This window comes from Pseudorasbora parva, chromosome 21 (assembly GCF_024679245.1).
Source record: "Pseudorasbora parva isolate DD20220531a chromosome 21, ASM2467924v1, whole genome shotgun sequence".
Classification (NCBI taxonomy): Eukaryota; Metazoa; Chordata; class Actinopteri; order Cypriniformes; family Gobionidae; genus Pseudorasbora; species Pseudorasbora parva.
Window position 1 is genome coordinate 5,944,153 of NC_090192.1, and position 284,985 is coordinate 6,229,137.

The 284,985-nt window shown below is 38.2% G+C and overlaps 9 protein-coding genes and 2 long non-coding RNA genes across 23 annotated transcripts; 4 read left to right on the plus strand and 7 right to left on the minus strand.

Annotated features, from left to right (window-relative positions):
- Positions 1-646: 646 nt before the first annotated feature.
- si:dkey-94f20.4 (synembryn-A) lies at positions 647-19,512 on the plus strand. The gene is made up of 14 exons (XM_067429716.1): positions 647-683; positions 1,333-1,418; positions 1,598-1,645; positions 5,539-5,556; positions 7,767-7,853; positions 7,958-8,532; positions 11,427-11,562; positions 11,867-12,055; positions 12,241-12,335; positions 15,071-15,221; positions 16,066-16,161; positions 16,257-16,401; positions 19,031-19,310; positions 19,383-19,512. Exons 1-14 carry the CDS (start codon positions 653-655, stop codon positions 19,510-19,512), a joined length of 2,067 nt encoding a protein of 688 aa, XP_067285817.1. The 5' UTR covers positions 647-652.
- A 297-nt stretch (positions 19,513-19,809) lies between these two features.
- On the minus strand, positions 19,810-29,642 carry irf3 (interferon regulatory factor 3). Its single transcript, XM_067429157.1, has 11 exons — positions 29,428-29,642; positions 28,921-29,142; positions 25,889-26,066; positions 25,777-25,802; positions 25,633-25,675; positions 25,479-25,544; positions 24,891-25,163; positions 24,001-24,100; positions 23,639-23,904; positions 22,404-22,525; positions 19,810-21,328 (listed from the first exon to the last, which is right to left on the minus strand). The coding sequence occupies exons 2-11, from the start codon at positions 29,083-29,085 to the stop codon at positions 21,215-21,217; spliced, it is 1,353 nt and encodes a 450-aa protein (XP_067285258.1). The 5' UTR covers positions 29,086-29,142; positions 29,428-29,642; the 3' UTR covers positions 19,810-21,214.
- A 1,746-nt stretch (positions 29,643-31,388) lies between these two features.
- Positions 31,389-58,670, minus strand: prr12a (proline rich 12a). 3 transcript variants are annotated; one of them, XM_067429945.1, is made up of 16 exons: positions 57,996-58,668; positions 57,674-57,862; positions 50,379-50,536; positions 49,646-49,807; positions 44,588-49,128; positions 44,167-44,352; positions 42,685-43,366; positions 42,048-42,538; positions 41,802-41,918; positions 40,471-40,604; positions 36,990-37,414; positions 36,324-36,446; positions 36,128-36,225; positions 35,103-35,234; positions 32,797-32,892; positions 31,389-32,710 (listed from the first exon to the last, which is right to left on the minus strand). In XM_067429945.1, exons 2-16 carry the CDS (start codon positions 57,754-57,756, stop codon positions 32,576-32,578), a joined length of 7,563 nt encoding a protein of 2,520 aa, XP_067286046.1. In that variant the 5' UTR covers positions 57,757-57,862; positions 57,996-58,668; the 3' UTR covers positions 31,389-32,575. The 3 variants fall into 3 exon arrangements, with proteins under 3 accessions (XP_067286046.1, XP_067286047.1, XP_067286045.1); XM_067429946.1 differs by having other exon boundaries at positions 36,324-36,443; positions 57,674-58,670; XM_067429944.1 differs by having other exon boundaries at positions 57,674-58,668.
- A 4,797-nt stretch (positions 58,671-63,467) lies between these two features.
- On the minus strand, positions 63,468-97,049 carry brsk1a (BR serine/threonine kinase 1a). Of its 4 annotated transcripts, none has more exons than XM_067429293.1 (19): positions 96,031-97,049; positions 95,845-95,939; positions 94,775-94,860; positions 94,545-94,685; positions 92,317-92,433; positions 90,837-90,870; positions 90,666-90,734; positions 90,353-90,499; positions 88,298-88,329; positions 87,931-88,095; positions 87,756-87,853; positions 83,334-83,484; positions 83,189-83,249; positions 80,650-80,929; positions 78,718-78,766; positions 78,124-78,247; positions 76,678-76,885; positions 72,505-72,594; positions 63,468-72,450 (listed from the first exon to the last, which is right to left on the minus strand). In XM_067429293.1, the coding sequence occupies exons 1-19, from the start codon at positions 96,113-96,115 to the stop codon at positions 72,248-72,250; spliced, it is 2,235 nt and encodes a 744-aa protein (XP_067285394.1). In that variant the 5' UTR covers positions 96,116-97,049; the 3' UTR covers positions 63,468-72,247. The 4 variants fall into 4 exon arrangements, with proteins under 4 accessions (XP_067285394.1, XP_067285390.1, XP_067285393.1 ...); XM_067429289.1 differs by having other exon boundaries at positions 63,468-72,429; positions 80,650-81,223; XM_067429292.1 differs by having other exon boundaries at positions 63,468-72,429; positions 83,189-83,484.
- A 2,174-nt stretch (positions 97,050-99,223) lies between these two features.
- Positions 99,224-103,484, minus strand: LOC137056130 (uncharacterized). Its single transcript, XR_010900200.1, has 3 exons — positions 103,328-103,484; positions 99,683-99,786; positions 99,224-99,499 (listed from the first exon to the last, which is right to left on the minus strand). It is a non-coding gene; the product is annotated as an uncharacterized lncRNA (long non-coding RNA).
- Positions 103,485-109,675: 6,191 nt separating this feature from the next.
- kansl1a (KAT8 regulatory NSL complex subunit 1a) lies at positions 109,676-139,861 on the plus strand. Its single transcript, XM_067429083.1, has 14 exons — positions 109,676-110,141; positions 114,858-116,246; positions 129,777-129,918; positions 130,059-130,213; positions 132,181-132,316; positions 132,422-132,593; positions 133,517-133,708; positions 133,795-133,962; positions 134,269-134,399; positions 135,476-135,594; positions 135,715-135,772; positions 135,863-135,975; positions 136,051-136,309; positions 138,566-139,861. Exons 2-14 carry the CDS (start codon positions 114,904-114,906, stop codon positions 138,716-138,718), a joined length of 3,141 nt encoding a protein of 1,046 aa, XP_067285184.1. The 5' UTR covers positions 109,676-110,141; positions 114,858-114,903; the 3' UTR covers positions 138,719-139,861.
- A 3,465-nt stretch (positions 139,862-143,326) lies between these two features.
- On the minus strand, positions 143,327-200,668 carry mapta (microtubule-associated protein tau a). Of its 7 annotated transcripts, XM_067430270.1 has the most exons (15): positions 200,568-200,668; positions 183,559-183,759; positions 176,232-176,309; positions 175,502-175,564; positions 172,597-172,617; positions 167,643-167,677; positions 165,715-165,790; positions 164,201-164,460; positions 162,324-162,416; positions 161,317-161,409; positions 160,208-160,300; positions 155,604-155,685; positions 155,352-155,458; positions 154,752-154,896; positions 145,684-145,824 (listed from the first exon to the last, which is right to left on the minus strand). In XM_067430270.1, the coding sequence occupies exons 2-15, from the start codon at positions 183,737-183,739 to the stop codon at positions 145,820-145,822; spliced, it is 1,332 nt and encodes a 443-aa protein (XP_067286371.1). In that variant the 5' UTR covers positions 183,740-183,759; positions 200,568-200,668; the 3' UTR covers positions 145,684-145,819. The 7 variants fall into 7 exon arrangements, with proteins under 7 accessions (XP_067286370.1, XP_067286372.1, XP_067286373.1 ...); XM_067430269.1 differs by lacking the exon at positions 154,752-154,896 and having other exon boundaries at positions 143,327-145,824; XM_067430271.1 differs by lacking the exons at positions 154,752-154,896; positions 176,232-176,309 and having other exon boundaries at positions 143,327-145,824.
- LOC137056253 (uncharacterized) lies at positions 155,697-160,201 on the minus strand. The gene is made up of 2 exons (XR_010900265.1): positions 156,731-160,201; positions 155,697-156,301 (listed from the first exon to the last, which is right to left on the minus strand). It is a non-coding gene; the product is annotated as an uncharacterized lncRNA (long non-coding RNA).
- A 7,358-nt stretch (positions 200,669-208,026) lies between the features above and the next one.
- On the minus strand, positions 208,027-211,924 carry zgc:163073 (uncharacterized protein LOC100037358 homolog). Its single transcript, XM_067429350.1, has 4 exons — positions 211,796-211,924; positions 208,360-208,533; positions 208,150-208,227; positions 208,027-208,052 (listed from the first exon to the last, which is right to left on the minus strand). Exons 1-4 carry the CDS (start codon positions 211,896-211,898, stop codon positions 208,027-208,029), a joined length of 381 nt encoding a protein of 126 aa, XP_067285451.1. The 5' UTR covers positions 211,899-211,924.
- Positions 211,925-216,503: 4,579 nt separating this feature from the next.
- ghrhr2 (growth hormone releasing hormone receptor 2) lies at positions 216,504-227,309 on the plus strand. Its single transcript, XM_067430084.1, has 13 exons — positions 216,504-216,557; positions 216,645-216,762; positions 218,269-218,367; positions 218,503-218,612; positions 221,522-221,619; positions 221,771-221,903; positions 222,024-222,177; positions 222,268-222,328; positions 222,466-222,532; positions 224,140-224,231; positions 226,163-226,292; positions 227,094-227,135; positions 227,217-227,309. The coding sequence occupies exons 1-13, from the start codon at positions 216,504-216,506 to the stop codon at positions 227,307-227,309; spliced, it is 1,251 nt and encodes a 416-aa protein (XP_067286185.1).
- A 17,349-nt stretch (positions 227,310-244,658) lies between these two features.
- scn4aa (sodium channel, voltage-gated, type IV, alpha, a) lies at positions 244,659-279,034 on the plus strand. 2 transcript variants are annotated; one of them, XM_067429234.1, is made up of 25 exons: positions 244,659-244,957; positions 245,076-245,196; positions 245,293-245,392; positions 245,894-246,022; positions 249,326-249,417; positions 249,697-249,951; positions 250,649-250,712; positions 250,902-251,043; positions 251,119-251,313; positions 251,486-251,644; positions 253,500-253,644; positions 254,830-255,068; positions 256,226-256,399; positions 257,715-258,071; positions 266,233-266,604; positions 269,181-269,307; positions 269,423-269,577; positions 269,738-269,911; positions 270,015-270,137; positions 272,693-272,965; positions 273,292-273,345; positions 273,565-273,702; positions 273,804-273,908; positions 274,029-274,299; positions 275,551-279,034. In XM_067429234.1, the coding sequence occupies exons 1-25, from the start codon at positions 244,706-244,708 to the stop codon at positions 276,849-276,851; spliced, it is 5,517 nt and encodes a 1,838-aa protein (XP_067285335.1). In that variant the 5' UTR covers positions 244,659-244,705; the 3' UTR covers positions 276,852-279,034. The 2 variants fall into 2 exon arrangements, with proteins under 2 accessions (XP_067285335.1, XP_067285334.1); XM_067429233.1 differs by lacking the exons at positions 244,659-244,957; positions 245,076-245,196 and having other exon boundaries at positions 245,313-245,392.
- Positions 279,035-284,985: the final 5,951 nt, after the last annotated feature.

Genomic DNA, 284,985 nt, shown 5'->3' on the forward strand with positions numbered 1-284,985 from the left:
AGATAAACTGTTAAATCGTGACATTATATTACCTTAGTCTTTATCCTTTTTTCCCCTTCCACTTCTCTTTTTCTTTTTCTTTGCTGGACACCAGTGGGATTTGGCCTTTTTGACACTATTATCTGGTTAATAAAGTCTCGTGAATTCGTCCATCCCTCAGGAAACGTTTGTTAGTGAGTGCGGCTAGACGAGGAAAGATTGTTGTGTTGGAATCGGTTGACTAAGCAATGTAGTTATATTTTTGTGGTGGGTTGTATAATATGTCGAATTAATAGTGGGCTATTAACATAGTATTAGTAACCAAAAACCAACAACACTCATTTGGGTGCCTTTAAGGATGGATGATCGTCAGACTCACTCAGAGAATTTCTGCCACCTTGTGTTTACTGTGTGCCAATGCACCATCGCCTGGCTCTCCTGAGATTATTTATAGGGTGAGTGAATCGAGATAAAGTGGAAAGACATTAAAGGATTAGAGCATAACTAATGCACTGCAGGATTACAGTGAAAAGGGGGCAGGGACGAAGGTAGAATAAACAGAGAGTGAGAAAGGCTGAGAGAGAAGTAGATAAAAGCCCTGAGGTAAAGAGAACAACTTATATTTTTATAGCAAGTGATCAAAATAATAAAGATCCAGCACATTAGATCCTGCATGGCACACTCAATTGAAGACACACTCACAGGTGAGAGGAAGAACTAATATGTGTTGGTTGGAGTGCATAGAAATATGATATTGACTTATTTTTGTTTTGGTATCAAAATGTAATATTGTTGTCTTATCAGATATTATAACAGTAGCATTTCAGTTTTCCCCATTTAATATTGCATTTAGTATTGTTTTATTACAAATTATATTATTATTGTAACAATTTGAATCATGTTGAATACTGAAAATGTTACATTTCAGATGTGTTTTTTGCATTTAGATTGATTGTATCCAATATAATGAATTACTTTTGATTAACTAGCAAATATTTCAGTAACACATCTTACATGACCTTACTGTAGTATTAAAAGTAAATCATGCATAAATAGTATAAACCAACCCCTATCCCTATCATGTATATGTTGCTAATTAATATGACTCAGTCAGTACTTATTTGTATAATGACACAGCACCTTAAAATATTAGATGTATCCAGTATTTCTTATTCATTTTACATTTTACCTTAAACATTTCTTTGTTTTAGATCTTTTAAAGCTTAATAACTGTGTTTTATTTCCTTTTTAAATCACAGATTCTTAATGAGGTCCCAGATTTCGTTACCTCACCTTTTTTTCCAGAATGATTTAATGTTTGTGCATGTATGTGCATTTGTGTTTATCGTGCAGCGATGAATGTGGAGAGGATTATCGAGTGTATCAGAGAGGGCGATCAGAAAGGACTCAAGGCAGAACTACAGCAATTTAATCAAGAGGTACTCACAATTAACAGTGATTATATTCAGTCCAGTGGCTCCAAAACCAATATATTAATAACATTTACATGGACAGTACATGTCATTATAAAACAATCTACTTTGCACAAGTTGTGCACTCAAAGCTCACATTTGATGTAATTGCTCTTATCTAATCGCACACTCTGTTTGGCTCCTAGTATGCACAGTGCTTCTTCTATGATTTGGAGGAGAGGGAAAGAAGAAAAGTAAGAGTTATTTGAGTGCAATTACACATACACACTCGCAGGAAAGAACAATGAGGTCTCTCTATATCTTTAAATAAGAAAACGATTCCAGTATCGATCAAGTTTCAGAAAATCACTCTTAAAAGGTACACTATGTAACTTTTTTTGTTCAGAATTAACATTTAAATTATGAGTTAATGCATCATCCCTTCTTCTAAAATGCGTTTTTATCTTACCCTGGTTCACTATGGTAAGCCTATTATAGGTGATGGTTTTCACGGGAGATTGTGTACGTCACTCGCCGTGTGTGGCCCGTCATATCCATAAGTAGAGAAAACTTGCTTCGACTCCTTTGATGCATAGACTACTTTAGAGTCGATGTCACAGTTACGTCATTTGCAGCTGTGGTGGCAGAAAAAACAGTGGTAACAAGGGGAGGAAAATGGGCAAAATCCACGGCATAAGAAAAAAAAGGTCTTTTGTGCCTTTGGATTTAAGAAACTGAATGCAAAAAAGATGGTCTTCATGTTTAGGCCCATAGAGTACCATCGCCTAAGACACTCTAAACGCAGACATTTATGGTTGCAAGCAATGATAAAACCTGTGATGACTATTAAATCATGGATTTGATGTAAATTATTACAAAACTATAACATTTTACATACACTCTAAAAAAACGGTGCTGTATAGTACTAAAAGTGGTTATTTGGCTTGTAATCATATAGGGGAACCACTTTACGTGCTGTATAGCACGAAATCTTGGAGATTCGGTGGTTCTTCAGCGGATCTTTACCAAATCTTTGGGATGATTGATGTGCTATATAGCACCGTTACCATATAAAACCTGTTAAGCCCCTGTATGGTTCTTCAGCGGTTTTTCTGGGGTTCTTTGGGGTGGTAAAGGTAGCACCACTGCCATACAAAGAACCTTTCAAGACCCTTTAATGGTTCTTTACATGCCAAAGAACTACTGTATGGGCCCTTTACCACCATTATTGAGGAAGAAATAAAATGCAATATGGCACCTTATGGGTTTTATAGCACCATTTGACAAAGGTGCTGTAGAGAACCTTTAAAGATACGGTGCTGTTTGGCACCAAAAGTGGTTCCCCTATTATTACAAGCCAAGAACCACTTTTAGTGCCAAATAGCACCAATTTGGTGTAAGTAACATTTAAATACTGTTTGGGAGTAACTAGTTACATGTAACTACATTATCTAATTTAATTACAAAATAAACGTAACTGTAATCAGTTACAGTTACTGAGAATTTATTTTTATTAAATTACACTTAATTATGAAAATGCTGATGATTACAAAGGGGGTTACATCTGAATATTGTCTGTGAAAAGCTAGGATATGTTCAATAATATTAATTTGTTGCTTTGTCTGTTTTTGATGTGCACGATGCCTCCTGCCATTTAAAGGCTGTTGATAGTAAAGCGATACTATTCTGATGCTTTTCATTGGCTCTCGTTTGAATTTGCAGCAAACAACATCTGCCAATTACATCAATCCACAGCTTTAAGGGGGTCGCACACCGGACGCGGAGCTCGGCGACGCGCCACGTCTTTAAAATTCGAACACATTGTTTTCAATGAGTGTACGCACACCGGTGGCGGCATTCGGCGCCTGTCCGCGGCGACTCAGGAAAATGTTCTAAATCCTGCCGCGCCACAGAGCGCCATTTCAAGGCTTTATATTAAAAGTATATTATCGTTAAGGTATACTGATTTCAACCTTTGCTACAAGACACATTTGTTTTACATTCTGAGTTCAACAGCTTGAATAAAGTCTAAACATATTTTGGGGAAATGTATAATAAACGTAGCCTTTTAAAATGTGCGCGTCTGGTGTGTGATACCTGAGACGCTGCGCGGCGCGCCGCCGAGCTCCGCGTCCGGTGTGCGACCCCCTTTAGGCTACAACCTGTCTGCGGTTGCCGTTTCATTGCTGGAGTAATCAAATGTAATCAGTTACATTACTTGGAATAGTTACACTACTTTATATATATTTTTAATAGGGTAACTTGTAATAATGTAAGGTATTACATTTCCAAAGTACCCTTTAAACACGTTTTTTAGGCCTCTCACACAATTGGGGGATAGGCCTGAAAATGTTATGCAGTTTGTAGAGAAAAAAAGGAATATTGAGTTTATACCTTGGAATTTTGATATTTATTCATAGAATTGGGAGATATTCCAAAAAAAGTCAAAATTGTGATATAAACTTGAAATACTATTACTTGGATTACGAGTGCTACTGCAGAACTGTCATTTTCTTCCACCAGGTAAGCTCCACCCACAAAACACGCCGTCGACGTTTGCAAACACCCAAATGATCTGTGTGAGGGTGTGGCATGGTTAGATGTCACAGCGCGCGAGAAAGGTTGACATGGAGCATGCTTAATCTCAAACCTCTGGGGAATCACCAGTTTAAAAAAATAAAAAATTTAAATCTCAGAACAGAGGAGAGTCTGCTAGCTAAAAGAGAATGCGACAGAGCTCGTAATAAAACCAGAATCAATATTGGCTTGGCCTTTTAGACATGGCGGGGATTTTTCTGCGCGACGCTCAGGTGGTGTTTTTATTACTCAACAGATATGATTAATTGAGGTATTTTATTTTACAGATAAATTGACATAGCTCTCTCTTTCATTGAAAAGCATTATCTGTTGTGAAGGATCATATTCATCTGCACAGTCACACAGAGCCTTAGCACAACCAAAACCGTCTTCTTCAAATGCTATGCTAGAGGGCTGTTAAGTTACATAGTGTACCTTTAAAATGTGCTCAAATTTATCAAATTCAGGGATTTCTATATATGAATACCAGACCAAATGTCCTTCCCTGAGCCAATGATCTGTGTGTTATACTATCCACATTCCTTTTATAGCTGAGATCAACTTTTTTATATTTTATATTTTGATTTCCCCAAAGAACCATCTGAGACAAAGCTTATATTTAATTTACAAAGAAATAAGAACTGTAAGCTATATGAAATTGTGTAACCTTTGAGTCATACAAATTTCCTCTGGGCAGGAAACATTTCCCGCATGTCCTCGGCTGTTTGCTGATACTGCAGTTGACTTGATCCTCGGCCCAGCCTGCAGTCATTAATATTTAGACAATAAGCTCCCTACTAATTCCATTCCAGATAGCAAGTCAGTGTTGATGTGTCTACATTAATTGCACTGCATTAACAGTAAAATATGATATTGGTTTAGCATCATTTTTGCATAGTAAATGTTGAAGCAATGTAAACAAAATGTTAATATATATATTTTAAAGAATGATGTTAACCAAACCGTTTATGGCCCCCACTGGCTTCCATAGTTACTGGTTCAGAACAACTTGAAGATGAGTAAATTAGTTTTATTCTGGAGTGAACCGATTTAACACCACAAATTCCTAACCATTACACACATTCTATTACTGGTACTAGAAATACTAAAATATTGTAAATAAATAAATAGATCAGGGAAGGGTTTGGGTAAAACTTCCAGAGTCACTGATTGGATGGTTGTGGTTTGCTATTGGTCGATCTCATGTGAGTGACAGGTTGTCCCGCCCTCACGCCAGTAAACATCATCAGAGAAGAGATGGGAAGTAATTAAAGATTACAAGGGCCCATAGATAAATCACTTATAACAAACACTGAAATATTTCACAAAAATAGGAATTGCCAAATTTGATTTCATGAGAATTAGATGAAAACTCAACATTATATCAGTATTGCCTTGCTGTCTGGGATATATTTCTCCTTTCCTGTTACTTTAGCTTTGTTACTGATAGTTAAAACATACCAACACAAAACACACACTTAGAATACAAAACAATATTGTCTTATCTTTTGGGTTGGTTTAATGATTTTCATATTTTTGTGTTGTCTGGCTGCTTGTTCGATCTGAAAAGAGGCAGGAGCTGGAGGAGGTATTATTTTCTACATTCTTGAATTACTGACATCCTGATTTGTCCGTTTATCAATCCTCTGGTGGTCATTTTAGACTGAAAAAAATATGTTTAGATGTATTTTTCTTTCTTTTTTTTCATTTTTACTTTATCAAAAAGTTGCAACTTCCTATGCACTTTTGTGACACTTCCTATATGAACACACACACATAGACAAAAAAATACTGGACATAATGTGAAAATAGTAGTCACATTTGTGAACTTCACCGTCAGAACTGGCACAGGAAATTAGACATACTAAAAACAGTATTTACAGAGCAACGATTAAGTAGTCTTTGATGATTTTTAAAAATTATATCCAAATGCAAAACCTAATAAAAAAAATTATATAATTCTGCCTGAAAATACTGATAAGGAACTATAGGGAACACACATATGGGGTTGATTGTGATTTTATCAACTAAAATCTTTGTTGATCCTGGAACAACATTCCAATAAACCAATCATATTTGAGGGACAAATTTACAGTATATGTCAAGTCTGGGTTTACAACCAGGGTTAGGTGCTTCTGCATCACTGATATTCATCTATCTTTTCCCTCTGGTTTTAGGGATAAGTAATGGGTAGGTCTAGGTTTAGGAGAAGGGATAGGGATAGAATGTTTTCGGTATTGTACATATTATTGTATATACCTTTACTATATTTTTTAACTTGAACACCTTTTTTCTAATATTTGTATTATTTAATATAGACATAAATGCTGTATAATTTAAAGATAAATACTGTCTAGTACCATGAAATACACATAAAATACAAAATATTGAAAACTAAATAATATTGAAACAAAATAGTATTAAGTATTCATTAAATTAGAAAGAAAAAATTGCACTCATTGTCTTCAGTCTGTTTTGACCGCCAAGGGTGACAAGCGTGACCCCTAAATAAGAAATAGAGTGCTAGGATGATATTTTTGACGAGTTAGCATTTTAGCACTTCCTGTTCTATCATCCTGAAGTCAATGGGTTTTTGGTTAAATGCTTGAAATAAGGTCTGTGACACAAACTCAAGATATTTTAACACTTTGTTCTATGATATAAAATACATAAATAATATCATCTTGCAGTGTAAAAGACGGTTGCTAACATGTGGCTAAACGCCACTAGAGAGGTTGTCAGATGTTAAAGGTGCAATAGGTGATTCTCTACAGATTGTGCGCAGCCCGTTCACGCAGACATCATAGGTCATCAGCACATGGCAGGCAAACAGCTGTTTATATTCGTTAATGTAACTCACTGTAAAGTTTTCTCACCAGTGAATGACACATGATGTAATCCAATAACATCGTTTCTGGTCGAGTTATAAAGTCAGGATTGTATAAAACCTTTTTTTCCTCATAATTGGGCATTATAACTCACAGATGCGAGTTTATATCTCACAATTCTCAGAAAAGAAGTCAGAATTAAGAGCTATAAACTTGCAATTGTGAGAAAAAAGTCTGAATTGTGACATAAAGGGTTGTAATTATTATAAATTGTTTTATTCCATGGCGGAAACAAGCTTCCATATAGTCGGAAGCTTAGTGAGGGTGTTGTTGAGGTAATGCGACCTTTGTTTAGTTTGTTTATAGCCTACAAATAGCCTTCAAAATTTATAAAAGTTCATTTGTGAAGGTTATCAAGATTAAAAAATGTGTAAGAATCATAAGCTTTTGTTAGTCACAGACCTTATTTTCTGCAATAATTCAAAAGCCAATCTTATAGGATTTTTTTCTGAGGGAACCAGGGTGATGCTAATGCTGCGTTCCAGACAGATGGGAATTTGGATTTTTCCTACCTTCTCCTAGGAAATAACGTCTGGAACGCCCCTCAAGGTGGGACATTTGACTTCTTTTGCTCTTATTGTAATGTGGTGATTTCACATGGTCAGCGTATAAACTTGACCTCTAATTGACAGGAAGACACTGATGTCTGAAGTGGGACATTTAATTTGTGATATTCCCACATCCAACCTTGTCTGGAACGCAGCATAACTTCCAAGTTGGCCTACAAAAATATGTCATCCCTGCTCTTAACCCACTCTATACCAGAGGGTTAAAGGTGCAGCATACAATTTCTGCATCACTAGCAGCACCAAAACTTCACAGTCATCACAGTTATATCTTAATTTCCATTGGCCTGTCCCACAAATGGAATTACATTATAACCAAAATACTTTTTTTGGCATCACCGCAGTTCCGAAAGAATAAAGTGCGGAATTATGAGTCAGACTCGGATTCAGACTACGATGAGTCCTGTAACCCAGACGTTCTTTTGAGACAGGTAACAATGGCTCTTATAAATAATTACACACATAAACCTTTCTAAAAACAACTTCTGCCTTTGTTTCATTTCCATTTGTCTCTCTCTCTCTCTCTCGCCCTCAGGCTCTGGCTACGGTTTTGATCAGGTTTCTCCAGACTGAACCGCAAGGGCGTGTGCTGAAATTATGTTTGAGATCCTTACGAATTCTCTCGAGGGACAAAAAGGTTTTGGGTCCTCTGGTCACTGACAGAGCGCTGCTCTCTCTAGCCCACCTAGGCGGCATCAGCAATGCACCTATTCCGAAAGAAGACACTGACAATGATGTCGAACCCTATAATGACATCATCGTCGCCATAACTGAGTGCAAATTAGACCGAGCAGATGAGGATGATAATGCTGGTGAAGAAGATGATGTTTCTGGGGCTGTAACCAGTGATGCGGTCTGGGGACCGACCGATTGGTGTGGTGACCGCAAGGCTAGCACGTTTTCAAACATCAGCCTCGGACCTTCTCGCAGGAGGAGCAGCGTTTATAAAGCTCTCACGCCTGGTAAAAGAGACAGCCGAGGAAGCGTGGGAGGAGCGGAGGAAGAGGAGGAAAAAGATGATGAAGATGAAACCAGGAAGGAAGTCATGAAAATCTTATGTAACATTGTTTACAATAGTGCTTGGGCACAAGAGAGAGCCAGTGAACTCAGGTATGAGCCATTTCAAGATATGACACAAACTGAAACATTTTAATGGAAAATCTGATTTGCTTAGATGAGGTTCTTTGGAGCCAGACTGCATAGTTATGAAGTCTACCAGCAAAGGTTCACTTAACTCTTGTAGGGTCCTATTCCAATTCAGAGACCTGTTGCATGGAGCTAGTCTGCTCTGCTCTCTGACAAAACCTTACAAAACCAACCAGATTTTGATCAGGTTCAGCGGACTCACAACATTTGGTATAAATAATCTCTGTCAACTCAGGGTTTGATCCAGAGATTGTAGTTAACTCTGGAGCATGTGCACCTAAAATTGTTACGTGTCCAGGTGCATCTTTAGGTTTTCCCCCAAGAGCCAAGCTGTGGTGGTGGAACAGGTGTAGGCCTGGGGCTGGATGCTCTGCCGCGTCTGGCTGTCTGGGTGATTGAGGAACTCAACAGGTTTTTGTACTGGAGAAGACAAGCCAATGTTGAGCCGAGACTCTCTGTGCTTCTACCCATTTGAGGTGAGAACATAGGAGGATACTGGCCCACAGCTCTACAAATATCTGTCAGTGAGGCACCACACACGCCAACGCCCAGGAGGATGCAACACTTCTAGTAGAATGAGCTTGCATCCTGAGCATACAAGGCACAGTATCTAGAGAGCCATCCTCTGCTTAGAGACAGTCTTTTCCTTTTCCTCCATAACAGACAAAGAGCTGCTCTGATGTCCTAAGGCTGTCCACGTACAGTTACAGTTGCAGAGCATGGATAGGACAGAGCAAAGCCAGGATTGGGTCTGCCTCCTCCGGGGACTGTGCTTAAGGGTTCTCTAGGCACGATTTGTAGACCGAAAATGCCTGCAGAACCACTACCTTCTTGAGGCCAATGCAAGCAGCAGCAAAGTCTTCATAGACCGAATCTTAACCTCCACTGACTGCAATTGGGACTTTCTGCGTTCTAAGCACCAGAGTGAGGTCCCAAGAGGGTATAGAGGGAGGACAAGGAGGATTTAACCATCTCAACCCTGTAAGGAAGCTGACAACTAGGCTGTGCTTCCCAACCGAATTACCCCCCTATGGGGTTGTAATATGCAGATATTACGGCAGCCTACACTTTGATGGTGGAGAGAGACAGACTTTGCAGATTTTGCAAACCTTGCTGTAGGATGGAAAGCACGGCACTGAACGAACATCTTCAGGAAACACAACTCGACAAACTGGTTCCACTTCAAGGCGTAAACATGTCTCATAGACAGTGCTCGTACCATAAGTGATGGTGTTGATTACCTCTTGGGGTAAGTCACCTAGAACCTCCACGTCCTGTCAAGGGACCAGACATGTTTATAAAAGTCCAGACGTGGGTGCCACAGGATGCCCCATCTCTGAGAAAGTAGATCCTTCCTCAGAGGAATGCGCCCGGGAGGTTCTGTTTTGAGGAGCATGAGTTCTGGGAACCAGGTCTGGTTTGGGTAATAGGGCTGCCTGCCCATTGTATGTTGTGGCCCCCCAGTTGGATGCAGAGGCATCCATGAAAACCACAGCATGCCTGGAAAATTGTTCTACCCCAATGGGGCAGTGATACGCTTTTTTCAAGGCGTATCCCACTCGTAGTGGGGTCTGAGTGTGTAATGCAACACTTACCTGGTTCCATGAATGAGCAGAGGGTGCGGAAGAAGGGTTAGTTGAACAGCTGGCGGAAACTCTAGACTGTGTTGCCGAACAGGCCAGTCTGGGAGACAGGGGAATGTAAGAACTGGATCACATGTTGGCATCCCACATGTCTGCCAGACACAGCCAGAGATGTCCTTGACCACAAGTGTGGACACTGCACGACCCAGAGGCTGGGCCGGTACCTCCGATGTGCTGCAAAGTTTTTGTAGAACTTCCCGGATGGTGACCACCCACATGCAGGTCCTTGAGCACTTGGCTTGATGGACCCTCAGTAATGCAATAGCATGTAAATATTAATTATCAATATAATAATTATATATATATATATATATATTATATGAATACATAATTATATTCCATATAATATAAATATAATAAATAATTAGCAGCAAAATAGGTGCAATTTTTCTCACAAAAAAACAAAACTATAAACTGCTTTAATTTGGAGCAAGAGATAGAAGCGGAGCAGCTTTATTGCATCAGATACATGTCACTATGCTCACAGCTGAGTTCGCTGAAATGAATCTCAAATTTGGGTAGAAACTGAAACCAGCTTCATACACTTAATCAAATAATGGGAAATTAACAAATTAATATTAAACCGCTGAATGGGTACTATGTGCTGTCAAAGCGATTAATCTTGATTAATTGCATTCAATTCAACATACAAGTTTTATATATATATATATATATATATATATATATATACACACACACACACACACACACACACACAGTCAAATCAAAATGTATTGAGACACCTTCAAACATTTCTCACATTATCAGTTTATTCGCTGTATAGTTTAGAAATGGTAATAAAATATAACTGGTTTTGGTATGACTGTATATATTTACAAAACTTGATGTTAGGTACGATTAATCGATTTGACAGCATTACTGTTTACATATGAAGTCTGCATGATCTGCATGTCTCTGTGGGAATGAGTGGCACAGTTTGGTCTATAAGCACACATGACGATTGTGGTGTTTTTCCGTCTCATATGAGTGCAAGAACACATGAACTTCATTTCCAGAGCTGCTCTGAGACTCACTTTACCAGCATTTTAGCATTCAAAAAAATTAAATGAAGTTTGTTTGGGAAAAAAGGAGAGAAAATCTAATGCAATGAAATACATGCATTTCTGTTTTGAGAGACTGTATTTACTGAATTTAAAATATATTTGCATGCCATATGCTTCTTTCTTTTCTCTCCCAATGTTTGCTGTACTCCAGTCTCCTCTGTGGTCTGACGGAAAAGTTAAATAAGGAGTTTCAATCGACATCTTCCCCTTGTGGCCAATTTTACACACTCCGGTTTATGTTTTTACTGACGGCGCTGAGACCTGAACTCAGAACTCAGCTGAAACAAGTAGATCTACTTTTTTTTTTCTTCTGTTATTTGAATTTGAGTAAATATTGTAAACAATATTACAATGATTTCTGAAGGATCATGTGACATTTTAAAACATTTTAAAAGATAATTGCAACTTTTTATCCCACAATTGTGAGTTTACATCTTGCAAGTCAAACGTTTTTTCTCAGAATTGTGATATAAAGTCCGAATTGCGAGACATAAAGTTACAATTACCATTTTATTATATTCTGTGACGGAAACAAGTTTCCATAACAATGCTATATCTACATATTGTATTGACCTTTTTTGTCAATTTTAGGAGGGAGGAGTGTCTCTGTTGACCACCGTGCTGGAGAAGTGTTTAGCGGTACAGTGGAAGGAACAGTATGAGGTCCTGCTGGATCCTGCAGCGCCTCCTATAAGCGTGGAGGACTCACAGCAGGCTCAGGAGGCTCTGAAGATCCTTTTTAATATCACACACAGCACACACACTCAAGAACCTGAAGAGGTAGATGTATGCAGACATGCATGCATCCCACGCATGCTCACTTACCTCCCTTACAAACAATGGGACAATGTGATGTATCGGAGGACAATACTATAGTACTGTTGTAATACTATAGTATACACACGCATTGCATTGAATATATTTATATAAATTGTTAACATCAAGGTTCACATTGTGTCTACCAGGAAGATGCATCTCTCTATCGTCACCTGGCTGCAGTTTTGCGTCACTGTCTGATGGTGTCTTCTGAGGAGGAAGAAGCTACAGATGAATTAAAGGGGTTAGTGTTGAGAAATATTTGTATTGTTCTATAATAACTATTTTGGGTTGAAAATCTCAGTAATTATGACTCACCGGAGACAGCGGTTCAAATCCTGTAGCGGTTACATTGGTACCGTGACCCAGAAGAGAGTGAAGTTCAGAAGGGTGAGTGTAACAGAGGCAAGCTAATAAGAGCTTTGTGAGTAAACCTAACTCCCCTGGCCTCAACAGGCACGCTAGCAACTGACGCTAGAGGATGTGCTCTTTACAAGAGGTAATCTAGCACTCGGAAAGCGTACCTCCCATAGGGGCGGCAATTGCTAACCAAGCCGTCACCTGCTGTTAGCATCCCATTGAATCCCATTCATTTTTGCGTCACTTTGACAGGGAATAAGAGGCGTTTAAAGACTCCATTTGTCCATTTTTTATTTTTTAAAGAAACACTACAATGTATAACAGGCTCCATTACCTTATATCTTACACTATCGCCCCGTAGAAGCTGTTTTTTGTAAAAAAAAAAAATAGGCTAACAATTGCGTCATAACCAACGCGACTCTGTCGCACAGTAGAGAAATTACCGTATAGACCTGAGGAGACGCTCAGAAGCAATCTTTTACTGTCTATGAAACAGTCGGGGGGACGTGGAGACATAAAGTCCGATAAAGTTAAGGGAGAAGAATGGGGAGAAGCCCATAGTGAGCCAAAATCCACGGGACAAAACATTTAAACAATTCAGATTCAGATTTCACTTTCCACAACTACTAGAAGACCTACAACTGTCAGACCGGTTGCTTACGTCAGATCTACGTCGTCAAGCTCAGTCTGAGCCTGCGCAGTTCGCTCAGCCATCAGGAAGTGAGTGCTTCTAATTGACCTCACTTTTTGCTCTTGAAGTCTATGGGGTCGCTGTTCCCATTTCTTTTACTGTCTATGGGTCTTTAGCGTCCTTGTTAGCGTGTCTGCTTCCCATGGGTGATGACAGAGATGGCAGTCTTTACATTTGTACATTGTTACATTGTACAGTAATGTACTTACAGTGGAAGAATATATTTTTTTTTTCAAAGTACTACACACAAAAAGTGAAAGATAATAGAAATAAGTAATAAAATAAAAGTCTACACTGTTGTCTAGGTAATAAATAGACTATATATATATATATATATATATATATATATATATATATATATATATATATATATATATATATATATATATATATAAATAGTATAATAAAAATAAATAAATAGATAGATAGATAGATAGATAGATAGATAGATAGATAGATAGATAGATAGATAGATAGATAGATAGATAGATAGATAGATAGATAGATAGATAGATAGATAGATAGATAGATAGATAGATAGATAGATAGATAGATAGATAGATAGATAGATAGACAAGACCAACAAAATCATGACGAACACAAACACAACATGAAATGTAATTGAAAACAGTAAAAAAATAAAATATTAAAAATAAGAAATTATACAATAATAATAATAATAATAATAATAATAATAAATCAAATATTTACTATAAATTATAATAATATTTTGCAACATTACTGCAACAATCCTGTTGTTGTACCTGTTTTGAGTAGACTTTTATTTTGAACCGTTTATGTTCCTATTGATTTTTTTCTGTGAATATTCATGTGTCCTGTTCCGTTGGCCATGTTTGTAGTTTTCCATGTTGATTAGTCTCCCCAGGTCTATCTTGTTTGCCCCTGTGTATTTATAGCCCTTGTGTTCATTTGTTCTCTGTTAGTTATTGAATGTGATGTTCCCTGATTTAAGTTTGCATTTGTTCCTTGCTCTCTAGGTTTCCATTCTTGTTTATTTATATAAAATATAAAATATACAGCCTAGGTAAGCACAATAATAAAAATAAAGCTAATTAATGTCCCAGTGAACCAGAAGTAGCGAGTGAGGTTTCTTCAGTGAAACGGAATATTGAGCAGAGGGCAGAGATTTTACCTCAGCGCTCCTTCTCTCCATCTCTTGCTCATAGCAGAGGAACGGTTGGAGGGCAGTGATTATGCATTTTAAAACCCAGAAGCCGTCAAACTTACATCATCTGAGAAGGAACACCATTACCAGACCGGAAGTTACGTTTTCGATTTTGATTAAAGATTGCCACGGCAAACAATTTTTTCCGTGCCAACAAAGTAAATAAGATCAATTTTGATTTCATGAGGACTTTAATAATACAATAATAACTGCAGTAAATTAAATATAATATTTATTTTTAATTGATATAAACAATAGAGTGCACGTGTATGGCACAGATTTAATTGACTGAAAGATGTGTGACTGCCGTCCTTAAATAACACCTGCATCTGCTCTGTTTGTGACGACTTTTGAAAATGAGGAATTAGATGTGTTTTTTTTCCAGTATTTCTCTCTCATATCTGTAAATTGACCACAGTATGTGTGTGTGTGCCTCAACCGTACCAATGTCACGGTGATCTTCCTTTCTTCTGAAAGCCATGTTCTGCTTTTCTCCTCATCTTCACTCATAGGAATTATGCCATTAATGCATAACCTTCTCCACCTTGAAAGGACAATTTGACATCTTTTCTGTTTAAATAGCAAACATTTATAGACTAATGTCAAATACAAGATGTACAATTCAGCTTTTTTAAAGAACTGACTGACAGATGTTCTGTTGTGATCAACAGCATTCAACGTTTGATTAAAACAGGACAGATTTCAGCTAGCGCATGACCTCAGATCTCTCTCTTTCTCTCAGGCACGCAGCGAACATGCTGTCTGCTCTCCCGTTGAGCTGTCTCGACGTTCTGGTGTCCGTTCCTCTGGGTCCAGACTCACAGCAGATGAATGGAGTCAACATGGACTGTGTGCACAACCTACTCATATACATGGAGAGAAAACTGGAGCAGGTAAAAAGAGGGAGAAGAAAAGAAATAAGGATAGAGAGAAACAAAATGATAGAGACAACGAAAAAACTGATAGATTATCATATCAGGAATCGTTTTGAGATCTAATTGTTAAACACTGTAACTTTCAGAACTGAAAAAAATTGTTTAAAGGAAGAAATAAATCTGTTGTATGCCTTTAAAGTGTTAGTTCATCCAAAAATGAAATTGATCATCAAAGTAGTCCATAGGTGTGTTAAAAATTAAAATATATATTTCCTATGGTAAATTGACTGTATTGACTGTAAATAGTATTTTCCTTCTATGATTTGAGTGGTTACATGCTTGCTAAATAGAATATGATATCTTTTTATGCATGCTTTATGTGCTTAAAGGCCTTATATTAACCCCAAGACTGCTTGAATCCCAATAATTGTGACTTGCAGCTATATTTATGATTATTATCAATGTTGAAAACAGCTGTGCTGCTTTATATTTTTGTGAAAATCATGATAGTTTTTTTTTTTCAGGATTCTTTGAGGAATATAAAGTTTAAAAGAACAGCATTTATTTGAAATATACATAATTTTTTTCAGTTATAAGTGACTTACTGTTCCTTTTTATATATCCTCGCTGAATAAAATATACATTTCTTTTGAACGGTAGTGTGTATTGCTACTATTTAATTATAGTATAGTACAAATTAGTATTGACTGATTTTTGGAAGGTTCTTAAAGGTGTGAAATACATTTACATTATCATTTTTATTTATTTTGTAAAAATTGGACCTCAGGGAAAAAAATACTAAAAATGACATTGCTTGTCGTGCAACAGTGGCTTTTCTAACAAAGTGGCGTTTCACATGCAGGGTGAGAAGGTCAAAGAGAGACTGACCCCTGTGCTGAACTTGCTGACCGAGTGCTCCAGAGGTCACAGAGAGACAAGACGCTACCTTAGACAACAGGCAAGACCACTATTTTTGATCATGAGGCAACACATTGTATAGTTAAACACTCGTGTTGCTTTGTATCGAATTATATGTTTTCTCATCAAGTACAGATTCTGCCTCCATTAAGAGATGCTAGCACTAAACCTGAGAAGGGTAACACCTTGAGGAATCGTCTGGTTAGACTGATGACCCACCTGGAGACTGAGCTCAAACACTGCGCCGCTGACCTGCTCTTCGTGCTGTGCAAAGAGAACGGTACTGCATACAAACACGCAAGCATAGAGTGTGAAAATTGCACGCCAAATTACAACAAAACACAAAGTTTCAGAACAGCAAATAACACAAACACAATAAAATGGCTCTTTCTGTTTTCTATCAAATATATACGACAGTATAACCATGATATTTTAAACTATAAACATTTAAGAAAATGTTTGTACTTTAAGGAACATGTCGACTTTTGGGGACTTTAGCTTATTCACCGTATCCCCTAGCCTGACAAGCCAGACCCACATCAAGATGTTTGGTCTGGAAACTCACCATAGACAGGGCTCAATCCGAGGGGCGGGATCAAGCCTGCAGTCTCCCTCTCATTTACTGAAGCTTTCGCGCCTCGATCGCCCCCTGGTGACCAGTCCCAGTATAGCCGCCCCTCTGTGATTTCTAATGGACGCGAGGCAAACTAAATAATAAAATTACACTTCAAAATTTTTTCCCCAAAGTTAGTTTATGTCACTGAAGGCAGTTATCATCACGATGATTTCATTTCAAGTGTGTTCGTTTTTAAAATAAGTTTAGTTTGAGTTAGTTATCTGACGCTTTAAAAACGGGGGGTGTGACGTCATGATTGACAGCTGAGACTGACGGCTTCTCTGAGTTAAGTTGTCACTGAGGCACTAACGGACATTTTTCGAAATTTTTCGGAGCAGATTAGAGCTTTAGCTTTAATTTCTACATTTCCATAACTGTTTATTTCACACCAACATAATTAATTGTTCTGCATCTGCGAGAGTGTGGGCGGCTTTTGATATCGCGACTGTACTTCCTGCTCTACTTCCTGCGCTCTACTGCGCAACTCCGGTGCCGAAATCGCTACTGCGCAGACTCGGTCCCAAGATGTCAGCGCCGTGCACCCTCGCCTGAAAGCTTCAAATATGGCAAGCGGAAACGGATGATGTTGAGTCGTCCATATTTTTTTACGGTCTATGGGCGGGATAAACGGTTGTCTTTCAAACTCCCTCTGCACGCGATAGGATAGCGCTACAACCAACCAGAGCAACGAAGGTGAAGCAGAGCTCGCTGATAGATTAAACATTCGCCGTATCCGGTCGGCTAAACTCCGAACACATCTTCCCTTTTTAAGAATGACTTCAGTGCCGTTCTTTGTTCTTTTCTCAGAGAAAAGCTTAACTCCAAGTCTTCCAGAGTCGCGGTCAAAGCTGATTCGAAAGACCGCCGCCGTTCGCCAGTTTCTGTGTTTACTAGAAGCACGCAAACTCAACTCGGCCGTCGTCATTATGGCCCCGCCCGCCGACTCTATACATGATGTGATTGGGCCATCCAGATTTTGAGGAACACAGCTCAGAATGGTATTGAGAGTTCCTAGACGACACTTGCGGGCAAATTAAACTTGCTGCCGCTAGGGTGCCTCTAGATTTCTAGGCCCCCAGAGTTAGATAAGTCCATACATACAATTCTCATCTCCGTGCATCCCATAACTCTGTCTGACAGACCCACCGCTAGCCTAGCTTAGCACAAAGACTGGAGGTAAACGGCTCCATCTAGCCTACTGCTGAATAACTGACGAAATAACGCCAACATTTTCCTATTTACATTGTGTACTAAGACCGACGGATAATGAAAAGTTGTGGTTTTCTAGACCGATTTGGTTAGGAACTATTCTCTCATTCCTGCGTAATAATCAGGGAACTTTGCTGCCGTGTTCATGAGAAATCCTGTCCTGCTGTGAAATAGTGTCTGCTTAGGACCCAACATGGTAGCTGTTTTAAATGCCTGATAAAAAGCTGTTATAAATGTTTCTGGACAAGCAATTGTTTAAAAATAAACGATGAATTCATTGTCATAATACACACAAACAACATTTATTTTAAATATGTAACTGATTGCTACAATAGGAGCAATAACAAGCCTAACATATTCTCAGTTATTTCAATTGATAAACTAAGTAATAATACCATTACCAATACAAAATCATAACATAGTAATGTACCTAATAATGTAAATAATAAAGAATAAAAAAAAACAGGTGCAAAATAAATACAACAGGATTTTTTAAATTGTATAAACGTTAAAGTGGCATGAGGGCTTTTAAGATGTAGGGTAGGCTAATCGGGTAGCTGTATGCTATACTACAATGTACGCTAACTACAAAACATTATGAAAAAGATATGCTTGATTTTCACAACTTCGGTTATATACTGTGAAACATATGATTTGCAAGACGTTAAAGACTATTTTAACACAATTTAAATGACAGTAAGAATTGTAATCAGGCTCTGAAGAGATTACCCATTAAAAGTGATTTCAGCCAATAGAATCGCTCTGGGGTCCTAAGAGGACACTATTTCACAGGGGGACAGGATTTCTCATGCAACGTACCATGGATGCTGCAGGCCCAATGATATTACACAGCGCATGCCCTGAAAATAGTCCCCAGCACCCTCCTTGTGCAAGCAGGTTGTACTCGTTGGAGTTAGCCTATTTTCTGGCACCGTGTGATAACTAAATGTATACATTTATAATGTGATAAGACATTTTTTTTTTAAAAACGTCATTCAATACAGTTCACCACTGTGTCAAACACCCATGAGCACCAGCACTCCTGAATTTCGCCCTAAAACAGTTTTTTTCTTGGATATTCCAGTGAGACGTTTCGTCAAGTACACTGGATATGGGAATGCCGCTGGGCTCCTGGCCACTAGAGGCTTGCTAGGAGGTCAAAGGTCACAGGGCACATCATCAGGCACGCGGTACTCTAGCGATTCAGACTCGGACACCGAGGAGTACCGGCAGATTAAAGACCGCGTGAACCCAGTGACGGGACAGGTGGAGGAGGAGCAGCCTGATCCCATGGAGGGAATGACGGAGGAGGAGAAAGAGGAGGAAGCTCATCGGCTCATCAGTCTTTTTAACAAACTCTCAAGGTAAGGAGCTGAAGCCACTTATCAAAACACCAGTAAAGATTAATACACTCTCTAACACTCTCACCTAAACAGGGATAATGTGATTCAGCCAATGGGATTGAACCAAGAGGGTAAGCTGGTGCCACTGTCCGAGCTCAGGGACCTCTCAATGGAGGAGAGGGAATCGGAGGAAGAACACGATGACCTGGAGAACGTGGAGTAGAAATGCCATAGATGTGGTGACCAAAAAAAGAAATAATAATTATATATATGTATATGGTGATGTTATAATACTATCTAGTCTTAACAGTTTAATAGTTTATAACTAAAAACATACCCTTAAATATATCTAAATAATTAAAGCACTTGAATTCATTTATGTTTGGGTTAAATATGATTTTTATCAATTTTATTCAGTGAAGATGCATTAAATTGATCAAAAATGACATTAGACATTTATAATGTTACAAAAGATTTCTGTTTGAACAAATGCAAAAAAAAAGTAGTACAACAGTTTTCAACATTAATAATAATCAGAAATGTTTCTTGAGCAGCAAATCATCATATTATAATGATTTCTGAAGGATCATGTGACACTGAAGACTGGAAAACATTCAGCTTTGATCACTAGGAAAAAAAATGACATTTTCAAATATATTTAAAACATTTTTTTTTTTTTATAATTTACAATATTACTGTTTTTATTGATCAAATCAATGCAGACTTGGTGAGCATAAGATACTTAATGAATATTTCACAAATATTACCCATCCCAAACTTTTGAAAATATTGTGTATCTAAATAATTAAGTATAAATCGAATTATTAAATTAGTCAGTTAATTTAAAATGTGTCGTGAAGGACTGTTTGTTAAATGTTTTATTTTCTGTGAATGTAGAATCAGTCGTACACAGTGTGTGTCAGTTTAATGTAAGATAGACGTATCCTATTGGACATATTGATCGGCTCTTGGTTTTCATTTATGTTGTGTTGCACTGTGTAGCTCCGCCCATAGTGAAATCTTATTGGTGCAAAATCCCTCCCACATACTTAAACGTTCTAACACAAATCTGATCCCATTGGTTAAAATATTGTATAACGGAGCATAACTAGAAAAATGTGCATTTATTAAAAATATTCAAAATTTTCTGTGACTTTTAAGATTAATTTGCATGATTTTTTCAGGTCTGGTTAACATAAAATTCCCTGACAGTTCCAGGTTTTACACGACTTGAAATGATACTAAGGGTACGTTTACACAACAACAATGTAGTAAAAACTCGTTTTCCTTTAGCATTTTTGTGTGACGATGACAACGTTGTCAAAATGATTCCCCGTTCACACGGTCCAGTGAAAACGACTAAAAACGTTTCCGATAGTTGCCGATGTCATTTTGTAATATGAAAAAACTGAACACGAATCCTCCTGACGTCACACAGGCGTTTTTCAAAACCTTTTTTTTTTCCTTTTTCTCAAAAAAAAACAATCATTCATATCAGGGCACATCAGTGGAACAATGAAGAAATTAATAGTGCATGATGTTCAGTTCAGATTTCTGTCAAATATATAACACAAATGACAAGTCAGGAATTCAGGCCATGAAAATATCAAAAATATAATTTGATTTGACACAATATTGCGTTATAAGAACCGTAAGGGTGTAAAAAACCCAAAAGGCAAATTAGCCTTTCTTTTTTTTCTCCATTTTTTTAATGATTGTATCCCATTTTTCAATGTAAACTCTGTATTTGTTTTCTACCGAATCACGTATTATTCTCTTGTACCATTACTGAAATTGTGTCCAGCAATATTACCTCCACATACTTTGAATACATACAATTAACCACAGGGTCACCACTAAGTAAACTGTTTAAGAAGTAATTTCAGGAGGCCCAAAAAGTGTGTAGTCAAGTCTTTCTGATATTTCTAACACAACTCCATCATTAGCTCCAGAGAGAGCTGTAGCTCCACTGAATGCAGTGAAGACGCTCCACGTGACTCGGCGCACATTTTTAAATACTCCGGTGAAGTCAGAACAACCTAATTGAACGAGAGAGAGAGAGAGAGAGAGAGAGAGAGAGAGAGAGAGAGAGAGAGAGAGAGAGAGAGAGAGAGAGAGAGAGAGAGAGAGAGAGAGAGAGAGAGAGAGAGAGAGAGAGAGAGAGAGAGAGAGAGAGAGAGAGAGAGAGAGAGAGAGGAAAGGGTCATGAAACATGTTTTTTATGACAAAAATCACACATTATTGGTGACTGTGAATACCAATAAAGCAAAAATTACAGCATTGCATTACAGTGACTCAACAGATAATGTTCTTTCCTAAGCCCAAGAACAAGCAGAATGCCTCACTGCAATATATGGCACTGCAACTTTGAATGGCTAGTCACATTAAGTCGGCATTAAGGCATTAAGTCCAATACGAAGAAAAACACCAGTGTTCAATAAATATTCTTATAAAGATAAAGACTGACATTAAATATAGTCAGGACTTTTAAAAGGTTGAGTCTTTAGACATTTAAATTCTAAAAAAAGGTTAGCATGTGTGTTTTTGTTGAGTATGATATGTAACATTTGGGTTTTATGGCTCATACAGTATGATAGAGTGAGAATATGGAGCTCAGACAACTAACTTAATGCTTATAAATATCAGTAGACACGCTATATCTGTCTTAGTAAAATTATATTTAAATGATTCGTTTTAAGATCAGAGCTCTGTAGTTTTAAAACATACAGTATAATGCAATGCAATGATGCTGGAGATTATACAAATAAACATTCCTCAAAAGCCTGATGGATCATATTTAATACTCACCTCTGATGCCCCACTTTAGGTGGCCTTAACTACTATGTACTTCCATCAAAATAATAAATGCAATGTACTTACTGTGTTCATATTGTATTGCAAAACACTTTTGCTGATATTGAGGTGAGATACGGATACATTTAGGGACAGGTGTGTGTAAGTTTAAGGGTAGGGTTTAGTGTAAGGATAATTGTGTAAACCTAAGTTGCTTCAGTCCATTAAGTGTTCATCTTGAAATATTAATAACAATATAAAATATCATTAAACATTTAAGAGTAAAAAGCATGATACAAAAATGATTTGTCTAATCCTCACCTCTATCATGATGAGTTTCTTCTCCCACGGTTTCATTCTGGGGTCTGGCCACTTCTCTCCCAGAAAGAAGTAAAGGGTGTAAGAGGGAGACTCACCGCTCGTCTCCATAAACTTCATCAGACCTGATGGAATGACATCATCAGACATAGAAAAATCACATAAGGATTTGCAGACGCCAACGATCAACCATACCCAAACATTATTTTATTTTATTTAAATAATGGTTAAAATATAAATGGACTTCTTGGAATGTCAATTCAATGATTTATTTGACTGCCACATTTTCTTTTTTCAGAAAATATGTACATTTTTGTGATTATTCTGATTAATATTCAGCATTTCATGTGATGTACGGTAGTGATTACAATTTCTAATAAATCAACAGGACTTGAATAGAGTGGTGCAGGGATGACAAGAACCCCATGGGGGTTTTCAATTCATGAGTCAAATAAAGCCTGTGGTAAACATAACGACCATATTTTGACGTTTTTTTGCACATAAAGCCATTTGTCAAACGGCTCACGAGTACCAAATTTAGTTATTTTACGTGCCTTATTACATTTAAATTGTCAAATACACAAAAAACGATGTCAAAATGCCCTTCATGGGTGAACACAGTCAGTTTTGTTAATAGTTAAGAAAGACAACAACCGTATATTGGATCTGCATAAGGTCTTAAAGTGACAGCAGCCTAATATTCCTGCTGCCATCTGTCACGTTAATCCAACGACAAACAGAAAATCACTCACTGCTCTTGATTAAATAACTTTATTTGATAACATTAATATTTATTTACTTTTTTACAATTAAGTGTTATTGTACATTTGATTACTTTATTAATTTTATTTAGTATTTCTTACCTGAATACTACTGTTAGACCTGAAAAACGTAAAGCGGTTTATTTCATTTGTCCCTTAATTGTATTATATTTATTTGTGCTGTCATTGGCAATTTGTTTATTTGTTCTTATTTTATTACTGATGAAGGGTATTGATATTTTTCAAGGTATCATATCGAAGTTAGAAACTCCAGTATCATGACTAGTCTGGAGTACAATTTAGTTGCTGTTGTGTGCACACTACATGATGGATCGGAAACATGGTGGTCACAATATTTCAATATGAAGAATCATAAATGAATCTCTCCGGAGAACAAACTATGTTTCAATCTTTTTTTTTTTACAAAAACTGTCGGCAAGTGAAAATCAGGGCTAAAAGTGGCATAATGTAATTCACCTGAAATATAATCTTTGAGCAAGAAGAGGGATTCAGGTGTGTTTTTGGAGAGCTCTCTGGCTGTTTGGCTTTTTTCATGTTTGCACGGACCCCAGTAGATCCTGCTGGATCCCCAGCGTCGACCCAAAATCACACCATTCAATCTCCTGATCTCCAGACCGCCCAGATTATCCAGAATATCATTCGTAAGCTTGGTCTGAGTCTGATCCGGGATATTTTCTGGAGGAGGCAGTCTCACCACTGGTAGGTCAGCACTGGACTCGTCTCTGTAGGAGTAAAGGGTAGACCATATTTATCTGTATATGAAACATGAACCAGGGGTGCTTATTCCAAGATCAGTAAATTAAGAACAAAAAACCAACATGATTCCCTGATACATCAGTCTGAATCCGGTGTCATTCTCCACCAACTGTTCCAACACCATCTTCCCTTTGTAATAAACCTTAATCCGGAAAAACGTCTCTGTGAAGGAAATTAATGAAAAGAAATAAAGTTGTGTGAATAATAAAACACCAGTAACATATATCAGGGTTTCTGCAGGTTTAATGAAGGTAAATTCAAGACCATTTAATACAAATGTAAGAAATGAACTGAAGAGAACATAACGTGTCACCATGTTCTCTAAATGTAAATGCCTAGGAAGCACACAATGAGTTGTATTAACAACCCTTCAAAGTTTGAAAATTTCCAACATCATACCTTTTAAAAAAGAATAACCTAAAGTTTGAGATAAGAAATATTTTGAAAGTGATTTTATGATTTAAAGATGAACAAATATCTGCCAAGGGGTTTATTAAAATCTGCTCAGTCAATTCAAATGCAAGTCATTTTCATACCTGTTGTCAGATACTTCTTGGTTTAAGATCAAACTCTCTTAATTTTGTTAAATTTCTCAGAAAAGAAGACTTGATTTCTTCATTTACTTCACATTTACATCTCAAGTAAATGCATCGTGATTTTAGGATGTTGAGATATTTGTAATAGAAAAAAAAAAAACAAAAATTTGGGGGGTTATAGTTTATTCTGTTTAAATTGTCTGGGCTCTGTTTTAATCTTCTAAACTATGGGACAATTTTGGGGATTTCCACCTGGATTTGGCCTACCCAAATCTAAAGTCTCCCATACCCACATATTCAGTGGTTTAAATACACAATTGGGGTGTCATTTCACAGGAAATCATTTGAAGTAGAGTCAAATGAAGACCTGCGGAAACCCTGTGTATGAATATGTGATAATCTTGGGTTCTACCTACCCAGATTTGGTTCAGGAATTCCAGCCAGTTCCCCTTCACCATCTGATGGACGCGCCGCAGGCTGATATGCTGGAGAATGATCATTCAGAGCCAGTGAAATTTGCCCCAAACCGCCAACAGCACCCCCGGCTGAAGAGAAGACTCCACGAGTGTCCACTGTTTGAAAACAGGCCATCTCAGTTAGCTGCGTTTCTGAACATCGACTCATTTCTTGGAGGTGTACTTGTTCCTCAAGTCCCAAATATAACTGATCTGGATTCCAAACTTCATAGACTGAAACAAAAATACATACATTTTTAAATGTACACACATTACCGGTCAAAAGTTCTTGAAAGAGGTCTCTTATGCTCACCAAGGCTGCATTTACAATTTTTTTACAATTTACAACTGTCACACTGGCCAACAATATTTTTTTTAGGCATTATATAAAACACATTAAGTATTGTATAAAATAGTATCCAATCAAAAATAGACTTTAATACCTAAAATACAGGTCATCAAACTATAAAGCTAATCCACATCTTATTATGCTTCGTAATACAACCTTCTAAAATGAAAACATCCTCTTTTCTTGTCTTTTCCGTTTACCTTGTGAGGGACTTTCCTGAAGTTTTAGTCCAGTGAATTGTCCCTCCAAACCTTGCCGTGGGTTTGCTAAGAAAGAAAAGATCAGAGTAGACAAATGAGAAATAAAAGTAAAACATTGTGTCATTACGATTCAAGGTCTATAAAAAATACTTACTAGAGAAGACGTTTTCCTCCTCCACATATAGTTCTGGAGAGAACTAACAATGGACAACAAATTTCCTAAGTCAGTGTGTGTATGTCTAATGAGTGTGCTTAAACCAGACCAGCCCAGATTAAATGTGATTTAAGAGATACTCACATCAGTCTCTTGAGACCCTTCCGATCCTGAAGGCGGCGAGGACAGAAAACAAATACTAGGTTTGTAACAAATCCTCTTAAATGACATCAGTCACAAATGTAACGTTTCTGACCTGCAGAAGGAGGATCAGATGGAAACTGATACACTTTGTGTGGATTAGCGGTATCATTCTTGTTGTCAAATATCATCTTGAAGCCCTTAGCGCGGAGAGCGCTGCGGAAGTTTCTCTTCCAAACGGAGTGGTCTCCATTTATCCTGCCATCTCCAGAAGCGCTCGTCTGAGCCCATGCCTGACGGGACCAAAACACAGACCTTAGAAGCTTCAAAGCTTAAAGGATATAAAAGGCCACGGCTACACCGGTCATTGTTCCAGTGTAATAACCGCAGTAGTCAGAATTATTGGCCCCCTGGTAAATATGAACAAAGAAGCCTGTAAAAATAAATCTGCATATTTTATCCTTTTGATCTTTTATTGCAAAAAATGTATTGCAAAAAATTAAAAATAAATAATGAAAATGTGGGGAAAATATCTTTATGAAATAAATGTTTTTCTCCAAAATATGTTGGACACAATCATTAGCACCCTTTTATTCAATACATTTTTCAACCTCCTTTTTCCAAGATAACAGCTCGGAGTCTTCTCCTATAATGCCTGACACGAGATCAGAGATCATTCCTCCATACAGATTCTCTCCAGATCCTTCAGATTCACAGCTCTTCTCCTCAGCTCATCACTCGTTCTCTATAGGGTTTAGGTCAGGAAACTGGGACGGTCATGGCAGAAGCTGTGCTCAGTGACACACTTGTGTGTTGATTTTGAGGTTTGTTTCGGATCATTGTCCTGATGGAAGATCCAACAACGGCCCATCATAAGAATTCAGAGATTTTTTATTTATTTATCCGTTAGTATTTGATAGAATCCACGATGCCATGTATCTGAACAAGATGTCCAGGACCTCCATCAAAAAAATAGACCTACAACATTAAAGTTCCAGTGGGATATTTAACCGTGGGCGTGGGGTATTTTTCATCCCTGTGTCCTGGTGGGTTTGCTGACCACAGAACCAGGTCCTGTTTGAAGTTCCAGTCGTGTCTGACAACGGAATATGCTGGAGTTTGTTTTTGGGTGAGCGAGGAAGATTTTTCTCCCAAACAACATGTGGTGATGTAGGGTTTGTTTGATTATTATTGTTTAGGCTTTTTGACCCCAAGATTCTCCATCTGTGATCCTTGATGAGTCTTAGTCCACTCAAACTCTCCTCATCGCCGTGCATTAAGACAATAAAGACACACATACTCTTCCAGGCAGATTCATAACATCTATAGTTGATTTGAATTTCTTAATTATTGCCCTGGTGGAAATGCTTTAGCTATTTTCTTACACACACTTTTTTATTTTATGAAGCTCATCAGAACTATATTCTTTGGATGATTAAGGGAATTTGGCCTTTGTGTTTCCTCATATTTATACTCATGTGAATCAAGACGTCATAGCTGGTGTGCTAAAAAAGCAGTGCCAATAATTGTGTCCAACATGTTTTGGAGAAAAATTTGTATTCCATAATGTGATTTCCCCCCACTTTCAATTCTTTTACTTCAATGAAATGTTAAAGTTTAGTGAGTTGTTTGAATGAAAGATCAAATGGATAAAAAATGCAGATTTATTTGTATAAAGCCATCTTTGATCATATTTACCACGGGGGCCAATAAATCTGACCACAACCGTATATATGTTTAAATACAGACTAACAGTTTACCTTTAAAGGCCTTTGTCGTGCTTTAAAGAAGTACACTTACTTTGATGTGCTGACTAACATACTAAAAATCATGTAAAGAACTTGATCATTTTAACGGATGAGTTTTATTATCAAATGTAGTTCTTATTTTTAAATGTACTAAAAGGCAACTTCATCATTACAAATATATTTAAATACATGACATACAAGAATATAAATGACATTAAAGTATATTTTAGCGTACATAAATGCTGTCAGTACATCCATCAGTACGCTTCAAAGACAATAGAAGTATTTCTGAAATTTCATATAAAGATGTACTATTAGTACCTACTAAAGTCGGTCAAAAAGCACTTTTTCGAGTTCAACATAAATTAACTATAAAACAATTGCACAAGTTAAAATTTAATTATTAAAACATTACTTTTAATTTACACTTATAAATATACTCTTCTTTTTTTTTTGCAAAGGAACTGCAGGGGTTTTGTGAGTTAAATGAAAAATGAATTATTTCATAAATCCCATAATCTTCCAAAGATATATCGATACATGGTTCAATGACCTACTGAATGATAATTCAAATAATAATTGATGTGTTCGCTAGGAGTAGATTTGAGATGCAATATTGCAGTGCTGAGAAAATACTCCATAAAGGTGAAATTATTTTTGTAAAAATTTTGTAGTGCTCAAAAGCTTTGTGGCTTCTCAATTTTCCATGTAATTTCCACCAACTGACTAGTGACCAGATTAGAAGACTTTCCAAAAGCAGTAGGCTTTTTTATAAAAGAAATTGTAAAAGATGAAAAAGAAGAATTAGGGAGAATCAATAAATTATGAATGATTTACTGCCATTGTGTGAATGTAATCATTTAAAATGTAACTGTAGTCTGATTATGAATATTTGAATCTTTTATTTCAGATTTTTGGAATCTGATTACATAATCCAGATTATTAATCAGTTGTAATCATTTACTACCTAGCACTGGATACAATATAGTATTACCAAGGTATATTATATTATATCTAGTGCTGGTAGTACTGATGGTATAAATACTGGTACTACAAGGTATTTCCATGATGCATTAACTGCATAAAAGTAATCCGCTGCTTTTTGATTAAAATAAATACAAATGTTGATTGTAATGGGAGTGTGAACATATTTGGTAGTTCTAATGCACTTTCCATACTTATAAAAAGTACAAATGTGTTACTGGTATAATATATTCAGCATTAAATCATCTTGGAGTACCATGTAAACACCATGACACATATACATATGACAATAATTAGGTGGTTTTTAATAATTTTTTTAATAATTTATATAGACTTTATATTTATAATTTATATTTATTATACACTTTGGAATAATTCAACTTTACTAATGACAACAAGTAACACTTATTTTCACCTTGAATATGAGGACATCATCGTGGTTGGAGTCCTGTCTCAAAGCATGCTTCCAGGGAATGCTAAACTGCTGAAGTTCTTTATTGGTCCAACACACTCCAGGATAAATCCCACTTTGGATTTGTTCGCGCAGCCAGGGCACAAAGAGTGGCTTCGGTTGGGCCATGATGATGCAATAAACAAACGATACAACACACCAAACCAATCCAAACCATCAATGAACCTGCACAAACAGAAGAACATCAAATCATGCTAAAGTATCACAAACGCTCACAATTCCAGATCGCACTGTTTTATTAAATAGATAAATAAAAACAAAATAAAAATACAGTAAAAACTAAACCTTTCTTCCAACGTCAACTTTCATTTTCTTGCATATCGCCGTTGACATTTTAATTTAAAATAGGACAAATATCGGGAAGACTATGCATAGTAAATGTGATCTAAGGAGTCTCATATAACTCCTGTCCCAGTGTAGCAACACAAGTCTAACAAAAACACCACTTACCGTGCGTGTAACGTTACATAGACAGTGTCCCCTCTTGTGTTTTTCAGCGAACTCTTCAGATGTCAGGACTAGGAGACAGGTTTGCTTGCCAGTTCCGTGTTAATACCGGGTTTTATTCAACAGACTGTGCCTTTAGATCAGGTGTTAAACATTACTCGGGAAATCCATGTCAGTTTCGATTTCCCATTTTCGACGTCATTGTACACGTCGCGTGCGTGGTTTGCCACCGATGACCACTAGATGGCGTAGACGGACCAATATCTCGTCTGTTTGATACTAACTATTTTTTTACGGTCTATGATACTACCACGATAGGTTTGAACGTGAAAATCAATGACCTAATTAAATACATCCTCGAGACCCAAAGACTGTCCTCCGTAGTGGACATTATATTTCAGCGCATTTGATTTCACATAGGCACATTAAGGGCTTTTGAGTTACCAAATGTTTGCTCAATGGGTTTTAACCATAACCTGGATGTAGCACTGTTGAGGACAATGTTTTTGTTATTATCATTTAATTAATGACAAATGTTCTTCTTGTTCGTCCTAAAAAATATTTAAAAATAAAATATATTTAATAAAAAAAACACAAATGAGGAAAACGTTATGGGATTTCAAATCAGAAAATGACATTCTGTCGAGTTAAAAACACCTGGACCTAAAAGGTTAATTCACCCAAAAAGTCATCATTTACTCACTCTTAAATCGTTCCAAACCGGTATGAATTCCGTCTGCTGAATAAAAAGTAAGATATTTTGAAGAATGTCGGTAACCAGAGAATTGATGGACCCATTGACTTCCGTATTTTCTCCCCTATGGAAGTCAGTGGGATCCTTCAAATGTTTACTTCCGATATTCTTCAAAAATATCTATGTTAGAAATCAATTCTTACAACGAGTCGAGTAAATGAAATAAATGAAATGTTGGAGAGTCATAAGTGAATGGGGGGGGGGGGGGGGGTTATACATAAATTTTCTTATAAAATTGTTGCCAAGTTATTACTCCCGTTACACTTTTTTTGATTAAATGTTGACCCAAGAACACATGAATACGCAAATTGTTAGGATACATTGTATGTAAAAGGAATACCTGTTTATTACATTCACACACATATTGTATAAAGTTAAATAGTAAATCAAATCCTTCTTTTATTGGCCCTTGAGTTACATAGTTGAGAATACAGTTTGGTTTAAAAAGAGCTTGAAACCCAAATATTTATTGATGAATGAAAAACTTTTTTCTGGTTCTCATATGGATATTATTGTATTGACAATGACTTTAATACATTTCAGATCAGTTAACCTATCAGACATATTTATGTTAGAGGGTATTTTGTACAGAGAAGTGTTTTATAATAATCCTTATCATCCTGCCGTCATCTAATCAAATACACAAAGATGTAAACACACCTCCTACTCCTCATAATTATTTAAGAATAGTCATTTTTAAGCAAAATGTTAAACCAATCCAAACTTTTTTCATCCAGTATATACAAAACTAAGAATGTGTCTACATTTTTAGCGTCACAAGAAATATGAATTCAGTGGCAATGTACTTTTCGACTGCAAATTGTATAAATGGTAGGTCAATGGTAATAGTTATACTTTCTGAAAATATTCCAAATATAATTATCATTAAAACCTAGACATTTTTACTTTTCAAAAAAGTTCCAGGCTGGAAATACCGTGCTGTTTTGTGGCATAAACCAAAGGTAAAGAGAACATAAAATGTAAAACAGCACAAATAAACAAAAAAAAAGGGAAGTGTAAGTAGAGTAGTAAGAAGGAAAAGTACAAACCTTTGTATAAACTAATTTAGGGAAGAAGTTCCGTGGAAGCCAAACAGAGAAAGAAAAAGATCCATCTCATGTCACACAGGATATTTTTCAGTGAATTCTGACTTTTGGACCAAAGTGTAAACCTCAAGGGGGGAAAAAAACATACCTTATTTGAGACAAAGCAGTTGTCGATGGTTTTATTCGTTTGTCAAATACAGGGATAGTCCATGTACAGAAGAACCGGGAGATTTTTGTCAAGAGCTGTACAATATTTACACAAAGGCTTTACTTTTGAAAGAAGCACAGTATTAGATTGTTCCAAAATAATACTCAGAATACAGACAAAAGACAAACAAATAAAAACAAATTTCCATTTTAAATAGTACTAATACATAATCCCTCCCTAATGGGATTCAGAGGCTTCGCTCTCACTATCAATTCCATTCGATTTTTTTTCTGTAGAACGCACTGCAATAATACCGTTTGCGTAGCTTGAAATAGTTTGATCTTTCTTTTCTCCTCCGTAACAGATAAAAACGATTAGACATTTTCCATTGTATCTACCCACCTTCGATGAGCGAAAAGGAAGACAGCTCAGAATGTGGCAATAAGATCCATTTATAACATCTGAACAATTATTTAACCGTTATGAAGCATTACTGGTTTGTATAGTATGTGCGAACTCCTGTTAAAAATGTCTTTATAAATAATAAAAATGTATTACTTTAGCTCACTTGTTTCACGCGTGTAGACTAAAGCGTTGAATGTCATCACATGTCGTTGCACGCATCTTCCCATGTCAGCTTTCCAATCTGCACGCGTTTATAAAACAGAACCTTCACTCTCTCTCGCCTCTCATTTCAGAAAAAAAGCCAGAATAAAACTGCTATAGTCTTAAAAAATTATTTGTGTAAAATTCAGTAACAGAGTTCCTCCTAGTGTCGACTCCTTCTGTCAGTTATTTCCCACGATGAATCAGTCAATTCAAAAAGTATAAAGACTCCACACAGTATATTCCATGGTTCTGTGTACCATTTCCATTCGGATTCAGTGAATTCGGTGAGGTCAGCCCATTTTAGGTGATCTCAAGTTTGGTCGTATCCATTCGTCTGAACTCTCAGGAGGGATCCTGCACCGGGTCTGCGGCCTCGGTGACGTTTGTAAAGAGTTAAATCAAGTTATTGGCCAGCGGCAACCTGCTGGGCTCGTCGCCCGGTCCTCTTCTGTCGCCGCTGTGTAAGAGCCGTTTTAAAAGAGAATTTCTGTAAAACCGTAGAGGCGGGCAGGGGAGCTAGGCAACCATAAATTCAGCTTCTTTGTACATCGAGGCCTCCTCGATTCCTCCTTTTCCATGCTCTCTCTCTCTCTCTCAAGCTTTGGTGCTGAGGGCCATCAGCTCTAAGAAGGAGTTGAAGAGCGTCTCCAGCCAGCTCTGATTAGCCATGCACTGCTGAACCACCTCCTCTTGTCCAGGATCTTCTGAAGCCTGCTCTATAGTGTTCGTCTAAAAGAAACGGCAAGATCATTTTAATAGTGCGTTCATGTGTGATTTTATTTACTCCAGCTGCTTGTGGGAAATGTAGTTCTTACCTCTTTCTTACAGTGTAAGAAGGTGTGATATTTATAATGATGCAGTGAATGGTAGAGACTGTAGATTCGACATGTTTCTGTTGACAATTTGAGGTCCTGGAGGAGACAGGGATGGTGACATGTTAGAATCTGAACTCTATAAAAACCTGAAAAGCATTGTTAATTACACTTCAAATATTTTTTCCCCAAAGTTAGTTTATGACACTGTAGGCAGTTATCATCACGATGATTTCATTTCAAGTGTTCGTTTTAAAAATAAGTTTAGTTTTAGTTAGTTATTTGATGCTATAAAAACGGCTGTGTGATGTCATGATTGAGAGCTGAGATCGACGTCTTCACTGAGTGAAGTTGTCACTGAGGCACTAACGGACTTTTTTCAGGATTTTTGGGAGCAGGTTATTTAATTTAATTTAATTTAATTTCCATAACTGTTTATTTCACACCACCATAATTAATTGTTCTGCATCTGTGAGAGTATGGGTGTGCTTTTGGTATAGTCATTGTACTTCCTGATCTGCGTAACGCCTGTCCCGGTCTTTTTATATTTACTGTTGCACTAAAATCCAAAAGTGAAGAATTTATGTTATTTATTACTTGATTGTTCAAGCTACCTCACAGAAGTGCTCTGTTTGTTAGAGTTGTTGAATGTTAAAATAAGGTGAATAAAATAAAAAATAAGGAACATCCTGTTTTTTTCGCTCTTCTTTATTCTTTTTTTATGCATTATAGAAGTATCGGATCGGGACTCAGTATCGGCAGATACTCAAAATCAAATGACTCGGAGGCAAAAAAAACCTGATCGGGACATCACTAGTAAGAACTTAAAAGAACAAAATATATAACACTGGCCTAGTGGTTTTTGGATATTTTTCTGCAAAAATACAATTACATAGTGCACCTTTAAGTTCCTGTCTCTATGAAGCCCCTCCTTCCAAAAAGCTCAATGGGTCTCATTCACAAAGCATGCGTACACACAAATTTGTGCATGAAATATGAACATTTTGTACGAACAAACAAATTCACCAAAGATTTGGAAATTATTTTTTTCTAAATTTACATTTAAAAAAAAGGATATATCGACTGAAACCAAAAAGAACTAACTCTGTATGGCTTTATAATCATGTTAACAAATTATATTTCATCCAAGCATGACTTTAATTACATTGAAGAATATTGCATTTATTGTATTTTAGAATCCATATATAAAATTATATAATGAAATGAATAAATACAAATGTACAGCTGACTAAGGAGAGCTCTGTAATCTGGGTCTTTATAAAAGGTGTTTATTGTGAGAACTGCAGAGAACGGCACACTCGGCATTACTCAAGGATCGGGCGAGAGTGCGTCTGCGAACAGCGGCAAGTTTGATGTAAGAGACGAAAAGTTAAGGAAAGTGTGTGCAGAAAGCCCTTATATTTGGAGATGGTTTGGGTGCATTTTACGCAAAAGACTAACCTTGTGCACGTGGCCACTCATTTAGAATACTCCAAACTCCCTAACATCAGAATAAGGTTAAGAACAAATTCACCTGAGTACGAACGTTTTGTGAATAAGGTGGAGATTTTTCGTGAGAAGCTCTCCTGAGCGTCCAAATACGAAAGAATCCACGCAATTATTAGTGAATGACACCCGTTGTGTGTTGATTGCTTGGCTGGACTAGTGTGTTGTGATCGGTCAACCACTGTGAGCGCGTGAAGTCACACCCCTTTAATACTAAATGCAAATCAAGCAGGACTCACCTCTTGTTTTTGTGTATACCTTATGTGTGAATTATTTAAATGAGGAATATTGTGGCATATTTGTTTCCGGAAAACTGAAGGCTACAATAGAGACGAGTTCACTGATATAGAGCATAACTGCCTTTGTGAGATATTATTACAGTTAAAATATCTTTTTCAATGTATTAAAAAATATAATTTATTCCTGTGACCAAAGCTATTTTCAGCATCTCTACTCCAGTCTTCAGTGTCACATGATCCTTCAAAAATCATTCTGATATGCGGATTTGTTTTTCATGAAACATTTCATATAAATCAATGTTGAAAACAGTTGTGCTGCTTCATATTTTTGAGGGAAACTGGTGAATTTTGATAAACAAAGAACAGCCTTTATTTTTAAATTAAAATGTACATTAGATTACATTAAATTAACATCAGGGGTGAAAAAGACCCTGCTGTCTGTCTGTCTATACATAAATTGACATCTCTATTAATTCAACTGAAAAAAAGGTTTCCAAATTTAAATCAGATTCCAGTATCAGAGGGACTGTTCACAGTAAAAAAAAAAAAGTAGGTTCTGATCACCTGTGGTTTGGAAACACTCTTTTTGATGCGGTTCAGGGTTTTGCGGTTGTAGCATTCCCCGCCCAGCCTGACCCTCACCGTCCCCGAGTCCAGGGGCTCCGCAGTTATCTGAGGGAACGTGTGAAGAGTTTCCTGTGGAGCAGGAACAGAAGGTCATTCATGGAAGAACGCGTTTTACAGGGTTCGCACAAGGTCATTAAAGTGCTTGAATATAGCTTAAAAAAAGTCACTTCTAGAATGCCTGGAAAATCTGCTTTTTTTGTAGAAAAGTGCTTGAAAGCTAAAAAGAATGTGTAGGTACAAGAAACATATGTTTTGGAAAAAGTATTAAAAGTCTCCTGCAGTTGTTTTCACCTGGTGTTTAATCGTGTAAAAAGAACTCAGAGTTACAGTAACACAACGTGAATGATTCAAATCACAGATTTCCCTACGGAAATGTATATTTTATTCTGTTGGTGGTGTTCAGAATCAGGTGAGTTTAATGCTGTACGGTGCAGTTTTTCTAATCACATTTAAGATCAGTTCATTTCTGAAATGATAAAATGCTAAGATAAATATATGCAAGTCTCTTTCCGCTGTGAATATACAGCAGCAACATATTATACGTCATGCAAACGCCATCTAAAACTAAAGAATAAAGTCTCTAAAGGACTAAGAATTCAACATTCATTTCTGAAAGGTAGGTTATTCAGCATACTGAATTAGTGGAGTTTTTTTAAGTATACATTTTCTCATTATGCCATTACAAGGTTACAACCTATTTATTGAATTTACGTTAGAGGCATTAATATACAAATACATTTAACTTTCTGTATATCCTGTTCATATTCTATAAAGGATGAAAAGATGTGTGAGAAAAAAAATGTAATTTAAGAAAAACCTATTGTATGAAGTCCTTGGGGAAAAAATGGTGCCGGAAGCATTGTTTGAAAGCCCTTGATGATTCCTGTTGCTAAGGGACACGAAAGAATAAAGAATCTATGAAATAAAAGAATCAAGCAAGCACAAATGAAAAGGTGAAATACCTGATGCTGGGAGCTCATATTGATTCTTTTCAAGAGCTTCCTCTTCTGCTCACTGAGAAGGCTGTCGATCTTACGCATTGGAGGAAGGTATAACTCATCTGAAATAGCCAATAACACGAGGAGAAGGGTGATTTCATCTCATGCATTGAAAACGACAACACAGCAGTTTTTCTGGGAGGTAATCATATTCCTTTACCTTCGGTGTCCTCTAGAGCCTGAATCATGTCCGGGTCGAGCGCTGTACTGACCAGCATCTCCACGTAGCTCCGGTACATCTCGCGCATCGCACGCGTGTTCAGGCCAGCCTTTATTGAGACTGCTGGACAGAGACGTGGCACGTTATATTCACCATCATAACTGGACACAGCCTCCCATTTTATGTCACATGTCCTAATTTTTTGGTATAAAAATGGTTATTCTGCATTTGAAGTTGCATTTCAACCCAACATTAAAGAAAAAAGGTGTACAAAAAGAGTGTGTATTTAAGACCAGCAATAATTAAATAATTGAACATACCAGCCGAAGCGCGAAAGCATGCACTTGAACCAATGCGTCCGTGTGAAATTTTAACTCGCACATACATTAATTATCAAATAACATAACGGCTATTTCGTTTGTTTAATAGAAGAACAATGCATAGACCTGTTATATTTGAAAGTTGACCTCTGTTGTTATCTGGCGCTATATAGAAAATAAAATTAACTTAACCTCCTATGGGCGCGTGTCCCCTAATAAAATGGCAGGGGAATCAATAAAACGTATTATATTATCATTATTTATTCATTTAAATATATGAATATAGTTTCAAAAGATGAATATATTTTTATTTTAAAATGAAAATGAAAAAAACATTTTTTCTCACTTTCATCCTCACTTGCAGAGGAGTCTGATTCCGATGACGAGGGCACTTCCTTCAGCCACTTCCTGCGTTTCTTGGGCGGAGGCTCAGCCTTTACCTTTAGTGGCTGAGGCTTGGCAGAGCGTTCAGTCTTCCTCTCCTGTCCACCACTCCTCTTCTCCTCCTTCACCTTCCCTCGTTCCGTCACCGCCGCCCGTTTCTCAGGCTTCGAAGGTGGCGGAGGTGGAGGTGAAGCTTTTTTCTCTTTTTCCCTCTCTTTCTTTTCTTCCTTCTCCCTGGTTTTAAGCACCTTTTCTCTGTCCCGCTGTTCTTTTAGCCGAATGTTGTTTTTCTCTCTGCTTTCACGCGGCTCCCTTATCTTCTCTCTGTCTTTCTCAGTCTGGTTGTTGGGGGGCGAAGCTAACTTCGGGACTGGTTGAGACTGCCTCCTAAATGATACAAATATATGCCTTATTGAAATGATCTGCTGTGATCCATTGCTAAGCGTGTCAACAGTGCACCACAAAACATGTAAAACATCCAACCCTAGTACATAATGTAACTGTTAAGCCAGGGACACACCAAACCGACAGCCGGCCACCGGTAAACGCTGGGCCGCTTGAGCGTCAGAAGACTTTTTTCGGTGTGTTCCGTATCGTTGGCTCTAGACGGACGCCGTCTGGGTTTTTTTGGCCGTTGGTGAGAGAGAGAACTCTAATTGGCTGTTCAGCTTAGCGAACGAGTAAGTGCATGAGAATAAGAACAAAAGTGATGAAAGCTGGCAGGTAAATCTAAACTGAACAGACAGAAGGCTGTTATAATTATGTAATACCGGAGCAACACTGTAAAAATATTTTCAGTTATTTATATATTTTGCCAGTAGGTAATATCAGTTTACATTTTCAAACCATTGTAATAATAATCCATTCCAGTGAGATTTTTGTATGCAGAAGGAGTCTGACAACAGTTGTTGGATCCACACGAAGATCTCATTGAGTCCGTCTGTGATTACGTGAAGAAACTTAGACAAAATCCACAAGAACTGCAACATCTCGACGACGCTTGAAGAAACCCTCCTGCAAAGCTCCCTGAAAAACTATGAGCGTACCAGGACAAAAGCTGTTAAAACGCAAAGGTTGGCCACACCAAACACTGATTTGATTTAGTTATTAGGAGTTCATTGATAAACAATATCTATTTATGACATTATTTTTTGAAAGCATTCTCACTTTAGGGCATTTTTTACAAAAACTGTTCACAGTACTGTAGCTTTGCAGGAGGGTTTCTTCAAGCGTCTTGGAGATGTTGTCGCAGTTCTTGTGGATTTAAGATCGATGGATTCGATGATGGAGAGATTAGATCTCCGTGTGGATCAAACAGCTGTTGTCAGACTCCTTCTGCATACAAAAATCTCACCGGAATGGATTATTACAATTAATGGTTGTGAGAAAGACCGTCCCGGAACAGAAAATCTGTAGCACGTTCTGACGGACTGATATCAGAGTTGCCACTTCCTGTAGACTGATCTGACGACAGCTCCACCTGTGTGCTCCTGACATTGTTCAATGTTGTGCGTTCATGCAACTAATGTGAGTAATCATGTGAAAGAATGTTTAGTATACACTTTGTAGCTGTTATTATGAATGTCAGATGTTTAGTGAATTATTGTGATTATGCAAATGACGATCGCGGGCGTGATCGCGGATTGACGCTAATCCGATTAGCCGCGTTAGGATGATCATGCAGTTTGTTATATGCTGCATCATGCCGTATATTGATGTTTATATTGCTATATAATGTATAACAACAGCTAACATTCGAGTATTCATTGTGATGACTGTTTACCCATTTATTATTGCTTTGTGAGGTATTTTGTAGTGAATATGTACAGACATATTGTATTCATATTGTTTACTTTATTATTTGTTTACAGACCACAACATAACATTCCATTATGTTTCTACCATCCTCACATTGTAAATGGATGTCACTGACTGCCTGACAAATGTTATTAAAGAGAAGTTTGAAGAGGATATCATTCTCCCGTGCCTGATTCTCTTACCGGAATCACTGTCCATAATTGTCCGTCAGCAGAACTGAAAATTAATTAAGGTTGCTAAAGGTGCTACCCCGCAACAATGGTAAAATAATTGTTTGAAAATGTAAACTGATATTACCTACTGACACACTATTGCAAAATATATAAATAACTGGCTTAAAAATATTTTTTGGGGGTGAAAATACTAATGTGCCTAAGACTTTTGCACAGTACTGTATCTGCTTGGTTCAAAAACCCCTCTCCATGTACTGTAATGGGATGTGGGACAAATGAATCAAAATTACACTTCAAATAATATTTTGCCAAAGATGTTTTCTATCATTTTAAGCAGTTTTGATCACGCTGATGTCATTTTTAGTGTTCGTTTTTTTAAATAAGTTTGGTATTAGTTAGTTATTTGAAGCTATAAAAACAGGGGTGTGACGTTATGATTGACAGCTGAGACAGACAGCTTCTCTGAACAAAAGAATTCACTGAGGCACCAGTGGACTTTTTTTCTGGATTTTCAGGAGGAGATTGGAGCTTTAGCTTTCATTTCTACATTTCCATAACTGTTTATTTCACACCGACATAATTCGGAAACCATATTCGAACATCTCTTCAGTGGAAGGTAGTGAAGACACATCATCCATATTTTTTAGGGTCTATGGTTTAGGTGCTATATTTTCCCCCAACGCAGGCAACGTGAGTCGACAACCGTTGGATTTCATCAACGCTAGTTCTCTAGCGTGGGTTTGGTGTGTCCCTAGGCCATTAAATATTTCAACTATATTAGGGTCCATACCAACGTACAATAATGTTCTGTTTATTAACCATCCACTGCAGTAATGGCATCTGCTACTTCAAATGCTCAAGCTTATAAAAGTCGGATGGATTTTGATTGACTAGGAATTATTTTATCATTCATCAGCAAGAAAAAAATCCTTCTGAAAAAGATTCAAACAATTATAGTTATAGCTGTGTGGATATTCCTTTTCTAATATGATTAAAATGAATATAAACTTAATAGTTATTGTCCTATTGTAAACAGCCCTTATACACTGCAACTTCTATAATGACATATAGGATGTGTCTGAAACCTGAAAAATGCACCTTTACAGGTAGTACACTACAGCAAAAAGGCACATGCAAATTGAATGTTTGCATAATATCCTGTCAACTAACAAGACTTCATCCAATGGGCATCAGATAAGTGTCTCTATGACACCTCACAATCATGTGAGTGCAGTTCAATGACTGGTGGAAAAAAATATGTTTAAATAATGTTGAAGGATTAGTCACACAATATGAATAAAGCTTATTTGAATCTTCTAGATCACTAGACATGATACTATAGCACCTAGGTAGTCCATCTAAAACCAGGATCTTAAGGAGATACTTTACACTAAAATGTTGTGAAGTCATTGACTTGACAGGGCAGCAAGACAGATGAAGGGGTCAAAATACCTCAGGTTGATAGTAGGTCTATGCCAGGGCTTACAGGAACAGACCCTCACGTAGTCTTTTTTGTTTATGTTTTCCAGAAACTTCACGTACAGCCGCTGGTAGCGCTTTTTAGCATCCCCAAAGAAACCAAGATACTAGGAGGAAGATAAAGAAATAAAAGAGAAGCGGACAAAAGTAGAGACTAAATTTAGAAACATTTAGTGACAACTTAAAATGCAGCTAATACACATGTCAAAACTAAAGAAGAATCACCCATAACTTAATATAATAAATATTGTACTGCTCAATATGCATACTTTCCCATTAATTGATTTTTACCATTTCTGATTTTTTTTATGATTTTTTGATCTGAATGGTTGCCATGATGTTGCTGGTTGTTTTTGTATTATTACAAGTAATAATAAAGGCAGCAATATACTTCAAGCTAAATCAAAGAACAAACTGATATGACGTCATTTCGAACAAAATCAGGCTAAAACAAACTTCGTTTGGACTTGGGAGACTGAGCAGAGGGTCCGCTTCAAGTGGAAATCTGGACTATTTCTCCTGTTCAGTTGGTCGAGTTCTGACGTCCACGATCGTGAACATGCACACACTGGAGAGTGGCTTTATAGTAGAAAATTAAGTTGTACGATAACACTTGACTATTAACTACAACTGAAACTAAATTATATATAGTTAGTAAGGTAGATTTTGTAGCATTTAAGTTTAGGTATTGGGTAGGATTAAGGCATGTAGAATAAGGTCATGCAGAATAATGCATTATTATGTGCTTTATAAGTACTAATAAACAGCCAATATCCTAGTAATATGCATGCTAATAAGCAACTAGTTAATAGTTCTACACTATAAATATTAAACTATAAATAAACTTCTGATCAAAAGAGACACTGGCACTATTTTTCATGTTTAATATGGTAAAGCTGCTTAATTTTAAGCAGTCTAATTGTATAAAGTGCTATATAAATAAACGTCACGTGACTTTACCAGGGTGCTGAATTGCAGAGCCTGTGCAAATATATCGTTGTGATGATCAGATGCCTTTCTTATGCTTTAGTTAAAAAAACACTTATCGGTTTCTCAATTTTGTTTAAAAAAGTGCAGCACATATTTGCATATTCATCTAAAGGTCACTCTCAGCGGTGTGGGTGGAGTCAGATGTTTCGATAACAGTATAATCACTGGTCACATATTTCGAATGAATAAGAACTTCCCTGTGAGTATATCAGGGCCATGCCGTGCCAAGAACTGAACATAATCAGATGTAGTAAGCAATGGCTCAAAATTGGTGTGCTGCTTTTCTACAGATGATGTGATGGGTCATGACTCACATTACTAGTGGCACAAAACTGTCTCTGTCCATCCTTAATCTCTGGGGAAAACTTCTGCAGCAAAGCTTTCTGGACACGCCAAATTGGAGGTGGCTCTCTCCCTGTCTGCAGAGCCAACTAGAGAGAGATGAGATTAACACAGAATTAAACCTTCATAGCGTCACATTATATGTCTGCAGGTATGCATTTAATATATGCTAAAAAAATTATTAAAAAACCTGGAAAAATATAGACAGATTGCCATACCTTTAGACTCCTGATGTCCTCAATCCGCACCACAAACTCATCCCTCTCTCTGAAAATACCCTCACCTCCACTCTCACTCTCATCCTCATCAGTCTCTCCAACAATGGCAGCCCCGCTCTGTTTCTGTGCCAAGTGCAACGGTAGAATTTGAGGCACAGGGGGCTCTTCAGGGGAGGCGGGCTCTGCAATGGACTCCTGCACTGGAGGTGGACTGGGCGAAGGTGGGCTAGAGGAGAGAGAAGGCTCTACAGGAGGAGGTAGAGGAGAGAGGACAGGCACAGTGGAAGCCACAGGGCTGGGTGGAGGCGAGGACTGCTGTGGTGGAGATTTCTGAGAGGCGGAAGGATTGTCCTCGTGTGGAGGAGGGGGAGATGGAAGGGGGAGGGGAGGAAGCGGTGATGGCGAGGAGGTGGAGGAGGGAGCAGGGGATGATGGGGAAACCGGTGGGAGAGAGGGGGGAGCTTGGGCTTCAATGGCTTCCTTTGGCGAGTCTGCAAGAGAGAAGGGTACTCTTAAATTTTCAATCACCCAGATTCAACAAAACAGCAAACAAATAAATCAACTGAGTCTTAGAAATTTCCTATTTTAACAAAGCACAGGTGAGTGGATGTGTTTGCTAAGCAAAAATAAGCCTTACCTCCAAATTTTGGGACACTTAGCAACTCCATGTCTGAGACTTTCTCTTTCTCTTCTTTGTCTTGCTCAATCACCTCATCTACATCTTTCTCTTTTTCGTCCATTTCTTCTTCCTGCTCTTCTTTTTGCAATCTTTCAGGCTCAATAGAGTGGGTATGGGCATGTGAGGGCAGGTGCGTATGCATTGGTGGTTGAGGGCTGAGGGCTGGCGGCTGCTGTGTTGGGGTCAGCGGTTCAGGAGGAGGTGGAGGAGGGGGTGGAGGAAGCGAAGAAGGCTGCATTGAGGTGATTTGAGGAGTGTCATACAGAGCAGAGATCGCGGAGGAGATACTCTTTTGCAGGTCCTGGTTCTTTCCAACGGAGTCCTCCTCATCGGATGAGAAGGAAGGCAGAGTCTCAAGGTTCCTTTTCAGCTCTTCATCCAAGCGCTTGCATGGGCTAGGGCAGCCACCTAAAGACAGGCCTCCATCACTTTCCCCATCTCCATATCCAGATACAGCTGCAGGTGGGGGTGGTGGTTGAGGAGATAATGGGCGAATGCCTCCACTTTTCCCAGGAGATGAATCTTCATTTCCACCACTGTCACCGGAGCCCGTTGACATTCCTGATGGCCTTTTTCCAGACTTAAGAAAATCCAGAAATGAGGCAACAAAGCCAGTCTTCTCTGATTCTTTATCTTCCAACTAAATATGAAGGGACAAAATTTATGATTAGATAAAATTGTACATATATGCTCACAAACCCTACTGTGGAATCTAAACTCCAGGGCTGCATGTTTAATCGTAAATATGCTATGTCGATTACTATTGCGTTATTAATATACTTTATTCTTATGAAAATACCCAAGATGGATTGAGTAACACAGATAAACCTTGTGTGTTTTTGGTCTTAATGTTTAATAAGTGCCTTTATCCATGTTGGGGATTGGATGCCTTGGTCCCTATTAGGGATTTCCTGGAACGTCATAAGTTTTATTACTTCTGTAAGGCATATTTGGACTTTCTGCACTAGAGTGCCCTCCGGCTTCCAGTATGAATGACATTACATGTGTTTATAGCGTAAACATATGATAATCCATAGGTTTTTTTTCTCCAGTGTAGTGTACCGAAATGTTCCTTTATATTGATTTATAGCTACAGGCTGTCTGCATGTCAACAGGACACCCTGCAGTTGTCCCATAAAATAAAGGTCTTGTAAAATAAACTTTTATTTTATAATTAGTCTTAAAATCTAATTTTGTAAAAAAAAAATCGTGACAAAATCATAAAGTGCAATTAGTATTATGAATCGTATTGCATCCTGAGTTGAGGGAATCGTTACACCCTCTAGTCATACTGAAATACAAGGAGTAAATTTTGGGCCAAATTGTGCAGCCCTACAAGCAGGCAAAACAAACCTGGTGTACTTTATAATTTTGTTTTGTTCATTTGTTTTAAAAATTGCATTTTAACTTCCGCAAATTGCAATTTTAACCGGGGGTTACCTCTTGGGATTTGGACTTCTTGTCTTGAGGTCTGTTCATGTCGGGCACTCCGGGTGTCCCAGGGCTCAATCCCAAAGAAGGTGCGGAACCAAGGGAACCATCTGAGAGAGCCGGATCAGTGCCTGATAAGGAGTCTGTCCGCAGCAAGGCATCAGAAGATGACATGCTTCCAATAGGAAGTTTAATCTAATAGAGGGAGATGTTATAGAAAATGTCCAGGAAAGTGATGGAAATTAACATACAAATTTAAATACTCAATATTAAACAATACGGATAAAAAAATGTAATTAAAAAAACTCTACTATTGGCTGTTAACTGATCCACTGATATATGGATTTGTAATGACTACATAGGTAGTTTAACATCAAACTCACAATTTTTAGACAGTATAATATAAATTGTAACAGTAAATTGTTCTTACCTTGATGGGTTTGATTGGCTCCTGATGCTGTGTCTGCTGCTGTGATTGGTGATGCATTTGCTGCTGCATGTGCTGCTGATACATCTGATTTGGATCTTTATTGGCTATCTCCATGTCCATCATGGATTCATCCCGTTTACCTCTGCCTCTTCCTCTTCCTCTGCCTCTGCCTCTTTCAGGAACATATCCTGTTCCATACTCTCCCATCATACCCCTAGAGTGGTGAGGTTCTGGCAACGGGCGTATACGTGGTCGTCCACGAGGCCTTGGTGGTCCTTCTCGCTTGGGTTTTGTGGGCTTCCTGCCTCTTTTCTTCGGTCCATCCTGTGGCAACAACTGAGGAGGAGGACCAAGGGATGGGTATCCAAAATCTAGATCCCCCATTAAAGGGCTTAAAGTTCCCCCTCCCACTCCACTTGATTTACGACAACTGGACACAAGGTCTGGTATCAGATCAGGAAGTCGGCTTCGGCTGTTGAGGCGAATGTCAGCTGGGACATCAGCCTTATCCTCATCATCCTCAAATTCATACTCCTGTGCATAGCTCTTCTTGGGCAAGGAGTTTGGATCAGGTCTCTCCTTCAGCAGATGAAAGGAACTGGATTTCAGAAGCTTCTTTGGGCGAGAAGAACAGAAAATTGGAGAGGTTAGACCTGTGGATCCAGACCCAGATCCTCCAGTACCACCTATTTTGGCACCAGATCCTTCCCCAACAGTTCCAGTTGTCCCCATTCCAAGGTTGGCTGGTTGAGATTGGATTAGTCCAAGCTGCTCTGTGTTGACAGTGGATGGGAGTTCATGAGTCTTCAATGAATCAAGATCTAAATGCATGGTTCCATTATCAGGTTCTGAAAGATCATGACAATACTGCCCATACCCCTGGTCACTATGATGGCCAAGCATATCATAACTTGGACCTGTATTGTCTCCTCCTCCAGGTGTCGTTTTAATTCCTTCCATTCCTTCCTGCACTGTTTGGCCAGGTGCAACCCCATCTTGACCCTGCCCAGTTCCTCCTGAGCAACTGGATTTGTATTCCTCTGGGCAGAACATATCCTCCATTCCAGGAAAGAACGAGCGGTCCTCATCTGGGAGAAGAGAATCAGGGAAGCAGATGGATGTTAAAGGAACAAACCTCTGGCTTTGTTGGCTTTGATTTTGGTTTTGATTTGATTTTGCTGCTGGATTCCTGGTGTCAAAGTGGGGCTCTCCTTGATGCTGGTCAAGTTGAGCTTGAGGAATCTGTGAGGCATGAGAGGGGTGAGACTGCTCTTGTTGCTGAGAGGCTGCAGAGGAGCCCTGCGGAGGAAGATGATGATGGCTTTGCTGATTAGTATGGGAGGAGTGAGGGTGTTGATGGTGGGAGTTAGGATGTTGAGGTCCTTGTGACGCTTGTTGCTGTTGGTGGTGATGGTGGGAGAGGTGGTGTCCATGGGAGGTTGTCGATAAACTCATGTCTGGCTCAGGAAGATATGAGTGTAACTCCGAGGCATGGTGCTGCGTTGGGTGGTGAGATGAAAGTCTTTGCTGTTCCTGTGACTGACGCCTTTCTACACTTCCTGCTGTTGCTGCTCCAGAATTCCCTCTGCTTCCTTCACCTCCTGACCTCTCATCCACCATTGCCCCCTCTTGGCTAGATGTCCGAGAGAGGGAATGCTCTAGCATGTCTAGTGAAGACACTGTGTTAGACTTAGGGCGGCTCTGGTCTTGCTGCTGAGAGCCATGACCATAGTGACCAGCTGCTTCCAAAGCTTGGGATTGAAGCTGTAGTTGGAGCTGGGATGTCTGGGGCTGGGAATGGGTCTCTGCTGACACAACTCCCCCAGTGGCTTCCATAAGGGCCTGCTGGCTTACAGAATGCTGCTGTTGCTGAGGGTCTATTTTGCTGCGGGTATGGGACAGCACAGACTGCAGCAAATGAGACGGTTGGCGAGACTGGTCAGTGGGCGAGTCCATAAGTGACTGTGACTGAGAATGATGCTGTTGCTGCTGTGATTGTTGTTGATGTTGTTGTGGATGTGACTGATGATGTTGAGTTTGCTGTTGATGTGTCTGTTGATGCTGATGGTGATGTTGCTGCACATCAGGTGTCTTGCGCATGTAAGCCATATCTCCTGAATCTTGAGGCTTTTTCTGAAGATCCATGTGTGGGTGAGAGTGTAGGTGTGGGTGTGTTGGTGTATGTGGAGTGTGTTGATGGTGGGAGGTGGAGTGTTGAGGAATGGAGTGTTGGGAATAAGGGTCACCTCGCCCATAATGCACCACTGATCCCAAAGAATCATGGTGATGGTGAGGATGGGAATGTGTTTGATCTGAACTCCCTCGTCCTCCATCACTTACTGTTCTGCTGCTTTTCTGTTGTGGTTGTTGTTGTTGTTGTTGTTGTTTATGTTGCTGTTGCTGCTGCTGCTGATGTTGTTGCTGCTGTTGTTGTTGTTGGTGCTGTTGCTGTTTCTTTAGGGACATCTCCAACTGACTGTCCAGTCCAGCTCCACTCCCTGTGCCAGAGACGGCAGCATTAGAGGTGGCACTGTGTGTTCGAATAACACTTTGAAGGTGGTACCGCTCTTCTGAGCTTTTACTCATCTCATAAGCAAGCCCTTTATTTCCATCCTGAGCAGGAAGGACTGGAGGCTGCTGGGTGGACTGTGAGGAATGATGGCTTTGAGGAGGATGGTGATGTGATCCTTGAGGAGCAGGACTCTGGGCTTGAAGAAGGTGTTGGATGAGGAAATCATCATCAACATCATCGTCCTGTTGTGGCCTTGACTCTGTTACACCAAGTATGCTGTTATCAGACTTTGTTTTGGGAGGAGCAGATGGGTGGTAGGATTGTGATCGAGGTCCTCTTGTGTCTGGGTACCCTTGTGGGGAAGGCAGAAATGAAGGTGAGAGAACAGAAGATAAATATTTGTTGGATCCTGTTCCAACAGGCGACTGAACAGGTCGTGAAGGTACAGGGGAATGCAGACCAGGGCGGATAATTCCAGAATTGCCAGATGGAGATGGGCTGGAATCAGGTATGTGGTAGGATCCACTACCACCTCCTCCACCTCCCACGCTACCACTGCCTCCAGTTCCTGTGCTGCCTCCACTACTACTACCACCAGTTGTTCCACCACTTGCTCCTGACCTTAGAAGGGCAGGAGAGTGTCCTGATGCACCATAACCCATTGATGGACTTCCAGCACCTCCTAGGGAGGGTGGCAGAGACCCATATCCTGAATCAGTCCCATATACTGAATCTGCTGAAAACGACTGACTTCCCAAATTCCCATAGCCTTTAGCAACCCCAGAGGTCCTAGCTGAAGGAAGATCATGAGACTGTGGAGAACTAAATCCCCCATATGACTGAGAAAGGTGTGATTGGGGAGGCTGATTTGGAGAGAAAGACTGAGGTTGAGGTTGAGGAGGGGTCTGGCCAGTTAAACCACTCGATGACTTAACTGGAGCCACTGGGGATCCATAACCCGAGAGGCATGACTTGGGAAGGGTTTGCTGGGTGGAGTTAGAGGAGCTCTGAGAGGGCTGCGAATGTGACTGGGGTGGAGGAGGTACAGTCTGAGTTGGCGGCTGTTGCCGAGAGGATGCCGAGGCAGAAGTGGAGGTTGGAATGGAATTAGACTGCCTAGCACTAGCAGACGCAGAGGAGGATGATGAAGATGAAGATGAGGATGATGCAGAAGAGGCCGAGGGTGGTGTGTGGGGGGTTCTGGAAGAAGATGCAGATCCAGAAGAGGAGTAACCACTACTGGAGCTGCTCTTCGTCCCCTTTCCAGCCCCACCAGAGGATGTAGATGATGAAGACCCATAAGAAGGTTGGATTATTGGTCTGTACTGTTCAGTCCTGGGGGAGGGTTTGTGGTCAGAGGAAGGACTGTGTTCACCTAGAGGACTGCAAGAGAGGCCAGCATGGCGAGTATGAGTGGCTTGCTGATATCCTGACACCCCACAGCTGAGGTAGTGCTGCAGGGGGTGAGGGGTGGATGAGGGGGCTTGTGCTGGAGAGGGACGTTGGTAGTGTTTAATTACACTGTCTTGTCTTGGTACTGTCCGCTCTTGGGATGTTGGCTGAGGTGGAGCAGGGGTAGAGGAAAACACAGAGGCACTGTACAATTGGGAGGACTGATCTTGAAGCTGGGAGGACAACAAGTTGAACTGATGAGACTGTATATGGCGGGCAGAAACTGAGGCTGCAGAGGAGGCTTGAGCAGATGTGACCCCACTCCCAGAAGGATCATGACTTCCACGGTAAGCCGCAGCTGCACCTTGTGATGATAACAGACGGTCAAAGCCCAGGCTTGACTGAGAAGGCGTCTTGATGTGGAGTAAAGGATCATGGGGTGACAGGAGGCCATTGGAGGTGGGACTGAAAGTGGGTGTGTCCTGTAAGGACAATGAGGGGGTCACACCTGGGAAGGAGCGCCCTGAGAATGACGCTGGGTGTTGATAGGCCGACAAAGCAGAAGAGGATGGGAAGGATCCAGATCCAGGAAGGGCACCAGAGATGAAGAGTTCTGCAGGGGCAGGTGTGTGCATGGCTAAAATGTAGAGAAAAGACACAAAGAAAAGATAAAAGCTAAGGCAAAGAAAAATGGCTTTGAACAGATGTGCACATCGAGTATTACAAGAGAGGAAATTAATTTTTGATTGTTGTTGCTATAGCAACAGTGATGACAGTCCTGGCTGACTGTACTTAGGCCATATGTTCACCAAAGCATTTTTTGCCAGCTGAAAATGCCAGGCGCTCTGCTGAAAACACCTAGTGCCTGGGAGTGCTTCAGCAGTGCAGCAATTTTTTCAATTGTGCTACATATTACCCAAAGTCAACTCCCAACGTTCGGAGCTAAAAATTTGGCACTCCCATTGAAATATGCTAGCCTCTGGAAAAAAAAAAATGCTTTGGTGGCCACACAACCTTAGTGTTTACCAGCATTTCCACCATATACTCAGTACATTGATGAATTGACTATGCAGTCTTGGTGTAATTTGTTGTACATTATTAAAATAGAAGAAACACCTATGCAAACCCCATACAACTCAGTAAGTTCAGCTTACCAGTCTGCCATGATGGAGTGCGAAACTGAGATAGGAGGGATGAGGCAGAGGGAGGTGGCTGTGGACCCCGGGACTCTAGTGCAGATATAAGGTTCATAACCGATGGATCTGGGCCTGATGGACTTGCGTGGTGGAGCCCAGCATCAAAAAGTCCAGACAGGCCTAAGAGGAAAACATACATGAAAAACAACTAGGTTATGAGCACATTTAGCACACTTGATCCAGCTATTACAAACATGAAAGGGGAAAAAAAACAATAAACCTTGTTTCCTTTTTATTATTATATCAGTTTATTTGTTTTCATTACCTACTCGATTACAGGAATATTTTACTTTTAAAATTATTTTGCTAGTATATTTGTCTGATATTGGTATTGACAACTGAAATTTGGTATTGTGCAGGTGACAACCCTGGTATTGACTTATACATTGTTTGCTGTAAACCAATCATGGTAGTCTAGGAAGAGAATGTGATGCACCCTGGTATGCAAGTAAAGTGTTCACAACACAATCATCAAAAAATAACTATTTCAAATTCACATGCAAAAATGTTTTGATTTGAGGTGATCAGTTTAAATTACCATACATAAATTACTGTAATAAATGATCAGCATCATTTATTAGATATATTACTCAGCAAAAAATCAGCCATTCCATATGTACTGTGGGGCTATATATTTCAACATGATACAATGAAGCAAAATCAGATGTGGACTCAAAGTAGTGTCACTCACCCAGGCTCCTTCCAGCTGCACCCCAAGCCCCACCCTGGCCAGATCCACCAGGATGGTGATTGGTAGCATAACCCTGCAGGGGATGGGGAGTGGCATAGGCCTGGCGATGAAGAAGTTCAGACTCCGGATGTGATGATCTAGAGCTGCCGTACACCAAGCTGACAAGACCAGAACTTTAGCATGAATAATCCATGAGGCTTAAAACCAGTGTAAAACCATTTAACATTTAACATCTTTATTTTATTTAACAGCAATAGTTTGCATAAAGTAATTTCTCTTTGTACATTACTGCTATAAAAATGTATATCTAGTGATCATGAAAGCAATTTTGTAAAGAGTAATTTACTGTTAACTTTCAATTCAACTCCATTACGTTTATTTAAAGGTGCCCTAGAATGATTTGAAACAATATGTTAAATTGTTCTCTGATATCAACATAGAGGGTATTTGGCTTATTTAAGGGCAAAAATTGTCCAGATAGTTTTACAGGTCAATTTACAACCCTATAAATTGTCTCTAGGATGTAATGCTCTGTTTTTGCCTTATTTGAAAGAGTCATGAATATTAATGTTGAGCTCTGCTCTGATTGGCTTATTTCAGCCGCTCACAGCACACTGCAGTTCAGTTGTTCAGCGAAGCGGCTCGTGAGTCCTGACAGAACACACAGACCGACTGAATGACACTTTAAGCAAAACATCACAAATGGAGATCGAAAAAATGCAGCTTGCTTGTTTATTTGGTGTTTTCAGATCATCCGCGCACGAGGAAGAGCTCGCGTGTTTGCGGTTGCCAGATTTAAGTAATTAACCCCCCAAACTGAGCTTTCCATGAAAAAAAACTGTATACTATCCGGTGTTTTACCTAAACATGTCCAATCTGGCAACCACATGCACGCAAGCTCTCTCTCGCGCACGGATGATCTGAAAACACCAATAAACAAGTAAGCTGCATTTTAGCTATCTCCACTTGAGATGTTCTGCTTGAAGTGTCATTCAGTCTACATTTTATATAATGTTAGTCACAATGTAGGCTACGCAGTGACTGTGATGTACTCTAAACAAGCATAAGAAAACATCATAGGCCTACTTCAGTTCTCAAAAATATAAATATATAACTTGTATTTTTTACAAAATGAATAGCCTTGTCAAATGAATGTCGTTTTAACTTATATGGATGAAAAGGTGACGCTTGCTAGAAGGATCGAGTGAACGATCTGTAAGCAACGTATCTACGGTTGTATTTTGTAATACAAAATAATACTAACCTTTGTCATTAGACACACTATTTAGTTTTGTATGGTACTTGGAGTTTCTTATTGTTACTGTAAGCATCTTGCGTTATCTAAACAATGTGTTCTCTCTGAGAAACGTTCAACTTAATCAGAAATTGTTTAAACAGTCAATAAGTGGATAATTCACTAGACTACTTACTGCTTGCAGGAATATAGTCGCCCCTTTTCTTCAGTTTAAGACGCTGAGCAAAGCTTGCTTGAAATAGGCCGAACAAACAAACGAATGATTTTGAAATAAATTGTTGTGGTTTCCGATTATAATAAAACTCAACCATGACTGTTGACATATGACAACAGTCTCCTGCACAGCCTAAATCTGACGTGTCGTGAGAGCCGTTTTCACTATCCTCAAGTGTCTTTACCTGCAGTCCCGATGATTCGGCTCCGTCAGTTCCGCCTGACAATGAACATTTTAGGACAGATGCAAATGTTGGGGGCGTGCATATAAATGATCCCAAACGCTTGCGTCATGGTTGGCCTTATGTTGAGAAGCACTTATTTTTCCGTGGTGGTTTTGATTCACGAGATTTACATAAGAAGTAGGAGGCAATGGTGTTTGAGACTCACAGTATGTGATGTCCATGTACTGAACTCTTATTATTTCAAGGTTAATTCAATTTTTCATTCTAGGGCACCTTTAAATTGATAATATGGCTGTGGAATTACTTAATTTGATTATGAAAACAAGAATCGAGGTAGCGATTACTGTGCTGCTGCCACACAGCGGTGCACTTTCATTCCTCCCTAAAGGCCCAAACTCTAGTCTAAAATCTAGTATTTTACAACACAATAGTATTTTTTTCCTACTACACTCTAAAAAATGCTGGGTTAAAAACAACCCAAGTTGGGTTGAAAATGCACCAACCCAAAAATTGAGTTGTTTTAACCCAATGGTTGAGTTGTTTTAACCCAGTGGTTGAGTTGTTTTAACCCAGTGGTTGGGTTAAATGTTGCTTAAGACAACCCAATTGCTGGGTCAGAACAACTCAACCATTTGGTAAAAACAACCCAATTGTTTTGTTGGGTTGTTTTTAACCCAGCATTTTTTAGAGTGTATAGAACCGTATACTGTATCCGTGAAATATCTTAAAATAATAGCATCCTAATATACCTGAAGCAGTTTGTCAATGGTAATCAAGCAACAAATGACAGAAGAAACTGATCTTGACTGAATAACTTAAGCTGCTTTAATTAAAATTAATCTATACTTAAAGGTATAGTTCACCCAAAAATGAAACTTCTGACATTAATTACTCACCAAAAACAAAAATTATTACTTAATTTGTTGATGAAATCCAGGCCAGAAAACTCTCGCAGTTCATTACAAATATCTTAATTTGTGTTCCAAAGATGTTCAAATTAATGACAGAATTTAAATTTTTGGGTGAACAAACCATTAAATGGGCTGTGTGATAAATCGTATTTGATTTTAAATTTAGGTTTCGGCTTCCAACGTTTATGAAAACAAGATAATTAACGTAAAAACGATTATTGTAAAGCTGCTAAATTCCATCCCACACACCTTCCTTTCCTTCACAGCGGTGCTCTTTCGTTCCTCCCAAAAAATAAACTTAATATCCAAATAAGTGAGTGTTGTAAAATACAGTTGATTGTTGCTAAACTGCAGGACATGCTTGATATTAAGCAGTGTTATTAAAAGTGTATTAAGCCGCAAAAGAGATATACGGTTACCTATAGGTGGCCTCGTGCGCACAATCCGATAAGGGATAGAATACACATAGGCAAAGAAGTGTGAGTTTCACAGACATGCCTGAACTGTAAAATAGTCTACATGTCGAAATGCCATTTTGGAAATTATCCTTGTAAAACACAGTCGGTTATATCTTGATCAGGGTCCAGAATGACATCATCAAGTTTATACTTTAAATTTGAAATGTCTGTGGAGGAGCTCTTACCTCATATGCATGACTTTGGCATTTGTTTTACACAAAGTAACTTAGTTACACTAAATTGATCTGGGACCATTTCCGCCTGGATTTGGCCTACCCAAATTGCAATGTCTAAATACAAAAAGCTGATGTTATTTTACTGGAAACCCTTCGAAGTTACATAAACCACTGCTAAAAGTGACAAACATTTAATTATATGTTATCTGAGCTGTAATAAACCCTCCAATAAAGATTAGCATTTAGATTTTTTTGGTTATAAACTCACTTTTGAAAATGTGCTCTAGATTGCAGTAAAAACTTGAAACAAATTTAGTCTGTATCATGTATGCAACATTAATTCAAATGGATCTGAATGGAGGAATATTATTTTTTATGTAATTTCCACCTGCTACCAAAATTGTGTATTTAAACCATAGTATGTCTGTATGTGAAGCTTTTTAATCATAGGAAGGCTAAATCGAGTTGGAAATCCCCAAAAATGGTCCCAGAGCTTAAAAGGTTAAATGAATGTAAACACTGAGAAAGAGCGCATGTGTAACACTATATTTGATCCAAGCAGCTCTTAAAGTGACAGCAGCCTAATACATATTGCTGCAATCAGTATTGTTAGTCAATAGGAATGAGACAGTGAGGAAATTTTCCCACCGGTTAATCAACATCTGACAACACCGGTAATACCGGTATCACCAACTGGGCTTTTAAATCACTAATTCTATCTACCTGAATGTAACATGCACACGCCCGGTCGGGCATTCATAACGGAGTGGAGCAAAGCAAGTGGTTAAAATTAATTCCTATGAAAGTTAAGCTTCCATATGCATGAACTGAAAACGTGCCAGTGCGCACACACCGTGAATGACAGTTCGTCCGTTAACACGCACTCTGTACGGACGAGCACATTTTAGTTTTGGTTTTGAATTAGCGCCAATTTGGGGACGGGTTGCTTGAATTGTGAGTTCATTAGCCTATTATTCTTAATGAAAAACACAACAACATCAGAGTATAATGACAATCTTCCTTAAATAGGCGCTTTTACATTTCTCTTCGAAACCAAATGTTCCGTGATCATCTCAGTCGCTCTGGTGATGAATGAGATCTGACTCCTGCTGAGTTTGTGCTGCGACACTCATTCGGATCATTCTTTATTGAGCAGACACGTCCAGTTTTTATATGTATTGTCTGTTCTCAAACTGAACAAAATGATTTTTTTTACTATTAAAAAATATCAGAACAACGGTGGGGGTGGTGCCGCGGTGATGTAACGAGTATTGAGTCCGAACATCGGTAACATCCACAATCGAAGCAAGCCTATTAGTCAAACAACACAAGAGAAAGATAAAATCACTCACTGTTCTTGAATGAATAAATTGTAGTTTTAAAAAGGATCATTCTATATTTAATGTATACAGCAGTATTATTTTACATTTGATTATTCAATTTCTGTAGTAGGCTTTTAATTATCTAAACACCACGGTATCTTCCTGAAAAACACAGCACTGTTTATTTAATTTATATTTTTGTTCTGTTGGATTTTTTGTTGGTTTTGTTAGTAATTTAGTTTTTGCTCTTTTTGCATTGCTGTTTACTTGTCTCCTGTAACTGTTTTGAGGACTTAAAACTAAAATAACTACTTATATTAAATAAGCTATTATTACTTTTTTGCTGAAGTATTAAAAATTGTGAAATTTCCCTGACATTTAAAATTACTCATATCATGAAATAAGACTTTGATCATAACACCCACCTATAATAGTGTTATATAACCGTAATTTAAATATTGAGCAAAATAACATTGATTATGATTTTAGCCATAATCAAACAGCCCTAGTGTACATTAAGACTATGCATTGTTATTTTACCCTTAATTATTCACTTTTTTCGTTTATAGGCTATTATTTATCTAAATACCACTGCTAATAGGCCTATATCATCTGAAAAACTTAAAATACAGTTTATTTATTTAGTATTTTCATTTGTTTTGTTCCTAAGTAGTTTATTTGTTCTTATTGTGTAGCTAACTGTTTACTTGTCTTATGTAATTATTTTAAGGTCCGCTTTGTTTTATTAGTTAACCTAGTATTCGTTTTTGCTGAAGTATCAATAATTGTGAAAGTTCACTGATATTCAAAATGACTCAAATCAAGAAATAAGACTTTGATCATATCACCCACCTATAATTATGTTAAATCATCGATATTTCAATACTGACCAAAAATAATTGTGAGTATGATTTTGCAATAATTGAGCAGCCCTAATTGCTTATTAGAACAAAATTCATAAATTTGAATGATCATTTAAAACATGTAAATACTTTTGAAATACCTGACCATCTATGTCAAAAGCAAATCATACCATTAAAAAATGTTAAGTGCATTACTAAAAGAGTGGCCTTGGTTAATGTTTCTTTGTTGTTTTTCATTGTTTTGCTTTTTCCAGCTTTTGTATACTTTTTGGATTCCTAAATTATAACACTTATTTTCTTTTTCTTTTTTTAAATATGGATTTTTTTCATATTTACCATGTACATAACATGTAATTATTATTTTTTAATATTGGTGCACCCCTAATATTTAGATATCTGTAATACAAAAACACCTCAACTTATCCATTTATATCCTTATAGCTACCACAGCGATTTCACAACTTATCAGATATTAATACACAACATTTCTGTAAGGCAACTGGATCATTTATAATATTTAAATAGAATAGGATAGTTCACTCAAAAAATTAAATCCATCATCATTTACTCTCCCACAAGTTGTTCTAAACTTGTATGAACATTGTTCTAAACTTGTCTTTTGCTGAACATAAAATAAGACATTTTAAAGAATATGTGGAGAACTAAACAGTTGATGAGCCTCATTGACTTCCACAGTAGGGGGAAAAAAATACTATGGACCTGAATGGGGTCCATCACCCAGCCGTTATCTACATTCTTCATCAAAATATTATTTTGTGTTCAGCAAAGAAAATAAATTAATGTTTGGAACAACTTGACATTGAGAATTTTTGAGTGAACCATAATATTTGAGCAAATGTTATACCCTCAGAAAACACCGATCTGCTCTCCTCTAGTACAATGATATTTTGTTCAAAACCCTCTATATTAAATTGTATTTTTATGAACATTATTGGCTTATAAGTATTATGTTTCCTGTCTGTAATGTGTGTAAGTGATGCTTTGGCATTATTGTATGTAAAACAATCAAGTCAATTAAGTATTTTTAAATTTAAATACACTTTAGTGATCATGCCATTTGTTTTTGTTTTTTACTTTTCTATTTATGCAATGGTTTGTTGGCTGGAAATAACGTCCTAATCTGTAACAGTAAGAATAGCATTGTATGCTAACTCGTTAGCACCGCAGGTCGCTCCCATCTTCAGAAGAACGAGCGCGAGAGCTAGCTTACGCAGCATATCTTAACAGAAACGGTGGCTATTTTGTTATTTTTGAAGTAAACGTCAATTTTATACCGTTTTCTGGCTCGAATCAATAGTAGGCCCACATGCGACAACAGCATGAAGAGGTTAGCTAACGTCAGCTGAATGGGAGGTTTGGCTGTGGCTCCTCATCATCAGAGGCCGCGTAGTATTGTTTCCACGATTTATAAAACAACGAGGCATACGAGCAAAATGCTAGGAATATATAATGTTCCATGTGATGTTTGATTCTGAGACGGTGTGTTTTAATCAACATTGCCAATAAAAGAGCGCAGGTAAGCTGCAGCATCTGTACTTCGCGTTCTTTTCCTCTCAATAGACTTGACCCGAAAGAGCCCCCTCATTCATTGGGGATGCTAAATGAATCTACGATGGGATCTGTAATAAAATCGTGCGAGAGGACTTCACCCCGCCCCCCACCTTTTTTCTTCCCTCTCCTCCCCAAACCGCACATTAGTCCATCAATCACACTTGAATTTCCAAAGACGCAATCCCTCGCTTATTTGAATAACAATAGCTACACTAATACCTTATGACATCCTACGCAAATGCATCGTCAGAGTCAGATGCAAATGCATGGGTTTTCACAGTCTGTTTTGTCCCAAAACAGCGGACACCATTCTGTGTTTTCAGCATGGCTGCATGCTTACCTTGCTTTGGCTGATCTCTCGTAGCTCCATCCGGCTCCTGCGCCCAAATCACCGAACCCAGCTCCCGGGTAATTTCTATCCATTGCTTCGCAATACGCGCGCGGCAGGATGCGAGCGAACGACTTCGGTGCAAAACTATTTTTTGCACAGCGAGATCGCGGTCCTGTTGTCAGTTTTTAATCATTCTTCCTGGTGAGAGACGACTAAGTCCATAAGAGTGAAAAATAGCATATTGAAAAGGGAGAGGGAAATGGAGGGGAGGAGATGAGTGCGTGCGTGATAGAGGGGGTGTTCACCGACCACCTCCGACGAAATAACTCACCTCTTTTTCAGCCTTTTCTCATTTAAAATCAGATCAAGTAATGCCATGCTCCTGACGGGCTGCGAATAATTCGGTTTGACCTGGTTACCGATAAATTACTGATGGACGCATATGACCGTATACGTCCTTTCCCTTGTTTCTCCTCCCCTTTCTCCACTTACTTTAGTTGTATGAAATATGCATCAACCAAGCAAGGGGCATCGGCCGTTAAACATCTGCTACATCGCCCATGCAACTATATTGCGAGCGAATTTGGAGGAATATAAAATGCAATGTTTAAATTCCACCCACAGTGTTGTTGTGAGCTAGCCGCTAGCCCTGTCGACGCATCAAAATAAGATGGTGTTACTTGCTGCTGTATTTTCAGTAAATCCCGTTCGCCTCGCGCGCTTTGCCTTGCATTCAACACGACGATATCAAAAAACAGACGCTGCGTGCAAATCCCGCACAGTTCGCTTGAAAGCCGAGCTCGAGGCCTGCTTTTTCATAATATTAGTCATTTTCCCTCGAAGACGCCATTTTTGAAGGCGGCTGTTTCTCTCCCTTCTCCCTCCCCTCTGTCTCTCTCATACTCGAGCTCACGCGTAGTCTAGTTCACCTCACCTCCGCCTCCCCTCGGCCTCTAACAGAAGCTATTCCCGGAACACACTGCTCCCTCTAATTCAACCAAAATGGTCAGAGCCCAGAGAAGGGGGAGACATTCGCAGATGCACGTTCAGGGATGTCTGGCGGCCTTCACGTGAAGAGCATTGAAGATTCATTGTGGGCTTCGTGTTTCTATGGTAAACGCGGACCCCCAGTCACACACACCTTTGACAATGACCATGAACATATCGTTTAGCAGATGTTTACTTACACACATCAGTCCGTAGCCTATTCTGTATTAACGATAGGCCTACCATACCAAATGAAGGTACATTTTGGGGTCATTATTTTTTCTCGTGCTTTTTTCTCTCTACAGATTTTGATAACACTTTACAATAAGGTTCCATTTATTAATGCATGGAAACTGACACATTCGTTCAACACTATCGTTACAGGAAGGTAATTGTCACACTTAGTTAACATTATAAAAAATGCAACTGTTCATGTCAGTTCAGGTTCATTAACTAGGCTAATGTTAACATATACAACTTTTGTTTAATCAAGTATTAGTACATGGTGAGGTTAACTAAATGGGATTAATAAATGCTTTAGACATATTTCTTTGTATGTTAACTAATAATGTTAACAAATGGGACATTGTTGTAAAGCGTGTTACCTATATTTTTAATTATTTGTTACCCATTGTCATGGATCACAGGATGTTACAGGCCATACTTGTTTGAGAAAAAAGAAAAGTGTCTTATGTAGCTGAAAATCATGATTTATTGTTGTCCGAATTAGTGTATGCCTTTTCCCCCATCATGTATCACTGTGTAATCAAACTATTTGATTTGATTTTTCTTTTGGTAATATTTTATTTATAAAATCCCTAAATAGTCACTGCAACATTAAATTGTTTAAAAATAACTTTTATCTTGTGTCAATTCTGTTACTGTACCATATTTTGCCTTTAAATTCTCACAACTATGTAAGATACAGGAAACAATGTCACGTTCCCTCGCTGATAAGATCTAAAGCACTCAAAGGTATGTGTGCTCTCTCTGAGAAGGCTGGTTTCACAGACAGGGCTTAGATTAAGCCAGGATTAGGCCTTAGTTAAATTAGGATATTAAAGTAGCTTTTATAAACATAAATAAAAACATTACTGCTGTGTGTCTTGATACAAAAGAAATGGCACTGACATATTTCAAGATATTTCAGTGCAAAATGCTTTAACTTAAAATAGCTCAAGCATGCATTTTAGTCTGGGACTAGTGAAACCGGCTTTAAGAGTTATTTTTTTAAATGTCAGTTGTTGCCACAGTATCAAAAGGAAACCAGAATTCATTAGTTCTCTTAGCATTACACAAAGCGGCAACATCCCCCAGTTTCTCTTGAAACCAAAGTGACTTTAACTGCAATTTATTGAGTGGCCGCTAGAGACAGGCTCCAGAAGGAAGCAGAATCTCATTGAGCCCCATGTTAAAATGCCTATGGTAGATTTATGGTAAAAAAAAACATGTTTACAGCCTGCTATGAAATGTGGTTTTGATCTATAAAGCAAATTTTGCCCTTCATTACAACTGTGAGGGGGTGAATTGTTTAGTAACTCATTCGTTAAAATTATATTAAGCCTTAAAGTTCTACATAATTAAGGGAATGGCCACTTGAGTGACAGGTGAATTGCTGTTTGTCTGCCTTCTGTTAGTCATCACGTCACTTCAACTCCAGCCACGTCCTGCCTCGTTGCCCATTTTTAGTTATCTGGGAGTGACACGTGACGTGTTGCCTAGAAGGCAATGGCCGAATTTAGGCTTTAAAGCTGCACTATGTAAATTTTCCGTCCGCTAGAGGGCACCTATCCAAAACAAAGGTGTAGTTTGATGACGCCAAGTTTGAGCTCAGAATCTTGCAGGGTTGCTAACTCACGCATTTGGCGTGACACACACGCTTTCGGGCTCTGTGTCACGCTCTCACGCTGCCCAACTTAATCTCATGCCAAATTGCCAAACCTGCTTTTTATATTAAACATAGCTAGGCCTATAGCTTTTTCTAGTATTATTATTTAGTTTTAATCCGAAATTCAAACAATAAATAGCGTTTTGGCGCTAATGTTAAAGTCAGAGGCGTTGAAAAGATGAGTGACAACATGCTCTCATCTCCCGGCGGCACGCGCAGTCATGTGGTTCCAGCACGGTGTCAATGCATTTGAATGGCTTAAGCGGATACACAACAGTTTCACTATACAGATGTTTGCAGCAAGTTTTGTTAAACAGTATAGCTTGTGCATTGATTATTAAGTCAGACATATTCACAGGATCGTTTTATTATGGAGAGTGATAGAGATGCAACATTGTTAACATTAATTTTATTCTTGTATTTAGCCCTCAGGTATTCTTTACTAATTGGTCACAGTAATACTCATTGATGGTCAAATGTGACCATACACCTTACTATTTTTCAATTAAATAAGTGTTCTATATTTTAGTTTAATAATGTTTATTGAATATTTTGAAGAGATCTTTTGGTAGGCTACTAAATACTGTTTATGCAATAATTGTTGTCAATTAATGACCACTTAAAATATATATTTCTTCTAATATTTTTATTATTTTTATTTCAATTTGTGTAGTAAAGGTTAAAATAGAGAATTCCAATTCAAAGAGGTAAATTAGAGTAATTTTGTGGCTAAAAATAATAATGTTCATTTGTAATGCCATTACCAGTAGGTGCCTTATGGCTCTTTAATAAATATACATGTATCTAATCTAGTTGCTCAAAAACAGTCTTCCATTTTAATAAATATTTAGATATGATCAAACATATCTATTTTCCGGTAGATTTCAGATAACATATTTTCCATTCTATCTGTGTTTGTTCACTGTATGTTCATTAAATGCTGCTCACACTACCTTGTCTGGCTATCACCAGACCAAGCTCAATTTAAAATGAACATTGGTCTTTGGAGTCTGCTCTGTATTTTCCACTGCACAAGAGGCATGATCAACTGGCATTATTGGAATAACTTCAAGTCAAATGACTTGACTTCAGAGAGTCCTTCAACCAATCAGACCACAAGAGGTGTGATCAACAGGCAACAAACCACGCTTCTCTATCTGTCATCATGTTAAACCAAACCCGCCCATAGCGTGCCAGGCGGATAAGCCAATCTGTGATTGGTTCCCACAAAAGTGTAGTTCGAAATCAAATTGCCGGCAGATCGGGCTTGGTTTTACCCAGCCTACACTACCGACATTCTGGAATTGGATGAACTCCAACTGACATTTCAGTGTAGATTTAGTCTCAGAGCTGGATTCCGAGACACTTTTGGGCATCATAGGTGTTACTGTGTCAGCATCATTTTGGGGCATCATCTGCCAGTGGTGTCCAAAAATACTACACACACCTACGACAAACAACACTGCTGTCTAGGCAGTGTATTAGGTTTTGACATTGAGGGAACAGGCCTCTATTAAGCATATCCTGTTTTGTTGGATTGTGTTCGAAAATGGATATGATTCATGGATACATTTTTAGTAAAAGAAATTAGCAATCTCCAACTATGCAATTTATTCCTAGCTGAGGAATGAGGATATTTTTGTGTATAAAATAAATTGCCAGAAGTAGGCCTACTGTACCTGTAGCCTATGTAGAGGTACTGGAATGATTTGAAATTGTGTCCGAAATTAATCTATAAGCTTCTGGGGTTTTTTTTGGAAAACATACAGAGCAAATCTAACTGACAAGTTTAGGTTATTGTTGCCATATAAAATAGAGATGAACTGAGGCGCAAATCTTATCCTCACCGCTGGGAGGCGCTCTAATGAGCACAGCGGGCAGCTTCACTGACATTCAGCTGTGATCGAAGAATACAGTTGTAATCTTGACGTGAGGTGGAAAGTAGAAAATAAAGCCCTGTATGCACCCCTGGGCATTAAGTTTAAGTTTATCTAATTTAAATACATATGAAACACATACCAGAGTAAATGACTCACGGGTAAAATTCCCATTACAATCTCAAAATGAAACGACTGCAAGGCAGGTTCTGTGTGAAGGAAATGCCAAATAAAGTCTACTTCAACAACGATATTTTGCAGTGTGCTGACTGGGAATGAAGGTTAATTAGGTATGCAAATAAATGTAAAACAAAGTATGCAAAATTGGTTAGGGTACTACACTTTGAATATTGTGTCAGCCAAGGGAATTGTTCAGAATTGTACAATTATTTTTAGTGGTGAGGCGTTGCTACCAAACGATTAATCGCGATCAGTCGCATCCAAAATAAAAGTTTTTGTTTAGGTAATATATGCATGTTTAGCTAATCTATATAATTATTATGTATATAAATAAACAGACATCCGTGTGTGTGTGTGTGTGTGTGTGTGTGTGTGTGTGTGTGTGTGTGTGTGTGTGTGTGTGTGTGTGTGTGTGTGTGTGTCTGTGGGCAAGGAATACGGACCGGTTTATATAATAATGACTTCCACAAGGTATTAAGAATTATATTTATATTCCGTTATTATACTTATATTCTTATATAATTATAGGAATGGGAGGAAGATGATCAATACCAGTTATCTTAGTATCATTGAGGTACTATTATAGTTTTTTAAGTTTTCATTTTAAAGTTGTAATAATTTTGTGCTGTATTCAGTTTTTATATAGTTTTTATTAATTAATAATTCAGTTTTAGATATTCTACATCAACCTAAACAAAACGATAAAGTATACCTTGGCAACTAGCTGAAATAAAATAAGTTTTATTTGAATTTTTGTGTACATTTTAAATTATTTCAGTTAAAATTTCTCTTAATTTGACAGGTTTTTGTAACCATGATCCATATACGATTTTCATTGTAAGCAGATGAGATGAATAACAACACAAAGATGTAACTTTGTTGGTTATTTTATTGATGCCTATCAAACTGATTACGTAGACCATCCTGTATCCATTTTAATTCCCTCTCTCACACACATACACACACGCACACACATATGCACAAAAGCATAATGCATTCCAACTGCACGTCCATTCACACACACATTTACTTTCAAAGCAGATATACAAAGAACAATGTGGTCTGACATGCCGAGCACTCGCCCATATAACCATATGGTTAACCTGTGTGCATTGTGAACAAACTTCCAGATGCAACACTAGAATTCATTCATTCACTCAGAGTCAATGAGATGTCAACATATTATCACTGATATATTTTAAAATTCTGTTGAGGGGTTGGAAAGACATTGCACGTATTCATACATAACCACAGAAATCAAAGTTAACGAAACCCGGCCAGATTTGACATGAAAAGAAAACACTGGTCCTAAGTCATTTTGTCTTGTTGTTATTCTCATAAAAGCTGGGGGCCCAAGAATCGTCACCACCATTCGCCCCGCTAGCGACGGCCCTAACTATATTATAAATATGATTATGATGGTACATCCATCACATGATATAATGAGCAGTTTAGTCCCAACTGATTTCCATGTAATAAATAAATGTGCAAGTAAAAGAAAAAAAAAGGAAACTATTAGTGAACTGACACACAGACAGACACACACAACTCTGCAGGGTCACATTTACAGGATTCAGGACAGTTGTTGAGCAAAATAGCCATTTATACAGAGAGAGTGTCATAGAGGTCCCTCTTTCAGATATATTATGCTGGATCAGTTGCATAACCGCTGCACGGAAGCCCGATGACAAAGCAGTGCTGTACAAAGAGATCAATCTCATATTTTATACTGTATCATAATCATAATTAGAGACAAATTGATGTGAATGTACATATTTCGTGAGATGGTGCGAGCAAGGTCCGTGGCCTAGGCGATGGCTTATTTTGTGTGGGATACCACTCATCATTCAGTTTGCTCTTAAGGTACAGCATATCTTCCGCATCAGATAATGTCCAGAGGAAGTCTTTCTTTTGCTGTCATTACGGTAATACTGTGCAAATTCAGGTCCTTTCTGCCATTCGGTTTTCTTCGTAAGTGTATTTTTAGAGGGAAATTTAAAAGACTTTCTTCTGTCCTGGTTTAATATGTCTGGCCATTTTGCATTAAAAAACAAAAACAAATTTGAGTCAACCAATGGTGTGGATTTGGGGCGGGGCTATCCGTCTGAGTGACAGATGAAGGGGAGGGTTCAGGAAATCAGTTTGAAAATATTTTTGCAATTTCGTTGGATGATACTAGTGACACAGAAATCACACATCTTTAAAAGAGTATTTTTTCATGTTTTCAACTGATACTTTATAGATTTAAATCCAAAATATGCATGTTTGCTGATTTTTTTTTCCTTCACAAAGTGTCCTTTGCCATAGCTACACTCTTAAAAATAAAGGCTCTTAATCAGAATCTGTGGCTTCTTCAGACTATTAAAATGTTCTTCACACTATTTTTTTAAAGTGCCCTTAATTTACTATTTTAAAGGTTCCAAACTTTGGGCTGGAGGTCTTCTACAAAGACAAAAACCACTTAAAAAATGTCCATAATATACATTGCACCTCATTTCTCAAAGTGTCTGAAAACGAAGATTCAGTCTGTTTAAACCCCTCCTTTCCAAGAGCCTATGTTCTGATTGGTCAGACTGCCCAGTCTGTCATGATTGGTCTACTGCTTCCAGAAATTAAATGCTCATTACCATATCTGAACTCCAGCTCCGGAGGCTTTCTCAGTGCTTGATACAATAAATATAAAATTGATAAAATAAGAATTAGAATAACTTTATTCTAGAATAACTTTATTCGTCGTGCACGTAGATCAAACTAACAGCTATGGAAGCTTGGTTTCACCACAGAAAACATTTTTAAAGATAATTGCAAATAATACTTTATATCTCGCAATTCTGACTTTATATCAATTCTGACTTTATATCTCGCAATTCTGACTTTATATCTTGCAATTCTGACTTTATATCTCGCAATTCTGACTTTATATCTCGCAATTCTGACTTTATATCTCGCAATTCTGACTTTATATCTCGCAATTCTGACTTTATATCTCGCAATTCTGACTTTATATCTTGCAATTCTGACTTTATATCTCGCAATTCTGACTTTATATCAATTCTGACTTTATATCTCACAATTCTGACTTTATATCTCACAGTTCTGGCTTTATATCTTGCAATTCTGACTTTATATCTCGCAATTCTGACTTTATATCTCACAATTCTGACTTTATATCTTGCAATTCTGACTTTATATCTCACAGTTCTGGCTTTATATCTTGCAATTCTGACTTTATATCTCGCAATTCTGACTTTATATCTCACAATTCTGACTTTATTTCTCCCAATTCTGACTTTATATCTCACAGTTCTGGCTTTATATCTCACAATTCTGACTTTATATCTCACAATTCTGACTTTATATCTCGCAATTCTGACTTTATATCTCACAATTCTGACTATATCAATTCTGACTTTATATCTCACAATTCTGACTTTATATCTCACAGTTCTGGCTTTATATCTTGCAATTCTGACTTTATATCTCGCAATTCTGACTTTATATCTCACAATTCTGACTTTATTTCTCGCAATTCTGACTTTATATCTCACAGTTCTGGCTTTATATCTCACAATTCTGACTTTATATCTCACAATTCTGACTTTATATCTCGCAATTCTGACTTTATATCTCACAATTCTGACTTTATATCTCGCAATTCTGACTTTATATCTCGCAATTCTGACTTTATATCTCGCAATTCTGACTTTATATGTCGCAATTCTGACTTTATATCTCGCAATTCTGACTTTATATCACTCAATTCTGACTTTATATCTCGCAATTCTGACTTTATATCTCGCAATTCTGACTTTATATCTCGCAATTCTGACTTTATATCTCGCAATTCTGACTTTATATCTCGCAATTCTGACTTTATAACCCGCAATTTTGACTTTATATCTCACAATTCTAAACTTTACATCTAACAATTCTGACTTTATATCTCGCAATTCTGAGTTTATAACACAATTCTGACTTTATATCTCACAATTCTGAGTTTCTAACACAATTCTGACTTTATATCACAATTCTGAGTTTATAACACAATTCTGACTTTATATCTCGCAATTCTGACTTTATATCTCACAATTCTGAGTTTATAACACAATTCTGACTTTATATCTCACAATTCTGAGTTTATAACACAATTCTGACTTTATTTCTCGCAATTCTGACTTTATATCTCGCAATTCTGACTTTATATCTCGCAATTCTGACTTTATATCTCACAATTCTGAATTTATAACACAATTCTGACTTTATATCTCGCAATTCTGACTTTATTTCTCACAATTCGGACTTTATATCAATTCTGACTTTATATCTCGCAATTCTGACTTTATATCAATTCTGACTTTATATCTCGCAATTCTAAACTTTATATCTCGCACTTCTGACTTTATATCTCGCACTTCTGACTTTATATCTCGCAATTCTGACTTTATAACTCGCAATTCTGACTTTATATCTCGCAATTCTGACTTTATAACTCGCAATTCTGACTTTATATCTCGCAATTCTGGCTTTATAACTCGCAATTCTGACTTTATAACGCAATTCTGACTTCATATCTCGCAATTCTGACTTTATATCAATTCTGACTTTATATCTCGCAATTCTGACTTTATATCAATTCTGACTTTGTATCTCACAATTCTGACTTTATATCTCGCAATTCTGACTTAATAACTCGCAATTCTGACTTTATATCTCGCAATTCTGACTTAATAACTCGCAATTCTAACTTTATTTCTCGCAATTCTGACTTTATATCTCGCAATTCTGACTTTATATCTCGCAATTCTGACTTTATATCTCACAATTCTGAATTTATAACACAATTCTGACTTTATATCTCGCAATTCTGACTTTATTTCTCACAATTCGGACTTTATATCAATTCTGACTTTATATCTCGCAATTCTGACTTTATATCAATTCTGACTTTATATCTCGCAATTCTAAACTTTATATCTCGCACTTCTGACTTTATATCTCGCACTTCTGACTTTATATCTCGCAATTCTGACTTTATAACTCGCAATTCTGACTTTATATCTCGCAATTCTGACTTTATAACTCGCAATTCTGACTTTATATCTCGCAATTCTGGCTTTATAACTCGCAATTCTGACTTTATAACGCAATTCTGACTTCATATCTCGCAATTCTGACTTTATATCAATTCTGACTTTATATCTCGCAATTCTGAATTTATATCAATTCTGACTTTGTATCTCACAATTCTGACTTTATATCTCGCAATTCTGACTTAATAACTCGCAATTCTGACTTTATATCTCGCAATTCTGACTTAATAACTCGCAATTCTAACTTTATAACGCAATTCTGACTTTATATCTCGCAATTCTGACTTTATAACTCGCAATTCTGACTTTATATCTCACAATTCTGACTTTATAACTCGCTATTCTGACTTAATAACTCGCAATTCTAACTTTATAACGCAATTCTGACTTTATATCTCGCAATTCTGACTTTATAACTCGCAATTCTGACTTTATATCTCGCAATTCTGACTTTATAACTCGCAATTCTGACTTTATATCTCACAATTCTGAATTTATAACACAATTCTGACTTTATATCTCGCAATTCTGAGTTTATAACACAATTCTGACGTTATATCTCACAATTCTGACTTTATATCTCACAATTCTAAACTTTAATTCTAACAATTCTGACCTTATATCTCGCAATTCTGACTTTATATCAATTCTGACTTTATATCTCGCAATTCTGACTTTATAACTCGCAATTCTGACTTTATATCTCGCAATTCTAAACTTTACTTCTAACAATTCTGACTTTATATCTCGCAATTCTGACTTTATATCTCGCAATTCTGACTTTATATCAATTCTGACTTTATATCTCACAATTCTGACTTTATATCTCGCAATTCTGACTTTATATCAATTCTGACTTTATATCTCACAATTCTGACTTTATAACTCGCAATTCTGACTTTATATCTCACAATTCTGACTTTATAACTCGCAATTCTGACTTTATATCTCACAATTCCAACTTTATAACGCAATTCTGACTTTATATCTCACAATTCTGACTTTATGACTCTCAATTCTGACTTTATATCTCGCATTTCTAACTTTATAACGCAATTCTGACTTTATATCTCACAATTCTGACTTTATAACGCAATTCTGACTTTATATCTCGCAATTCTAACTTTATATCTCGCAATTCTGACTTTATAACTCGCAATTCTGACTTTATATCTCGCAATTCTGACTTTATATCTCGCAATTCTGACTTTATAACGCAATTCTGACTTTGTAACTCGCAATTCTGACTTTATAACGCAATTCTGACTTCATAACGCAATTCTGACTTTATATCAATTCTGACTTTATATCTCGCAATTCTGACTTTATATTTCGCAATTCTGACTTTGTATCTCACAATTCTGACTTTATATCTCGCAATTCTGACTTTATATCTCGCAATTCTAAATTTATAACGCAATTCTGACTTTATTTCTCGCAATTCTGTTTTTATATCTCGCAATTCTGACTTTATATCTCGCGATTCTGACTTTATAACTCGCAATTCTGACTTTATATCTCGCAATTCTGACTTTATATCTCGGAATTCTGACTTTATATCTCGCAATTCTGACTTTATAACTCGCAATTCTGACTTTATATCTCGCAATTTTGACTTTATATCTCGCAATTCTGACTTTATATCTCACAATTCTGACTTTATAACGTGCAATTCTGACTTTATAAGGCAAATCTGACTTTATAACTCGCAATTCTGACTTTATAACGCAATTCTGACTTCATAACGCAATTCTGACTTTATATCAATTCTGACTTTATATCTCGCAATTCTGACTTTATATTTCGCAATTCTGACTTTGTATCTCACAATTCTGACTTTATATCTCGCAATTCTGACTTAATAACTCGCAATTCTAAATTTATAACGCAATTCTGACTTTATTTCTCGCAATTCTGTTTTTATATCTCGCAATTCTGACTTTATATCTCGCGATTCTGACTTTATAACTCGCAATTCTGACTTTATATCTCGCAATTCTGACTTTATATCTCGGAATTCTGACTTTTATATTTCGCAATTCTGACTTTATAACTCGCAATTCTGACTTTATATCTCGCAATTTTGACTTTATATCTCGCAATTCTGACTTTATATCTCACAATTCTGACTTAATAACTCGCAATTCTGACTTTATAACGCAATTCTGACTTTATATCAATTCTGACTTTATATCTCGCAATTCTGACTTTATATCTCGCAATTCTGACTTTATATCTCGCAATTCTGACTTAATAACTCGCAATTTTAACTTTATAACGCAATTCTGACTTTATAACTCGCAATTCTGGCTTTATAACTCGCAATTCTGACTTTATAACTCGCAATTCTGACTTTATAACTCGCAATTCTGGTTTTATAACTCGCAATTCTGACTTTATAACTCGCAATTCTGGCTTTATAACTCGCAATTCTGACTTTATAACTCGCAATTCTGACTTTATATCTCGCAATTCTGACTTTATATCTCGCAATTCTAAACTTTACATCTAGCAATTCGGACTTTATATCTCGCAATTCTGACTTTATATCTCGCAATTCTGACTTAATAACTCGCAATTCTAACTTTATAACGCAATTCTGACTTTATAACTCGCAATTCTGACTTTATAACTCGCAATTCCGACTTTATAACTCGCAATTCCGACTTTATATCTCGCAATTCCGACTTTATAACTCGCAATTCCGACTTTATAACTCGCAATTCCGACTTTATATCTCGCAATTCCGACTTTATAACGCAGTTCTGACTTTATATCTCGCAATTCTGACTTTATATCTCACAATTCTGACTTAATAACTCGCAATTCTAACTTTATAACGCAATTCTGACTTTGTAACTCGCAATTCTGACTTTATAACTCGCAATTCTGACTTTATAACTCGCAATTCCGACTTTATAACTCGCAATTCCGACTTTATAACGCAGTTCTGACTTTATATCTCGCAATTCTAAACTTTACATCTAACAATTCGGACTTTATATCTCACAATTCTGACTTTATATCTTGCAATTCTGAATTTATATCACCCAATCCTGGGATAAAAAGTCAGAATCACGACGTAAACTCGCAATTTCGAGAAAAAGTCAGAACTGTGAGATAAAAAGTCGCAATTACCTTTTTAATTTTTTTATTCCGTGGCGGAATCAAGCTTCCATAAACAGCTGTATTACACATTGCATGAAAGATAATATTTTAAAATGCATTATAGGTGCACTTTAAAAATGGTTCATTGAAAGTTTCACTGTCATGGTATTAATGTCTTTTGAAATCTTTATTTTTAAGAGTGCAGATAATGTTGTAATTATTGTATTTTCCCAAAATATGTATTTTTAATACCCCAAACATTCCATTATTTTATTAACACAGATATGTACACCTAATGGCCACAGTTTTCCAATCCCCAGAATAATTATAAAAACGAATAATTTTAAGTTTAATAAATCAATATGCATAAGTAAAATAGTCAATGACATTCACTTGGTTGGCTTCAACCAAAAATCTTGCAGCAACAGATTAATTGGAATGAGCATCCTTTTTATATTTTGAAGAGATTCCCGTTCCCTTTTGGCATTTAAAAGGGCAATTTTTCATAGGAATCCTCCATTAGTCAGACGCTCTCGCACATTTGAGCTGCCAAAAGGGTGAATGGAGGCCAGATTTAGATGTGTAAACACACACAGAATTGTTTTACAATCACATTCAGTCATTAGGGGTGAAGCTTGCAGTGAGGGTTGATGTTATTTAGCATGCATCATTTCTGTGGAGAGTGAAAATGAAGTTGTCTATAGATAATGACCAGGGGCTGGTGAGCAACTGTACTATTTACGCTCATAAAATCATCATGAGTCTGTCCGCTCAAGGAGGTAATCATGTTTTAAAAGATTCAGCATGTGCAGCTTTGTTAAACTGAATCTTTTGTAGCTTATTGATTTTTATTGCATATGACTGAGCAGACTCTTGGTGCTGATAGCTTTTGGATCTGGGTCTCTAAATATTTTTTGTGTGTGTGTTTTAAAAACATGATTTGGAGGATAAAAATTCAGACTAATTGGACTAAGATCTCTGTTGCTATAATTACTCGATTGCTGAAACAGTTAGCAGGACTGTAAGGAACAGATGGTGTGCTACCCACAACCGGAACCTTTTGTTTCACGAAATGTCATTATAAACTCTAAAGACTGAAGTTTTGCACATTACATCCAAATCACATGAGAGAAAAGACAGCATAAATCAAAGCATTGTCCAGGATGACCAGTTAAATCATTATCAGAGGTGTTCCTCCTCGGATCTCAGAAGTTTATGTTGTGTTATTGTTCAGTGGAGATGATTCTTGCTTCATTGCATCCCGTGTTCTTGCACAAAGGCTCTTTGCTCTTTGTGTATCAGTATTTGGTTTCATTAGGCTTTCCAAAAGCTCCTTTAAAAACACATTTTACCATCATGCTGTTCTGAGGTGAGAAGGGGAAAAGGAAAGAAGTTTTGTCTCATATCATGGCTCATTTCTTGATGGACTGCTGTTATTCACAATATTTCTCATTCAGGGCTGCGATTGTGTTCCACTGGCGGAAAGTAGGCGGGTTCTTTCTTTTCCCGAACCCCTGCGCTGGAGTAAAACCCCGCTCTCGCCGCGCTCCACCCATTCACACCGATCGCCTCCGCCCTCGGACCGCCGGGAGTTTTGTCTGGTTGGTGTTCTGGGAGGGCGACCGTTCTTCTCATCTGGCATAGGGCAAAAAAAGGCTACGGAGGAGTGGAAACAGGCTGGAATGATTCATGATGTGCATCCGTTCTTACCTGAAAGAGTTTGCGACATGGGCTGATCATGAACACCGAGCAGCTGGGCTTGAATGGTTTCAACAACTCTTCTAAATCTGCGACTTGGACCTACAAATAAAAATTCACACCCATCATATAACATCAGTGTGTAGTAGACCTCTGAAATGAGCCGGCAAAATCCCCTTTATGGGTTTGAGTGTTGTTTAGTCTCATGTAAGTGTTATAAATGGAAACAATTTCCGTGTTAAAGGCACCGTTTTATGGTAAATTTGCAATTTATATCATCATACTTATTAAAATCAAAGTCTCGTGAACATTTCATTTTTAAAAAAAAAAAATGTAAAATACTGCTTACTGCAAAAAAGTGCAGTGTACATTTTAGCGACATCTAGTGGTGAGGTTACTAATTGCAATCCCCCACCGCTCACCCCTCCCTTTCGGAGCACACAGAGAAGCTACGGTGGCCGACACAGGACAAAGATGTCGTCGTCTGAGACAGCAAAGAGTAGCTAGGGCTTTGTAGAGCAGTTTGTCAGTTCCGGGCTACTGTACTGTAGATTTTTTTTAAGGTCCAGTGTGTAATATTTAAGAGGATATATTGACAGAAATGCAATATAATATTTATAAATATGTTTTCAGTGGTGTATAAAGACCTTGCATAATAAAACGTTATGTTTTTATGACCTTAAAGGTTATGTTTTATGACTCTTCATACACCGCGGGTCCCCTTACAGTGAATTCACTATTTTATGCCGCCATGTTTCTACAGTAGCCCTAAATGGACAAACTGCTCTACAAAGCCCTAGCTACTCTCTGCTGTCTCAGAAAATGACATCTTTGTCCTGTGTTGGCCACCGTAGCTTCTCTGTGTGCTTCCAAAGGGAGGGCTGAGCAGTGGGTGATTGCAATTCGTAACCTCACCACTAGATGTCTTGAACATTTACACACTGAACCTTTAAAATACAATAAGTTTAAAAGTAACAAGTGGGTTTTTTTTCTAATTTAAATGTTTGATTCCATTTTATTTTATTGGAAATGATTTCTATGTTCAAGGCTAATATACATAATTTTACTGTACCCTTGCATTTATTGCATTTATACCCTTGTACCTGTAACATTTATTTCTATCATAAGAACTTTCTGAAGATGCATGCAGCATGGATAGCATGAAACGTGCTGATGGCGTGATGTCTGTGAGAGCAGGTGCGTGGAGGTATAGAAATACATACGCTGACAGGCTGGTAGGACATCATGTGATCGCATTCGGACCAAATGCAATGTTTGGACAAATATTTTTGGTTTTGCTACGCCTTCCACAGATGAGATATATACATATAAATACATCTATATAAATACCCACGTGTCTCAATTTGATTGGTCTTGATTCTATTCATTTATTTTTATATATATAATTGACTTTAATTTATTAAAATCTGTTTTTCTTTGTTGTCTTAATGTTTGTTGGAATTGTCGTTTTTATATGCTGTGAACTGGATTGTGCCATATTTCATTGTAACTCCATTACAATGACAATAAAGAAGTCTAAGACTGTGTGTCCGATATGGCCCTCTGTACTCTCATATATGGCACTATTTGATGGGACAGCCATTTGTAGTGGTGTCCAAAACCATATCTGATGTTACCGAGTGCACTTATTCAATCCCATAATGTATCGCAATAACAAGTATACAACTGATTTACACTCAATGGCTACAGAATACCCATAATGCACTGTGAGAGTCACAAGCCGAATGACCTGAAGATGGTGCCCGCAGCTGAATCGTCCTTCCATTTAAAAATATATATTTAAAATACTGCTAAAAATATATAAATAATTTTAATGTTCCATCCATTTTATCTTACACTTAAATAACACTCAAATAAAAGCCTTTGTTATTAAATATTGCTTCAGATTACTGCTACAATGATATATTACACTGTAAAAAAAAATCAATCATTTAAAGCTGCACTATGTAATTATTTCGTCCACTAGAGGGCGTCTATTCAAATCGAAGGTGTAGCTTGATGCAATTCTGACGCCAAGTTTGAGCTCAGAATCTTGTGACGTGTGGTCTTCACATCACAGCCGGTGGAAAATAATAAGGATAGGACTCGGGCAGAAATCATGTTCATGAATGCGATTATTAACGTTACTGTAGTGTAAAGCAGAGCAGGACTGAGTGTTGTGGAGCTGAGCACGACTGCTGGAGCGATTGTTGAGCAACACACGGCTCATGAGCGACGGGACTTTTATCATGACGGGACACAGTCGCAGGCGCTATTTCTGCTTTTCCGGTCATGAGTATGAGGTAACGCAGCTCTGTTTATCATATTAGATACATTTAAGCGTGGTTAAAATAATGTTATGTGTTTGCTCAGCGGCTGCTGTGACACTTGTTCACACTGCTAAGAGTAAAGCGTTTCTGCAGAATAAAACTGGAAACCGAGGGTAACGCAGATATGACGCCATTGACAGACGACTCCCTCAGACATCCTGGATCAGGGATGGAAATTAGCACCCGCCACCAGCCAAATGCGGGTGATTTTGCGTTGTGGCGGGTAAACTCGCTTCACCTACCGGCCACCGTGGCGGGTAAATAAAAAATAGCATACTGTTTCCCCTCTTTATAAACTGTGTTCAGTGAATGCGAGTGCGGCCGTATGTCCGAATATGACCAGTCGTTTTCGCCGTCATTACCCGGATGTAGTGCCAGAAGACGCGAATAATAACCATAATAACTCCCGCGCACTGAGAGAAGATCATAGGAGAAGATCCGTCACTGTCATCCGGAAGCGCGCACCCGTCTCACAGCGCGCAAATATTGAGTTCTCTTTCAAGTCTTGTGCTTAAACGGACAAACTCACACAAAAAGTATGCCAACATGTTCATCTTGATGAGAATTCTAGCAGACATAGTCTGAATATGCCTTAAGTGAACTTTATACAGTCGTGAAAGATGACGCATATCCCTCTATTAGGTCTTAAAGGGGCAGTAGCTTTTACTGCTATGTTTAATGTCAAACAAACGATAAGGACATCACTCACTGCTCTTGATTGAATAGCTTTTGTAAGTTTAATAAGGAATAATCTTTCATTTAAACAGTTAAATATGCAGTTATTTTACATTTGATTACTTTATTCAATTTCTGTAGGCTAGTAGACCTGTACATTATTATTTAATGTACACATGAGTGAGATCAAGTTAAACATTTGACTTTGAATTTTATTTTATACTGTTTGATGTTGCAATGTGCTAAATAAATATTTGCATAATTTGTAATTGATTTATTATTTGAAACTTTAATATTAATTAATGCAATTGCAATGCCTTGATTTTTAGTAAAGTTACTCAGTCATAGCATTAGCCATAAATGCAATGGATAATTGGCATAATTTCTTTTAGTGCTTCGGTTTCAGCCAATAATTTTTATTGCGGTGCATCCCTACTGACAATGTTCTGCTCGGTATGTCGTCAACACGCTTCAGAAGATGCCAAAACTAGTAGTTTCATTGTTGGTACTAAAAACCTAAAACTGGAAGCCATAAAAGAATCATCCAAATGCCACATCCAGGTATAAAAAAAAAAAAAAAAAAAGAACATAGAGCCCTACTCATTTAATGAAATGTATATCAGTTCATGGTTTGTGTGTATAAGAGTGAAAAAATGTCAGTATTTCATTGAGATTTGAGATTAAATAAACAGCTTAAGTATTGTAGAGCTTGTAGTATTAGTTTTTCACATGCAGTTACACATTGTCGGTTAAAAACAAGAAAGTGGCTGGTAAAAACATTAAGTGGCTGGTAGATTTTGAAATCCACCAGCCACAGTGGCCGGTGGACAAAAAAGTTAATTTCCATCCCTGTCCTGGATCCTTGGTTAAAATAGCAATTTTCTCAATCTGAACTAAACTGAACAAAATATATAACACTGGCCTGGTGTTTTTTGGATATTTTACTGCAAAAATACTACATAGTGGACTTTTAAAATAAAATGTAACCATAAATGGTTTGCTCAAGGCAAAAGAGATGCTGGCTCCTGAAACTTTATCCGCTTGTGGACGGTGTAAAATTAAGTGATTTAATCACTATTTGATCTAATGTTTTGTTTCTGTACTGCAAATGAAATGCTCTGATACACAGAAAGTGAGTAAATAAATCATTACAAATAATCATTACAAAAACAGTTCTCACCTGATATGAGGCTAAAAGTTACACTATATATTCCAAAATCCTTCTGTCCATCCCTCTCTCTCTCCCGCTCCCGCTCTCTGTCCCCCTCAGAGAAGGAGATGTCGACCTGGAACTTGACCGGCTTCTGGAAGACAGACGGACCTCCAGAAGTCTTATACTCTGCTCGGAAACTCGTCTGAGAGATCACGCTGTGACTGAGGGAGGGGATCTAAAAAAAAAAGACGGAAGAGAAAGAGAGCAAGAAACAAATGGTGGTGTGTACATCATCACTGTTCTCATTTCAACAGCGTTTTTATGTTATGGGCAACTTTGGGCTTGTTTTTTATAATGAGTTGCATTTTTGGGGGGCTTAATTACAAAATACAGTAGCATTTTTTTGGTCTGCTATTGTACATAGCACAATAAAGTGTGACAAGGTAAAATATTTGTTATTTTTGAATGTTTGATGGTTTGTTTTTAACTTAAAGTCTTAAAAACATGCTGATTGTGATGTGAAAAAAACTTGTTGTACTGTTTGTCACAATAATGTAATGTCTTAAAGGGATAGTTCACCCAAAAATGAAAATTCTGTCACCATTTACATAATAATTTTTTTTCTTCTGCTGAACACAAAAGAAGATATTTTGATGAATATAGGTAGCCTAACTATTAATGGGCCCCTTTAACTTCCATAGTATTTTATTTTTCCATACTATGGAAGTCAAAGGGGTCCATCAAATGTTTGCTTGCACACATTCTTCAAAATATCTTCTTTCGGGTTCAGCAGAAGAACTTCATACAGGTTTGAAGGGCGACTCGAGGGCGAGTAAATGATGAAAAAATCTTAATTTTGGGATGAACTGATCCTTTAAAGCCAAATCACACCAATAAGTACATCAATTCTCTAACACAACCTGACAAACAGCAGTTCAACGTAGATGAAAGCAAGAGCCAAACGGCAGCAGATGGCGACAAGGGTAACACACTGAGTCCTTTGTTCAGTATTTTTACAGTATATTAATAATATATCAAATATTAATACACTATACTGTTTGAAAGTTTGGAGTCAGTATGATTTAAAAATATTACTTTATCCAGCAATGATGCAATAAATATGAATTAAGCTGCTGTTTTCAACACTGATAATAAGAACATTTCATATTAGAATGATTTCTGAAGGATCATGTGCACTGAAGATTGGAGTAAAGATGCCGAAAAAGTCAGCTTTTTATCACAGGAATCAATTACATATTACAATAGAAAATAGTTATTTAAAATTGTAATAATATTTCATAATATTTATGTTTTACTGTGTTTCTGATCAAATAAATGCAGCCTTCTTTCAAACACATAAAAATGTACAGACCCCAAACTTTTGAACAGTAGTGATTCATTTGGATTAATCATCACATCATGCAATGCATTTTATTAAAATGTTTAATCCGTGCACAAATCAGGTAGACTCACAGAGAGGAAGGCATGGACGATATCGGCTTTAATGGAACTAAGAGGTTTGTCTCTGATGACCACGAAAATCTGCTCTTCTTTCTCCAAACTGATGAAATTCCCAAACCAGGACTTTTTAGCCAGCCTGTCGGAACACAAACACAGACCGACAGACCCTGAGATAAGCTGTAAGACTCACAATTATGCAGCACACTGAAGAATTCGATCACTATTGTCATATTTCCCTCAATAGCACATACAAGTCGCCGTCATGTCTATTCAAAATGCGTGTTGACATCTGGAACATTTCTGGAGGATTTCACAGAAAAGTTCCCTGTCGAATGTTAGATTGTTTAGAATATGTGGGAATTGAATTTTATAATTTTTTCACATGCAAAGTGGTGTTAGCTAAATGCTCAGTAGCAAAAACAGTCAAAAGCTACTGTATTGGAGAACAAAAACATTTCCTAACATTATAAGTGGACCTCAGGGAATAAATGAATGTAACATACAATTTATAATATACAGTAGAGTAAACTTTAAAATGTAATGCAGTGCTCTCCAGATGAGTCTTCGTGGCATCATACATGTGCTGGGATGGCAAATGTTTCTTACTCTGGGCTGGATTCTGGCGTTAAACTGGACATGTCCTCTGTGGTTGGCACTATTGGGAAGGTAAGAGTCAGAATGAAACATAGAGCGAACACAACCTGACATTGATTTCATTTGATTATTTGTTTTATATTTCAGAGGTTTTCAAACTGAGATCCAGGAACCCCCAGAGGGCCACAAGAAGTGTTATTTTAATATCACTGATATACTATTATAGCGTTTGTTAATATTTGAATTAGATGTTATTTTTATATTTTCACTTTTCACTTTCATTTGATTTAAAGTTTCAGTAATTTTTTTGTCATTTATATGAGTATTAATATTATACATTTTATTTATTAGTTTTAGTTGATTTAGTTGTAATTGTTGTAGCACTGTAGCCGGAGTAAACTAAAAGAAAATAAGAAATGCTGAGAAATAACTACCTGAAAAAAGGTGAATTTTTAGGGCTGTCAAATCGATTAATCACAATGTGTGTGTGTGTGTGTGTGTGTGTGTGTGTGTGTGTGTGTGTGTGTGTGTGTGTGTGTGTGTGTGTGTGTGTGTGTGTGTGTGTGTGTGTCTGTGTGTGTGTGTGTGTGTGTGTGTGTGTGTGTGTGTGTGTGTGTGTGCGTTAGATGTGATTAATCGCAATTAATCGATTTGACAGCATTTTGTAAAAAAATTTTTATTGCAATTCATATTTTTTTTAATTTAAAGTAATGAAAATGATATTAGTTAATGACTTTTACCCTGGCTGCAAGGGAGTCCAAACAATCATTAGAGTAAATGCATTTGGGCAGATAAATAAATTAACAAATAAATACAAATATTATTTGACTTTTACGGTTTTATTCTGGTTTCCAAGGTCAGAAATAATGAGATTAACCACATAATCAATTATTTTATTCTTCATTTACTTTTATGTTTTTGTTTAAGTGTATACTTCTCAAAGTGCTCTAATAATAGGTGGGGAAAAATATACAGTGTCAACTTATTGAAAAATTATGATCAATGAGTTTGTTTGTTTTTCACATTGCTTTAACTCATCAAACTAAGTTAAAGGGTTAGTTCACCCAAAAACGAAAATTCTGTCATTAATTACTCACCCTAATGTCGTTCGACACCCGTAAGACCTCCGTTCATCTTCGGAACACAAATGAAGATATTTTTGTTGAAATCCGATGGCTCAGAAAGGCCTTCATTGACACCAATGTCATTTCCTCTCTCAAGACCCATAAAGGCACTAAAGACGTCGATACAAAGCCCATTTCACTACAGTGGCTCTACAATCATTTAATGAAGCGACGAGAATAGTTTTTGTGCGCAAAAAACTTATATAGTGATGGTCCAATTTCAAAACAAAGCTTCAGAGCGTTATGAATCAGCTTATCGATTCATGATTCGGATCATAACGGTTCGAAGCTTTGTTCTGAAACCGGCCCATCACTATATAAGTCGTGTAGAGCCGCTGTAGTGATATGGGCTTTGTATCGACGTCTTTAGTGCCTTTATGGGTCCTGAGAGAGGAAATGACATTGGTGTCAATGAAGGCCTTTCTGAGCCATCGGATTTCAACAAAAATATCTTCATTTGTGTTCTGAAGATGAACGGAGGTCTTACGGGTGTCGAACGACATTAGGGTGAGTAATTAATGACAGAATTTGCATTTTTGGGTGAAGTAACCCTTTAAGCAATTGTAACTTTTTATAAGTTATATAGATTCAACTCATTTTTTAATCAGTCAGTTTAATGTAATTTAAGTTGAAATGACTTTTAAAAGTTGATTTTACTTAAAAGTTGATTGCAGGTTGAAAGTTGTAAGGTTTTTTATAGTCTTATATTCCAGATAATATTTTATTTATCACCAGAAATTGGTCTTTAGGGGTTCATGGCACCAAAAAAATTTGAAAACCCCAACTTGATGAAATAAAAAGGAAAGATAGCGACGCCCACCCTGCAGCTTGCGGCGGTGGAACCGTGGCGACCCCAACAGGTTGTTCTTCAATGAGTTGAGGCGTGTCCTCCAGTGGGCGGAGCTACTGGCCGCCATGCCACCGCCTCCCCCTGGACTAGAGGGTGGGGTCAAGGACAGTGAGCCCACGCCCACATTTCCTCCCTCGGCTCGGGAGGAAGAAGAGGAAGAGGAGGAGGAGGGTGGGGTAGCGGTGGAGGGGTGGGGGTGATGCACAGGGGTACCCAAGGGGGTTGGCAGGGGAGAGCCCTGAGGGGTGACCTGAGACATGGGATACAAGCTTTTAGTCACCGACTTCAGCACCGCAGATGGAGAAGGAAAGAAGAGGAAACGGGGAATGGGTGAGAAGAGAGGAGAAGGGGAGGGAGAGCGGGAAGTGGAGGCGGGCAGGGGGAGGGACTTCATGGACTGGAGTTGGGGGCGTTCAGGTGCATTTTTAGATGGAAGAGTCTGCGTTTTGGGTTCATGCGATCGATTGGGACGAGTGGCGGTGCTGCCGCTTCCCGCTTTGGTGGCGGCAACTACCTCCGGCTCGCTGAAGGTAAAGACAGGGCTCTGATGGGATGAGGAGGAGAAGAAGCGGGGTGGAGGAGTGAAGGCCGAGGCAGATGGAGAGAGAAATAGGAGTGAAAATGAGCAATGGCAGGTGATACGGCTTAGTGCACAGTGATGGTGTATATGGGGATATTGTGTGTGTGTGTGTGTCTAAGACTGACCGATGTGTATGTTCATATTAACTCAGAAAAATTTTTATGATAAAAAGGCTAAATATTCAACTTGTGTTATAAAGCTATAAGAAGCCCTTTTGGAAAAATGTCAAACAAACGTATTACCTTAAACAAGGCATAGTTCATCCAAAAATGTAAAAAAAATTAATGTGTACATTTAAAATAAAGTCCTATTAGTTGTTTAATGCATTAACTAACAATCAATGCATTTTTTTACAGTATTTTTTCATATTTGTTAACATTAGTTAATAAAAATACAACTGTTCATTAATGTTAGCTTAGGTCCATTTGATTGTAATGTGCTAGTAAATGTTGAAATTACCATTAATATATGCTTCAGAAGCTATTTTTCATTGTTAGTTCATGTTAACTAATATAGGTAAACAAAACTTTATTGTAAAGCGTTTCCAAATTAAACTCTGTTCCTCACACAATGCTGTCATGGTACTTGAAATCTACTGCTTTGTATATTTTTATGTAATTATTCATAAAAAAAAACATATAGCTCTGATTGGGATTATATAATAAAAACAATAATTTATTATTATTACAATTATTACTAACATATTACTATGCTAAAGTCATATTACTATAACTGCACCGTAAAATAAAAAAATAACATTTCATTAAAAGCACATTTATAATTTTACTTTACACTGCAGGAGTAAAATCACAATACTTGTGTCCTACACTAGCAAGAGCTGAACCCTAGTGCTTTTATTTTGGAGCAAACCTTTTACATTTGTGTGACAACAGGTTGACAAACGCATCTCAAATCTAGTGAAATGCTGCAATCATCTGTCCACAAAATGTTGGGAGATTTTGCGATTGTTGAAAAAGCATTCCCAAATGCACGTTAAACTCAAAGTACATGCAGAGATGGAATTTGCTGCATTTATTGTTAATCGAGTCCCTCAGAGAAGCTAAAAAACACTATATCATGAACTGCTTGCATGTAAGAATCCAGTGCTGTGCTTTGCTTTTAAACACACAGCGCAACAAACTATTCACTTATTAAAAATAAAATACACACTGCGGTGTGCCACCTCACTGTCTGCTGAAAATGAGCATTGAAACCATTGCAAATATTTCAGTATCAATATGTATGGGGAAAAAAATATTTTTGTCAACACTGCTCCTGAGTAACTCCTTTTCATAACAATATAAGGGTCAGTAAATTATGATAGAATTGCATTTTGGTTGCATTTTTGTTAGCCTAGAAATCTAGACGCACCCTAGCGGCAGCAAATTTAATCTGCCCGCAAGTGTCGTCTAGGAACTCTCAATACCCTTCTGAGCTGTATTCCCCTCACTCTGGACGGGCCAATCACGTCGTGTATAGAGTCAGTGGGCGGGGCCATAATGATGACGGCCGAGTTGCGTTTGCGTGCTTCTAGTAAAGAAACTGGCGAACGGCGGCGGTCTTTCGAATCAGCTTTGACTGCGATTCTGGAAGACTTGGAGTTGAGCTTTTCTCTGAGAAAAGAACAAAGAACGGCACTGAAGTCATTCTTAAAAAGGGAAGATGTGTTCGGAGTTTAGCCGACCGGATACGGTGAATGTTTAATCTATCAGAGAGCTCTGTTTCACCTTCGTTGCTCAGGTTGGTTGTAGCGCTATCCTATCGCGTGCAGAGGGAGTTTGAAAGACAACCATTTATCCCGCCCCTCGGATAGAGCCCTGTCTATGGTGAGTTTCCAGACCAAACATCTTGATGTGGGTCTGGCTTGTCAGGCTACATTTTTGTTGAACTATCCCTTTAATTGAAAGAGGTTGGCAAACAGGCACTTACCCTGGGACTACTCAGAGGACTAGAAGAAAGGCCAGTCGATGCTCCACTAACAGATCGAGATCTGTGGTCAAGAGTCAGTAGAGCTAAATCAATATTTACAAAGTTACACATATGCATTAAAATGTGCATATGACTGTATGTGTACCTTTGGCTGTGTGAGGAGGTGTCCAACGCTCTGCGTGGGGGTGTGGGAGAGCCCTGCTCCGTCACACTCAGCACCTCCAGACTCTTCCTTTCTGGCCGGCAGCGGCCGTGACGGGTTAACATGGGGGAGTCTACGCGCTTCCGTGGAGGGTCTGTATAGAAAGACAAAACATTTTTAGTTTGCCAGCAGCTTAAACAGCAGACTATGGCTCTAGCAACGCCAAGGCCGTGGGTTCGATTACCAGGAAAACTAATAAAATGTATACCATGAATGCAATGCACTGTTATTTCCAGAAAAGGCGCACCGGATCCAATTGCATTGTTGAAAGCAAAAAAAAACAAACAAAAAAAACATGTCACATTTTATCATTACATTCACAAATAATGTAAAATACTGATAAATAAAAAGAAATGTTTACAAACATTATAAACACTAATGAACCACTCACTCAACAAACAAAAAAACAAAAAAATCAAACCTAACAGTATGCAGAACAAGAATGAAAAATGTACACAAATACACAAATAAACACAAATTGAGACTGCATTCTAGTTGAATAGGTGTTTGAATAGGTGTTCAAGGTGATGAATCAAGTTAGGAATAAACCAATAAGTTGTGTGCACTTTGCATTCTTAATATTAACTCTTTCCCCACCATTGACGGAAATGCCATTGTAATAACAATGACTGTTATACGCAGTTTTGGGGAAATTTACTGTGAAAAGTAATGCATTACAATATTGCGTTATTCCCTTAAAAAGTAACTTATTCCGTTACTTAGGTACTTTTTAAGAAAAGTAATGCATTACATTACTTTCGCATTACTTTTTCTCAGCTGGGCTTGTTTTTTGTTGTTGTTGTTTTTTTCTATTTTTGTGAAAATGTAAAGACCCTTTAATGCCAAAATTGAAACAATATTTCTAACTTGATAGGAACATAATATAAACATAACTTTTTTGAAAAAGTAACAGATATTTTGTTGTACATTTTAAAAAGTAATGTGTTACTTTACTAGTTACTTGAAAAAGTAATCTGATTACATAACTCAAGTTACTTTTAATGTGTTACCCTAAACACTGGTTATAGGGTGCTATTACACATCTTCTGAATATGTCTTCTGACCAAAATAGGCTAAAAAAGAAGCAGAAACAAGTGATAACTTATGTAGGCAGATGTATATGTAAAATAACGCGATCGTCAATATTAAAGGTGCTGTTATTAAGAATGACAGCCAGTGGTTGAAATGGATACTGCAGTAAAATATTTTAAATATTGTTTGAAATATTATTAGGTAAACTGGCAATGTGCGGTGTCGCACAGACCAAAACAAAAACAGACATTCCGACTCTGAACACACATTTCAAAGTATAATAATTGGCTGTAGCGTTGTTTTTCACAGAAACTAGTATCTGAACTCAGCATGTTTCCTAAATATCTGCAAACACATTATGGTATTTTTATGCTTTAGTAAAGTCAAAAAATTACATGCATCTTTAAACAGCATATAAATCAAAAACGTGATTTTCTTAGCTTTTTGCCCAAAATGTTGCTTTTTTTATGAAACCTACCTACATTCAAATATTGATAATATTTTTGTTTGTTTGTTTGTTTGTTTGTTTGTTTGTATGTTTGTTTGTTTGTTTGTTTGTTTGTTTAAAAGCAGAGGGTCTGTTCAGTTTTTATGACATATTGCATGTTCATATATTCATTAAACAAAATATTCTGGGGGCCATGAAACTTTTGTGAAAATAATAAAAAAATGCAGGTGGTGGCTGGCAAAGGTTTTAAAAAAACACTTGTGGGGAAATAGTTAATTGTATTATTTAAAGTGCCCCTATTATGCTTTTTGTAATATTACCTTTCATGCAGTGTGTAATATCGCCATTTGTGAATGTAAAAGCCCTGCAAAGTTTCAGAGATCAAAGTGCACCACAAATAAATGACTGTCTGCTAAAAGAAAGAATTTATTCTGAATTCCCACAAAACACGTCTACTTCGACCACCCTCAAACGCTGTAGCAGCTGAAACTGGAAGAGTTTGGTTTGTGTTGTCAAGAGCTCTGTCCCAATTCAGAGGCTCAGAGCGTTGTTGTTAAATTGGACGGTCTAGCCTACGGAGGATTGTTCTTGTCGCCAAGCAACTGTGACAGCTGCTGCTGATGAGCGTCAGTGCCGTTTGTACTAGACTTTTTTGAAAGTTATATTAAACTGTCTGAAAACAAAACAGGGTTCACAAACTGTCTAAATATATTCACCATTCATTTAGGTATATAATAAAGAGTATTAACTACACTCACCAAAAGGATTATTAGGAACACCATACTAATACTTTGTTTAACCCCCATTTGCCTTCAGAACTGCCTTAATTCTACGTGGCATTGATTCATCAAGCTGCTGAAAGCATTCTTTAGAGATGTTGGCCCATATTGATAGGATAGCATTTTGCAGTTGATGGAGATTTGTGGGATGCACATCCAGGGCACGAAGCTCCCGTTCCACCATATCCCAAAGATGCTCTATTGGGTTGAGATCTGGTGACTGTGGGGCCATTTTAGTACAGTGAACTCATTGTCATGTTCAAGAAACCAATTTGAAATGATTCGAGCTTTGTCACATGGTGCATTATCCTTCTGGAAGTAGCCATCAGAAGCTCAGGTAGGCTGTGGCATTTAAACAGTGCCCAATTGGCACTAAGGGGCCTAAAGTGGGCCAAGAAAACATCCCCCACACCATTACACCACCACCACCAGCCTGGACAATGGTAACAAGGCATGATGGATCCATGTTCTCATTCAGTTTACGCCAAATTCTGACTCTTCCATCTAAATGTCTCTACAGAACTCAAGACTCATCAGACCAGGCAACATTTTTCCCGTCTTCAACTGTCCAATTTTGGTGAGCAAATTGTAGCCTTGTTTTCCTATTTGTAGTGGAGATGAGTGGTACCCGGTGGGATCTTCTGCTGTTGTGCCCATCCGCCTCAAGGTTGTGCGTGTTGTGGCTTCATAAATGCTTTGCTGCATACCTCGGTTGTAACGGGTGGTTATTTCAGTCAAAGTTGCTCTTCTATCAGCTTGAATCAGTCAGCCCATTCTCCTCTGACCTCTAGCATCAACAAGGCTTTTTCGCCCACAAGACTGCCGCATACTGAATGTTTTTCCCTTTTCACACCATTCTTTGTAAACCCTAGAAATGGTTGTGCGTGAAAATCCCAGTAACTGAGCAGATTGGGAAATACTCAGACCGGCCCATCTGGCACCAATAACCATGCCATGCTCAAAATTGCTTAAATCAGCTTTCTTTCCCATTCTGACATTCAGTTTGGAGTTCAGGAGATTGTCTCGACCAGGACCACACCCCTAAATGCATTGAAGCAACTGCCATGTGATTGGTTGATTAGATAATTACATTAATGAGAAATTGAACAGGTGTTCCTAATAATCCTTTAGGTGAGTGTATATATAATCGCATCTTAGTAAGATATAAGCCAACAATTGAACCAATTTAAAGTTTTAGAAATATGTATCATTAAATATTTGAGTAAGTTGAAACCCAATACTTTAAAAGTGAACTTTAGAAATTTCTCTCAAAAAATCTGATCATCACTGGTGCGCAGTGAATTCTGAGGTACGCAAGGATCCATCTGTTTTATCCTTCATTTCACAAGAAACAAAGGATGCATTTCAGAGGACTCATTTGAATGAGCCATCGAATTGGTACAGAGTTCGTTGCGGTGGCGCAATCAGCCTTCGAATGCGTCCTTGGAAGAATGCATCCTCTGACTGGGATGCCGCTAACATGTCTAGAAGACGCCGTTTTCAGCACTGAAAATCCACTTTGCGTGCACTTCAATAGGATGAAGACTTGCGCTGAAAATTATTGTTTGTAACATTGTGTTTACATGATCTGGAGATTAAATTCAGATATGGTAATGGCCATTTAATATCTGTCATGCACTGTAGGCAGTAGACCAATCACAATAGACTAGGCCGTCCGAACAATCAGAGCAGAGTAGGCTCTCAGAAAGGAGGGGTTTAAAGAGTCTGCCCAAACCGATTTCTTTTTGAGAAATATCATATATTATGAGTATTTTGACCTTTGATGCATGTACACCTATTGTAGGAGACTCCAAAGCAAAATTAGGAACCTTTAAAATAGCTTAATACGGGTACTTCATTTCACTTCGGAAAACAAGTCACCGCACATTTCAGATGTATTCTGGAAAATACAGATGCTTGCTTTGGAGAAAAGCATCTGCCAGATGTATAAATGTAAATGATCACATGGTTTCAGATGAGTAACTGTAACTTGAATACATGCTGACCATTAGTTCAACTGTTAAAATCATAGGATTCTGTAAACTACTTTATTTAACCCTTCATTTTAACTGTGCTATTGAACAATCCAGGGGAAAAGACACAAACCGATGTCATTTCTGGGAGGAAGATCCTCATCCTCATAGCTGGGATAGCGCTCTTTACGGTCTAACAGGAGATAATAGATCATCTTCTCTTGGTTATCTCTGAGGAAGATAAATAATACAAAATGTTAAACATTAAGTGCTTTTCTGGAGAAAATGTGCATGGTACTTGCACTCACTCTTCACACTGCAGGTCTTGTGCCAGTTTAACCCGGTCCCTGAAACAGCCCAGAGAATACATGCTGTCCAGCACATCCGGGTCCAGCTCTGTCAGAGACATGATCCGGCCCATACACACGCGCCTCGGGGCCGGCTGCTCTGGACATGGCTCATTGCGTCCAGCTCTTGATCACACACAAACAAACACACATATGAACGAGCGTGAGCTGCTAGCACAAATTTGTTATGAAAGACACAAGCTGAAATCATTTTAATAGACATCTATTCCAAAAATATATCCATAAACACACACATGATGCTTTCGTTACATCTTGACTTCAGTAGTCAGAATATAAATTATAGAAAATATAAATAACCAGTACTTACTGATACCAGGCATGTTTCTGGATGGCCTCTAGCTGCAGGGGAAGGACAACATATGGCGTAAATTGTATCATCTGTTGACAGGCAGATGGCGCTATAACTCAAGTAGTGTTGTATTAAAGACCGCCTAAAATTAGACCATGCTAAGACCAAGACTAGTGTGTGTTGAGACCAAGACTTTGAGGGGTTAAGATCAAGACAAGACCAAAAATGTGAGTGGTTGAGACCAAGACGATACCAAAACCAGTGTGTGGTCTTGAAACCAAGAGAAGACCAAGACTTTGAGGGGTTGAGATCAAACCAGCACTGGTACCAAATCATCTAATAGATCCACATTTACTTCCTGAGAAATGTCTAATATTAAATCAATAAAGACAATTAGAATAATAAGATACTATATAGAGCAGTTTCTAATCAAATTAAATCAACAAAATTCATCTTTGCAATGCACTTTACAACTGCATAAATCATTAAATTGAACATTTCTACACTGTAAAAAATGATATGTACAATAAGTTATGACAACATATGTTTTTACATTGTTTCAAAATAAGCTAAGAAATGTTAAACTTGTTGTTTTTATTAGTTATACAAGATGTAACTCATTTTGTAAGGTCAGTTTATCATAATATAAGTTGAAATAACTTAAACATCCAAGTCGATTGTACTGCAAAAGTTCAAAATTTGTCCTTTTTTTTACAGTGTATAAAATCTATATCATGTTGGCAATCTTGCTCATATGGGAAAACAGCTCTCTTGCTCTTGCGATATTGCTTAAAGGCCCCCATGTAGCAAATACTTTTATCCCTAAAACTCATCTTTGTTCAGTTTTATTTTGATTTTAGAAAATAAACATGATTTCTCATTTTACAAATCAGTTGTTTCTTATTTTCACAAGCATGTCTCTTAGGTGCTGAACACTAGTCCATCTTTGAGCCTACATTCAGTATGAGTAAAATACTTAAATACAGTTAAAATCAGATAATCAGACTTTTACTCAAGTCGTATTGGAATTGGTGACTTTTAACTTTTTTCACAGCAAAGTATCTGTACTTTTATGTATGGGTTTCAGGTACTCTTCTTTACATCTCTGCAGAAGATAATTTTTGTTTACAGCTACCACTACAATGTGTAAAATATGATATCAATAAAACCCTACGTTGTCAAATTATAGGCTATTTGAAAGGATTATTGCCGCTTCCATAAACATCAGTCTATACAGGGCTTAGTGCAAGCCAAATCGTAGCCAAAAGCGGACACAGATTTGAATTTAGCAGTTAATGACCTGACACACTGAACGCTCTAATCACACCGGTGTGATCGTACGCTTAAGAAGCTTAATTATCAAATGTAAAATATTTTTGGTTTTCTGGAAGCTGAATTCAAATCCATTTGGCTCAAAAATCTGAGGGGGGCAGGGATTTAATGGGCATGATGCAAGTTAGTACAGATGAATAAAACGTCATCAGCTTGCGCTAGAAGTAAACAAAGAGAAAGATGATTTGCACTTTGGCAATGGTGGTTATTATGAGATCTGAAAAAAGAGGAGGAAGTGAAAGAGGCCAACTTGGCATGTCAATTTTGCAAATGGAGCTTGAGGTAAGTATTCATTTTTAGAGCTATGTCCCATTGATCAATACGCAATTTCATGTTGCATTTGTATTGGCTACTCAGTAGGCGAAGGTTGTAACACTGTGCAGCAACAGCAGCAAGCACACTGTGTACATTTCTGACAGTGTCAGAAAATGATTGCAGGCTATCTTTGGCCTCAAGGCCATCTTTGAACCTCTCTCACTGTACGACATAGGACCACCGTTTAGGTGCCACGACCACAGAAATCGCCACGATTGGTCATTTTTTGTCTAGGACAGCCCAAAATCTGTAATGTGTACCAGGAATAAGTTTTACTGGGTAGTGAGATAAGACTGAATACAAACTGGTCGAGACTCAAGACCAAGACAAGAACAAAACCTTCTTGAGTCTAAGTCTTGAATAATACAACACTCAACTGAAGTAAACAACATGTATGCTTATTGACAGATGACAGTACGCTCTCACCGTGAGTCTTTTTTCAGGGTTGACCTCGATCATGCCCCGCAGCAGAGCCTGGCAGTCGGGTGGGATGAAATGGGGCATGTGGAACACTCCACTCTTCACCTTCTCCAGCAGCTGCCGCAGGTTATCGTGGTCGAAGGGCAGAGCGCCCTGTGGACAGCAGACAGGAAGACCCACATACATGGACACAGATGGTAGTGACATGCAAGGAGTGTTTCGGTTATTTGCTAAACAGCCTTTCAGCTAAAAATGAGTAATAGGTGATAAGTGTGGAGAATGCCCTCTGAGAAGCTCTCCTGAAAACAGATTTCCTTACCACTAGCAGGGCGAAGAGAATGACTCCACAGCTCCAAACATCAGCCCGTCGACCGTCATATTTCTCACCCTACAGAACAAGCCAGAGACAGTAGTGAGGCTAATGGTACACCTTCAGACAGAATAACGCTTTAAAACATCTTTGATAGTTTTTTGGGATCTATGGACCTACCCTGATAACCTCTGGACATGCATAATGAGGAGATCTGTAAATAGTTTGGAAAAACAGAGTATAGAAGAAAGTGAGAACGATATAGATTGTTTAAAATGTTTTCAATTGCAAAAACAAAAATACTCTATGGCATTTATTTAAATGGAATTCAAATATAATTAAGGGATAGGGAATAAGAAGTTGTGCTGATTGGTGGCTTGACAAAATGTTGACATATTGCATACATTTGTTTGTTAATGTATATTGCAGACATTGTTAAAGGGTTAGTTCACCCAAAAAATATTTTTTTTTCATTAATGACTCACCCTAATGACGTTCCACACCCGTAAGACCTCCGTTCATCATCAGAACACAGTTTAAGATATTTTAGATTTAGTCTGAGGCCTTTCTGTCCTTTGAATGTAAGTGTATGCCCACTTGCTGTCCACGTCCAGAAGGTAATGAAAACATCATCAGAGTAGTCCATATGTGACATCAGTTGGTTAGTTAGACTCTTTTGAAGCGTCCACAATACATTTTGGTCCAAAAATAACAAAAAATACGACTTTATTCAGCATTGTCTTCTCTTCCGCATTTGTTTTCAAACCTCAAATAAAGATTCAAACGGTCATGATTCATTATCGCCAATGTCACGGGACTTCAGCAGTTTGCCAGTTTGACACGCGATTCGAATCATGATTCATGACCGTTTTAATCTTTATTTGAGAAACATGGAAGAGAAGACAATGCTGAATAAAGTCGTATTTTTTGTTATTTTTGGACCAAAATGTATTGTGGACGCTTCAAAAGAGTCTAACTAACCAACTGATGTCACATATGGACTACTCTGATGATGTTTTCATTACCTTCTGGACATGGACAGCAAGTGGGCATACACTTACATTCAAAGGACAGAAAGGCCTCAGACTAAATCTAAAATATCTTAAACTGTGTTCTGATGATGAACGGAGGTCTTACGGGTGTGGAACGTCATTAGGGTGAGTCATTAATGAAAGAAATGTTATTTTTGGGTGAACTAACCCTTTAAGTATCGTTACCACAATGAGTTTGACCCTGCACTGCCATCTATCGGTGTGGATGCCATTTTTTTGTCAGGGTTTTTTTTTTCTTCATTTTTTATATATATTAACTTCTATTTTTTGGGTAAATTACACTGATATACAAGCAAGTTTTATAGATTTGTTTAAATGCACCTATAAAACTTCAAATGTATGAATGTCATTGCAGTAGATAACAAAGATTAAACCAAGTGGCATTTACTATCAGTAATATTGATTGGGTACTTTAACACAACTGGAAATCTGTAGGCCTATTGACCAATCAGCATCCAGTAATAGAAATATCTTTTTCATAAACCATAGCAATGTGCAATACTATTGCAATGTACAATAAAGCAAGCAAACATTATAAACCACACACACACACACACACACACACACACACACACACACACACACACACACACACACAAAATACTCACCCACAGCTTGTCTCTAGCAGACTGTCTCCCACCTGTAGTGAGGCCATGCCAAAGTCAGCAATCCTGATATTGTTCTTCTCATCCAGGAGAAGGTTTTCTGGCTTCAGGTCTCTATGACTACAAGAGCACAGAGGACAACCGGCTCTGAACACGTCACTCACCAACAACCCACCACAGAAAACACACTTTAAATTAAATAAATACAGCACAGAGTACACATGCCAAAACATTAATACTTCACTTATCCTGGTCTTTACAGTGGCCTACACCTGGATCTGCTCAACTTCGAGACTAAAGTTACAACCACCACATATGGAAATGAGTGACTAAAATCAAACCACTATTCGAATTAGATTTTATTTTAATATTTTCTGTTTTCACTTATAGTGCCCCTATTATGCTATTTTAAAGGTGCACTGTGCAAATTTCCGTCCACTGGAGGGTGCCTATTCTAAACAAAGGCCTAGTTTGATGACGCCAAGTGTGAGCGCAGCATCTTGGGACATGTGGTCTTCACCTCACAGCCGGTGGAAAATAGGCCTCGGGCAGAAATCATGTTCATGGATGCGCTTATTAACGTTACTGTAGTGTGAAGCAGAGCAGGACCGAGTGTTGGGGAGCTGAGCACGGCCGCTGGAGCGATTGTTATACAAACACACGGTTTGCGAGTACCGGGACTTTTATTATGACGGGACGGGACACAGTCCAACCCCAAAAAAACACATACTTATAAAATACATTCCACATCACCTCATGTCTCAAAGAGACTAATAACGGTTTATTTGACGTTTCAGTGCCCTATCATACACCCAGTGTGAGTGTCACGTTGTTAAAACAGCAAACGCACTCAGGCCCATCTGTTGGGCCATGTGCTGCTAGTCTGAAAACCAGGTGTGTTCAGGCACATTGTTGGTGCGTTGCTATTTTGAGGAACTGAAAACAACGGCACCATTGACCAACAAAGACCTGCTCTGAAGTCAATAGCCCAATATTTTTTGTGTTAATTAAAGGTCGCATTAGTAATATGTGTGTATAGGCGGGTGCACAATGCACTCTGGTTATTACACATACACAGACACACAGCAGCACACAAACTCTTTAAATATTAAAAATAAAAGGATTCAGATCCAGGATTCTCAGATCGTTAAAATAGGGCCTTTCAGAGAGCCTACTCTGCTCTGATTGGTCAGACAGCCCAGTCTGTTGTGATTGGTCTACTGCAGTACGTGCTTGATACACTGGGATACGAACAGGGGCGGTGGAGTCGGTTTTTCTGCATCAAGTCCAGCGCGAGTCCTCATCCTTTTGAAATGCATTCGAAGCGGATTGGCAGCGATGAAATCAGCATCTTCACGACATGTCGACAACACAAGCCAAAACTCTCCCAGTCAATAACTTTATTTGTCCTTCACTTTGCAGACATTTTGTATTCACAAACCATTATATTAATAATAATAATCATTTGTTAGATTTATATGCCGCGTTTTCTGGGTCCTCAAAGCGCTTTACATAGAAGGGGGAATCTCCTCATCCACCACCAATGTGCAGCCATATTGCCCCGGAATGCCCACCACACACACCAGCTGATTGGTGGAGAGGAGACTGAGTGATTAAACCAATCAGGAGAGGCCCCTGACCCATTGGTCCATTTGCAATGGGCAAAGATTGGCCAGGATACACCCCTACTCTTTATCCGAAGGACATCCTGGGATTTTTAATGACCACAGAGTCACACTGCATGAAAGGTAATATTCAAAAAAGCTTGATAAGGGCACTTTAATTTTAGTTTTTGTTCATTTGCATTTATTATAATAACCCTGATACGATCCTCAAAAATAGATATTTAAGGAAATGAATTTGGTTTAAAACAGCTTAGGGCAAAAGGCTATATGCAAATACTTTGTGTCAACATATTCGAATACAATTGAAAACCTATTCAAAATAACCACCAGCAAATGGTGTATTTTCCTGTATTATTTTTGCTTTTAGTACAGTATGATCTTGAAGCTATAATGTGAGTAAACAAACAAATCTAATTTGTGATGCAGTCAATGTTGGAACCATTAATGCATAATACCTTTAACAAAGCTGAAAAATATGTTTATGATTTTCAATACATCAGCTAACAAAATATTAGGAGGAAAAACTGTAGCATGTTGTATGTTATTTCTCGTTCCAATTTATATTCTTTTATTTCAAATGTTGTGAGTATGACATTTTTGTCTTACCATATGGAGTGACTATGACAGAAGTCCAAAGCAGATATGATTTGTCTGAAGAACTTCCGTGCCTCTTTGGGCGTCAGTCTGCCCTTCTTCACCAAATAGTCAAACAGCTCTCCACCAGACACATGCTCCAGTACCAAATACCTGCATGAATGTGCAGTGAACGAGTGGAGGAAAGGTTTTAAGAAGGGACAAATGATGTGTGTTCTGAGTGAAGCAGGGTTCTTACTCACAGGTATTTGTTATTCTCATAAACATCATGGAGTTTCAACACGTGTGGATGTTCAATCAGTTTTAAAATAGCAATTTCTCTCTCCACCTGGTTGAAGAAAAAGAAGAAAAAAAAAGATTATATTTGCCACTCTTTCTTTATAAATAGCAAATTCTGAAACACAATAAAGTAGTTTTTAATGAGCAAGAACATGCCAAAATGTAAAATGGTTCCTACGTTTTGAAACTATGTGTAATAGGTAATACTGTGTTTTGGCCTTGGAATGGCATGTTAAAGTGATAGTTCAACCAAAAATGAAATTTTGATGTGTATCTGCTGACCCCCAGGGCATCCAACATGTAGGTGCGTTTGTTTCTTCAGTAGAACACAAATGAAGATTTTTAACTCCAACCGTTGCTCGTATAATGCATGTCAATGGGGTCTAATTCTAATCAGACCGCAGTAACATGCATTATATATTATACGAGCAACACATTTTCATTTTTGGGTGAACTATCCCTTTAATACTATAGTAGTTATAAATGAACTAAAACCATAAAACGTTACTTGAAATAAAAACGAACATTAACTGAAATAAAATAAAAAAATACTGCTGTCAAACGATTAATCGTATCCAAAATAAATGTGTGTGTATGTACTGTGTATAATTGTTATGTTTGTATAGATTTTTTTTTATTGTAACATATTTATATTTATATATAATATAAATTATATAAGTATACAGTACAAGTGAATATTTCATATACATGTATTTGTGTATTCAGATATACATAATTTTTTACATAAAAGTATATTTTATGCTATTAATCATTTTACAGCCCTGAAAAAAACGGTATATATATTTTTTAATTTAGACCGGGTAACTAACTAAAACTAAAAATGAAATTAAATATATACATACTTTTAAAAAACTAATAAAAGGACAACTAAATTACAAAAACTTTAGTATCCGATACCATCACTGTACCATGGTAAAACATAAAATCATTTTATATGAACATGAATTTCATTATTATTAGCAACTGTGTGACACCACAGCATATAAAAAGTACGTTATTAATGTTTCCTTACCTTCATCAACACAGATTCTGAGAGTTTTTCTCTGTTGACTATTTTGATGGCTACTTTTTGGCCGGTGATGCAGTGAATCCCAAGCTTCACCAGACCTATTGACATTCACCAGACAATTCATCAGTGATGACTGCTTTGAGAGCTGTAGAAATGACCAGATTTAATACAAAAACGCCGTCTCCTTACCTGTCTGGCCCTTCCCGAGAGTCTTTTCTAGTCGGTACGGCCCCACGTACTGAGCTGCCTGGGTCACTGACAGTTCCTTGGACATAGTGGCGGCTCCTGGCTCCTGTTAAACTTGCTACTGCATGCAATTTTATCACAGCGTACTGTTTCTGAGCTGAGTTTTTCTACAATAGTCTTGCAGGGGTCTGCAACAACCCGGAAATGTATCCATGCTGAGCTTGGGATTCCCTAAAATCTGTCTCGGCAACAGTCACACGGGCCTGTTAATTATTCTGAAATCTTTCAGACTTGTCTTGTGAGTCATGTAGACGAGTGGAAAGATACAGATGGCAAGGCAAAGATTGAGTTGGGTCCATAGAAGCAGCCTAATTGATAGCTTTGCCCATTAAAGTCACCGTCTCAGAGTTTTAATTCACAGCGCATGCCATTACAGAGAGCCAGGTGCAGTATTGACAAGCTCCTGTTGTGTCCAGTGATTCTAGATGTATCTACCAGCTCACCACAACAAACACCGTTTAGAAAGTCCTCCTTATTAGTGTATATGGACACAAGCCTTCCGTGCACTTATGCTAGGCCTAAATCACAGGTAAACGAGCCAGAATCTTACCATTTACTGTCCTACAAACAGGTAAATCTAATCCCGGTTCATATTTAACAGCACAGCCCAGAAATGAAGTCTGATGGTGACTGTAAGGAGATCCAGGTTGCGCTGCATCCTCTCGGATCACTGTAGCGGATCTGCCAGATCTGTTTCATCTCTGCTGCTGATGTTGAGCTCCCTCCTTCCGCACGGACCGCAGCATCCTCATCCTCATCCTTCTCTTCTCCGCCGTGTCCTCTCCCGCCGGTCCCGCGCACGGTCGCATCCGCTGTGCACTCTTCGGGGGAAGGATTTGACGGCTTTGATGTAAATGTATATGTTGCGCACTGATCGCTGGTATCTTGTGTGTGTTGACGGTATATTTGCGTTGTAAAGCGTTATTTTCTTCGTTCTGGTCCCTCGCATCAGCATCCGGGTCCCACGCCCTCCTCCTCATCATCATCATCAACCCTCCCTCCCAACACACTCCCCCACTGCACCTCTCGCTACAGATCTGGCCCTTGCAGAAAAGTACCACGGCGTTACATTAGTAATACGCTCTTGAAGTAATTTTTATTAAGTTTAAATAAAAAACAAATAAAAAATAAAATAAAAATCGTTAACAGATGTTCTCTTGGGAACCAAAAACGGCAATAGGCCTGCTGCGAAAATCCTCTTTTGAAACCTTTATTTTTTAGAGTGTAGACTACAATGACATAGCCTTTGTTGGTGTACTGAATGATTAACACAGGCCTATTCTTTTTTTTCTTTCTTTCTTTTTGTTTTATACAAAATAGAACTATAATAGGGAATGTTCTCGGAAATTAAATAAAAAAAATTATATACTATTTGGGTAGCCTAATGTTTTTGTTTATGTGACGTTAATAGAATGTTGGTAGAGATAGAATGTATGCATGTGACGTCACAGCCGGCCAGCGTGCCTGCGGTTACGCCCACTGAGTGGCAGCACTGGCTTTGAGATTGACTGTACAAATACATTTGACAATAAATCTGAGTTATGTTTTTACAGACTGCAAATAAAATTTCACAGAAACAAGCAGCGAAGAGTGGATGTGCAGTTATCATTTTGTCTCAATATGTTGAATTTTGGGGTAATATATATATATAGTTAATTATATCTTGTATTGCCATATCTTGTTGCCAGTTGACAACTGTTTGATTAAATATTTAACATCTTATATTCTGCATAATTGATGTTTTTTTGTTTGTTTTTACGCAGACAAAAACTATTAAAAAAAAATATAGCTGGGCGATATAACTGTGATTACCCGGATTTAGACCGACCGACCCCCCTATTGTATTTATATAAAGCATTCACGGGGAAATTTGTAATTCCAGTGTCGAAATCAGGCTCATATAAATGTCAGGAAACATAATCCCTGGCTGGATGTCATTGTTCATGGATTGCTGGATCTTTGGTAAGTTGTAAGAAACACTTATATCGAGTCCAACCTTCAGTTTAAATGACAATCGTTTGTTTTACTCTTAGCTCTTTTGCCACTCAGTCCGAGGAGGCGTTCCGGCGGGAAATACCCGCTATACATTTGTTTTTATGAAGCGCTTTAGTTTGACTACTATCAGAACGTTCAGATAACTTTATAAGAAACATTCCCATAGTGTTTGCAAAATTATTTAAAAAAAACTAAATAAAACAAAATGGAACAGGTTAGCATAACAAACAAACAAACAAACAAACCCTGCTAAAAGCAGAAGTTTCATTCTGAACACTCGGAAATTCAGTTTTCACAACTAAATGGAACGTCTACAACATTCTTAGAACATCGTTTTCGTCAGCTGGGATGCACATGTTCAAAAACATGGTATAGGACATGGAAATATTTTTTAACAAGAAAATATGTTTTGAAATAAGGTTTTGAAATGTACCTTTTCTAGGTTTCTAGAAGTTTTAATATACTTAACCTGAAAGTTAAACAAGGTCACATTGGCTCTGTTGACTTTATTATTATTGTTTTACATCCTTGTGCTCATATCACAATCATGATGTGTCAACCCAATCCAGTGGCGTAAATTTGTTTTAAACAGTGGGTGGGACATAAAGTGCGTATCATATGCAAGCGAAAGCTCATTTTGACGAATGAGGGGCACTCACGCCTCTTATTTAACAAACAAACAAAAGGATACTCTTCTAGTTAACCAGAGATGTTTTGTTAGTATTAGGGTTATCCGTGAAGCAAGATGTTTCAAAAAGTGGTGGGGACATGTCCCACCCGTCGCACTAGCAAATTACGCCTATGACTCAATCATACAAATTGCTTTTTTTGTGATTCTTTTTCCAATTATATGCAGGTCCTAGCAATACCAGAAAAACGACGCCAACAGCATGATTGTTATGTGATGATAAATATGAAAATGGTTGTCAACACCTTTAAATTCTTCAATATAGTGCTGACAGTCACTTTCAGAACAAATAAATGAGCTGCATTGCAGAGTTATCAAGAGCACTGCAGTTAAAGGTAAATCAGCCACTGCATACCGTTCATTATTATGAAGACATTTAGTGTCAGTTATTTAGTGATCTGATCACTGTGTTCAAATCTGTTGGACTCTGTGTGTGAGTAATGGCAAAAAAAATAAACAATTATAGTCATTTATTCAAAATCAGATGAAATGCATTATGCTTTTTCACAGTGTAAATTTTGAAAAACAAAAACAAAACTGGCTCCTTCTTTCTTCTTTCACAGTTACAAATAACATGGATGACACGAGGGACACCGACAAGACTTCCCAGGACGATGAACAATTCCATTGCTTTCCAGGACTTGCACCCCTTTTACTGTCCTTAAAATGGTTCAGTCCCATACAATGTGAGGGAATGCAAGGACACTGGAGGACCCAGAAAGGAAGGACCTAAGTTAAAAATAGCAGAAGAAAATCAGAATGGACAAATCAATGCATTCGTCCAGACAGAAGATCGCTATCATTTCACAACACTATCGTGAAATATGCTATGTGCCACAGATAAATTGAGTATATCAATGAGTATAAAAGTCAAACTAAAACATAATAAAATGAAGAGATAAAAATACTTACATGTCAAATCCCTTCCCCCTCACGAGGCCGCTGTGGCCCCCTTCACACAGGCCTCGAAGGCCTCCAGCAGCTCCTTACAGCCCTCTGCTCCTGCCGTCTGAACACTGAACATATAGAGTGTGTGTTTAGTGCTAACAATGATAAAACACTTCAGTGCACACCCATGAGAATATGATTCTGTCGTGCAGTGTGTCTGTGCATTGATTTCTTTGTTTTTTGGAGGCAGATCTTATGTCAGACTTAAAGGGGACAAATTCTTTAAAGGTCAAAGAGTCTTAAAAGTTTCAGTGACTGATCTGGTCATGCTCCGCTACTTCACCACATGAGAGTGTTCTCGTGTTTTCAGTGTTCTGCTTTTTTTACAACATAAGTAGTTGGTTTTAAAATGCCCCTATTATGCTTTTTCGTATATTACCTTTAATGTAATATCGCTTTTTATTAATGTAAAAGCTCTGCAAAGTTTGAAAGATCAAAATGCAGGACAAAGAAAGTTTTTGTCTCCTTAAAGAAAGAATCGATTCAACTCATGTTCAAACAAGTCATCAGTAATTCTAGTCTGACTTCCCAAATTTGCGTTTTTTTCAGTGGCTCTGGTTAGGAAATTATTTTTTCCATTATACGTTTCTCCATGAAGGATTTCAAAAAAGTCTTTGTTAAAAAATTATAAGCCATGAATCAAGACGACCAGTTACGAAGTGAATCCTAACATGTCAAACTTTGATTTGAAGCAAAAAGTACTTAAAAATCTGACAAAAATACAAAGAGAAAGCACTACAATCACATAAAGCATAAATCAATTAAAAACTACTTATTTAAAAATTATGATCATAGCCTATATTATACTTTAAGTTTATTGCAAAAGATTAATGTTTATATATTCAAATATTTAAGTATTTTGAGAGCATATAGGGAGATTGCTGTGCTGCATGGGAGTGGGCGGAGCTAACGAGATATATTAGTGTTTTGCTTGTTTCAACCATAGATTGTAAAAAGAAAAATCAAGGGTCCGTCTCAATCAGCTCCCTAGTTCATTAGTTAGGGCACTAATAAGGACATAAGTCAATGGGCTGACTCCCTGATCAGTGCCCTAAAAAATGAACTAGGGAGCTGACTGAGACACACCCTTAGTTTCAACTCTGATTAGTGGAATTTTTCTGCACAGCATTATGGGTAATGTAGTTTTTCAACACTAATTCGGCTTTTAAAGTTTTTATTCATTTAAAATAAGTTGAAATAATGTGGGCTAGTGGCAAATACTATTAATAACCGTGTAGCTCACAGTAAGGCTTATAAACTTAAGGTTTATAAGTTATAACAATTAAAAAAAAAAAAAATCCTATGGAGAAAGTGAATGGAGTTTTTACTTCCAGAACCCGAATGTTGCACTCTATTGATGGATCTCATATGAGTGACAGGTTGTCCACTGTAAAAAATCCAACTTATGTTTTGTATGACAAATTCAGCTTTTAAAGTTTATTCAACTATTTAAAAGTTGCGATATCTCAAACAATGTTTGTACAACTATTGACCCTAAGTTGAGAAAACTCAAAAATGTTCTGCATCTGGTTGCCTTAAACTTTTTTTTTTTTTTACAGTGTGCCCTCGCACGTCGCACCAGTAGGCTAAACACATTATCAGAGTAGAGATGTTGCTGCGGGAGGAAGTGTGAGTTATTTTGATTAAAAGTTACAAGACACATGAATTAAAAAAATCTAAATACATGGATGAACTATTTATACTAAAAAACAAGATTTGTCTATTTTGATTTCATGGTGAATTTTTAGTCACATGTATAATCTAAAATGTAGCCTACACTTTTACATATAGATTCATATCGTGATGCCAATCGAAAAGTCTAATGGACATGTTATGCATCAACTATACCCTAGACTTATATGTGTTAAATATAATTTAAAAAAAGATAAGAAATAATTCTTACACACTAGACGGGTTTTGCACATGACGGCACCCTTAACCCTCATAAATAACGCAGACATTGCAATACAGGAGATGTAACGTGAGCTGTGAGCACACATCCACTCCCTTGCTGTCCCATGTGTCTATGAGGCTATTTAAAATCACAGATATACATTACTTAAAGTTCATGCTAAGTTTGGCATCAAACGGAGACAGCATATTGCTCTGAATATTTTTGCATGCAAATATAAGATAAAATTAGATTTAGACATGCATGTGTTTATGCATATATTTGACTTACTGTCATACTGCAAAGACCCCTGAAAGGTTCCGTTCTGTCATTTTTGACTGAAAAATGTAATGTTTTGGTTTTTTTTAAAGATTTTTTGCTTCATCGGAATGGTACGAAAGGTTTTGGCACATGCTAAAATTAAAATGAAATTGTGGACATGATTAAAAAAGGTTAAATGGTCTTGAAAAAAAGTCATACGTGTATGCTACTGTAGGCGGTTGGAGTGCACTGAAAACGAATCGGAAGCGAATGTCATCTAGTGGAAACGATTGGTTCTGCGCCCAAACTAAATCTGACTGAAAGCTCATTTTTTTAAATATCAACCTCAAATTTGGAACACAATTTTGTTTAGATTTATGGATTTTATTTTCACAGTTTTAGAGTAAAACATGTTTTGGAAAATATTAACAAAAATATTTAACAAAATTAAACTTTTTTTCACTAATACTCTTGTCTTCTTTAAAAAGACTCCAGTGTGTGCTCCAACACAATCTGGATTTACAACAGATCTATGCAGATTTTCAGGTTTATCCTCAAAAAGTGACTGACAGGTAATAAATGGATCATAACCTTTCTAGAAATATAATTTTGTATCATAAAAGACCCTAAAATAGATAATATTACAACTTAAAAAAATATCAGAACTAAAATATCATACATTCATATAATTTAAATATATATTTTTTTTACCAATGTATTCACTTTGTATCTCGAATACTGGATTTGCACTAATTGATTATTTAATGCATTTGATACATAAATCAGTGCTTTCTTACAAATGCTATATTTTCTGTGTAAGTGGCCAAAACAGAAGTGATGCACTGCAAATGATGGGTGCTCTTGACTAAATCAGTTAAGAGATAGTCATAAAGCAGACTGCAAATGGAACAACTTGTGCAACTCACCATAAAGTTCCCAATATTGTGTCATTGTGCAAGTGCATTGACCCCTGACCTTTTGACCTAGAAATAGAGCACTTTGCTTTGTTAACGATAATAGATGGAGGTTAATCATTTAAGCGTGAGGGAGTACTATGCGGGAAAATGACATGAGCTTTATTCAGAACCTATTGTAATATGTTTTCCTAAACTCTGTAGAGTTCAAATGTACCAAGAGTGTTGCAGCCACATGCTTTAACTTAGCAACATGATGGCTAACATGGGTAGTTTTCCACCTGCATCATCACTTTCAAACCCTGCTCCCCCACCCCTGCTCCATGTGCTCAATCTTCTCTTCTGTCCTTCAGTATCCAACACCAACTTTAACTCATTCACAGACCACTACAGATAACTAAAGAGGTTTCGAGATGCTTGATAAAAACTCATGCATGTAACAGTTCCGTCAAAAAGCACCAGATACAGATTCACAATTCAATTTTGCATTAAAGAATTTTTTTTTTTTTTTTTTTTTAATATCCTTGCTTAAATATGACTCACCATTTGTCCAGCTCATCTTTGGGAACCTTGCACTGAGCAGGAACTTCTTCAGGCATTTTTCTGTGTTTGTGTGACAAAAGTCAGTGAGCTGAGGAGAACCTTTAAGAAAGTACAGGCTGAACAACTAATATATATAGGATTACTTCCCAGTCTGTGGGTGGGAAGGAGGAGGAAGAGAGGGAGGAGAAACGGGCTGCAAAAAGTGTCAGAGAGGGTAGAGATATAGTAAAGGTGACCTGGGCAAAATTAACCTCCGTGGAATGAGCCTCGGAGCATTTTCAAAATAGTTTGTGAAAGCACATGTTTACTGGGTTAAAGAGCAAGTCTGTCAGCAGAACGTCAAAAACAGGAATGGACCTTCTTTAATAGTACATGCAGTCCATGTTATATTGCTTATGCCATGTTGTTTCCTAGATCAATAATCGATTGATCTATACAAAATATCTGCATGTATGTAACAGCTAAAAGATCTAACATGTTTGCTGTAAACATTCATTTTAAAGTGTAACTTTTTTTAATGTGTATTAACTGGCTGTATAACATTTTATGTACTGTTAAAGGCACACTCTGAAGTTTTCCGCCGCTAGAGGTCACCGATTCAAAACATGGCCGTAGCTTGATGACGAGATTGTGGGAGTTGTCTTCAGTCAAGCGAAAAGTTTATGGTGTGACGTGTCCATGTTTATTAAAGCACAGCTTCAAGTGTATGTGTACATGAGTGTATCTTGATCGTTATATCTTTGTGAGAGCAGTCTATAGAAGAAAAAAACGATTGGTGCCTGCAACACGGAGCTATTACAGTTAATGCCCAGAGCCCTCCTCAGCTAAAACGGCAGCTATGGGGGCATAACGTAAAGGCTGTCTTTGTGAATCTCAACAGACACAAAATGTAATTAAAATGTCTGTCCAACATGAACAGGGCCCTTACATGACAATGAGATGCGTTTAGCCACTTAGCTATTGTTTAAATTCATCTAAATAGTGTTTTAGACGGCTAGCTGTAGTCTTGCGCTGAAGTCCCGTTGTAGCCGGGGAAAAAAGGCAAATAGTCCAGTTGGGAAGAGCGTCATCTGTATGAAGAAGTTCTGCTCATCGGCTCGTCGGTTCTCAGTATTGAACGAGTCCGAAAGTTTTCGATTCTGTCCTGCTGATCCGCTACGTTCAGTTACACGCACGTGCTCAGTATCAGCTGCTCGTGAGTTCATCAGCTCTCTCAGCAAAACATGTCTCAGTTCAGTGAACAGTTGGAGTTACAACATATAATTCAAGACATTAGTTTAATTCTATTCGGAGGGACTGTCACTCATGTCAGAAAGTGAGCAACTAAAGTAACTTGTGGGAACAGCGCTGATTTGAGACCGGAACCGTTTAGAACGATTCAGTTCGATTTGGTGAACTGGTTCGCCCGGTTCACTAAAAAGAATCGGTTAAAAAGAACGATTCTTTCGTGAAGCGGGACATCACTAGAGGGATGATCCAAACGGGCTCACAAATGAAGAAGAAATGGTTCGCGTTTGTGCCTTTCCGAATTGTGGCAACAGAATGTGAAAATTTGCATCGAACGCTTTGACAAGGATGACACAACACACTTACACAGACACAACACAGCGGGCCGGTTAACCTAGAGAAAAATGCCAATCCGTGGTCGAAGACGGGTGCAACCACTGTGGAGGTAATGTAAACTTTATTTATCCTTCTATTTGGGCACACACGGCTTGAGGAAAGATGTGCAGTAATAAAATAATCATGCTTTACACACACAACGCTCTTCCCAACTTGACTATTTGCCTTTTTTTCCGGTTAAAACTGAGTTCCCACAGGACTTCAGCGCGGGATAGCCGTCTAAAACACTATTCAGATTAATTTGAACAGTGACTAAGTGGCTTAACACATCTCATTGTCATGTAAGGGATCTGTTCATGTTGGACAGACATTTTAATTACGTTTTGTGTCTGTTAAGAGGCTGCCGTTTTAGCTGAGGGGGGGCTCCGGGCATTAACTGTAATAACTCCGTGTTGCAAACACCAATCCAAGTCGTTTATTTTTCTATAGACTGTACTCACAAAGATATAATGATCAAGATAAACTTAAAAATGGAGTTGTCCTTTAAGCAAGAGGTTCTCTTAAATTTTGATTTGCATTTTGAAAATGTATTTTTTGGGATATCTAAAGTATGATAGAGTGAATAAGGAAGCTTTTGTAATTAATCTGATAATTGTATTAGTAAAATTTCACATACATATGTGTAAGTTTTCTAGCAAAAAAACATTTCTCAGTTACCCTTAAAGAATTAGAAAATGACTTCTCTACTATTCAGACTACTAATGGAAAAGCTGTAGACACTGTTCATCTGTGTCTTTAAAATCTTTAATTGATACAAAGGTCTTTTATCGCTGCGAAGGATAAGTCGCCGCTTCTTCCGCTCATGTGTATGTGCGATAACGCAGTGCTGTTTTATCATATTAGAGACATTTGTGTGTGTTGAAAATATTGTATAATGTTACTCTGTGCGTTCACTCGGTGGCTGCTATGACACTTGTTGCAATATTATTTAGAATATAATATTAATCTGGAGGACTTGTGTTGGTAAATGGCATTCAATTCATTTTAAAACATATTGTATTAAGGACAAAATGCTGTATTACAATAATTCGTTTACTGTCTATAAATGTCTCCAAACTGTTGCTCACCTGTCTATAAAACACATAATATATTAAAGCGTCTTTGGTGTTTCCATGGTTTCTACTAGATAAAACGAGGGTAACACAATACGATGCCACTGATATTTTAATCCAAAAATATTTGGATCAAATATATTAAGAAGAGACATGAAAATAGGGCTAAAAGGCTCCACGGGGTAAAAGGCACCTTTGGTTTTATTTTCCTCTATACCACTAGATGGCACAAAAAATTGATGACAAAAAATCAAAATGCACGAGGAAATTAGCGGAACAAAAGTGGGCATTTCTAAATTTGTGTTTTTTTTTTGGTTTGTTTTTTATTGATGGGTGTATAAATCACGCAATGAAAATGATCCCCTTCACCCGACCCCACCCTTAAACCCAACCCACTATGACGTGGGCAAATCAGGTAACAGTTGAAAACGACCCTCTGTTTATGACCACGCCCACAGATGTGGTAACGCCTATTACCAACCCGCAAAAACATATACTTGGGGAAATTTGGCTGATCTTCGACATGATCGCGGGCAGCAGCTCAAAGTTGCTCATTTGATAAAAAAAAATAATAATGTTATGTTGTAGATTTAATTAGCAAATAAGAGTTGCTAAAATGATTGAATATATTTTGAGTCTTAATGATTTTCAGTTCTGTTCAAGCTAATTAAAAGAACAGTTTTTCAATGATGGAAGAATATATAAAAGGTATTGAATGTGGGTTAAAAGCATAGACTGTAAAAAAATATGGATTTATTTCCTTGACATCACCATAGGATTCTGAAGAGCAGTTTTGAAGCGTAAAGTAGAGACAGCTGGCCGTCACCATCTTGGCAGCACGTCATCTCGCGTCATGCCCGGATAACAGAAAATGGGCAAAGAGGCGGGATGTGGGCGGAGCCGAGGTGATGCAATGACTACAGACAGCGGATAAATGACTATCCACCTGTCACTCAAAGTGGCCACGCCTTTAATTATAGAGAACTTTAAGGCTTTGTATAATGTAAACGAATGAGTTATAAAAAATTCACCCCCTCACAGTTTTAATGAAGGGGAAAAATCTGCGGGAGGTTGCCGCTTGATTAAAAGGCGCCGCTGTGGGCTAAAGTAGCCTAGAAATCTAGTGGCAGCAAATCTAATCTGCCGCGAGTGTCGTCTAGCAACTCTCAATTCACTTCTGAGCTGTAAACGCCAAACTCTGGTAGGGCCAATCACATCGTGTATAGAGTCGGTGGGCGGGGCCATGATGACAACGGCCCGAGTTGCCTTTGCGTGCTTCCAGAAACTGGCGAACGGCGGTCTTTCGAATCAGCTTTGACCGCGACTCTGGAAGACTTGGAGTTAAGCTTTTCTCTGAGAAAAGAACAAAAAACGGCACTGAAGTCATTCTTAAAAAGGGAAGATGTGTTCGGAGTTTTGCGGACCAAATACGGCAAAAGTTTAATCAGTCAGCGAGCTCTGCTTCACCTTCGTTGCTCTGGTTGGTTGTAGCGCTATCCTATCGCGTGCAGAGGGAGTTTGAAAGACAACCGTTTATCCCGCCCCTCGGATTGAGCCCTGTCTATGGTGAGTTTCCAGACCAAACATCTTGATGTGGGTCTGGCTTGTCAGGCTAGGGCTAAAGGCACATGATAATAAATAGTTAGCTGACTTTTCCAGCTGATGACATGACATGGTTAGATTCAGATGGGAAAGATCATATACTAAGTTGGATAATCACCAAATTTATAATGAAACCATAATATATATATAGGCCTACAGTATAGATGATATTAATAATGTCATATAATAAATTATAATTTATTGTTACTACTTTAAATCTATATTAAATTATTATGGGATCTCCTTCAATACTTTTAGAATAGGCTATTTACTTATTTGTATTATTTTTTTCGATATTTTTAAAATATTTCTATATTAACATACTTTAATGACAGCATATTTATTGAACAAAAAAAGTATTAATCAAAATAAACATCAAATAGTTTAAACTCTGATGAAGTGCTTGTTTCAAACAAGTATTAACATTATTAAAAACATTATTTTAGCTAAATTATTTGTATCAACACTGGTGCCTTCTACCCCAAGCCACCCCATACATTTAAGGACAGACTCAAATGGGCAGCACACTCAGTGCGCACTGCAGCACAAACACTAGAGGGCGCGGCGCTCTACAAGCTTAGGGCCACTGCAGGGAGGGACAGGAGGAACAATCGACTGAAAATGAGCGACAAGACCTCAGATATACAGCCTAACCAACAAATGCTTCGACTTTTGAGAGAAAATACATTAATAATAATTTTTAAAAATGTATGTTCAAAAACAACAGTTTATGTTGATCAGTCATTTCATGCCGTTATTTTGTAGTTCTGACGACACGTTTATCTTAGGCCTACTTTCCAAAATGCTGGCATTACAAGCGCCGTTTACTGTTAACATTTTAAGTTATATTCATTATTATCTAGCCATATGCTTGAGCATTTGCAGTTTTGTGTTTTGTAATGGTTTTAATAGCCTACATTTATCACAGAATGGCAACATTTATAGGCTATAGACACGTTAAAACATTAACGCAAATTGAATAGCACTGGACATCACAATAATGACAAAACTTTAAAAAATGAAATTTAATTGGCAATGAAAAAAATAACATTTATTTTAATGTTTTTATTAGCTTTCAACATCATTCACACCGCCCAACGGCTCTAGCCCCGCCCATTTGCGAAGTCCAGCCCACTTGGAGATCTCAGGGCTGCAGAGATACTAAATTACTTGATTTAACTGACCCGACCACATAAACTTAATCTAATGGATTTTACTGTTAATAGTCTAATAAACGACTTTCAGTGCCACTATCAGACTGGACACGTCTGGCATAATATAATATAATTTTATATAATATAAGTATACAGGCATAATCAACAGTGTATTAACATTACTGTAGGCTAAATTAGGCATTCTGAAAAAATCCTACTCGCTCTAAAAAAAGTGTTGCATTACTAATTAGCTTACTAATTATTTTCTAAATTCCATATCAACATTGACCAGGTAAACAAGGATAGACATTTTAAGGACTTTTTAGAAGGACTTTTCAGTCTATAAATCACCAACATTTACCATTGATTTACTGTAAAAACTCCATTAAATTTCGATGTTAAACCACTTTTGTGTTTTATATTGAATTGTTCTATAGTCTATAGTCCCATTTAATGCAGGTAAATCAGAGTAGGCTAATTAAATTAAAGAAAAATTAAGATTAATCCCTTAGTTTACATTTTGAATGGAAAGGTAATTAAATTACAGTAACTAAATGACTTAGTAATGCATTACACACAACACTGAGCCTAAACAGTCTAAACATAAATTCAACCATTGTTTTGTGTTAGAAATTTAGGACAATCATATCGAATTTTATTATATTATTAATGTAGACAAGTAGTACATGTATTTGTTATTAAGCAATAGCCATGTAGCTGACGTATATAGGCTTTAATATGTGTGTTTTTTCTCTCTCTCCTCATAAAAAATACACAGAAACTGCATTTTTATTCCACGTTTTTTCTAAATGCAACATTTCGCAGTCCCCCTCTAGTGGCCACTCGCTGCCCTGCGCCTCTGCGCTCACTCTAGCGGCGGGCGTGAGAATGTCTCCCGCCTACAGGCTTCTCTCTACACGCTCTGCATCTGTATTTGTCAGGCTCAAATCCAAGGGAGACGAACGAGGCGCCATCTTTCGTGCGTTTCTCCCTCCAACGACGAGAAAATGATCTCGAAACCGGTGGTCTGTGACACCTACAATCTGTAAATAAAGGCGTATATGAAAAGAACTCGTATCTGAGCAAACAATCGATTCATATTATACAAAAAAATATATATATTTGCTATCCATAATCCACTGAAGGGGACAGCAGCAGCAAGGTGTTGTCTAGTGTCGCCCATTTCGTGATTCCGGAGCCGATAACGAAAAGGGGTCCTGAGACCGGGTTGTTTTTCACGAAGCGGACACGGATATGGCAAAGGCGGTGGGGTTGCCTGACCAAACGGCTTATTTGGTGCTTTGGTGACATTATTGTGCTATTAAAGCCAAAGGTCGGTGGAATAGTTGCCGAAATTCCCTCGGATCGCGCGCTCGTCACGTGGTAGGTTCCTCCTTTTCTTTGTTAGTGGACGATCTCGAGCAGCAGCACTTATGTTACATAAACCTAATCCTGCAAACATATCTTAGCCTCTTGTTTGACTCCTTTTACACCATGAACTGTTGTATTTGCAAGAATATGATGTACAGTTGTATTTATGGGGCTTGTATAGTCGCTTCTCGTGCCTTTCCAAAACAGATTACTATCTAGTACTTTGTCATGCAATAAACGCATACGTGTTCTTTTGTATTATCTATTTCCCATGTTAATTATACTCCCATTTTTTGATGCTACAACACGCCGCCTCGTTTTTATGTACTCAACTTGACAGTTTGAAACCGGTTCTCGTTTAAATTGGTGGTTAAAATGACTTGCCTAACGCAATCAAGGACGTTTGAGAGCATGTTTAATGCTCCTGCTTACTGTACGGTGCCTGAATGCATTCAAATCAATTTGAGCCCATATGCAATGTATTTTATGAGCATGTAACTTACGTCCAGAGTCTGAGCTGAAATGCTCCTTCATTTATGCACGGAAGTGGTAACGTATGTGTTCATGTGGTCTGAAAATGTTGTTTTGGTTGTAAGAGCTAACGTAACGTTATGCATTTGCGTGTGAGCTTTTATGAACGAATTTAACTTAAATTTAATACATACTTCTGATTGTTGGCGTGAATCTGAAGTGTTTATTGTAAACGTATTTCTTGCATTATTTTCTGGAGGCGCTCGTTTCTTGAAAATCCCGCATTTATTTTATTTTATTTGAAATTACAAGCGCGAAGACGGAAACGTGGGTTCTTTACGTTACGCTCGCTTCGCCTCTTCTTTGTTAAACCTTAACCGGATTTGTCATGTTTACTACTTTGACATATTAACCTAGTTAGGATCTTCAAACACGAGAACCTGTCGGATAATAATTTTGTTTTAATGTTTATAGGTGCTCTCAGAAATCTGTTGCTAATTAAATATGACTAAAGTTCACTTTCGAGAAATATTAAAACATCGGTGTTCTAGAAAAAGCAGTGTTTATTCTACATAGCGCGGGGTCGCCCCCTCATGGGCACCACCATGTTGACATCACATGACCAGCCCATTTCATGCGATGTCACGCAATTGACCGTGTTACTGATAATATTAGCTTTATTAAAGGCGCAGTATGTAAGATTTTTGGTTTAACATATCCAAAAAACACCAGGGCAGGGTTTTGTTGAGTTATGTGTTTACATTATCCCAAATATTTCCAAGAATGTAAATCCAGAAAAATAAGCAATTTTAACCAGGACACTGGCAGTCTGTGTCACCTATCAATGACATCATACCCAAGTTACCCTCGATTTCTGGTTTTATTTTTGTAGAAACCATGGAAATACCAAAGACACTTTAATATATTATGTGTTTTATTGGACTGGTGAAAAACTGTTTGAATGCATTCATCAACAGAAAATGAATCATTGTTATATAGCTCAACACAGTCTTATTGTTTAAATCTGGTTTTCTCGATTTACCATGGGTACCATGTTTTACCATGCCTAATATCAATTTAACTTACTGCAGTGTGAACAAGTGTCTTATATCAGCCGCCGAGCGAACACTCACAGTTGCATTATAAAATTTTTTAACACACTCAAATGTATCGAATTTGATAAAACCGCTGTGTTCCCCCACATACGCATGAGCTGAAGCACGCGTCCTTGGCATAATAAAAGCTCAATGAAATCCAGGGGTCATCAAGCCACTTCGTTTTGAATAAGCCACCTCTAGTGGCGGAAAATTACATATTGTGCCTTTAATAATATATTTTTCATGCATTATCAGCTTGTGCTTACAGTGAATAAATATCTCTTGCTGAGACAAATGAAAATAAACAGCTTTTGTGTAAAGCTGCAGCAGTTAGTAAACAGATATCATTTATCACCACTGGTAGTATTGGGTTGAATAAAAGCCAGCTTAACTTAAAAACCTTGAGTATGATTGTCATGCGAGACTGCTGCCAATTAGTATCATTAGTAAAATTAAATGCCATACTTAAGCCTCTTCTGTCATGTCAGTATACTTCCTTTGGTATTGCAAAGGCTATTAAATGTAATTATGATGCAACATAGCAGTAAAACACTCTAATGCTAATGTTGAGTTATGGTATTTGTAAGGCGGTAATTCATGAGCAGAACCTTCTACATGTACTCATGAAGAGATAGTCTCTTATCTGTTGAGGCCTAAAGGCATATCCCTAATTCCGTTGACACAGATGGTCCGCTGAGGAGGAGGGGACAATGAGGAGGCTTGCTCTTACATAAGCTTGAATAGAGTAGGTCCTTCCCGATAATGGTCCCCTCTCAGTTGAGGTCAATGAGTTTATTAAGGTGAAGCGCACCAGAGCATATAAATTCATGTTCTAGAAGTGATGATAAAAACCGATTCCCGTTTGTGTTAATTCACATCTCGTCATCATCTGGCATGTATTTATTTTTAATTTAGCTGGTGTATTGAGACTAAAATGATGAAAATCAATATGGCATCACAACTGATCCAATTACTTTTTTTGATGTACATTCCTGGTCTAAATTTGAATGGTTCAACAGTGCATGTTGTTCCAAGGTGTTTCCCTCCAAAAACTAATCTTGTTGGGACTATTGGACTGAGGCTTCAGTTGTGTTTCAGCTATTTTCCTCATTAATTCCCCTGAAATGTGATGCTTAAAATGAGCCCTTTTGTAAGAGGGGGTGGGTATATCCATTTAATATACTGTTTCAAACATAAAGAGGTAGATTACAGAATTGCAGCGGGTTGCAAACTGTTATATGGCTGTTTTTTTTGTTTTGTTTTTTGTTGTTTTTTAAGTGTTAGACATTAAATGGTTAGACTAAATGGCTTGTCTTTCCTGCAGGTTATTATTAAAGGTTAATGAATAGTTGGGTTAGGAATGGCTGAAGAAACTTGGATTGAATTTTGGAGAAGGAATATCGTCCAGAGATTGAGGTTGGGTTTCAGCATATGTAGGCCTCCACAATTTCAGGCTCAAAATGAGGCCTTGAGGCTCTGGACCTTGTTGTAAGAACCTTTTTAGTTAGATAAGGAAACTTGTAGTAATAATGTCCTCACACAATTCAAGCCCAACTAATTAAATAACCTTTTTCAGTCATAAATATGCAGATTACAGAAGTGCAATGGCTTGTTTTCTGGGCGATGTGTGTCTCCAGGAGGTTATTAATGAATAGTTAGGTTAAAGACAGGGGAAAAAATGGGTAACTCTATGTATAATGCATTTTAAAGGTCTTTAAGATGTATGTTATAATGTACTAGAGCTGCAACTAATGATTATTCTTCCGATTAGTCGACTAATCTAACGATTCTTTTTCCGATTAGTCGACCAATCTAACGATTATTTTGATTACAATAAATAATTAATCTAATGTTCTTTTTTGTAATTAGCTCATGAATCCTTTGGATAACTTTAAAAAAAAATATATATATATAAGTACAACTTCTAATGTAATATTTCAACCTTTAATATTTTTCAACCAATGTGGTTGAAGCTTTTACAGTATAAAATAATAGAGGCAAAGAAAATAATTTTACTATGGTAAATATGAGTTTATGATAGCGTTTATAATTAAACCACAGTAGCCATAAATTTACAGTTGTCTGAGACGTCATGAAATGTTCTTTAGCATCACAAACCATGAAATGTAGTCAGGGTTCTGCTATGGTTTAACATGGTTTCCAGAGATCTGGAGCTGATTCGGGGTAGCTCGGTGGTTTGTGACTGTTGTCTCGCGGCGCGCTGTCTTTTAAGGGGCCGTTCACATATCACGTCTTTTGCGCGCTCAAGTTCATTATTTACAATGTAGGAGCGCGTTAAGCGCGCTCATAATGGAAGCGACACGCTCGTTTTTTCCAGGCGTGTCCGCTCCGCATCAAGTTAAAAACATCTCAATTTTTCAGAATGTCGCAAGCGCAAGAATATCAGACCTGAACCAGGAAGTTGGTCTCCAGATCACACGGAAACCAGTTAAACCGTAACACCGGAGAGAACGCCGAGATGTTTACCTTTGAAGTGCTCGCGCATCGCAGTTGTGCTGCCGTGGTACGCCATATCGGTTTTGCAAAGGGAACAAAGGGACATTTTATTTGTCCTCTGTTTAAAGTATTCCCATACTTTTGATAACAGTGGTCTCAGTTTTTGTGATAGAATGCAGCTTTCTCCATTCCCCCGTAAGCCATTACGCGAGATGTAAACAAACAGTGTGACGCGTCGACGCATTTCACATACGTCAACGTATTTTTATAGTCGACGTAATCGATGACGTTGACGCGTCGTTGCAGCACTAGAATGTACTATATCTTTTGACAGATAATTGTAACCAAAGTTAAATGCATGCATAGTATCTGCAATATCTTGTTGTATCTGAAATTGGTTGGTTGTCATGTTTTTAACTCATACTTTCTAAAGGTGTAGGCAAGGAATAGATTAGTATTATAACTGTGGTTGCACTGTAGTTATTTATGTGACCATGTGATGGTGTATTACATTTGATATTATATTTTGGGGCTTTCGACAGGGGGTCGAAATATATATATATATATAATATATATAATATATATATATATAAATATATATATATAAAGGCTTTAAGTAAAGTGTTTCCAAAATCTTCAAATCCATTCATTTTCAAAATATTAATATTAGCAGTCTTCTTAATGTCTTGTTTGTCCTTCGTAGCCAGGCTGTAGGTGGCCTGGAGTGAAGGTCTGGAGGTGCAGGCTGCATGGCTGCGATGGCGCCCGCTCTGACTGACGCCCCAGCCGAAGCCCGCCACATCCGCTTCAAACTCGCCTCTCCCTCATCCACCCTGTCCCCCGGCAGCACCGAGAACAACAGCAACGCCAGCAACATCCTCATCTCCGACTCGGTCTCGGACTCTGCCGGGGCTCACAGCAACGGCAAGTGTCACGTCGACGTCGACGACGGACAGAGCTTCGCCCATTACCACAACGTCAAGTGTCAGGAGCAGGACCCCCTGTCGAAAGCCCCATCTCTGGGCAAACTGGCACCTTACTTGTGCTCGGATGTCACATCATTGCCCTCGTCCATCAAAGTCAAGGAGTCGCTGAAGCTTCAAGGTGTCCTCAAGCAGTCAGTGCTAAAGAGCCACGGCCTGCTGAGCGGCTCCATATTCCCCAGCGCCGCTGCAGGCAGCGACTTCCTGCTGCGCAAGCGCCACGCCCTGGAGCTGACTGGAGGTCAACTGAAGAGCCTTGTCAACGGTGGCGGAGCTGGAAGTACCATGGTGCCTGTGAACGGACTCTCCAAGAAAGTGGCCGTCCCTAGTGCCGCGGTGGCTGAGAAAGGCAGTGTGGCCACAGTGAATGGAGACAGCAACCAGCCTTCCACCAATGGGGAAGCGTTGTTATCCGTGTCCTCAAAGTCCGTCGGTACCTTTACAGCCAGTGGACAGAACGGCGACGTGAAGCCACAACAGAATTTGACACCCAGCATTCAAGGTGTGTCATCACATAGGGAGCTCACTGCTTTGTCTGAGGTTAAAGCAGAACCGGAGAGTCCCGTTGGTGGAATGGTTGTCGACACAAACAGTAACAATATTGTTGGCCTTGAAAACTGTCCCTCATCCCGTAGCTCTTCCCCAGTTCATGACGACTCAAATCTACCAACACCCAACCTGGAGGCTCTGCTCAGGGATCGGGTTCAACAGAGCCAACACAGGCAAACGGACATCGAAAGCCGCCTGCTGCGTCTTCGCAAGCGGCTGCAGGTGGTGCAGGCCAAGCAGGTGGAAAGGCATTTCAAACAGCAACTTTCTGGTTTCCTGGACCGCACTCTGACCCCGACGTCTAGCCGTAGGGCGGAGCCAGGAGCGTGGAGAGGGTCTCGCGCTTCTGTGGACACGCACGCACATAATTTGAATCGTTTTTTGAAGGGTGGCAGGGTGGCCTCGGAACTGGAGCGACTGCATCTCAGCGGCAGCACACATTTACTCGCCACGGAGACCCAGTTTGACTCAGATGCCACTGAGAGCAGTTCAGGAGGAGAGAGCGACGTGGAAGAGGAGGAGCTCGCCAGGGTGGATGTGGACCAGTGTCATGTTAAACTGTAAGTCAAACATTTGTTTTCAGAAAGAAAGTCAGCATGAAATGGAGATTTGTTATTGTGAATTATTAATTTGTGCATCTGCCTCCAGTCAGTCTCACCCCCACACGTCAAAATCCAATCAACAACCACGCCCTATATATTTTCTCTTTTCTCAGATAATACATTGAACTCAGATGTATCTCACAATACGGAAGAAAAGATCTGCTGCTACTTCCTATTAAAAGTTCGGTCACATTTTAGATTAGGGTCCAAATCTCACTATTAATTCTGACTATTGCCTCAATAAACTCCTAATTACTGCTTATTAATAGCTAGTAAGATAGATGTTAAGTGTAGGTATTGGATAGGATTAAGGGATGTAGATTAGAATATAGTCATGTAGAATAAGTAGGGGTGTCACAATGCAAAAATGCAATATGTATCGTGGATATTGACAATCTGTATTGTGTATAGTTCACCTCAAATAAAAATGACTGTGTGAGAAGAAGTTCAAGTTTATTAGAGTTTTAGTGTCAGTACACTAAGCTACTTTATGCAGCTCTGGAAAATATTAACAGACAACTTAACACTGAGAAATCAATCTTAAGTGGTCTCTTTTTTTTCTTCCAGAGCTTTATAATGTTAAATATAATAATGTGTAAATGCAATGGGGAGTATTTGTGGGTCCTGATAATGGCAAATGTTTTATATTATCATCAGCATGTGGCCTACATTATTTTAATTGTATCTAGTCAGTGACAGAGTGCAAGCATAAAAGTCTAAGCCTATTAACTTCCACGCACAATGCAATACCAAATGTAGCATTTTAATAAACAGTAAACTTTTGTGATAATCTTTTACCATAGAGTATCACAGTAATATCACATGATGAGTTCAGTATTGCGATGTGTATCGAATTGTGACATGAGGGTATTTTTACACCCCTAAGAATAAGGCATTAATATGTGCTTAATAGGTGCTAATAAACAGCCAATACCCTAGATATATAAGTAACTAGTTAATAGTAAGAGTTGGACTCTAAACTAAAGGGTTACTAAAAGATCTACTAAAAGTAAGCTCCCAGTGAGCCGCATTTTTGCAAACTTCGTACAAGTAATTTTAAAACTGATTTTCTGTAGATTTACTTTTTTATGTATTTAATGAATTGGATTTGTTACTATTAGTCACTATTCTTTCTGGAATTTCCTTTGGAACGAGGCTGTTAGTTGTCCCAAGTGACGTACTATGTACTGTGTACTCTAGTGCATGAATTGTATAAGGCTATTTTGGCTCCTGCGCTACATAAGAACAGCTGCGATGGTTGAGTGCACAAAGTTCCACAGTTATTTTTTTGGTTAATTAAGTGCAACATCTGGCAATTTTTTTTTGGGGGGGGGGGGGGGGGGGGGGTGGTATGTGAATTAGTCACACTGTTTACATACAAAATGGCATGGAACAGTGCATGAATGTGACGCAGCTTTTAATTTAGTCTCATCAAACCATTGCTATCATGAAGCTGGCACGTTACATGTGCTGTTCACAGGAGTCCCAAAGGAGTGTGGGGGGCATGTTTGTGACTCTAGGCCTGTGTGTTCATCCTGAACCTTGTAGAGAGTCACTGTTAATTTCCACTCCGACTTTGTTTGTACAGTGAGATCATAGATCTTGTTGTCATAACCGAGTCTAGTCTGAAGTCATTTCGGCTGTCCTCCTCAGCTGTGGACTTACTTGAAAACTTAAGCGAGGTTAAATTTCCTGCTTGGCCCCTGAGGGAGAGTCTGATTCATTGTAGGTGAAAATAGCGAGGGTGAAACAGAGAACCCTGATGTTTTGGTTAATATTAAAATCAAAGTAAACCCCAGGTGATAAATACAAAAACTGTTTTTCTAGCCGTTTCACTTTCATGTGTAATTTTTGTTCCTATATCCTGTGTTCTTACGCATACAGAGCACAGAACAACAGTGTAAGCATTGTTTGCTCTGCCTAACAGAAACACACACATTTCTTACACATTTCTGACCAATATGTGTATTTAGATATTCTGGTGCTCAAATCCTGTTGCTTTGCGGATCAGCCCATTGAGCATTTAGATTCATTTTGACCATATTTTATCTGATTTAATATTTAGGGAGATAACATAGGATGAGGATAGAAAGCGATGGTAGGTTTTTAGGTTGATTTATTAATGGGAGCTGTTTTAAAAGGAGCCGTTTAGCAACTTGCTGAGCTAGCTTTGCACCTTTGACCTAAATAATCAGGCATCCGTGAATGCAGATTTTGGATGTCAAATTCGAGCTCACTGAAACATGTCCCAGTTTGACTAAACGGCACGATCACATATGCCTGAATCTGTTTCTGGTGTGTGTTTGCTGGCTGATCCTGGTCTAAATAAGTGTGTGTGTTCATGGTTGTTGATTTTCAGTGCCGTTTCATCATTTGCAAGCAACGTTCTCTGACTAATCTTTCTGGGCACACGCTTATGACATCACGGTGTGACGGTTGGGAAATTGGAGCATGAGGAACTGCTGCTTGTTGACCTCTGACTGCAGTTAAATCAAGATGAATTTAAACTTTGTGCATCCAAGGACATTGATCCCAAACACCCACACTTATTATTGGAAGCTTTTAATGGAACACAGCTGCTATGCAAATGGACGATTTCATTTTACTGCAATTAAAGACCACTTTAATCCACTGAGAGCTGGAGTGACTGCTGTTTAGTGCTCTGTAGAGATTTTCTTTTTTCCCCAAAATGCTTCATTTATTGAAGAAAAAAAAAGTATGTTTTGAGATTGTTTATTGGCTGATGATGATGATAGTGTGGGTGAATCTCACAAAGACATGCTCAGGTCATGTTTCACTTTAAATTCAAAAAGAAAGAAATAAAATTTTTGCATATTTTGCATAAACTTTTTTTGCATTAAGTTAAATCATTATGTTTTAAAGGGATAGTTCCCCCCAAAATGAAAATGGTCATCATTTAATCCACCCATGTCATTCCAAACCTGTAGAGATGTCATAAGTAGGGATGGGTATTGTTAAGTATTTAACTGTATTACTACTCTTACCGATACTGCTTATCGATCCGGTACTTTAACTGTATTCTTATCGGTACTTTTTGAGATTTTTATATATATATATATATATATATATATATATATATATATATATATATATATATATATATATACACACACACACACACACACACACACACACACACACACACACACACACACACACACACACACACACACACACACACACACACACACACACACACACACACACACAAATACACAAATACACAGTGCTTTCATTTCAGGAAGAATTCTAGTAATCAAATGTAAAATAACACTGCATAGTTTATCATAAATAGCCTAAATTAATACTTATTAAAGCTGAAGTTATTCATTCAAGAGCTGTGAGTGATTTTCTCTTTGCATTTGGTTGTTTAATTCGCAGTAATTCGTCAGCATGTTTATTTACACCGCTGCCTCTTTAAGACAGATGTGCAGATCTATAGGTGACTGGTAATAGGAAGATGCACTACATTTTCTCCCAACTATCCATAATAACTACGTCCATTTTAGACACAAACTGTGTTGTGTTTAAGAGACTCCAAGTCGGTCATTTTGAGATAGATGTTTGTGTACATTTGATCGTTTAGACGCGAGTGTGAAACCGAAAGTGTAATTTGCTCGTCTCGTTGCCGGCTGTTTCAGAGCGCGCGCGCCAACTTGGGAACAATCTCTTGCACACATTTTTGTGCTTTCAATCGCTCTTTTTATTATTAAACACGTTCCACAATTTACCAACAGTGGCTAGACTGTATTTTACAACGATCACTGATCGTGCTGATTCTGTCATTACGTTTGAGTTTTATGGAGAAATGACAGCGTAGGCTACTGCTGCAAAGGGAATTAAGTTGCGCTAGACATAAATATTATTATTATTAAAATCTTTGGAAGCCAAAATCTAAAATAAAATCAGACTATTACAGATCTAAAGTGTAACCAGGCTATGCTTGAATGTTTAGTTCTCTCTTATGCTTCTCTCTCTCTCTCACTCACTCACTCACTCACTCACTCACTCACTCACTGACAGCAAAACCGATAACGTCCGAGCTTATCGATACAACGGTCTTTCAAATTTCACCCCCGGGGCCCATTTAATACCGGTTTTCGGTACCCATCCCTAGTCATAAGTAGTACTTCAGTACTGAAATTTAAAAAATGTGACTCTACCAGCATTTCCCGTATTACCGAGGATGTTCGGTACCCGCAGTCACTTCCAAATTTATTGAAGCGCAGGGCTCCAGAATAAATAGCCGTATTATATATATATATATATATATATATATATATATATATATATATATATATATATATATATATATATACATATACATACATACATACATACATACTAGTGTCTGAGAATATTAAACTGCAAAATACTATTAAAATATTAATCCTTCATGTTCTGCGTCTGTGTGAATCAGTGGTGCAGATCTGTAGTTTCATTTGCAGCTCATGTACGCAAGATTGACACTCGCTGTCATTTGCTAGCCTCTGCCGTGTCACCATATGATTACATGAACGCATAAACCGTCACTTCATGAGCATTTACTGTTTCATTTGAGAACTGTCATATGAACACAAACTCAAAATCCTTCACGGTTTAACTTGAAGAAAATATATTAGGCTACTGTTGTACAGTAGATTTAGCTACGTTTCTATGTAATAATAATACTAAAAAATCTTACTACTAATAATAATAATTATGCCTAGACATAAGCACTGTTGTCCTAGGTTGCTTATTTTTCACTTGATCTTTTTTTATGAACAATTTTTACTTTTAAACAGTATGTAGCCTTTACATGTTTACTTATGATTATCATCGTAAATATTAAACTAATTGAATTGAATATATTTTTTCCCAAATTGTTATATTTTACTGTATTGTGGTACAGAGAATTGTAAAATAATGTTATTGGTACCAACTACTGGAATTTTGGTATTGTGACATCCCCACCCGTAAGACCTTCATTCATCTTCAGAACACAAATTCAGATATTTGTGATGAAGCCTGAGCGCTCTCGGACCTGTTTAATTAACACTGTCTTCTGTGGAACATAAACTCCATACAATGGAAGTCAGTGTTCACCAAAATGGTTTGATTTATCAAGACTCTTTTATGCAGAAGAAAGGTTTGGAACAACAGTTTGTAGCAGAAATACAGTAATGCGTTTTCATTTATGATGACACGAAATTCAGTGGTTGTGAAATATAACCCTACATATTCTTGTCATGAGTTTCACACATAAATGTGAGAAAGAGACAAGCTAATCAGGAAGTGCCTTTTTTGATCTGTTAAAGACGAGTATTCGTGTATTTGTTTGCGTTTGGGAAATGCGATCCAGATCGAGTCCTTCATGTTTAAACTGTGCCTGTCATGTTCACTGGTGTTGTGTTTTACATTTATAAAAATAGTTTAGTCTTTCATAATATCCCCAAATCTGCTGTTTTATGAAGCCACTGAAGCTGATATATTTTAGGTATGATGTTTGGAAATGTAAACCTTCATAAACACTTGTCATGTTGTCAGGCCTTTTTATGATTTTCCTTTTTTTCCGTCCTGCTGTCGTCTCTCTTTCATGTCAGTATCTCTCTCATTGTTGAGTCTTTCTTCTCCATTGTCTCTCATGTTCTCCTCCCATTCCCTCTGTCTGAGCCGAGCCCACTCGTGTTACGTAACCTTTTCCTCTCTCACTTTCTCAGACGCTCTTTTTTTTTCCACTTGCATTCCTCCACCCCTTTTCACCATTTCCCACCCATAATTCCTCTGCATTTCTCTGCCAGACCTAACCACCTCAAATTCTTTTCTTTTTATCCCCTCTTTCGTTTACGCCATCCATCTGTTTCCTTTTTGCTCTCATCCTTGTGCATGTTTTTGCATCATGTCTCAAGAAATACATCTGTGCTTCAATTCTTTTAGGTTTTTATATTTCCCCCTCATTCTACAAGCCTATGCTTACAGCTAGAATGGCTGCACGATTAAATCTAATTGCAGTCTAATTGATCTGAATTAGGGATGTGACAGTAAAGCAATTTTCCCACCAGTTAATCGATGTGTGGCAATACCGGTATCACTAAATAACAACTTATTATAGTATATATAGTTATGGGCCGATTTCTAAACAAAGCTTTCTTAAAGCATCGGCGCTTAATGAATCAGCATAACGATTCATGATTCGGATCGCGTGTCAAACCGCCAAACTGCTGAAATCACGTGACTTTGGCGATCCGAACCATGAATCGATACACTGATTTATAACCATTCAAAGCTTTGTTTTTAAAATCGGCCATCACTATATAAGTTGTTATTTTGGAGGGGGGTTTTGTGCACAAAAACTATTCTCGTTGCTTCGTAAGATTATTGCGGAGCCACTGTAGTGAGATGGGCTTTATAACGACGTCTTTAGTGCCTTTATGGGTCTTGAGAGAGGAAATGACATTGGTGTCAATGAAGGCCTTTCTGAACCATCAGATTTCTACAGAAATATCTTTATTTGTGTTCTGAAGATGAACGGAGGTCTTACGGGTGTTGAATGGCATGAGGATGAGTAATTAATGACAGAATTTTTATTTTTGGGGGAACTAACCCTTGAACATGTAATATGTATAACGTCATCATTTTCACAGATTGGCAGTTTTATTGTTTACATAACTTGTGCCCCTATTTTTGAGAATTTTCTGAAAACGACATACCCAAATAAAAATGTCTGCAGCTCTTAAACCCTATGGTGTATATTCATAAATCTGGTCTTTTTTTAAATTAGACACTTGAAATATTGTTACCCAAGAGTCATAATAACTCAAAATTGTATAGGAACAAAGTAAAACAAGGGGAAATATGCATGTAAGTGACTCACGTTTTAATTCCCTTAGGGCAAAATTTATGAGATTTCAATGTTGAGGCCCTGAAAATAACCTAAATATAAAACTGAACGTCTGATCATGTTTTGATTCAAATTTGAGGATGATGCCTTTAGAAATGTAGCTTCTATAAGCTTTAATGTCAAAAAAGACTAGGCGTCCTGTCAAAAAGGCCATTTATTTCAAAACATCTGTAATTGTAAAGAGTAGTTTTTTATTCAAATAAATCTGCAATAAACTTCTAATTATAATGCATTTACAGCCCCTGAAAAACTAAAGCAACTATATACAGAATTTACAAAGTGTAAAAAACTCATTTAATTGATAAAAACAGTCCCAGAATCTACGCGCTGGGATTAGGTGTGTGCGCAAAAACTGGCAGGGCACGCTGGTGCCATGAAGACGAGATATATTCAGTCCATGCTTACATACACTGCGCAAAATAATGTCTTTTGATTGGTTACTATGTCCATCAATCAAAACATTGCTGGCTAGGCATTGATTGCGTTTATCCAACGAAAACCATGGGTGCTTTGACTGACAGCTTTCGGAGCCAGTAAATCGCTTCTTATATTATATATATATGATGACCAATCAGAGAGCCAGTGATTGAAGCAGAGACACCTGGGATTGTTTAATATGAGAGGAACAGTCCAACATACAGGGTAGATCGTCAGAATAATGATTAGAATCCATATTTCATTGAAAATGGACATGATTGTTTACTCTAACTCAAAAAGCTCATGCAAACAAAGGAGTATTTTTAGGTTTTTTCCCCATTTTTTGCTGTTTTGGATTAAAAAGGAGATGCATTTTGAAGAGTGGACTCTTGCACGGACATGTGAGGTTGCTTCGTGGATTTGTCCAATCTGATCGGCACAATAGGAGATTAAAGATGGGTACCTTGTTTAAAATACTAATGTTTAAATCATTTGTGCTTCAACATTTAATTTAACCCTTTCCTCTCAGGTGTATTTATTGCAAAAATGAGTTCAGAACATGAATCTTGAGTGTTTTAGCTTTCAATTGATACATAGTTTTATGATAGTTGATTGAATAGTTTGTATAAAACAAAAGTAAATAAAAGTAGAGACACGCCCACTTGCGTGAACAAGTCAAGACTTGCGTTAACAGGTAACAAAAAAACACTGTGGTCATGTAAATGAGCAGCCAGAGCGCATGGTTTTACTTAATTAGTTGAACATTGTGTCGTGTTTACAGCCCCGAAGACTTCACTTGTTTTATTACTGGATGAATCAGCGTTTTTGAACGAATCTTGTGAATGATTCAATGACAAATAATTATTATTTGTTTTACATTAACTTGTCGCCACCTACTGGTGGACCGGTGTAATTGATAAAATTTGGAGCGTCAAGTTAGTTTCAAAAGGTGATCGCTACTGAAGACATCAGTGTTTATATCTGAACTATAAACCTTTATCCCAGTAACTCTGTGATGATATGAATGATTGTAAGACAGAAATGACATTGTGTGGTTAATGATACCCCTCCCTCTGGGTCATCAGCTGTGTGAACACAAATTGTACTGTTCCGCTATGATTTTTAAAAGGTTTAATAGACATCGCTGAATCATTGACATTTAGGAATAAGTTCGCCTGGGTGTTTGAATCGAGATTGTGATCTTTTAACGATTAATCGTGCAGCTCTAACACATTCACTAGCATTCATGTCAAAACTGAAGTATTCTTTGTGCTTTAGATTTCTTCATAAAATCACATTTCACGGTGCATTGTCAAGTCTCCCATGCAGAGTCATTTATTCAGGTTTTATTTCAGTTAGCATACTGCATTAAAAGGCAACTGCCTATGCAGGCGGTGGACAGCAAAAAAAGCTCATTAGAATCACTAGTCAAATAGTTGTATCGTAGAAATGCATCCCTCCCTGTTCTAACTGCTTTCATTCTGGCTTTAACCTTTAATACACCGTAACCCTGGATCTGTATGGGTGAAAAATAACAGGCAGTCCTCCATGTAAAACAGTTTTTATAAGCCAACTTGCATTTATCTGTGTGTTGTTCATCCAGTCTCTCAGTCTGAAACCCAAGAACAAAGGCAGCAGAACATTCATGCTAAATGACTTTGTCTTTGTACTCCCTCCATCAGCTCAATGTGATTTATGAAACACAATTACGAGATGATTCACTTCACAGCAGGCACAGTGAGGGAGGACGACTCCTTTTGTTGTCCTCCCCGTCGTCCAAAACACACACGTGCACGAATGGAAGAGTAGACTGACGAATGACAACAATCAAGCAATTGTTATATAGTGAATCACAGTTAAAGGGACAATCACACTACACGGACCGTTAAAGAACGCAACACACACATCTCGCGGTCATCCTGTAGAATTCAACCAATCAGATGATTACTTTCAGAAAAAGTGTGCCATATGCATCAGACGTTCAGCCAACGGTCCGTGGGCTAAGACTACTTCCTGACAAATAGACCCCATTTCACATTTCCGGGTTTCACAGAAGCATAATTCGTCATAGTTGGGGAAATTTCTATAGCGGGGAATGAGAGACTAACATTAAATATATTTTTGTGTTCCCATTTGCTGAAAAATCAAAACAAAATCTACACAGTGTTTTCACGACTTTCAAAAGAAGAAAAAAAATGGAGAGGGACTGATAACGGTAATCGGAAGAGAGAAAAACATAACTTTTACTGTCTCTCCCATAGATGCTGTATTAAAAACACCCTTACGGCGGCATAATCTAGTTTCTTGTAATTTATTGCAAAGGTATAATACTAAGTAAAAGAAAATATAAAAAAGTGGCACGATTTACAATATTGACGACCATTAAAACTTCCATTTATATGCATCACAAATGCAAGCTTTCATATTTCACTGCGTTCCAAAGTTCGGTGAAATCTGACCTGCAAGCATTACAAAAATTACGCCGCAGAGCGTGACACCACGACTGTTGCTGTGTCCCAAGACATTTTGCATGCTCAAAGTTTAGTCTGACACCCCTATACTGGGCTGCTGATTAAATTGGTCATTTTAAATGGATCCGAAATCACCTTGGGTTTTGAAATTCTACTACATAGAAAGGATAATGTACAGTCAGTCAATCAAATAATCTTAGGGTGCGTTCACACTTGTAGTTCGGTTCGTTTGGTTAGTTTGGTCCGGACCAAAAAACAAAAACAAACATAATAGTCCTGGTCCGCTTAGCGTTCACACGGGCATTTTTAACAGCGAACCTAAAGTTACCGAACCAAAGGCACAGGGAGACGCTCACAACCTGATTGGTCGGCTTATATGACGTAGGAGCTCGCTTACCGAACATTCAAAACAATGCTGTGTGCGGATTACACGCGCGGGCATTATTTTTTACCAGAGAACTCATGAAGAGCTCATGAAATGTTCACAACATTCAAAACAACGCTGTGTGCTGGATTAAACGCGATCATTTTATGCGTGTAACACATATGGCATTATTTTTTACCAGAGAACTCATGAAGAGCTCATGAAATGTTCAAAACAACGCTGTGTGCTGGATTAAACGCGGTCATTTTATGCGTGTACATGTGGCATTATTTTTACCCGCTGAGAACTCATGAAGAGCTCATAAAATGTTCAAAACATTCAAAACAGCAGCAGGATATCCTGTTGTGCAGAGACGGCCGTTCTGTCGTCTGTACCTGCTAATAATGGGCAACACAGGAACTTTGATGAGAAGAGCCAGGTATGCTTTTTGTGTGTTTTTTCTAGCATTTTCGAAACATGCTCGTCAGACCAAATATTGATGAGGCTCTTCCTCGTTGCTCTACGTTTGCCCTCTAACGTTAAAGTTACTCATTTTGGATAACGTACACCGATCTTTCCGCGTCGTCAAATCAGCTGCATTATGCGTCGCATCTTGTGACATTATACGTCCGGTTTTTGGTCCGTTTACATGTCTTTGGTCCGTGTTGCGTTCATATATCAATCGAACCGCACCAGAGTTCGTTTGGAAGCCGACCGAGACCCATCTTTTTAGCGGTCTCGGTCCGCTTGTTTGGTGCGCACCAGAGTTCGGGTGGCAGCGTTCACATATGTTCAAATGAACCGCACTAACCGAGCAACCGCACCAGGGTTCGTTTTAATCGAACCAAACATGACAAGTGTGAACGCACCCTTAGTTAATAGAGTAGATGTACACAAAAAAGGTAGACATTTGGAGAGAGAAAAAAATCTGTGTTGATTTGAATTTAAATTGATGTGTTTTGTGAGGAGAGACAACAGCATGATACTGAAGACTTGCCGCAACTCAATCAATCATACAGTCATTGTACAAAAACATTTGACCTCAGGTCAGAACTGAGTAATATTTTCAATTATCCTATATGTGCTGGTGGTTCAACAGTGCACATGTATATTTCCACTCCATTTATCTTTCTTACGGCGAGTTGCCGGGTTCCACGTGGGCAAATATAATATATATAATATAGTATAATAATGTTTATTTTTAGCCCCTTCAAGAACCCAAGCTCTATCACAATGGAGTACAAGAGTATAATCAATTACAATCAGATAGATAGTCAGCCTGTTCATTAGAGCAAATAAACAAGCAGATGTACAACAAATCACTAAATAGACAACAACAACAAAGAAGTTATAGAATCAAAGAGAACATTAATACAATAAGTACTCATGTAGCATAATATGAAGAAATCTGAAGGTGAGAGAAAGATAATTATGTACTGAACAAAGAGAATAGATTATAGAGAATGGTTTTAAGTTGGCACTTAAAAATCTGGAGAGTATGTATGTTACGAATATTCAGGGGCAGCTTATTCCATAATTTAGGCCCAATAACACTAAAAGCCCTTCCTCTCACATTAGAGCGTTTAAACTTGGGTACGACAAACATATTTTCATTGCTGGATGTGTGGGTCCGGGGCAGGAACATATGGTTGGACTAACTCGGCAAGGTATTGTGGTCCAGGGCCAGTATGGCCGTATGAGGCGGTGCTCTGTGCATACTGAGGCATGACAGTGGGAATGTGCTGAGAGGGACGTTTACCATGAGATAGTGGTGTGCTTTTGTGTAGGAGTGTACCGATCGCACTACAGGAGTGTCATGAAACCCTGATAGACCAGCATGGGCAGCCAATGTCATGTCTGTAGTCACAATACTGTCCCATCACACAAATATACACCTTGCTGAGGAATGCTCTCTTTCAAATGTTGACTAAAATCTAGCACTACACAGATTTTGGTCAAATGAAAAGCTTGTCCTCCCCCTAAGCTATTAAACCTTCCAACTAGCAATGGAAAATCATGTATTGTAATCGTATATAAACGGGTAGACGCACAAAAAAGAGTAGAGCAGTGGGGACAATAGACATTTTGGATTATTTTCTGTTGTGGTTACACTCACATGACTCAGCAGTGGTGTGTCTTCATGAAATATGATCATTTTTATGCTGTTTTATTAACCTGTGCAAGTTTATTCCGTTTAAGCGTAATACGATAAATTCAAGATAAATTGATCTGTCAGGTGTTTTTTCTCACAATTGTTCTTTTTTTCCTGCTTTTTGTGCTTTTCTTTGAGTATTTCACAGTTTATGTCAAAATGTGTTTTTTGTCGAGTATTCATGTAAACAAATTTGTAAACATTTGGGATAAAATCAGATGAGTACAGGTATATTGGATCTGTGCGTTAGGTCTCAAAGTGACAGAAGCCTCATATTTATGTTACTCTCTTTTTTTAATGTGAATCAAACAACAATAACAAAAAAATAGAAAATCACTCACTGCTCTTGCCTAAATAACTTTTGCAACCATTTTCCATTTGATCATTCAATATCTGTAGTATTTAATATGCATTATCACTAGATTATTACTAATGTTAGGTAGACCTCTCTTTATTTCATTTGTATCTTTGTTCTAATTTATTTTTTTGTCCTTTTACTTGTAATTAGATTCTGTGTTCGATTATATTATTGACTGTTTACTTGTCTTTGGTAAACTTTTTGCTTACATTAATTAGTCTAGTTTTGTGTGGAATGTGTAATTGTGACATTTTAATATCATCTGAAATATTGCCGTCTTAACCTTATTTCTGGTAAAAAGTAACTGCTTATTGTGTAATAAAAATGCTTCCATTGTAAGAGATATTTTGGTCTTATCGTCTTCCCCTAGTCTTATGTTATTTCCCTTTCCTGCCATCTCTTGGCTGCAAAGGAAGTGGTTGAAATTCAAGCAGGCAAGTCTTTTAGCAAGCAAGGTTTTGTGTGGCTGTGATATAAAGACTATGGCTGTATTTAAAAACGGGATGAACAGTGGCGTCAGTTAGTGACACTCTTAGATGGGTTTCTGTGCTGAATGTGTTTAACAGTGCCATCTATATGTTATGCATCATTATTACAGTCAAAATGATTGATTTTGTCTGTAATTTGGACCATCAGGGCTGGAAAAGTTACAGAGAACAATTTAAAGGGTTTCCTGTTTGTTTTATCCGTGTCTTCACAGCCAGTTTGTACTCAGTGAAGTAAACAGACCATAAGAACTAACCCTCTAATGACTCTCCTAGTTGGCTAAACAACTAAATATCTAACCTAAAACGTGTTTAACCGGATCGGTCACTTTCCTCTCAGATGGAGAAGAGCAGAAGGCCGGTTTGCCAGGGAAAGAGCCACAATCATCAGTCACTGGACATGGCTGCAGGCTCAGATATCAGACCTGGAGTACCGCATCCGACAGCAGGTCGACATCTACCGCCAACTCCGCGCCAGCAAGGTTAGCAGACGCTTGATATCTGCAGTGTGAGAGTTGGTATTATAAGAGAAAAATAACAGTATTCAGTGTCAGGAATGAATTTAATGGAAATAACTGTTAATTAAGTTGTGTAAAGTTGTTTTTTCACATGCTTTCTGCAGGGTCCTTTGGAGCTGGGAGACTCCGCCACTTCCTGCCAGAGAACCATAAATATCATGGAAACTAAAGAGAATGTCCTGACCTCACCAACATCCCAGAATTTCACCGAATCCCAGTCTCGTTTGACAGACACATCTGAAAACGACATCTCTTTTAGGTTCTGACAAAATGCTAATATTTTATATTGTTTTGAATTAAAGGGATAGTTCACCCAAAAATGAAAATTCTGTCATCATTTACTTACCCTCATGTTGTACAAAACCTGTATGAGTTTCTTTGTTCTGCTGAACACAAAATAAGATATTTGGAAAAATGTTTTCTACCAAGCAGAGCAACCATTGACTACCATAGTAGGGGGAAAAATACCATGGTAGTGTATGCTCTGTCTGCTTTGTAATAAGCAGAAGAACGAAACTCGTACAGGTTTGGAACAACATGGGATGAGTAAATGATGACAGAATCTGCATTTTTGGGTGAACAATCCCTTTAAATATTGTAATAAAATTTGTGTGTATATATATATTAGACATGTGCCGGTTTTCGATAATGCGATTTATCACGATAATGAATATGCACGATATTGTTATCGTGGGCACTTTAAAATATCGTAAATAATAATTTATTAACAATTTATAATTTTTTTTATAATGCACTCAAGAATACTTTGCCCATCAACCGTATAAATGCTCAACACTGCTGTATTCTGCGTCAAAGGGACACGCGCTCAGATATAAACAAGCCGAACGCACATGACTGAACCGGTGAAGGAGACGCGCTGCTGAAGTGCCGCTCAGTGACAGCAGAGGGCGCTGATGAACTGCAGAATGCAGCCGGTTACCCCGGAAACCAGCAAACAAACAAACAAAACGCGTGTAGTTTTTAAAACAGCCATTCGTTTTTGTAATCTCAATGTTGTTCATCAAAGCACCAAATACTTAATACTTAAAGACTTAATAGGCTATTTATTTTCAAATTTAAACATTTTTATGTTTCAATCTGGACTACAACATACCCTAATAATTAGAACTGTTCTAATGATTTGTTATTATTCAGTATAACTTTGAGATACGACTTCATTAGTTAACAACATGTGTTAATTCATTATTACCAAACTGACAATGAAAAATACTTATAAAGAATTAATCATTCTATGTTAATTTCTTAGTTACTTTTTAATAACATTAAAATCAAAATAACTTTTTTAATGGACCTAAGATAAAACTAACAATGATCAGTATTTCTTAACTAACATTAACAAAAACATTATACTTTCTGTACCAAATGTAGCTATTGCTCAATCTTAGTTAATGCATTAAATAATGAGACCTTATTGTAATTTGTAAGCCTACCTGTTGTTCATAGCCTAATTCTTTTGCACTTTAATCTGTTTGAAAATTGTACTTTTACAGCTCTGAAAAAAATCAAGAGACCACTTAACATTGATTTCTCAATGAGGGGTCTCTTAATTTTTTTTTCCAGAGCTGTATATATTTTTGGTGCATTATTGTATTTAAACATTCAGTTATTTTTGTTCTTACAAAAATAGTTCTTAAAGCTGTTATGCTATGGCAACACTTTTTTTTTGCAACTTCTTTCAATATCGTGATAATATCGTATATCGTGATAAAACTTCATCAATTAATCGCAACATGAAAAATTGATATCGGCACATGCCTAATATATATATATATATATATATATATATATATATATATATATATATATGCTAAAACATAATTATAACTGGACCCAGTTCATATTGTGTCTTTAACTACTATGAACTGACATTTAAATTAATCATTGCATTCAATCCACTTATTGTGTACATTATGTGTATATTTACAGAATACACACTTTAGATATAAGTACAAATAAGAACAAGCCTAACAGCTTATTTTTGATGCAAGTACATTCAGACATCTTATATAAATATGACCTAAAAACATTGTATTAATAACATTATATAAAATTAATATATAACTTTACATGAGCATTATTAACCAGCTATTATTGCAAAATAAACCCTGACAGGGTGAATGCAGTGGTGTCTTGTTTCACAATGTCATAGTATCCATTAGCTTGGCAAAAACTGGATTTTACATCTTTCACATTTTCATACTTCAGTAACGTGGCAGAAATGTCAGACACATGTCCTTCGAGTCTGGACAGCAGCTCTACGTCCGCACGAACACGCCCACTGGTGACCTGCAGAAGACGACGTCTAATTCACCCAAACACTTTCCACAATCTCAACGGCAAGGTGTGTGTGTTTGGAGTTTGATGCTATAGATGTATTAATATTCCTGGAGCACCTTTGTTTGCTGATTTTGAAGTGTATCTGAAGTGAGTTTCCTCCTTTTATCAGGTTCAGCGAGCGTCGTTTTCACCTCCACCAGTATGTGAGGTCAACGCCTCGTGTGTCATGTGTGGGATTGCTCGTCCCATCTCCAAACCAGACTTACATTATGATCGCCCTCTGCTGGAGAGAGCTGCACATCAAGACCGCAGCATCCACCCTGTTCTGTCCATGCAATCAGGTAAGATGTGTACACACATACACACACGCACACACACACACACACACACACACACACACACACACACACACACACACACACACACACACACACACACATGTATATATACTGGTAAAACCTTTTTAAATTATTTAATTTCACTATAGATAGATTACACATGATTTAAAATCATTTTAATATATAAAATTATTTTAAAAAGAGCTGAACATTTTAAAGAAGTTACTAGACATCAGACTTTGAGATTTTTATGCAATTTAATGTGTTCACATTGTCAAAAATGTACAATCCACAGATTAATAATTTTATACAGGAGTTGGTGCAGTCCTGGGCCCTGTTTACGGCTGATATTAAGATGCGTTTTGGTCGGTCAGATCACAAGTAGATGAGACACATTCCTGTTTACACCTAAGGTTTGAATCCGTCTCTTGTCCACTTTCAACCCCTGCTGTCCTGATTTCTTTGAGGGGAGGGTCAAAGGGCAGGTAAATGTATGTTTTTTTCAGATCTTTCGATCTAATGGACAAAATAGGCTTGCATAATTTACGTATGAAAGGGACCGGAGACGATGTGTGTGTTAGAAAGCAGGAATGGTGAGAGAAAATTGTGCTCGGTACATTTGTCATCTTCAAACCAAACTTGGGTCTTCAGACGACAAAGTTTAAATCCCGTCTGGCTAGTGCGGTTTCCATTATGTTTAGTATTAAGTCTGAAGGTAGAGAATACGCGTCAAATGCGTTTTCGACTCTTTAGAAGGGGTCGAAAGTGGACAAGCTCAACACTCAGATCACAATCATCCACTTGTGATCTGATTGACCAAAACGCATGTAAATACCACGTGTGAGCAGGTCCTTAAATGCGATAAAATGTCATTTATTGTGACAATTGTCTTGACTCTTTTTTTCCTCCTCTGGTTGGTCTCTCAGATGTGGCTCTTAGCTTACAGTTACAGAAGGTGTTGAGGTCTCATTGGCAGACTCGTCCCTTTGACAGGATCAAGCCGCTCAAGAAGATCTCTCTCAAACACAAGCTCTCCATCACACCATCCTCATTGTCATCATCATCCTTCCTCTCCAAACACAAATTCAGACTGTCAAATTCACATGCGGCCGCAGTCCGTAAGTACACAAACATGTTGATTCTCACAGTCTGCGATTTGCAAAATGACCAAAGTCAGTTACTTTGAATTCTTTCTCTCTGTCAGGATTGGCTCGTCACAAGAGCAGGTTAGAGAAGCTGCACAGACAGCAGGTGGACAACACCTCATGTGTCCCAAAGCTGGACACACTCACACCCTGCAGGCCGGATCGTGCGCTGGACCGGAGTCACAGCAGGAAGAGAGTCAGAGAGCACTCACTGGACAGAGCAGACTGTGAGTGCACTGCTTTCCTTACAAAAATCACTCCCAATATATCCCAAAGTGGTCTTATGTCCTTTTTTAATATCGTGATTTTGTTTTTGAGCTCTGTTAGAATAGGTTTTCATGTTTGAATGTTCAAAAAATGTTTTTTTTTAATACATTTTTGTAGCTCCTCTCTTCCTAGTATGTCAGTAATGCTCTGTTTAGGTTCTGTCTCCATGAAGCCCTTTACCAGCTCAATGGCCTTAGTTTTGGAATTAAATGTTCAATGAGCACATATCTGTGTCTCATACACGTGATTTTCCTATTCTCTTATAGCACCAAAAGTCGTGATGGATGCAGGCAGTCCATGTCCGTCTCTGTCCAGCTTTCACTCATCCAACACCAGCCCCTTGACCCGACAGCTCTCCCTCCCCGTTGAGAGCAGCACTCCTCTGGGAAACAGTGTGGTACGTTCATTATTTCCAGCCGATAGCACTCTGGAACATGGCACAATTGAACTTTGGGTGATTTTGGAATTTGAAACCCAGCTTGTGGTCCTTTCCGATCCCATCCCCTTTTTTGCCACTATACTATTGAGCGGATAAATCTTAGTGCACGGTACTTAAAGTCTTAAATTCAGTTTTATCTAAAAGTCTTATCTTTTAAGAGGGCTTATGCAATAGCAATGGTTTAAAAGTGAAACCTTTAAAACACATTTAAAGTCAAAATGTGGCACTTTTGCACGTTATGATGTTGATAATGTGATGCGTGTAGACGGTTGTAAGAGTGTATAATTTTCTCGCTTTTCTTTTTGAATGAGCAGCTGGAAGTAGAAAAACATAGACATTTCAAAATAAGAGTCCCAGTGTATTTTCATGTTTGTGTATAATTGAAAGGCCTGCATTATGCATACATTTTTTTTTCTGGATATTATATTATCTTGCGGCTTCTTTCTGGGTCACTGTGTAACAGGAAGAAACGACTAAGAGCATTAACACGTTCAATAGAGACTAGTTTTACTAGTATCAGTGTGTGATCTTTAATTTAATTTGCATATGTATTGAATAAAACATGTTTTGAGGGATAGTTCACTTTAAAATGAAGAAAGAAATTCATACAGGTTTGAAACAACTTAAGGGTGTGTAAAGGATGACAATTTTCATTTTAAAGGGAACTATCCCTTTAACTACTTATAGCATGAGATTGTACGAGTTTGTATGGACATAGAATAATTTATTTTGTGCAGGCCTTAAAAATTGTCTTTAAAGGTCTCAAATTTAAATACTGCAGATACATTATTTGTGAAGCTACATAGGCAGCTTCATTCTAAAGCCCAAAGTACACTACAGTTTTGATGTGTATGTTTAGCGTATGCATGCGTCTCTAGTAAACCGTTGTTGTTCTGTCTCATCCGTTTCCTTTTCAACTGTGAAACAACAGTCCGAGCCAGTGTTGCCCCCAAATGCCAGTGTGGATTTAAGGTACAGAGTAGCTCATATGATCATTTTTCATTTATTACTTGCATTTTTGTTCTTTTCTACAGCCCATACGGAGGAGAAGAGGCGAGAGTCCGTTTGATATCAACAACATCGTCATTCCCATGTCAGTGGCCGCCACCACCAGAGTGGAGAAACTTCAGTACAAAGAAATTCTCACACCCAGGTGTGTCTCTAAGTGGCTCACAATGCTGCTGTTAATTCATTTAAGTGGAGTAATCTACATTATAATATCTATTATGTAGTTAATATAATGTCTGTTAAAAAATTTACTCACGTTGTTCAGATGGAGGGAAGTTGACACCTTAGCCCAACCTCTGGCAGAGGAAGACGATAACATTCCGGTAAAATATCCATCTTTATTTCCCATCAAGCATTTCAGATCAAGCTGTTGTCGATCCTTATTGGTGATGTTTAATGATTCCTCCGTGCAGGTGGAGGACCTTTCAGATGCCATTTTCTCTAAACTACATCAGCCGTGTGAGGACCAAGAACGCTCTCGCTGGCGATGGACCGCTCTCGCACCCGCCAAGAGGAGAGGCAGCAGGTACTTGTCCTACTTGATCTTACCAGAGATTTTTTCCTAAATTTTGAGTATATGGTTAACCATGTCATCCCTCAGGTCCTATAAATCGCTGGACGGGCGGACGACACCTTCTATAGTCGGAACGAACCCTTCAACGCCCCAACCCTCTTCCCCAGACGCAAGTCAGTTCCACCTCCTGCAGGACTACGGGCCTGTGGCGTCACCCCTGAGCCCACCCAGCCCCGACACGCCTTGCTCGCGAGACGCACACACACCATATACCAGAGACGCATACAGATTGCTGTACAGCGAAGACACGTGCGGCTCCACCTCAGACTGCACCTTTGAAGAGAAGGTAACACACACGTCCTCTGGCTGTTCACTTCAACTGCGCTCAGCAGTCCAGAAATTAAATCATATTCATTTTCTCCATAGAAAAAATGCATTTAAAATAGGGATGCAGCGATATGAACATTTTGGTCGATACAGATAACTGAGAATTCTTTTTATTTGAAAGCTGATTACCGATATATTGGCTGATATATCTACAGTGGGGCAAAATTTTATTTAGTCAGCCACCAATTGTGCAAGTTCTCCTATTTAAACAGATGAGAGAGGCCTGTAATTTTCATTATAGGTACACTTAAACTATGAGGGACAGAATGAGGAGAAAAAATCCAGAAAATTACATTAAAAATCAGACAAAGAATTTATTTGCACATTATAGTGGACAATAAGTATTTGGTCACCTACAAAAAAAGCAAGATTTCTGGCTCTCAGAGATCTGTAACTTCTTTTTTTTTTTTAAGAGGCTCCTCTGTCCTCTACTCGTTACCTGTTTTAATGGCACCTGTTTGAACTTGTTATCAGTATAAAAGACACCTGTCCACAACCTCAAACAGTCAAGACTCCAAACTCCACTATGGCCAAGACAAAAGAGCTGTCAAAGGACACTAGAAACAAAATTGTAGACCTGCACCAGGCTGGGAAGACTGGATCTGCAATAGATAATCAGCATGGTGTGAAGAAATAAACTGTGGGAGCAATTATTAGAAAATGGAAGACATACAAGACCACTGATAATCTCCCTCGATCTGGGGCTCCACCACGCAAGATCTCACCCCATGGGGTCAAAATAATCACAAGAACGGTGAGCAAAAATCCCAGAACCACACGGGGGACCTAGTGAATGAACTGCAGAGAGCTAAGACCAAAGTAACAAAGGCTACCATCAGTAACACACTATGCCGCCAGGGACTCAAATCCTGCAGTGCCAGACGTGTCCAGGCCCTTCTGAAGTTTGCTAGAGACCATTTAGATGATCCAGAAGAGGATTGTGAGAATGTCATATGGTCAGATGAAACCAAAATATAACTTTTTGGTAAAAGCTCAACTTGTCGTGTTTGGAGGAGAAAGAATGCTGAGTTGCACCATACCTACTGTGAAGAATGGGGGTGGGAACATGTTTTGGGGCTGTTTTTCTGCAAAGGGACCAGGATGACTGATCCGTGTAAAGGAAAGAATGAATGGGTCCATGTATCGTGAGATTGAGTAAAAACCTCCTTCCATCAGTAAGAGCATTGAAGATGAAATTTAGCTGGGTCTTTCAGCATGACAATGATCCCAAACACACCGCTCGGACAACAAAGGAGTGGCTTCATAAGAAGCATTTCAAGGTCCTGGAGTCTCCAGATCTCAACCCCATAGAAAATCTTTGGAGGGAGTTGAAAATCTGTGTTGCCCAGCACGAGGCCCCAAAACATAACTGCTCTAGAGAAGATTTGCATGGAGGAATGGGCTAAACTACCAGCAACAGTGTAAAAACCTGGCGACTTGCAGAAAAAGTTTGACCTTTGTCATTGCCAACAAAGGATATATAACAAAGTATTGAGATGAACTTTTGTTATTGACCAAATACTTATTTTCCACCATAATTTGCAAATAAATTCTTAAAATATTAGACAAGGCGATTTTCTGGATTTTTTTTCTCATTCTGTCTCAAAATTTAAGTGTACCTATGATGAAAATTACAGGCCTCTCTCATCTTTTTAAGTGGGAGAACTTACACAATTGGTGGCTGACTAAATATTTTTTTGCCCCACTGTAAATAAATCAAAATTTTAATATTTGAGAACCTGATTACAAAAACATAAGTCTCACCATTAAAGCCTTGTCCCAAGCACACAATTATGATGTTCTTATTATAATTTTATGTAGCCTATATGACAGAATTGTACTGCACATCTTGCACTTTTTGAAGTGATTTCAATCATACTTCAAGCAATTAAAAAAACATCAAGGCGAACAGTACGCATCTGAAGTGTCTCAGCTATAAGAAATAATCTGTTATTTATCGGCCAAATTTTCTTATCGGGCTGAAAACGATACCATTAAAAATGAACATATCGTCCGATACCGATATGGTGGCCATATATCGTGCATCACTCATTTAAAGTGAGAAATACTCTTTTATTTTCTGCTTTTTAAAGAGCAGCCTGAAATTCTTCTGGATTTTTTAATGGTGTGACCCTTGTTGATAAGTGCTGAATATAGATTTGTCCATCGGTTTGATTTTATATACTGCTGTTAACACTACGTGTTTTTCTGGCAGACGGTCCTACCTTGGGAACTCAGGAGTTTTCCTTTGCTTGAGGACCCAGTTGTGGAACCTGAGATGGACAATGATCAGCTGAGCTTTCCTACAGGCCTCGGAGGTGACGGCCACTGCGGGGCGGAGTCAGAGAGTGACGCTTCCTCGCCGTGACCACAAACTGTTTAAAGCCCACCACTAGCGGGAACAACCTTAAAACTACACCTATGGCATTAATTGAGAGAGAAACTCATATTAATAAAAAAAAACAAAAAAAAAGATTCTGTCGGGACTTCTGTTGTTTGATATTCAAACATCAGCCAATTATTTTCACAGTTTTTAGTGAATATTACTGAACATAGAAAGCTAAACCTGTCTAAAACGCAAAATGAAAGAAAAATGTAAACGAGATGTATGAAAGTTGTTTCCATAAATGTTTTCATAGTCAGCTAAATATATCATTGGGACTTAGTGTGATATTCTAACCTGTCAGGTGAACACTATGTAGTGCACTGTGTAGCAGACGTAAAGAGGGCTTGACCAAAGGGTGCCTCTCTGCTGACTCGTTATATATGTATGCTTGTGTTGTGAAGTGGAAAACCAAAACCTGTTGAAAATACTTGCCGCATTATTCTCAGTTGACGGTCGTGCACCGAGCAGAGATATTCTCCTCAGTTAAAAAGCACTTCACAGGGCGTCAATATCTTGTTCTCTCCCTCGATCCTTCCCCTTTTCTCTTTCTTTTTTTAAAACTTTCCCACCAGCATTTGGAGCATGCTAATGTTCATGACATCATGTATCACAATGTAATGAAAAAATTGCAAGCTCTGCAAAACAAAGCCTTTAGTGCACATTAGTTTAGATCTGACACTTCGGTCCTTAAATGTTCCAGGATCTTTCTACATCATCTGTTGAGATTGTACTTTGTATTCCTTCTTCAAGGAGCCAGATGTTTCACACAGACCTGCCCTTCTCAGGTTATGCAGTTTTACGGAGTCTTGCGTTTAGCAAGGTGTCTTTTTTTCCTTCACTTAGTCAATGTTTGTGACCCCATATTAGTGTTCTTACTCAGCACTGTCGCCCCTTTGAAAATCTACTTGCTATGCAACTTGACATTATTGTTGTGGCCCTGTCTCTTTATTTTTCATACAATCACAAATGTCTTTTTTTATTTCTTTGATGTGTGTTTCTCTTCATAGCTATTTGAGACAGGCTTCATTGTAATTTGGACTGTTTCAGAAGTTAAATCATTTGCAGAAAAAAGAAAAAGAAAAACACCCTTTTGTAAATAGTACCATTAAATCAAATCAAACTCCATTCAGTTTGTACGTCTCATTGTTTGTGATGTGGCGCGTTCAACATGAATCCGCATTTAACCTGAAACGATTCTGACACCGTGTCTGCACTGGACTTGATCAGCCCGACAAAAGCCAGCAGAATCCATTATAGCTTCAGACACGTATGAATGGTATGGGACAAAATTGGAATCACTTCAGGAGTTTCGAAGTCGTCAACTGATTGGTTGAATTCTACAGGGTTTCCGGGAGGTGTGTCACGTTCTTTAATGGTCCACCTGGAAACAAAGCCGTTGTGATGGCATCCCTCATGGAAGAAGAAAACTGTTTACAACTGTGAAAATAAGTGCTTAGCAGGATCAACTAAATGCCGGATTTTTAAAAGTATTAGAACTTTATAACTTTGTCTAAAATACGTCCAATATTGTAGGGACATCAATGTTACATTTTCACTCCCCTAAACAAGATGAACAAAACAGTCAGATCGCCTCTAGGCAGTCCTTGGGCAATGAAAACTGCTATGGAGGCTATAAGACTTGATCGCTTTATATGATGAAAAGATTTAATTTAGGCGCTTATTTATATAAACCTTGATCTGTAAACAAACAGAAGTGTGACAAAAAAAACTCACCGGCTCCTGAGGAAGCTCAAACGTGCTGCGTAACACGAGAATGAACCTCATTGGTTCTCGCTGAAGCTCAAACGTGCTCCGTAACACGAGAATGAACCTCATTGGTTCTGCTGAAGCTCAAACGTGCTGCGTAACACGAGAATGAACCTCATTGGTTCTCGCTGAAGCTCAAACGTGCTGCGTAACACGAGAATGAACCTCATTGGTTCTGTTGAAGCTCAAACGTGCTCCGTAACACGAGAATGAACCTCATTGGTTCTTGCTGAAGCTCAAACGTGCTGCGTAACACGAGAATGAACCTCATTGGTTCTGCTGAAGCTCAAATGTGCTGCGTAACACGAGAATGAACCTCATTGGTTCTGCTGAAGCTCAAACGTGCTGCGTAACACGAGAATGAACCTCATTGGTTCTCGCTGAAGCTCAAACGTGCTGCGTAACACGAGAATGAACCTCATTGGTTCTGCTGAAGCTCAAACGTGCTGCGTAACACGAGAATGAACCTCATTGGTTCTCGCTGAAGCTCAAACGTGCTGCGTAACACGAGAATGAACCTCATTGGTTCTGCTGAAGCTCAAGCGTGCTGCGTAACACGAGAATGAACCTCATTGGTTCTGCTAAAGCTCAAACGTGCTGCGTAACACGAGAATGAACCTCATTGGTTCTGCTAAAGCTCAAACGTGCTGCGTAACACGAGAATGAACCTCATTGGTTCTGCTGAAGCTCAAACGTGCTGCGTAACACGAGAATGAACCTCATTGGTTCTGCTGAAGCTCAAACGTGCTGCGTAACACGAGAATGAACCTCATTGGTTCTGCTGAAGCTCAAACGTGCTGCGTAACACGAGAATGAACCTCATTGGTTCTGCTAAAGCTCAAACGTGCTGCGTAACACGAGAATGAACCTCATTGGTTCTCGCTGAAGCTCAAACGTGCTGCGTAACACGAGAATGAACCTCATTGGTTCTGCTGAAGCTCAAACGTGCTGCGTAACACGAGAATGAACCTCATTGGTTCTGCTGAAGCTCAAACGTGCTGCGTAACACGAGAATGAACCTCATTGGTTCTCGCTGAAGCTCAAACGTGCTGCGTAACACGAGAATGAACCTCATTGGTTCTGCTGAAGCTCAAACGTGCTGCGTAACACGAGAATGAACCTCATTGGTTCTGTTGAGGCTCAAACGTGCTGCGTAACACGAGAATGAACCTCATTGGTTCTGTTGAAGCTCAAACGTGCTGCGTAACACGAGAATGAACCTCACTGGTTCTGCTGAAGCTCAAACGTGCTGCGTAACACGAGAATGAACCTCATTGGTTCTGCTGAGGCTCAAACGTGCTGCGTAACACGAGAATGAACCTCATTGGTTCTGCTGAAGCTCAAACGTGCTGCGTAACACGAGAATTAACCTCATTGGTTCTTCATATTTTTCGGTTCTTCTGTTTGTGAGTGTGTTTGTTTCTGATGTGTGAGTTAATGAATGTTTATATGTGAATAAAAGCCTAAATTCAATCTGATCATCATATACGTGATGGAGTCTCTTCAGAAATTTAGGAATAAAATACTCAATTCATATTGATAAGTTTTAAGATATCTTTATGAACTTTTTATTTTATCCCTCAGAAGGTGATAAGATCATAAACAGCAGCATGGAGACGGACCTGAATGTTCACAAATATCTGTGGAGGACTGCAGTCTCTGTCCTGAAACCTTTCAGAAGACTTTCTGCGTGGGACATGGTCAAGGCAACAGCTATGTGTTTTTTTTTATTTTAAAGAATCCTATTTGAGCAATGATTATAATAACTTTCATTATTAATGTGAAATATTGCTTAATTTACTGGAAATTGATCTTTGACAAGATTCCAAGCTTTCAATGCACTCACTGTAGCCTAAAACTGTTTTTCAAGCCCCAAATATATCCCGTTTCTAAAATATAAAATGCTCTTCATGTATACAGATCCATTTATACTCTGAGAAATTCTAATATGAAGACTTTATCCTACACCTTTTTAAAATTAAATGATAAGCTTTTGTTTGTCTTTGCACTGAAGACAAATTAATGATTTATTTATTTTTTTGGATTAATTTTTTTAAATGCACATTTATTATTTTAAATACGTATAGGTTACTATTGGGTATGGGGAAAAAAAGAATTAGCAATTTAATATTTACACTGCAAAGGACATTTTGTCTATGCATTTTTAATGTTTTAATAATAAATAATACTTTTCTGGGTACTCAAAGCGCTTTACATGGAAGGGGGATCTCCTTAAACCACCACCAGTGTTCAGCATCCACCTGGATGATGCGACGGCAGCCATATTGTGCCAGAACGCCCACCACACACACCAGCTGATTGGTGGAGAGGAGACTGAGTGAAGAAGCCAATCAGTGTATGGGGATGATTATTAGGAGGTCATGGTGGACAGAGGCCAATGGGCAAATTTGTCCAGGATGCCGGGGTTACACCCCTACTCTGTATTGAAGGACATCCTGAGATTTTTAACAACTACAGAGAGTCAGGACCTCGCTTTAACGTCTCATCCGAAGGATGGTGCTCTTTGACAGTATATTGTCTTCAGCACTATACTAGGGCATTAGGACCCACACAGACCACAGGATGAGCGCCCCCTGCTGGCCTCACTAACACCTCTACCAGCAGCTCCTAGTTTTCCCAGTTGGTCTCCCATCCAGGTACTGACCAGGCTCAGCCCTGCTTAGCTTCAGTGGGAAACCTTAGGCTACAGGGTGATATGGCTGCTGGTGTGAGCTATATTTGTTGTTATATTTTATATCTGATGTATTATGAATTAATAAATAATATAAATATTTTGAGTATAAAAAGCATAATAAAAAAGTAGACATTTGCTTGATATCCTTTATTTCCAAATTCACATGTACATCAACAAGAATAATTGTAAACCAGTTATTAATAAAACACACAAACAATATTGACAACCACAATTCCCAAGCTAAAATTTACAACTGCAAAAATGGTGTATGGAGTCAATGACAACAGGATGGCAAAACTGCACTCAGAACCATGTCGCAGGTGTGCTGCTATAGAGTGAGACATTTAAACCAAAAGACTGACGGTCTTTCCCTCTTCTGTCTGCTAAACACTCACTTCCCCTCAACACAACATCACAAACGGAACAAAACATCCAAGCTCTGCCCACCTTTCCAAAAACACCCTAGTCAGAAAACGTTCAGAAACGTGCCGCATCCATATAAAAACTCAGCATGCAGATTAAAGTGTTGCAGGCATGGTCTCTGAACTTCTCTGCTTCTTTTTTTCCCTCATAAACATACAGTCATAAACATACAATAAACATACATTAAATATCTAACGGTAGTTACACAGCTCCTTCTCCGACACAAAGAAACAGGGCTCGCCGTCTGAGTAGTGCTCTTTTCCGCTACTATCTACATAGATTCCTAATAAGCACATCGGCGATCACGGGATACACACGTAAGTAGGCGTGTAAGAGGCAACGCAGTATCTCAGGCTACTCACATGAAACGCATGCAAGGAGCAAAGATAGTGTGGAGTGGTTCAAAGCTCATCAAACATTCTGCGATAGTGCAGGGGAGAGAATTTAAGCCATATGATTGGTTGAGGTCATTCCATCATCATTCAGTGGAATAGAATACCTCGACTTAACATGTTAGCTCTAAAGTGGAAGCGGACGATGTGTTCACGAGGAGGCGTGACGGATCAATGTTCAACGGCATGCTTGTGCTCAGGTGATCAGATTTACAATACACCGCGTGCCTGACGAACAACAGTTTGGCAATTCATCTCAAAAATGATATCTCAGCTAGAGCTGGATTTCATAGTAGGAAAAGAGGAACTGTTGGCAGTATTATGGAAAAAATGACAAGGGCATTGGTTGTGAGATTTCAATTAACGTTCAGATTTCTCACGTGCAGCCTGTCATCAATTAAACAACACTTTGCGACAGTATCGGTTAACGCATTATAAATCAAACTATTTTAAACAGCAATTTATAATCTAGGTTCATTTGAACGGTTTGTTGTTAGTAGATAGATTAAAGGTTAAAAATGTATTAGTATATGTAAAAATGAACATTTACCTATATTAATAAATGCTGTAGAACTATTGTTCATTTTTATTTTGTGATGACTACTGCATTAATAAACGTTAAAAAAACGTGAAACTTATTAAACATTGCCAATAAAAGTGTTCAAAATGGCGTAAACACGTAGCTACAACTTGAAGATATTTTCAATTTGGTGTCGGCCCAGATCCGGCCCACATCTGGGTTGTTTTATGCTCATGTTACGTATAAATATAAATGCGAGTTAAACAGTAGGAGAGGCATTTTCAATAATTTAAGACTGCCACTAGGCACACAAAAAAAAGTGTTCTCATATGATAAGCATCCCATATCCGCAGAATAATACTGTAAGAAAGCTCTTTATGGAGCTCATGGTTCACTGCAGGACGTGTAATCTCTGATCAACAGCACAACAGATTGAAAGAAAGAAAAGCGTTCAGCTTCTACACAAAGCTCTTATGCACCTGTTTTTCTTCGCGTAAGCCTTGCAGATCATTTCAGAAATGGACTGTGGGGCTTTACGGTTCTTTCTTTCTCAAAGTCAAGATTCAATGCTCTAATTTTTTTTCATTTTAAGCACTGCTAAGCGACTTATTCATAATCTCTTGTCTAATTTTATCCTGATTTAAAAATGAGAAGAATCCTCTCTGAAAGTAAAATGGGTTCTGTCTGAACTGTCCTAAATGCGGTGCGAACCAAAAAGCAGGCATGCCGAAAGAAAATATAAAATGGTCAAAGAAAGGCATACGGATACATGAACGTAATTTTGTGCTACTAAATATAGTCAAGGGAGGGCGGCTGGAAGATGTCCCCAATTGTTATATTCCCTGCCTTAAAGCAAAGGATGAGTGAACAGGCAAATTCATATGTAATTCACAGTTAAAACAGCTTCATTGACCTATAACAAATCTGAAGTATTACAAAATCCAACAGTGATAGCCAAAAGTTACTTGGCGTTGTTTTCTGGGCCACAAAATGACTTTCAGAGAGAGGTTAGAATACCATCAGGCAGGTGAACGTGTGTGTTCTGTTTTGTGGGGTTTGGGGGCGTGGCAGGGTGGGTGGTGGCACGGTCCAATCACAAGCCCTGCTTGGCCAGCGATGCAGACACCTGGTCGGCGAGGGTGGAGAGCTGCGGCGGGTCGGCCATGTTGATGCTGCCAGAAGAGGAGACGGTGCTCAGGCCGTGTGGCGACTCATCTAAAGACACGATTTCTGCGCCATGGTCGGTTCGCGCTTTGGCCTGCTCACGGAACAACAGTTTGTGCGACTCAATCTGGGGAAAGGAAATATATGATAACCAATGAGCGCAAATGAAATGCCTGAGGTGAACTGGGTATTGACTGGGAATCACGGATGGAGAGTTACACAGAATTCTAGAGTGAAAACTCCCATGAGACCAGGATCATTACATATTATAAACTCCCTCAAAATGGAAGCGCATACTAATCTAAGGCCTGAATTCCATCATTTGACATCACTGTTGCTCTCTAGTGGCCATTAAGCTACAGGTCAGGACTTGGATGTTATAAAATCTGAAATATTTCTGAAAGTATATCAAAATGCAGAATAATAACACTCAAAATCAATTTATCAAACGATAAAGATGGTGTTAAAAGGGATAAAGCAGCAGACAAAATAATGGGGAAATAAAAGATTTTTGAAATAATATGAATATAAACACAATTTAAATAACATGTATTTCAATATTTCTTTTAAAAAAGTGTTAATTTTCTGGTCAGTTGCTGGTTTGTAGATTTTCCATCACTCTGAGCCAGGAGATGGCACCCAAGATGCATTTCACAAGATACGTGTGCAAGCTTATGATACTAGAAGCAATAGGCATTCATTTTGAATTCATTTATATGAAATAATTACTGATTCATTGACCAATTTGCACATTGTGATTTCTTATTTGCAAATGGATTCATCAGATTATTTGACCTTTTAGGACTACAGACAACACCATAGTTCCCTTTCGAGAGAGGTTCCTCGTATTACGTATGGGAAAAACTCCTTTTCTCGAGAATGTGAAGCAAAACTTTTAATAAAGGTATCTATGTAAAGCGCAGTGAGCTGCACGGCCATAGCCCAGCGCGAGGAGCGCTCTGATTGGCCGGGCTGCGGCAACTGCAGGAACCTATGGTGAGGCGGCTGAGAGGAACGAACCAATGGGGGGCGTTCCAGAAGCCCGCCGAAAAAGGTGCTTATATTTGCATACAGGAGGCTATATAAGACCCTAATTCGCCATAGGTGTCAGATTTTATCTCCTTCAGCGATACCTTCGCTGGTCTCCGGATGAAGCACCGCCGTTGAAAAGGCACCAGCGGAACCTGCAGCTGAGGACGACGGACTCCCTCTCCGCCTTCTCTGCCGTTCCAGCTACGCCATCCGGCGTTATATATCCTTTAAACTGTGTCTATGTTGAGTGTTATATGTGTTTGTGTGTGTGTTGCCGCTGCAACGCCACTTCTAGAGCTTACAGGCTTGTTCTACTCGAGGACTCTCTCGTTCCGCCGCGTCGTTAAGCGCCGCGGAAAGACGGAGCTCTTCTCACTCTCCCTCTGCTCTCGTCCCGTCGCGCTGAATAGCGCCGCGGAAAGAGAGAATGTTAGAGGACATGAGCACACTCAAGCCGAAGCTCTCTTCACTCTGCCGCCGCCGCGGCTCTTCTTCCGCCGCTGCCACAGAGTTGTTCCCACTCTTCTCTCATTCCGTCGCGCTACAGCCGCGGACAGAGAATACTAGAGTGAATAGGCGAACTCGAGCCGAAGCTCTCGTCACTATACCGTCGCGCTGAGAAGGCGCCGCGGACAGACGGAGTTTTTCCTCAGTCTTCCTCTTCTCTAGTTCAGTCGCGATATCGCCGCGGACAGAGAATACTAGAGTGAATAAACAAACTCGAGCCGAAGCTCTCGCCGTGCTAGAAGCGCCGCGGACAGAGTTTTTCCTCACGCTTCCAATTCTCTCGTCCTGTCGCTCTATCGCCGCGGACAGAGAATACTAGAGTGAATAAACAAACTCGAGCCGAAGCTCTCGCCGTGCTAGAAGCGCCGCGGACAGAGTTTTACCTCACGCTTCCAATTCTCTCGTCCTGTCGCTCTATCGCCGCGGACAGAGAATACTAGAGTGAATAAACAAACTGGAGCCGAAGCTCTCGCCGTGCTAGAAGCGCCGCGGACAGAGTTTTACCTCACGCTTCCAATTCTCTCGTCCTGTCGCTCTATCGCCGCGGACAGAGAATACTAGAGTGAATTAACTAACTCGAGCCGAAGCTCTCGCCGTGCTAGAAGCGCCGCGGACAGAGTTTTTCCTCACGCTTCCAATTCTCGTTCTGTCGCGATATCGCCGCGGACAGAGAATACTAGAGTGAATAAACAAACTCGAGCCGAAGCTCTCGCCGTGCTAGAAGCGCCGCGGACAGAGTTTTACCTCACGCTTCCAATTCTCTCGTCCTGTCGCTCTATCGCCGCGGACAGAGAATACTAGAGTGAATAAACTAACTCGAGCCGAAGCTCTCGCCGTGCTAGAAGCGCCGCGGACAGAGTTTTTCCTCACGCTTCCAATTCTCGTTCAGTCGCGCTGTCGCCGCGGACAGAGAATACTAGAGTGAATAAACAAACTCGAGCCGAAGCTCTCGCCGTGCTCATTCTACCGCCGCCGTGCTGAAGCGCTGCGGACAGAGAATACTAGAGTAAGTTAGACGAGCGAGCTCGGGCTGTTGGGTATGTCAAGAACAATGTCGCTGCAGCGCGCGCTTACTGCCAAGGAAGTTGTAATGGCTGCCTTGTCATGATAGCGCGCGCCCCTTCCACAGCGCGTTGCTGACTAGAGCGCGGCTTACGTCATAGCACGCGCTCACTGTCAGAGCATAAGGGCGTCGGAAAATGGCTGCCAAGCTAAGCCCTTTTTTCACTCTATCACTTCCAGTCCCCTTTATTCAGGCGGCTGGAAAGGCTTTTACACTGTAGACAAAGTGTCCACTACACAGTGTGCACCCCTACATAAGCACTGTTAATTCAGCCTCACAAAATCACAAATAAATCCCGCCGCGGCCGGATTACACCATATAAAGTCAACTAGCCTTATTGCAGTCAACTAGCCTGTGGTCAAACACGCTTGTCTGCATGCGCGCTTTCAGTCTAGACTAGAGCATAACGGCATTGTGGAATGGCTCACATACCACCCGCACTTCCTTACATTCTCCCAGTTCCCTTAAGTTAAGTGACTGGAGATGAAATATTGCAGTCAACTAGCCTGTGTTAAACACGCTCGTCTGCACACTAATGCTGTGTGCGTTTACCCCTGTGGATTTGCTCACTGGTTTGCACCGTGGGTATTCTACGTAGGTTGTGCGCCACTGCACATTGTTTACACTACACACAAAAGAGCTTTCTATGTAGGAAATGTGCCCACTTTACAGTCTGCACTCCTGCACCCAAGCACTTTTCACAAAGTTCACTCTCGCACACACAATATAAATGTGAGGCGTGCGCCCACTGCAAAGCCTGCACCGCCAAAACTAACACTATCCCCACAGTGTTACAAGCAGTGTTACAGCACAAGCAACCCGGCTAACAGGCCCCTATTACTAAGCGGCCAGCCCCCGAATCTAATTCAACCCCTGGCTTTACGAGCCCAGGCCTGGCAGGCCATTCCTGGTATATAATATTGGGTGTTGAACATATAAAACGAGGTTCTCGCTACAGTTTTGCTCGCAGACCCCGCGATTCAAGCCGTGGTCGAGCCCTCTGTAAGAAGCAGTGTCAGTCACGTGCTTCTCGCTGAGGCATTGAGACTGTTAAAGGAGAGAGCGGCGAAAACAGTACACCCGACGCTAGCGAGTCAGGTTTTACTGTCGCTAATTCCTCATGCCGAAAATGGGTGGCGGTCTCAGGCCCATTTTCCAGGCATCTGAACAAAGCACTTATGACACGCTCGTTTCAAGGTGCTGACGGTGAAACAAATCCTCGCGCACATTCGCCCCGGGGATTGGGTTTTCTCAATAGATCTGAAAAACGCATACTTCACGTTACGATAACCCCCCACCCCCACTACAGGCCATTCTTGAGATTCGCCTTCGAGGGGCAGGCTTATCAGTACAGTCATTGTCATAGACTCAAGACTTACGGCATAAGAACCACCACGTCTTGATAATGTACATAAAATCGCTAGGGCAGCCGAGATCAGACTCTGTTCACTGCATGGCTAAGCATCTCCTTTTATGGGCAGAGCACAATCTGAGCTCCCTAAGGGCGGCTTACGTGCCAGGTATTCTGAATCAGGGTCCGGACATGTTATCCAGAGGACCCATGTCCCCAGGGGGATGGTCCCTTTACCCGCAAACAATTCAGCTCGCACAGCACACGCTGCCCAATATTTTTTCTGCAAACGCAGGGATGCCCTGGCCCATGTTGGCCCAGACTCCCTCTATATGTTCCCTCCGATCGCGATCCAGCTGCAGCCTGTGCTTTTTAATAGCCCCACTTTGGAAGAACCGCACATGGTTCTCCATACTGTTTCAGCTGTCAGACACAGCCCCATGCCTATTCTGCCAATGAAAGGGAAGGTCTGGCATCCCAATCCCGAGCTGTGGGCCCTCCACGTATGGCCCATCAACGGTATCCGGGAACCTCTCTGACAAGTTATGAACACTATTTCGGAAGCTAGAGCCCCTGCTATCTGGCAGCTCTGCTTTGAAGTGGTCAGTGGTTTTCTAACCAATGTGCTACGCGAAACATCGACGCACACTCATGCGAACTGGCGGAACCGCTCTCTTTCTCCAAGAGCTAATGGATGCGGGTCGTCCCCCCTCCATACTCGGGGTGTGTGTCTCCGCCATAGCAGCTAGCCACGCTCCGATCGCGGCACATTCACTAGGGAAAAGTGATCTTATTGTGTGTTTTCTTAAAGGGGCCAGGAGATTCAGCCCGCCTTGCCCCTACCTCGGTCCCTATTTGGGACCTCGCCATGGTTTTGGAGGCCGTGAAGGGTTCCCCCTCCTAACCACTTCAGAACACGAGCTTGAAGCACATATCACTCAAAACCGTTTTTCTGCTGGCTGTGGCCTCGGTTAACCGAGTGGGTGGCTTACCTGCACTCTCCGTGAGCCCTTCCTGTCTTGAGTTTGGGTCCAGCAACTTCAAGGTTGTGCTCAAACCGAGGCATGGTTTTATGCTGAAAGTGCTATCAACCCCTTCAGTATGCAGGTCTTTGCACTGCTTAACCCGCGTCTCAGAGAGAATAAGACGCAAACCTATTCTGCCCAGTCAGAGCATTGAGATTGTATCTAGAGCGCTCCGCCCCCTTCAGGCAGTCGGATCAGCTCTTCATTGCTTCGGTGGCCGCACTAAAGTTTGTGCTGTCATGAAACAGTCTCTCACACTGGATAGTGGATGCAGTCCCACTAGCATATAGGTCCAGGACCTAACCTGTCCTACAGGCATTTAAGCCCACTCCTCTAGAGGCATGGCCTCATCTTGGGCTTGGTCGTGTGACATTTCTTTGGAAGATATCTGTGCGGCGGCAGGCTGGGCCTCTCCGTCCACTTTTATCAGATTCTACAAGTTGGAGGTTCCAGCTCTACAAGCAGGGCTTCTCTCCATCTAGGCTCTATCTTGACCCTGGCAAACAGATTGCCTTACATTTTGGCCTGTACACATTAGTCCTTAAGCACTATTCATTCATCATAAGATCCGACTATGTCTGATCAGCTGTTCAAACGAACCGACTCTTCCGGTTCTTCATTCCCCTTATAAGCCGCCTCTGTCGGTGTCTCGGGGGTTTATAACATGTGCTTTGGGTATACTGGGTCAGTCAGCACACACGGCGCTTTACATTGTGTTCCCATACGTAATACGAGGAACCTCTCTCGAAAGGGAACGTACTCGGTTACTTTCGTAACCTCGGTTCCCTGAGAGAGAGGAACGAGTATTACGTTCCGTGCCGTGTTTATGCTTCTCAGGTATCGCTTCAGTCGATCTTAAAACCTGACACCTATGGCGAATTAGGGTCTTATATAGCCTCCTGTATGCAAATATAAGCACCTTTTTCGGCGGGCTTCTGGAACGCCCCCCATTGGTTCGTTCCTCTCAGCCGCCTCACCATAGGTTCCTGCAGTTGCCGCAGCCCGGCCAATCAGAGCGCTCCTCGCGCTGGGCTATGGCCGTGCAGCTCACTGCGCTTTACATAGATACCTTTATTAAAAGTTTTGCTTCACATTCTCGAGAAAAGGAGTTTTTCCCATACGTAATACTCGTTCCTCTCTCTCAGGGAACCGAGGTTACGAAAGTAACCGAGTACGTTTTTCCATGCACTGCTCAATTTTGAGATGTTGTGTTATTTTGCTTCTGGATAAGATCTTTCAGATTAATGTAGAGCAAACATCTAAAATACAAATTTTACACTTTATCTATTTGTGTCTAGATTTGAATTCAAGTTAACATATATCTGTATCGAGATTTTCTCATGCACAGAGTCAGAAATCTCCACTTCTGCAGCATTTATATACACAAATCTTTCCAGTTTTATTCCTATATATTCTAAAGGTTTTACAAAGGGGTTTGTAGATAACATTATAACAATTTATTTCTAAAAACATGGTGAAAATGTGTTTTTCTCACTGTTGACAGTATATTCAGAGATAAAAAGAGATATACACGTCTACAAAATGAGAAGAATTTTAAACCTGGCTTTATCCAATGTTCAGATTTCAGTTATAGAAATGTATGCAAATTAGATAATGCCTTATTTGAAGCCATATTTAAACATAGCATTTCAGGAAACTTGTTAAAGCTACACTGTGTAACTTTTTTTAGTTTATTCTAAAAACACTTAGTTCTTTCAAAAATATATGTGCTCATTAATGTATATTTACTTTTTTCAAATAATAAAGTATTCTCGTAAATTTATGATATGCCATTTAAAATACATACGGTTGAGGGGTTCGAATGCTGGTCGCCATGTTGCCCCTCCATCTTGAAAGTACATTAGCCAAAGAGGGACACACCCATAAATTCAAGCTTCGCCTTTCGCGGTTTAACACTCGATGGCAGTCATGAACGAGGTCAAACTGGAAGCCATGTTAATCTTGGACTAAATCGGCCACCGTAGGAGTTAAAACAAAATCAAAATTGAGAGGAATAGAAACTATTATTTACTGGATGGTCATATACCTTTACACCGCTAGATGGGGGAAAATATCACACAGTGGAGCTTTAAACTGTGATTCATCCAGTCATCATTCACTGACCCCGGTCTTGTTTTAATGCAGTATATCCTTCTTTCATTTTTGGACCACAAAGGTGAATTTTTAGAAAATAAATGCCTGTCCTTATAATAGGGCCAGATTTACTGGAAGCTTGCTCCAGCGCAAACCCTCTTTTGGCATTAAAAAACAACTGTCAGGATTTATTAAAGACACACAGTGAAGAATTAGCGTTGAAAAGGCGTGGACAGGGTTATTTTTGCGCCTGACCTTATTGCATATGCATTTGTAGGAGTTTCCCTTACAGACGCAACATTTATGAGAGGAGAGTGCAAGGTGATTTACTAAGGATTGGCTTGTCAGTTTATCAATGGTGGTGATGTCAGTGGTGTTTGCACCATTATTTACTGCCCAAAAAAAAGCAATCTTGGTAGATTGCATTGGTCATTATGGAAATGATCTGGCTGCGTCTGATTTAATTTAAATATGTTAATAATTGTTTATTTTGTCAGTAGCCTAGAATAGATCACATTCATAACTTTCCACTCCTGTCAACACTTTTTTGAAATTTCGCTCTGATACAACTTTGCCATGTTTAATAAATCTGGGCGTTTTCTGGGCGAGTTGGAGTGAGCTCCAACGAGGCGATAGTAGTCCTATGAACACACAGTCGAGCACAGAGCGGCCAACACACTTTAAAATTCCAAAAGGAGGTTTTCACAGGGATGCCATAGAAGAACCATTTTCTGTTCCTCAAAGAAGAACCTTTCAGTGAACAGTTCCGAAAATAACCTTTTTTTTTTCTTAAAGGTGCACTATGCAACTTTCCGTCTACTAGAGGGCGCCTATTCTAAACAAAGGCGTAGTTTGATGACGCCAAGTTTGAGCGCAGTATCTTGGGACATGTGGTCTTCACCTCACAGCCGGTGGAAAATAGGACTCGGGCAGAAATCATGTTCATGGATGCGGTTAATAACGTTACTGTAGTGTAAAGCAGAGCAGGACCGAGTGTTGTGGAGCTGAGCACAGCTGCTGGAGCGATTGTTATACAAACACACGGCTCGCGAACACCGGGACTTTTATTTTAACGGGACGGGACACAGTCGCTGGGCGCGCACACTATTTCCGCTTTTCCAGTCATGATTATAAGGTAATGCAGCTCTGTTTATCATATTAGATACATTTTAGTGCGTTTAAAATGATGTTGTGACGTTACTCCGTGAGTTCACTTATACACACTGCTAAGAGAAAAGCGCTCCTGCCAAATAAAACCGGAAACTGAGGGTAGCGCAGATATGCCGCAATTGACAGGCGACTCCCTCAAACGCTATACTGAAACGTCCCGGGTCATTGGTTAAAATAGCAATTTTCTCACAATTTACCGTACAAAAACATTTGGGATATTGTAAGTACTCAACTGAACAAAATATATAGCACTGGCCTAGTGTCTTTTGGATATTTTACTGCAAAAATACTACATAGTGCACCTTTAATGTGAAGAACATTTTAATAATCTGAAGATCTCTGTGCATTTAAAAGTCAAAACGGTTCTTCATGGGTTCTAATGGAACCTAGTAAAGAACCTAGTAAATGGAATCTAGTAAAGAACCTTTATTTGTGTGTGAGTGAAGGTCAGAATTTTCATTAAATAAACATTCATTTCATTTTGTTTCTCACTAAACCCTATCATATACCCCAGAACATTGGAATATATGACACGTCACACGTGATATCCTTTTTTAAAAGCTTGATGCTGGTTACACTAATACCATTATGAGAGTGTGAGTGGGACGTTTTTTTTTTTTTTTATTCTCCTTTTGTGGTCTGAAAAAGAAAGAATAGCATCCAGGACTAGAACAGCAGCAGGGTGAGTAAATGATGATTTCAATTTAATTTGAGGGTGAACTATCCCTATTAATAGTAACGTGTCCCCATATATGAGCAGTGATGGTTAATTCGATGTGGACATATCTATTTTGGGCCCTTTGAATACTTACTGGAGTCCTCAATCTTTATCTGGGGGTTGCTGAGGAGGATGGGCTCTGGGGACATACTGGCAGATGAGAGGGTGGGGGTATCAGAGGGGTCTGGGGTGAGGAAGCCCTCATCTTGGGGCGTATCTGCCCCTCTCCCCTTCTCTCTCTAGAGATGGACCCCAGGGTGGCCAATGGGTGGTGAAATGAACACCATGGTCAACCAAAACAGAAAGAAACACAAAATGATATGGGTTCAACAAAAAGGAAAACGATGGCAACACAAATATAAATAAAATTCAAATTAAAGATGAAGTATGTTGTCTTAAAATACAAGTATAAGCAAGACATTCACTCGTCTTCAAATTCTGAAGCTCACGGAATCAAAACAAAGGCCAATGAGATGAGACTTTAAAGGAGTTAATTTAGTTCAGGGGATTTCGTTAAGCCTAGCCATCTAAAGAACCAAATGATTCAAACCCAGAGGGCACCTGAGACAGATTTACACAGGCATGGTTGTAAAACGATTTATAGACGTTCATATTTAACTTCAGGGTGTAGGTTCTATAGCTGAGGTAATAATTTGAGTATCGTCTCCCATCAGCGGAGGACATGTCGGCTTACCCTCCTGTTGCCTCCTCCAGCCACGTGTTTAATGTTGTCCAGAGATCCCACCTTTGACTGAGCCTTGAAATCAAGCTTCTCAGACCTGATCTCAATGTTTCCTCCACCTTGAAAAGGCATTTGAAATTCCTCATGATTTAAATTATATGGCTAATTATGTACATGCATTCAAAACGCTAAGAAAATCAAGTCCAAAGCATGAGCTTCGATTGTCTGTGGCATCTAAAATCCAAAGTGGATGTCTACGGTTACCTGGTTTGTGACGAATGTTGTCTTTCGATCCGCACTTTGACTGCACATTGGTCAGGTCAATCTTTTTGTGGAGGATTTGGACCTTTTCAAAACAAAACAAACAAACAAGGGTTTTAGTATTCTTTCTGGCAATTAAATCAAATTTGAATTCGTTAAAAAATATCCAAACAGACTTTTATTTACATGAGAAAGAGAAAAAGCTTGAGGGAATGGCATACAGTTGCTAAAGTAGAGTGGTTTAGTCATTGGTTTTATTTTTAAAACCAATATTTATAGCAATGTAATCTAACCTCGAAGTATGATGAACCAGAACATTGAAGGGGCATGAACTGATAAATCAAATTTTTCTTGAGCTTTTGACATACAATAGGTCATCAGATGCACTTTACAGGTGAAAATCAAAGGCTGCTTCATCATTGCAACTTTGGCCCCGCCCACTGGTGTGTTAGTGAGATGAAGAGGAGAGGAGATACAGGATGGACTACAAATAACATTTCATTCCAAATGATCCTAATGCTATAATGTGGTTATTTATTTTTAACAATGTGATTTCTCAAATGAGCATTATTTATCTGTATTCGGAACATTTCACTGTGGATTTTTTGGTAAATCCGTCGCAATTTCAGCGCAGGCTTTACAAACAGACTTTTACGACAGTAATGCCACAACATCTAAGTAACCATGTTAAAGGTCCCATTCTTCACGATCCCATCTTTCAAACTTTAGTTAGTGTGAAATGTTGCTGTTAGAGCATAAATAATACCTGTAAAATTATAAAGCTCAAAGTTCAATGTCAAGCGAAATATTTTATTTAACAGAAGTTCCCTTTCAAAGCCTACAGCGAACGGCCGGTTTGGACTACACCTCTGCACTTCCTGCTGTGATGACGTCACCAGAACCGTTTGTTGACTCCGCCCACAAGAATACGCAAAATAGGGGGCGTGGTCTTGTTGCTCTCCCACATGGAGAAGAGCGGACATTGCGCGCTTGCATCTTCCCGTAATGGTAAGAGGCGGGCAAAGTACGCTAAGCTGCTGTCCAATCACAACACGGGACGCGCTGGCCCAATCAGAACTTCTTACATGTTTCTGAAGGAGGGACTTCATAGAACAAGGAAATCATCAGGCCGTTTTTAGGATAGAGAAAACAGCGCTGTACAGATAAGTAAATTGTGTGAAAAATACTGTGTTTTTTTACACGCGAAACATGAACTCATGTTATATTGCACACTGTAAACATAATCAAAGCTTCGAAAACACACGAAGAACGGGACCTTTAAATCCAATGGCTGATCTGTGACCAGTGATGTCTGATATGTAATGATTCATGTACAGTCAGATATTCATTGTCTATGTGTCAGTAAATCAAAGCAGTGACTAGTCAACTTTACATTGTTTCTCTTAGTAGGATGAAAATAATCTGTAATTTAAACTGTGATTAAATTATATATAGAAAGCGATCAAAGACCCTCTCTTTTACAATCGCTGGAGCTGTCAATCAAACAGTGTGAGTTAACCAGTGACTGAGTTCTGGACTCTCACCAAAACTCACATAATAATAAATTGATCTCTTATTTCCGTGATGTTTGCACTGTTCGTTATCAATCAATCAATCAATTTTATTTATATAGCGCTTTTACAATCACGATCGTGTCAAAGCAGCTTCACAGTGTCAAACAGGATAATATTGCAACAAAATTAGATTTGGCTGTACAGTCGCTCTGGAGAAAACAGTGACGTTATCAGCTTATTTTAATTTATCATATAGCGACAATGTTGGCAGATCTGTATTATAGTTTATAGAATTAATTAAAACCTAATTCATAAATTTTATTTGTATAATTAGTTGAATAACTTTGATCATAATTTTAGTGTTCCCAACTGAGCAAGCCAAGCCAAAGGCGACAGTGGCGACGAACCAAAACTCCATCAGGGCGTGATGGAGAAAAATAAACCTTGGGAGAAACCAGACTCAGTCGGGGTGCCAGTTCTCCTCTGGCCTATTAACACACCGTGTATGATTATTATTCTGGCAACCTTACAGGTCAGAAATCATATTAGATCGGAATATTCCAAATTTCAGGGTATCACGCAAGAGACGGGTTTATTTAGGATGGAGCGTCGATTACACAAGAGTATGAATACATGAAAGATTATTATTATGAAAGGAATTATTGCGCCGGAGATGGGTTTTTTGAGCATGACGTGCCGGTGAGGCAAATCATTAAAAAAATAGTTATGATGAAAGCATTCGTTAACGTGCAGAAATTGAGTTGCAATGATTAGATCTCAGCACTCATGCGCTCAACATGTCTGTGGTCGGCTACAATGATCATCACTGCAACCTTTCATGCCACAATCTAAATATAAGATCTAAATATAAATCTATAATCAACACTTTTATACAGTTAATTTGGGCATTTAGTGGTTTACTCTGAAGTCTCACAGCACTCCTTCAAACAGGGCGTTCAAATCAGAGGGTGAAAATCAGGAAAGGAAACATGGCTTTTATTTCTAAATTATGGGGGGAAAAAAAAGTAAAAATCATACTTACATTATAAGTGCACCCCAGGAAACATTATAAAACAATAAAACAATGCAGTTCATGACCCCTTTAATGATCTAGTTGGTCATCAGTTCTAAAAAGATTTGTACTTAAGTGCTCTTCATTTTACACTGGATTGAGGACACAACATGAGAACGGTACAATTGTGTACCATTCCTGCTCCCAAAAATAGAAGCAATGACCTCATAGCCACAGCTGTTGGGTTTTTTTCCTGTATAAAAAGGCCTCAGTGTCTTCAGAGTGAGGTCAACCTTTAGCTGGAGCCAACTGCTCACCACAAAGAAAAGCTCGGCTGACCAGAGCGCTACAACAAGACCCCTCTGTGCCTTCAACAGTGGAGGAGTGCAGCTCCTCTCGAGGGCATAAGGATCTCTGTGGATCCCTCGCTGGTACTTTAGTGTGTGTAATGACTGCCCGTAATGACAAGCCAGTTGGCATTAAGAGCTAGGATTTTAGAGGTGGTCTGGTCATCTGTTTTTTTAAGGAAAGAGGTTTTCCTAAAAGTCAAAAATCTGTCTTCTAATTATATGGAGAATTGTTTATTACATGCTTAACTTTATTTAAATAAGGGAGGTTTCTGTTTTTAACATGTCTTGCGGAAAATGTAATTGCTCTGAAATGCCACAAAACAGCAAGCATGTCCTTCTGAGCCAATCCTTAAATGTATCGAGGGTCACAATTAATTGCTGTTCTTTTTTTTAGAGAATAAAGTGTTAAAAAATACACATTGAAGCTAAGCAATTCAATACTCACCACAAAAACAGTACATGTACATCCACCAAACTAATCAGATCAACAGGAAAGAAGCAAGCAAGAAAACGACTGAATCCAACTATTTACTCAATCTGATTCAAAAATACCTTGCGCACATGTGCAGTGAATGTGACGTTTTTTACGTTTATGTCTTGCGAGCATTCGTGCGTTAACTTGCGTCTCATGTCCTACAAACTGTTCAGTGGACACTGAATATTTACTAAATATTTGCAAACATAAAAGCCATAAATGGTTGGCATTATTGCAGTGGCTTTCTCTGGTTCTGAACGTTTTGTCTGGAAAAAATGTAATGCACATGTAATCAAATATATGAATCGGATTGCAACATTTGGGGTTTATATAAACACAACTTTCAGACCCTCAAATCGGATTGGATTCATTGTGATTGTTGAAAATTAGTGCATGCAAACACTTCTGTTTGTTTTAGAGGGTGAGTGGACATATAGTCATAGTTAAGAAACCAAGCAGCATTTCCCATGCATTAGTTTAAAATAGGGATACACAATAGATCGGTACAATGACTATTCCATTATGAATGCTCATTTAGATTTTTTTTAAAGAGATAGTTCACCGAAAAATGTCATTTCAAACCCATTAGGCTTTCGTCCATCTTCAAAACACAAATGAAGATCTTTTTAATAAAATATGAGCGCTTTCTTTCCCTCCATTGACAGCTATGCAACTACCACTTTCAAGCCCCAAAAAGGTAGTAAAAACATCATTCAAATAATCCATGTGGTTCAACCTCAATTTTATGAAGTGATGCACAACAAACATCATTTACCACTTTATTTACAAAATATCTCAAACGCAACAATGTCTGCTTTTTGGAGCTTGTAAATGGTATCAGACTGTCAATGGAGAGACAGAAAGTGCTCAGATTTAATTAAAAATATCTTAATTTGTGTTCTGAAGATGAACAAAGGTCTTACAGGTTTGGAACGACTTGAGTAATTAATGACAAATTACATTTTTGTGTGAACTAACCCTTTAATTAATGTTTACTATAAGTTACACTCTCTCAAAATATCCATCTTTGTTATTGTACATTATGATGTTGAGATGCATAAATTCACTTTTAACATTTAAATTTACAGATTTGTATCTTCTATGCATTTTGATAAAAGCGATTTATCGGTTACCGGATATTATAATCAGCATATTAGTATCAGCTAGAATTTTTATATCAATGCATCTGTATTATTTAAGTCTCTTTAGTATGACTTTTGGTTAAGACAACAACAAACGGTCCCCTGTTTACTCACTTTTCCTCCTCCAGGTACATGTTTCATATTATCTTTGGAACCACACCTAGCCTGCACGCTACTTAAGTCCAACTTCTGATCGAGAATTTGCACCTGAAAGAGTGAACAATTTGGGGAAGACAAGGAGTTATCTGTGTTTTTAGCTCAGGACCAGAGAGCAACCAGAGGAAACTGACATGAATTTGTAGGACTTTGTGATGAGGTGTCACAAATGTTAATCCCAAGGTTTCCACAAATGGTCATAACTTCAGGAAGAACCAAGACTGAAGGTGTTGAGTTCAACCTATAGTTACTCACATTGCCACCTCCCGGTACATGTTTGATATTGTCTTTGGAGCCACACTTTGACTGGACATTACTAAAGTCCACCTTCTGATCCAGTATTTTTATCTGAAAAATGAAAAGGTTGGGGAAGAGCAGGAGTTATCTTTCTAATTATCTTAGAGGCAGAAAGAACTGCAAGTGAGGAAGAGCCATGAGTTTGTGAATGGTAAAGCAAAAACATGAACTCGCTATATGATGGCTTTATTGTCTCTCTTTCTCACTTTTGACAATTAACTCAACAGTCGTAAAGACCCTCTTTTTCAGTTCATTATCAATTAAGAAGCGACATGCAGTGATATTGTTTTACAAGGTTTCCACAAATGGTCATAACTCCAGGAAGAACCAAGACGGAAGGTGTTGAGTTCAACCTATAGTTACTCACATTGCCACCTCCCGGTACATGTTTCACATTGTCTTTGGAGCCACACTTTGACTGGACATTACTGAAGTCCACCTTCTGATCAAGAATTTTTACCTGAAAGAGTGCAGAGATCAAGGAAGAGAAGAGTTACCATCTTTGCTGAGGCCAAAATCAGAAAGCTTCTGACAGAACCAGAGTTGTTTCACTACTAACATCTGAAGTCATACAGTGTTTCTAACTTCATGAGGAACATCTCAGGAACATCTCAAGTCAGTAAGGGATGGCTGGGAGTTTGATTAGTTGACTTCTTTCCATCAGTAGGAAAAGGAGCAGGTTGTTAAATGTTTTGGTAAGGAACGAATGATTGCTGGAGTATTTAGGAGTTAACCGGGTCTGGTTAATGGTTTTTCTCATTGTAACTCACATTGCCACCTCCAGGTGTGTGTTTGATATTGTCTTTGGAGCCACACTTAGAAGGGACATTACTAAAGTCCAACGTCTGATCAAGAATTTGTACCTGTTTAAAGCAAATGTTTGGAAGTTTTCATGAACAAAAACATCAAAATGATAAAGGTTCCCTGATTCTCATGAAATATAAAGTAAAAATGATTCGGTATTCAGTTCTTTCCCAGAATAGACTTGGGAATGACACACATTTTAGTTTGTTTGGACAATTGGATAGTTACCATTCTTGGGAAATTAAAAGATTTAAAGATAATACATTAGTCAATTCTCACTATGGTTATTATAATTAACTGAAACTAAAACTAACCATTAAAACATTTCCAGAACTTAAAATGAACTATAATGAAATAAAAAATGTCCTAAAATTACTAAAACTGTAATCAAAATGAACAAAACACTACAGGCATTTTTTGAATCTTATAAAACAACAAAATGACTAAAGCTTTAAGCTAAATGAAAATGAAAAATATATAAAAAATGATAATACATAATAGTACCTCAATTATACTAAATAACACTCTCAATGGACAGCGGTATAATTTTGACATTCTTAAAAAAACATTTGCCATGTAGTGACAGTGTACTATGGAAGCTTGTTTGCATATTTTACATTAAAAATGTAACATTTAATTACAACTTTATATTATTGCGTATTTTACTTTTTATTACAACTTTTTATTATTGAGTTTACATCTTGAATTCTGACTTTTTTCCTCAGAACTGCTTGATATATAGTCGCAATTGTAAGTTATGTCAGAATTGCAGGATATGAAGTAGCCATTCAGACTTTTTTCTTGTGAAATATAAACTCGCAAATCAGAGAAAAAGTCAAACTTGAGAGATGTATAAAAAATGTAAACGTGGCAGAAACAAGCTTCCATGGGGACAGCCACTGACAAATACCGTCTGATGATCATAAATGAAGGAATAAAACTTGTGTGTTCGAATCATTCCATAGTAACTCACATTGCCACCTCCTGGTACATGCCTGAGGTTGGCTTTGGAGCCACATTTAGCCTGCACATTACTGAAGTCCACCTTCTGATCAAGAATTTGTACCTGTGAAAGGCAAAACATTGGGAGAGTTGATTTAACTTTAATTGTAGGGAAGAGAAAGAGAGAGAGATTAGAGTAATAAACAGGTGAATTTTCAATAGCTGATGAGATTGGAACAATATGCAAAGATGTAACATCATGTAATATATAAGTGATTTTGTAACTACTGATAAAACAGTTTAAATTCAACTCTTGAAATAGATTTAGCATGTTATTAAATATGGCAATGATGATGCATTTGGCCTTGCATGGCTGACTAGCTCTGCTACATGCTGCTGCTGTTAATTATTTCTGCTGCTTCTGAGCAAATATAGACTTGCTACCACTAATAGATACACGGACATTCTGCTGTGAGCATGTAAGATATGCTGCTGCTGCTGCAAAACTAGACATTCATATTCCGTAGCAGATCTAGACAGGTGGAGCTAGGGGAGGTGGAGGGTTTCAGAAGATCTCTGATCCACTGCAGGAACACTGAAACAGACTATTTAAGTGTTGAGCAAGCAATCTCATTGGCTGCAGGATCAGCAGAGGCCAATCAGCTTGTTCCATGTGGTAATGATGTGATTGCATGTATAGGATCAGCCTGTGTCATCTTGAGTTTTATGACAGATTTAGATTTATATATAAATGTGAGATTATTTAACAATAAATACTAACAACAAATTGTCTTTCCCATTAGAGGCTGACGTTTTTTTCGGGAATCCTGTGGGAGTCCCGCGGGATGGGAAATAAAATCAATAGTAATCATGTGATTGGGACGGTAGCGGATTGTTTTTTACCGGGAGTGGGCGGGACTGGGAATTGTAATAACACTATGATACCATCTATACAAATATTCTGCTTAGTTTATATAAATTAACTATATGTTTTAATTTTGAACTCAGTTATAGTAATGTTAGCCCTGTCTCTATGCTCTCCTGTTTGCTTTGGTGTGGCTGGTTCAGTGAATGACGAGCTCCACACCTGTAAGAGTTGTTGGTCAATGCCAACCACCAATAATAAGAGAAAGGATGCTTCCCCATGCACTTTGTAGCCGCGAAAATCATAATCAAAATTGAATCAGACATGAAAGCTACCCTGCAACGACTACTGTTGGAAAATGATGATACCTCAGTTGTGCTCACCCACATTTTAGGGCAAACTGAAAACAGAAAACGCATAAGCCAGCTGCAACTGTGTGTGTGTGTGTGCGTGCGTGCGTGTGTGTGTGTGTCTTTGCATAGATGATTTAGGTAGAATTTAATGTGTGTGCATCATTATAATATTGAACTGAAAGTCATCTTAAACAAAAATGACATTTGAGACATTTGGGCATGCTGTGATCAGTATTGCATTTTTTACTGTAACTGACAAATTCCGGACAAAAAAAATCAAGAAAAAAAAAAACGGGAGTGGGAGGGAACGGGAGTCATTCTTTTAGGATTGGGATGGGATGGGAATTTTCCCCCGTTTTTTTCGTGGGATTGGGATGGGATGGAATTTTTTTGGTGGGAGTGGGATGGGAGAGGTTTGAAAATCCACTCCTGTGTCAACCTCTATTTCCCATACACACTCATTCTTTGACCACACTGTAGAAAAATGATATGGACAATAAGTCATGACATTAAATTAGCTAAAGTGGATTCGGACACACCCTAAGTGCATCTGCTCCGTGCGCTTCAGACCATGTGCTCAGATCGTTAAAATAGGGTCCTCTAAGTTGATGTATGTGGAATTTTTTTCATATGCAAAAATATAAAACATTTTAGAAAAAATGAAACATCTCAAAGCTCAAGATGAATTACCCGGCCGCCTCCAGGCTGGTGCTTCAGGTTGTCAGTGGAACCGACTTTGGGCCGCACGTTCTTCAGGTCAGGCAGGGGGGCAGCGGCGGACAGCGATGTAGGAGAACGGTTCTTCGGAGATTTAGGGGTCGAGCGAATCACTGCGATCTTCTTGATTTCATTTCCTGTGCTTGCAGGCTTGCCAACCGCAGCTTTACTGGCAGGGGATTTGGGAGTGCCAGGGCTGTTGTGCCCACTGGTATCCGGGGTCTTTGGAGAGTCTGGGAAACAGTATAGAGTTATGATAACGATGACAATTATCTCAATCAGGTGCTCCATTCTTCCAAAATATATACACAATACAATATACAGTAATGGCAAAAGTGATATCCGATCAAGGAAAAATGGCTTCTTCACACTTTATCCTTCTAAATATTTATTAAAGACCCTCTGTGGTGAAAATCCAGTTTTTAATGTTGTTTATATGTCTCTGTGGTGTTTTTAATATCCTTTAAAACAAACCATGCGCTAACTACCTTGTAACCAATCACGTCAACATGTTGGTGGGATTTCGCATATCATTAACTATTTTCTGAAGCAGGGGTGTGCCAAGAGAAGCCAGGTTATCCCGGGATAACTTTCTGACGATATAAAAAATGATGTACATTTAGCAGTATAGCATGTGAATTATGTATATGATGTTTATTACGATGTTAGCAAAAGGCAAATCATATTAATTATTCTTAAGTGTCTGAGACTGTAGAGAGTGATACATAAAACGCATTACCATTCTGATACATGGACTTGTATACGAGCATGTATTATTCACTCTTCCTCTTCAAACATATATGGCTGAATTAAACCAGTATTTCATTGTGCAGCGTTTACTACAGTAAAGTTGACCGTGTAGATCAGGTCATTCGAGCTGGTTTGAGTGAGTGGAGGCGGGGTTCATTTGCATATTCATGAATCCACATATACTAAATGAAGCAATGGTGTAGAGTTACATTCAAGCTATTTTAAGGCATGGATTTTTTTCACAGGAAAAACGTTTGAATATGTAATTTTGGTGATCAAATATGAGTTTTGTGGGAAAAAATGATTGAGTACAGGATGGATGGTGTCAGGTATGTTCTACTGGAGTGTTTTAATACCGAATGGTATTGGAAATTGTATTGGGATGCATATCCGCAGCAGGTGTTGAAGGATTGGAGTGTTCCAATGGACCAGTACTTGCTGAACACAATGTAGACAAGTATGGAAGATCAGCATTATTTTCTGAGCTTTTGTTTTTCGATGCCTTTTTTGCATAATACAGTACAATAAACCCATATTTAATTATAGGCTGGAGTTTTCCGTTATTTCCAAATCATTTAATTTCATTTTGATATTTTAATCAAGTTTAGTGTATCCTTCTTCCCAATACAAAGTGTCATTAATAGCAAATATTGTGAAAATATTATATCATGTTTGGCCACTACTGCATATGACACATTTACATCTAAAAACTTCTTTGTAAAATAAATCTCACGGACCTTTTCCATTTTTGGCAACTGCAGTCATGGCAGGAATCTTTGTACCAGCAGCATGAGGTCTACTGCTATTGAGAGCCTAGAGAAATACATGAATATATATTAAAAGAAAAAAAGAGACAATCATTAATATTTATATAGCATGAAATTATAGATAACAAAACAACTGAAAATGTCTATTTTACCAGCCATAAATATGTTTACCGGCAATGAAAATAAACAATTTTAGATACCAGTGAAAAATCACAATTCTCTTTTCTGATTTCGATACCATAGCTAAAACTACTGACCTAATTAATATAAATAAATAAAAAATATTAAAGACAAGTAACAGTAGTTTTCAGGTAGAGACTTCAAATGTAAAATGACACTGGATTGTCTTCACTGTACAAATAAACATTATTTAATTCTTATTGAAGGTAAGAAAGTTATGCAGTCGAGACCAGTAAGTGATTTTTTTCTTTGTTTTTTGTTTTGTTTGATTAACATTAAAAACACAGACAGTAGTAGAAATATTAGGCTGCTATCACTTTAAGAGATGCACGGATCCAATACTGATACACATGTGCTGTCTTTCTCGACTGTTTACGTTCACTTAAGCCATAACTGGCTATATTCACTAGGTAGGATACTTGACAAGAAAGCCATTTATGACAATTTTGTGGACAATTTTTATCTATTGTATTTTTAAAACCAGCTTTCTGGGCACGCTTCAGATGTGTGTGCACGCAAAACTTCCCATACACACGAGATTAACAAAACAAGCTCCTTCTTGCGTCTTCTTGCACTTGAATATTTAAATATTGAAGGCATACACTTTTGTGATGATGCAACTGTCCCAAGCGTTGTTCATATTTGTTCATATTCAAGTTCTTACAACATTGCATTGTTAGTATTCATAAAAATGTTACCGGCCAACTGGCAATTGACACCGTTTCATATACTCATATACTAAGATTTTTACTTGCATTTGGTGCTTGGCGATTGTTAATTTTAGACCCTTGTTTTATTGTTTTATTAATTTTTAATTAGATTTTGGTCATGTTAATGTTCTTAAATTATCCCAAAGAGTGTGAAAATATTTTTAAAGTTGTGGATACAAATGCTATATAAAGATAGCCTTAACAAGACAAAGGAGCTTGCCACTTTTATTCCTTTTTTTTTTTTTTTAAATGTAACCACATTAAGATGTTGGAAATTACCTTTGTTATCAAAATGATGGTTCAGAAAATGAGAAAAATAACAAAATTATCAAGTGAATGGCCATTGTTAGTAGACAAACTAAAGGATACTAGAGCCAAAACCCCTTAAATATGAAGAGGCACTCATAAACAGGCCTTATGACATTTTTTACCTGCTCAAACATAGAGTTTGAAAGCACTTTCAATATTTATGAAGCCATCCACAGAAAGCACGAAAACTGAAATGAAGCTGTGAGATACAAATATTCTAAAATCATGCTGACTATTTTTAGTTGCCTTTCCAGATGTCAGTGCTATTAACATCAATGACAGACATTTGTGCGTTAGTTGTCAGTTATCAAGAGGAGAGAAAAATATACTGTTAATCACACCAGACAGTGCACAGACTGCCAGTAAAACAGAGGCGACCATTCTTCAAGACCATTCTCCACAGAAGCGGCCGGCAGGACACAGGTTCAACATCAGCAGCTGTACTCACTCTTGGCCTGGATTCTTTGGGCCCAGCACTGGTGGCAGGTACTGGGGGAGATCTATTAGAGGATAAGCCCAAGGACTTTTTCGGGAGGGAGGGAGGTGTTTTTTGGGAGGAGGGTCTGACTTTGGTCTTTATATAGAGAGCAAAACAGTAGTGGATGACTCCATGGTGTACAAATAAGCAAAATATGAAGAAAAAATATTTGAAAGTGGAGGAGAACAAAAGATTGGCGCAAAATAGCTATTAGCACTCACCCTCTTCTCAGCATCCCCATTGGTCTTGGACTGAGCTGTAAAAAAAAACACAAAAATACACCAGTGTGAATACACTCAGTATGTCAGAAATCGGATTTGAATACACTTGAAAGGTGAAAAAACGGGACTCTCTACATGTATAACTAACCACTCATAAACCTCACCGAGACTCATTTGGAACACCTGGCGTTAAAATGTTCCTAACCCAATGAAGCGATACAAATGCATTACACATATAAAACTTCAGAATCTAAATCTATACTTTAGAATGCTTCAGAATCTGAAGGCATAAATAAGATGCATATATGCTTTCTTAAAACGCTACCTTCCTACATTCCTAATTTGCATCTGTGGTTCAATGCAAAACCTTTAAAATCTTTACATAGTACTAAAGTTTCTTGATAGTGGAAAAGGTTTCCCAAAGAACTTTTCACTGAACAGTTCCTAAATTAAATGTTCTTCTAAAGATTTGTTGTGAAAACCTTCTTTGTTTTTTAAAGGGGTCATGAATTGAGAAATAAAAATGTCCTTGTGCTTTTGACATATAAGAGAGGTCATCATACTGTAAAATATCCTGTAAGTTTTAGAGCTGAAAACTTCCTTGTTAGTCCAAAAACAGGTTTTATTGTAACCAAGCCCAGATAACATCTTGAATGTGCCTATAGATATGTGAAAGACCGCCTCTGCAAAATAAAAATCAACGCCTACTTTTTTTTGCCCCGCCCACTGGTGTGTTAGTGAGATGACGAGGAGAGAAGAGATACAGGATCACTGGACTATTACCTTCCAAATGATCCTAATGCTAGGAATGTGGTTATTTATTTTAAATAAAGTGAATATCTCAGTTGAGCATTATTTATTTGTATTCGGTACATTTCACTGTGGATTCTTTGGTAAATCAGTCGCAATTTCAGCGCAGGCTTTCAAATAGACTTTTATGATATGGACTCGACAGTAATGCCGCAACATGTAAGAAACCGTGTTAATTAAAATGCCTGATCTGTGACCAGTGATTTTTGATATGTAATGATTTAAGTAAGCAAATATGTTATCCAATCACAGCAGTGCATTTACACTGAAGACTCATAGCAGACACGCCCCTTCAAACAGAGCGTTCAATTCTGAGGGCTAAAATCAGGGTAGGAAAAAATGCCTCCATTTTTTACGTAAAAATCATACTAACATTGAAAGTGCACCCAAGGAAACATTATAAACCAATAAAACAATGCAGCTCATGACCCCTTTAATAGTTAGGCAGCTGACTATGTTGCACCTATGCTAACAGTGTGGAAATGCCTTCGCTACACTGACTACAGCTTGCTAAATTTATTGCTAATGTTGGTCATTTGAGAATTTGAAACGAGACTTTGTGCTATTATATGCTCTAAAGAAACATTTGAGAAACTTCAGGCTGTAAATGAAAGTGATGGGATCTGTTAAAGCAGTGCTGCACTAGATGATGGTGTTGTGAACGCATGCAAACAAACACACTCATGCACAGAGACATGCCAGACTGAACTCATTAAAACACGGCCAGCAAACATGAATCTCATCGATCAGCGCAAAACAGGCTGCAAGACCACCAGAGGAAACAAAAGAATGACAGAGTGAGGCTGAGTGCCCAAAAAAGGAAGGCGTGTAGCAAACAATTGCAGGACAACAGACCGCTCTCCTCAGCACGCCGCTTATTTTGTAGGATGTTCGTTATAGACAGAAAGTGGTGCATAGCTAAGCGGCTCTGTAAAACATAGGTGGAGGCAAACCAAGGAAGAGACACTGCACTGGGATTCTGTGAGCTTAACAGCACAGACCTTTAAACTGCGCCACCGGCACCAGGGATTTTCTCGCCGGGGAGCCGTGGACACCTTTTGGAGAGCTACTCGTGCTCGTAGGAGGATGACTGGCTTCTGTCTTTATCGGCTCCGCATCTTCAGCAGCAGCTGAAAACGTAGCATTCTCCTTCACTGTGTCCGTTGCATCCATGTGTTCATGAGGTAAAGTTCTTGAAAAAACAGGCTCTTTTGTTTCAGAAGGTGCATATACAGAGTCAGCGAGAGTTCTCTGAGCCCTGCTGGCCCACGCTGGAAGGTTTTTTTCTTCAGCATGGCTCTCATTGCCGTAAAAGGCCAGTTCTTCCTCTTCCTGGAGGGTCTCACTGTAAGGAGCCCTGGCCTCTGCGACCCTCTCCCCGACGGATGTCAGGTCCTCCAGGGCGGCACTGCGAACCAGGAAAGTCACGGCTGGCTCGTTCTCCAGAGAAAGGCTCCTGGTGCGGTCTGGACTGACACATGTCCGCCGATGATGGGGATGGACCGGTTGTTCAGCCGCGCTGCTTCGGAGGAGGTCTTCGTCCTGCTCTTGTATTCTCTGGTGGTCTACACAGCTCCAGTCCGAGTGTTGATCATAACCATCAGATGAAAACCCTGCTGCTACAGCTGGAAACAAAGCCGCTTTTGCCTTATACTTGCACTAATAATAATAATGCATGTCCCGTTCACCATGGACACAGACTGGTCAGATGTTTTATAGAAAGCAATGAAAACATCTATATTACTTTTCCTTCTCTAAAAACACAAGTTGTTCCAAGAAAACATGTTAAGGAGGGAACAAAAACCCATAGAGGAAAGACAACGAGCAAATATAACAAACTGGTTTGCTGGCCTTTGCTGACACACAGAACAAACACTTGTGATGAAACCGGACTTCACACTGAACACAGAAATATGAGCCAATAGGTACAATTAAAGAGCATGATAGCGTGAATATTTAAAAGAACTGGGCCACTACCCTTGTGAAAGTACACTTTAGCATACTTTGAAAAATAAAATACTTAAGCCCCAGGTTTCACAGAAAAGGCTTAAGCTAGTTCGTAAAAATGCATGTTTAAGCTGTTTTAACTCTAAACAATTTGCACTGAGATATCTTAAAATATGTCAGTGCCATTGTTTTGTCTTAAGATGCACACCAGTTATGTTTTTTCTAAGGCATGTTTATAAAAGTAATGCCCTAATTGAACTAAGGTCTAATCCTGGCTTAATCTAAGCCCTGTCTGTGAAACCAGGCCTAAGTATACTTAAGAGCAAACTGAATGTAAAGTATTATAGTTTAAATTTATAATAAAAGCAATTAGCTTAAAAGTGGCGACTTAAGTCCATCTATATATGTAATTTCATAATTATTGTCTTTGAGATGTAGTTAAAGTGTACTGCTGAATCTACTGACAGCATTTACGGTAAACTAAAATGTACTTTAAAGCAGCACTAGGTAACTTTTCAACCTTCATAATATATTTTTTAAGACTCTTGTGATGATACATCGACTTACAATAGGTTGAATGACACGTCTGCCATAGCCTGATGGGGTCTGTATCGTTTTTAATTGTACTTTTAAACTTCGGGTTTCGGGTAGTAACCCGAGAACAAAAAGAACTACAAAATTCGACTGCTTTACGGCATATACGTCACTTCCACCAACACCCACACTTCCCTAAATTCAGACGTGCGAGCCCAACTTTGTTCATCGGATAATATAGTCATGTCCGAAGCAGCACAGACAAATAAGAAAGAAAAGGTTTTGTTGACGGAAAGCAATAAGAGGAAACAAAAAAGTGATCGGATTAAAGACAGGACGAGGATCAACATGTGACCCAGCGTTTGCTCTTCGGCGTGAGCTGAAGGAGGCGTGCCCGACCGATGCTGTCCTGCTTGTTATGGTGATAACCTACCACTCAAACACTGAACTGAAGTATCATATAGATTCTGTAAAACGGTAACCAATAGACTACTATAATGACGCTGGCTTGTAAACGTGAGCATCATGATTATTTGGCGTTTGAAAAAAATAAAACCCATGAAATTATATTCATATGACATGCTGAAACATGCCACTGACTGTAACGTTACCTGGGATGAAGACATTTCACGCGCGCCGCCAGAAGAACTCTGAACTCCTCTTGCAGTGTTCAGGGGAACTGTTAGTGCTGCACCGACCCGCGGGACGCTTTTATGAAGTTATTTGGCCCGCACCGCACCACTGTATATATTTTTACAACCCGCCCCGCACCCGCGACCATTAAATAGACATACGGGGTCCGCGGGTTATGAGACGACCCACGCATCACTAGTTCAGGGCTATCAGGGTTGTCATGTCAACAAATGCACGAGCGATGGCATCCCCTGTTGTAGGATGACAGATCTTACTCTATTTTTCTGTTGTTTTTTCTGCTTTGTTTGTTTGTTTAATGTTACATATTATTGTATGTTTTGTTGTAAAATGCAATTTAAAAAAAAAAAAAAAAAAGACAGATCTTACGACAGTAGTTGAGGACATTATTTTTTCCAAACTATAGGGGGACCCCGAGAGCAAAAAGTAGCCAAGTGCGGCTTTAAGGTTATTACGTTATTACTATGGAAACTTGTATGTCATGCACATGTGTAATTACACATTTGTAAGGATAAGGTTGCAATTTAGAACATTTAAAATATAATAACTTTAAATGTTGTATATAATAATAATATTTGAAGTGCACTACAAGTGTCCATTCACGCACACTTTCTTTTCACAAGGGTAGCGCTTAACAAACAAACTAAATCAATATTAATGAACTAGGTTTCACGAACCCTCCTCCCATTGGTCAGAAAAACAGAAATGGTTCCACCTCAAATTCCAGCTCTTTAAAAGTACCTAGTTGCTCCTGATTATTAAAATAAAATAAAATGGACATATCTCTGTTTATTCCTGAAACCAAATAACCAGTACAAGATAAAGATCAGTGAGGTGGAGTACTACCAAAACAAACTGTGTAATATTTAAAATATATTTTTATAAAAATAAAAAAAAGAAGATATCTACTAGATCATAATTCATGTAGCATAATGGTTATTCTACAAAGCATGATAATAATGTGGTATAATGTGAGAATATTATAAAAATATGAGTAAAAATTGTGTTTTACCTGTGGGCGCCGTTCCTCCAGCTTAATAATGTTCAGGATATGCGGCAAACAGAGAGAAACATAAAAGACAAAAATTAAGGAATTGTACAGCATAATATCTGGCAATTTCAGCTGCACATATGAATAAATAAATGAATGAGGCATTTATATTGCGCATTTCTCCTACTGTTCACCCAAAGCGCTTTACAATCATATCAGGGAAATCTCCTAATAATAATAATACGCGCTTAGTGAGATAATGCCCTCACTAAACACCGGCTATAGGTGGAGAGGAGAGAGTGATAGAGCCAATTCATTGGATGGGGATCATTAGGATGCAATGATTGATAAGGCCAATGGAGGGAATGTGACCAGGACACCAATGTTACGCCTATTCTTTTACGAGAACTGCCATGGGACTTTTAGGCTGTTTACACCTGGAATTAAGATGCGTTTTGGTCGGTCGGATCACAAGTGGACGAGGGAGACACATTCCCGTTTACACCTGGTGTTTTAATCCGTCTCTTGTCCCCTTCCAACCCCTTCTGTCCTGATTTCTTCGAGGGCCTACGAGTGGGAAAATGTTTGGGTTTTTTCAGATCTTTCAATCTAATGGACAAAATAAAACCAGCAATTTACATATGAACGTGCTTGGAGAGGACGGAAAAGCATACGGAGTAGCAGCTTTTGTTTCTGCTCAAGACCAGCCGAACGCTGTGAGCGTGTGTTAGAAATCCCTGGTTGCGGTATGGGTCATAAACCCCGCCCTCTCCATGTAGTCTAATGGGACATGAAACAAACTAAACAATCAAATTACACTTCAAATACACTTTTGCCAAAGATGGTTTCACGCTGGTGTTAGTTCTAGTGTTCGCCTTTCAAATAAGTTTGGGTTAAGTTAGTTATTTGATGCTATAAAAACAGGGTTGTGACGTCATGATTGACAGCTGCTCTGAATGAAGTAGTGACTGAGGCACCTACAGATTTTTTTCGGGACCTTCGAGAGGAGATTCACTTTAATTTCTACATTCCACATCTGCTTATTAGACACCGACCACAATGAGTTGTTCTGCAGCGAACTGTACTAACCGATTCTGTGTGAGCGGAGGCGGGCCCTTGATACTGCGCTCCACTTCACGCTCACTACTGTTCATTCAGTGCAGATGTCAGTGCCATATTGTGACTTTGGGGGCTTTTCTACACTGGAAGAGAGTGAAGATGCGTCGTCCATTTTTTTTTAACAGTCTATGGGTCGATCACATTAGATCACATGAGTGTCTACATTACGAAAGCAATCGGGTCTAATGCATTTTCGACTACCTGTGGAAGTGGTTGAAAGTGAACAAGCTCAAAACATTTCAGTCCATATTTACAACTTTTCTTAGGGTCGTCCACTTGTAATCCGATTAACCAAAATTGCATCTTAAAGGGTTAGTTTGCCTAAAAATAAAAATTCTCTCTCTTAATTACTCACCCTAATGTCGTTCGACACCCGTAAGACCTCCATTCATCTTCGGAACACAAATGAAGATATTTTTGTCAATGTCATTTCCTCTCTCAAGACCCATAAAGGCACTAAAGATGTCGTTACAAAGCCCATCTCACTAAAGTGGCTCTACACGACTTATATAGTGATGGTCGATTTTAAAAGTTTTGAACAGTTATGAATCAGCGTATTGATTCATGTTTCGGATCGCGTGTCAAACCACCAAACTTCTGAAATCACTTTGGCGACTTTTGGCGATCCGAATCATGAATCGATACACTGACTCATAACGGTTCAAATCTTTGTTTTGAAATCGGCCCATCACTATATGTCATTATTTTTATTTATTTTTGCACACAAAGACCATTCTCGTCGCTTCATTAAATGATTGTAGAGCCACTGTAGTGAAATGGGCTTTGTATCGACGTCTTTAGTACCTTTATGGGTCCTGAGAGAGGAAATGACATTGGTGTCAATGAAGGCCTTTCAGAGCCATCGGATTTCAACACAAATATCCTCATTTATGTTCCGAAGATGAACGGAGGTCTTACGGGTGTCGAACGACATTAGGGTGAGTAATTAATGACAGAATTGTAACTTTTGGGTGAACTAACCCTTTAATACCAGAGTCAGAGACCTCTCTCATGGAAGGTCGGCAAGGCAAACACTCATATGCCTGAACCTAGCATGAAATCACACCTTCAAAATACTACACTTCATTTCTTTATCACAAAAGCAAGCAAAACCAGATCCAAAGCACGCACATCTACAGCAAAACATTTTTTGTTCAAATTGGATCAAAAGTCTGCACAGCACGGTTATGATAATGTGAAAAATGTAATAGTAAACTCCCACACAGACGGTAATGTTTCGGGCATGTCAGCTCTTCGTCAAACACAAAAGCAACAAATACTTGCAATTAAAGCATTGTGACCTGTGAAAGAAAGGGCTTTAGCAGAAATCATATTTGGCACAAGCCATTAATTCCAGACTTGGCAAAACATCACACCTAGCGTGGCAAAGGCAGCGTAGCGGAGGTTTCTGTGACTGATCACGTGGGAATAGAGCTGGAGTCTCCTTTTTGAGTTAAAAGCCTTAAACCTCTAAGCATGCCCTGGCAGTGGTATCAAAATGAAATACTGTCCTTACAGCCATACATATTATCTTACAAACAGCCTCATTGTAAACGCTGCATAAGAAAGATTATCAAAGCAAGAAAAGGTGTAGATCAATCTGAAAAAACTGCTGAAATGGAGGTCCTGTCGGGCAAAATCAAACAGAAGCAAAATGCAACCTGCAGGCTTAAAAAATGACAAACAATACAAGAAAATTAGAAATATTAGGGTGCAAAACATCCACAGAAATCAAGGCAGGATAGGGCAACCGAGCAAAGCATGTCAGTCAAAAGAGGCAGCAGTGGACAGAGCAGAAGGTCCATACCGCTCGCCACTTCCACAACAGGCTGATCTTCATTTTCTTCTGCTCTCGAATCCTGCGGGCCCTCTATAAAACATCATTTGAACAGATTTACACACCAAGCTACCAAAGGAGGTCCGGGTTTTCTTGTGAAAGTGAAGCAGCTGTTAACATCATAAAAGCAAGCCAGAAATGAAAGGGTTAACTCCACAGCTCAGCTAGACAGTGAATGAGTTCTGAAGTGCTCTGCTGAAAGCAAATAACTGCTAGATTACCCGGATGATTAACATGAACACTATGACACAACATAAAGGACAAAGGAAAAAGAAGGTAATCGGGTTTTGAATCTTTTACTGTGTTCAAAATCAGAGGCTGCATCCTTCAAAGTCTGCATCAAAGGGCGAATGCATCACAGCATCACAAAACAAGACCATCCCAATTCAGATACGGCCTACAAACGTGTCCTTCTTTCCTTGGGCCGCAAAGGTGAGAAAGAAAGGGTCATTCGCAGCCTAGCCTATCCCAAGGTTCATTGTGTGCTAGTAAATGCTTTTGAGAGATTACACATTTATATCAAATGTGCGATTTATAGATTTATCCTCTTTATTATGTATGCTCGGCTCGGTTAAGGATGCACCTTCTGTGTATTCAGGTTAGTAAGAGGTCATTATCAAATAAAATAAAAAAGGGAAAACTTAAAGAGGGACAAGCTGCATTTTCAAAGCATCTTTTTTAGAAGTGCCGCGATGCATACCACATAGCTTCTCCTCAGGAGAGGAGGATCCTTCAGCCTTACTGAGCTCAACATCCACATGTTCTTCTGAAAACTCCTCTGCGAGAGAATTTTGGTTAAAAAACACAGATAATCTTAGAGTTGTTTGACACAATCAATACTTATAAAGACTTAATTAGGTTCTTTAAAGGCAAGAAATTAAAGTCAAACATCACACACCCTGGACTGTACACTCTTAGTAGAAAAGGTTCTATATCGGCGCTACGTATTTGGAACCCCTAAAAGGTTCTATAGAAGCCTTTTTAAGGGTTCAATCAAAAGACCCCTTTAGGGTGAATGTGAATGATCACAACATTTTAGATACGGGGGTTAGAAAATATATATATTTATCTAATTTTATGTAGTTAATCGAACGAAAAGTTGCATTTCAGTTTTTCTCTTCCAAAAATCTGGTTTGAATAAAAAAAAAAAAATAAAAAAAAAAAATAAGATTAAAATGTAATATTAAGTTGCTACAACAATTCAATTTAACTACAAAAATTAGCAGAATAATGTAATCTATGAATGAGTAATAGCCTAAAGGACGCTTGTAACAAAAATGGTTTTCTTGTCATTATAGAACCTTTTTAGCATAAAAGGCTCTTTGGAGTCGAGTAAAGAACCCAATGAAGGCTTTTTTCTAAGAGTGTACTGTGGTCTTAGTGCAACCTTACATGCAACTGGATCCCTGAACTTAGCTAGGAAAAAAAATAATACAGCAATGTTTGTTTTAAGGACACGTGTAAAGATAAAAAAGACACCGCTAATTTTACTGTCAAATAAAATAAGGACAGAAACAGGTGGCAGCTGAATGTCCTGGCAAACCATAAAAGCAACAACCTGCAGTGTTATAAAGTAACTGCTTTATTCAATTAACAAGAAACAAACATTGTGCAAAAGATTTGAAAGGAATTTAGTCAATATTTTATGTTTTAAAAAACTCAAACAGTATAAATGCTGGATCTTTGAAAAGTGATGTACACTGCATTAATAATAATAATAATGTGTTCAATTTATATAGCGCTTTTCAAGGCACTCAAAGCGCTTTACATTGAAGGGGGGAATCTCCTCAACCACCACCAATGTGCAGCATCCACCTGGATGCACCAGAACAGGATATGGGGATTATTAGGAGGCCATGATGGACAGAGGCTAATGACATTAGACAGGTAACTTTACTGAACTTTACTGTTGGAATCCATTGTGTTTTTGTTCTTGTATACTATTATTGCATTTTTTTTTCTAGAGTATATAATACGCATACATCATGTGGGACAAAATTAGTGAAAAAATTGTTTTGAGCATCCATGACATTCAGAAACATCCTGATGACAACTTACTGTTATCAAAAGTCGATTTGTTTTAAAGGGGTCATGAACTGACAAATCTAATTTTTAACACATAAGAGATCATCATACTATAAGAACATCTTTTAAGTTTCAGAACTGAAAACTTTCTTGTTGGTCCAAAAACAGCTTTTATTGTGTCCCAACCCAGAGAGCGACTCATTGTGTAATGTGCCTATCTAAGGAAAATCTACTTCATCATTGCAACTTTAGCCCCGCCCACTGGTGTGTTAGTGAGATGGCGAGGAGAGAAGAGATACAGAATGGACTACAAATAACATTTCTTTCCAAAAGATCCTAATGCTAGGAATGTGCTTATTTATTATTTACAATATGAATACCTCAGTTGAGCATTATTTATTTGCATTCGATACATTTCACTGTGGATTCTTTAGTAAATCAATTGCAATTTTGGTGAAGGCTTTGCAAACGGACTTTTTACAGACTGTGTTATTCTAATGGCTGATCCGTGATCAGTGATGTCTGATATGTATTGATTCATGTACAGTCAGATGTTCTTTGTCTCTGTGTCAGTAAATCAAAGCAGTGACTAAATGGTTAACGTCACATTATTTCTTAATAATCTGTTATTTAAGCTGTGATTATACATAGAAAGTGATCAACGAACGCTCTCTTTACAATCGCTGGAGCTGTCAAATCAAACAGTGTGAGTTTGTCAATGGCAGAATTCAAGACTCTCACCAAAACTCATATAATAATCAACAAATCTCTTATTTACGTGATGCTTGCACCGTTAGTTATGATTAAAAGCATTCGTTAGTGTGCAGAAATCAAGTTGCAATGACGAGATCGCTGCATTCATGCGCTCAACATGTCTGTGATCGGCTACAATGATCATCACTGCAACATTTCATGCCTCCATCTAATGCCATAGATCTAAATATAATGCTATAATCAACTTTTCATGATTAGTTAACCTTGAGCGATACTTAGTTCATTCATATGCAAAGAAAGCCAATCATAGCACACGCCCCTTAAACTTTTATATCTAAATTATGACAATTTTTGATGTAAAAATCATACTAATATTATATAAGTGCAATGCAGTTCATGACCCCTTTAAATAAATGTGCAATACTATAATTTCCACAACAACGAGAATAACATGATAATGAGTTTTAAAACATCCTTTCTAGAAAATTACCAGTAAAATACCATTCAGCGGTCACGTGTGAACAGGAATTTTCAGAAATACAGGTCAATCATTTGGGCCAATTTTCCTGAATAAGAAAGTTATGGTATTTGTAAAATACGTTTTTTGGATGCTTTTTTTATTTTTATGTACACATGCACCAGACCATTTTTGACCGCCACGTGAGTCTCGTTGGTTTTTCAGCATCTCGCACATGAGTGGTGTGTTTAGACATCTCGAGACTCTCTTTTTTTCTTCTTTTCTGCTGTGGCTCTACAGTTGGATAATATTGTGCGGAATCTTGCGCTTTCAAATGCAAAAATGTTTTGCTGTGCCCCTAATGCCTGTCACTCAAAAGTCAAAAAAATGTTAGCAAATAGTGACACTGAAGCACTTCCCCTCTTCCGGGTGGATGAAAATGGCTCAGCATTTATTTTTCAATGATTGACATCACAAGAGTTTATCGACATTTTGGTGCTAAAGTGTGAATGTTATCTTAACGGTAAAAAGGTTTTGCTTGTGTGAACAACAGATATGATGTATTAATGTCAATTCAGGTTTAGGAGTGTAAAGGCATGTGTTTTACAGGCTACATTCAGACAGTCAGTTTTTTTAGTTCATTTAATTTACTTTACAGGTGTGAGTCTCGAAATGTCCCGTTCACACAGTTCTTACAGTAGCGTCTCGAATACTGTCTGTATGAACGTGCAATGAGAGGCTTCTCTTACCCGTAACCATAACAACAGTGACCAAAGTAATATCAAAACGGAAAAGTCTTATCACTTATGGCACGATAAGACTCCAATTGAGCCGCGAGTTAATCCGTCAAATCTTCATTAACCGACAGCAGCGTTTATATCTGAGTGGAGAGTGGAGCATTTGAGTCGTGCGTAGAACACAAAACTGCAGCTCCCGTGGAGAACAGTGACTGGATCTGAAAACCTCATGTCTAGGTCGATGTAAGTTAACAAAACCATACATAAAAACCTCTAATGTACAGTAGACATGCGAGATTGTGCAGTGTGGGGCGGCTCTTTTGCACAGATGTGATGTAAGACTCTTTGTCCAGTCTGGTTTTGTTCACGCAGCCCATGTTTTCCGAAAATGTGGTTGTGAGTCCTGAAAATCTAGGTGTGATTTCTTTTATAAAACGCTATACTATGAACTATGAACAGAACCGTATTAAGGACTCAAATACAGAACTGACAATCGTATTCTGGTGTGGGGCCATATTTTATGTGTGTGAAACCGGCTAATGCTCAATACTGCGCTTCTAGAGCCACAAAAGTGCTAGTTTTACTATCTCTAACATACTCACTCTCTGCTGTGCCATTGCAGTATGTGCCATTTATTTGTGGAAGATGCTCTGAGTAATGTTTCCTCCTTGTGTGTGCCATTACAGGAAGAGCAAACGGGGAGAAAGTGTGCACTAAAGAAGGCTGTAAACTAGGGAAATATAAGCTACGCACTAAAGAATGCAGGGGGTCGCAGAGGAAAAAAGAGAGAGAGTGTTATGGTCCCATTTAGGGCATGTGAACACATAGAACACAACAGAAGACTCCTTCTGAAGCTGGCACCTTTACAAAAGACTCAGTCAATACCACGACTGTGTTTGTCCTTCCCCTCCTTACACACGCTTGGAGTTCAACAATTGGCAGTGGCTTTAAGCAACTACATTTAGAAAACTCTTTTTTCCCCCAGGGCTATCGTTCAACATCATTCATTTAAAAGGATAGTTCAATTCCTCACACTCATGTCGTTCCAAACTCATAAGACTTTCAGACTTTCTTCGGAACATAAATGAGGATATTTCTGCCCCTCCATTAAAAAGACTATTGAAGATACTTCAAAACATATATAAAGAGATCATAAACGAAATCCATACAAAATGAATGGTCTTCCGAAGAGATATGATTGATTTATAAGATAAACAGATATAATGTAGCCATCAATAGCCGTCATTTCAGTGCCTTGGTTAACTATAGACTTGATAATGTCCGGCTATGAGTAACCCACTTCTAGCTAAAATAACTTGTAGATGTATGATATTCCATCATGTAAGCAAAGTCAACCGTAATTATAAGGTGCCTTGTTTTAGCCTAGACGTCAGGGCTGTGTTAGGAAGGCTATTAGACGTCTTTTAAATGCAAAATAATGCTTGCTGGGCTTTAATTCACATATCAAAATGTGAATTGATGCATGTTCGATTGATGCGTGAAAACCAATGAGGTTTATTTTCACGTTACGGCAGCACATTTGAGCGTCCACAAGAATCAAGAATCAGTGCTTTATGATTGTTTGTTGATCAATGTTTATATGCAGAGCCTAAAATTATCCCTTACCAAGCACCAAATGCAAGTAAAAAACAGAGTTGGCGTGAAAAAAAAAAAATTGAATTCTAAAAATGCAATGTTGTGGGAACATGAACGTTAATGAAAGTGAATGAACACGCTGTACAGTTAACAGGTCAGTGCTGAATCATCATGAAAGTTTCAGCCTTTCCCATGTAAATATTCAAAGCCTTAGAAATACACAAAAGGGGATTTGTGACTCGCACACTGTGTGGAAAGTCTACACAACCAAAGCGCGACCTGAAAGCCAGACAGCGCGTCAAAATGAAAAATGTCTGTCTCAGCAAGTATCCTAGTAGACCTGATCGGTAATGTCTCAAGTGTCTCAACACAACACGCATGATTTGTGCGTGCATTCGGTCTTAAAGTGACAGCGCTTTAATAATCCTGCTACTGTCTGTGTTTTTTATGTTAATCAATCCAAAAAGAACATGAAGACTATGCAGTGTTATTTATTTGATTAGCATACTTTACTATATTTCGGTACCTGAAAACTATTAGACCTGCCTGAAGAGCAGTTTTTTTAATTTTATTTGTATCTTTGTTGTATTGTATTTATTTGTGCTCGTATCTACTGCCTGTAATTGATTGTATCACTGACTGTTTACTTATATATGCCATTACATTTATATTAGTTAAGTTAGTAGTTTTAGTAGTTTATGGTATCAAAATTGGTATCTAGTATCTAAAAATTTTGTGTCATAACTGCCTGTTTTTGTGTCATGGCTGGTAAAAAATTGGCAGGTGTGGCAATTTTAGGCGCTATTTATACGTGAATAAAAACCTAAATAAAAAGCAATTGTGTCTCTTTAGAAGTATGGATATTTATTTTATGATCTCTTCATGAACCGTGAATAGGCTTTCAATGAAAGGACAGATTCCATTAAAAATATCTTAATTTATGTTTCAAAGTAAAATTAACGTCTTATGGGTTTGGAACGACATGAGCGAATAACTAGATCGGATTACGTACACTAGAACGACTGTAGTAATCACATTGAGGTAGGCCAGCTGGGCAATGTTTCATTGGTTTAATTCAGTTACAGATAACTGTTTATACTTTTGGTAGAACAGTGAATGAAGGGATTTCAAACTTGCTCAACGTCAATCGACTGTCTTTACATGCCTTCATTTATTAATTTATACACTGTCTCCTTACATTTTCTGTACCCCGACTGAGAACCAATTTCATTACTGTGTGCCTTTCAAAAAGCCTCAATGGTCTGTACAGAAAAAAACACAAACCCTCACACATACAGAAGAAGGCAGGTTGTGTGAAGGCGTTGAATTAGTACCAGAGAGCATCCCGAGAAGAGCGTGACCCACATGCGTGGATTACAGCACGACGCAGCTGCAAAGCCTGGATTGAGGGCCCAGTCAAGCATAGCCTTGTGGTTTATGTAAAGGAATTAATACACAAGGTTTTATCAAAGAGTTGCAGCCAATGCGGCCACATCCATAATCTGAAACAACTCTAAAATATGTGTAAAGATCATACGCCCTGCGATGCTTTTGATCATTTCATCCCCCTCATTTTATTTGCTCATGACAGGAGGAAACACATGTCAGCGGTCACGCTAATTGATATTCGGTGGGATAACACATCGCCACGCATGTGTCATTAATATAATCTCATTATTTAGTAGGAACATGTGCAAATCTTTCTCTGGTGTATTAAACAGTCCCACACTGTCTGATAAGATCTTCCCCCGTCATGCAGCCAAGATATATTTGATTTGTGGTTGTGCGAGGGTCTGTCATTACATTTGCCCTTGTAATATTTAATAGTGTGCGCTACATATAAATAGATATTACTTATGAATTATATCTTCTTCCTTATTGGCTGTGGAGGAAAGAAAGCGTCTTTAATACAGTCTAAAAACATATTTAGGCTCAACAAATGTTCATTATCTATTTCAGTTCAGAATAACAGCAAATTTTATGTTAAATATTTCTTGTTGTCACCGGCATTAACTCTTTTAAATGTCAAACATAAAATAACACTTAACTTCAACATTAAATCTCCTTATCGATTTCAATGTAAAGCATGCGGGAAACTAAAAAATCCCAAATTTTAAATTTCTAGTTCCCAGTTTAAAAGTACATTTTTACATATTTACAAGAAGAAAAAACTAATATTAACAGAAACTTCAGTTTAAAATACACAAAATACTACATTGATGTAAAGTAAAGTGTATTACTATGTCATCATAACTTATTAAAATAGGTCCCCTGAATTTCTTTTTAGACTCTAGATCATATTCCAAACCAGTATGTCCTTCGAGAACAACAATAACTTGTCCTTCAACTATATTTTAATGTGTCATGATAACATACACACCCTATTCACACTGCAGAGCTTGTTTAATGATTCTGACTAATCAGATAATAAGTGTGTGTGTATTTATTTTGACTGGCTGTGACACAATGGACCTGTTTTCCCACGGAAGCAAGCTCACCTTTCATTGGACAATCCCCTGGTCTCACAAGCCCCACCGCAACTCCATTCTCCTTATGGTTGCCATGGTGGTGATCATTGATGGTCATTCCAGAAAGGGAGGTTGCCATGGTATCGCCAGAGTTGTAGTGAGCTGTGTGGCTATTGGGCGAGGAGCTCATGAAATCGTGCTGCTGGTCCATAGCAAGTCCAAATGCGGATACTTGGGGGTGGGGATGGGGAATAAGGGAGAAGGGATAGAGTAAGAAGGGTATAAAAAGCAGAAAGGGAACAGGGAAGAATAAGTTAGTGGTTGTACGAGGGAAAAGCAGTTAAAAATGCTCTAATTCCTTGCGGCAAAAATGGTTTTCAGTGCTGCAGAAGAAAAAAAAATGGCTCCAAATCCACCGTGCATTAACAGAAACCTCCAAAACAACTCTCAATGAGTCAACAGTGCCGTCCTCCACTAACTTTTCCAAGGACAACATGGGTTGAATCAATAACCAATCGTCAGGATCAGTCCCTTCCGCTGGCTTCACACAGGGCTGTCACAAGCTCAATGTAAACAGAGCCAGAGTGCCGGTGCAAACCTGGATATTTATACTGCCAAACATGCAGGACTAGCTTAAGGTTACCGCCATGAGGCTTAAAATAGTGCAGTCAAGCCAATGTGTCCCCGTGCACCTCCTGCAAGCCTTTCTGTAGCCACTTTATTTAAACCATTGTAACGCACAACATAGCATATAGTGCACTCGGAAAAGTTCTTATTTGCAAGGTAAACAAGTCACGCCTTACATAATGACAATTTAATTAACAATCATATTGTGCAATGATAGAAAACACCCCTTTTGCCACTGACTGAGTGCAATTGTAGTTTCTACACAGACACTCTGGCACCAAAACATTGAGGTGTTAATAATTTACTATAATGACTAATACTGAAAGTCCATCTGATTAGTGATACATATTCAGTTAGCTACCCAGCCCAAATAAGATTATACATGTTGGGTATTTCTCAGCCGTCCTGATGCACAACACAGCGCCCAGCCCTGCAGACATCCTGACAGCTCATTCTGATGTGTACACTTAGTACTTAGAAACAGCATGATTTTTCATTTATATTTTTAGTGCAATAATTGGAACGTAATGACTTCTCAACATGATGATATATATATATATAATGGGTGGATTAGTATAATGTGGAACACCTAAGTTTCAGTGCATTTAGGGGAGGTTTGTTGTTTTTGCTAGATCTCCCAAACTTTGATACACTGTAGCCACATTTACAGTGTTGTGTGTGTGTTGTATTTCGGTCACATTCCGTCATTATGTTGCTATTCACCTATTTATATTTCATTTTATGATATCACATAAAAAACGGTGAATGCAAATGCCAGGATGCACATAAAAAAGGCAAGATTTTCATCTGATAAGAAGACCTGTGCATGAACTATGATGAAAACACTACACAACATAAATCCCTTATATGTGTAACAACTCACTTTACCTTAACAAGTGAGTGATTAATAACTGGACTCAGCGGAATCATTATAATGGGTTGGTTGTAGAAAGTTTAAAGAACTGTAAAAACTATTCCCACCCCAAACAGCCATAACAGCTAACCATTTTACCATGGGTTTGAAGTTAGCATGAATGCAAAGCATCAAATTAAAAGCTACTTTAGGTTGTGCAAGTCAAATAATTGTCATCATCAACACAGTTTAAGATATTTTAGATTTAGTCCGAGGGCTTTCTGTCCTTTGAATGTAAGTGTATGCCCACTTGCTGTCCACGTCCAGAAGGTAATGAAAACATCATCAGAGTAGTCCATATGTGACATCAGTTGGTTAGTTAGACTCTTTTGAAGCGTCCACAATACATTTTGGTCCAAAAATAACAAAAAATACGACTTTATTCAGCATTGTCTTCTCTTCCACGTTTGTTTTCAATCCTCAAATTAAGATTCAAACGGCCGTGAATCAGCAGATTGATTCATGATTCATATCGCCAATGTCACGTGATTTCAGCAGTTTGCCAGTTTGACATGCGATCCGAATCATGATTCATGACCGTTTTAATCTTTATTTGAGGAACACGGAAGAGAATACAATGCTGAATAAAGTCATATTTTTTGTTATTTTTGGACCAAAATGTATTGTGGACGCTTCAAAAGAGTCTAACTAACCAACTGATGTCACATATGGACTACTCTGATGATGTTTTCATTACCTTCTGAACGTGGACAGCAAGTGGGCATACACTTACATTCAAAGGACAGAAAGGCCTCGGACTAAATCTAAAATATCTTAAACTGTGTTCTGATGATGAACGGAGGTCTTACGAGTGTGGAACGACCTTGGGATGAGTCATTAATGAAAGACATTAAGCTAACCCTTTAAAGGAATAATTGAAAATGCTGTCATGATTTATTCGGCCTCAAGTTGTTTCAAACCTGTATGAGTTCATTTATTTAGCTGAGCACAAAAAAAAAAAAAAAAAAAAGATATTTTGAAGAATATGGGGAACTAAACAGTTGATGGGCCCGGGCCCCATTGAATTAGGTCCAGAGATTTCCCTACCATGGAAGTCAATGGAGTCCATCAAATGTTTAAAACCCAAAATTCTTTGAAATATCTTTTTTTTGTGCTCAGCAAAAGAAATAATACATACATTTTTATACATTTTCATAATAAAAAATAAATAAATGTTTCCTTCTATGCTTACTATATCCATAGTTCACAACAAAATCCTGTCTGGATTCTCCATGGCACTTCATTGGGCAGTGGGAAAAATCTCACCTATTTTATGCGCATCTGGCACACAAACTGTCTGGAACAGTGTTTGCACAAGGATTCAGGAAACTTGCTCTATCACCTTTCCTCAAAGCTTTTTGCACACTGGGAATGTGATGACTGCTCAACATCTTCAAGTGGAACAAATTAATTTGACAGTCTAACAAAAGAGACAGTGGGATCCATGAGTCCTTTGCACTTTTCTAATTTAAATATATTATATTTAATTACAAATTAAAATATGATCATCACATTAATTACAGCAACAACAAAAAAAAAATCCATGAATCATGATCATGCCATCCTGCTTAATTTACTTTTTACAAGTTTGTCACATTGATAATGTGAACTTCTGTGTACAAATGTACTTATTTGATTAGCGACAAAGAGTTATTGTTTGTTTCATGACATTAACGCTCCAAATTTAAGATAAATTTTAAATCCCTGATTTTCAATGTGATCTCAAGGCTTTTAGACCCCATGTATATCCAATGACCTTTCCACAGTATGAGCTGAAAGACCTTTTAAACATGTCCCGACACCACTTAGTGTAAAATATATGTGTACCATTAGACCACATGCCTCCAAGGCCAGTTGAAGAGGCTGTCTAACCAGGCACTAAAGTCTGTTGGTTTCTGTGTAGCGGTGCCTTGTTGTGAAAGTCAAAGCATAAAAAACATATTGACTCTCTAGTGTGTGTGTATTCAAGGAACGGGAATGATGAAGTTTGCATGCTCATGGCCCTTCTGCAAACCAACATAAAGAACGGTATCGCAAGGGTGGGTGCGACTAGAGAAAGCGCAAGATCAACATAGATGTTTACACAGCACCTGGGATACTACGCAAAGACATATTCGCCTCAGGGTACACATATAAAACCATCAGATGTGTCAGTAACTGAAAAAGACATTCAGTTTGGATTCCTGTGTTCAAAGGCGAGGTGAGGGTTAACACGGATAGTTGCCTGAACACAAGATCAGATCGCAGTAGTCGTTCCTTCTTTATAGACCTTATTCAGAGCAGCGCCAGGACAGGTATGAAAGCAAGGCTGTGAGGGATTAGACTTACCGTGTTTTCAGAAAGCTGTGTAAAGCTCTCTAATTACTTATCATTTTCCACAGCTAATGTTGTCTGGAGTTATTTGTCTACTGAAACTTCTTGGAAAGATATGGCTGCAGTGTTTCATCAGCGGTCCAATACAAAAACACATTAAATAACAGTACAACCCACTGAAGAGATTTATTTCTATCCCTCACAGCCTCGCTTTTATTCCCATTAAAAATCAAAGATGGTGCTGATGTGAATTTAATCTCTTGCCTTTGGGTTACTAACGGAAAGCATGTGATTAGAGTCAAGAGCTCCATCCCAAATGACATATTATATAGTAGGTATTTGGTTTGAGACTTCCTTCACTCTTGTTAGAGAAATACATTCTTTATATGGTATAAATGAAATTTGGATGTAGGCTACTGCATCCACCATGTTGTCACTGTCATGTGACCTGTAAGTCATCAGTTCTGTCGCCACACTGCCATTGTCACTGCTGTGTTCGAAAATCGTCCGCTATATCCTCATTCAGTGCGCCGAAAATGGCTGCCGCTTTTGGGTTGTTTGTGTTTGCGGTTTTATAAGCTTTTGAAACTTAGCAAACCGGTAGGACTTATCTTGAACTCTGTCATGATAACTAGCATGTATAAACCTTAAAGGGGGGGTGAAATGCTGTTTCGTGCATACTGAGCTTTTTACACTGTTAAAGACTTGGATTCCCATCCTAAACTTAGACAAAGTTTCAAAAACTAATGTTGGACGTTTGATAGAGTATTTCTGGGTCAAAAATACTCCTTCCGGTTTCTCACAAGTTTCGGAGAGTTTTTTTCGAGTATGGCTCGACTTTACGTTAATAAGAGTGGAAGGTTCTTGTATGGGCTGTACGGGCTCTTCTCCCGGTAGGGTGCGCGCGCGCGTGACTAGAGCGAGAGAGAGGAAATGCACGGCCGTAAACACTCTCTCAGGTGCAGATCCAGTCGTCCGTGAACACTCGGACAGTCTGACGTGCAAAACCGTTTTGCTTGCTACTGCTAAGGTCTAGTCGCATACAACAGTCCATAAACCGATTCATGTCCTCATAAACTGAGTAAACAAGCGCAAATGTTGACAGGCCACTAAATACAGTACATACCACAGAGACGGACATCCTGCTGCTGCTGTTTCTCCTGTTCAATTTATTTCTGCCTCAGATTTGATTCTGGATCATATCTGTATTAGATAGCGGAGATCGATAGCGATGGGTTTCTCCACGCTTGAGGACGTCACCGCTTTGTTCGCGATCGTCATTCTTTAGCTCTGCCCACACGATACACCTCCAGGCGCTCGGTTTTTTCCGGAAAGACTCGGTACAGCCCATATTTCTTTTATAAATATGATAAAACTAAAGACTTTTTGGAGATATGAAGCATGCAATACTACTCCATAGGTACTCAAGATTGACATGAGATTGACTGAAACTGAGTGTTTCACCCCCCCTTTAAACAATTCAATAATCAAGTAAAAGGGAATTTATACTAGTATGATACTACACTGTAGCCACATTGGACCAGCAATTTGGAAAAATGATGGAATGGATGGATGGATTCAGCTGCGGGCGCCATTTTCTGACACAGGAATTCATTCGGTGTGAGTGACCATCTCAATGAATCATGGGTATTCTCTAGCTGCTGAACATACATCAGTTGCAGGTGCGTTGTGGGATTGAATGAGTGCACTCGATAACGTCCGCTATGGTTTCGGACACCACTACAAATGGCTGTGCCATCAAATATTGCCCTATTTAAGTGCCCTAGCTAAGTGTTGCAAATGTGCCAAACCTCACAGGAAGTAGTAGGTCATCCAGGTACTTTTTAGCTGCCATTTTATGAACACTGAATTTGAATATACTAATCAGCTCACATACTATTTTTAAACATGCGTACTACTATAGTATAGAAGTAGGATTTTTTGTCTTCTTTGTTTTACTATGAACTTACTATTTTTAAATCACATATACCACGATATTCACACATATCACAATATTCAGTAGTAGTAAATGAAACAATATACAGTAGTAGTAAATGAAATAATATTATGAAATAATATAACACTTTAGTATGGGGAGCACATATTCACCATTAACTATGACTTTTTCCTTAATAAACTTCTAATTTACTGCTTATTAATAGTTAGTAAGGTAGTTTAGTTTAAAGTTTAGTGTAGCATATCATTTTAGGTTTTGGATATAGAATTAAGGGATGTAGAATATGGTCATGCAGAATAAGGCATTAATATGTGCTTTAAACATACTAATAAACACCTAATATAGTAATATGCATGATTATAAGCAATATAGTTGATAGTGAGAATTGGACCCTAAAATAAAGTTCTACCTAGTATGAATTCAAACAGTTTGCTTTAGTGTTGTCACAGTCATCAAATTGCATGTGGATACCGGTAGCTGTTTTGTAATCTTTTTAGTTGTTGCACAAAACTAAAAATATTCTCTGATAATATTGATCATATAAGCAATGTATGTGTGGGCCATCTGTGTATTACATGCACGCAGAAAATGTGCATATCGTGCAGAGTATGCAGTCAAACCAAAATGTATTATGCAAACACCTTCAACATTTTCTCACATTATCACAGTTTATTCGCTATAGTTTAGAAAATGGTAATAAAATATGAGAAGTCCTCAGAGTTAAACTGTGTCAGAATAAAATATGTCAGATAACTTTGATAGAACGGTGTGTAATGGATTACAATCAACTCATCGGCTGTCAGCTGTCACCAAGCAATGCTTCATTTTGTTTAGTCTGTGGTGTAAAAGGTCGCATTAGCAATTCAAGAAAAAACACATAAACAAAACATGCTCAGGTCGAAGTATCTCAATAATTTCGGTCCCAATTTTTTATCAATTTCACTGTCAGTCCACTGTGTGATTAATTTTTGGGTATAATAGCTCACAGTTTACTTTATTTAGCTATCCTCACTTACATAAATGAACTTAAGTGCCCTGCACACACTAGTAAAAAAATATATCTAATGTCTGACTAATTTTTGGTTTGACTGCAAAACGGCCTTGATTTGCTGCATTCTCCAATCCACAAATAATTAGCATGAAACTGAAGTTTAAAGCGGGCGACTGAGATGATTCAGAGCACAAACTAGACTGTATGCTACAAATAGATGCAGTTGAATGCTTCCTTGTAAACATACACTCCCCCTTTCTTTGAATGCTCTGAAACTGATAGTTCAAATAGACGTGGGAGCATTTGATTCTTCCCATGGACTGTCAAGACGTCTTATGAAACAAAGCTCCCACAGTTACACTGAAAGGATGTCAACAAACTTCTGGCATTTTCCTGCTGCTCTTGTCAGTGTGTGTCGTGTTTGTAGTTTTGTGGGACATTTAAATAGCCATGCTTAAACTTCAAACACCAAGAAATGTAGAAAACGCAAGAAATGTAATGTACAATCTATGCTTCTATTCTTGCAGATTGCAAATACATGCATAACACGGCAAGAACATTACCATGTTATTAAATACCCTTTTATTTAAAGGATTTAAATAATCATATGATTTAAATGGATTTAAAGGAATAAAGAAAAAGATGACTTCTGTAAATGAAGCAATTTGAACTAATATTTTTATTTTAAAATGTGCACACATACACATTCACTGTAAGCCTTATGTGTCTCGTCACAATTAATTATAATAATTTAACATTTCTATCATTAAAAAAAATATGTCCAATATTATGTTTAGCTACTTACATCCCACCATGCACTCTTTCAGAGTTAAAAGACGATAAATCTAAATCCAAAGTTATATGTAATTTTTGAGTGCCTGATTAAAGAAGTCTCACCATTAAAGCCATGACCCAAGCACACAAGTATGATGTTCTCATTGTAATTTTATGTAGCCTATATGACAGACTTTTGCTGAACTTAACCATATTTTCCTTTTAAAGTTTCAATCAATCATATTTCAAGCCCATCGTGGGGAACAGTGTGAATCTGAAGTTTCTCAGCTGAAGGAAATAATCCATTATTTATTTGGCTTTAATATATCTGCCAAATGTTCTTATCGGGCTGATAACGATTAAAGCATATATTGGCTGATATGCCGATATGATGGCCGATATATTGTGCATAGTGTAAACAGTAATGCACTAATTCTTTGATTTGATTGGCTCAAACATTTTGGCACTATTATACTATCGTTCTGGGCTGCGTTTCCCAAAGTCTAAATTGGCTCATGATGCCTTTAAGAAACATAGCCCTGTTTATTCTAAGCACACGCTGCAGTTTTTACAGGGATACTTCACCGCTTTTTCATATTAAACTATGTTATTCCCTTAACTAAGACGAGTTGATACATACCTCTCTCGTCTCAGTGCGTGCACTTAATCGCTCTGACGCGCGGTGACGATCTGATAGCATTTAGCTTAGCCCACTAAGCCCAGTTCATTCACTATGGTACCAAACAGAGATCAAGTTAGAAGCGACCAAACACCTCCACGTTTCCCCTATTTAAATACAGTTACATGGATAGTTGAACGATCAAGTATGGCGGAATATTTCTGTCAATGGGGGGAGGGGGAGGAGAATTTTGTGAGGGAGAATTTTTCAGAACGGATTTTTTACTGCACCGAGTCAAAGTAATCTCAGAAGTGCTATATATGATATTGCATACATATCTCATCGGCCCAATAAGAACATTTGGCAGATATATTAAAGCCAAATATATAATGGATTAAAGCCAAATATATAACTCTCAGAAGTTGCTTGTATGATCGTTTTAGTTAAGGGAATAACAGTTTAATATGAAAAAGCGATGAAGTATCCCTTTAAATTCTTGAGCTCTTTAAAGATGCGGTGTGTGATTTTTAGCCGCATCTAGTGGTGAGGTTGTGAATTGCATCTCCCCTCCCTTTCGGAGCACATAGAGAAGCTACAGTGGCTGACACAGGACAAAAATATCGTCCTCAGAGAGAGAGGAGAGTGAATAGCGCTGTGTATACAAGATCCGTATTTGCACTCGTCAAATGATTAAATTTCCAACATGTTTTCGCCTCGGTGAGTAATGTAGCCAATCACAGACGTGTTTGTAAATTTCTACAACGCAGTTGGCCAATAACAGGTGTTGAATTTGGAATCCACTCACCGCTCGAGTGTTTGGCTAGACAAGTGCAGACATTGGGAAAATAAGCTAAATTTTATACCAGCTTCACTGATTAATATAACTTTGTGAGATTGTGTTTATTGAATGAGTGACAGCTTTTAGTGATTATAAAGTATATTACCACATACACACTTCAATACAGTCACTGATCCATCCGCATAACGTTACATACGGGATTCACTCGAAAAATGTGATGAATGAGTTCAGTTGAAATCAGGCTCATAAAAATGTAAGGAAAACACGATTCCAGGCTGCATGTCATTATTCATGGGTCACTGAATCCTTGATAAGTTGGTAGAGAACACTATCGAGCCCAACCTTTAGTTTAATCTGATAATCGTTTGCTCTACTCGCGTTTTCCTCTATTAACTCCAGTCACGCAGCAGCTCTTCTGCCACTCAGCCCCGGCTGAGGGGGCGTGTTCCGGCGGGAAAGTGACGTCGATGCATTCTCTCTATAGATAGAACAGCTCATTCTAAGGTAATAAAAACATAACAGTTCATTACGTGAAGTCTTTATACTCCACAGAAAACATAGTTATGTATATCATATTGCATTTCTGTCAATAGATCCTCATAAATACAACACACTGAACCTTTAAAGGGGGGGTGAAATGCTGTTTTATGCATACTGATCTTTTTACACTGTTAAAGACTTGGAATCCCATACTAAACATGGACAAAGTTTCAAAAGTTAAGGTGGACGTTTGATGGGAGTATTTCTTTGTCAAAAATACTACTTCCGGTTAGTCATAAGTTTCGGCAAGTTTTTTGCGATCATGCGTCCCCATTGACGTTAGTGGGGGCGGAATTTCCTTGTATGGGCCTTACGGACAATTCTACAGGAAGAGCTTGAGAGAGAGAGAGAGGGAGAGAGAGAGAGGGAGAGAGCGAAAGCAACAGGCTATGCCCATCAAAGCGCTCGTAGGCTGCGCTGCACAGGTAATGTGCACAATTAACAATGACATCAAAAAGTGCGTTTTTGGTTGCCAGACCAAGACAGTCCTGCACAGATTCCCCCAAAACCTTGCGGTAAGGCAACAGTGGATGTAATTTGCTTTTCCGGATCAGCAACTGAGTTGCGCGAATGTTTATATCTGTTCGCTGCATTTCGGTGCCGACTGTTTCATAAACATGGCCCAGCATGACGCCGGATTTTCCAATAGCCTAATGCTGAAGGATGGAGCAGTCCCAACGTTAGAACCGCGGGCGGTGAGTTAGACTGCTTCAAATGTCTGTGTCTATGCTCATCAAGTAGCCCAAACATGATCACGTATAGTTACTATATATATTACTATATATAGAAATTGATCAATGGAGCATGCGATGTGTAGTGCGTGTACATTTGTTTAGCTGGCCACTATATGTGTAACTTTATGTTTGTGTATTGTAAAAGCACTCAACAATACACAAAGAGTGGGGAAATATGTTGAACTAAATAAGCACGCTTCTTCATTCAAATGCGCTACTATTCCGTGTCTATCTATGTAAACACTAACTTAGCCTGTCTACACAAACCACGCGTAAACACACAAACACACGTGCACAACTGCACTTCCCACATGTACACCTTCAATGACAAAAATACGACGATATAATTCAAGTATAAATATGTAAATAACACAAGCCGCTAAGCATATTATATAGTTAGTGTATATCGTACCACATAGAGACGTCCTGCTCTAGTCGTTTTTGCTGCTGCTCCTGTTCAACTGCAGCCTCTGGGTCTGATTCCGGATCATAGATGTATGGCTGTATCTGATTAAAAGCCATATTTTTATTTTGAATAAAGTTTTTTCCCCGCTGTTAGGGATGACAGCTTTACGACGCACTCGACGCACTCAACACAATAGCAGCAGCGAGCACACGTCATTATTTAGCTCCGCTCACACGACACGCCCCCACCCGCTCGGCTTTTTTCGGAAAGACTCGGAACAGCGCATCTTTCTTATATAATTATAAAAAAAATAAAGACTTTTCGGAGATATGCAGGATGCAATGCTACTCTATAGGTACTCAAGATTGACATGACACTGACTGAAACTGAGTGTTTCACCCCCCCTTTAAAGCAGGTTGGATTCGGTTTTTATCGTTAATCAGCTGGAAACAATCGTTCTGAAAGTGATTCCAATTGTAATACTTTGTGCTGTTATGCTTATAATTGCAGTGAGGACCCTATTAGTCTTTATTATATTTAGAACTACATATATCATTATCGTTATAGTTGTCATTACTTGTGTACACATTTTGACAGAGTAGGCTGACAATCTACACCATCTAACACTACATCTAAAACAGAAAAAATGTGTACATCAACTCAACAGGTATTATTTGTTATGTAAGCAGGCAAATCTGTAATCAGTAGGTCTGACCATGTCCAAAACTGCTTGGTTAGAATTAGCAATAAATCCATGGATGGCACCAGGAAAAGTCAGAGTGTATCTCCTTAGGGGTTATTGCTTGTTTATCTGGCACCAAACAGAAAAGCGCTGCTCTCCATTGGCACGCAGTGGGTTTGTGCTGAAAGTCTGTGATGCTCTCATCACGGCTGACTACCCTTGTATCCCTGACCTAAATTTGCTCAGCATCGCTATGAAGCATAGTTACTCCTCTCTCATGTTCTCTCGCTGCTTTCAATCCCCACCTCCTTTCGGGCAGGGCGTTGTGTTCTAACTCAACACACAGTCCCATAACATAACAAGCACATCACAAAATGACTTATTTATGAAATCAACCAGATCAAGATTACATAAGATCCTGGCAGTCTAGTATGTAAAGCCCAATATTGGATAAGATGACAAGAATACAGACTGTAAATCTCATTCCAGAAAATGTATTCTGAGTGATGACATAAGCAGCTTCCATTATCCAACTCGCATGCGAAATGATTCTTATCATGAGTCACTTATGAGCAGGGTGTAGAATGGTGTCACTGTACTGTGGTGGAAAATATTAATATCAGAAAATTATGCACTTTGTTAGACATTTTGTTTGTCCATTATTATTCATATTATTGATTTAAAAAAATGTAGTATATTATAATATTATTTATATGTAATGAATCTGGTCCGTTGAATTATTAGAAAATAATGCCTAGATGATAATGAGGCCACGACATGAAGTGGAGTTACACTTCGGGTGTGCATTATTCTCTAATAATTCAATGGACTGGAGTCAATTATTCTACTTATACTATGGTTACCAATACCATACCTCAAGACATTGTTCAACTGTTGTATTTCAAGATATTTATCAGGTTTTTGTCCTTAAAACGCTCGTCCGTAGGACTAATTTCTTACGCATCTCATCCCACACCACCATTGCTAATTCCAAAATGTCGTTTTAGAGCTAGCAGTTAAAGCAGCACCAGGTAACTTTTCAACCTTCATAATATATTTTCAAGACTCTTGTGATGATACATCGACTTACAATAGGTTGAATGACACGTCTGCCATAGCCTGATGGGGTCTGTATCGTTTTTAATTGTACTTTTAAACTTCGGGTTTCGGGTAGTAACCCGCGAACAAAAAGAACTACAAAATTCGACTGCTTTACGGCATATACGTCACTTCCACCAACACCCACACTTCCTTAAATTCAGACGTGCGAGCCCAACTTTGTTTGTCGGATAATATAGTCATGTCCGAAGCAGCACAGACAAATAAGAAAGAAAAGGTTTTGTTGGAGGAAAGCAAACAAAAAAATGATGGGATTAAAGGCAGGACGAGGATCAACATGTGACCAGCGTTTGCTCGTCGGCGTGAGCTGAAGGAGGCGTGCCCGACCGATGCTGTCCTGCTTGTTATGGTGATTACCTACCACTCAAACACTGAACTGAAGTATCATATAGATTCTGGAAAACGCTAACCAACAGACTACTATAATGACGCTGGCTTGTAAACGTGAGCATCGTGATTATTTGGCGTTTGAAAAAAATAAAACCCATGAAATTATATTCATATGACATGCTGAAACATAAGCCACTGACTGTACCTGGGATGAAGACATTTCACACGACACGCGACGCCAGAAGAACACCTGCATGTGAACTCCTCCTGCAGTGTTCAGGGGAACTGTTAGTGCTGCACCAACCCGCGGCACCACTTTTATGAAGTTATTTGGCCCCGCCCCGCACCACTGTATATATTTTTACAACCCGCCGCGCACCCACGACCATTAAATAGACATACGGGGTCCGCGAGAGACGACCCGCCCATCACTAGTTCAGGGCTTTCAGGGTTGCCATGTCAACAAATGCACGCGCGATGGCATCCCCTGTTGTTGAGACAGAGAGAGAGAGAGAGAGAGAGAGAGAGAGAGAGAGAGAGAGAGAGAGAGAGAGAGAGAGAGAGAGAGAGAGAGAGAGAGAGAGAGATAGTGTGTGTGTGTGTGTGTGTGTGTGTGTGTGTGTGTGTGTGTGTGTGTGTGTGTGTGTGTGTGTGTGTGTGTGTGTGTGTGTGTGTGTGTGTGTGTGTGTGTGTGTGTGTGTGTGTGTGTGTGTGTGTGTGTGAGCCTGTTTATGTGGTTTATGAGGACACAGATTTGTATAACTACATGGGTATTACACTGGTATTACACTATAAATGTGGTTTATGAGGACATATCAAATGTCCTCATAATTCAAATGGCCTTAAAAACATACTAAATGATGGTTTTTTGAGAAAGTAAAAATGCAGAATGTTTCCTGTGATGGGTAGGTTTAGGGGCAGGGGCAGTGTAGGGGGATAGAAAATACGGTTTGTACAGTATAAAAACCATTACGCCTATGGAGAGTCCCTGTAAACCACATAGACCAACATGTGTGTGTGTGTGTGTGTGTGTGTGTGTGTGTGTGTGTGTGTGTGTGTGTGTGTGTGTGTGTGTGTGTGTGTGTGTGTGTGTGTGTGTGTGTGTGTGTGTGTGTGTGTGTGTGTGTGTGTGTGTGTGTGTGTGTGTGTGTGTGTGTGTGTGTGTGTGTGTGAATTACCAGTCAGTTTGTGCGTCTTTCAATAGTGTTAAGTTAGTAATACGTTTATCAGCTTCAAGAACAGCCTTTATTACCTTGCTAGTGAGAAATGTCATGTAGCTTTTAAGTTGCTAAACTATTGTACTGATATATACAGCACACACACACACACACACACACACACACACACACACACACACACACACACACACACACGCACAAACACAGACACACACACATATATATATATATATATATATATATATATATATATATATATATATATATATATATATATATATATATATATATATATATATATATATATATATATATATATATATATATATATATATATATATATACCGGTATATATATGCACATTAATGCATGCACATTAACTTTAATGACATCCCACGCTTTAATATTTTGCAGCTATAACAGCTTCATCTCTTCTGGGAAGGCTTTCCACAAAGTTTAAAGTGTGTTTATGGGAATTTATACTTTTGATCATATCATTTGTGGTGATTTTATCAAATTGCCATAATAGAATATATAATTTTTTGTATTAATGGTCTTTACATGTGCTTCGGTTCATGGCTAACAGCATTCCAGAACAGTCATGCTTATGTTCTCAGGGCAAAGGGCCATGTGGATGCATGTAGACATGGAATTTTGGAATTCTGCTTATCACGCTTCTGTCAGAGGTAATGGCCTAAGTCTCTGCAGCTGCAAATTCACCTCAAATTACACGAACCACCAGGTCTATGGCAAAGATCCCAATCACACCCTCTCATGCCAACTAGTCTGAGGAGACTGGTGTTGCAGCAAACTAAACCCATCTGTCAGAACCATCCCAATTAGGCAGTCATAATGGTCGGAGGGACTTCATATGGCATTATATCAGAGATTTGATGCTCTTTGTAAGCCTGTCCATATCACTAAACCAAAACGATTTGCTTAGACGTTTTCATGGGGCTTAGAGACATATTTAAAAAATAATAAGCTCACATAATCTCTATAATACAATTATCTTCTATCATTTTTGTGACAGCATGTTTGCACAAATGGCAAAAAAAACCACAATCAATGCAATCTTTTTTGTTCTTTCCCCAGAAGAAAGATCTAATTATAATTATATGTGAATTTTATATATTACATTCAGTGGCCATTTTATTATTCTACATATTCCAAATGGCTTCTGCTGAAATTCCCCATCAGAAGAAATACCGCTAATCGGTCAGTTTCATTAACTAACCATTTTATAAATTAGATTACAACAGTTTCGACAGATGATTTTAGTGTGAATTTTGGGCACAAATTCCTCCACATACAACACTAAAGGAGTAATGAAAACGTAGGGATGCACTGATATGAACATTTTGGCCGTACTGATAAATCTTTGTATTTGAAAGCAGATAACCTATTGGCCGATACATCCACATTTTTTTATATCATTTATGAGAGCCTGATTACAAAAACAAAAGTCTCACCATTAAAGCCATGTCCCAAGCACACAATTAAAATGTTCTCGATGTAATTTTAAGTAGCCTATATGTAGCCTAAATGCGCTGAACCGTATTTTCCTTTTTTGAAGTGATTTCCATCATATTTCAAGCAATTCAAAAACAACATGGCGAACAATGCGCATCTGAAGTGTCTCAGCTGAAGGAAATAATCCATTATTTATCTGCCTTAATATATATCGGCCACATTTTCATATCGTACCGATAACTATAAAATTAAAAATGAACATATATTGGTCGATACCAATATATCCATATAAAATGTTGCAGCTGCTCTAAGACTTTTCCATACAACCAAGGTGGATAATGCCTGTGGATACACCCTATATAGGGCTCTATGCAGGGCATCTAAACCATAAGAATGGCTCAAAGGGCTCTATTCTGAGATGCAGCAATCCAACACAGATAAATGACAATTACTTCAAAACGTCAACCAGTAATCGGCCACTGGCTATGCATGTAATCAATATGAAACGTCAACTGAGAAAAAAAGGCGAGGCAACCCTATTACACCAGAGTCTTTGCAGGATCCTAAACCTCAACCCCCATTTTAAATCGGATTACAGTCCACATGGGATGCAGTTTAATACAGTGATAATACACCGTGGGTACCGCAACCAAAAAGACCCCATGTGTGAAACATGCACCGAACATGAAAAATAATGCTGGTTACCAAATGAACCCATGCATCCCCATGATTAGACTGTACAGTCGATGAAGAAAGGCTGCATAGCATTAGAAAACAGAATCAGCACTCGGTCAGCGACAAAGGCGAACCGTGAATTGTAATAAAAGCGAGTCGCCTGTGATTTCGACAGGACTGATATCAGACACAGAGACTCTGTGATGGCTGAATTCATGAACATGAAGAGCCGGAATCATGGCCGCATCTCTGTTCTTTACAGACGGAGGGAGGAGGCGCGTTCCAACAAAGCATCCTTCAACCAAAATCGATTTACATGTGCTTGAACTTGCATACCATTTTTTTTTTTAAAAGCTGAAGAAACAACCTCGCTTGAATACAGTATTCCTTTTATTTTTAATTATTTTCATTATTCGAATTCTTCGAAGCAGTCCGTGAATTAGCAATGGAATTAAAATGACACATTGTGACAATAGCGCTCGCGATTTTACTTCAACTGATAATAAGAAAATAAAGGTAACATGCATGGATTTAAACGTCTAAGGGTCTTGAAAATGAACGCGTTAATAGAATGGCATTTGGTGAAAAGTCCCATAAATACCGTTACACGTAAGCTCGGTTCAGTCTGAATAATCTTGTTAGGCGCTGAACGTATTTTTCTTGTGAGGCCGGACATTTTCTCCTAATAAGCAATTCAACAGTCGAGCATATTCTATATTCAGAGCATTAGTTTATTAATACCAAAGCCGCGCAGGCCCGTAACAACATGACTTGATCAACGCCGATTTAAAATTGCGACAAGGATACACATGCTTTCTATTTGATAAATCTACTTCGAATACAGTGCACGAAGACACTAAGAAATTGCATTTAAAATCACAAATGTCAGCTTTGCCAGGTTTTACTTACCTGTGCACGCGTCGCTGTTATTGTCTCTCCAGCTGCAAGCTCTCACTGAGCGCAAGACTAGAGATGCAGTTCCTATAGCCGCCTGCTCAAGAGAGGGGGCGCTAGAGAGACATAAGAGAATACACTGGCTGAATCCGAGATCGCCTCCTATCCTACTCTTAATGGGGCACTATCTGGGGAGCAGTCATTTGTAGTGGTGTCCCAAACTCTATCCCACATTGCACAGCACTAGCGAGTGTTAAACTTCAGCCGATGTTCGCTCACTTGTTTTTATTCACTCAAGTGAACTGTAGGCCTATTAGTTAACTAAGTAGGGAGTATTGATTGACGGTTTAGGGGGCGATTTCGCATTCAGCCACTGTTTTTCTTCCTAATCTTATAAACACATTCTCCAAAAACAAACTTCTCCGTTTGAGGAAAGTCCACGACTATAGGATAGCCTAAGGTGCTGCTGTATTTATTGTAGCCTATTAGACCAGGAGCCTATATTTGGACACTTCAAAACGTACGAATGAATTGCATTATACAACAAAATATAAAAGAATGTATTTTTATTTATTTTAAAATGAAGATAGAATTTTATATTCTATCATCATTTAAAAATTCAATTCATCCGTACGTTTTAGTGTCCGAATACAGGCTACTGGGTTTTGTACTGTTTATTATCACTGTAATATATAATTATATATAATGGGTGGATTAGTATAATGTGGAACACCTAAGTTTCAGTGCATTTAGGGGAGGTGGAAACACTTTTTGCTTGAGCATCAGTAACTCAGTGTTGTTTTTGCTAGATCTCCCAAACTTTGATACACTGTAGCCACATTTACAGTGTTGTGTGTGTGTGTTGTATTTCGGTCACATTCCGTCATGTTGCTATTCACCTATTTATATTTCATTTTATGATATCACATAAAAAACGGTGAATGCAAATGCCAGGATGGACATAAAAAAGGCAAGATTTTCATCTGATAACAAGACCTGTGCATGAACTATGATGAAAACACTACACAACATAAATCCCTTATATGTGTAACAACTCACTTTACCTTAACAGAGAAAGTGGTTAATAACTGGACTCAGCGGAATCATTATAATGGGTTGGTTGTAGAAAGTTTAAAGAACTGTAAAAACTATTCCCACCCCAAACAGCCATAACAGCTAACCGTTTTACCATGGGTTTGAAGTTAGCATGAATGCAAAGCATCAAATTAAAAGCTACTTTAGGTTGTGCAAGTCAAATAATTGTATAATACAATATCTGCAAGGTAAAAAATTATCTTGATAAAAAAATGTTCTTTCATTCCTGGAAATCAGTTTTTTGGTCATCAAATCTACAATGTTTCTCCCATTGTGATGGTGATGGGGTGCATGATACCGTTGACATCCCCATAGATCTTTTCTGACTTGTCTTTTCTGTCCCAGTTTGAAGGCTCCTTCAAATGCAGCCTCCAAACACATCTTTCGTTTCCAGTTGAAATATGAAGGATACATCAGATAGAGCCTTTGCAGCCTTGCCTGGCCCACAATTCATTGCGTGCCAATGACGACAGGATTTTATTGAGAGAAATTTAGACTTTTAAAAGCAAGTACTGGTTTCAACTTACTCAAATATCTAAATGATACAAATGTAAAAATAAACAACAACAACAAAAAACTTTAAAGTGGTTAAAATGTTGACTTGTATCTTACTATGTGGTTATTTATTATACACTTTATTGTATAAAGAAATTGACGACGGTGAACATATTTAGACAGTTTGTGACTAACCCTAACCCTAACCCTAACCCTGTTTTGTTTTCTGACAGTTTAATATAACTTTCAAAAAACTCTAGTACACACACGCACACATACACTTATTGTCTGGGGTGATAGTTTATTCATGTTGAAAGTAGCTATCGATTTCCTTTCGTCTCTTTATAGCTCAGAGTGAATATTCATGGGTACTTACTGGTACTGATAAACAAGTGTGGATTTGAATGCCAGGTCATGAAAAACTTAACCATAAGGAAGGGCTACATCTGAAAACTGATTTAGACTGCTGATGTATAGGCAGTGACTCTGCAGGTAGCATTGACGCACAATGATCCCTCACAAAACTGATTCCGGACAGACTTCTGAGGCAGTGTAACAGTTTAACGATCTAGAGCGTGCTTTGGTGGTAACTAAACAATTATTTAATTAATAGTAATTTCTTGCTAGAAAGTGGAAAATGTTGGTCAGAAACGTCCATTTACATACAAACTGACCAACAACCACAAATGCCATCTTTCTATTTCTAGCTCAAACGTCACAGAATGCAACACACAGGATTGTGGGATATCAAAGGCAGCGAAGGATACATCTATGCTGCCTTAAGAAATCCTTCAGATGAAGGTATCTCAGGAGACAAACTAACATTGAAGTGAGACTAACATTGGAATGCATCCTCTGAAGGCAGCATTTTTAAGCTTTCAGATGAATTCATTACCACAATGGTTGACTGACGTCAAACACCACAACTCCGTCCAAATCCCTCTTATGACCTTGATTAAAGAATAAGGGGATTTTATTTAAAGTTAGTCAAACAAAAGATACTGTTAGAATGACATCCATAGTTAAGTGCTAAGTTTTAGCACAGCATCTTCCTTTTTAACTATCGCTAGGTCACTGGTCCTCTGAGAACTTCCTCAGATTTGTAATTTCTTGTGGGAATTGTATGGAAGTAAAACTGTGCCACTGGATTTTGAATTCTAATTTTTAGCACTGAATTTTTTTACATCGAATTTTTAACACTGAATTTTATTTTGCATCTAAATCAGACTTTGAATTTTAAAAGCCATCGAATTTCTAGCTCTGTTTTTTTTTGACTATGACATTTTTTCAATGTTTTAAAAAAATTCAGTGTAAAAAGAAATTCAACGTCTCAAAAAATTCAGTGTAAAAAAATTCAACGTCTCAAAAGATTCAGTGTAAAATAATTCAACGTCTCAAAAAATTCAGTGTAAAATAATTCAACGTCTCAAAAAATTCAGTGTAAAAATATTCAGAGTCAACATCCGGGTAACCAAGGAGAAGCAATCGATCCCTGTATCAAATCATCCAACATCCAGCCAATCATTTACGCTCCATTGGTCATGAGTAAACTCACTGAAGCGCCATCGTGTGTGTTCTGAGCCATGCTGCTGAGCTCTGGAGCTCACCTGAAGTGAACTTCCCCGCCAGTGCCGTTTCTAGTCATAGGCAAACTAGGCGGTCGCCTAGGGCGCCAACAGCTGGGGGGCGTCAATGAGCCCCCGCCCCAACAAGATTTTTTAGTTATTTCATATATATTTTATTATTAATATTTCGTACTTTTTCTATTTCAAGGCATTATGATTAGTTGCGATTATTGGAGTGAAGTCGCCATGGTGATAGTGGAGCTGCTGTAATGAAATGAGATCATGTAGAGGGCGGCAGGGAACGTCGTCATCCGTGGCATTGTAACGCTTGTGTCCGAGTGAAAAATGCGGATAGCTCACTTAATGTAACTGTAGTGGATGCAAACACGGAGGCGATTAACATCAAACAGATCGCACTTTATTCCCCGCTGAACTCTCATCACAAACTCCCTTTCCATCCACAGCATTACTTAATAAAACAAAATAACTGTTAGCAACAGAAAACAGAAAATAATCCCCACACATGGGAACTCAAGACTCAGTGCGCACATTCACAAAATGCAGACTTCGTTTGCAGGGAGCGCTCGCAACTCTTAAAGGGGCCACACTATATTTCTACTCGTTACAGCGTGCTTTAGTTTCATCATCATGAAAAGGTCAAAGCCATCAGGGGCTCAGTATCGTAAAAAGAAAGCGAAATATACAGGTATAGCCTACTTATTGGTTACTTGTTCTCTACTAAGCTGGTCCCTCTATCATAATGGTGAGCAAAACATTACACTGAATATTAGTACTGGACGGACCACACGCCATGCTCATTTCAGGTGCAGAACATTATAGCAGTTAATTTGAATTATTATTTTTTTTACATCAGAGATAGCTGTTTAGTGTAAATTGATTAAGTAGGCTAATACTGTCATAACCATGGGCGTCACTAGGCCCTTTTTTATGAACTTATGCATCAGCCCCCCCTAAAAAAATATGTGATTAACCTTTAAAACATGAAACTGGCGCAAGGCTTCGGCTACTGCTTCGTCCCGTCTTTTAGTCTTTGATTCACTGTGTTCTTCAATCCGCAGCGGCGCCGAGTGACATGGTTTTCAAGCTATTGTTATCTAATTTTTTGGCCTTCAGAACATCTTAAAATACACATATGTAGATCATAGAAATCAAATTTTTCTCGGGGGAGCATGCCCCCGAACCCCCCAACATCTGTGATCTCAGAGATAACCTAGCTACATTATTCGATTAATGCATGTACAATATGCCCATGAAATAAGGAAGTCATATTTACTTAATAAGTTGAAGTAAAAAAAAAAAAAGGGGGGGGGGGTGCAACATATTGTAACAACCGGATATAATGGAGGCAGAGAACACTACACCAGGAGGGCAGTTTACAATCAATTGCTTTATTATTAGTTAAAACACAACACTTTATAAAACACGTTACCCCCCTTGTTATGGGTGCCGTCATAAGGGACGGGATCACGTCAGCAGGGAAGTCACTCGGGGGTTCCCCTTGTCGATTGCATCACAGTAGGCTTAAATTATTCTCTCCGGTTCAGCATCCTCCACAGTCCGGGTGCGGGTCAGATCACTTAGCAGGTAATTATGTGCCTTTAAAGAGCTCTCCTATCCAGCGCTTGAACCCCTAACTCTCTAACACATTTGCCCCCCACTAACTGACTATCTTCACCGCCGGAGACACTATTTGTCCCGAGCGGCCGTCTAGCGTTCCCCACAAATGAGAGCTCCTCGCACACGCAAATCACACCGTCCCTCTCGAGCGTCCCGCACCCATTCCATAAATAATCAGGGTTCACCCGCATCACCTGTGCACATTAATTACGAGTAGCTCATAAGTTAACCATAGCCACTCCCACAACCTACTACAATATGAATCTCGCCTAGGGTAGAAACGGCCCTGTTCCCCGCCTTCCTGTTTCAGCATCACATGACCAATGGAGCGTAAATGATTGGCTGGATGTTGGATGATTTGATACAGGGATCGATTGCTTCTCCTTGGTTACCCGGATGTTGACTCTGAATATTTTTACACTGAATTTTTTGAGACGTTGAATTATTTTACACTGAATTTTTTGAGACGTTGAATTATTTTACACTGAATCTTTTGAGACGTTGAATTTTTTTACACTGAATTTTTTGAGACGTTGAATTTCTTTTTACACTGAATTTTTTTAAAACATTGAAAAAATGTCATAGTCAAAAAAAAAACAGAGCTAGAAATTCGATGGCTTTTAAAATTCAAAGTCTGATTTAGATGCAAAATAAAATTCAGTGTTAAAAATTCGATGTAAAAAAATTCAGTGCTAAAAATTAGAATTCAAAATCCAGTGGCACAGTTTTACTTCCATAGAATTGGTCTATTTTGGTTTGAGTCCACATTCCCCCGACTGTAATTCGCCAAACATGTGTGGCATTTGAAAGTGGATTTGGTCATGGAGTCTTCTGCTGACTCAATCAAAGGCATTGAAGTGTTGAGATAAAGTTCACAACCATCTTCATGTGCATCATTGGTCTCACAAATACAACCTCTCCACATCTGCAGGAGACTGCTGTTCTTTTTTGAGCGACTCATTGGCTCGATTTGTCTTTTGCATCATCTCTGTTAAAGGTGCACTATGCAACTTTCCGTCCACTGGAGGGCGCCTATTCTAAACAAAGGTGTAGTTTGATGACGCAAAGTTTGAGCTCAGCATCTTGGGACATGTGGTCATCACCTCACAGCCGGTGGAAAATAGGACTCTGTCTGAAATCACGTTTATAAATGCGGTTATTAACGTTACTGTAGTGTAAAGCAGAGCAGGACCGAGTGTTGAGGAGCTGAGCACGGCCGCTGGAGCGATTGTTATACAAACACACGGCTCACGAACACCGGGACAGTCACTCAAGCCTCGTTGCAAACCTCCTACATAAGTGACAAGGCCCAATCATTACGGGAAGATGGTAGGTCCAATTTATGCTCCGCCAATCTGCGCTTAAATTTTAGGACACTAGATATGTTATCCATCCAGCATATTTAGCATATTACATACTTTTTTGGCATCACATAAAGCACTGAAATATTGATGACTTTAGCTTCTTTTTTTAGGGCAACCTATCCCAGGAGATACAGCTAAAACATCCTAAAGCTAAAATCCATAATATATTATAAATCCTTTAAATGTGTTTTACGTAAGTCTAGTCAGGGATGGGCAGTTTTGGCCTGGAGGGCCACTGTCCCCTGCAGTGTTTAGCCTAATCAAACACACCTGAACAAGCGAATCAATCTCTTCAGAATTATTAGAAAGCTACAGGTGAGTTTCTATCAGGGTTAGAGCTAATCTTTCCAGGACAGCGGGCCTCCAGAAGTTGTTCCCTTGACATGACATGAGTCCCGTCGAACACCTTACCTTTTACCATTTTACAGTTTCATGAATTGTTTTGTAATAGTTTTTAGGTTTATAGGTTTATACTGGCCATGCCTAAATAGTCATTTCAGTTTTTCTTAGTTTGGAAAACTTGTTTAATGCACTTAAGTTAACTTATTTTTTCCCACAACACACTCACAATTGACTCTTGTCTTTTCAATAATAACTTGACTGGACACTCAACCCATTTGTTCAGTGTGAATTTACACAGTGACTGTAACACTTGGCTACAGCACAGTTTTTCTTAGAAAAGTCCTTTGAGAGAAGTCCAAAGACAAAGTGTATGGGTTTATCATATGTGTCTGAAAAAAGTTCCTGACATTGGGGATTAGAGCAACCTCTAGTGCACTAGCCCCACCAAAGCCGCAGTTGTATCCACCGACAGCTGTGTTGATTCTCTCTTGGCATAAACTAAAGTTTACAGCAGACTCCTGCATTTCGCCTCTTCTTGTTGCACTGATAATTAACATTTGATATAAAACAGCTTCAAAGCGATGACTGATGAACAGAGTGGATTTAATGAGTTATGTAATATTTAACAAACATTATGTTTTATTGATGTCGACTCTCACACGCGATCTTCAGCTAACTTCTGCAAACATCCATGTGAGGCTGATACTGTACCTATAGGCCAACAGAAAAAATACAATATATATTAAAGTCTAAATAAAATGTACCAGCAAAGCATATTATAGTTCAGACCAGGACGTCCCAACCAAGGGTTTATAAGATGGATTCTAGGTGTTCGTGACTCATGATGAGGTCATGAACCAGCTGAATTGAATAATTAAAACTTTGCGTTATTTGTTCATCGAACAATTCATTGAAAGGTTAATGTTGATAGGTTTGGGAAGCCCTGATTTAGGTAAACTTACCAGATACGATCCCTCATGTCATGACATGTTTTATAAAAGCTTGGAGAAAAAACATTGAGATTAATTGCAATAAGAAACTTTGTGTTATTCATTTTGTAATTTTGTCAGTAGAGGGAAGTCTTGAGTAACTCTTTACCCTCATAGTTGATACAGCCGTTTGTGTCCTCTTGCCCTGCCAGCAACTGATCCACTTCACCCTCAGACAACCGCTCACCTGAAAATCAGACAGTGTTCCAATGAGCAAAACTGTACATTTTTAGATCTAAATGTTTTCAAAATTTAACCACACTGCTCAATGTTGGTCAAATATATGGATATGGCATCTTTTTCCTCCATAACATCATACCCAAAGTAGCAAGCACATGGCGGAGTTCAGCGCCCATGACCGTTCCATTGCCTTCTTTGTCAAACACCCGAAGACCCTCTACAAAATCTTCAAATGTGCCCCTTTCAGTAGACTTTGAAACCTCTTGAAGCATAGGCAGGAAAGTCTCAAAGTCGATCAGTTTGGATTCCATCTCTGAACGACACAATTAAAATTAAACTATTAGTAAATTCTTAGATTTTATTTGATATTCTGAGAAAAAACATTTATTTAAAGGGACAGTTCTCTTAAAAATCCAAACATTAGGCCCAATCTACTTACATTATATTTACCAAAATAATAAATAAATTATCATATTTTGGGTTCCACAGAAGAAAGTCACACATGCTTTCACACATGCTTTCTGTTGCTTCTGAAGGGCAGAACTAAATGAATATATATATATATTCATTTAGTTCTGCCCTTCAGAAGCAACAGAAGTTATTTACACTGTAAAAAACATTTACATTGTTTTAACTATAAGCAATTCACGAGTTTGTGTGCCCATATAATCTTTGTGAAAGTGGTAAACAGATTTGGCTTGCGGTCTGCTATAGAGGGGCTCGGAGAGGATATTCTACTCGAGCTCCGATTGCCCCCCAATAACAGGCAAAATGAATGAATAAAATAATGAATGAATGAGTCATTTATATAGCGCTTTCATATGTACTACTGTACACCCAAAGTGCTTTACACTCGTGTCAGGGACCTCTCCTCAACCTCCACCAGTGTGATGTACAAAATTGTACAAAAGGAGGAGCAGGGGAGGAGGCTGCAATATCTAAAAAGGGGAAGAGGTAGCTGCTGGTTTTATACCTTGGTATTAATTGAAAGATTAGATGGGCGTACTCCTCCCGAAATTACATTTATTAACTTCACTTTTTGTACTTTTTTTTATAAGTTATAGCTACACTGTAAAAAAAAATTGGTAGTTTTTTGTTGGTTTAACTTAAAAAAGTAAGTAACCTGGTTGCCTTAAAATTTTGAGTTTATTGAAATTAAAAATTTGAGTTGATACAATGAAGGAACTTTGTTTAATAAATAGAAACTCAAAATATTATTGTATCTGAACCTCATAAAAAATTGATAAATCATGAAAATAGTACTATTTGGCATGTTTCACTGCGTCATCAGAAATAAAACACACACAATTACACAATATGCTTACAACATCTTTTAATAATATTTTAATAAAGGTTGTCGAATCTCAAAAAAGGTTCATTGTATTAACTCAAAATTTTAATTTCAATGAACTCAAAATTTTAAGGCAACCAGGTAACTTTTTTTTCCTTAATAATTTTTTACAGTGTACATGATACAACTCATTTTTTGTAAGTCAGTTTAATGTAATTTAATTTGAAACGCCTTAAACATCCAAGTTGCTTTAACTTAAAAATGTCAGCCTGCACAGTTTTTACAGTGTTACTGCTTTTAATGAATTATTTTGAGATTGAATTCTAATTCTTATTTTTCTCAGTTATTTTGCTTTTTTTCCAGATTTAATCAGCTCGTTCTTACTAGAGCACGTTTGCACATGCGCTCTTCAAGAAATTAGAAAGGTGTTTTAAATCTCTTGAAAAACTAAAAGACATAAATGACATTTGTATGTATTCGATAGAAAAGATATAGATTGTACTGAATGTCAGCTTTCTTATTTTGCTCAAGATAAGGATTTATTTAGTCCACGTGTCATGTAAGCTAGAAACTATATGCTTCTATCCACAGAAGCGAGAGCTGTCGTTGCAACCACACAAGTTTGCGATGTTGTTTGCGAATGTTCGTTGGAACAATGGTTTCGGGAAACGGCGACTGGTTGAATGAACTAAAGTTGACAACGACGGAACTTGCGACCGTAGTTGGCTAACGATGCTTTTTGGGAAGCGCACCCCTGCTCCGGACAAATGAGACAAACAGGGGACTCAAGATCAACCACCACAAAACGAAAAACAGTCGTGGATCATCCAGGTATTAAGAATCAAAGGTACATCAACTTTTTTTATATAATCAGCTTTTTTTTAAAGATTGTCTTGTGAACTATATGTAAAGATATTTTATGTAAAATAGGAGTATCTTATTAAAGATGGTGCTAAATAAAAAATAACATGTATTTTGTACCCTCTTATTTTGTTAAAATTATTCACTTTTCACAGGTTCACAAACATTCAAGTAGCAGTGTAGCCTATACTCTTTTATGTGAAGGTGTCATTACTGTGGTTGGAATTTTTAGTGAGTCAAGGATTAAAGGGATAGTTCACCCAAAGTGAAAATTGTCATTAATGCGGCCTTCAGGTAGCCTAGAAATCTAGACGCACCCTAGCGGCAGCAAATCTAATTTGCCGCGAGTGTCGTCTAGCAACTCTCAATACCCTTCTGAGCTGTAAACGCCAAACTCTGGTCGGGCCAATAACATCGTATATTAGAGTCGGTGGGCGGGGCTTAACATAATGACGGCAGAGTTGCGTTTGCGTGCTTTATAGTAAACACAGAAACTGGCGAACGGCGGTCTTTCGAATCAGCTTTGACAGCGATTCTGGAATACTTGGAGTTAAGCTTTTCTCTGAGAAAAGAACAAAGAATGGCTCTGAAGTCATTCTTAAAAAGGGAAGATGTGTTTGGATACGGCGAATGTTTAATCTATCAACGAGCTCTGTTTCACCTTCGTTGCTCTGGTTGGTTGTAGCGCTATCCTATCGCGTGCAGAGGGAGTTTGAAAGACAACCGTTTATCCCGCCCCTCGGATTGAGCTGTCAATGGTGAGTTTCCAGATCAAACATCTTGATGTGGGTCTCGCTTGTCAGGCTAGCCTTCAGGTTCTATCGGAAATTTGATAATTCCCACTCCTAAAGTCGTGATTACGAGCTCATCCCATTCACATTGTGAAATGTGATTTGTGTGCTTTTTTTACCTAGGAAACTCGTATAATAAATTCCGAGAGCATGGGAATCAATGCAGCATTACTCGCCCATAAGTTGTTCCAAATCTGTAAGAGCTTCTTTCTTCTGTTGAACACAAAAGATGATATTTTAAAGAATGATTGTAACCAGACAGTTGACGGTATAGCCAATGACTTCCATAGTATTATTTTTTTCTTCGTAAAGGGTGCTTTCTGTTTGATTATCAACATTCTTTACAATATCTTCTTGATCAACAGAAGAAAGAAACTCATGCAAGGTTGGAACAACTTGAGGATGAGCAGATGATGACCAAATTTAAATTTTTGAGTGAAAAATCAGTATTCAGATAATTTGTTTGTTGTTAATGGCATCTTGACATTTGTGACAACCAACGCCTCAGTAATCTCTGTGACCGATGTGTGTTAAGTCTTTCCCTTGGTTTGCTCCTGAAGGATCCCATGGGATGCAGGAATAGCTTGAGTGATTTTAGATCATGAATTAAATTCCCCCAATTGTGTGTCTACCTTCAGGCTTTGGTTTCCCTAGAACGTTCAAGACTTCCGCATTAGTTGGGTTTCGGCCCAAAGCTCTCATCACATCCCCACACTGAGCCAGTGATATCTTCATCTCCCCTGAGGGAGTCCTGGCAAACAACTGGAAAGCCTCTTTGAACTCTGTATAAGTGCAAAATAACATGTAACAGTTCATATAAAATTAAGTTAATCTGACAAACTTTTTAGGCTGCTCCTTACCTTCAAGTTGTTCAGCACTGAGATTACCCTGAAACCCAGAACAAAACCTTTTGAATTTGCATCATCAGTAAAATATGTCACACTTGCAGTACATTCATTGCTGTGTACTTTACTGCGCAGATATTAGTGTCATACAGTAAGTTAAATAACACTCGGGCAGTTGTTCTGTCATTGTTTTTCCTGGCACCAAGAATAATCTCCCCTCAAAATTCACAGTCTGCTTATGAGATCATATCATCCATATCTGTCTCCCTGGGAGTCTAACTTAGGAAGTGTATGCATAAAGCGGTGAGTGCATTGGGACGAGCCCAGGGGCAGGTGTGTGTAGATCCATGTAAAGAACATCTACTGGAATCCACAAAGCTGTTTATATTGTACATTTCAAAATAGAAGGGATTTATTGAGCACATCAATATTTATGACATTTTAAATTAGATACGTGTGTTGCGCAATACTGTATATATTCTTGGCCAGGGTTTGCATAAATGTATGGGCTCATTTTGATATTGGATATCAATTAACTCTCCACCGTTTTAAAGCTCAACATTGAGCACTAACTTGAAGAGATGCTGATTTAGGTACGCATGAGTTCTTGTGCTCAACTTTTATTAATTTGTACATTATAATTTTGTGCCTTAAAGGGATAGTTCACAAAAAAAGGAAAAATCTTTCATCACACTGTAAAAAATTATTTAGAAAAAAGTTACCTGGTTGCCTTAAAATTTTGAGTTCATTGAAATTAAAATTTTGAGTTAATACAATGAACATTTTTTTGAGATTCGACAACCTTTATTAAAAGATTATTAAAAGATTTTGTAAGCATACTGGGTAATAATGTGTGTTATTTCTGATGACGCAGTGAAACATGCCAAATAGTGCTATTTTCATGATTTATCAAAAAAAATTATTTGGTTCAGATACAATAATATTTTGAGTTTCTATTTATTAATCTAATTTCCTTCATTGTATCAACTCAAATTTTTAATTTCAATAAACTCAAAATTTTAAGGCAACCAGGTTACTTACTTTTTTAAGTTAAACCAACAAAAACCACCACAAATGTTTTTCAGTGCATTTACTCATTTAGTTCAATGATTTTCATTCATCTTTGTAACACAAATGAAGATATTTTTAATGAAATTGACAGAGATTTCTGTCTCTATACTGACAGCTACACAACTACACCTTTGACGTTACGAAAAGTTTACAAAGAGATTGTAAATTAATACATATGTATTGAGCGGTTTAGTCCAATTTTTTAACTAGGTAGCTGTCAATAGAGCTCTCAGATTTAATAAAAATATCTTCATTTGTGTTCCAAAGATGAATGAAAGTCTCACGGGTTTGGAACAACATGAGGGTGAGAAATTAATGACAGATTTTTCATTTTCAGGGGGACTAAAGCTTCAAGGGCAGCATAATATTTATTTTAGTTTTACTGAAAGGTATTTATGTACCTCATTTGAACTTTTTATTTGATTAACACTAATTTTGATTACCCAAATGCTTGTTACCCCAGAGAATAAAAACCTATAGCAAAATGTATTTAAAATACATTTATTTTATACTAAGTATACTACAATCCATTAACATATTTACTGACATATCACTTGCAATTTGCTGATATTACAATTAAACTTTATTTGGAGTACTTCTTTATTCCACTATTTAAGGACAGTATGACCACGTCATTCTTTAAATGCAAGATATTTAAAATGTAGGCCTACTTGCAATAATTCCACTTTAACACAATCAGATATATTAAGTTTATATTTAGTTTGATCTCGGTACTAAGTGCATTAAGTATAACATTTGTTGTTCCAATTTAGTATACTAAAATTACAATTGCAGGGTATTTATATTAAATACATAAATATGTAAATGTATTGATATATTTATTATTCACAAGGGTAATAAAGTGATAATCTTATTAATTTAGTTGTTATACAAAAAAAGACAGTAACCATTATTGTGGGCACATCAATCCATGCCATCGGACAACTGAAATACCATAAAATACTATTATACAACACAGAGACTTACTACAGCGGCAGGGTCGTTTTTGACAGCAGGGTTTGAAGACGCTTGTGCTTTGTCTGGTTCCTCGGCTGCTGCCACTGGGGCTGGCCCAGGTGCAGGGCTGTCTTTTTCGGGAACTTTTGCAGCTGACCCTGGTGATGCAGTTGGGGCAGAAGCATCCGTTTCCAGTGGTCCTGCTGCTCCGGGAGCTGGTTCTTCCTTTGGAGCTGGGGTTGGATTTCCCTCTTTTTTGGGCACTTGCTTTTGTGAAGCCATGGGGGGTTTAATCACAGTAAGTGAATGGACGAAATCTAGCCTTGTTCAAATGTTTGACTGCTGTTGAATGGTACGATTTGGAGCCCTAAATGTTATATACTCAGCCCTTAAATCTGCTGCACCTCCCCAATATTACTCACATTTCTAAAAAAGGAAAGAGTGCTAGGACTCCTGTGCATCCATTAACACCCCCCCCCCCCACACACACACACACACACACACACACACTCATTATTGTTAGACCTTTTTTTGCATATTCCATTTTTTGCATATTCCACATTTTGCCATCCATATTCCTATTTGTCCTGTACCTCATGTGAGTATTTTTTTATGTATTAAGCACTATAGATGGATATGACATTTTATGTTCTGCTACTTAATATCATTATCATCATGACATAAAAGGATGACAGCAGTAGGAGTAGGCATACTGCAGTGCCTTCAGCTGCTTTTAATAGACACAAATGTTGGAGCTTAACTGTACCCAAACACCTCGTTCACACCTGCTTCGCTTTTCCAAAACGTGCATTTTCTTCAACTAGACATTTTTGACCTTGTGAATTTTTAGACACATTCTAATTAATAAATTAGCGGCTAACAATGTCCAACCGCGACCGTAGATGTACACATACGTCATAGAGAATTATATTTCTGAAAATTGTATTTCATGTTTTTACACCACATGGTGTATTGTTCAATTACATTTGAATTAGAAACCTGATATAATGGTGTTAAATCAAGATGAATTACTTAAAGTAAACCGCATCATAAGTTCATTTTTTTGATTTTCATTTGCATTCAATTCAATATGGCATTTAAACTCAGATCTAGACAGATCTATTAGGGCAAAATAAGGCCTTACACCTTAACTGTGTAAAATTGGAGAGAAAATAAAATTAATACAATAAATAAATAATGAAATGCATTATGACTGTTTCATTTTAAAGGGATAGTTCATCCAAAAATGAACATTTTGTCATTTACTCACCCTCAAGTTGTACCAAACCTGTATGAGATTCTTTCTTCTGCTGAACACTAAATGATATATTTTGAAGAATGTAGGTAACCAACTTGGGGGTGAGTAAATTATTTTAATTTTGGGGTGAACTATCCGTTAAAAATGGGTTGTATGGGTTTTAATACAGTATATAAAGTCATAAAGTTTTTAGTTTTAATAAAAATCTACCTGAAGATATCAGAGTGCCTGAAGTTGAGAAAACACACAGATACTAATGGGTCAATAACTGTCAGTAGACACATTCAAACACATCGCTGGTTTTTTGTACACACACCAATAGAATAATTTTGTCATTTTCAAATTCTCACTTTCATCCCTCAGAACATCTATCTCTCTATCTCTCTCTGAATATTGTATGAATATATCTTTCGGCTCACGATTGTCTTCTTTCAGCCTAACCTCAGCTCCTCAGGGGAGGGACATGCTTTAAAAATGGATGGATAAAGTGGCATGGTCCATCTGCACCAAACTAAATAAATTTACTACTGTCCACAAGCAAATTAATCATTTCAATTCCAAAACCTGTAAAGGATACACTAAACTGCATTAGAATCATAACTGTTTTTAAATCAACCCTTTTCAAAATATGTTTAATTACAATTAAATTCAATCTGTGGTTTGGAGAGACTTTTTCATTTGCATACCTCTGAAGTAATGTCATCCTTTTAACTCAGAAGAAGTGATTTACGTTCACTCATGCAGTAAATGGTGCTGGCTAAAAGACTCATTTAACCTCCCTAGTGTCGTGGTGCAGGCAGGTAGAAGACGGATGACTGCCTTTGGATGCCAAGGTAGACAAATAAATAAAAGACAGCATATTTTCAGTGTTAACAAACATAGGGATTGCTTCAAAATCAAGGTTATATTAGATGCTGAATGCTGTAAAGATAATAGAAATACATATTTTTAGTTACTACTATTAGATTTGTTTTTGAAAATAACAATGACACTTTAATGCCGTGAGGTGAGAAGGGCCCTGGACGCCCTGAAAAGTGGGCTGTACCGTCAGGGTATATCTCACCATCTGCTGCACTAAATCGGTTGGAGAGATAGATGAGAATTACTGTAAATGAGCACTGGGATGTGTGTGTACAACAGGAACTTTACACTGGTCACCATAACTGACCGCTAATTATTAACATCAGTGACTTGAATATTAAAAACATCATGGACCTTAATCATGGCTTTATCATCTGGACTCTTATAGTTACATGTGAAGGGGTAAGTTATTTGGTATCTTTTTTCAAAACTATTTCAAAAGATGTTTCTGTGAAGGTCTTATAGTGTGCATGCACTTATGCTTTTCAGGTGAAGACAGTTCATCCTGAATGTTCTTTAGTATTGCATCTGCAAAAGAAAGAAGCTGAATGTCGGCTCAAAATCGGTTTAACGCAGCCTTTGTTAACCTTTAACGCTACTGATACAGGTGAGCTGCACTGATACTCAAAAGCATTTGATTCACACTTTAATCCTTAGATTTGAACATGTTATTTGCATAAAATGATATCATTAGTCTTAGCTGGCACACAAATGACTTGTTTTTAATTCAAAATGTCTTGCCTGAGAATTTTTATGGTAACACTTTGGTATGGGGAGCACATATTCACTATTAATGACTTTTGCCTCAATAAACTCCTAGTTTACTGCTTATTAGTTAGTAAGTTTTGTAGTTTAAGTTTAGGAATTTGATATGATTAAGGGATGTAAAATATGGTCATGCAGAATAAGGCATTAATTTGTGCTTTATAAATACTAATAAACAGCTAGTATACTAATAATATGTATGATTATAAGCAAGTTAATAGCAACAACTGAACCCTAAAAATAGTTTAAAAAAATATATAAATATATTTATACAGTTGTAGCACATAACGTGCACATCTGTACATAAGTCTTTTTTTAATGCATTTTTATTGTTCTTAATTTTACTTATTTAAATGTTTTTTCTATTGTCTTGCGTTATACAGAGCTCCTGCTAACACAACAAATTCCTTGGCTTATAAAGCTCACCCGGATTCTGACTATATATATATATAAAGATAAAGCATTTAACAGATTATTTAATTTTCCTCTTTCAATTCCCTTTTAAATCCTGAGATTTATAAATGACATTCAACCTGCATTGTTAAAGGGATCGTTTGAATGAAAATTAAAAAAGCCCCATTCGACTATTCGTTTTCTGAAGCCATACAGCAGCTTTGTGTAAAGAACAGACCAAAATACAGTCATTAATCAGAGGGTCTTTGTAATCTTGCTTGTCATAGTCCATTGCTTTTCATTGTATTTTTTAATGCAACATATACAGAATAAGATATACTATAAGACAGGGGTTTTCAAACTTTATGATGCCAAGGACCCCCAAATATGATGAACCTTTATGGGGACCCCCTTCCTAAAATCAATCTATTTTTATGTATGAAAAAAACATTTAAACTGTTAGATGAATAGTAAGTGTGACATTATAAATGTAACATATTGTTCCCCAACTTAAATGGGCTGTTAATGTTGGATGTATAAACCTGAAGAAGAATATTTTCAAATAAAAATTATTTATATAAGCAAATTTCACAATAAATATATGCAAACTGCCTTACAACCCCAGTGAGCAAAATAAAGGGGACTAAAGTGAGAAAAACTCACTAAAGATACACATATACAATTCCGGAATGCATACGGAAAGAAAGGAGAGAAACATTTATGACTTTATCCATTTTTCCTTTGTCTTTTTATTTTCTGAAATTTTCTGTAGGACACCTTAGAACCTTCTGGAGGACCCGTTTAAAAAAAAAACTGCTATAAGACAACATAAAACATTCATTAGCATTAACAGTTACAGGAGCTCACAGGAAAGCATTATGATGATGAGAGTCAGTTAAATGTAGCTGATGATTTGATTCAGACTTCTGTAATGGTTTATTGTACCACTTTTCAGGTTGTCTGGTTGAGTGGGACGGTGTGAACTGCTGGCCTGCAGTCAGTGTAGGGGAGAGAGTCTCAGCGTCTTGTCCACCTCCTCTCCTGAACTCCCACGGTAAAGTTCTCTCTTAGGACCCAACACACATCAAATTTTCAACACAATTGTACTCTTTTTATGAATGTGGCCATAAAGTCCAATGCTGTGATGTACAGTAAATGTAAAACATGTCTTTTTTATTGACTTCTTTAGAGCTGATCACCCGCACCTGCACTGCTGAGGGATGGAGTAGGCTGAGTGTGCCTTATTACAATGCCTGCTTTCATGACAACAGCACAGAGCAGGAAGACGCTGGACACAGAGTAAAAAAGACCTTAAAGAAATCTAATTTGATATTATATGAATGTTGTGGCAAGCAGGGCGAGGCCGAGAGCCATGGGAACGGAGCGACAATCGCATCACACTGGCCTTGAGTCTCACGGAGGAGCTCCGGAGGGATTAAAGGAAGAGGGACGACAGTGAAGGACCAGTGAGGCCAGAAGTTTATGCTGTTGTTTTTTTTAATTATGTTTAGATGTGGCAGGCATTCGTGAGGTGTTGCCTCTTTACTGTCATTTTGTTGTTTGTTTTCTCTTGGGATTCGAGTTTTAGTTAAATGTTCGTTGGTTCCTGCCTCTAAACCATGTTACGTTTGTGCTGAAAACCCAGGAGGAAGGAAGAATGGACTGTTGGAAATCTGTGGTGCCATTGAGATGAGAAGACTCTAGTGCCATGGATGCTTGAGGCTGTGGGCTGGAGTGACTTGCCAGAGGATCGGACAAACTCGCTGCCATCCACCTGGGTTCTGCCATCCAAGAAGCAGAGGAGTCGCCACCTTTTGCCATAGGCTAGAGTCAGGATGGAGAGGAGCAGGGAACAAGGGACTCTCTCGCCGGCTTCCCAAAGCTGATGCAGCCATCACTGTCCACCAGGCACCAGATGAGTTAGAGGTAGGGGAGTAACGATTCAGCTACTACATCGATGTATCGATTTATATTCCCATGGTCCAACTACATCGATCTGTGCTCAGCAAGTTGGCCTTCCGGACGACATGTATCGATCGAATATCGTTTTAAAAGGTAATCAATCAATTATATCGATAATAGGAAATAACGCATTTGATTTACACACGTCAGACTTTATATGGATGTTTTTTCTTAGCACTTTTAATGATAAAGGTATTAAACGTTACTCAGTCTGCCTATATGTGACATCAGCCACACACCAGCAGCAGCGCAAAGAAAACAAAACCTAGCATGGCGGATGACAGAGGAAAGACCAACGAGTGAGAAATGATCAAGCCACCATAGCGGTCCAGTGTGTGGAAACAATTTGGCTTTAGAAAAGATGGGGACGTTCTAAATAAGTCGCTCTCTGTTTGTAATAGTCGCGAGTTCAGCCACTGCTCATTCAACCTGAATATTGGAAATGTTGGTTGGACTTTATTTTTGATATTAATATTATATTTGTATTATTTTTATGTTGAAAAACAACAGCAAAAAGTAGCATGTAAACCTACTGTTAATTAAACCTGAAGATATGTTAGTTGCACTTTATTTTTGATATTTATATTATAATATTTTTATGTTGGAAAACAAGCAGAAGTAGCAGTAGTAGTATGTTGGTTGCACTTACTGTACTTTTATTGAAAATGAGAGCAGAAAAGGTTAACTTCCTGTTAATTCAACCTAAACTGTTGGTTGCACTTTATTCAAATAAAATGTGAACAAATTTGCCATTAATTGTTTACTTGTTTGTTTATATCCATAATGAATTACCTGATTCCCTTAAAAGAAACAACAGATATCTAGGAAACTTCACCTGCACTGACCAGTATCCAGGTATTTATTTCCGTCACACTGATTTAAATTTTTGGCTAAAAAGTTACTGAATCAAAGTCACAGAATCATTTTGGATCGTATTGTTCTAAATGATCCGATATCGGCCTTGAATCGTGTAGACAACCTCAAATCGTGATACAAATCGAATCGTTACACCCCTAGTTAGAGGGCTGTACTCCGTACAGTTCACCACAGTAGTTTCACCGCAGCTGGTGGATTTTTTTTTACCCCTCTTTCCCTTTTCTCGTCTGTGGCTCTCTTCATCCTTATGTCTCCTTTTCTCTTGCCTCACCTGTCCTTACCCACAGGTGCTGTGGCCACCATGACTGGTGAGCTCCTCTGTGAGACGCAATCACGCCAATGGCTTCGCTCTGTTCGCTCGCGGCTCTCTGCCCGCCCTGCTTGCCTCAAACTTAACTAAATGCTATGGATTATTGTACTTCTGTAAGGGTCCTGTTCCAAGTTGCTGTACTGTACATAGTTTGTATTAAGACAACATCAGTTTTCAAACATGAGCTCGCTTTCAGTCAGTACATGCTGTTTAGTATTATACGGTAAATAAGGTAAGTTTAAAGGGTTAGTTCACCCAACAATGAAAATTAGCCCATGATTTACTCACCCTCACGTCATTCTAGGTGTATATGACATTCTTCTTTCAGACGAAAAAATCAGTTATATTAAAAATGTCCTGGATCTTCAAAGTTTTATAATGGCACTGAATGGATGGTTCAAAAAGCGATGCATGCATTTGTCTAAGAAAAATATCTATATTTAAAACTTTATAAAGTGAATTATGTAGCTTCCACCAAATCGCATTTTCTATTCAACTTACGGAAAAAGTGTAGTGCCTCTCGCAGTTCAAGATGCTTTACGACACGTCTGGCAACATTGCACAGTTGAACTTTTTTCCAATCTGCCGGAAGCTAGATATTTTATTTAATTAAGTTTTATATATGGATCATTTTCATACACAAGCGCATCGCTTCATTAACCCCCGGAGCCGTGTGGAGCAGTTATATGATGGACAGATGCACTTTTATGGACTTCAAAAACAGAGCATAACTTAACTGCCATTATAAAGCTTGGAAGAGCCAGCACATTTTAATATAACTCTGATTTTATTCGTCTGAAAGAAAAATGTCATATATATGACTTGAGAGGGAGTAAATCATGGGCTAATTTAGATTTTTGGGGGAACTAACCCTTTAAGTAAACTCAAATTATTGCCCTAAGCTGTAATGTTACAAGAAGTATTAAATATTTAAAAAATGTTTTTACACACATCACTTTTAAAGAAAAAGTTAATTTATTACACTAGATTAGATCAAATGGATACTACAAGATGAATCAAGCGATATCTAAACTTTATATTTTCCATTTTCCTGTGGAAGCGAGAGTACTTTGCCATGGTGAAGGTGATATACACTGTTGGGTACGGCGTGTCCATTGGCTCTCTCTGTATTGCATCCTTCATCTTCTGCATCTTTAGGTAACGCTAACATTAAACATTAACTTCTTACTTCAGTGCCTTTACTCTTTCATTGCTACATGCTGGAGTTCAAGTCTGGTGACATTTTTTGATATTTGCTTCAAGGACTGATGATATGTAATAGTGTCACATTTTTTTATTCATCCAACAGAAAGCTTCTGTGTAGACGGACCTACATCCACCTCAACCTCTTCTCCACATTCATCCTGAGAGCTTTGGCTGTATTTGTAAAAGATGCTGTGTTATTCGCCGATGAGACTATCAATCACTGCACAGTTTCAACTGTACATTACACCAACCAAATGACTGACAAGATCAATGCAAAATCAATGCCATCGCATTAATCAGATATTCTAAAGCAACCACCTGCCCCTCTTTAACTGAATGCTGTATTTATCTGCCAGGTTTTGTGCAAGGCTGTGGTGACATTCTTCCAGTACTGTGTGTTATCAAATTTCTACTGGCTTCTCGTTGAGGGACTTTATCTCCAGACACTGCTAGTGTTCACCTTCGCCCACAAGAGAACATTCTTCTGGCTGTATACTCTTATTGGCTGGGGTAAAACCACAATTAACATTACAGGAAGCATATTTTACACACAAACTGCAACTTATTCTGAAGTGTTGGATTCTTTTCTCTGTCTTACAGGGACTCCATCTGTCACAGTAATCATCTGGACACTCCTCAAGCATAGATATGACAATCATGGGTGAGGATGAGATTATGGTGGAGTGCATTTGGACAATTACTGTACGGGGAGTACAGTATTAAGATCTGGAGCTAACCGTAACATTTATTCATGCACTTGAGTGTATCATAAACACCTGTGTTCATATGTGTTGGTAGGTGCTGGGACGACCTGGACAGTGGCTACTGGTGGATCATCAAAATTCCTATTTTGCTTTCTGTATTTGTAAGTTTATGCAGAATACAATAAAACATTTTCTCCTATCCTAATTTAACATTTAGTGAAATCTATAGATAAGGTATTTGTAGATTTATATGCCTGAAAACACTGTGGCTCTGATTTAGTGCACTATAAAAATAGTAACCTGCAATTGTTATAGTCAGTGTACACTATGTAGCACATCGGCCCCACTTTATTTTAGGTGGCTTTAAAGCTACACTGTGTGATATTTTCCCCCATCTAGCGGTGAAAAGGTCTATGACCATCTAGTGAATATTAGTTTCTGTTCCTATCAATTCTGATTTCGTTTTAACTAAGTCAAAGATTAACATGGCAATCCCCTTCTTCACATTCGACACGGTGCCATCGAGTGTTAAAACGCGAAAGGCGAAGCTTGAATTTACGGGTATGGCCCTCTTTGGCTAATGTACTTTCAAGATGGAGGAGCAACATGGCGACCGGCTTTCGAACCCTCACCCGTATGTATTTTAAATGGCATATTATAAACTTACGAGAATACTTTATTACTTAAAAGAAGTAAATATACATTAATGAGCACATACATTTTTGAAAGAACTAAGTGTATTTAGCTAAGAATAAACTAAAAAAAAATCACCAAAAAAAAGTGAATCAAAAAATAAGTACAATGTACTTACTGTGTTCAAATTGTATTGCAAAACACCTTTGCTGATATTGAGGTGGATACGGGTAGAGTTAGGGACAGGTGTGGTGGTGTGGGTCAGTTAAGGGTAGGGTTAGGTATAAGGGAAGTGCCAACTGTGTAATTACAAATGTAACTACAGAAATTAATTGAAGACGTAACTACATGCAGGCATTTTTTTAAATGTAAGTACAATGTAAAAACATGTATGTACACAATAAGTGCATTGTATCAAATGATTAATTGAAAAGTTAGTACATAGTAGTACCTAATATAAAGTGGGTCCATTAATACTTCTTTCCAAACGTGTTTTTGTCTTACCCTGATTCATTATGGTAAGCCTATTACACCTGTTACATTGACTCATGTATGGTGTGGGTGTGGCATAGTTTAGTTAAAAATGTTTTTAAAAGACAGTGAACAGAGGAGAATCTGCTAGCAAAAAGAAAATGCAAAAGAGCTCGAAATAAATCAATGGCTTTATGGAGATGAAAAAGCAACATTGAAATGGCATTTTTATTACTCAGATGAGTAAGGTATTTAATCGAGCAGATAAATTGCCATTTGTATCTCTCTAAGAGATATGACTACGGGTCATATTCATCCGCACAGTCACACAGAGCCGAGGCACAACCAAAACAAGTGTTCTCTGCGATATGCATTTTGTTTTTTAAACGCTAGACTAGGGTTACATGGTGTACATTTAAAGAGCCATTTGATTTCTACCCAATTTAATGTATAAAAAAAAAATTTGTTGGTACAATTTAACGTATTTGGGTTGATTCATTTAAAAAAAAAATTTGAATGAAACAAATTAATTTTATGTTATGTTTTTTCAGTGTTTTACCCATAGACTGTAAAAAAATAGGTTTTACCAGATTACACTTGACCTTCATATTTCTTAGAATGATTGAACAAAATAATAAAATGTTTGTACTTTTAAACTTTACAGGTGAACTTTCTAGTGTTTGTTAATATAAGCAGGATGATAGTTTTGAAGACAAAAACTCCAGAATCAAATGGAGGAGACCGGCGGCTTTACAGGTGAGATCTATTGAGTATAGACCTATATCTCACATAGACCACACTAAGGGTACAGACATACAGACGACACCATTGTCAAAACGATCACTTTTCACATGGATTCATAAAAACGATTAAAACTGCTGTATTATTCACACCAGGCCAGTAGTTGGTGATGTTACTTTGTACAGAAACATTACGCGCCTATAGACTTAACGCGTAATATGCATACGCATGTCACCACTTTCACAAATTTGTGTTTTTGTAGTTTACATGGGGCCTATAACGGTATCGTTTTCAAAAAACTTGCACTACACTCTAAAAACTAATAATATGATTTACTCAATTTTTTTGGTGAAACATTTTTACACTAAAAAAATTGAGTAAATTTTAAAGCAGTGAAATCAATTATAGACACCATAAGAACTGAGTAAATGTAAGTAAAAAAATTAAGTAGATCTGAGTAACTGCATTTGTTACATTAACAAATTCAATTGAGTAGAAAAAATTGGGTAAAAAGCATTTAAAAACCAATATTTATGACTAATATGAACTGTTTTTATTTATGAGTATTACTAACTTGTATAGTATAACTTTAATTTCCTCTAAACCTTTGTAAAATACTCCACAGTCCACACAAACACATACATGACATGGCCTTTATTGTCGATGAGTAAGTTACAGCAATAACGTTAAAGCATATATTACTGTTTTGACATGTAAAGAATAACAGTTATTTTACAACATTTAAACTCATGTAACAAACATTTAGAAGTAAAAATTAAACATTTAAAAGTAATTCAAGTGTAATCAACCGGTCTGTTATCTCATTTCCACCGTATCAGCGCTGTTTCTCGAGCCTGAGATGGACTAACGGCGGTCTGCGGGTGGACTTTGAACTTGAGGCCGCTGTCCTGCGTTTCATTCATAGCTGAAAGACGCTGCGAGGCGCCAGACTCCATAACCTGACAATAAACAAACAGTGCCCAGTTTTAATAAGATTTTATCATCCAAATTCATTATATTCATTATCTTTACGAATAAAGTTGCGTGTTTTGAGCAACACAGCAGGCGTTTCAAAGACCAACGCCACACGTTAACTTAAGGTGACTCACACTGTCCCTGTATGCTGTTTTGAATTAAATAAAATGCCTTTTAGCACAGTAATGATTATATAGATAAAACAAAACATACAAACCTGAATTTCACAGAGGAAATGCCCCAATTCTGCGATGCTGAGAAGAAGAAACTGCTCTGGTGACTGAGGAGAATTCAAATATGCACTCACTCAACCGTCGAGCTGTCGTCACGTCAGAGGGTGGGGGAGGGGCGCATTGGTTTTAATCGAGTTAACTTACTCAATTTCTTCAGTGTGTGTTAAATATTAATAATCTTGATTTTAATTAAGTAATATTTGTGGTTCTTGAAACAGATTGGTTTAATTCTCCATTCTCAAATATTTTGAAATAAATTTCACAAATGTATTAAGTATATTTAAAATAAATAATTGGTTATTTGAATACTAAATTATTTTAGTGAAAAAAACTTAAATATAACTTTAAATTTTAGACAAAATTAACTGTTGGATTTTTAGTCAATTATTTTGGTATGTTTAACTAAAACCATCAAGTAAATGATATTGAGAGATTTTATTAAGTTAATAAAGTTAATTATTACTGTGATATTTACTAAGCCACTGAATTATTTTTTAGAGTGTATAACACGTTTCAAAGGTGTGTGTTTTCAGGCTGCCAAACACAGTTGTTGTGTAAATGAACGGCCAAAACACATAAAAAGATTAAGTTGTCTTGTATTTGCTATTTGGGTATTTGCTAATACTGTTTTCAGCAATGTTACAGATAGGCTATGTCACATTATAATAAGTATCCTGGCTCTCTTGTATCTATCATTACTTTTTTTAATCTAAAATGTGTGCCCACTGTGTTCTGTAGGCGACTGGCTAAGTCAACTCTTCTGCTCATCCCTCTTTTTGGAGTGCATTATACCGTATTTGCTCTTTTTCCCGAGCATGTGGGTCTAGAAGCAAGACTCTTCTTTGAACTCGTGCTGGGCTCCTTTCAGGTACTGTTCAGGCATGCACTTATGGCTTAATGCAATATGCAGTGCAGCACAGGGATGTTAACTATATTGTAGCCTACAACAAAAGACATTTTGTTTTTAATGAATATCCATCATTAAAGGAAGTGTATGTGAGATTGTGGCCAAAACTGGTACTGCAATCACTTTCAAATGACTGTAGAGCGGTGTATCCCCTCTCCCCCTCCCCCTGACTCGAGGCTGCAGGATCAGCAGGAACGTTTGTAGATCTGCAGCTGTGGTAACTAGAGCAGAGCTGGCAACCCAGATGCAGCAACACTACTAACTTGATTGGTCGATAGGTGGAGGGCGGAGCTTCAGGCCAAAACACAACATGTCAACATCAACATCAGTCGAGGGCTGCAACAACAACTTTTAAATGACAATATCCTGGCCGGACTACTGTTGTCAGTGATATAAGTATTTTAAATTAACATGATTTCTTAATGTATAGTGACATATCAGGGCCATTTTATGATTACTTGAAATACATTTCTTACATACAGTTCCTTTAAGAAATAAGCTGGCAAGATTTGTTGTTATTATCTCTCTCGTTTGAGGGGGTGAAGACAAAAGCCTCAGAGATGCTTCTATGGAGCCAGTTCATAAGCGAAACTCTGCCCTCTGCTGTAAATGTACTTGAAATACAAAAGCTACAGTATCACTTTTATTTAAAACAATTATAATCTTTCAGCAAAATCAATTAGCAAAACTAATCAAGTATAAGATCCATAAAATCTCAATAAAGACATGACCAACAATACTAATTTTGTCATTTCTTTGAAGGGTTTCATTGTGGCATTGTTATACTGCTTCTTGAACACTGAGGTAAGATCTAATATATTTTTAATAGCATATGAAGAAATATTTTCTGGCCTTCTGTGATCAATTAACTACTGGATTTCACAGGTCCAGAATGAAATAAGAAAAGAGATTGAAAAATACAAGTCCCGGACTGAAAACAACACTTTCCAAATGGCAACGCAAGACTTCACTGCATAAATTTCAGGACATTTTATAACGACTGCACTTCAGCTTGCTCTGTCATGTTTTGTTGTAATACCACTGTCATGATAATTGCATAGATGTTTTCACACATTAAATGTGATTTTTTTTCTCTTCAATCATGTAGTCATGCATTCCACGGGTTTGTGGAGTGTTTCTGTGGGAATTTTTGTCCAGTAGAGCATTTGTGAGGTCAGGCACTGATGTTGGACAAGAAGGCCTGGCTCGCAGTCTCCATTCAAGTTAATCCCAAAAGTATTCGATGGACACACATCACTCTGTGTGGGCCAGTCAAGTTCTTCCAAACCAAACTCACTCAACCATGTCCTAATGGACCTTGGTTTGTGCACTGAGGCACAGTCATGCTTGAATAAAAACTGTTCCCACAAATTTGGAAGCATAGCACTTCCAAAATGTCTTGGTATGCTGAAGCCTTGAGCTTTCCCTTCACTGTCTGGAAGTAAGGGGCCTTGCCCAAACAGCACCATGCCATTATCCTTCCTCCATCAAACTTTACAGTTGACACAATGCAGTCAGGCAGGTAACATTCTCCTGGCATCTGCCAAACCCAGACTCGCCCATCGGAAAAGAGAAGCGTGATTCGTCACTCCACATAACACGTTTCCACTCGTTTGAACTGCTCTAGAGTCCTGTGGAGGCATGCTTTACTGTACACCAGTCCATCCGACGCTTGGGATTGTACTTGTTTATGTGAGGCTTGCATGCAGCTGCTCGGCCATGGAAACCCATTCCATGAAGTTTCCACCGCCCGGGTTTTGTGCTGATAGTAATGCCAGTGGAAGTATGAAGCTCTTCAGCTCTTTAGCTCTTCAGCGGAGCACTGGCGACATTTATGCTTTACACTGTGTGACTTAAAGGGATACTTCAGTGCTGGGAAGATGCATCTGTATTTTAACTGGGTCACTAATGTAGTAGAAATGTGAAATTATTTTTGAATTTGGTGCCTTCTAGACTGAGAAAAGACAGAAAATGTATTTTTGTCTCATGGGGATGAAAGACTACAATTCCCAGAATGCTTCGCTGCCTTGTGAGGCCATTTCCAAAGCCACCACTGCTGAATTACTGTCACTGAGTTTGAGAACAGACACTACAATTAAATACTGAACGTGTCTGTTTAATATAATGATCAAGTCGCCGCATGTGTCACAGCACTAACGCTGCAGGAGTCAGATTACATTTAACGTCATAAATGTGCTAATGAGCTCTCGTGATGAGAGCTGAGGTAATCACGACCACGCTCGTGGCATACATTCACAGCACGTGTTCAGTCTGGCGCATTTTTAGTACATGCCTTTGGAAGCTTAACTTTCATAGAAATTTATTTGAGAAGTTAAAACAATTACATTGGTCAGCATAGGACCGTTTAAATGAATGCCTGCAGCTGCTAGCTGAGCTGTGAGTGTGATCTCCCACCCCCCATGCGCTGGTTGAAAACATGCGGAAATGGCTCCCTCTGCTGCTTGTAGTCTTTAGCCTTTGGCAAAAAAAAACTGATGAGGCAAATAGGGGGGGGGGGGGGGGGTGCATGGCTAGGTGCTTGTTTGTATAGCCTATCCTGGCAATAGAGTGGTGCAGGCATGATGTCACTTTGTGAGCCAACCGGCAGCATCACACTGGTTTGATCAATTGATCAACTGGTTAAAAACACAATAGGATTTTTCCATATGCTTTTGGATTATTTCAAAAAACAAGCTCTGTGATCAAGTTTATGATACTTACACGCTTTGTCCATCAAGATAATTTTTACAGATGAACACAACTTTTAAGTCGCCGAAGTAAAAAGCGAATACATTTGTCAATATAGTGTAGGCCTATATTTATTGTTTATTTAGTATATATTTATTAAAATATCTATATCAAACATTAGTGCATCATTTTCATAGCTAATGTGATAAAATGCACCCGTTTTATCTAATAAATCAATTTGAGCAAAAAATGACAATAACAAAAAAACAAAAAAAAGTTAATATTTTACCTTAGTTTGATATTTTATTTGATGCAGCATTCATACATATTTAAAAGTGGATTATGTATCTAAATATATTTTGTTGCCATTGTATATTTGTTTCCACATTTGTTTTGGCTTATACTTTACTAGTTTAATCATGTGTTATTATTAAAACAAGGCTTAATTTTACTTCTATTTTTTGTGGGGGTTTTGTGTGTGTGTGTGTGTTTTGTGAGACCAGAGGATGGCGCTATATGTTCAACATTCAGTGATGTATTACGTTGTCAATATCAGTTTTCAACCATTAGCTTCTTTTCATTCAGTTTTTACGGAACATGTTGTGAATATTGTGCGTTAGACTTTCAGTATTGCTGCAAAATCATGATGCGAATAGGTGCAGGGGTTTTCTGAAAAGAATGTTGTTGAATTAGCATGTGCAGTTCTTCATCCCTTCCAAGAATCATCTGCAACATTATCATCAGTGGGAGTGATCAAGTATATTAAATTTCTGCTCAGCTGCCTGATTTAAACTGTCGGTGTGTGCGTGAGAGAAAGTGTGTGTGTTTGTGTGTGTTTGTTTTAGCCTATAAAAATGCTTTGTGTTTGTTTGAACTGTTAGAACTCACAATTTAGGCTATATATTTATAACTATTTTTTTAATCATGGGTGTGTGTGTGGGGGGGGGGGTATTTTAAATGAAATTTTAATCGATTAGCCCACTTCTTGAGAGACTAAACGTTTTCTTCGCGCCTTTTTGGTCACAATTCGTTTCAACGGCTGAACTCGTTAGGCACTTTTTGTAAGCTGTGGTATATGTTCTTTTCGTTAGGTTCATTTCTCAAAGAAGACCATATTGTTAATATTCCTTCTACAACCAAAAACCCTTTAAATACCCTCGTGGGTGGAGGACGAATCTCTAGGCAATACAGAAATTGTTTTACTGTAAAACAACCCACAAAAGCATCTGTCCAGGAAAGGTGAAGTAGAAAGCGTGTTTTAATCCCTGCATATGTAAGAGTTTTCCAGTGATGATCCTCTATACCTGCGGCTCAATCTCAGGTTTCATTCAAGACGTTTATGCGTCAGCAACAGCTGTCCTGGAGCTCGCGCTGGCCTCGGGTAAGAGAGACAGACTTCAGCTGGAAGGAAGACCAAAGACCGAAGGTTTTGTGGAAATATTTACCTCACTGTAAAAAGGTAAAGCTGTGGTCAAGTGCACTGCATGATGCATAGGTCATTCGGTTGAGGGCAATGCTGTGTCTGTATCTGGAAAGCTGCAGGATTCATTTTGGCCCCCAGAAGTTTTGATTTCAGTGTTGTTTTAATGTGCCGTTGACCATGACTTGACAGAAGTTTCTAGCTTAATAAGAAGCTTTAAATGAACATGTAAGAATGTTGAGGATGAATTCTGATTAATGTTAACATAGCAATAGGCTACTAGAACATTAGATTAGTATAATTTTAAATCATTATAATGGAATGTGGGAAAGATTTTAAAAAATTTCTCTCTGAAATACTTGATATTGATGGGTCAATCGAGGCATTCTGCTGCTTTTTGTACATTGACCAAAATCGTAACTGAACATTGTCCCAGGGTAACTATTCTCTGCGTAGCTGTGCTAGTTTCATGTCTCAAAACCATGACCTTTGATTTCAAACAATAATTTAAAAAACAAGTAATAACAAAGGAATATTGAAAAACTCAATTAAATATGCACGTCTAATATTTTAGTAAGCAGGATAATGTACTGTATCTTTAAATCTTTACATTTGCATTATCCTTTATTTCTCAAAGAGCATTTTCCAGTTTTCAACTTTATCACTATCATGTTTATTTGCTCTCCATCACATAAATGTATATGTGAAAACTTAAGTTTTTCCACTCTAAAAATGCTGGGTTGTTTAAACTCATGGTCGAATATGAACAAATCCAACCATTGGTTTAAATTAACCTATAGGTTTAAACTGTTTAATTTAAACCAACGGTTGGGTTTGTCCACATTTGACCCAAACATGAGTTGAAACAACCCAGAATTTTTTTTAGAGTGCAATGTGTCAGGTCTATTGTTCCAGCAGATGCTGACTGTGTATTTGTAATCTTTTTCCCATCCAACAGAGCATGGAGTCAGAGTTAAATATAGCCTGGGTCTTCATTTCAGGGCTAGGCTGATGATGCTCGTAGTGCTCAGTTGTACCCCACCATTCCTCCAATGTTAATCCATGTTGCCCTGATCAGAGGTGTAGGATGATGGAGACTCTTGGACTGTTGGTCCCAAAACGCTCGTCAGAAGCACTCAGATCGGATTTGGCTTAACCCCCCCTACAAATTTATGCTCTTGCCTTTCACAGAGGTAACTGTAGGAAGTAGACTTTGTCTCATGTAGTTCACAGAGGTGCCAGCTAACTAAAGTTTGTTTAGTACTGGATATTGCTTGTGACTGAAATCAAAGGAGATGCTTGTTTTTAGTTTTATGGGTGACATCGCCATCATAATATATGGAGGGAGCAACTGTTTATGGCATCATTCAGGGACACTAATTATTTGGTATTGATTCTAGTGAATTAGAGGATGTGCTGTGTTGAGAGTGTGTGTGTGTTTCTAAGGACGAGTGCTGGGCATCACATGTTCTTGGACGCAAAAGCTGTTGGTTTTAGGTTTCTTTCACCGGTGAAACCATGTGATCTTCTGGCAATCCACCCACTTACACTCTCCTAATGTGTGCAAAAGGGGACTCAGTGAAGGTGCAAACATACATTTGACCCGTTTCAGCCACCACACATTTTCATGCATCCTGAGCTGTGACGTTTAATATTTCGCAGCTTCGCACCACTGGAACTGGGACCGTTTTTTGTTATAGATAAGAACGCCATTTGGGGGGTCTAAATTAGCTCCTACTTAGTAGGGTCTAACCCAGCACAATAGGAAATATGACCGATCGCAATACCAATTCGGTACGGAAATTTTAAACTTTCAACGCACTCTTGAGTAGAATTGTAAACACCTCTAACTGACCATTGTGCTCACATGCTTATCAAATATGTCAGTGATTGACAATGTAAATGTCTTGGTATGATGAAGCATTAAGAGTTCCTTTCACTGGAACCTTAGGGGCTAAGAGTCCAGTGACGGCGTGCTCTACACCGCTGCATCCGACGCTTTGCATTGCACTTGGTGATGTAAGGCTCGGGTGAGCTGCTCGGCCATGGAAACACATTCCAGAAGCTCTCTACGCACTGTTCTTGAGCTAATCTAAAGGCCACACAAAGTTTGGAGGTCTGCAGATATTGACTCTGCAGGAAGTTAGTGACTTTTGCGCTCTGTGCACCTTAGCATGCGCTGACCATTTTGCAGCATTTTGGCTGCGTGAAATTGTCCTGTTTTGTTGTTGCCGGAGTATGCGAAGCACAAGCTGTAAAGGCCCCGTAAAAGCTCATTTGCATTTAAAGGGGGACACACAAACGTTCTGTTGGGTATTTGGAGCTAAAACTTCCCAGACACATTCTGGGGATACCGGAGGTTTATATTATATATTGTGTAAAGGGGAATAATAGGTCTCTTTTAACTTTGTAATCATTGTGAAAATGGACATCATTGTGAAAATCAAGTTTGTGACTTTGTAATCATTGTATTGATTTCACATTTTAGTCAATAGATATACTGGTCTTAGAGTATGAATAATTATCATATTTGGAATGAAATTACCCCGATTTACAAAGTGATTTTAGTTGATAGCAGTTAGTTGATGCCAGTAAGGCTCTAGCATTCCTGTGTGATGCCTTATAGAGACCGGAGAGCAAGGTCAAGTGGACACGGCGGTGTTAAAGAGAGCAAAGAGAGGCATGTATATGACCCTTTAAGAAGACATAGGTCCAGAGCATGCCTCATGTCATCACGCTATGGTAAGAAAATCTCTTGTTTGTACTGCTGATCATTTGTTTACAACTTACCACATATGCATTAGTACAGGTGTCAAGAGGTCACTAATGGATATAGTCAAGCTATTCCTGATCTTATTTAAATGAAATGTAGAGGTGTTTTGATTTGTTGAAATGTCAGTTGGGTCAGGATAGTGTTAATGCTATTTATGCTTTTCAATCCTGAAATACTCCATGTTCTCTCTCATAAAAATAGGCCCTTAGGCACTGTTTTATGAGCAACATCAATCATGTGTGAAAATCTCAAGCGGTTCCCTATGTACAGTTACCCCAAAAATTATTTGGACACTTAAGCTGCTCTAAATATGTATGAATGTATTTGCAGATGACACTTTGTTTTGCACTATATCTAATGCCTTATCTAATCAACTTTTTGAGCCATTTTTGTAGATAGGTTTATGATGCATGGGTCTTTACAGGTTCACTTGCACCTGAAAACCAGACACAGGTTCCTCGGACATTATATTTAGTTGTTGTGAGTCTATATATAGTTGTTGTGAGTCTCCCAAATTAATAATGCCATCTTTCCAATATTCATTTTTTTGGCATTTAGCAATATTTTCATTAATTATTTAAAACTTGACAACATTAATATACCCCCTAAATCTGCATCTAATCTAGGTGTAAATTACAAACCCTCCCCTCCCTGATGTGTGCAGGGCTGCTGGTTATGCTGACGTTGCTGCCCTTTATATTGAGGTTCAGTCGGGTTCTGAAAAAATTGCCGTTGAGTCAAACTTGGGTCTTATTTTATCCAGTCTGTATAAGGTCATGTTTTTCTCTTTTTAAGAAAAATAAGTTAAGCATGTCAGGTTTGGTTACGAAGTGATTAGTCAATCCGTGTCAGGTGCAGATCTCTAGAAAGTTAACTCAAGTTATTATTATCTTTATTATCTTCAATGAATTATTTAGTATTCTTCATATTGAAGAATAAACTTGAAACTTGTTCACTTTAGAGCAATGATTATTATTACTTATTGCTTTATGATTTAAACCATCACATAATTATTAGAATTTTTTTGTGTGCTTAATGCTTATGTTATCTTGCTATGCTAATCTATGCAATTGTGTGTTTGTATGTTAGTGGATGTGTCCTATATGTTCATTATTATCTTTGTCTTATCTTCTATGTTTTGAAGCCAAACTTTGAGCATCAGTCATTTGAAAAAGCTTGGCAAGGATCACTCAAATGAAGAGAATCTTTCACTATAATTCTGATTGCATAACAGTATGAGATCTCTATTGGCATGTTGTTCTGGGGCGTAGGTACAATAAGATTCAATACAAGCCACACATATTAGCATGTCATCAGAGAGCATTAATAACTTTTTCTGTCAAATAATTATGACTTCAGTCAGTATCACTTGTGGCTTTACACAAATCCTTATTGACAGCTACATGAGCAAGTTTCCGGACTATCCGGTGGTACAGCTCTTACTTGTTGAAGATCTGATCTGCCATAATGCAATCAGGAAATATCTTCAATAAAGACTCTGCAAGAAGTATATTTTAAGGCTTGGGGAAAACTGGGCCCCTGACCTGATAGAGACTTTTAAGAAGTGTAGAAGGGGGTGGCGCTCCGTCTCATCCGGTAGTGATATTAGACAGGAATTCCCAAACATTTCCATTCCTGGATCCACGAGTATAATCTATCTCAAGACCCACCCTTTATATATATATATATATATATACAGTCCCTGACAAAAGTCTTGTCGCTTGTGTACAAATTGACCTAAAGTGCCGCTGAAATATATTTCTAATCAAGATATTTTTACAAGAAATGGCTCATTTTAATCCCACCAGCTTTTGTGATAATGTTTCAGTGAAAAACTAAACTTTCAAAAAGTATTCTAATATTCACAGCTTGGTTAAGCCCATTCAGTCATTTTTTGCAAAGACATAAGTGTTGTCACCTTGTCATATGAGCTTCCCCTGTGACTAATATTGGATCAATTAGGTCTCAAGTGTGTATAAAAAGAACCCCAGTATGCTAGACCTTCACATCAACTGCAACTAGACCTCTGCAAACATGCCTAAGATTCACACTGAGACTAAAGTTTTGATTATCAAGAGGCTGAAGACCAGATCCACTGCTGATGTGGCAGACACCTTCAATGTGTCTCAGCGTCAAGTACAGAGGGAAAAAAAAAAGATTTGAAGAGACTGGAGACGTTTTTGACAAGCCCAGGTCAGCCAGACCCCGCAAGACAACTGCTCGAGAGGACCGTTTGTTGGCTCGAAAATCCAAGGCCAGCCCATTTTCCACTGCAGCAGAGCTCCACGAGACCTGGTCACCTGAAGTCCCTGTGTCAACCAGAACAGTTTGTCAGATTCTGTCTCGAAATGGCCTCCATGGTCGAATCAGTGCCCAGAAGCCAGCACTAAACAAAATACAATTGAAAAACCGTGTGGCATTTGCCAAGGCCCACAGCCTGCTAAAAGGATGGACGCTGGAAAAGTGGCAGAAGGTGGATTTTTCAGATGAATCTTCTGTTGAATTACACCACAGTCGCCGCAAATATTGCAGGAGACCTACTGAAGCCTGAATGGATCCGAGATTCACCCGGAAAACAGTGAAGTTTGGTGGCGGAAAAATCATGGTCTGGGGTTACATCCAGTATGGGGGTGTGCGAGATCTGCAGGATGGAAGGGAACATCAATAGTCTAAAATACCATGAAATCTTAGCTACCTCTTATTCCCAACCATAAAAGAGGCCAAATTCTGTACCAGGATGGCTCAATCGCATACTTCCATCTCCACATCAAAGTTCCTCAGGCGAAGAAGATCAAGATGCTCCAGGATTGGCCAGCCCAGTCACCAGACATGAACATCATTGAGCATATGTGGGTTAGATGAAAGAGGACGCATGGAAGACGAAACCAAAGAATATTGATGAACTCTGGGAGGCATGCAAGAGTGCTTTCTTAGCTATTCCTGATGACTTCATCAATAAATTGTATGAATCCTTGCCAAACCGCATGGATGCAGTCCTTCAAGCTCATGGAAGTCATACAAGATATTAAATTTGGATCTCACAGCACCACAACTTAATTTGCTGACATATTTTTGTATTTGCAGTAAATTTGTTACATTTCTGTATAGGCGACAAAACTTTTGTCTTGCCAAAATTTGACCTTTCTGTCTTGATTAAATGATAAATATTTCTTCTGTGAAAATTATTTATTTATTGGTTTTGCATTAAACATCTTTTGGGAGGGTTTTAGCTTTTCATATGAGCTATTTTAAACACCAATTGATTAATTAAAAGTCAGGTTAATATCAGGTATTTCTACAAAATAGATAAGCGACAAGACTTTTGTCAGGGACTGTATATATTAGTGTTGTCACGATACCAAAATTATGACTTCGATACGATATCAGACTAAAATATCGATATATCGATACTAAATCGATACCACAGTAAATAAATAAATAAATAAGATAAGATGCTTAATATGACAACAGAACTTGTTATTATTCATTGTTATTTTTTACTAAAAATTCATGTGGCCAGCATGATCCTTAGGGTTGGGCATCGTTTTGATTTGAACAATTATTGATCAATTGATCAATTACTATTAAAATTATCTCACAAATCTTTGCTATCTCAATGTATTTTTTACAACGGGGTAATTGTGTTGCAATAGCTTACACACAGCACAAGAAAGCTTGATTTCGAATGGTAAATTGAATTTAAAAAGACGAGTAAACAGTAATAAAATAAGAACAAATAAACAGATTACAAACAATAGCACAAATAAATGCAATAGAATAGAAGATACAAATTAAACAGACTGCTTTATTTTTTCAGGTAGGTCTAACATTCAGATAAGAAACTGAATTAAACAAATGCATAGTAATTACATTTAAAACAACATTGGATAATGTTCTTTGTAAAAAATTCAATAGTGTACAGATGAAACTATTAAAGTTACACAAGTTGATCAGTCAAGAGCAGCGTGATCGTTTGTCTTTTTGTAGTTTGAATAACAAATGACTGCGGTCCCTTTAAGACTAACAGACGCATGGATCCTGCACACTGTTCCTGTTACTCGTTCTTCCTGAACTGTTTGCGACTATGTTTACGTTAATACTCTTCCAGATGTGCACTGATCATTCTTTGAGTGTATTTGACCAATAATAAGCTGGAAAAGGAAGCAAATGTTTGCACTTGTATCATGTCAGAGGCGGCTTTATTACGGTAGGCTGTGTGTGTGCGCTTCAGATGTGAGCACGAAATCTGCGGGGATTAGTAGAATTAATTTATGTGCAATCCCGCGCGAAATTCAGACCGATCACACACTAACACTAACACACTGTCATGAGGAAAAAGTTCAGCAGAACGCGCGTTCGCCATGCTCAGAGGTTAACCGGGCTGAGTGAGAATATGCCGGTGTGTGTCAGCTCGCTGACGGTCAGAGAGGAGAGCGCACCTGATATCGATACTGTAAAAACGGAGAATCGTATCGTTTCAGATATTCCAGTATCGATATATATCGAAATATCGATATTTTTGACAACACTAGTATATATATATATATATATATATATATATATATATATATATATATATATATATATATATATATAAATATGAGGGGGGTTAGGTAGTCACATGCACGTGAGGGAATGCAAACAACAGCGATGAGTTGAACCATAGACTGTAAAAAAATATGGTGACATGACGTCACTCATAGGATTCTGAAGAGCAGTTTTGAAGCGTAAAGTAAAGACGTGCTGGTCGTTGGCAGCACGCCATCTCGCGTCCCGATAACAGAAAATGGGCAAAGAGGCGGGATGTGGGTGGAGCTGGTGACGCAATGACTAACAGACAGCGGATAAATGGCTATCCACCTGTCACTCAAAGTGGCCACGCCCTTAATTATGCAGAACTTTAAGGCTTTATATAATGTAAACGAATGAGTTATAAAAAATTCACCCCCTCACAGTTCTCATGAAGTGCAAAATTAGCCGTTTAGACCAAAACCACAATTTTTACCAGGCTGTAAATATGTTTTTTTTTTCTGCTGTAAAGTTGGGTGTTTTAACATGGGGGTCAATGATATTCTGCTCCCTTCAGTAGCCTGTCCCCTAGTGGCCAGTCAATGAATTACAGTTTAAGTCACTTCCGTTTTGGCTTCAAGAGAAACGGGAGGAGGTTGCCGCTTGAGTTGAACAGACGACAGAGATGAATGAACAGATCTGAAACAGCCTTTCCTGACATTTGAATTCTCCAGTGTAATGCAATCTCTTGCAGAAATACAGTGCAGTGATTGGAGTGAACACATTTCTTCTTATTAATAATGTCAACTCGCTCTTTTGAAAAAGTTTGTTGGACAATGTAGACAAACATTGCTGGATACTAAGGGGTCAGAAATGGTGACCCAGAAATGCTAATGATGCCACAGCCAGTGTTGGGGTAACACGTTAAAGTAATGTGAGTCACATAAAAAAAAAAAAAAATGTATTGATTGACTCCTCTCCTGTTCCCATGTTGAGAGAAATTAGGAGTAGGGCATTCTGTGCATGGTGTAAACATGTGTATTGTAGAATTTGAGCATGCATATACTCATCTCACTTCCACACAAAAAATCAGTATTCCTCAAAATGAACTAAAACAGCGAAATGCACACTATTAAGCAAACCTGCAATCATTACAATGTTGAATAAAACATCATTCAAATTCTGTCATTAATTACTTACCCTAATGTCGTTCGACACCCGTAAGACCTCTGTTTATCTTCAGAACATAAATGAAGATATTAGTGTTGAAATCTGATGGCTCAGAAAGGCCTTCATTGACACCAATGTCATTTCCTCTCTCAGGACCCATAAAGGCACTAAAGACGTCGTTACAAAGCCCATCTCACTACAGCGGTTCTACAATCATTTAATGAAGCGACGAGAATAGTTTTTGTGTGCAAAAAAAACTAAATAACGACTTATATAGTGGTGGGCCGATTTCTAAAAAAAGTTTTGAATGGTTCTGAATCAGTGTATTGATTCATTATTCAGATCGTGTGTCAAACTGCTGAAATCACATGACTTTGGCGATCCGAATCCTGAATCGATACACTGATTCATAACGGTTCGAATCTTTGTTTTGAAATCGGCCCAACACCATATAAGTCGTTATTTAGTTGTTGTTGTTGTTTGCCCACAAAAACTATTCTCGTCGCTTTATAAAATGTCCTTTTTGGGTGAGCTAACCCTTTAACTAATGTCTTTGCTGTTGACCTTCGATGATCTAATTCATCTAAACTGATAAAAAATTATGTTGGTTGAACATCACATTTGTGTTTCATTGTTTTTAATAAGAGTGTTAAATGATCTTCTCTTGAGTCATTTTACTTTAGCATGGATAGGTCTTTACATTTGCCAAAAATAGAGCTTTCTCATGTTGTTCTTAAAAAACAAGTAACCAAGTCCAGCCCAGGTGAAAAAAGTAAGGCAAAAGTAATGTAAAGAATTACTTTCCATAAAAAGGAATAGAATTAGTTCATTTTTAGGGAGTAACGTACGTAGTATTGTTACCAAGCGGCAACCTCCCACGGTCTTTCTTGAAGCCAACAATGAAGTGACTTAAAGTGCAATTCATCAACTGTCCGCTAGAGACAGGGAGTCAAATCTGTATCTCCCCCATGTTCGAATGTAAACATAAAATATGTATAGTCTGTTGCAAAAAGTGGTTTTGGTCGAGTTAGGTGGGCATGGTTTCAGCAGCCAGGCACCTCAGCTCCACCCACGTCCCGCCTCTTTGTCCATTTTCAGTTATTTGGGAGTGACGTGAGGTGACGCTGCCAAAATGGCAATGGCTGACTTTATGCTTTAAAAATGCTCTTCAGAAACCTACGGGTGACGTCACAGACACTACATCCATATTTTTTACAGTCTACGATTGTAATAAATACATTTTAAAAGTAACTTTTCCCAACACTGGTCACAACTATGAGCACAAGGTTTTTTTTTTTAAATGTAGTGACATTGTCCTGCTGTGGAAACTCAAGAAGCTGTGCGCTGTAATCGGTGGAAGGATCTAAGCGAGGGACTATTTGTTTCTGATGGTTAAAGGAGTCTCATGCGTAAGTCTAGGTGTTGGGCGATGAGGTGTGGGCCGGAGCTGAGTTGGCGTGTTAGCCTGTTTATTGGTGCGATGCGAGTGAGGCTGGAATGAGCAGAGTCATCGCACTTCTGTAACTCGATGCTCAACCGTGATGGCCCACGGCAGCTGAGCAGCAACCATATCAGTGTTTGTATGGTACGCATGTGTATTAGAGTGATACAGAGTGTAAGTCTCTCAGCACCTCTTGCCCTGTATACTGGGCCCCCATAAAGAAACACTAAATCCTTTAACGTGTACGTATGTGTGCGTGCCTTGAACTTGTGCCCATGTTATGTATGCTGTACGCTGGCCTACAAAGGCAAACTTCATTACCACTGAACCTAAATGCATTACAGAACTCATAATCAAGGCTGTTTTTTCTATATTTGTTCTTTACAAATTTTGGCAAAACCTTATAAAAGGTCCCACTAGTTATTGTTTTAACTCAAATTAACAAATTATGAACAAAAATAATTTATTAGTTAATTTCTACATTTACTAATACATTTATTAAAAATCAAAAGTTGTATCTGTTAATGGAGATAACATGAACTTACAATGAACAGTGTGAACTAATGTTAATAAAGAATAATAACTTCTGCAACAAATCTAGCTACAGTAGTGCTAATTTGGCAACTTGTTATTTTAGTGTCTTTGTTACATGTGCTTACTATAATAATGGCAAATGATGCATAATTACATGCAAATTACCTTAAACAAAACCTTATTCCTAATCCTAAACCCTAAGTACATGTAGTTAATATATATATATATATATATATATATATATATATATATATATATATATATATATATATATATATATATATATATATATATATCAGTACTTAAATTTATAATTACACTGTAACAAGGATACTTTAAAATAACAGCTCATTGTTAATGTTAATGTATTAACCAACATGAACTAATATGACCTTGTTGTAAAGTGTTATCTATATTCTTCTTTATAGATCTTTTGCTCTTTAATCTGTTCAAAATATTAGTTTACTTTATATTTTTTGTATGTATTGAATGTATTGTTTTATTGTATTTAAAGAGTTCTTATTGCTATAAGAAAAAAACAACACGTTTTTGTAACTTAATTCAATTAAACTATTGTGATTATGAAAATTGTGTCTATTATAGTTCATGTCAGCTCAGGTCCATTAAATAATGTTAACAAATACTAATTTTTGTTTTAATATGTATAAGTACATCAACTAAGATTAATAAATGCTTTAAAATTATTTTTCTTAAAATCCCCCTGTAGTCAATACTTTTATCCCTTAAATCTTTGATCACCAAAATTACATATTTAAATGTTTTTTTTCCTGTGAAAAAAAAATATATTAATGCCTTAAAATAGTTTGAATGTAACTCACTCTTGCTTTATTTAGTATACGTGGATACATGAATATGCAAATGAGCCCCGCCTACTCTCACTGTCACACCAGCTCGGACTACCTGATCTACACGGTCAACTTTGCTGTAGTAAATTCTGCACAATGAAATACTGGTTTAATTCAGTCACATATGTTTGAAGAGGAAGAGTGAATTATACTTGCTTGTATACAAGTGAGTTTATCAGAATTGTAATGCGTTTTATGTATCACTCATGACACATAACATGTAATTGTGTTGCTAATGTTACACAAACCATGTTCCCGTTCGCCATCTCAGAGTCAGACGGATGCCTTCTGTAAATCAGCATGCTTTGAGACGCTTTTAACAGAACGGCATTGATTGGAGAAAGGCATCTAGTTTGTCATAACATCATAATATACTTTACATACAAAATTCAACCTGATATATTGTTAAATGTTCCTGATTTTTCATAACAACAGAAAAATGTACAGGGATAACCTGGCTTCTCTTGAGACTCCCCTGCTTTAGAGTTGAAATAATGATATGCTAAATCCTGGCCACACGTTGACGTGATTGGTTACAAGGTAGTTTGTGATGTCAGAAACGCCAGCGATTTCACTTTTTTTCACTGCAGTTTTGAGGAGCAAATACTCAGCAATGGTATTGACTTATGAATAATAAATTAATGATATATAAACAGCATTAAACAATTATTTTCAGGGGGTCTTAAAACTATTAAGTATCTATTATTAACAGATGGAACCTTATTATAAAGTGTTATCCAAATGTTAGCTAATTTGGTATAGTGTTTAATAGCACATTAGAAATTGTTTTCAAACAGAACGATACAAAATGGCGGCCTGACACACTTACCCACCTCATCTGTTGTAGTGCATAGCCATTGACTGTCTCTGAACTCATCATGATCTATGGGAGTTGGCAGGGGTGACTGTGTCTGCTAAATTAATAAGTAATATGATGTTCAATCTAGAGTAGTGTTCGGTTCTCTTTGGTACTGTGGGAAAGTGTCTTGCAGTCGCAAGATTTATTTGGCACATTTACTTGGGTTGCCTCATGGTTCAATCTCAAGGATAAGATATGGTCGGTGTGTGGCAGACTGGAGGTTCGGCTGGTCGTGGCTCATATCTTAGAGGGAGTATTAGTCTGCCAAGTGTACATCTTCAAGGTCATATTGTAATTTGGCCTTTCCTGGCAGTCCACTGTCATAACTGACATTTCAAATCTCAGTGGTTTACAGTTATTGTTCTGAGATCCTGTATAGATCATTAAATTATTAATGTGACCTGAAGTGACTCACAGTATAATAATAGCAGAACTCTCTGCCATAGGTTGAACGAGTAACTTTTGTGATATCAATGCAGGGTCTTAACCCTAAGCCTACTGTATCATATTTGATACTCAAATTTCTAAGGCTTCTCTAAAATTGTTCCTGTTGTCTGATTGATAGTTTATCATTTTTTACTAAGTAAAGGCCTTCAACTTTGTCTGGCTATCACCAGAACAAGCTCATTTTAAGACTGAACATTGGTCTGGGGAGTCTGCTCTGTATTTTCTACCGCACAAGAGGCGTGATCAATGAGCGTTAGTGAAGGCCCTGACTGAAACCCCACGGTACGCTGCTGGAAATTAATGTACAGGTTTTCAGACTGAGCTGCAGGTCGAGATCAAATCCCTGATCTACCTTCAACTATTATGCACAGAAATTCAGTTCAGGTTTTTGTTTAGTTTTTTCACTGTGAATTTTATATTTTTTATAAAATGTGAAATGTGAAAATAACTTTTATATTGTTAGTAATCTTTCAAGATGAACATTTACTGGACTGAAGCAACTTTTTTAAGGTTTGCTTTAATTTCAATGAATAATTTTTTAGAAAATTCATGTAAATTTTCATTTTCAAATACATCAGGCTTTTGACAAATGTTTATTTGTTCATCTCTCAATCTTTATTGTATTCCATATGTTTTCCCCATTTAAATGTTCTGACAAATAAAAATACTGAGCTTTGATAATAAAATTGCATACTTCTGCTCATTTTGAGCTTCTGGTGTTTTCATATATTAAATATATCATATATTTTGTCTTTTCCATTGTTTTGTATTGTGGCACAGAAATTTGTTTCCTGTACCATATTTTTAGTTTTTTTGGCCATTTACTGCTTCATGCTAAAATAATGCAAATCTTGTATATTCTTTGTAGGCTTATGACTTTTTGATATCATTGTATTCATGACCACAAGATGTTATTAAGTGCTAAGTTATCAAGTGCTATGCTATATGCTGTGTTGCCAATTAGCAATGTAGCATTTATTGAATTAGCTAGTTAAAGCTAACCAGATTTCCATAATTATGTTGATCATTTTAACTTAAATGTAGGAATTATCTTACCCAAATATTTGAAGTTAAGCGCAATTAAATGTCTGCAAATTCTTAACTTAAATTTGATGTAACCGATTGCCTAAAGTTTTTTGAGCTTTTCCAACGTTTGAGTTTACATTGTTGTTACATAAACCTTAGTGAATTAGGTTACAACAATAACACACAGTTAGAAATACCTCTTAAAAAAAAAAACTGCACATGTTCACTTTTTACAGTGAATAGAGCTGTGTTTACAGCTTAAATTTGTTTCATAATTGATTTAATTTATAACATTAACCATGGTATTTAACTTTTGTAATAATGTGAAGTTGCTTTGAAACAATCTTTATTGTATAAACTGATATATAAATAAATACATTTGCCATGTTTTTTGGTTTGTTTTTTTCTTCTTTTTTTGCATCTCTTGCAATACATTTACAGCAGACAATTGCAAGCCAGTTTTGGAATGGAGAAAGTGAAACTACATAAAATAACTACATATTGTTATTTTAACAATATGAAAGTGAAACTACATGTCCATGGTAACATTCATCATAAATAAAATGTATTTTTCCTGTATCTCTTTCTGGAGCTTGGTGTAGAGATTCCCCGTTGAGGTGGTATCTCTTCGCGATGCCAAGATGGCAAGCGTGCTCCCTCCCACAAGCATTAAAGCGTTCCGCCGATTCACCCCAGAGTCGCTGGCGGAGATCGAAAGGCTCATCCAGGAGAGGAGCGCCAGGGAGGAAGTAGATGGGGTTAAGGAGGAACCACAGGCACTGAGCAGTGATCTGGAGGCGGGAAAGTCCCTGCCCATGATCTATGGTGACCCACCAAAGGATCTCCTCAACACGCCCCTGGAGGATCTAGACCCCTTCTATGAAACACAGAAAGTCAGTCTCACACCTATAAATTTTAAACAAAGTGCCTAGTTTTTAAACCTAAACCTATGCTCATCTGGTGCCCATAAATGTTTTTAATCCTTTGTGTTAACCTCTTTCTCATTTGCAGACGTTTATTGTCATAAGCAAGGGAAACACAATCTACAGGTTCTCCGCAGAACCAGCGCTGCTTTTTATCAGTCCTTTCAGTCTTGTCAGAAGAGGAGCCATCAAAATTCTTATACATTCATATCCTTCTCAAGCCATCAATTTGATAACAATCGTAATTTTTTGTCAATGATTATGATTGATACAGTAATGAGATGTTTGCCATATTTTACCTTGACTGTGCTTCAAATATTTTAGCATGCTCATCATGATCACCATCCTGTCCAACTGTGTGTTCATGACAATGAGTAACCCTCCAGCCTGGAGTAAAACAGTCGAGTAAGAGTTGCCTCGGGTGAACACACACATTTTTAGTGGAAATGACTTGAGTACTAGAAGAAGTCTCAAATAATTTTGGAGAAATTAAAGATTAGACAATATAAAAAAATACTTTAAATATCTGTATGAAATAACATTTTATTTCTGGTTTATATATATAAATAATTTTATAATTAAAAAAAATATATTATATATATATATATATATATATATATATATATATATATATATATATATATATAATTATTTGTATCTTAAATATATTCCATTACGGCCTGTTTTCACAGACAGGGCTTAGATTTAGCCAGGATTAGGCCTTCAGTTAGGGCATTTAAGTAGCCTTGTCTATGAAACTGGGGGTAAATTTACTGGAAAAATGTTTTATACTTGTCATGTTCAACTGATTCAGTTCAGTATTAATGCATGTATGGTATAATTGTGACTCTGAAGCACCTATTTATGATAATATGTTTATTTCTGTGTATTTGTTTGTTATTGTAGGTATGTTTTTACTGGCATATATACTTTTGAAGCAACAATCAAAGTTTTGTCACGGGGCTTCTGCATGGGACCTTTCACATTCCTTCGTGATCCATGGAACTGGCTTGATTTCATGGTGATCAGCATGGCGTGAGTATTTCATAGATATATAACTTCAATACACACACATACAGACACACATATATAGGCCTATATACACCGATCATGCATAACATGACATAGGGTAAGCATATGGATTTGAGAGAGTTGTGACCAAGTTGTGAGCTACAAAAACTCATCTCCAAAACTGCATCTCTTGTGGGCTGTTCCCGGTCTGCAGTGGTCAGTATCTATCAAAAGGGCTCCAAGGAAGGAACAGTGGAGAACCGGCCACAGGGTCATGGGTGGCCAAGGCTCATTGATGCATGTGGGGAGCGAAGGCTGGCCGTGTGGTCCGATCAAACAGACAAGCTTCTGTAGCTCAGATTGCTCAAGAAGTTAATGCTGGTTCTGAAAGAAAGGTGTCAGAATACACAGTGCATCGCAGTTTGTTGCGTCTTGGGCTGCATAGCCGCAGACCAGTCAGGGTGCCCATGCTGACCCCTGACCGTAAAGCACCAACAGTGGGACATGAGCATCAGAACTGGACCATGGATCAAAGGAAGAAGGTGGCCTGGTCTGATGAATCACATTTTCTTTTGCATCATAGATGGCCAAGTGTGTGTACGTCACTTACCTGGGGAACACATGGCACCAGGATGCACTATGGGAATAAGCTAAGCCGACAGAGGCAGTGTGATGCTTTGGGCAATGTTCTGCTGAGAAACCTTGGATACTTTGACACATGCTAACTACCTAAGCATTGTTGCAGACCATTTCCACCCTTTCATGGAAATGATAACCCTTGGTGGCTGTGGCCTCTTTCAGCAGGATAATGCAAGCTGCCACAAAGCAAGAATGGTTTGAGGAGCACAACAATGAGTTTGAGGTGTTGACTTTGCCTCCAAATCCAATGGAGCATCTGTGGGATGTGCTGAGCAAGTCCAATCCATGGAGGCCCCACCTCACAACTTACAGGATTTAAAAGATCTGCTGCTAACATCTTACCACAGATACTAAAGCACATCTTCAGGGGTCTAGTGGAGTCCATGCCTCGACAGCTCAGAGCTGTTTCGCCTGCAAAGGGGGAACCAACACAATATTAGGTTAACATAATCATAATGTTATGCCTGACCGGTGTATAGGTGTATCTAGTTCAGTCATGAAACTTTAGCTGGCACAGGCTGATCGGTCCTTTACATGCAATGTCCAAGCAATCATCATTACACACGCTGATTGGCCTCTGCTGATCCTGCAGCCAGTGAGATTGCTTGCTCAACATTTAAATAGTCTGGTTCAGTGTTTGTTGTAAGCTAGTCCTGCACGCACACACACACACACACATACACACACACACACACACACACGCACACACAAACTGTTATTAAGAAGTTTCTTTGATCTAAATTTTTTGCAATATATCATTTAGACACCTTCTCAGTGACTGTCAGTTAATGCTGCCACTTGGCCACAGTGGTTGACAGATCTAAATATAACATATTTTAAAACCAATCACTCTCCAGTGCCAGGAACAGCTCACCTAAAGAAAGGAAATTGTATCATTCTAAACTGTTGTACTGATTTAAAATGAGACAATTCCTTTCTTTCTTTAAACTAATATTTCTTTATACTGTGCAATACAAAATATGGGTAGCACTTTATTTTACAGTCTTGTTCCACATGTACATACTACACTGAACTGCAACACTTTTGTTTTTGCCCCCATTTTTTATTAGAGAAACACGAAATAGACTTTTTCTATGTACACCTATTTCCCTCAAATATTGTCTAAATCTGTGTTAGTGAGCGCTTCTCTTTTGCCAAGATAATCCATCCACCTCACAGGTGTGGCATATCAAGATTCTGATTAGACAGTATGATTATTGCCTTAGACAGCCTTAGGCTGGCCACAATAAAAGCCTACTACCAAATGTGCAATTTTATCACACAGCACAATGCCACAGATGTCACAAGATTTGAGGAAGGAGCTGTCTACCAGAGCTGTTGTCCGTAAATGTGCATTTCTCTACCATAAGCCATCTCCAAAGACGTTTCAGAGAATTTGGCAGTACAACCAACCGGCCTTACAACCGCAGACTACGTGCAACCACACCAGACCAGGATCTCCATATCCAACATCTTCACCTCCAAGATCACCTGAGACCAGCCACATGGATAGCTGCTGCAACAATCAGTTTGCATAATTAAAGAATCTTTGCATAAACTGTCAAAAACCGTCGCACAAAAGCTCATCTGCATGCTCGTCGTCCTCATTGGGGTCTCAACCTGACTGCAGTTCATCTTCGTAAACCGACTTGAGTGGTCAAATGCTCACATTCCATGGCTTCTGGCACTTTGGAGAGGTGTTCTACTCACAGATGAATCCCGGTTTTTACTGTACAGAGCAGATGGCAGACAGCTTGTATGGCGTTGTGTGGGTGATTGGATCGTCAGCGTTGGGGATCGAGTGGCCCACGGTGGCAGTGGGGTTATGGTATGGGCAGGCGTATGTTATGGACAACGAACGCAAGCGTATTTTATTGATGGCATTTTGAATGCACAGAGATACCAGGACGAGATCCTGAGGCCCATTGTTGTGCCATTCATCCACGACCATCACCTCACGTTGCAGCATGATAATGCACGGCCCAGGGTTGCAAAGATCTGAAGCTGAAAACATCCCAGTTCTTCCATGGCCCAGCATACTCACTGGACATGTCACCCACTGAGCATGTTTGGGATGCTCTGGATCGGCGTATGCAACAGCGTGTTCCAGTTCCTGACCATATCCAGCAACTTCGCACAGCCATTGAAGAGGATATTGAACATCCCACAGTCCACTATCAACAACCTGATCAACTCTATGCGAAGGAGATGTGTTGCACTGCGTGAGGCAAATGGTGGTCACAGCAAATACTGACTGGGTTTTAGATACAGTTTCCCCAATACCGTATAACTACAAATTTTCAGAGGGGCCTTTTATTATGGCATTTTATTTACTTTATTTTAAGGTGAAATAGTTACATTGTATTTAGTCAAATAAGTATTGAGAAATATTCATTAACTACATGTACCTACAATACAGTTACGTTTGGGATTAGGGTTTGGATTAGGGTTAGTTACTTTTAATTATGCTTACTGTTATTACTATAGTATCTACATGTAGCAACATGTAACTATGTCACCTTAAAATAAAGTGTTACCTAATAAATGTACTGAGACTGCAAATGGATGCAAATAATATATAAATATCAGTATTAAAAGTGGGTCATGTTTTCTTTTTTTCAGTGATATTGTAGCTGCTGTTGTCCGTTGTGCCCATTTGACACTGATTTATGGTTTGATTGTTTCCAGGTACATCACAGAGTTTGTAGACCTTGGTAATGTGTCGGCACTGAGGACGTTTCGTGTGCTTCGAGCTCTCAAAACAATCACAGTTATTCCTGGTATGTAATTGTCTGTAATACTACAGTTCTTTAAAAGGCACACATAAATAGAAAAGCACAAAACCACACAAGTTCACAATGTTCTCTATAGTATTTTCTTTAATGTCTTTGGATACACTATTTATTTTTTAATTACTACATTTTGATTACTACATTTATTGATTTAATTTAATGACCTTTGCATTGTATTGTATTTTCCACCCTATGTGTGAAAAGTAGACACTGTACACCAAAAATATAATTATTTTGTTTCAATCTCTCCTTGTACTTTCTGCTCAGGTTTGAAAACCATTGTCGGGGCTTTGATTCAGTCAGTCAAGAAGATGGTAGACGTAATGATTTTGACCATCTTTGCACTGGCTGTATTTGCCCTCATTGGCCTGCAGCTGTTCATGGGAAATCTACGTCATAAGTGCATTCGTTGGCCCATTCCCAACAGCACCGTCTTTGGCGTCTACAACTCCACCATGTTCAATGACACCACCCTCAACGTCACTGATACTTTCGATTTCAAAGCGTACATAGACAATGAAGGTGAAGTCAGGTCAAGGTTATTAAATATTTCCAAATTTTCATCACATAGTTAGTACTACAATTAGTACTAGCTTGTAATTGCAAGAAAATAATAAGTTGTGTTGTGCTGTTTTGTGACATCATTTGTGAAATATTAGTCACAAATATTAATCCTACAATTAAAATGTTAATATATTGTCTGCTACTAACTTTTGGTGCATTTAAGTCCTCCCAGGAAGTGGGTATTTATGAGTTGGGAAGTCGTCTTTCAAGATACTTTTGTCAGAGCAAGGTGGCGCTGTACCTTCTAAATTAACCATAAAAATACAGCAAGGTTTTTAAACTTTACTTCTAGAATATGAAGAACAAAGAATGTGCATCTGGTGTGTTTTGCTATTTAACATTTTTTATTAAATTATGAAGCCACTGTAAACTGTATATATTTTTATATTACAACACTATTATATTTTGTGCAGGGAATTAGCTTATTTTGTTTGTAAATAAAGCCTAATAACGTTACCGCTAAATACCTACAAATATTGTGGTTTTCCACCATGTTTTTCACTGACACGCTCCTAACTCGTAAAGATGGGGGGTTAAAGGAAATCCCAAGCTTCCCACTCGTATTTACGACTTTATGGTGCCATTCATGTGCGTTCAACATGTAAATATGACAATTTGTCTACTATACAATTTGTATACTTGTTTTACTTTGCAGAAAACCAATACTTTATGGAAGGAAGTTTAGATGCTTTAATATGTGGTAACAGCTCTGATTCTGGGTAAGTTTGCTCTTATTCCTATTTATTTTCATTTCCTATTTAAAATGCTTGTAATTTAATATAGGCTGTATATAATATCAAGTGCTTTATTTATTTCTGATAACAAATTGCAATGCCCCATCAAGGCAATACAGATTTATGTATGGAATGATAAAGACGAATGACATGTGTTGTCTGATGTTTTTATAGAAGGTGCCCTGAAGGATACACATGTATGAAGGCTGGGCGAAACCCAAATTATGGCTACACCAGCTATGACAACTTTGGCTGGGCCTTTCTCACCCTCTTCAGAGTCATGACTCAGGACTATTGGGAGAATCTCTTCCAGCTGGTCTGTTATCTAGTTGTTTTTATGTCTGTTCATCTGTTGCAATAGTATAGGTGTATTAAATTCCATCTTGTTTAGACCCTCCGTGCTGCTGGAAAGACCTACATGATCTTCTTTGTGGTGGTCATCTTCCTGGGCTCTTTCTACCTCATCAATCTGATCTTGGCTGTGGTTGCGATGGCATACGATGAGCAGAATGCGGCCACCTTGGCTGAGGCCATTGAGAAAGAAGAGAAGTTTCAAAGATTGCTAGAGCAGCTCAGGAACCAAGAGGTCAGGTGACTACCATATGATTTCATGTTAAAATATGGTTAAATTATTTAAAATGAACAAATTCAGTTGAAAATGTAATGCATATCAAAATGCCAAAACACATTGATTTATACTATACACGTCACACTGTTATGTAGTTTTTATAGTGGTTTATTCATATCACAAATTACAGGTAGGCAGTAAAGCATCTTTGGCCAGCCAGATAACTCAAAGTCGAGGGTCAAACAGGACAGGCTCCCTGCACAGTCTTGACGGTGATGATGCTATAAAGGACTGTAATGGCCGAATAGTGCCTCGCCTCATCGTCAACAGAGTCTCCTCTGACAGAGAGGTGATGCGAAACGTTCAGTATTTTAACTTTATTTTGGTGAATCTGTACTACTTTGAGCTCTGTTAAAACAAGGACTTTTACTCAGTTAAATTTACAATGTGAAACATATACGTTTTACTCTATTACAATTTAATGTAGACTTAAAAGTAAAAAGTACTAGAGCTGATTAATCGGTAACAGATCGATCTCCATTCAAACACCCACGCAATATAATCCCTAAAGGACAGTGATTCGTCTGTGTCTATTAAACCTTTGACAAAATCAAGAGATTCGTTCAAAAATGGTGATTCATCTAAACACTGAAGTATTTATGAGAGACTCATAGAATCAATTATTCAAACTGAGTTCAGATAAATGAAACATTTGAAATAGACTGCAGCAATCATCATTTTATCAGAACCTCTAGTAAATTACAGTATTTTGTTTAGTTGTTCAGAATCGTAAAGAGAATCATGATCGCTGCTGAAACAAAACAAAAATGGTGATTCTCAATTTATCAAGAATCGGGCAGCTCTACAAATCCCTTAAAATGTTTCTGGTTTATTTAACCTTCTGAGCGGTTCAGTCCCACATATGGGATTTGGTATGTGGAGTGACGTGACCAGGGGCGTAGCACCAAATTTTGGGCCCTGGGTTCAAACCATCTTGCTGGGCCCCCGTACCATGTATGTGTATGTATAGAAAATGGACTTCCCTGCCTTGGGCCCTGGTTACTCAGTACCCTTTATCCCCCCAGTCCCACGCCCCTGGACGTGACATAAGTGTCAGATTCAAACTGTGCTTTCACACTTTGGCTGGCGCTGAGCCAGAGATGGATGCGCTCAGCGCTTGTCATATATCACAACTATTCAGTGTTTTCAACCACATAATGTTTATTTTAGCTTTCAGACCTTTAAATACACATAAGTACATTTAGAGTCTGTTTAAATCTATACAAATATAATTTGCCTACATGTTTTATTCATACCAGATACGCATAGTGTAAGTAACTATCAAGTTCCTTAAATAAAGTAACTATATGAATTCACATGCTGTAAATCTGACTGACAGGACTCTCTGAACTGCGGCGCAAACAAATGTGGCAGCGGCCATCTTACTTTATAGATCAACATCTAGATCATTTATAAAGGTTTTTAAACATCAAAACACATGTATTTAAGAATCAGAATATCAAGTAGTTTATGACATGGTAAGCAAGTTTTGTGAGTATTTTGAATAAAAAAGGAAAATCTAAATAAAAGCTATACATCTGTCATACAACGTTATTTTGGCATGACGAGTCACCATGGAAAAAATAAGGAGAGACGTTCTAAGATGAAGGTCGCCTTAAAAAAACCTCACAGCTAGAACATTTTAAACTCTAAAAATAAAGATAGCATTTTACATAGAAAGAACAATGAAAAAATAATTAAATTGAAAATAGTAATTTGTCCATTAAAAATACTAAAATGGAAAAATCTTATTTTAAAATCTTAAGTACGATTAAATATACAATTAAATTTACCGATCACTCAAGTGTCTTTAGATAGATACTTAGACCTTTAATTTGAGTAAAAAAAATTACAGAGTTTATGTACTTCAACTCTACAATTTCCCAGTACTTTTTTTCACCTGAGTCACCCAGCAGTCAAAAGGTTCAATATACTGTATGTTTCATATGATCTTAATGACGTGTTGATGCATTCTATCATGTTCATTGTAATAACTGAATGGTAAAGTCTGTTTTCTAGTCATTTAGAAATTGTAAATTATAAAATATAAGAATTGCTTCACACTAGATATCTTCACACTAGAAAAGATAGTTCAGAATATTTTATTATGTTTTTACATATGTACTGTTTCATTTATCCTCCAGTTATCACAAGAGAAACTCACAAGAGATCCTCCTGAAGAAGATCACAAGTCCATGAGCTCCAAACACAGCATGCAGTACCTGGACCAGCCCAAACTCTCCAAGAGAGCCGCTAGTGCAATCAGTGTGCTCACTGCAACGATGGAGGGTACTAGCTTGAAGAAACTCCTTGAGGGTTTAAGAACTGCAAATGAAAAGGGCGTTCCTTTGGATACCTCATGAAGTAGCTCTATCTCTGAGGATCATGTCTAGAAGCCTGTAGAGTGTCTCTATTTATTGCACTTCTCCAATGTCACGGGACTTTATGTTAAATATCAAGTGGTATCCCAACACATTTCCAAAATTGTTAGTTATTCAAAAGTAAAAAAAAAAAAAGTGCTTAAAAGAAAACATTATATTACCATGAACTGCACAGGCCCAACAAATGAATACATTTATAAACATGAAATTTAAATTCAAGTCATTCTGTAATCATATGGTTGAAACATCAAAGACATGCTAAATACCCACAGGCATTTCTGAAACTTGGGAAGTCCCAGTAGAAGTAATGTAAATGCACTGGACTATGACAGGCCGTTTCAATGGGAATCATTTATAAAATGTTACATAGAAACTGGCCTAGGCTGAATCTGAAATCAGCCCCTAAATCCTTAATAGGGCACTATTTGAGGGAACAGCCATTTGTAGTGGTGTTAAAACCGTAGAACCATAAAACGTTATTGAGCGCACACATTCAATCCCACATTGCACCTCAATAACGTGTACAATTACAGAATTTAAATTTTTGGGTTTCACATCTCCGCCTTGTAATCAGCACCTCATTAATGTCATTGACATATAAAAGAGCACAAGTCAATGTCCAAATCCTTTACTTGAGAACGGCTTTACTAGATTTCCTCTGCCACAAGGAAAAGTGTATAAAAGTCTGCTTAGACCCTGACGTGACTTTGGATTTTAGCGTATGCACACTCTTAAGTTCAAATCTGCATACGCACTTTGTAAAAATGAGGCTCTATGTTCCTCAAATTTAATTTAAAGTGCAATTTTTTAGATTAGTGTGCCATGGTTTGAAAGGAATGATGAAAGTGTCTATTGTCTAGAGCTAGAGACATACTAAGCAAATGTCACATTGTGTGTAGAAGAAAAAACTTGTTCACTTCATCAGAGTGCTGCTAATCTTTAGACTATTTCAGAGCTATGGACTGACGTTAACCAGGCAGAGCTTGTTGCTGTCACTCTCCTGCTGTTCATTCATTGCTCTTAATGCTATTACCACTCACTATAAATGAAAACTGTTTTCAATCTCTCTTTCTCTATCTCTTTGTCTCACCAGAGTTGGAAGATGCTCAGAGGCCTTGCCCCCCAGGCTGGTATAAGTTCGCTGATATTTTCCTTAAATGGGACTGCTGTGCTCCCTGGGTCAACTTTAAGAATTGGGTTCATTTTGTAGTGATGGACCCGTTTGTTGATCTAGGTATCACCATCTGCATTGTGCTCAACACACTTTTCATGGCCATGGAGCACTACCCCATGAGTCCGGATTTCGAACATGTTCTCTCAGTGGGCAACTTGGTTAGTGTTACATCAATACTTCTGGATTACTGTGAGAGCTCTGTTGAAATATTAATCTTGAGGATTTACCTGGTTGAAAAGCTATGCATACTGTATGTCAGATAAAGCATATCAAAGGCATAGTTGTGCTTGGAATGTATGCTGATGTCCCTGCCAGTCATCTTAACTAGCTTGACAGCATTTTTGTAGATAAAAAACACAGAAGCCATCACTAAAAATGCTTAGACTTAAACTCAAATCAATAAGATCAGAAGCACTGTGAACAGAAACTGTAATAGGTTGAATGTGTGTAATATTTCCCTTTCTGGGCTCGTCTGAAAAATCATATATCTTTGCACAGCTCTGCACTTTCTTCAAAGCTTTTGCTCAAATGTTTTCTTATTAGTAAAGTCATTTAAGTGCCGGGACAAAGCAACAGGTAATAAAATGATTATCAAATTATTAACGGGATAAATCAATTACTCACCCTCATGCCATCCCAATTTTATTTGCCTTCTTTTCTTCAGCAGAACACAAAAGATTTTCAATGTCTTTTAAAGTGAAACGAAAACGAAATGTTATGAAACTCAAAATGTGACGTCCTCTCTGCTTCTGCATCACTTCTTGTGCAAGTTTCACAATGTGTTTAAATCAAGCTTCACAACGTGCTGACTTTCCCTCCGTGTTGACAGCTGACCTGAAGCGATTGTTTATAGTTTTAAATATTAATGTTTTCACACACCTATCATTTCATGGCATGAGGTTATATGATATAAGGAGTAAATGATAAGAGAAATGTTATATTTTGATATATTTGTATCTCTTAAAAAATACACTATGTACTTTTTTGTTCAAAATGTATTTATATAATGAGCGAGTACATCAGGAATCCATCGTCCAAACCGTTTTTTGTCTTATCCTGAAAGAATACTGTATGCCTATAATAAGTGTTTATATTCAGACTCTTTTAGACTGGGTGGGACATCAAACCCAGTACCTGTGTAACCCGTCATATACATAGACAGAGAGAATTAGCTCCGGCTAGAATGTTCTTCCACAAGATGCATGTAGTTTTGTTTATTAACCGCTAGAGCACTAAGAGCTACATAATGTACCTTTAAATTTACCATTTATGTTTCCATTGTTATCTAACTGAATATTAAACCTTATTCTTCAAGGTATTTACAGGAATCTTCACAGCTGAAATGGTGTTCAAGCTCATTGCTTTGGACCCCTACTACTACTTCCAGGTGGGCTGGAACATTTTTGACAGCATCATTGTCACACTCAGTCTGGTAGAGTTGGGACTGGCCAATGTTCAGGGATTGTCCGTTCTTAGGTCCTTCCGTTTGGTAAGTCTGAATCTCAACCTCTTGATCCGTTTCATAATTTAAAGGGGGGGGTGAAATGCTGTTTCATGCAAACTGAGCTTTTTACACTGTTAAAGACTTGGATTCCCATCCTAAACATAGTCAAAGTTTCAGAAACTAATGTTGGACGTTTGATGGAGTATTTCTGTGTCAAAAATACTCCTTCCGGTTTCTCAAGTTTCGGAGAGTTTTTTTCGAGTATGGGTCTACTTGACGTTAATAGATCGGAAGGTCCTTGTATGGGCCGTACGGGCTCTTCTCCCGGGAGGGTGCGCGCGCGTCACTAGCGCGAGAGAGGAAATGCACGCCTGTAAACAGTAAACTGCTCTCAGCTGCAGATCCAGTCGTCCGTGAACACTAATGTCGGTTATAGTCCGCGCCGCGCTCCACTTCATTCCTCCACTTTGACATTAAGCGACTTCAACGCTTCAGCACAGCATTCCGGGAAGGCAGCGCTGCATTTGAACCGATTTGAACGCAGAAATGCTTCAGTCGCATCGCAAAGTGGATCTCCACACTCCAAGAAGTGTGTTTTTGACGGAGCCGTCCCAGCGATCTTTATCGGTCCTGCTTTGGAAGCAGCCGGTAAGTAAAACTGCTTCAAATGTCTGTGCTGTGCTTATCGTCGCGTATGTAAACATCAGTAAACGACACGATCGCGTGCTTCGTCATTCAAATGCACTAACGGACTTCATTGCTGTTCTATGTAACTTATAACGTTACACTACTGTGACGTGCAAAACCGTTTTGCTTGCTACTGCTAAGGTTTAGTCGCATACAATAGTCCATAAACAGAACCATGTCATGTTGACAGGCCTCTAAATACAGTACATACCACAGAGACGGACGTCCTGCTGTTGCTGTTTCTATTTCAGCCTCCGAATTAGATTCTGGATCATATCTATTAGCTGAGATAGCGATGGGTTTCTCCATGCTTGAGGACGTCACCGCTTTGCGCATATGTCATTCTTTAGCTCCGCCCACTCGATACGCCTCCAGGCGCTCGGTTTTTTCCGGAAAGACTCGGTACAGCCCATATTTCTTTTACAAATATAATAAAACGAAAGACTTTTCGGAGATATGAAGGATGCAATACTACTCTATAGGTACTCAAGATTGACATGAGATTGACTGAAACTGAGTGTTTAACCCCCCCTTTAATGATACCCTCTGTAACATTTTCAAATTCATTAAATACTTCAACCCCACATAAAAATTGTGTGTGGTTTAACTTTGTATGCAATTGTGTCTCTGTGTGTATGTTTGTGCCCATCTCTGACGGATGTGCTGGAAGTAGCTACGTGTCTTCAAACTCGCTAAATCTTGGCCCACCCTCAGCATGCTGATCAAGATCATCGGCAACTCCGTAGGCGCCCTGGGGAACCTAACGCTCGTCCTGGCCATCATCGTCTTCATCTTCGCCGTGGTGGGCATGCAGCTCTTTGGCAAGAGCTACAAGGAATGTGTTTGTAAGATCTCTGAGGACTGCGTGCTGCCACGCTGGCACATGAACGACTTCTTCCACTCTTTCCTCATCGTCTTTCGGATCTTGTGTGGGGAGTGGATCGAGACCATGTGGGACTGCATGGAGGTGGCGGGAGCAAGCATGTGTTTGATAGTCTTCATGATGGTCATGGTCATTGGAAACCTTGTGGTAAGTGAAGCGGAGAATGTACAAACATAATAAGAATCAATTCTGGTAGAAATGCACTGAGCTTTGATGATTTGGTGAATCATTTTGAAGTTTTCTGCAAAAAGACAGCAGTGCATCTCTGACATTGCATGTGCAGGAATGTCTAAAGCTTTCAGTCCATCACTCTTATGTTATGATTTTCTTTTGCACTCAGAGGAAACAATATTATTAGGGCCCAAGCACAGAAGGTGCGTTGGCACCTATTGTATCCATTGCCGTTCTTATTATTCTTCTGTTTTTTTTTCTTCTGCTCTTGAGTCTATGGCCGCCCATATAACGGCTTGTGGAAGAGTTATGACATTTTGCACACACATAGAGGACCATCTGAAATTTTGGAGCAGATTGGGAGTATCTAACTCAATCCGTCTAATGCAACCAACTGTCCAAAGTTGCACGTTTGCGCTAATAACTTTTGAACCGTAAGTTCAAAACAAAAACAAAAAATTCCTCTGATTCCTTGGCTTAAGACGGCAACATTTTCCCTGCAAATTTTTTTTTTTTTCAAACTCCTCCTAGATGGTTGCTTCACTTTTCATGAAAATCAAATCAGATCATCTTCAGAGCATGCTGGCAAAAAGTTCTCAAAAGCTTTTTGATTAACCCAACCATTCTCGAATAATGAGCGAACAAATTTGAAGAAGAGCATGCCAAATAGGATGCAAGGCTATAGGTGCATCTCAATCAGCTCCCTAGTTCAGTAGTCAGGGCACTGACCAGGGAGTCAGCCCATTGACTTATGTCCTAATCAGTGTCCTGACTACTGAACCAGGGAGCTGATTGAGACACACTCTATATCTCCGCAACGCTTTACCGTATTGGTACATGTCATCACAAGCATGACTTGAGGCTACATGTCACTACATGCCAACCACACGCCTACATGCCAACAGCGCCACCTACTGGTCCGGAGATTGCAAAATGGCTATCGTTGCTAATTACTTTCAATACTTATTAGATTCAGGGCAGCATAGATGGGATGAATTATATGCAATTTTACTATATCAGCCATTTTGCATTTTGTAGAAAAAATGCTGTATTTTTTTAAAACGGATAAGCATCAGTCATCAGTCAAGAGTCATCAGCACAATGCACTGAAGAAGCCTGAGAAGTTTTGAGACAGTGCCACCTAGTGGTGAAATCAAATATTCATACATTTTTGATATGGTTGACATATTTTCATGGGAGTCATCTCCTTAGATTCCTCAATCCTTGCCAAATAAAAATTAGTTTTTGTTGACTTAACATTAAAAATGTCAAATGCCAAAATTTCGACAGTAAGTGGCAAAAACTGCAATCAAAGTCATACATGGGTCATTTTTTATGTACTCATGCATATACATGTCTAACTCCTAAACAAAATGAGATATTTCCACCAAATTAAAAAGAGGACACATAAAAAAGTGGTGGGATTGCGCCTGTTGGTGGTGCTATAACTGAACAAAATATTAAATTGCCACTGACAAGCCAGACCCACATCAAGATGTTTGGTCTGGAAACTCACCATAGACAGGGCTCAATCCGAGGGGCGGGATAAACGGTTGTCTTTCAAACTCCCTCTGCACGCGATAGGATAGCGCTACACCAACCAGAGCAACGAAGGTGAAACAGAGCTTGTTGACAGATTAAACATTCACCGTATCCGGTCGGCAAAACTCCGAACACATCTTCCCTTTTTAAGAATGACTTCAGTGCCGTTCTTTGTTCTTTTCTCAGAGAAAAGCTTAACTCCAAGTCTTCCAGTGTCGCGGTCAAAGCTGATTCGAAAGACCGCCGCCGTTCGCCAGTTTCTGTGTTTACTAGAAGCACCCAAACGCAACTTGGCCGTCATCATTATGGCCCCGCCCGCCGACGTCCAGATTGTGAGGAATACAGCTCAGAAGGGTATTGAGAGTTCCTAGACGACACTTGCGGGCAGATTAAATTTGCTGCCGCTAGGGTGCGTCTAGATTTCTAGGCTAACTAATTACAATAAAGTATATAAAATAAAATGGTATACTTTACTTTTCGCTTGCTGCTTTGTGCTTGGCCCCTTAATGGCTGCTTGCAGCTATATTTATTATTATTATAATTATGACATCTGCTGCCACTGCTAAGCTGTTAATCTGTATAACTGTTAGCCTGAAGCTGTCCTGATCTGAAGCTTTAGTGCAGCAACCAAGCCAAACCCAAAGGATTTTCAGCACAGCTGATGGCAGGCCAGCTGTTGTTGACATTCAGGTAGCACATGAGTTAGCATCTGATTCCTCTGTGTAACCAGGTGTTAATTAGTCATAACATTTAAACTTTGGGCAGCCTATAATGTACAACCATTTGTTGAATTTCAATGGGAAAAATTATTGAGGTGTTCTTTGCCAGCAATAAAGAATATTGAAATGAGAAATAAATTATTAAACATTATAATACATAAATCAAGGTTAAAGCAAGGTTATTATAAAGATTTAGTATTTCAGTGTATTGTATCACAACACTGTAGCCTGGTTAAAACCAAGTTATGGTCTGGCAAAGCTTCATAGACCAATCATTTCCAAAGGGGCGTCACCAATGGAGATATAGCTGTAAATCATAAACAGGCATCTGTATCGTTTAGATTTTTTTAATAGTAATAAATAAACATTAATTTCGTTCAGTTAGAGAACAGACGCCATGAACTGAGCACAGACCAGCGGCAGGAGTCAGATTTCATTTATCGCAAGTGAGAAGCTGACACATGGCGGATGATTCAGTTTTAATGATAAATGTAAAAGCGCCCATTTAAACGAGCTTGTCATTGTACTGTTCTGTTATGTTTTTCATGGTAAATGGTAAATGGACTGCATTCAAATAGCGCTTTTAACAGACCCTATGGCCATCCAAAGTGCTTTACATATTGCCTCACATTCACCCATTCATACACCAACGGCGATGTCAGCCATGCATGGCCATGCATCCAGCTCGTCGGGGTTGGGTTAGGTGTCTTGCTCACGGACACCACGACACTTGGTCAGGTGGAACCGGAGATCGAACCACCAACCTTCCGGTTTGTAGCCAACCTACATGAACCACTGAGCCCCTTACGCCCCAGTGGCAGTGGGGTGGCACTTCCCCTTTTCATTAAGCATTGATAGCATTGATGTTAATATTAAACACACCATTCAATCAGTTTACTCCCAAATTGATACTCATTCTAAAGTGAAAGTATAATCCGTGCGGCTGCATCCTGGCCAAATCACAGAGATGTCGATTCGCACGGGACTACTAGTAGGGAATTTTTACTTTACAAATTACAGACATGGCCGATTCGCACGGGATTACGATCACAGACATTCTCTGCAATTATTACAAATCACCAGAGGTCCCTAGATAATACTAGTCCCATGCGAATAGGGCTTTAGTTTAACAGTGCATGCAGCAAGGACTTTTTAAGTTAAAGGTAATGTGTTTTAATGGGTCAAATGTTCTTTAGCAGTTTCTTGAAAATGGCTCAAGACGCCGCTGCTCGGGTGGAATTAGGCAGGTCTGCTTTGAATCAATGTATGTTTGTAAAACTCTGTACAAAGAAATTTAACTTGGCTTGACTTTTTAAGTGAAAACTAGCCTGCATACTTTGTGTTGTTACAGAACAAGGAGATGCAGATGAGCTGCTAGCAGCTGTGCACATAATTACCATATTGGAGCTGCTGACTGAATACACTTCCTCTTAGGTTATACATAGAGAAAAGGAAATGGCCTGTCTTAGTGAGCTAACAAAAGCATCATTACTCAACGTGGTCCATGGCTAACATACATTTCACACACACATTTGCACACACACTCCTCAAGTGGTTACCCTCTCTTGCACTTGTCTTCTGGACAAACAGGCTTTGCAAGCCACAGCTGCATGTTTAGTGCTGCCTTCTATTTACATCGTATGACCGGAGCCAGCAAACAACGGTTTTGATCTTTGCTGTGTGCCAAGACCCAGCTCAAGTGAATGGCTTGGCACACAAGAAACAAACACGGACAGCTGAGAAACACAGGGATAGGAGCTAAAGATCAACGTGGGAGTTTCCCACCTATACTCTGTTCTAGTGATTGATGGGCCATGACCCAAAAGGAGGTCACAAGTCTGTTCTGATTGGAAAACAATGCTAATGGTGACATTCACTCCAGTCTTCCGTGTCACATGATCCTTCAGAAATAATTTTTAATGTGCAAATTCATAAGTCAACACCATTGCTGAGTGTTTTCTCCTTATAACTGCAGTCTCTAAAACGTGGTTTGTTATGTCACAAACTACCAAACTAACCAATCACAGGCTTAAGCATATCATTACTAAGCATATCATCACTATGCTGCAAAGCAGGAACGTCTCAAAAGAAGCCAGGTTATTCCGGTGTATTTTTCTGTTTATATGAAAAATTGGGCTCATTTATCAAATAGCGGGTGAATGATGCATATTACAATGTTATGATGAATTGTGACATTCTAAGATGTTCAAAGCATTTCTAAGGATGCTGATTTTTGGCAGACTGAGATGATGAACGGGAACATGGTTTGTGTAACATTAGTAACACATTATTAACTGTTTGATAACGTAGTCAAGGAAAAGGTTAATCATATAAAGGACCATTATGTGTCCAACGTTCTAGAGAGCGATACATCAAACGCCTACGTTCTAATACATTGACTTGTAGGACGAGCCTTTATGAGTGAGTGTAGGCGGGGCTTATTCACATATTCACTGATTATGGATATGCGTACATGAAGTAAGAGTGTAGAGTTATTATGCTGCATTATTACAAGGTGAAACCACATAACTGAAGCAATTACGACATGATGTGACCTTTACATTTACAGGATTTTTTTTGTCATTTTGGTGATCAAAGATACATTTTAAGAGAGATAATTATTTACTAGAGGTGGACTTTAGTTCTTGCTGAGTAACATTAATGCTTTCTAAAAATATTTAATTAACCCATAACTTTTTTAATTTAATCACAAATTCATTAGGTGTATCAACTCAAGGAAGGTCTTTTGTTGTTGGCATCAAAGAATGTGCGTCAAACTCCATATTTTGGAAAAAAAGTATTTAGATGCCAACATGAAAACACAGAGGAACATAACCTAATCCTAAATATAAAATCTCAGTTAAAATTGTGAAACATATTTATTTATTTTATTTATTTATTTTTTACATTTGTATGTTAAAAGCAAAACCAGAGGATCTTGAAGCAAAATCGTCAGAATACTCCACAAGAAAGTCATATAGAGCATTGAGCACGGGCATGAGTTGCATCTGCACTCTAAGTTTAGTGGGCTGGATGAAAAAAGTATGCTAGAGGAGTGTAACACGGGAAACCAAATATCCGTGGCCTCATTTGGCATGTAACTCTGATGTGCAATGTGAAAATCACAGCACCTGCTTCTGCTGGTGTGTTTCTCGAGAAGCTTGATGTATTTCATACATTAGACTGATATGTTGTCAAATGGTCAGGGCATTTTGCACTAGGATGTAGCTGAGTGCCAAATAATGTGTTCTCTGGGGTATTAATATAGTATCATGACACTGTTATGATTAATATAGTATTAAGTAACTTGACTAAGGAGGATTAATTGTTCATGATGTATTCTTGTTTTGGTGCTTTAAATACACCAACATACCTTAAGAAATGAAGTGTCAAAAATATTTTAAGTACTGAATCGGTGGAAAATATACCATACTGTGAGTTGAAATGATATGTCTTAATCCTTACAGCTTTTTCTTGGAATTATTTATCTTCATGGTTTATCCTGGTTTTGATGCTTTTCCTATTTTCTACTCTGTAGATTTTTAAAAAGTGTCTCAACAACTATTGTAGATTTGTTGATCATAGATGAACCAATAACACTCTGCCTTTTTCTATCTGCCTTATTTTTTGCACTTATATTTTATTTATATTTCTTAGCCTGTGTAAATGAGGCCAGCCATGGCTGCTGTAACTATGTGGTAGTGTGCTTGGATCCTAAAGATAGCATCCCTGCCTCAGGCTTCCAGACAACATCATATTTAATGAATCTTTATTACAACAGAGCCTAACTAAACCTGATAAACCTGACTTTATTACTTTGAAACCAATTATTTGTGAGACTAGATTATAACTGAAGCTACGTTCAGACTGCAGGTAAATGCGGCTCAAATCAGATCGTGTGATTCAGTGATGTTTTTGTCATGACAGTGTGAACAGCACAAACCACATGGAATGTGATCTTTTCGATTCTGATTTGTGCCACCTCTATATGTGGTCCTCAATCAGATAAAGGTTAGATGTTTTGCATTGCAACCGCAGTCTGAACAGTCACATCAGAATTAATGTGACTTGCGTCACTCTAGATCACAATTTGTCACAATTCTGCACTCAGACAGTTGCGAAAGATATTCAGTGAAGGGCAGTGATGTGTCAAAGCTCACAAGTACTACAGTGACAGCTCAATATACAAGCAAAACATCACAAATGTTTAAAAACTCTGCTCTCTTTTTCGCATCCTCGTCTTTGTTTTTTTATATTGCCTGGCTGCGCATAAATTCACTGTCTTCAACGGCAGATCACATAATAAATAAACGAGTAATTGCTTACTCAGTCCAGGACCATGATCTGTTCACACTGGAATCTGATTTTTGCCACATTTAAAACAACAATATGGATCTGAGTGATACATCGGAATTGAGCATTTAAAAGATAGTTCACCCAAAAATTGCATAATTTACTCCCCCTCAAGCCATCCTAGGTGTATATGACTTTCTTCTTTCAGACAAATACAATCAGAGTTATATTAAAAAATATCCTGGCTCTTCCAAGCTTTATAATGGCAGTGAATGGTTGATTTTGAAGCTTAAAAAAATGGCATCCATCCATCATAAAAGTAATCCAAGGTAGGGATGGCGAAAACGAAACATTTTCTTGACCGACCACTGAGCCTCATTAGCCGGTTGAAACCGGTTAACCGATTAGTTTAAAGTATGCTGCGCTATTTGAAATAACAGCCGCGAGCCGCGCCTGCAATTTCGCGACTCTGTCGCATCTGTCTGCCGCTCTGCCTCCCGCTCTCACACACACACTGTCCCGGCGCTGCCGCCTCCCTTCCACTCACGTCCCTTTTTTAAAATCCCATACAGCACGAAACACGAGTCCTGCAAACGCGCCGCCGAGGAGCTTGTTGGTAATCGGAGGACAAATGGCTCCATAGTTTCGAAATGGTTAGGGTACAAGGTGATCGCGTTGAAAATAAAGGCATTTGTCTAGCGTTATAAGCTCATTTGTAACATTGCCGCGGCTCATTTAAGAAAATGACAGCTCCGAAGAGACGCCGCTTTAGTTTGAGGTAGTGCTAACAATAATAAAGAAAGATGATGATCAACACCTTATGTGTTACCACTGAAATGTAGATGTAATATATTTCCAGATGTAAGCCCATCTTATGCGGAATGACGCTTCATACTGTCGTCTGCCCTGGCTCTAACCTCGAGTGTTTTAGCCTGTTTAGTTTTTGCAAACCTTGTGAGCACGCAAACCCAAACGCTGTGACCTCGCGCCAAATGTTTTTATTGGTTTATTAAGTACAAACCGGCGAGTTATGAAAAATTGAGTGTGAGGGATTTGTTCACTTCACACAAAAAGATTTTGGAATGAGATGGCTAACTGTAGTAGCGTTAAGTCCACTGTCTATAATTTAGAGATCACTTTTTTTTTTAACCGACAACTTTGATCGGTTAACGTTGATCGGTCAACCATCGGTCAAACGGTCATCAGTTAACATCTCTAATCCAAGGTTTATAATGGCCTTCTGAAGCGAAGTGAAGTAATTTACACTTCTAAATAATGACCGGCTTTTTTGCTCTATCTTCTGTGCTTCCGCATTTGTATATCATTATTCATCAGAGGTCTCTCTTTCCCCCACACAAGACTAGCAGCCGGCCGAAACCAGAAGCTTCAGAAGGCCTCGGTAATCACCCTGGAGCCGTATGAATTATGTTTATGATGGATAGATATGCTTTTTTGGCGTTAAGAATCTGAGGTATTCACTCGTGTGTGACCTCCATGATCTTGGCATTGTTAGTGCCAAACTCTACTAACTAGCTACATGAACATCATATATATCCATGCTCATTCTTACCTGTACTTCTCAGGTGCTGAATCTGTTCCTGGCCCTGCTTCTCAGCTCCTTCAGTGGGGATAATCTATCTGCAGGCGATGACGACGGTGAGATGAACAACCTTCAGATCGCCATTGGTCGCATCACCAGGGGTGTAGATTGGCTCAAAGCCTTCGTCGCCAGTATGGTGCAGCAGATTCTAGGAAAGAATCCTCCCGACAATAATGAGGGAGGAGGGGAAGGACAAATAGAACTATACGCTTTAAACCACCTGGATGAGGGAAAAACGGCAGATAGCTTGAGCAACTGTTTGTCTCCAACACTGACTGTGCCTATTGCTCGTTTTGAGTCCGATGTTGAAGTGGAAGAGGACTCGGACGAATCTTCTGATGAAGAGGACAGAAAGGTAAGGAGTCAGATCTTAGCAATCAACTCTACCTCTCTCCTTCCATCAATATATAGAATAGTGTACACTGTGGTGTACCATTACTTTTTAAAAATAGCTTGCTCCAGTGCAAACCCTCTTTTGCCATTAAAAAACTACTGTCAGGATTTACTAAAGACACGCAGTGAAGAATTAGTGTTGAAAATGTGTGGACAGGGTTATTTTTGCGGCTGACCTTATTGCATATGCATTTGTAGGAGTTTCCCTTATGGATGCAACATTTATAGGAGAAGAGTATTTAAATGGTGATTTACTAAGGTTTGGATTTGTCAATTTACTGTTTGCCCCTTAATTTACCACCCCACAAAAGCATGTCTTAATCCATATGCTAACTGGTAGTTTGCGTTGGTCATTATGGAAATGATCCGGCTGTGTCTGTGTTCGTTAATTTGCGTGTTGTAGCTCACGCTCAGAACTTTCCTCTCCCATCAGCACTTTTTTGGAATTGCGCTCTCATATTAATTTGCCCTGTTTAGTAAATCTAATCCTTGAAATTAAACTTAAATTATTACAAGTTTACTTGGCATAAAAAGTATTGAGTTTTAAAGACATCAAATGTCTGTATCGTCCCCATAAAATGGTAATTTTGGTCCGTCCTACCCCAGTGGTAAATAAAAAGGTAATGTGACAGTCACATACTGTTTAGTTTTTATTGTCTCGTTCTCTTTAGCTTGGAGTCATGTGCTGTGTCCAATTTGCATACTATCCATCCTAAATAGTATTCTAAATTAGAATTAGTGGGTCTCAAATCGTAGTATGTTGAAATGAGTATTCCAATAAGACCGGTTAGATTCTTAAGTGCAGATCTATTGTGTTGACAAATTGGGAAGAAATTGTAAGAAATTACATTCAAAGGGTTTTTATTATGCACTTATGTGTTTTCATACGCATTATATAGTAAGCTATGTGTAAATATTTGTAAATAATCATTAACTGACAGTTTGGGGAGACACAATTTAGAGGGATGTGAAATTGATTTGAAGGAGCAATTTCCATGTTGTGTTAAAAAAAAACTACAAACATGGCGGATGTACGAGTCTAACGATTGAGAGATTTAGAGAAGGGGGTTTGAGTGATTAATTATCAGTCTCTAACCTGACAAAAGATATTTAGTCAATGGTATCCACATTATATTTTATATGCAACACCATTGCAAACTCAATCAACCATGCTAGCATATTTATTTTAAAAGAATTTATTAAACATATACATTTTTTAATTTATGAGAAATTTACGCAACTAAGTCTAACCTGGTAGGCCACGTAAAATCACAGAGCAGGTTCAGCGCATACTGAGGTACACAGTGTGCAGAAGCTGCCAACTTTCAAGTTTGCAGAGTCAATAGCTACAGACCTCCAAACTTTGTGTGGCCTTCAGATTAGCTCAAGACCAGTGCATAGAGGACTTTCCTTGGCCGGAGATTTTCCATGGCCGAGCAGCTGCATCCAAGCCTTACATCGCCAAGTGCAATGCGAAGCATCGGATGTAGTGGAGTAAAGCATGACGGCACTGAACTCTAGAGCAGTGGCGACCTGTTCTCTGGAGTGACGAAACACGCTTCTCTGTTTGGCAGTCCGGTGGACGAATCTGGGTTTGGCGGTTACCAGGAGAACGGTAGTCTGACTGCATCGCTGGAACGCCAGTCTTTCGTGAACACGCGGATGAAAATTAGCGGAAGTTAGATATTACAGTATGTAAAATCTTAAATATGGATATTTTTCATACACAAATGCGCCAATTTGCTTCTGAAGGCCTTTATTAACCCCCTGGAGCCGTGTGGAGCAGTTATATGATGGATAGATGAACTTTTGTGGACTTCGAAAAATAAACAACAAGTCAATGCCATTATAAAGCTTGAAAGGACTTTTTTTAAATAACTCAGAATACATTCATATGAAAGAAGAATGTCATATACACCTAGGATGACTTGAGGGTGAGTAAATCATGGGCTTTTTTGGGTGAACTAACCCTTTAAGGCTTCAGCATACCGAGACATTTTAGACAATTTCATGCTCCCAACTTTGTGGGAACAGTTTGGCCATGGACCCTTCCTATTCCAACATGACTGCACTTCAGTAAACAAAGCGTTGGTCCATAAACACATGGATGAACGAGTTTGGTGGACTGGCCTCGGCCCAATAGAACACCGTGGGGATGAAATAGAGCGGAGACTGCGAGCCAGGGCCTTCTCACCCAACATCAGTGCCTGACCTTACAAATGTGCTTCTTGAAGAATGGCCAAAAATTCCCATAAACACACTCTTAAACTTTACGGAAAGCCTTCCCAGAAGAGTTGAAGCTGTTCGAGCTGCAAAGCGTGGGCCAACTCCATATTAAACCCCAAGGATTAAAAATGGAATATCTTTAAAGTTAATGTGCATGTGACGGCAGGCGTCCCAAAACCTTTGGCAATATAGTGCATTTTTATTTACTTACCGTAATTTAATGAATATTGTTAGAATTAATGCATTAAATCACATCTCATATTTTGCAGTGTTCCCATTCGATCTCTTTTCTTTACGTCTTTTCCTGCACAGGTCGCTCTTAAAGATGACGACTCATCGGTTTGTAGCACAGTGGACTACCGGCCTCCAGAACCTGAGCCTGAGCCCGAAGAGGAAGAAGAACCGGAGCCTGAAGAGCCAGAGTCTTGTTTCACAGAGGGTGAGCATGCATGTTTCTACATCTTACCAGTACTCAAAATGAATATTAATGTTCAAGGCACCACTTCAAGACTGCAGGTTCTTCAAGGTCATGATGTTTTTCTCTTTTTACCTAGGTTGTGTTAAGCGATTTGCATGTTTGGGTGTAGACACCACGGAAGGATGGGGGAAAAGGTGGTGGAACCTCCGAAAAACATGCTTCACCATCGTTGAGCATGACTACTTTGAGACCTTCATCATCTTTATGATCCTCCTTAGCAGTGGAGCGCTGGTATGTCTGTCAATACTTAGCCAATGCTTGTCTCTGCACTACAGTTATGTTATTACATATATTACATCTATGCAATATTAAATCATTCCTTGTTACTTTTATGGCAATACAATAAATCCACGAATGCTTCTTTGATGCATCTGTTTTTTTATTCTGTCAGGCTTTTGAGGATATCAACATTGAGCGCCGCAGAGTGATCAAGATCATTTTGGAGTTTGCCGATAAAGTCTTTACATACATTTTCATAGTGGAGATGTTGCTGAAGTGGGTGGCATACGGTTTCAAGACCTACTTCACCAATGCATGGTGCTGGCTGGATTTCCTAATTGTGGATGTGAGTTTACCTGCAAAATTTTCATCGTAACCCTCATCAGCAAATACTTGTTGGATGCCAAAGTTTGTGTGTACTTATTTGCTCAACTGTTATTTTTTTTAAGGTTTCTCTGGTCAGTTTAACAGCCAATTTGATGGGCTATTCCGAGCTGGGAGCGATCAAATCTCTCAGAACACTCAGGGCTCTTCGACCCCTTCGAGCTCTATCAAGATTTGAAGGAATGAGGGTAAAGAATTACTCTTTCTTCTTTTATGTGTACTTTTGTGTGATTCTTCTATTCCAGAATAAAGATTTGAAGTTGACCTTGATTATCCTTTAAGTGGATTTTGATACAATACTGTATGTGATGGTGTTGTTTTAAGGGCACAATTGTAAACTTATTAAAAAGTCCCACAATGCACTATGAAAACCAGGGAGCATCTATACGTCATTCACGTACTAATACACTATTCTATGATGTTTTTAAGGATATATAGTGTGAGTATCACATTCATACTGAAAATGCCAAAAAGAAACTGCACTTGTTAACAGGTCTTAAAGTAACAGCAGCCTAATATTCCTGCTGCTGTCTGTCATTAAAAGGTTAGTTCACCCAAAAATGAAAATTCTGTCAATAATTACTTACCCTAATGTCATTAGACATCCGCAAGACCTCCGTTCATCTTTGGAACATAAATTAAGTTATTTTTATAATCCGATGGCTCAGAAAGGCCTTTATTGACACCAATGTCATTTCCTCTCTCAGACCCATAAAGGCATTAAAGACGTCGTTACAAAGCCCATCTCACTACAGCGGCTCTACAATCATTTTATGAAGCCACGAGAATAGTTTTGTGTGCAAAAAAAAACTGAATAACTACTTTTGTAGTGATGGGCTGATTTCAAAACAAAGATTCAAACTGTTATGAATCAGTGTATCGATTCATGATTCGGATCGCCAAAGTCACATGATTTCAGCAGTTTGGCGGTTTGACACATAGATATACATAATAAAGGCTAGATGTCTCGTGCGCGCTGTTGGCCAATGGAGGTCGCCGTCCGCAACTGCCGGCCATCTTGTCACAGGCAGCTCGCTCACTCGTAACAGTGTGTTTTAATGGTGCATGTCCTTTTAAATAACCATAACTTGCTAAATTTTTAACTGATTTTCAAACTGTTTAGTTTAGGGTAAACGTCAGAGATGTAGTTAAGACACTACATACTTATGAATAATTATAACCATAGACTTCAATATGAGAGTAACATTGAACAGAACAGATAGGTGCAATGAATATACACACAAGGTATTTATGTTAAATCAATAAATAGGCTACTAAAACTGTGTACCGAATGGCAACATGAGAAATATTATATATATATATATATATATATATATATATATATATATATATATATATATATATATATATATATATATATATATATATATATAGGTATATATATATATATATATATATATAGGTATATATATATATATATATATATATATATATATAGGTATTTATATATATATATATATATATATATATATATATATATATATATATATATATATATATACACTTTACAATAAGAATATCACTATTATAATAAAAAAAAAAAAAATTTCAAACTAAGTTTATTTTAACTTCAAAAACGCAATTTACTAGGATTTCCCCCCCTACATTGCACTGTGTCACCTTCAGAGATCACTTTTCCCACCTAATTTTGCCTACCATTAAATGCCTTACCTCTTTAAAAATCTGAGACCCTGTAGTTTCTTAGGAAACAAGCAGAATAATTATGTCAAGTACTGGCACGCTAGAATATAGAATAGAGTTATAGCGGCTAGAATATAGTTTTTTGTACAAAAGCTGCACGATTAAGTTGTTTATCGAAACGAAAAGCTGCAATTTCAACGTGTTAAAGCATCCAGATTTGTAGCCATATTAAGAACGTTTGTAAGAAACCAAACCATTTGTAAATCCGTCAAGATTTCAGCAAGATAAGAGTATTTATGTTCGTACAGATCACTCATCTTACATCAGGTTCCACAGAGCCCGACAGAAAGCTTGCCTGTGACAAGAGGGCCTCCGGCGATGACGATGGTGACTCCGCCGTAAGACATCTAGCCCTTATTATGGATATCTATGGTTTGACACACGATCCGAATCATGAATCGATACGCTTATTTATAATAATGTTTTTTTATTAACAGCACTAAATAACAAGAAAATTGTCAGAAAATCAGTTCTGCTGTTGTCCATAAAGACCAGTAGTGGCGTTGTACAAAGTACAAAATGTCACCATCAGTGTCCCAATGTAAAGTGAGCCGGAGTCCTTATCGTCCTCACCAGCACCCAATCTCATGTACATTCATGACGTAGGGAGCTAGTTAATTAAATGTTTGGTGTGATGGTAATGAAAGCAGTAATGGAAACAGTGATTCTCTGTTCTAAAAAAATCCACATAAATACCAGATTAATGGAAATGTGATTCTTTTAAAAGTGTTCAAGAAATTTTTTTTTCTGATTTTGAGACTTTTAAGTTGAAAAATAAAAAATACAGAAACCCTGCCATACTGTATTTACGGTTTCAGCACTTTTAAAGATTAGGAAAAGCTAGTTAAAGCAATAAGAGTTTTAAAAATTTCAAAGCTAAACATTTTTTTATTATAATCATCATTATTATAATCATCATAATTGAATTGTTAACACTGAAGTTGTTCTTAAAGTACATATTTATATAAATGTTGATTACTCATTTGTCTTTGAGACATGATTGTGTTCATTCTCCATACAGGTGGTGGTGAACGCACTGGTTGGTGCAATTCCCTCCATCTTTAATGTGCTCCTGGTGTGTCTGATATTCTGGCTCATCTTTAGCATTATGGGAGTCAATCTGTTTGCCGGAAAGTTCTACCACTGCATCAACACCACCTCAGAGGAACGCTTCCCCATGGATGTGGTCAACAACAAGAGTGACTGCTTGGCACTGGCCAATGAATCGCGCTGGGTCAATGTCAAGGTCAACTATGACAACGTGGGTCTTGGCTACCTCTCTCTACTGCAAATAGTAAGTTTTCCCATGACTTGCAAAGTTAAGTGTATTATTACATATGGTGCATATACAGCCATAAGCTTGTATCATCAGAATTCAAATTTTGCTTGATCTTTTGCGGGGGGGAAAAAGCTAGAACTCAAAAGAGTAAAATTAGTATTTATTGAGAAACGTAGCTATAAAAAAAATACTTTTTATATTTTTATATATATAAAATATATTTTCATGTCCTTTTCCTTTTTTGCATCAGAGGATACAGAGGTAACTCAGTGCAAATCCATAATGACTCAAAAGTGTTTAACCTGACATGATATTATTCAGAAAGTACTCTCTCCACATAGGCCACGTTCAAAGGCTGGATGGATATCATGTATGCTGCAGTGGATTCTAGAGAGGTATGTGAATGACAGGCTCTCCACCTGAAACATTTACAATGCTCAACTGCTACAAAGCTATTCTAAATGCTGAATGCGCAATGAAGTGTGAGTTGTGACTTGACAATAAATAGTAAACACAACTTTCTGGCATGACATCAAAGTTGTGCCATTGATTTGAGTTCTGTAGCGAAGGTTAAGAATAACGATTTCAAAATTCTTTTTTCTTTTCCATGTCAGGTGGAAGAGCAGCCATCATATGAGATCAACCTTTACATGTACCTATATTTTGTTATTTTCATAATTTTTGGCTCCTTTTTTACTCTTAACCTCTTCATTGGTGTCATCATTGACAACTTCAATCAGCAAAAGTCAAAGATAAGTATCTCTATTTTTAACTAACCTCCAAAATCCAAATGTGTTGCACATTTGAATTGTGCATTACCGGAAAGAATAATCATTATTTGTTTCTTCTGCACTTTGGAGGGAAAGACATTTTCATGACAGAGGAACAGAAAAAGTACTACAATGCCATGAAGAAGCTGGGTTCCAAAAAACCTGCAAAACCCATCCCTCGGCCGTCGGTATGAGCCATTTTACTTACATTCATTCTTCCATTGCTGGATTTTTACATTTATTTCAATATCAGCATTCAATCTATTGAGGTTTTTAAAAACAAATCTACCATATTGCTCTTCTAACAGAATATGATCCAGGGCGTGGTGTTTGACTTCATCTCAAAACAGTTCTTTGACATCTTTATCATGGTGCTTATCTGCCTCAATATGGTGACCATGATGATAGAGACAGATGACCAGAGTCCTGAGAAGGAGGATATCCTGTACCTGATCAATTTGGTGTTCATCGTCGTCTTCACGGGGGAATGCATACTTAAGATGTTTGCGCTCAGACAGTACTTTTTCACTATTGGTTGGAACGTCTTTGATTTTGTTGTGGTCATCCTTTCTATAGCAGGTAAGTGTAGAACAACCCAAGCTCGTTGGAAAAACATGCCTGTGGCGACATTTCTGCAAAATTATATTATTATGAGTGAAATGTCCAGAAAGTGGCGCTAAGAGTGTGCTCAGTTGTGTCCAAAACATGAATCTGGCAATGTTTTGGTTGTTGGTTGTTGCACATTTTCTGAAATAAAAGGTCCTGTTAGTAAAGTAAAAGGTTACTGATAATGATGATATCATCGTCAATCATGATGGCTGACCAACATCATGATGGAGAGCCACCATCATGATAGATTGATCTTGACATTGTTAGCCTCTTTTGAAGACAATTTGCCTTGGCCATAATGTCAAATTAAATGAAAGAATGAAGGTGATTCTGATGACACATATTTATTAAAACATGGAAGAACAACAAATCAAGAACAAGAAAACAGGAACAACACACAGACCAAATCTCGGGATTTAGCTACATTTCACTTATAATTTGCAGCACAATTCACTTTTTGTCATGCAAAGCATAGCATAGGCTACAAAATAAATGATATCATTGAAATATTGAAAGGTGATCATATGAACTATGCAAATGAACGTTTAAAAAACCATATGCAAAATCCAAATTGAATAGCGCCATAATGGATTGCGAAAAGTGCGAGCAAACAATTGTAAAGCCCTGATGAGTAATTATTTGGGTTAGTAAAATAACAGAATGATAGTTTTTAAGTAGAAAAAATATATGTTGAGAGATATAGTAAAATAAAAATTGCTTAAAAATGCACAACTCTTCTTAAAGATACGTTGTTGTTTTTTGCCCCTCACGTGCAAACTATTGGAAAGTGCGGATGAGTCATTAGTCGGGTTATAAAATAACAAAACTATAGTTTTTAAGTAGATAATAACATTTACAACAAAGTAAAAAATATAGTTTGTGTAAAAAGGAATACAATATGTTGGTGTTCTACTGCCACTATTGTTAGTTTCAGCTAAAACTTGCATTGAAATGTATGTATAGGTACATTTTTGGAGTTTTGCAAAAGTGTAGGTAGAGCCATGTTTTTCCAATGAGCCTAGTTTGGTGTGGAATTATAGTTGTCGAACATCATGCCATTATAGTTTGATGCTGAGTTTTTTATATAGAATATCTCAGCATTGATCATACTGATTTTATTAAACTAGATACTAACAGTTCTGTAAGTGCACCTCTGTATATATTTACCTACTGTAACTGAGCTAAATTGTTTATAATAACCCATATTTTTTTATTCCCAAGGTCTAATGTTATCAGACATCATTGAGAAGTACTTTGTATCTCCCACGTTGTTCCGTGTCATCCGACTTGCTAGGATCGGTCGTGTGCTGCGTCTCATCAGAGGTGCGAAAGGCATTAGGACTCTTTTGTTTGCTTTGATGATGTCACTTCCTGCCCTCTTCAACATCGGACTGCTTCTGTTCCTCATCATGTTCATCTTCTCTATTTTTGGCATGTCTAACTTTGCCTATGTGAAAAAGCAAGCAGGCATCGATGACATCTTCAACTTTGAAACATTTGGCGGCAGCATCATCTGCCTGTTTGAGATCACGACCTCGGCAGGCTGGGATGGGCTTCTGCTGCCTATTATGAACAGCGGCCCTCCGGATTGTGACCCTGACATAGAGAACCCTGGTACGGACGTTCGGGGTAACTGCGGGAATCCTGGCATGGGCATCATGTTTTTCTGCAGTTACATAATCATGTCGTTCCTGGTGGTCGTGAACATGTACATTGCCATCATTCTGGAGAACTTCAATGTCGCTCAAGAGGAGAGTGGAGACCCACTCTGCGAGGATGACTTTCAGATGTTCGACGAGACATGGGAAAAGTTTGATGTTGATGCTACGCAGTTCATTGAATACAACCGCTTGTTTGACTTTGTCGATGCCTTGCAGGAACCTCTGCGAATTGCCAAACCCAACCGCCTCAAACTAATCACCATGGATCTACCCATTGTAACCGGTGACAAAATCCACTGTCTGGATATTCTTTTGGCTGTTACCCGCGAGGTTCTTGGCGACACCATCGAGATGGATGCCATGAAGGAGAGCATTGAAGCCAAGTTTAAAATGAACAACCCCACGTCTGCCTCATTTGAGCCTATCACCACCACTCTCAGGAGGAAGGAGGAAGAGCGAGCAGCCATTGCGGTTCAACGAACATACCGTAGACATCTCCTCAAACGTGCTATCCGCCATGCCTGCTTTATGCGTCGCTCAAAGAGGAAAGATAGGAGTCTGGACGATAAAGAACCTCCTGAAACCGAAGGGTTAATTGCAAGGAAAATGGATGCCTTCTATGGTAGCAACCCAGAACTTGCTATGGCTCTTGAGTTGCAGGCTAGGCCTATGCCGTCTAATTCGCAGCTGCCCGAGCCAACCTCAGTCACGCAGCCTAGAGCATCTGTGACCTACCCTCGACCGCAAGGACAACTCATACTCCCAGTGGAGTTAACAAGGGAGGTGATCCTCCGATCTGCACCCACAACGCATGGCCTGTGCAGTTCAGAGAATGCAACAATTAAAGAGTCAATAGTATAACTGGCAACCAATGTCTTTGGACTAAGATAATCCTTGGGTGTAAAATAGAGTATCACCTGCACACACCGAACAACAGATGCTCCAAAAACAAGACGGCTTAAAGGATTATACAGGACTGCTAGTGTGACAGCATTGGAATGCCATTTATTGGGAGTACTGTTTTTGTATTATTTAATTTTTTATCTTATTTGTTCCCAATTAGAAATGTCCCAGTATACTTGTCACTACTTAACCAAGTTGTTTTGCCCTTATATACGTTTACAGTTGAGCAGTTAGAGACATTTGATATTATTTCTTGTTACAGTACCACTATGTGGACAAGCTCCACAATTTTTTTCATTTGATTTCAGATTTAGCCCACACAGACGTGTGCCAAGTTTGGTTACAATATCTCATTCCATTCAGAAGTTATAAGCCCTGTCCACATAATAATAAATAATAATAATTCATTACATTTATATAACGCTTTTCTGGGTACTCAAAGCGCTTTACATGGAAGGGGGATCTCCTTAAACCACCACCAGTGTTCAGCATCCACCTGGATGATGCGACGGCAGCCATATTGTACCAGAACGCCCACCACACACACCAGCTGATTGGTGGAGAGGAGACAATCATAGTATGAGGATGATTATTAGGAGGTCATGGTGGACAAAGGCCAATGGGCAAATTTGTCCAGGATGCCGGGGTTACACCCCTACTCTGTATTGAAGGACATCCTGGGATTTTTAACGACCACAGAGAGTCAGGACCCCGCTTTAACGTCTCATCCGAAGGACGGTGCTCTTTGTCAGTATAGTGTCTCCATCACTACACTGGGGCGTTAGGACCCACACAGACCACAGGGTGAGCGCCCCCTGCTGGCCTCACTAACACCTCTACCAGCAGCTCCTAGTTTTCCCAGTTGGTCTCCCATCCAGGTACTGACCAGGCTCAGCCCTGCTTAGTTTCAGTTTTGAAACCAGTTTTGGGTTACAGGTTGATATGGCTACATGGAACTCCAAGCCCTTGCTGTCTTCCTCCGAGTCCACACTTTCGTTACGTAATGCCGCTTTCACTGTCGGGTAGAAGTCCGTTGCAGAGTCTGCAGGCTTGCAGAGAAGTGTCTCGCTGCAGCCTATGGTGGACATCCAACCTGGCCCACATCCAAGAGTGATGTCAGAAGCCACACCCATGTCCTGCGTAATATCCCCCCCAAAACCAGTTCAATGGAAACTCCGTCCTGCAGCCGATTCTTAAGGTTTTATTGGTCATGGCAATCACAGTACTGATTGCCTACACCAAACACTGATCCCTAAACCTACCCGTTACTGTAAGCGTCACTGATGTTCACTTGGATGTGGGCAGGGTTGGATGTCCAGTGCCGGATGCGGCGAGCCCTATTCGGTCTTGTGGGCTCGGAAAAAGTGTGCATCGAGGATGCAGAGAAGCGCTCGTGAGCACCCTTCTGAAACCTAAAAAAATGAAAAATGGGACACCCTACAGTCTTGCATGGACACAAGCACTCGGCGGCATGCAGTAAGTCCTCAAGACCGCAAAGATATATGAAGTGTGCCATTTGGTCATAGTCGTTTCAGTAAAAGTGCCCACGCTCACAACAAACTAATCTGAATCTTTCTGCTCTGGTTTAGTTCCTATTGGGCAAAAAAAACTCTGAATAGGGTGCAAAAGTAGGTTTTGCAAATAATCTAATATGGTGGAAATTGAAATCACTATTATGATGTGATGTGTCTAAAGCAAAACAAACAAACAAAAAACTTCAATAAGCTCATATTTTATGGGTTCATTTTTACTTTGTCCTAAATAATCTTTTTGTATACTTGCTGAAAATTGTATCAGTATTTATAGCTCCCAAAAACCTGGAAAATCTTTCCAGTAATGATCAAAGATTTAATTTGACCTAAAATGTTGATGTACAGCTGCAAATATCTCTTTAACCAATAGGAAGAGGAGCCACTGGTACCTATCATCACTCTAACAAGTCTCAGTTTAGTCTACTGAACTATTTATAATCTCAGTTCATGCCTTGCCAGTTTACAGCAGAATGGTGGGATGAGTAGACCAGAAACTGATCCTTTACAGTAGGGTGTATAGATTCACTTTGAGCAGAATGTGCCACAATGAATGATAGATAAACAGTGAGGCTATAGTGCCCAGTGATTGTACTATACTTCTCTTTTTCATATATTTTTAACAAATTGATAACTCCCCAATTAAATAATTAAAGTAAATTAATTCCCTGGTATTCACAAGAGCTGGTTGAAAATCTTCCATGCCTGTATACAACTGATTTAGTTGTCATGTAATGAGACGATATTAAAATAACCTCATCAATTTAAATGTAATTTAACACACCGGCATTTTCAGCACTAATATGTCCCATTTGAGTTGAATGTCTATCATTATAAATTCATCACTAAATTGTGAAAATTTAAGTTACACAGATTCTTTTTCTCTGTCCAAATGTTACTCAAACTTAGAAAGGAACGTGTGTTTGGTGCCATTACTTGCTATATAAAAGATTCCCTTCACTACAAAAAGCCTTAAATAATTCTTACCCAATTTATCTTTAACTGAAAATCATAATGTGATATGTTGTGATCACATCACACACTTTCCTTCGAATTTCTTTCATTAAATTTAAGATTTGAAAACCTTAGCATTTTCTCGCCCCTGTACATTCAGTGTTTTAGTACCTGTGATTTGTATGTATTAGAAACATTTATTAATAATAGATTTCCTCTGAAGTCTTAATGTGACTGCAAATGTCTTATTTCTTAAAATGTATAAATTAAGCACTTTTGAGACATTTATATTTACCTCTTGTATAGTTTTTAGATTTGGTCTCTTGTTACCAAAAAGCATTAACACTTATTATCTCTCGTACGTTCATTTACTGTTTGTTTAAATGAAAATGAATTTTGGTGAGAATGGCGCTTGTGTGCAGTTTTGTGCACTTTTTGGTTTCATATTGATTGCATTGTTAATATGCGAATAATTTTCTATTGTTTACATTTTTATCAAGCAGAGAGGCATTGCAGTGCTTTAGGTTTTGCTCGCGTCTACTTGCCTGTATATACATTTTGCCGATAGAAGCGAACTTCTCGGATGCTGTCTTTTCTTTGTATCATAATGTTCAAAGAATAAATTTGATAAGATAAACATGGGTCTCTTCATGCTTCAGCATTGAATTGCCGTCTCAGATTGCAGTTCTGCAATATCACAGTTCATCTCATGTCAAGATTTAGTGGCGTTTACAGTCTTAGCATGCTATCATGTGTTGTTTATGGATATGTTTTCCCAGAGGTGTTTATCAAGCCCATTTTTCCATTAGACTTCTGCTCCATATGACTTTTTCTGTATGTCACGGTGGCCCCAGCCCAGATAGCTGTTCTTATTTCACTCCTTCTATTTTTACTCCTAGCTAATGATATCTTCACCTCAGGTAACCAAGTCTTAATACGTTTGGAATTCAGTGGTCTATACATTGGCATTTGTGCTATGGGGATTTAATAGGCAATTATATTTTAACACTTTTAAAGTATCCATGAAATCTAAATTGATATAACAGTATTTGTTTATACATTTATCGTTGAACAAAACTGCATCAACATTTCTTCTTTGATGTTACTGCCACAAAGGCGGGACAACCTGTCACTCACATGACATCACTTCAATAGCAAACCATCCAATCAATTCACCGTGGATAAAAAAGTCCCAAAAGTCCCTACATTTTTTCGTGTTCGAGAAGCCGTTTCACTTGGATATACACTCATCGGCCACTTAGGTACCTGTTCAACAACACTATAAACCCTGAATAAGTTGGCAAAACTCTAAAACTTGACGTGATCAGTTACATACTCATTTAATCTTAATTGAAATATTTTTAGCTGTGTAAACTTGGCTAGCTTTAACTAGCTAATTCAATAAATGCCGCCTTGCTAATCGGTTACACAATGTGTTGTGTAAATCTCTCACTTAACATTAAAGGGTTAGTTCACAAAAATTAAAATTATTTCATGAATTACTCACCCTCATGTCGTTGGACACCCGTAACACCTTCGTTCATCTTCAGAACACAAATGGCTTCAGAAAGGCCTCCATTGGCATTCAGTACATTTCCACTGACCCACTCACAAGACCCATAAAGGCATTAAAGACGTCGATACAAAGTCCATCTCACTACAGTGGCTATTCAATAATTGTACAAAGCGACGAGAATTAGTTTTTGTGCGCAAAAACATCTAAATAATGACTTTATCCGCCAAGTTATTGTCTTCCGTGTAGGTCTCTGACGTGAACTCACGCGATAGCGGCGCTCCTCCGCTTTCGGGTCATGTATTCGAACGGTGGATCTGCGTCATATTCTCGCGCATGTGTCGAGTTCACATCAATAACTTTGTGGATAAAGTCATTATTTTGATTTTTGTGCGCACAACAACTATTTTCGTAGCATTGTAAAATTATTGTACAGCCACTGTAGTGAGATGGACTTTGTATCAACGTCTTTAGTGCCTTTATGGGTCTTGTGAGTGGGAATGTACTGAATGCCAATGGAGGCCTATCTGAAGCCTTTCTCAGCCATCAGCTTTCAAAAAAATATCTTCATTTGTGTTCCGAAGATGAACGAAGGTGTTACGGGTGTCCAACGACATGAGGGAGAGTAATTCATGAAATAATTTTCATTTTTGTGAACTAACCCTTTAACCTTGGCATCTACTCTCCCTACTCATTTTACACAATTCTCTAGCATGCTGGGAAATGTTTGCCAAGTTTTAGTTTATATTGAGTTTAACTAAATTAAAAGAAACAAGTTCATAAAACTCAAAACAATGAAACAATTCAGATTACTTAAAATGTGTCCGTTTTGTGAACGTGAAGTTCTAAATACTCATAGAAGTCCATTTGATTGAACTAATTAGTTTAATTTGAGTTGGCTCTGCTCCAATTAATTATTTTAGCGTTAGGGTTTACAGTGTGCTTGATAGAGCACATATATAATAGGCCAATCACATGGCAGCAACTCGATGCATTTAGGTATGTAGACAAGGTAAAGAAGTTCAAACTATACATCAGAATGGGGACGTAAAGTGATTCAAGTGACTGAATGTGGTATAGTTATTGGTGCCAGATATTTGAGTATTTCAGAATCTGTTGATCTACTGGGATTTTTACGCACAGCCATATCTAGAGTTAGTGCAGTGTCCAAAAAAGAGAAAAAAAATCTGGTGAGTGACAGTTCTATGGGTGAAAATACCTTATTGAAGCCAGAGGTAAGAGGAGAATGGCCAGACTGGTTCAGTTGATAGAAAGGCAGTAGTTACAACAGTAACTCAAATAAGCACTTATTACAACTGAGGTCTGCAGAAGAGCATCGATGAATGCACAACACGTCCAACCTCGAAGCAGATGGACTACAGCTGCAGAAGACACACCGGTGACACAGGAAACATTGCCTGGTCTGATGAGTCTCAATATCTGTTGTGACATTCAGATGTTAGGGCCAGAATTTGACACAACATGAAAACATGGATCCCCCTGCCTTGTATAATCAGTTCAGGCTGGTGGTGTAATGAGGATATTTTCTTGGCACACTTTGGGCCCCTTAATAACAATTGAGCATTGTTTTAATGCCATAGCCTACCTGAGTATTGTTGCTGACCATCTCTTTATGACCACAGTGTGCCTGTCTTCTGATGCCTATTTCCAGCCAGATAAAGCACCATAATGTCACTAACTCAAATAATCTGAAACTGGTTTCTTGAACGTGACAATGAGTTCACTAAACTCAATTGGCCTCTATTATTCACCAGATCTGAGTAAAGCTATATCAATATGAACCAAGATCTCTGAGGACTGATTCCAGCGCTCTGTTGAATTTATGCCACGAAGATTTAAAAAAGTTTTGAAGGCAACAGAAGGTAGTGGTTGGTGAGTGTACACCACAAAAGGGAAGAAAAGACTATCGCAACTTCCCTTTCATGTCGACTTTAATATAATTTATCTTTCACAAACATGTTCACTGATAGTGGGAGAAAGAACAGTTGTAAACTGAGGTGTTTTTTTCTGAATGCTGACCTGTATCACTGTTTAGAAATGTTTACCTATACAAAAGATTTTATTGGACAAATAACTTTTTATAAAAATGTTACAGTTCCTAGAAAAACTAGACAGATTTTAGGTGAAAGTCATGAAATTGTTCCTACAGAATCTGAGTCAATCAGAAAGTGAGACAGTGAAGTATGCTTCGGTGTGTAAGCTCACATGTAGTCATGTTTAAAGCTTTATCTATTGATTCTAAAGTGTATCTATATTGCATAGGCCTACATTTAAACGAAATGTGTAATTATAAATTGCTCATGTGTAATGGTTCAGGCGTATAATAAAATATTAAATAGCCACATAAAATAATTGTAATACATAATCATTGCTAAAAGCCAGATGATTTTTCCTTTAATTTAGAGCAAGAGTAACTGGGTGAGTGACTTTATTTGATCACAGATATGTCACTATTCTCACATCTGATTGGTTCAATTTCAGTTTGAGCTCTCTTACCCAGAACAAAACCTGCCCTAGAGCAGGTTAGCCGTGGAGCACAAGTTTTGTAGCTACATTTGGTTATTTGCAGCTACAACGTTTTTGAGAAGGTATACTGTCTGTTTCCCTTGCTTACTCAAACAGCAAACAGTTCTGACTTTAACTGTGTGTGTGTGTGTGTGTGTGTGTGTGTGTGTGTGTGTGTGTGTGTGTGTGTGTGTGTGTGTGTGTGTGTGTGTGTGTGTGTGTGTGTGTGTGTGTGTGTGTGTGTGTGTGTGTGTGTTTGAGAGAGAGAGAGAGATAGAGAGAGAGAGATGGTGTGTCTACAGCTGCAATGGGTGCTCTCCACTTCAGTTTGCACAGCTCAGCGACTGCTGCTCTCTCCACCCACTATGGTGGACTGCACCGCAGATGCGCATGGAAAGCACCAATTTACGCATGTAAATTGAAGATACTTTACTCTCATTGTATGGGACACAACAAAATTCAGCCTGGCAACCCTCAGCAAAGGCAAAACAGCAAACACCAGCGACAGTAAAAAACGAGAAATGAAAATTATAGACCATTGATGTGCATTCCTGCTGATGATGGGCAAGTTTAGCTCCAACACACCTGTCTGGAAGCTTCTCGAGACCCTGAAGACCTTGGATGAATCTGAAATCACCCTTTATACTCATTCAGTACCAAACTTAGCCCCGCCCACAACATTTGAGGTCTGGAAGTTCGGTCTGGACTTTTCGGTCAAGCCAAAGAACGCTTGGGCTGAATTTGTTTACTAAACAGGGAATTTGTTCATATGTGCATTCATATTTACTATTTTCTCAAAAATGATGATCATGTTAGTAAGTACTCCGTGTTTACTTAAATTATTTTTACAACACTGGCAAAGATCGTTTACATTTACATCTTCTTCTTCTATTTCTTCCAGCGTGTGTGCAGTTGAGTTCTGTTGACAAATATGTGCCGCTCAACATACGTCGCTTACTCCGATTGGTTGTAGGTCTATCCAATTGAGTGCAGAGGCATTTTCTTTCCTGGTTCGGTTGAAACGCCCCATAACCACAGCCCAATGGAGCAATATCAGACTCATATTCTGACTAGAATCTGAGTATGACGACGTCAGGCTAATTCAATCCCACATTGCACCGCAATAACAAGTGTAGCCTACAAATGATGTATGCTCAACGGCTTTCTAAATTCACTTATTTTCATTCACTCCAAGTAAACTGTATTACTGGACTGATTTAGGTACTAGTGATTGAGGGTTTAGGGGTCGATATTGAATTCAACCCTTATCTGGTTCAGATCTGTTTAATTAGAGCTTGAGCTAAACTCTGCTCAGAGGTGGCTCTTCAGGAACCAGACTGAACATCCCATTCACACCATGTCAGAGTTACCATAATTATGAGATCACCATACCATACCATAATCACGTCCTTTTAGAACTCATAATTCGGCTTATGAACTCAGAATTTTCAGTGCTCTGACTCTACCACCTGACCACAGCAGATTTATTTTGCCATTGACCACAGCTCAGTGTGGAATGTCAAACTATGGTAATTACCATAACAATTACTGTAACAATTACCGTAATAAC

Bases quoted from the DNA above. Each gene is read 5' to 3' on its own strand.
- irf3 (XM_067429157.1), bottom strand. From the start codon at position 29,085: ATGGCCCAACCGAAGCCACTCTTTGTGCCCTGGCTGCGCGAACAAATC. The intron at 25,164-25,478 runs GTAAACGGAAAA...TTTTTGTTTCAG, and splicing joins TCAGGAAAGTCCCTCACAAG to TCTATGAAGTTTGGAATCCA. The intron at 21,329-22,403 runs GTGAGGATTAGA...TCGTTCAATTAG, and splicing joins AGAAACTCATCATGATAGAG to GTTGTTCTGACTTCACCGGA.
- brsk1a (XM_067429289.1), bottom strand. From the start codon at position 96,115: ATGTCCAAGGAACTGTCAGTGACCCAGGCAGCTCAGTACGTGGGGCCG. The intron at 87,854-87,930 runs GTGAGTGCAAGT...TATCTTCCTCAG, and splicing joins CAAGACCTGCAGTGTGAAGA to AGATAACCAAGAGAAGATGA. The intron at 78,248-78,717 runs GTAAGAAACATT...GTGTTCCGACAG, and splicing joins ACGCCAGAATCCAGCCCAGA to GCTGGCTAAAAAGTCCTGGT.
- zgc:163073 (XM_067429350.1), bottom strand. From the start codon at position 211,898: ATGAAGATATCACTGGCTCAGTGTGGGGATGTGATGAGAGCTTTGGGC. The intron at 208,534-211,795 runs GTAGACACACAA...TGTGTCGTTCAG, and splicing joins AGGGAAACCAAAGCCTGAAG to AGATGGAATCCAAACTGATC. The intron at 208,228-208,359 runs GTATGATGTTAT...TCTGATTTTCAG, and splicing joins CCATGTGCTTGCTACTTTGG to GTGAGCGGTTGTCTGAGGGT.
- mapta (XM_067430269.1), bottom strand. From the start codon at position 183,739: ATGGACCAGCAGCACGATTTCATGAGCTCCTCGCCCAATAGCCACACA. The intron at 175,565-176,231 runs GTATGCATCGCG...GATGTTTTATAG, and splicing joins TCCTGAGGAGAAGCTATGTG to AGGGCCCGCAGGATTCGAGA. The intron at 161,410-162,323 runs GTGAGTTACTAT...TGCTTTAAACAG, and splicing joins ATGTACCAGGAGGTGGCAAT to GTACAAATTCTTGATCAGAC.
- prr12a (XM_067429945.1), bottom strand. From the start codon at position 57,756: ATGGATAGAAATTACCCGGGAGCTGGGTTCGGTGATTTGGGCGCAGGA. The intron at 35,235-36,127 runs GTATTTCACCTT...CCTGCTCCACAG, and splicing joins ATATGAGCTCCCAGCATCAG to GAAACTCTTCACACGTTCCC. The intron at 32,711-32,796 runs GTAAGAACTACA...CGTTTCTTTTAG, and splicing joins TCTTACACTGTAAGAAAGAG to ACGAACACTATAGAGCAGGC.
- si:dkey-94f20.4 (XM_067429716.1), top strand. From the start codon at position 653: ATGGCACACTCAATTGAAGACACACTCACAG. The intron at 1,419-1,597 runs GTACTCACAATT...TTTGGCTCCTAG, and splicing joins TACAGCAATTTAATCAAGAG to TATGCACAGTGCTTCTTCTA. The intron at 19,311-19,382 runs GTAAGGAGCTGA...TCACCTAAACAG, and splicing joins CTTTTTAACAAACTCTCAAG to GGATAATGTGATTCAGCCAA.
- ghrhr2 (XM_067430084.1), top strand. From the start codon at position 216,504: ATGGACCTTAATCATGGCTTTATCATCTGGACTCTTATAGTTACATGT. The intron at 221,620-221,770 runs GTAACGCTAACA...TTCATCCAACAG, and splicing joins TTCATCTTCTGCATCTTTAG to AAAGCTTCTGTGTAGACGGA. The intron at 222,329-222,465 runs GTGAGGATGAGA...ATGTGTTGGTAG, and splicing joins CATAGATATGACAATCATGG to GTGCTGGGACGACCTGGACA.
- scn4aa (XM_067429234.1), top strand. From the start codon at position 244,706: ATGGCAAGCGTGCTCCCTCCCACAAGCATTAAAGCGTTCCGCCGATTC. The intron at 249,418-249,696 runs GTATGTAATTGT...CTTTCTGCTCAG, and splicing joins AACAATCACAGTTATTCCTG to GTTTGAAAACCATTGTCGGG. The intron at 253,645-254,829 runs GTACTAGCTTGA...TTGTCTCACCAG, and splicing joins GCTCACTGCAACGATGGAGG to AGTTGGAAGATGCTCAGAGG.
- kansl1a (XM_067429083.1), top strand. From the start codon at position 114,904: ATGGCTGCGATGGCGCCCGCTCTGACTGACGCCCCAGCCGAAGCCCGC. The intron at 129,919-130,058 runs GTTAGCAGACGC...TGCTTTCTGCAG, and splicing joins GCCAACTCCGCGCCAGCAAG to GGTCCTTTGGAGCTGGGAGA. The intron at 135,773-135,862 runs GTAAAATATCCA...TCCTCCGTGCAG, and splicing joins AGGAAGACGATAACATTCCG to GTGGAGGACCTTTCAGATGC.